The 288358-nt window shown below is 36.4% G+C and overlaps 20 protein-coding genes, 1 long non-coding RNA gene and 1 other non-coding gene across 45 annotated transcripts in view; 10 read left to right on the top strand and 12 right to left on the bottom strand.

Annotated features, from left to right (window-relative positions):
* Nucleotides 1-22448: 22448 nt before the first annotated feature.
* LOC118277949 (protein krasavietz) lies at nucleotides 22449-38445 on the bottom strand. Of its 2 annotated transcripts, none has more exons than XM_035596983.2 (11): nucleotides 38182-38445; nucleotides 37801-37872; nucleotides 28519-28695; nucleotides 27875-27975; nucleotides 27429-27494; nucleotides 26386-26458; nucleotides 25488-25653; nucleotides 24531-24774; nucleotides 23865-24011; nucleotides 23334-23529; nucleotides 22449-22815 (listed from the first exon to the last, which is right to left on the bottom strand). In XM_035596983.2, the coding sequence occupies exons 2-11, from the start codon at nucleotides 37859-37861 to the stop codon at nucleotides 22787-22789; spliced, it is 1260 nt and encodes a 419-aa protein (XP_035452876.1). In that variant the 5' UTR covers nucleotides 37862-37872; nucleotides 38182-38445; the 3' UTR covers nucleotides 22449-22786. The 2 variants fall into 2 exon arrangements, with proteins under 2 accessions (XP_035452876.1, XP_035452877.1); XM_035596984.2 differs by having other exon boundaries at nucleotides 38011-38189.
* A 477-nt stretch (nucleotides 38446-38922) lies between these two features.
* LOC118277918 (probable 39S ribosomal protein L45, mitochondrial) lies at nucleotides 38923-42125 on the top strand. Its single transcript, XM_035596936.2, has 4 exons — nucleotides 38923-39091; nucleotides 39282-39522; nucleotides 40711-41099; nucleotides 41758-42125. Exons 1-4 carry the CDS (start codon nucleotides 39068-39070, stop codon nucleotides 42088-42090), a joined length of 987 nt encoding a protein of 328 aa, XP_035452829.1. The 5' UTR covers nucleotides 38923-39067; the 3' UTR covers nucleotides 42091-42125.
* Nucleotides 42126-43237: 1112 nt separating this feature from the next.
* Nucleotides 43238-152677, bottom strand: LOC118277919 (regulator of G-protein signaling loco). 4 transcript variants are annotated; one of them, XM_050700388.1, is made up of 14 exons: nucleotides 152067-152646; nucleotides 147813-149353; nucleotides 147127-147315; nucleotides 55521-55613; nucleotides 55136-55293; nucleotides 54799-54988; nucleotides 53544-53693; nucleotides 53130-53188; nucleotides 52504-52576; nucleotides 46344-46529; nucleotides 45758-46000; nucleotides 45172-45330; nucleotides 44764-44866; nucleotides 43238-44633 (listed from the first exon to the last, which is right to left on the bottom strand). In XM_050700388.1, the coding sequence occupies exons 1-14, from the start codon at nucleotides 152467-152469 to the stop codon at nucleotides 44485-44487; spliced, it is 3696 nt and encodes a 1231-aa protein (XP_050556345.1). In that variant the 5' UTR covers nucleotides 152470-152646; the 3' UTR covers nucleotides 43238-44484. The 4 variants fall into 4 exon arrangements, with proteins under 4 accessions (XP_050556345.1, XP_050556344.1, XP_050556347.1 ...); XM_050700387.1 differs by lacking the exon at nucleotides 52504-52576 and having other exon boundaries at nucleotides 53057-53188; nucleotides 152067-152677; XM_050700390.1 differs by lacking the exons at nucleotides 52504-52576; nucleotides 152067-152646 and adding an exon at nucleotides 151618-151640 and having other exon boundaries at nucleotides 53057-53188.
* On the top strand, nucleotides 105455-105621 carry LOC126911724 (uncharacterized). Its single transcript, XR_007706241.1, has 2 exons — nucleotides 105455-105520; nucleotides 105556-105621. It is a non-coding gene; the product is annotated as an uncharacterized LOC126911724 (long non-coding RNA).
* Nucleotides 152678-152877: 200 nt separating the features above from the next.
* Nucleotides 152878-170651, top strand: LOC118277965 (nucleolar complex protein 3 homolog). The gene is made up of 13 exons (XM_035597007.2): nucleotides 152878-153029; nucleotides 153148-153434; nucleotides 153595-153815; nucleotides 154169-154419; nucleotides 165070-165235; nucleotides 165514-165634; nucleotides 165924-166137; nucleotides 166431-166619; nucleotides 167097-167278; nucleotides 168835-169043; nucleotides 169323-169501; nucleotides 169797-170008; nucleotides 170430-170651. Exons 1-13 carry the CDS (start codon nucleotides 153024-153026, stop codon nucleotides 170620-170622), a joined length of 2430 nt encoding a protein of 809 aa, XP_035452900.2. The 5' UTR covers nucleotides 152878-153023; the 3' UTR covers nucleotides 170623-170651.
* LOC126911722 (uncharacterized) lies at nucleotides 155278-158245 on the top strand. Of its 3 annotated transcripts, none has more exons than XM_050700393.1 (3): nucleotides 155278-155437; nucleotides 157381-157579; nucleotides 157703-158245. In XM_050700393.1, the coding sequence occupies exons 1-3, from the start codon at nucleotides 155423-155425 to the stop codon at nucleotides 158047-158049; spliced, it is 561 nt and encodes a 186-aa protein (XP_050556350.1). In that variant the 5' UTR covers nucleotides 155278-155422; the 3' UTR covers nucleotides 158050-158245. The 3 variants fall into 3 exon arrangements, with proteins under 3 accessions (XP_050556350.1, XP_050556349.1, XP_050556351.1); XM_050700392.1 differs by lacking the exon at nucleotides 155278-155437 and adding an exon at nucleotides 155521-157232; XM_050700394.1 differs by lacking the exon at nucleotides 155278-155437 and adding an exon at nucleotides 155527-157271.
* On the bottom strand, nucleotides 158753-159676 carry LOC126911723 (putative nuclease HARBI1). Its single transcript, XM_050700395.1, has 2 exons — nucleotides 159244-159676; nucleotides 158753-159132 (listed from the first exon to the last, which is right to left on the bottom strand). Exons 1-2 carry the CDS (start codon nucleotides 159526-159528, stop codon nucleotides 158779-158781), a joined length of 639 nt encoding a protein of 212 aa, XP_050556352.1. The 5' UTR covers nucleotides 159529-159676; the 3' UTR covers nucleotides 158753-158778.
* Nucleotides 159748-161343, top strand: LOC118270034 (putative nuclease HARBI1). Of its 2 annotated transcripts, XM_050700391.1 has the most exons (3): nucleotides 159748-160305; nucleotides 160417-160704; nucleotides 160794-161343. In XM_050700391.1, the coding sequence occupies exons 1-3, from the start codon at nucleotides 160021-160023 to the stop codon at nucleotides 161292-161294; spliced, it is 1074 nt and encodes a 357-aa protein (XP_050556348.1). In that variant the 5' UTR covers nucleotides 159748-160020; the 3' UTR covers nucleotides 161295-161343. The 2 variants fall into 2 exon arrangements, with proteins under 2 accessions (XP_050556348.1, XP_035441364.2); XM_035585471.2 differs by having other exon boundaries at nucleotides 159748-160704.
* On the bottom strand, nucleotides 161335-164897 carry LOC118270035 (uncharacterized). 4 transcript variants are annotated; one of them, XM_050700398.1, is made up of 3 exons: nucleotides 164146-164897; nucleotides 162000-162198; nucleotides 161335-161876 (listed from the first exon to the last, which is right to left on the bottom strand). In XM_050700398.1, exons 1-3 carry the CDS (start codon nucleotides 164158-164160, stop codon nucleotides 161686-161688), a joined length of 405 nt encoding a protein of 134 aa, XP_050556355.1. In that variant the 5' UTR covers nucleotides 164161-164897; the 3' UTR covers nucleotides 161335-161685. The 4 variants fall into 4 exon arrangements, with proteins under 4 accessions (XP_050556355.1, XP_050556353.1, XP_050556354.1 ...); XM_050700396.1 differs by lacking the exon at nucleotides 164146-164897 and adding an exon at nucleotides 162347-164129; XM_050700397.1 differs by lacking the exon at nucleotides 164146-164897 and adding an exon at nucleotides 163692-164128.
* A 6-nt stretch (nucleotides 170652-170657) lies between the features above and the next one.
* On the bottom strand, nucleotides 170658-177138 carry LOC118277966 (uncharacterized). Its single transcript, XM_035597009.2, has 14 exons — nucleotides 176950-177138; nucleotides 176602-176788; nucleotides 176377-176472; nucleotides 175314-175399; nucleotides 174764-174962; nucleotides 174381-174515; nucleotides 174101-174189; nucleotides 173899-174014; nucleotides 173533-173743; nucleotides 173166-173304; nucleotides 172652-172785; nucleotides 172316-172457; nucleotides 171751-171965; nucleotides 170658-171248 (listed from the first exon to the last, which is right to left on the bottom strand). The coding sequence occupies exons 1-14, from the start codon at nucleotides 177000-177002 to the stop codon at nucleotides 171104-171106; spliced, it is 1947 nt and encodes a 648-aa protein (XP_035452902.2). The 5' UTR covers nucleotides 177003-177138; the 3' UTR covers nucleotides 170658-171103.
* A 101-nt stretch (nucleotides 177139-177239) lies between these two features.
* Nucleotides 177240-178224, bottom strand: LOC118277967 (uncharacterized). Its single transcript, XM_035597010.2, has 4 exons — nucleotides 178144-178224; nucleotides 177852-178069; nucleotides 177520-177685; nucleotides 177240-177427 (listed from the first exon to the last, which is right to left on the bottom strand). Exons 1-4 carry the CDS (start codon nucleotides 178178-178180, stop codon nucleotides 177291-177293), a joined length of 558 nt encoding a protein of 185 aa, XP_035452903.2. The 5' UTR covers nucleotides 178181-178224; the 3' UTR covers nucleotides 177240-177290.
* An 82-nt stretch (nucleotides 178225-178306) lies between these two features.
* On the top strand, nucleotides 178307-179927 carry LOC118277969 (trafficking protein particle complex subunit 2). The gene is made up of 3 exons (XM_035597013.2): nucleotides 178307-178528; nucleotides 178638-178787; nucleotides 178953-179927. Exons 1-3 carry the CDS (start codon nucleotides 178436-178438, stop codon nucleotides 179130-179132), a joined length of 423 nt encoding a protein of 140 aa, XP_035452906.1. The 5' UTR covers nucleotides 178307-178435; the 3' UTR covers nucleotides 179133-179927.
* Nucleotides 179928-180028: 101 nt separating this feature from the next.
* Nucleotides 180029-181696, bottom strand: LOC118277968 (uncharacterized). The gene is made up of 4 exons (XM_035597012.2): nucleotides 181451-181696; nucleotides 181009-181248; nucleotides 180633-180779; nucleotides 180029-180231 (listed from the first exon to the last, which is right to left on the bottom strand). Exons 1-4 carry the CDS (start codon nucleotides 181536-181538, stop codon nucleotides 180173-180175), a joined length of 534 nt encoding a protein of 177 aa, XP_035452905.2. The 5' UTR covers nucleotides 181539-181696; the 3' UTR covers nucleotides 180029-180172.
* Nucleotides 181697-181922: 226 nt separating this feature from the next.
* LOC118277893 (DNA-directed RNA polymerase III subunit RPC4) lies at nucleotides 181923-188894 on the top strand. 2 transcript variants are annotated; one of them, XM_050700218.1, is made up of 9 exons: nucleotides 181923-182193; nucleotides 182513-182637; nucleotides 183118-183224; nucleotides 183665-183803; nucleotides 184439-184516; nucleotides 186533-186648; nucleotides 187109-187219; nucleotides 188164-188271; nucleotides 188701-188894. In XM_050700218.1, the coding sequence occupies exons 1-9, from the start codon at nucleotides 182033-182035 to the stop codon at nucleotides 188857-188859; spliced, it is 1104 nt and encodes a 367-aa protein (XP_050556175.1). In that variant the 5' UTR covers nucleotides 181923-182032; the 3' UTR covers nucleotides 188860-188894. The 2 variants fall into 2 exon arrangements, with proteins under 2 accessions (XP_050556175.1, XP_050556176.1); XM_050700219.1 differs by lacking the exon at nucleotides 184439-184516.
* On the bottom strand, nucleotides 187830-187913 carry Trnal-uaa (transfer RNA leucine (anticodon UAA)). The gene has a single exon. It is a non-coding gene; the product is annotated as a tRNA-Leu (tRNA).
* Nucleotides 188895-189142: 248 nt separating the features above from the next.
* On the bottom strand, nucleotides 189143-190330 carry LOC118277922 (probable 28S ribosomal protein S26, mitochondrial). Its single transcript, XM_035596943.2, has 2 exons — nucleotides 189745-190330; nucleotides 189143-189381 (listed from the first exon to the last, which is right to left on the bottom strand). Exons 1-2 carry the CDS (start codon nucleotides 190210-190212, stop codon nucleotides 189205-189207), a joined length of 645 nt encoding a protein of 214 aa, XP_035452836.2. The 5' UTR covers nucleotides 190213-190330; the 3' UTR covers nucleotides 189143-189204.
* Nucleotides 190331-190553: 223 nt separating this feature from the next.
* Nucleotides 190554-196880, top strand: LOC118277844 (calcineurin-binding protein cabin-1-like). Its single transcript, XM_035596808.2, has one exon. It carries the CDS (start codon nucleotides 190660-190662, stop codon nucleotides 196783-196785), a length of 6126 nt encoding a protein of 2041 aa, XP_035452701.2. The 5' UTR covers nucleotides 190554-190659; the 3' UTR covers nucleotides 196786-196880.
* LOC118277845 (protein unc-50 homolog) lies at nucleotides 196876-200876 on the bottom strand. Of its 2 annotated transcripts, none has more exons than XM_035596809.2 (6): nucleotides 200441-200874; nucleotides 200120-200185; nucleotides 199273-199393; nucleotides 198706-198842; nucleotides 198134-198235; nucleotides 196876-197708 (listed from the first exon to the last, which is right to left on the bottom strand). In XM_035596809.2, exons 1-6 carry the CDS (start codon nucleotides 200673-200675, stop codon nucleotides 197569-197571), a joined length of 801 nt encoding a protein of 266 aa, XP_035452702.1. In that variant the 5' UTR covers nucleotides 200676-200874; the 3' UTR covers nucleotides 196876-197568. The 2 variants fall into 2 exon arrangements, with proteins under 2 accessions (XP_035452702.1, XP_050556005.1); XM_050700048.1 differs by lacking the exon at nucleotides 196876-197708 and adding an exon at nucleotides 197951-198039 and having other exon boundaries at nucleotides 200441-200876.
* Nucleotides 200877-201252: 376 nt separating this feature from the next.
* LOC118278272 (proclotting enzyme) lies at nucleotides 201253-222719 on the bottom strand. Of its 2 annotated transcripts, none has more exons than XM_035597488.2 (7): nucleotides 222389-222719; nucleotides 205653-205706; nucleotides 204550-205566; nucleotides 203706-203898; nucleotides 203107-203267; nucleotides 202502-202758; nucleotides 201253-201878 (listed from the first exon to the last, which is right to left on the bottom strand). In XM_035597488.2, the coding sequence occupies exons 1-7, from the start codon at nucleotides 222441-222443 to the stop codon at nucleotides 201723-201725; spliced, it is 1893 nt and encodes a 630-aa protein (XP_035453381.2). In that variant the 5' UTR covers nucleotides 222444-222719; the 3' UTR covers nucleotides 201253-201722. The 2 variants fall into 2 exon arrangements, with proteins under 2 accessions (XP_035453381.2, XP_035453382.2); XM_035597489.2 differs by having other exon boundaries at nucleotides 205649-205706.
* A 14462-nt stretch (nucleotides 222720-237181) lies between these two features.
* Nucleotides 237182-275787, top strand: LOC118277865 (glutamate-gated chloride channel). 11 transcript variants are annotated; one of them, XM_035596858.2, is made up of 11 exons: nucleotides 237182-237356; nucleotides 248889-248960; nucleotides 255475-255590; nucleotides 264652-264719; nucleotides 270435-270504; nucleotides 270750-270986; nucleotides 272079-272213; nucleotides 272573-272725; nucleotides 273498-273769; nucleotides 274302-274486; nucleotides 274673-275787. In XM_035596858.2, the coding sequence occupies exons 2-11, from the start codon at nucleotides 248896-248898 to the stop codon at nucleotides 274710-274712; spliced, it is 1341 nt and encodes a 446-aa protein (XP_035452751.1). In that variant the 5' UTR covers nucleotides 237182-237356; nucleotides 248889-248895; the 3' UTR covers nucleotides 274713-275787. The 11 variants fall into 11 exon arrangements, with proteins under 11 accessions (XP_035452751.1, XP_035452754.1, XP_035452753.1 ...); XM_035596861.2 differs by having other exon boundaries at nucleotides 274338-274486; XM_035596860.2 differs by lacking the exon at nucleotides 264652-264719 and adding an exon at nucleotides 267534-267601 and having other exon boundaries at nucleotides 274338-274486.
* A 10605-nt stretch (nucleotides 275788-286392) lies between these two features.
* LOC118277920 (cyclin-H) lies at nucleotides 286393-287489 on the bottom strand. Its single transcript, XM_035596941.2, has one exon. The coding sequence runs from the start codon at nucleotides 287388-287390 to the stop codon at nucleotides 286413-286415; it is 978 nt and encodes a 325-aa protein (XP_035452834.2). The 5' UTR covers nucleotides 287391-287489; the 3' UTR covers nucleotides 286393-286412.
* A 492-nt stretch (nucleotides 287490-287981) lies between these two features.
* The window catches only part of LOC118277948 (ras-like protein 2), a 7630-nt gene continuing 7253 nt past the window's right edge, over nucleotides 287982-288358 (top strand). Inside the window, exon 1 of the mRNA XM_035596982.2 lies at nucleotides 287982-288212. Coding sequence (XP_035452875.1) covers nucleotides 288108-288212 — 105 coding nt within the window. The 5' untranslated portion in view covers nucleotides 287982-288107. The remainder of the gene's footprint in view (nucleotides 288213-288358) is intronic.

A 288358-nucleotide genomic window follows, 5' to 3' on the forward strand; every position in this document is an offset into this window, starting at 1 on the left:
CCTTTTCCATTTAAAATTTTAAAACCTCAACCATTTTTTTTCTTAAAACTATTATTCCTTTCAAAATTCAAATAAAGAACGCATTTCGCAATACAACAAGCTATGATGCGAATTTTGTTTCATTTTAAAACAAAAGGAAGTTGGTTGTTCTTTACAAAATTATTTTGCTGTCAAGGAAAATGATTTTAAACCTTATTTTAAAGGTAATAAGGTGTATGTGTAAGTTTTTCGTTGTGGTTTAAGTATGGTTATAGCTTTGGCCTCAGTAAGTTTCTCGGAAAACATAAAAATGTACGTTTTGGCTGATCGAAATTTTTGTGTTGATCTACCCGATGCTATTGTTGTTTCATTCAATGGATAGCTCAGTTTCCTATAGCTCAGTTAATTAAGTATTTTATGGCTAATCTTAAAAGGAAATAATTGTGTGTTTGGTATCTATGTTGTTAAAGAACTTACTTGTTTTTATGCTACTAGATATAAATACTTTATATGAATCTCACATAGGTAGAACCGGAACAAAAATGTATGTCTGTGGTGATTTTTGATATCGGATTTTCTCCTGTCGTGGATGCGTTTACAAACATACAAGTTCACATACATCCAGACACGAAACAACAACGCAACGTGTAGCGGGTTCGATTCCCGTACGGAGCAACTCTTTGTGTAATATAAAAATCACGCGACACGTTTCGCTGAATCGAACCCAAAGTCGTTTCTGTAGGTACAACGATTTTCAGTTTCAGTCATTAGAATATCAATTAAAATACATATCATAAGCAAAATAACTTGTAAATCTCTAATTTAACTCAACCCAAAGTCTTTGGATTAAGATTGATTATCGACATTACTTCTATTGAGTTTCAATCAAAAACCTACATAGATCCACATTTCAGATTACAATCAGTTATTAATATTGGCCGTAAATCATTTAATTAATTAAGTAGGTATGTGATGCGTAGGCGCATACATCGGGTGGCCGTCACATCAGCGGGATGCGAGTCTAAACATCCTGTATACCTTCACGCTGATAACGAATACGGAGTCAGCACATTGCTTAAATATACATGTATCTCAAGTTCTCAGTGAGGTGAGGAGTTACCATAGCGATTTACCGGGACTCCGGCTCGGAAAGCAGGAGTAGGAACTGGGTGGTTTTTAGTCAGTATCGAGCCGGAGCCTCGGTGGTTCTCCGCAGCCTTGGACTACTAGGGACTTAGGAACATTTTCTTTAAATCTTCTGGCTACAGTTACAGTTACCTTACCGAGCCCAGAACATCTTTTTATCGTATATCTATAACCATACCATATGTATGTATAAAATATACCCATTTTCTGAATCTGTACTATTACTGAAAACTCCAATAACATTTTCCCCGCGACTGCAAGCCAACCAAAACCCTTGTTTGGCGACTGCCAGTGAGACTTCACTGGCGATGTTGGTACATCAATAAATAAGCATCATTCTAGACTACAGACTGAAAAACAAAATTATTTAATTACTCGTGATCGTAATACTGAAAAAGAAATTATTGTATAATCAACCTGAGAATTGAATAAGCCATCGTGCTTATCCCTATTATTAAAGTAACGTGTAACAATAAGTTTGCCCACTACAGGACGTCCAAAACAAACTTCATAAACAACAATTTAACCTACAATTAAAGACTATAACCATACAACTTGTACACTAAAATTACTTAAAACCTAACAGGCTCCAATCTAAACGCAATCACACAGGAACAAAAAGTGCATAGCTTTACAAAAGGTGCGTAAACGTGCGCTCGCGTCGATCGGACGAACCGACGCGTGCGCAACCAGCTGCGTTCGCATCTGCCACCCCCTCCACCCCGCGAGCACACCCCCGCCACACCTGGCTAGACCTGGTCAGACCATTTTTTAGGTCAAAACTGTCACATGACACATATGGTGTTTTGAAACCCTTTGATGGTTGTAAATCTGTCTCTGAATGTATTTTTGATTAGTGGTTCTTGTCTTTCGAGGGTTGGTAGTGAATGGTTAAGCCGTGTGGTGTCATTGGAGTAGAAAACGTTTGAAAACACCTCTTATTATCATGTGGTTTGTAAGAGCAACACATTTCGAGGGCTGCTGCCTTGCGTTTAGATAGATCTGAACTTTTTAGACTGCGGTTTCCATGCCGTATGGTAAGAGTAGAAGAGATTATGTCAAACTCTTATTTATAGAAGGCCCATAGTCCATGTGTGGACTGCCAATCCTGATAATAAACTTACATCACATCATGAAACTTTTAAACAGAATACAATAGTAAAGAACTTGAAACGGAATATTTACCATGTTTATTTGTGTCTATGAGTTTCCGATATTTCGGCACTGTTGCAAGCGCCATGATCACGGATGAAACTCAGTTCATAGACACAAATAAACATGGTAAATATCCCGTTTCAAGTTCTAATACTAGTGTTAGTGACCATGTCAGTTTAAAAACTTATATTACAATAGTAAAACTGAAATAAAAACTAAACGTTTACAAAAGTTCAGGTAGGTTGGTATGGTATGGTATAGACTAGATATGAGACATGGTACGCCTATATATCTAGCCTACCTAAACGCATTCTTTGTTGAGTCCTACCCACTGTCGCCTGCACTATTTGTCTACGGGACGTCATAAAGTATAGATAACGATTTATTGCGCACGCGCAACCGGCCTCTGCCGGACTTATATGTTAACTTATACGCTATTAACTTTGCAATACTATTTCTTGTACTTTGTTTGATTTGAAGAAGGTCCCTGCCATCGAAACAAATGATTGAAGAGAAATATGAAAGAAATTTCATGAAAGAAGGTTCGGTTCTAGTCATAAAAGAGGTTTTTAGTAACGTTAGACACTAGTGATTCCTTTCCTAGTAAGTAGTTAGCAATAGGTTCACTTCGTATACCTACCTTTACAGCTAAGACAAGAGGGTTATCCGGAGCTGAGGACTACTTAGCGGAGTTTACCAGGGCTAGAAATGCAGGAGTAGGAACGTTTGTAGGAGGATTTTCCCCACACAAAAGAAGACAAGCCTAGGTAACAATAAAAACTTTAAAATGTTTGACTGCCTCGTTGGTCTCGGGTTCGATTCCCGAGTCGGGCAAAGTACCTACTACTGGGCATTTTTCGGATTTTCGAAAAATTACTCGGTAGTAGCACGGCGTCTGGAATTGTGCCCAGTATATGGCAATAGGCTCACCCCTATTACATGGGACTTATAACACAAATGGTGAAAAGTCGGTGTATATTGTATAGCGGCATTAGGTGCCGTAATGTGCACCTCTGCCTACCCCTTCGGGGATAAAAAGGCGTGACGTAGTGTGTGTGTGTGTGTTTAAAATGTTTATATTATAATTCTAATACACTTCTCTCTAATCTTGAGCAATCTCATTAAACTACAGAAATATGACATTTGGTAAACAAAGTTTTTTCATATAATAATTTAATGAGCATGAGACCCAAGCACACTCGACTAGGTACACTTAAAACCTCTTCACTCAAGTGATATAAACATTTCTTCACTTGAAGAATTCTTGTAACATGTGTGTGACTCAAACTGCCTTGATGGTGAAGTGCAACTGGGACCATACGTAGTTAGGTTTGATGCTAAGCATGGGCAGTTTGCACACAAATGCACACAAAGTACCAAACTTTGTGTACATTGTCGTAATGGCTGCAGAATACCCTGTGTTGGGTCTGATCTCTGGATAAATAAATAAGGATTAATGTATGTATGGTGGTGGACTAAAGGGATAAAACAGGCATTTTCAAAAAAGTAAGTCTTTAAATGATTGTAGGTACTCGTTCCAGGTATCTCGGGCACCTGTTTTTTATTGGGACCTCCGCAACCTCCCGTACCACTGTAACTCCTGTAAGCCAGGATCTACAATATGTAGGTACAACCATGAAAACACCGGAACACTGAAGTCCGGTGCGTCCCAGGGTATCTGGGGCACCTAGAAACTACAACGCAGAATTGAGAAATCCTCCGACATTTTATAAACCTAACGACACTAGCTTAAACACACTTTCTATGAAGAAAGTTCACCAACAAACAAGCTAACATTAAAACATGTAAGTAATAATTAATTAATTAAAAATCACACCACCCCATATCACAAACCTACCTGATCAACTTAACTAACCCAATTAAACAAATACAAAAATAAAATTAAAATACAATTAAACCTTACATACTCATCATTGTACCAGAGTTGTCACCCACACATGCGCGCGCGCATGTATCGCTGGACGCATGCGCAGTGCAGCTGCCGGGCCAGCTGTCTGCCCAGCCAACCTGTCGCTGACGCTCAGTCTGATTTACTTTAATAAATAATTTATATCGACGCCATTATTCATGACTTTATTAGAAGTATAAGAATATGTGGATTATTAAATTGTAACTGTAGTTTCCTTGAGATGTGACTTCACCACCTGGTTCTCCTATCTATGGTCGAGGGATAAGCAAAGGTCTACTTATAGACTAATACAATTTTAGTCTTACTGAGTCAGTTTCCATATAACTTCAAGGATTTTCAAGATCCAAATTAAAATGTCTAATGTTTTCTAGATTCCATGTTAAATTATTCTTATTTTACTGCTAATTTCAATAACCGATCTTAAACCAAAATCTTTGGATTGATCCGTATTTTTGACAGAAACTATAGAACTAATGTCAAAAATCGATCTTAATCTAAAGATTTTTGATTGAGATTGGTTATTGAAAGTCAAATTCAAAGCATTTAGTTATTTCAATTAATCTTAAATTAGGTTTTTGAAAATCGGCGGTTTCCCGGTTCACCTCTTTTTATTAGACTACCGACTATAGGACTCATACTCATAGTCAACAAAATATTAAATTAATGTAACACCCACTTTGTATTTAAATAAATTAATATTTACTCTTCTGCCTACCCCTTCGTGAAATAGAAGAGAAAAGGCGTGATGTGATGTTATGTTATATTATAACTTTATAACAATAAGTTGGGATTATGACCGGTGTTCGGGAGAACGCTTGCAATCTGTCATTATATTGCCAGATGTTATTTATTTACAATGGCCAATAATGTAACATCATCCTAGCTCTTTTGTAATGGGTAGGCAGATTTTGTATAACATAATTTTGACGGTTTTACTAATCCCGTAGTGGTAAGTGAGCCTACAATTATAACAGTAATTGATTGAATCAAATGGCATTGGATTGAAATACAGATATGTTTAAAATTAAGGTAATTTAATCTAAAGGAAAGATTTTTTTCTTCGTTTTAGTTTTATATTTTGGTAAGTTGTACCTACATATTGTTTATGATTAGTGTAAATATTTTGGTTAATTTATAAATTGAAAAGCTCAAATGTTTTAGCCAAAGCTGTGGTTACTTTTTTTGACATTCCACTTTAAAATTTACCTCAATGTCGTGATGATAATGAATATGTTTAGTAGCATGTAATTTCTCATGTACAACTAGAAACGGAAGAACAATTTGTACATATAAAAGATACATAAAGCGTTTTGCGAGTAGAAGTTATCGAACCCGCGCCAGCGACTCGATGCAGCAGCCGGTCGGTCGCTTAGCCACTGCGCCAATGGTGCATTCCATATTATGATGCTACAATAGATTTTAGATCATGTTGCAATCAATGAAAGATATAATTTTCATAATTTTGATAATATTGCTAACTGCCTCCTTTGTTTGGTTATAACATGTAAGCACTACGGAAAATAGCTGACATAATTTATTCTAATGACACAAACGATTTCCATTTTTTCCTAAACATTGATAGTTTGGAATTTTTTCCTCATTTCCCGAGCGTCAGTTTGCTCGAAGATATAAGGTGGCTTGCACGTGGGTTGGTCGGGTAACGGTTGCCCCGAATGCGACCGGTCTTGCCGACCCCAGCGCCGAGCGCCTTCGGATCACTTCGATACATAGTCGGGAGCCGAACTTTAAAATTTGAATCGAGAATTTCTTCAAGTCTTCTTTTTCGTAACTGTATTTTTATTTAGATTAGTTGTGTATTGTGGCGTAATTATTTAATTTAAGGTTTTTGGTTTGTCTGTCCCGCGGTTTCGTCGAAAAATATGGTGCAAGGAAAAAAGTAGCTTACATCACTGCACAGCCTAGGTACGAACTACTTATTTTAAGTACGTAGTTCAACAAAAATCATATCATGAAAAACTGCTGCGAAAGACAATTAACAAACACTCATATTTTTTATAAGTCGAGATACCTAAGAATTTGCTTTATTTTCGACATTCTCTATAATAACATGAAGTCTAGAATTCTGTGTATAAGACTAGTGACTAGACTCGCCTCCTATTATAAGGGGCTCACAATGAAAGTGGCGATGAGTGGTAATGCATCCAATTTGCACCTCTGTGACCTCTGCTTGTGCTTACCCTTTCGTGGGATAAAAAATTATTAAGGAGTAAACTACGTTTTCATTTTTGAAGCCAATTTCTTTGCAATTTTTATTTTGAACCCTAGACCAATCTTAAACAGTAGCTTAAGGTAGGTGCTTATTATGCATTTTGCAATGACCCTAATTAATCATAAATAAAATTCGTAACAGCAAAAAAAGTACTCAAAAAGCTCACTTTCCTTCACCCAAAAACCCTAGTTAAAAGTTACCTTTTCCTAAATCGTTTAAAAAAATACAACTGTCATTATAAATCGTCAATATAAAGTGTGGGAGAGCCATGCTTCGGCACGAATAGGCCGGCTCGACCGGAGTGATACCACGGCCTCACCGAAAACCGACGTGAAACAACGCTTGCGTTGCGTTTCGTTGTGTGAGTGAGGTTACCGAAGGCCCAATTATCTACCCTTCCCAATCTTCCCAAAAACCGATTCGTGTAACATAAAAAAAAAATGTGTCAAAGTACCTATTTATAACAAGCTACCGTAAGACATCACCAAGCTGTTGTTTCTAGTCAAATTATTACGGTTTAAACTTAAACTACCTTTGAAGATAGTAAACTATTTCACCACTAACCATTAGTTATGTTTTGACATGAATGTCTATTGTCTCCTTGGTCGAGTAGTCACGGGCGCGACTGTCAAACAGGAGGATAGGGGATCGAACTTCACTTATGAACTTATCTATATTTACTGTATTTTTTTATGGTCATGGTAAACGAGCAGACGGATCACCTGATGGTAAGCAATTGCCGCCGCCCATGGACACCCGAAACATAAGAGGCGTTACAAGTGTGTTGCCGACCTTTTGGGGGTTAGGAATTTAAGGTTTGTTGGGGAATCGGAGATTAGGATGATTGGGAAGGGAGGTAATTGGGCCTCTGATAACCTCACTTACACAACGCAAGCGTTGTTTCACGTCGGTTTTCTGTGAGGCCGTGGTATCATTTTGGTCGAGCCGGCCCATTCGTGTCGCAGCATTGCTCTCCCACACTTAAAAATGTATATAATATCTTCATTTCCTGACTAACTGCCTTCTTAATTAAGTGGTCGCTAATAGAACCGTTGCACTGTTGAAAGTAGATTCAATTCTCGGGTCTGGCAAGATATTTACTAAGTAACTTTTAATTTTTTTGATTTCTCAGTTAACACATTACCGCATAAAGTTCGATAAATTGGTCGCTAGAAAATCCTATATATTGTGAATAATTAATTAAATAATCATTAATTCAATTAAAATCATAAGAAGAACTATAATAAACATTGTGCTGTCATGGGTTAAGTAAGACATTACCAAGCCTATGTTTGCTTTTTCTTTCAAATGCTTGAGGCAGAGCCAAGCCCAAACGGAGTTATCATCATCTAAATTCCTAAAGCTATCTTTATGAGAGAATCGCCATTGTGGCAAAGAATGTAACTGTCCACCCTGGTAAAGTTGGAGGGCGTGAAGATATCCACGTAAAGAAGTCATTATTGTCCTATCAAAGTGAAATTAAATGTTATTATACGGGAATTAGAAAATTATTAACTGCCGCACTCAGAGACATTTAATGATTACTTAAACGATTCTTTAGTAACGATTTTGTATAGAAAACGATTGCTAAGGACTGGGTTAAGTAACCATTAAATGACTCTGAGTGTGGCAGTAAGACTGCTAATCTTAAAAGTAACTTTATTTCAAGTTGTTTTTGAATGCAGGTTTAAAAATATGGTGTACGCTAGGATTTTCTTCTATGTCATGAGAGCATTTATACACACACATTTTGTATGGTAAGTACATCACACCCAGGCCTGAAGAAACAATTTGCAAACTATTATTCCGATACGGGAATCTAACCCGCACGTTGCATAGCAACCGATCCAGCCAAAGCCTATGTAAAAATATGTCAACGTCACGCCTTTTATCCTCGAAGGTGTAGGCAGAGCTGCACATTACGGCACGATGATGCGATTGTGTAGTGTACACCCACTTTAGCTACAACAGTAACATTTTTGAAAAACCGAAAAACGCCCAGTAATTTCCGACACGGGAATCGAACCCAAGACCTCTTGTCCTCAAGTCGCAATTGCGACCACTAGACCAACGAGGCAGTCCAAAATAAATAATTTATAAACAAAAAACTATTATCAATAAGTAAAATAATCCTTAAAACACTTGAATCTATAAGTAAAGTTACTATAAGTTGCACATAAGTACGATTGAAGTCACAATCACTTAACTATGCCAGCTAAAGTGAATCGTTTGCCAAACACAATAAGTACTTACTTAAAATAACTTATTAATCTTAAGACCGCTGATTAGTGAGACTTTAATAATAAGTTGTTGTTTCGCCGGCACTCCGCCGCCGGTCAATGGGTTCCGTGTAGAGGTGAGGTCAAATATCACTCGGTTTGATGACAACCGACTGAGGGCACTATGTAGTGATGCGGGAAAAGGTCCATTCGGAACAGTTTTGGAGTCTTTGACTTTGCTTGCAGTGCGAGATGGACGGAGCTATGTAGGTTGTATAGCTCCGTCCCTCTCGCACTGTTCAGTGATCGACCATTCTGACACAATTGTAATAGCAGACTAAGGCCCCAGTTTTCTTTTTCTGCTGTTATTTTTTGTAATGAAGATTGTTTTTGTGTTATAAGACGGTAGGTAAATGAGCAGGGGATCACCTGATGGTAAGCAATCGCCGCCATCCATGGACACACGAAATACCAAGGACGTTACAAATGCAGTGCCGGCCTTTTGGGTGTTAGGTGTTTAGGGTTTGTTGGGGAATCGGGGACTAGGAAGGTTGGTAATTGGGCATTCAGTAACCAGTTTCACGTCGGTTTTCTGTGCAGCCGTGGTATCACTCCAGTCTGCGAGAGAGCGAGAATCCGCGAGAGTGCGTTCGGCGCTCTGATTGACCGATTCACATCAAACAACCAATCAGAGCGCCGAACGTGCTCTCGTTTTGATTACTTTAAACGTAATACAAACCGATACCGTCGTACTCAGAGTCATTTAATGGTTAAGGAATATTTAAGTAATCATTAAATGTCTTTGAGTGCGGCAGTAAGATGATTAATTGAGACTGCTTATTACACTAGCCTTCTGCAACCTTCCTGTACAGTGACCCACTCCAATTAAGGTGTTATTCAGACTTAGCTGTAAACATAGACAAACGGCCGATGTAAACACAGAGCGGCCCGCGTCGCTCCTATTTCAATCATATTTTATTTTAATGTCTATGTGCTGTGTGCCGACCTCTTTCCTCTACCCTCTTTCCTCTAGTTGCAACTGTTTGGGGCCAATTAGGAATGCTGTGTTCTCTGCTGTCGAGAATTTTATTTATTAAATCTTAAGTTACTGGATGTACATAAGTACTTACTTACGATAGGTAGGTGCTATTCTTTTGCCCGCGTCTCGGTAAACGTAGTGTAGGACGCCCCCAGGCGAGGTGGAGTGACGATCTGCGCAGGATGGCTGGCAGGAGCTGGATGCGAGTCGCTAGTGATAGAGCAAAGTGGCGAACAATTGGGGAGGCCTATATCCAGCAGTGGACTGCTATAGGCTGATGATGATGATGATGATTCTTTTGCCAAACTAATTAAGTTAGCTTGCCACTAAAATATTCTTATATTAAACGGTTTTAATGAGTTTATATTGAATGGTCAACCAATAACCAACTAATATTTAATCTTAACCAATTAATATTTTTGTCTTGAATAACCCAACGGGGCAAACTAAATAAAACCGTTTAATGATACATGTAGAGGTCGGCGACGCGTTAGTAACTCCTCTAGAGTGTATGTCCATGGACGGCGCTGAACACTTATCGTGATACATCTTATGAAAATTACCTTCTTCGAGTGAGTTAAGCATGGAAGAAGTTGGTTACAGTAATTCTAAGTTCAAGGTGAACCCTACTCAATGCAAGAATAAAGTTAAAGTTAAGATAATGTGCCCCTCAACCTACCTTTTCGAAGATACTTACGTATGGTATGTTCCGACTACGGACACTTTTGGTTTTTTTACGAGTAAATAATTATCAAATAACTTTTCAGATGGACAGGAAATATATAATTAAAACATTAATGATCAGTCATTGACACCTGTACAGACATATAAATTAAACAATACGCCTAATAAATATTAACCAAATTAGGATTTACATACGAAACTAGGTTTCCTGTGAATTACTAATTAAAATAATTAATTTGCAGTTCTGTTATCAAATCCGGATAACATCGTTATGTTTTATTTATTGTAGAAAACTGTATTTTTTATGATGTTTGCTGACGTAAAAAGAATAATTTCTAAATAAAATGTCGACCACGCATGATGCGGCCGTCTTTCATTTCTACAGATAACAAAAAATAAATTGATTTATTCGCAACTTTTTTTTTAAATATGGACATTGTTAAATGCCTATTTTGAATTTAGGTATATTGGAAGAATGTTAGAGTTAATAAAATCTAGAATAGACAAGACATTTTAAAGGTCCTGGTTACCTATGTGTTTTTGTTTTTATCTTTATTTTAGTTACCTATGTAGTTATTCACTAAACTGTGATTATTGTAAGAATTTACGGAGAGGACGGAGTAAGGACTGCACGGTTGATGCGGTGGCTGGGCGTGTAGCGGGTTCGATTCCCGCTTTGTGTGTTCGACAAATTGTTGTTTCGGGCATTTTTAGAGGAGACCTATATAGTCTAACCTGTCTAGCAATGGATGGTGGCTCGCGGGCTGTTATTGATACGTGATAAGCCAGGACCTACTTAAGTATAATACAATCTAGATTGTTTTTCAGAAGTCCAACTTTCTTCTCTATTACGACTCAAAAATACAAACATCTGCCAGAGATAACTTGCTACCAATATCCGATCTACATTTTCCTCAAATAAAAAACATCAAAAAATGTTTATAAATTGACCATTTCAGTCCAAATTCCACCTATTAGCAACTAAACGAATAATTAAGACTAATTTAAACGGTTTTAATTTAAGCATTTTAATTTTATAAAAAAAAAACATATTTTACAAGTTTTTTGATGGTGAGAAGTCCTAGAATTTGTGTTAGTGCGAATTTTTTCGTCGAATAGTATTCAAATTTATTTACGCAGGTAAGTTTACTATCTTAGTTTTTTACGCGAAAACAACTTTGTAGATCAATGACACCTGATTTCTTAGTGTTTTGATTGATTATTCATTCAGTTATTAAATAAAGTAAAGTATCTAATAGTGTAAAATTCAGCTTCAACCATTAACCCTACATCAGCTATATTTTTGTTATTAAATAACTGCTATTATCTACAAATCTTGTTTGACCCGGGGGTTTAACAAATCAAACAAATCGAGCCTATAGGTAACTGTTACATCAACTAAAACCAATGAGGTCCTATCACTTCTAGTAAGTCCCAAAAATAGTTCCTAGTTATAAAGGATATCTGATGAGACTTTTATTCGAAACCCTCTATTCCCCCGCAGTTTCACCTACTCTACTCGGCTCGAATTGATCCTAGCACTATGTTTATCGCCAAAACCTTCCTCAATAAACGAGCTATCCAACACAAAAAGAATTATTCAATTTGAACCAGTTATTCCGAAGATTAGCCCATACATACAATTTGGCGATTAATTTTTATTTATACTAAAGATAAAACACATTCTATCTTTAAATTCGAATCGATCAGAAATCTAGTTCTTTTAATAAATACTTTTTCTAACTGGCCACCGCGGGCGAATGGTCACTGACATTTACAAAGTTCTAATTTCAAAAACCTGTCAGATGAGAATGTTTTACTGTGGAGTTTTTAGTTGAATACATTATTTAGATATATTTTGCATATCTCCCAAATATATCGGATGGTTAGCGTTAGTCGGATATAAAATAATAAAATTACTAACACCCGTTAATGGATGGTGAATATAAAAGTTACGAGTTTAGTAAAAATGCTTGTTTGATGAATATTTTAATTGTCTTCTAGCTATGAAGGTATGTGCTAGGAAAGGTCAGGTTTGTTGTATGGTAAACGAATTTGTTAGGAAACTAACTCTTATTTACTGCCTTGTTGGTCGATTGGTTGCAAGTGCGACTGCTGGGAAAGAGGTCTCGGGTTCGATTCCCGGGTCGGGCGAAGTATTGCTGGGCTCTTTTCGTTTTTTCGAAAATTTCTCAGTAGTAACACGGTCTGGAAAAATACCCGGTTTGTTGGCAATAGGCTCACCTCCTATTACATGGGACTTACAACATAAATTGTGAAAAGTGGGTGTACATTGTACAGTGGCGTTACGTGCCATAATGTGCACCTCTGCCTACCCCTTCGGGGATAAAGGGCGTGACATATATGATATATAACACTTATTTAGTTATAGTAAGAAGAATATTTATTTGGACAGTCCAGTTTAATCGAACTTCATTTTATCGTAGGATCGTAGGAACCCAATTTTTTCAGTAAAATATTTCAGTCATGGGATTACTTACAGGCTGAAAGTCGCGAACTTGACAAAAAATTATGATAAGATTAGATATAAGTGTTCCGTAGGTAGGTATAGCTTATGTTCAAAGATAGTTTCTAAACTGGATAGAACAGGTTAAAAGATCACCAAATAAATGTATTTTGCAAAAATAGCCGATTTATTATCGACATTTCGATTTATGTTACAATGGCCGAAATGGCTATCAAAATGCCTACAATAAAAAATTTGCATCTAAATCTTATATTTTACTTAGAAAGGCGTGTCAAAATACTAGCTTTCAAAGATATTTTTGCCTATTATTCACATAAATAATGTTTTTTTTTTGTGTTTTATGGAAAATAAAGTAAACCTTTTTTTTGTTACGAAATTGTTGAATGGATGAATGAATGAAATAAACAATGGATAGCAAACTCTAGTCCAGATACTACGCGTGGAATAATTTTGCATACATTTTTATTAAATTTACATATTTTGTGCATATATTTTCGTTCTAATCGTTTAAAAAGAAAGTGATGAAGTATTTTTTTTTTTAGATACTTCTCCATGAATGACGAACGAATTTTAGAAAATTTAAAAATAGGTTCATGATCAATAAAATTTAATGTGATCTTTAGCGCGCATTTAAAATTATAATTTCTGTTTCTGTGTCCTTTAATCTATTTAAGGAACTACCTATAAAGATAGGAATTATAGAAGTCAAAAATAGGAAAGTAGTATCAACTTAATAGGATCATGGTATGACGAGCAATGACGAGCATGGTACGATGAAACGAGCCATGGACACCCAAAACACCAGAGGCATTGCAAGTGCGTTACCGGCCTTTTGGGGGTTACGAATTTAAGGGTTGTTGGGGAATCGGGGTTTGGGAAGACTGGGAAGGGGGTAATTGGGCCTCCGGTAATGTAGATACTAGAAATTTCAAACTACATAGGTGCTCTATTTTGATCGTTATAAAAGGGCACGCTATGATATCCAATTATTATTTAATTCAGTTTTGTCTTAACTTCATAACACTGTTGTCTTCACTAGACTCCGTGACAAACGTTTTACCAAACTTAGGTACTGCCGCACTCAGACACATTTAATGATTACTTAAACTATTCCTTAGTAACAGTTTTGTATAGAAAACAATTGCTAAGGACAGGATTAAGTAACCATTAAATTACTCTGAGTACGGCGGTAAGAGTATTACCTAGCTGAGCAGCTGCTATGGACCGCCAGCCACGAGATATTCACTTAGAATATCTATTTAAAGGAAAAGATGAATTACAATGCCAAAGTAACGTACTTTACTTACTTTCCCAATCCTAAGACCCAAAAATCATACGACGAGTTAACAAACTCCTTACAACATTTAAAACTGTATTGTCAGTTGTCTATGGTCCCCGGAAACAAGGACAAAGCCGATTTTTTTTTTCAATACATTCCTTAGAAAGCGCAGGTACCGAGTGTTGGGTACTTATTGTACTTGCTTAGGTAGAAATTATTTAACAATCCATCTTGGGTCCCTGTGAGTCTTTTTTACAAAGGAATTTTATGATTTACGTAAAGTTTAACGTTTAACGTCTAAAGGAACGCGGTCAAACAATGGCGGTGAAAGTTCTAACCAATGACTTTAATGTATCCAAATTCAAGTTTGGAACGTCGTCTGTTCATTTGAATATAGAATGGTTATTATTATGAGTGGTTTATTTTATTGTTTGATTGCTATTTGTCGAGTTGGTATTTTATTTGTTCTTTTTGTTTTTATTGATTAGGTATTATTGATTTAAATAGCTATTATTATCACTTCAATGTTGAATTATTTTCGCGTTACGTGTTACTAGTGTTTATTAGGTTTATTGTTTATTTATTTAAAATCTTGCCTCAAATTCTGTTCATCTCCGAATCTGTCACTACGTGGATATTATAATCTTTCAAAGTCAAAGTCAAAGCATTTATTTCAATTAATCCTAGATAAGGCACTTTTGAAACGTCAAATTGAATTGTCCGTCTGTCTGTCTGTCAGTGAAGCTAGGCGCTCGTTCCAAAGTGTTGCTTCGAATGGAGAAGAACGAGCAAGAAACTCCATCGTTACTCTTTAAAAAAAATGTTTTTACAATCTCTCTGATACATTATTTGATAATTTACCTATTGTATGTAGGAACAATGTAACGACAATTGCACTACGGGGAGATTGGCAACGAAATTGTAGTGCATGCTACCCTACCTAGCCTCTTTCTTCTGAGATTTATACTTTTTTTTTAAACGTTGTCCCGCATTAGGATTTTCTTCTGTGTCGCTTTATCACACCCACAGGGTTTACAAACATACAATTTCACATACACATGGCACTCAGGTCCGGAATAACAATCTGTGGATTACACAAAGAGTTGTTCCGTGCGGGAATCGAACCTGCGACACGTTGCACGGCAGCCAGTTGCCCAGCCACCGCGCAAACTGTGCAGTCAACTAATAATAGATGCCTACAAAATGTTTATCATTGGAATCGAATCAATACCTTGTGACATATTTAATATTTAGTTCCAATATCTAGAATACTGCTTGCTTTTAGCTAAATTGCGTTTCTTATTACAGAAGTTTGATACGATAATTGCGCATCCGCATGGGTTAATCTTTACTACCAGTCAATTAAAAAAAAATAACTTTCATACATTGATCTCTTTCGATACCACAGATACACAATACCATCAAATACATCACTCTTACAGCCAGTTAACCACATAAAATACTTTTTTGAACTATTCAGAAATATTTCCGCCAGGTCGGTTACCCTGATTATTGATCAGTTATTATAACGTGCGTAGGCGCATACTGACGTCACAAATGATGACAAGAAAAAAGTATTCCGGTTATTCGAGTCCGATTGTAGATTTTTTGTTGCCCTCTCGTATGTGATTTGGAAAATAAAGTAATATTTCATCGTGCTAGTGAATTTATTTATGTGAACTATGGCTACTAGCTTTGTCCCCGTTTTCACTTGGCCTTTAACGGAATCGTACCTATAGTCAATTAAAATGTATTTAATATGTAAAACTAGCCGACCCTGCGAACTTTGTTTCGCTTTGGAATTTTATCTCCGCACCTTTGTTTCTTTTTTCTTACGTAAAAACCTTATTCTGACAATTCTGCGGACTACCTAGCGAATTTACCGGGGCTCCGGCTGGAAAAGAAGGAGTAGGAATGGGTTGGTTTTAGTCAGTAAGAGTCTGACACTCCCTCTCGCCTCGCCCAAGGCAGTAGAAGTCATTGGATGATTTTCCCCGGCTTAAAAAAAAAAACAAGTAACAAACCGACCAAAAATTTGCGAAATCAGTTCAGCTGTTCTCGAGATTTGCGCGTAGCAACACATTTCGTGATTCATTTTTATATTATAGACTAGCTGGCCCAACAATCTTTGTACTGCCTCTACTTATCTTTCTTCTCACCTTTTAAACTTTCCCTGGACTTCCACAAATAATTCAAGACAAAAATTTGCCAATTCGGTTCACCCGTTTTCGAGTTTTAGCGAGACTAACGAACAACAATTGATTTTTATATAGGTAGATAAGCTTTCACATTGAACATACATAGGTAACAATACAATCTGATGTCCTGATCAAGTTGAGAGTTTTAATACAATCACTCTCACATCTGGACAACTAGGATTCTGGTTACCCAGAGGTACCTAAAGGCAACTTTGTTATGCAAATGAACCAAATTTAATAATACCACATGTCCATTCTCTAAACTCCATTTTTATTTGCACATCGCGCCAGCGGGTGTGACCTTGATAATATGTGCAAGCTACCCTTATACTACGGGGTTCTCTTGTTACAAATTATACAGTCATACAAATTGTCTGCATGGGAATTTCGTTGACCTTCGGAATTCAAGAGAAATGTCCCTTGATAATAAAGAATAATGTGAGAGGTGAGTGATCATTGATGTCCATTGCAATATCGAATTTTAACGTCAATTTGAACCCTGGGCAAATGTAGTAAGATTGTTTTTAACTGGTATTTACTTTTTAGAAAATTTTCTTTTATGCTGTAAACCGGTAGACGTGCAGACGCATCACCTGATGATAAGCAATCGCCGCCGCATAATGGACACCCGAGGACTCTCAGAGGCGTTGATGTTGTAAAGCTTTTGTTTTTAAAAGTCTGTAAAGCATGGTATTTTTACATAGCCTAGCCTTGGCTACCTTATGTAAGGTTTTTTGACCTGATTCGCAGTTTCAGAGAGAATGTTAGTAATATTAGAGAGAGTTAAGGTAATATTAGCGAAATCGACTGCACGGTTGGCGCGGTGGCTGGGCAACCTGCCGTGCAACGCGTAGCGGGTTCGATTCCCGCACGCAGCAACTCTTTGTGTAAGGTTTTTTAACCTTTAGAGAGGGACAACGTAAATTTTAAAAAAAATATTACAGTAAAATATTAAATACATTATATAGCCGCTACTTAGATGGTTGGTAGGACTAAGAAAAATTTCATTCAAATTTTGTTATGTGACAAACATAGGTAATCTCAATTTTTACAAGTATGTAAATGAATTAGGTATATCACAGTAGAATTACTTAGATAAGTAGTAGGATACTATACAATTTGACCCTCGCATTGCGTAGAATAGAAATTCCGCAAAATAATAAAAAAATAGGTACCTATACGCAATCTGAGTAAGCTCGGTTGATTTTAAAAGAGGGGGTTTCTTGTTTTTTGTGCTCAATGGTATCGTCGGCTTTATGTTATATCAGTGATTGTCGCATTCATCCCGGGATAAGTGTACCTTGTGAGCCAAGGGTTGTTACTGACATTTTTTAATGTGTATTATATAATATTTTTGAAAAATTAATCGCTGGTTTTGATATTAAATGGGGTTAGTGCGAAGTTAATTGTTTGTTAAATTGGGTTTGGTTTGGTTTTGGGTTTATGCTTGTTTCTTGTATACTTAAGGGTGTGTTACCCTTACAAACAAAATTACTCATTAGGTATTAATGCAATTTAACGTAAGTATTTCATTTTGGATATCCGAACCGATGGATGTGTTAGTGTTTTAGATTAATTTATACGCTGAATAATAATAGTACATTTTATTCTGAAAGTCAATAACGGATTAAAAATAAATATCTGGAACTTTACTATACGTTATTTAGTTACTTATTCAGTTTTTTTAACCGTCAATGTAAATCTAAAAAAACTCCTATCCCTCTTACTTTAACAATAATACCCATTAAAAAAAATATTCGCAATATCTCGTGGCAGCCCTCAGCCAGTACTTATAGTAGGTACGTTCTGCTCATGCGCGGGACCAAAGACTCCTGCGCAGGTGTGCGGCGCATTGATGTGATCTGTCGGCTTTTCACATCACTTCCTACGGCACAGCTGCCGAACTTAAGACCAGTTTTCTGTTCAATACAAGTGTGTTTTGTACTAATATGTGCTTTTTATAGCTAATAATATAATATGATGACATTAAAATGATGAAATCAAGTTTCTGGGGACATCCTGCGATGTGGTCATGTGGTGTACCGTTTTTGGGGCGGAATTTTTAGCGTGCTTTTATTTAGATTAGTTTCTTTTAAAGAGATTTTCGTTTGTTTAGGTATAAATTAGTGTCTTTTGAACAATAGATTGCCGAATAAGACATATGTATAGGTGCTTATGAACTAGATGAACACGATTTATATTTCAAACCTCAAAACTCCCAATATTAGCTCGCAATTTCATGATAGGCTCGTCCCTACAGTATACCTACCGTACTTAATGCAAACGACTAATAGAATAGCATATGTACCAGAGCAGTGCTTGCTACTCCTTATTGAGTATCTATCGTAATAAACCATTATTAAAGGAACTTTTTATTTTTTGACGGCGGAAAATCATCCACTATTTTTCCCGCCTTGGGCGAAGCGAGAGGGAGTGTCAGCCTCTTACTGACTAAAAACCACCCCGTTCCTACTTCTGCTTTTCGAGCCGGAGCCCCGGTAACCTGCTAGGTAGTCCGCCGCTCCGGAGTATTAAAGCAACTTAAACTTGGTTAAATATAAAACTGCGTCAATTAACAGCAGTTTATTCTATTTGACCTATCACGAACCATAATGGGTACCTGCCGTCAATCGGTCACTTTTCATTGGCTATTGTTGGTTATTCGCGTGGGAATACAATTATTTAGTGTGATTGTTAAATTAGGAAATTAGACTCGTTACTTGTTAAGTTGTTACCTTTCACCGGTAACCTGAATCATAAGATATTTGTATTTGTAGTTTTGTTCGTTCATTGGTCCAGTGATTGCCAAGTTACTAGTAAAGGTTTTTTTTTGGGATTTTCTATTTTTTCTGAGTTAATTACCTATTATGTTATCGGCTTACTCACGTAACTGTTTGACGAGGAACTCGACTAGTTTCAAACTATGCTAGAGGCTCATATTCATGATTGGTTGATGATTTTCTGAGTTCCTGCTAATTTTGCGTCAGTGAATTCTGTTAAATGAGACGAGGAATATTTATTATTTAAGTTATTAAGAAGGAGAGAATATTTATTATTTAAGTTTAGTGTAGTAGATACGGTGCCATAATCCTAAAAAAAGTATTCGCAACTTAATTTTTTTTACAAAATTTTACATAAAAGGTTAAAAGGATGGTTAAAAGACTGATGATCTTCATCAGTAGGTAAATCCTTTTAACCCTTTCTCCCATAAGCATATATTTATACTGCGCAGTGCGCACGTGTAACTTTCAAAGGGTCGCAGACTCACAGCTCTTGTTCCGCCCTATTTCATCTTGAATCGTAATAAATAGTTCAAATTCGTATAAAACCGTTAACACGTGTACATTTTGGCATCACCTGACGTGACCTTGGCTAGGCGGGCCGCGCTGTCCTTGGACCGCGGGCTGCGAGGGGCTAAACAAACGGACGTTGGGACAATGTTATGGCCGTTAAACAAGTCTCGCTGAATGCTCCGGAAGGTTGCCTCCCCTTGCTTTATTTGTCTATGGTGGATATTCAAAAACGAACAACTTGAAAATTACGCAATCAGGATTTATTTTATTTTGAGATGGTTTGCAAAACTACCTACCTACCAGGGATGTTGCGAATATCTGCATCCGCATCCGCATATGCGGAATATCCGCATCGATTTAGGCATCCGCATCCACATCTGCATCCGCAAAAATCGATGCGGAGCTGATGCGGATGCGAATGTGTTGCAGGTCAGGACAAGAAAGAAAGGGGTGGGTCCGGCGAGTCGCGCTCGTGCTAATTGACCAATAATAAATCAATCATTTTAATTTCAATGTCAGTTATTCGGTGAGGCGCCTCGCCTCGCTACCTATTGTTTTTAGGGTTCCGTAGCCAAATGGTAAAAAACGGAACCCTTATAGATTCGTCATGTCTGTCTGTCTGTCCGTCCGTATGTCACAGCCGTCTATTTCCGAAACTGTTGGGCCTACATAGTTGAAACTTTGTAGGTTGATGTATTCCGCTAACCGCTATTGGAATTTTGAAATAAATAATATAAATAAAAATAATAAATTTAAAAATTAAAGGGGGGCACTCCATACATAGAACTGATTTAAAAAAAAATTTTCAGCTAACATATCCGTGATGGGTGTCTATGGATAGGTCTTTAAAAAAGACGTTAAAGTGCCTAAAACCATTTTTCGTCAAAATCAATCGTTTGAAAGTTAGACGGTTCCAAAATGGAAAAATAAGTATCCCCCCCCTCTAACTTTTAAAATAAGAGAGTGAGAAAACTAAAAAAATATATGCTGGTATAAAATATAGCCAGATTTCAATGGAAACTAACAACGAAAATTAGTTTAAATGAGATATCATTAATAGTTAAAAAAAAAACATTTTCAAACACCGCAAATATAACTTTGTCGTTCATACAAACACTATGTAAAACCAAGTTATTTTACAACTTTTATATTATGTCATCTATTTGCTGTTACGGAACCCTTCATGGGCGAGTCCGACTCGCACTTGGTCGGTTTTTGTGTTGTGTTGTGACAAGATTCGACGCGCACGTTTGCTAATCTTGTGAATATCAAGTTTATTGCTTGTCTTTTAAATTTTTCTCCCAAAACTTAAGATTTTTGTAAAGATCCGCTTCCGCATCCGCGGATGTTTGCCCCCTGGAATCCGCATCCACATCCGCGGATGTGAAAAAATCAGCATCCGCAACAACCCTGCTACCTACTTACATTCCCAATATTTTTATTGTAACTTTCGTGAGATATACTAAATTAATTATTATGTTATTGGCACAACAGTTACGTGTAACATAATAATTAATTCCCAATATTGTTCCAAAAAACTACACATTTGTTCAGTCTATTGAAGCTTACTTTCTACATTCATAATCTTCTGTTGTTTCGTTTGGAGTGTTATCGTGATTTTATAATTTATCTTTCCGTTTACTAAGAAAGTTGTTTCCGTGTAACTACCCACTTTTCTATATTGACTAGCGTTACGTAGTACATAAACTTGCTACTATTTTAAACTAAGGCGCATATACTGATATTGTTCATCAAACTAAAATTACTAGACCCTTATTTACTTGATTAGTAATAATTAGAAGTGAAATAATATTTAGGCAGTTTACGATTAAGACAAATTATACTAGGTAGGTACATTTCTGTATAAGTTTCACGCATTGTGGCCTATGGCGCAGGAACTGACATAACCAGTTTGATCCCCTTCTCGATCCAAGAACTGCGCAAAACAAGATCGCCATTCAACGATTTCCTTTGCTTTTGTTAATTCAACGTTATTACGAAATAAATATTTTAATTTAGGTACGGGGTACTGGTTCCTTTCAAATTTGCATCATGGCGTCTCTGGATTATTCTCAATTTGTATAAGTAACGGAATTTGGGGTGTTTCAAGGTCCCTTATTGTTTGGTAACAAAGATTGGTTCACAACAACTTATTTGTAACGTCCGAAATGAGAAAATGTGTTCCATTTTAAATCCTTTTATTATTTACTAACACGTGTACACTTTATAATAATATTGGTCAGTAATATGTTTGCTTTGTTACAGGCTTTTGAAGTTAAGCAAGAAGGAACGACAGTTATTTTCTTACTACTCTCTAAAATACTTGGTTTATGGAAATTTCTTGAACTAAATATATTGAGAAAACAATTTAACCTACCTATTTATTGGAAACAATTCTTGTAAAACGGGGTAAATAGAAACCGAGGGATGAATAGACACTAGAACAATTTCCCAACCATTTACTGTTAAACCCTTTTCTGTATTTATTCAGTCCTCAAATCTATTTACCCTGTTTTAGAGTTCTCGTTTTCTTTGTGATATTAATTGAATCATTTTATACATATACTAATAATTTGCAATATTTCTAGTACTAACAATTTCATGAAGTTACTTTTTGTTATGCTAATACTATTCTGGATTTTAATAGCTTTTCTGAATTCTCTACTCAATTGAGGTGTTTTCTAACAATACCAAATATATGTGAATAAGTGTTGGAATGTACATCTGCACTCTTTTGGGGGAAAATCCGGTGTCATGTTATATAAAACTAGGAACTAACTAGTTCCCGACTCACAATAAAACACCGAATTGGTTTCCACCATTTATTTGAATTTTACTAAAAAAATTGAATAAAAAATATGGTATTTCATCAACATGTTATTTAGAAATGAATAATATACAGTTGTAGAAAACATTGTCCCGTGTGGTCGCCCTGTGTTAACAATATGACTTATATTATGGTACATTATTATTGGTAGGTGCGACGGCCGGGCTGTCGGTCGGTTGGAGCGCCGCCCCGTGCGTCGGATGTGTCGGGCTGTCGGTCGGTCGGTCGGTCGGGCAGTCGGACTGGGTGCGCGGGCTGTGATTATGCTTCAATGGTGGGACGGCGCCTTGTGTTGTCAGTCTCACTCGCTGCTCTTAATCTAATCTTCTTCTTCGCCACTCTCGGACTCTGTAATATTAGAAAAAAGACAATTAGAAAAACCACTCTTGTTTATTTTTCCAGTTCAGTAATATCCAGCTGGGTTCCAGTTGATCAACGATTTAAATCTAAGACGCCATCATTGCAAGAAGTATCCAATAACAAGCCTAAAGCCTAAGTTCCTTACATAAAAATCATTTTATTTGTCATAACTAACTCCAAAATCAATTAAGAGAAAGATGTAACAGGCGCCAATCTACGATATTTAGTAATGTTGTGCAATTTGTCAAGATATAAAAAATGGCAACCATTATCCGTCTAGTATCTGTCTTGACTCCCTAATTCTAATGGCGCATTTACATTAGTCGGTTAGACCGTATTCGGCTGCAGGCCGTATTCGGTCACCAACTAATATAAACAGGTATTCGGTTTAGCCCTATTTAATTCAGTTTCTGTTAAAACGAATGCGGCCGCCGCCTTCGGTGACCGACCTACGACCGACCTAATGTAAACGCGCCATTACATTATCGAATTAGTTTGTAGCTCACCTTCTTCGGCGCTCTGTAGCCACTCGACGAACTTCTTCATCTGGTCGAGGAACATCATCTTGCCCTTGCTGGAGTTGGGCTCGCGGTACCACTTGAGGATCACCTCCTCGGACAGCACGTTGGTCTTGTACAGCATCACCACCAGCTTGCTGAACGCTCGCATGAAGTTCATGTTCTCGTAACAGTACTCCTGCACCTGGTGGGCGACAACATTCAATGGTTAGTGAATTGTTTTATATCATGAATACATAATGATCTTTTTGTCATAAAATTAAAAGTTTTGGAACATAAATAAGTTATTATAGCTGTATTCTGTAGTATTTATTTCAGAAAAGTGTCCTCATAACAAAGGTATTAGGAGCAAGAAAGTTGGCGGTGCCTGGCAACTGGCTGCTGAATGGATCAACTCATTGTGTGATCCACAAACTGTTGTTTCGGGTCTGGATGGCATGTGTATGTGAACTTGTATATTAGTTAACACACCCACGACACAGGACACAAAAAAAAGAAGTTAAGCAGCGTGATACATACCTTAGTCAATAACGCGATTTCAGCTTTAGCGGACTGCGCGAAGGCAGCCAGCAGTGGAGTGTAGTGACGCAAGTGTTTGGCGGCCTGCTCCGCCAGCAACTCCTCCTTCTTGTTCCACTCGCCTCGCGACATCACACATTGCCAAATCTGTACAACATTTCACAAATATTAGAAATCTGAACTTTATCGTAAGGGTGTAAGGTTGTTTGTGTGTTAAATCAGAGTGCCACATCGTCACCGTACAATAAGATGTCGAGACAAGCACGGAACGGACCGAAAGACTCAGTCTGAACCAGCTCGAAACGATTTCTAGTTGTACTACGACTCGTCATCGAGTATCATCATTAGAAGTGTGTTTAAATGGAATAAAATCGAATTGCTTGTTTTCAAGAACTATACGTTCTTGAAAACACAAGCAATTCGATTTTGTTAAGGCAGAGAGACTGAAAAGAATATATATATTTTACGACGAAACAAAAGGGTGAGTCATATCGTTTTATATCCTATTGCCTTTTAATCATTGGCGCCGCGCCGTCAGGGTTACTTTCAGGGTTGTACCTCATCAATAAACATGTTTGTCTACTCATGTGATAAGCACAGAATAAACCTTTCTATGTTTGTGTATAACTGTATGTGTGTGTTCAATAAAAATTGCATGGTACTCACAATAGCGACGACCTCGTGTTCAGGAATGGAGTGTTTGTGCGCCATGTCGCGCAGGTCCGATATGAGGTCCCGCACGGGCTTGTCTTCGGCCAGCTCGTCCAGCAGCGCCTGCGTCAGCTCGCGGCGAGCTTCCTGCGAGGCTTGCGCGCGATGCAGGCGGAGTAGCTCGCCGAGACCGCGCGACGCGAACGACGCGGCCAGCACGTCCTCGCTGCGACGGTTCAGCGGCAGGAACTCCAACAGTCTGAGGTGGAAACACGAGGTTATTGCTCAACTCTTTCATAAATAAGCCTATAACATACGAGAGTATATTGGATACACAGAGTCACTAATGCCTGTTATCACCAACCTATCCTAAATCTTAAGGAACCCCTAAGCTAATATAGGTGACATTTAACGACATCTTGGTTCTCATCCCTCTATAAGTGACACCTAACACTAATAGTACACATAAGGTGTTATCCTAGGTGCTACTAAGAAACGGTTTACGAATAATGAAATGAAGAGAATGTAGCAGCATTAATGACTATGTCGCAATAGTACGACAAGCCAGTACAATGTTTCATTGCTCTACCCTTATTGTGAAGAACGTATTCTACTGAGAATGCGTCCGGATGTTTAAGGGAGCATCACAGGTTTATTAATACTAATCTGAAACTTGTAGTCATACTAGACTAGAATTGCGACAATGCCACAAAATTGTAGACTATTATGTGGAATGGCGTAAAATCAGGCACTATTGCAGAATCCAGATGAATGCTAAAAAAACAAAAACTGAGAAAACCCAACAATAATTGGTACAGTAATCTGATCTGAGTATGAAAGTAGAAAAAAATCTCTTTGTTTGGTATTTACTCCAGCAATCACTACCCAAGACATACATGTAACATTTTAACTTGAAACTTTCAATACAGGTTTGGACTATCCTAAAATGTAGTTATCGATTGTGACACGAACCTGCCTTCAAGCTGCCCCCGTTTGAGTGCGGTGACGAGGGATGTGACCCCTCGCTCCGCCTTCACGGTGGCGAACACCTCCAGCACGAAGTCCAGCGCCAGGTTGTCCTTCAGCAAGTGCTCGTTCACCAACACCAACAGGACCGACGGTGGCACGCAACCATTGCCTGTACAGATAGAACAAGTGTTAATAATGGTAACAAATAAATGAAGTTATTACATAATTACTACATAATATGTTACTTAGTATAGAATCAGGGGTTACTTTTACTTATTATTGTATTTAATAAGCTACAAAACGTTACTTTTCACGTCAATATGACACAATGAAAATATAAAAGAAATCCTGCATATTAACAAAATTTCATCAATCTTGATGAATATTATTTAGTTTTAATTTAACAATAATCTTTCTGTTCAAAAAACAAGTTATTAACTCAAAGCCACATATTCGTCTTTTTGCAAAAAATGTCGTGCAGCCACACCTAGGTCACGTATAGAAACACGATCTAATTGAACGGCCACACTTTTCTATAGCACTACTTGGACACCACGCAACGCAGTAGACGTTACATGGCTCTAATCGTGTGCAATCTCTCTCAAAAAGAGCTATGTGTGGGTCGGGATCGAACTCGCGCACATGAGCACGACAGTAGAAGCTTTTGTACAAGAGCCACGAAAGCTTTAAGTGTCAGAGTTGAAATAGATGTCCTATCTTGCAAAGAGAAGTGAAATATTGTTTCACAATATTCATGTAACGTATGATAACTAGCTGTGTCCTATAGAATCACGTGTTCTAGGTTAATCGGAGATAATAAATATGACCAACATGAAATTATTGACTATTAGCAAAATATCCGTAAAAAAACTGGATATTTTATGTAAAGTAAGAAACTTACCGATCCATAGTGCAGTCATACGAGCAAGCTTGATGCGCTGCAGTGGCTCGAAACCCTTGAGGTACACCAGCACCTATAACAATATAATTATTATATTAATACCTCTGAATATCATACTCAGCGACTTGCTATGGCCTATATCCAGCAGTGCATGGAAGTGGGCTTGCCCGTTCCATCATCTTCCTGGTTAATACACCACAATCTTCAGGTTTTTATGGGGTACAGGACAAACGAACAGACATAACGTCCGATTAGAGCCGCCACCAGACACCACAAATGCGTGGCCCGCCACAATGCTCGACCACAACTTGACATAAAACATTCAATAAAGTCTTATTGCCCAGTTGATGATATAAACCCAAGAGACGTCGATAAACGGGTAGGTAGATATAGTATGACGTAGATAACTGGTAGTGACGTAAATAATTAGGTATAACTAGAACGAGAACAGGTACGACTAGTGACAGGTAATTTAAAATAATGGCTGTGTAGATGTAGATACATTGTCGGATTTCGTGAAATCGATTCCAACTTGATTGGATATCGTAGTTATATTGCAAGTTAGTTTGGCTGGGTGCCAACTCATGATAGTAACTTTAATGTTTCACGTGAGTTTAAGCAATTATTAAAATCTACGTAAGGAGTTTACTATCAACTCTATGCTTGACAGTCCGTATTTGGAAACAGTTTCAAAAGATTCAGGTTTATCAGAGAGTGCTGCTATCTCATCTCTTACGGCCAGTTTCAAACTTATTTATCTGTAGATTTGCCTACTAGAGATAGTATTTTGACATAAGCTCCATACAAAATGTGTCAAAATTCTATCTCTAGTAGGCGAATCTACAGATAGATAGGTTTATTGAAACTGGCCGCTAGTCGATTCATACGACATCCACGGTTAGTTTAAGAGATAGTGACAAATGTATCTCACTCTGCTGTCATACCACTGCCCAACTTATTATTTTACCAAAGGATACCATGTCAATTTCTTTAGTACAATTATCATTTTAACAAGTTTTCTGAAGTAAACAAGTATAACTTACCTTTTTCATCTCCTCCTCAAACATCTTTTCCAAGTATTTGTAACGTCTCATGAGCTTCACAAATACCTGCAAACAATTATTTACTGCATTAGTACCTGTGTGTGGCGAGTATGTGCTAATTCATGAGAGAGCACGATGTCAGATATAAACGAACGAGAAAGGGTTTCTCAACACAAGTGTTCAGGACTCTAGCCATGTTTTTCATCATGTAAACAGATTTAAGTGTGTATATTGAGTTGATTCTAAGAAAATAAGAATGTTTAGGTATAAATTGGATGAAATTAATAAAAAAGGTGTTTTGTAAATAGTTGTAATCAATATTTACAAGTAATTACGTTCCTTAGACAGTTCTTTAAGCTATTTAGTGTTCTCCATAGTACTAGGGTACAATAAATGCACATATCCCTACAAAAACCTACTTATAACGACAAAAATACTTAACATACCTGTTCAAAGTTTCGCATGGTATCCATGTCTTCGTTTGCGGTGAAGATGCAGGTGTTAGTCTTCGGGGATTCGCCGTCCATCGACACCGAACCGCCGGGGACTGGCAGAGATAGAGCTCCATTAGTATAAAGTATAGGTACCAGTGATGGGATAAGATGTATTGCTTATAAATCAGAGATAAAAACGAACGAACAGGTTTTGTCCACATTTATTTCAGGACTCTAGCCAAGTGTTTCATCATGTGAAATTGTTGAAGGTAGGAATTATGATTGACTAACTTAATATTATAAAGATTTTTATCATCATAACTATACTATCACTCATTAGTCCCACAATGTTTACTGCTAATCATGAGTTCCTGATTAGCCAGTAGCAAGCAACCTCTCTAAATATTTTACTAATAAGAAATACTGACAATGATCACAGTGCAATAACTGATGACCAATGCATTGCTGTTCCTTAGGACAGTGAAATAAGCTGTTATAATACCATGCTAAATGATCACAGCTCAGTTATCGATGACAGTAAAATAAGCTGTTATGCCACCAATTCCAACTTGTATAGGTTTCATACTACCACCACATTATACCCTGGAAGATCATAATGAGGTGTCCTACCCAGCAGTAATCAAAGAGTAACTTACGCAGAAGCCCCCCGGCGATGAGCACGTCGAATATGACTTCGCCATAGCGCCGATAGTCGAGTTTCGAGCCAGCCGCGTCTAAGAACTTGTACGCCGCGTCGAGGTCACCGCCGGCGCGCTCCAGACCTTGCACGAGCGCGTCGCGGAAGCCGTTCGGATCGTACTTCTCTTTCTCATCTGGAAAAAAGGAGACATAGAAGGTTAACAACAAAATATTTCAAGTTAAACACGTAATTATGTGACGATAAACCATCAGTAAGGAAAGGGTTAGGTTATGCAGCATTAATAGGTCGTTCTACCCTTGACAATTTAATAAATTTTCAATATTATCACTTTGTAATAAAGTTAAAATCTATTAAACCAACTTGAAATATTGTAGATAGGACGATGTGCTGGCGTCTCCACAAAGTTACATGATTGGACGGTGCCCTCGATTCGGAAAATGCTAGCTTAGCTGTGCGAGCCTTGAATAAAACGCTTGGTAACGAAAAAGGATAGGATTTTGATAACATGCCAGAAAACCGTATAAACCTCGCCTTGGCACACGTGACATATTGGGTTTCATTATCGAGCTAAAATGATATTTTGTTCAATAGACATTAAGGCTAACGATATTGTTCCCGAACTACAAATCAATTTGTAACTTACCCGTCAATTTCCATATATTAATAAGTAATTAATACAATGATTTTAACCTCAAAATGTATAAGTTACAACACTACAACTTTGTAGTTGTGATTCCATTCGAGTATTTGCCAAGACTACTTTGATTTCAAGTTATCTTGGCGACCTACTTTTGGGTGGGTGCGATAGTAAGGCGGTTGGCCAGTTTACTGATAATTTCCTTAAAAAAAGTATCAGCCAATGGCAAACGATTGCGTTTTAGGAAGCAATTTTAAGCTTATTGTTATCATTGTAAGGTTGGAACTGATAGGAGACAAAAACTACTGTTAAACGTGTACTTAGTGGCGCCACTTACGTAACAAAAATGATAATAATTAGTCTACAACTAGACATTTTTATACTAGTTAACAAAGTAAAACATCAATTAACTTCCCTTGACCATAATACAACATAGTAAATAAATTAATTAAAAAAATTAAAAAACCCGACTGCATAAAAACACTTTAAATAAAAACTGAAAATTAAAAAACAAGCTTAGTCTAAAAGTGTAGATAGCAATACACAAAAAATAATAATCTTATGCGAAACATAATTGAGTGCAACAGTCGGGACCCATATTGAATGATTTTAGTCTAGTTTATTTAATGGGTCCCGACTGTTACACTCAATTATGTTTCGCATAAGATTATTATTTTTTGTGTATTGCTATCTACACTTTTAGACTAAGCTTGTTTTTTAATTTTCAGTTTTTATTTAAAGTGTTTTTTATGCAGTCGGGTTTTTTAATTTTTTTAATTAATTTATTTTTATTTAACACTTTTTAGTTAGTTATAATACGGCTATGTGTTCTGTCTAAAAATGTTGTAATTTCAATATATTTTTTATTGTGAGGGGTTTTTGTCCGTAATAGTATTAATCCTTATCCTTTTAAATAGTCTATTAATTTTCTACATTAAATGAAGATAAAATTTGCTCTTTACACTGTTTCAAAATTTCTACTAGTTTTAGACAAAAAACGGTCTTTACAGTTGACGCGTTGCATGGGCTATGATTCCTTATTTAACGTTCAGCAAAGCGAGGGCGGGTCGCTAGTCCTTTATTTATAAATAAATTCATTGTAAATAATTTAGTTTAGACGTACTTTTATTATCACTTTTCACTTTTAAGTTTAGAAACCGCTAGTCAATCGCGTCGCATAGTACCTATACGAGTATTTAGTTTGGATAATAAAGAACATAATTGCACATAGTATTTTTTTTCTATATGTCAGTGATATACCATTTTGGAATCCTCATGATGAGCTCTTTAATTTGATACCCATATTGTAGCAAATAAAAAAATTTTTTTTTTACTTCTTTCTAGGGCGCCTCACGGCCGCCATCTTGGTTTTTGTTTTACGTCACATATCTAAGAACACTTGGGTAATTAAGACGAATCCAACGATACCCCGATTGTCGAAATCCATCAAGCCGTTTCGAAGAAATGAGGTAATAAAGAATATTAGGCTCATACATACAAGATACGCGCGAAAAACATAACCCTTCCTTGGCAGTCGGGTAAAAAACAAGAGGAATTCACATAGCTGACAAAAGAAACATTTTTATGGAGTAGTGGTGTTCTAAGAAACTCTTCACTTATTTTATACATATTTTGGTAGATTAGACATAGTTCAAATTTAAGATTTTATAAGTTAAGAAATGGAATCTTTGCCTTCTATAACCAAAAGATTAGAAGCTCCTCCCATAGTCATGACAATGCTCATAAGATAGCAATGATGGGCCCACAAAGGTTGCCAACTTTCTAACATTAAGCTAATTTATTACACCCGTGGGATCAGCAGGTCTGAGCTTATCGCGCTACGTTCATTATACATGACTTTCACTTGGTATAAAATTAATAAATCACATATCTACTAGGGTTACGAATGTGAAAAGGTTAATGGTCTGCATGCATAGACAATAAAGAAGTTAATAATTTCTGTGTCTCAGTGTCACGACATATTATTATAACTTAATTGATTATCATGCATTGATTACTCTGGCAAAGTCATCAAATAAATAATAATTAACTATATACTTCTTTTGAGCCGTGTATAGTCTACCTATCGCTTTATAACAAAAACAGCCACTATGTTACATTATTTTCATGTGTAGCCAAACAATTATTTTGGTGGACAAAACAACAAGCTGTTTGTTGACATAAATATGGCAATGTGCCAAAATTAGAACAATTGCGGAGTTTCGAGTAAAAATCTGTACATCCGTGCGTTTGACATGGAGGTGCGAAATCTCGATTACATGGGCAAAGACGAAGGTTACGCAAGACAATGAAGATAAAAAATCTATTATAAGAAATAATATCAATTGATTATTTAGAAACAAGTCCTGCATTTTATCTGATTATCCGGCGATTCTATGTAAAAATAATTTCGAATTACAAAAGTACCTAGAAACCAACTTTAAACACATGTTTGCAGACACAATTATTAAGAAAGATTAACGATTAAAATGTATAATTAACTTTTTGTTCAAAAATAATCATGTTCAAATGTTATCTTGTTAAATAGTATGTAGTTAGCTATCTACATCTACAGTGAAGTAAATGTTTGGCCTTGCCATTTTTCGTCATTTGGTATCTTTTGAAATTACATAAGTCTGACCAATGCCAATGTCGGCTGGTTATGTATGCGAACTCTATAGTACATATAGCTTTATTATGTAAATTAGTAGCTTTTACCGATTCCGGTTTTAATTTCACGAGAAGCCATTTTGTCGAGAGAATTGTTGTTGTCAGTTTGTTGAATTTCTGCTTTAAATAAGGAATTTTAGACATATGTACAGGTATTGCGTTTTATTTGATTAATATTGTATAAAGTGCAGCCATTTGGTGCACAGAAAAAACTGAAACATGTTCTGGTTAATTTACAAAATACTTTATTACCGAATATTTTTTTACATTACAATCGTGTTACTTACTATTAGAGTAAGCCGAAACATGACTGCTTTAGTAGAAAAACTTCGTGACATTGAATTTTTTACGAGACTTCCTCGTTTTGTTTGTCTTACGATAACAAATGATAAAATCGGCATGTAATTCAGGTGTAACACAGACCTAGTTACAACTTACATATTTTAATAAATTGCTTGGCTTAGCAACAAGCATTTTTATCCAGAAAAATACTATTAAAACAATATTATTCCCATGAATTAAGGATTGGCCTTCAGGATTACTTAATATTTTAATATTACCTCAAAAAATTCTTCATAAGCAAGTATTAAAAAAGTCCAATTAACCACGCCTACGAAAATTGTTGGAGGCTCAAATCTTGGAAACTCCTAAACAGTTTATAATTAAAAGTTTCGGCGGTCGAGTTAAAAGGCCGAGGCACTAGCGTCAAAGGTTCGTCAGAATCACGCTCCGTGCCTAAAATGGACAAGTTGCGAATAATAATTTGGTATCACAAGTGCTATTTTTAGCAACGATCCACCAACTTGTTTAACTTAACTCGTCTGAAACGTAAACTGTAGAGGAAAATTTTGACGAGTTTATACAAATATTTAATGCGTACCTATAATATCATGCCGTTTACCCCCTGAACAGTTGTTAAAGTAAGAAACGTCGGCAGTACCTTTCCAGGTGGAAATATTTTAATGTTTCTTTTGAAATCCCTACTTCTAGCTCGGAGTAATATTTAATAACAAAAGTTGCCCTTCAATAGGATTTTCTCCTGTTACGTGGGTGCGTTGAGTTTAGTGGGTGAATTGTTGCACCAATCGTGCTGGAGATGAATTTCAAAAACTCCTCGAAATCGATCGACCTCGAATTCTCATGAATCATTTCAGTGACTCCTCGTGAGTCAATCCCAAATAATGAATCAAAGAATTTAACCAATGATCACCAAAAGTTAACGTGGAAACAAGGCCAACCAGTGTTGCTCAACCGGTAAAACTTTGAAGCATCACCTCTCATCTCAAAAGAGGTAAGCAGATGTCTTCTTGACAATTAGAACATTTTAAACCGAGCATATTGAAACAAATATGTCAATAGCTGGAAGAATATTCGGATAAACGGCAGCTGTCGTTAACTCCGACTTATGTTGCATGTAAAAATAAAATAAAAAAGTTGATGTACAGTTGGAAAGCTCCTTATAAGCGGGCAACTGAACGGATGGTACCGCTAGTGTGTGTACCGTTACGTTTTGTTAGCGTCCGTCAGTGGAATATTACGGAAGACCGCGTCAACTGATCTGCTAATGGCACTCAGTAGTAGTATATACTTATACATCTATATAAAGTGATATACCTTAATACTGCTAGTAAAACCACTATTTTGTTGGGTAGTACTAGAGACCACTATTTTTTTGATTAGGGGTTCAGGAACCAATGTTCTAACTAGCAGACTTGGCAGAAGGAACAGTCACAAAAGCTACACGTTTAGTTAAATAATGAAACATTTCCCACAATTGCGAATAGGTAGTGATGTCGTAAACTGTGAATAACTTGAGCAGATGTTTGCACGAGGCTTACATGAACGCTGCTGTAACGGCCGGGACCGTCACGTGTGTGGGAACGCGACGTTATCCTGCCTCAAATATATAACCTATATTACAAGACTAGCTGTTCCTCGCGGCTTTGTCCGCGTAGAATAAATAGACTTGGATTTTATTTAAGTCTAGATATTGCAGACAATAAAGGATTTTCTTCGTAACTACTAACTGAAATTTTTCAAAAGGGAAGAAGGTCGATTGTATGAGTAAAGTTACTAAATAAAATTGTGTCAAAAACTTATAAATGTATTCAGAACTTTCCAGAAATTGTGTCGCCTCAAGGCGCGGAGAGCTAAGTTGAGCAAGCGACCTGATTCCTCAAGGATTCTAATTACGTAAGCATTGTTAAAATTCCAAGATTCCGTACAAAGGAAGATATTTGCTGTGTGGAAATAAGCTACCTACTTTGCTTTGACTTATTTGTAAGACCAAAGCTTTGAGATCTTTGTTTGTTCTGTATAAAATCCAATCGTAATTCCATTGTAAAGTAGAGGAAAACATCGGTTGGATGTCAACAGGAAAATTACAAACGAATATAAATAATATGGACTGATGACGTCGATATTATTTATTCAAAACAAAATTACAACGAGCTGCAACTAGTTTTTCTGTTTACCACACTGTACGAAGGTACTACATTATAAGTACATTTATGGACTAGTTCTATGAATTGTGTAATCAATGGACAATTTTACTATGCCAGTAGATTTTAAATACAAATACAGAGGGAATTGACTTGGTCGATTACCCACATCTTTAAAACCCATACAATTATGGAATTTTCTGTTAAGAAATACCTACATGAAAATAGTTATCTATCTAGTATTTTGTGGAAGAAACCCCTACTACAACATTTTAGAAGGCTTTATTCAAGTTGAAATAACGGAGTAAAAGAGTGTGTAGGAATAAAATGAGTGGCATTCAACGACGGCTGGGAATGATATTTGTGTCCAATGCAACGATTGACGTCATTTACAGAGCGAATGTTCTCGACCCTACATTCCTATTTGGGAATTCGGGATAAATGGGGACAAACTAGTTACGCAACACGTATTCCAACTAGAACATTAGGACAGTAACAGGGACTTGTGTGAAAATATAGAGTTAGGAAAGAAATTAGCTTTAAATGTGGTCTTCCAAAGAGACGAGATAGAAAGAGGTGTGTAAGAATCGTAACCATTGGCGTTCCTCTCTGCCTACCTATACAGGCGTGAGGTTATGTATGTATGTGGTCTTCCATAGTAACATTAGACCTTTTCGCAAAGGTTTAAGATAGGTTCTTTCTTCAAAAGATCGAACCACACGATGCGTGAAGCTAGGATAGATAAACTACCGTAGCTATACGTATGCTAGCCGTACAAAACGTTAGAGTAAGATAACGAAATATCAAGTTAGGTACGGAGCGGCTAATTCCTGCAATAGTTTGCATAATTTATGCAGCGAAGGAAGGTTGACCTCATTCGGACTGGCTCGGTCCCTTGACTCTAATTGGCTAGATAACTTTTATTTACAGAAGGTAGATAGTTGCTACCGTTTATTGGATACATTTTCATGATTTTTCCGAATTCCATTTTGGTGAAATTGATTTTACTGGATTATATTTGAAAATTGCTTGTTGAATAGTGATTCTGATTAAATTTATATTTTAAATGTGGAAGGGAATTAAGAGGACGATCTAAGGCTGTGTTGCTATGAAAGAGAATGGAATAAAACATGGGGATAAGGGCAGGCAGAACGTTTTGTATATAAATTATCTGTATATATAAAATAATTGTACGGATAATAAACATTGTGCAATGAATAAATAAATAAACAACGAAAATACAATGACTCAGAATAAGTACCCAACTAATGAAAAAGTCTTCTGGAAATATGATTCATTTTAAGATAAGGGTGTTACAGACTGGAGTACATGTTTAATTGCTTGTATTTGATAACTTAATTACCAGAGGAAGATACGATGGATTATTATATTACATTAACGACATTTTGGAATAAAGAAGGTATCTTTTTATTCAGATGAGAAAAAACCTTATAAATGGATCAAAAGACGTGTGATCAGGGAGGCGTAGACGTATTTGTACAAAAAAATGGGACCATAGACAACGCATTTGAATGATATTCACGATAACACAAAAAAAGAGATAGCATCGTAGGCGGGAGGACGACACAAAAAATATGCGTAAATACAAGAAAAAACAAAACAGAGGAATAGGATTTTAGATAAAAGTCGCAAGATTTTACATTGTGACAAGTTTTAAAAATGAAGTCATTCTCACTAAACAAGTAAAATATTACGTTCATGTACTTGAATAAATAAAGGCTTTCATTATTACCTACATATAGAAGTAAATCCGCGTCAAAAAGCTAGTTTACAAAATAAATAGACACACATGATGATGTTTTTAGATCAGGACAATCGTGCGGTTGTCCAGTGCAAAGTCCGAGCTATATTTGTCAAGACAAGGGCCACTCTTAACAATTGCGAGTGTCCAGCAATTTAGTTTATACGCGTCACACTTCAAAGACATTATCACAATTAAAATGACTTTGTAAATTACAGTGGAAAACTCGTCTCATTGTAAATAATACGTTTTTATTGTTATTTTTTTTTTTTATTGGATGTAGTTATTTTATTCTCGCGACATCATTACGATTTTATGAATTCTTTAATGTTGTAAATAGCTGAGGCATTGCTGTATTCTCTTGTTGCTATCTGAGTAAAATATAAGTTGCTATCAATAAACTATAGGTATCTATAGAACTGCTTATTTGGGGTATGTTATGTTGAACAAATTGTAAATCAATCATACATAATAGCATGGCTAAATAACCAGGGTATTTTGTCAAAAGGCACTGAACTTTCAAGTTCAACGACATGATGTTTAATTATACTAAAAACTTGAGTAAGCTTATTATGACAACACAAAGGATATAATGGATTAATTTATACACGAGGAAATAAACAACAAAGGAAAATATAGATCAAAACTTTGAAGAGTTAATGGACCCTCTATTGATTTTTTTAAATTATAAAATGTATTGATTTCTGCCTTGAATATCAGGAAAATCTATATCAATAAATATTTAAAAAATATTAGTAAAATTATAATGTAAATAGGACAGAAAACAGTATAAAATATTTCTGCTGCTCAATTCTCCATGGAAAGTGGTTCGTCACATTTTACAGTTCCAAATTGCCAAGAGAAAGTAAATTCTATTGTGATTGAGGTCACAATACCACAACTTGCCAGTTGCTGTAGGCTGAATACATCAATTGTCAATGCCAGAATAAAAGTAGAAGGATGTGTCTATTAAACATAATTGGCTTGTCTATGACAAAACCTTGCATGCACACATAACCTAATTCTTTTGTAACTTATGAAAATTGATTTTGTAGATAATTTTGTTGTATTATTTTAGTTGTTATGTTATTATTTTGAATCATGTTCACACAAGAATCGTTGAAAAATATTTAGAACTACAAAAATTATTAAAGTTATTGATTTAGATTAAGATACAGATGAGTAATATGTATTTGACTGTAAATAACAAAATTATAGATATCTAAGTTAAAACAAAAACATTTTGAACTGATGATTACCAAATTATTTTGAGCATCCATTGATTTATTGATGAAATGATTAGGTAACCAAGAATATTAAGTAGATACCACACTCTGAAGTAGGTATTTGAGAGAAACAAATGAATGACAAAGTATGTACTCCACAAAATACAATACAAAGTGTTTTCCATGAAATTGGAAAAATCATGTATTGTATGACTGGAAAATACAATTTCATTTTGAGTGGGCAGATACTTGAACATCAAGTGCTAATTGAATAGCAGAGTAAGTAATTGTTTGAGAAACTACAGCATGTGGCCTACTTCCTCAACGATTGCCAACGTTCTACAAAGAAACATGGCTAGGAAATTAATGCCCAGTACAATGTCACGGCCAAGGCGAGCGTTATTAAATTAACGACTCGATGTTTATACCCCTAGCTCGTCTTCCACCCAGTATAAGATTAGCTAACTTCGAATAACTTGACCCGGGACGCAAACAAGGAATCTGGGCATGTGTCCAAATTTCAAGTTAAAAAATCACTTACCTCTTTTTCTGGTCTTGATCCGTTGACCCGATAATACTGGTTTTTCTACCTTCTGACTCATACAATATATTGCTGAAAAGAACAACACGTGGCAATTAATAAAGGTCCATTCCGTTATAAGGTCATCGCCCGCGGTGCGCCACGCAACCCCAGGCTCGACCCTTCGTCCTACTGTTATGGCGTCCAAATTTCCAAATACGCTTCACTTACTTCTAATAAATCGGGACTGCTGAATCAATTTCCAGAAGGAATATTCCACAACCCGATAACGAGATCACCTGGCTATGACTCAGCAAGGACTCCAAGGAGTTTAGATTCACGATTCTCAATATCGAACAAAGCAACGACACGCTACAAAGTAGTATGTGCACTGATACTTACATATTGACAGGTTATGTAGGAGCCTTTTACTCCTTTTGCGAGTTCTCTAGGACTGCGCCTGTTCAGAAAAGAAAGAAACGCTGCGACGATCTCTATTCCCCTGTGCTAGAGACAACGTGTGTGGACTATGGAGTCGCCGGATTTCCGGTTGAGTCGCGACGATCGATTCAAATCTGCCGGAGCCTTTTCCTTTCTAAAGTATTATGCTGATACCTTTCAAACAATATAATTAGGACTGTTTACGAGATTTACTTATATTTATGTAAAATAACTGAAGTAAGCACGTATTACGCTCCGAAGAGACAGAAATGCTTCGAAAGACAAAACAATAGAAATTTACAATATTGTCATATATCAGCACAATCTAAAGTTTAATAAAAATAAAAATATTTTAAAAGACGACACAATAAATTTGATAAATTTTGTATCACTTTATTAAAAAATCACAATTTGAATGGAAAGTATTTGACTAAAAATGGCAGAAAAAACAAAACACCATAGACATTTTTTACTTTTAAACATATGACCTGCGCGAGCACGGGTATTCGTTTATGCTTACTTCCCGCAAAATAAAAATTATAGATATTTTAGAATGGATTGTAATAAGAATAAAATAAAAAAATGAAGCTAAAATTAAATTTTATCTTGCATTTCAAAATTTGTTTTATTACAATTTGAAGAACTGTTTTTTATAAGTTATCTATAATACGTTTCGTTTCATCTGTCAGTCAGTGTATTGTTATTTTAGGTTATAAAATAAATTGGTTTATTGAAAGAAAAAAATATTAATGTGGGAAATGTAATGGACAATAGTTTTCGTTAACTAGATAATATCGAATATATTTCTTTTGGTACTAACCAACCGAATATTATTTAAAAAACAACGATGGCGAACTCTTTGATTTCAAAGGTATTTTTTGAAAATATTAATGTTTTCCTATAGCTTAGTTTAATTGTGTGTACAAGACCATGATCTTCAAGTAGAATAATATTAAGTGTTCCCTGCACTACTTATCACATAAACTTGTGCTTAAAACGTAACCTGATATTCCAAAACCAGATCATATGGCTGGACAATACAAATGATATTGCTGTTTCAGATGGGCGCTCTACGCATAGTCCCGGTAATTATAACACAGCCGTCGCGTACCACTACAACTAAACATTATATACCAAAGTTTAAGAAGCAGAGGGCTCAGAAATACCTGAAGGTGGAATTACCGGATCCAAATGAGGACTTTGGTTCACTCAGCTCGAGTAAAATCAGGCAGAAGATGAAAGAGAGAGGCATTTTGCCACCAAGACCCTGGATGGAGCGACCCTTTTACCTCTCTGCTACAGGTAATGATGCAAACTTAATCAATTGCAGAGCAAATAAAACATATTCTCGCTCATGTTATAACTAAAGATGCATATTCAACCAATAAGTTGTAATTGTTGGTCACTCTTATAAGATTTAATTCCATTTCCAAAAAATATATTTCTAATCATTTTAACATTTAAATAAAAATAAAAATTTGTATTATGTACTAAATTGTTTGCAGACGACATTTCAATTATAATACCGGAAGATAGTAAGGAAGGGCAAACCGAAATAGTTCACAGTACTTTACACACAATAATTGATTGGCTAAACGTTAACGATTTACAAATAAACCTGTCAAAAACTAATTTTATACAATTCAGTAATTATAAGCAAGTGCCACAAAAGATTAACATCGTATACAATGGTGAGGAAATATCAAAACAAAAGAGTGTAAAATTTTTAGGTTTAATATTGGACGAAAACTGTAATTGGAAGATGCAAATAGACACTACATGTAAAAAACTAAATAGATTTGTATATGCATTAAAGAAACTTAGACAAAGTGCTGACACACACACAGCCCTCACAGCATATTATGGCTATGTGAAATCTGTTTTGAGGTATGGTCTGGTTCTCTGGGGTAATTCTACAGATATAAATAAAGTGTTCATTGTACAAAAAAAAATGTATTAGGGCTATATGCGGTGTTAGTCCAATAGAATCGTGCAGACCACTTTTCAAAAAATTACGTGTTATGATAGTGGTATCCTTATACATTGCAGAGATAGGTATGTTTGTACGAAACTATCCTCAATTATATCCTAAGGTTAGTGAGAATTGTAAATTTAAACAGAGGGATCCTACAAAATTAAAAATGGAAAGATGTAGAAGTACTTTACATAAGAAAAATAGTTCAATGATGATAATTAATATATATAATAATATTCCTAGAGAAATAAGAGAGCTACCTACCACGAAATTCAAAAGAAAATTAAAAGACTGGCTTATTGAAAAGTGCTTCTATACCCTAGAAGAATTTTTTAAGTATAGAACATAATTTTATATGTAATAATAGGGTTATTTAAGTTCTTAAGTTTTCGCATGCCTACTGAAGGCGAAATGTGTTTAGCTACATAATTACCTGTTACCACCTTTTTTGTACCATATTTCGGCGAATAAAGATTTATTATTATTATTAAATTATAAATATTGTAAAATTACAGGTGGTGTATTTGAGCCCTACGTCCCACCAGAAGGTGATGGCAAAGCCTCATTCGTCTCTACCACACGTGCCAAGCAAGCTGTGGAACTTCTCGAGAAGAAATCAAAGTCAATGATGGCAATACGGAAAATCAAATCTTTTGAAGAGGAATTTGATCAAAAGGAGTTTGTATTGCAAGCTCAGGACACTTATATCAAAGCTCATGAAAGTCTCGCAAATGATGATAAGAGGGCTCTAAGAACTTATGTGACGGAAAAGGCATATCCGGAGTTCCGACATAATTCTCATCTGAAAACTATCCGGTGGAAGTTTATTGAGTCACTGGAGCCTCCGCGAGTGGTGCATGCTCGATGCACTGATGTTGTTAGCAAGGAGAACATATTTGGACAGGTTTGTTTGTTGCTTTATAATAATAATAAAGCCTTTATTTTCTAACTTTTGACAATTTTCACATTAAAATAAGGTTTGTTGCTTTAGACAGCTATAAATAGAGTAGCCTGATTGTAGATAGTTAATTTATTATGTTAGTATGATATTGATCAGACTAAATCTTTAATTTTATATTAACTTTCGTGAGAGATACCAAATTAATTACTATACTATCGGCTTACTCAAGTAACTATTTGACGAGGAACTTTACAAGTTTCTATCCATGCTAGAGGCTCATATTTATAAGCAGCATTCCGCGACACACGCGATTGTCGCGCTGTTACTCTAAACTAAATCTTAATTCATACATCTTTTGACATAATTATGAATGTGAGAAATTCTACCTCAACTGAACTCTGGTATTTATCTGTATATCACGTCACATCAACAGCCTATAAGAGGCCACTGCTGACCAAATGCCTTCTCACACAGAGAAGATTTTAGTAATATTCACCACACTAGCTCAATGCTCAAATATATTATTGGGTGAATTGGTTATCCAAACCAACAAATTATTTAAAAAATGACAGAGAAAAACATAAGAAAGTTAAAGAAATTATACATCTAGTGTTATTGTATATTTATTCATAATATAAGCTTACAAATATATATTTTCCAGGTCACAGTCCGCTTCCACACGCGCCAGCAGCTTGCAGTGTACGACAGATTCGGTCGCCTTCTACACGGCAGCGAGATCTTGGCCAAAGACGTTCTAGAATACATAGTCTTTGAGAAACATCTCTCCAATCTGTACGGAACTTGGCGCATCCATGATAAGATCATCCCTGACTGGACTCCGCCTAAGGAACCTTCCAAATTGACCAGGATCATGCCTGAACCAGAGCCTGAGATTGTCAAAGTGGAGAGTACAGAGACTACAGAGCCGGTAGTCGCGACCACAACACCTGAACTTGCGGCTAAACCTGCAGCGCCCGCCGTCGCTGATAAATGAGATGTAGATATATAAATAAAGTGTAGTGTACAGTCGTTTTTGAGTTTTTATTTTCCTAAACCTCTAACATAAGTTTGAAGTAATAGTATTTGTCGATAGTCGATAGCGACGACGTAATTTTTTTGTATGTCCAATTTTACAACGCCTCTACTGGTCACCTATGAAACTAAAATTTGCCATACAAAAAATTTACGCCTTCGCTATCGAGTATTGACAAAAACTATCGTTGTAAATTCATGGTAGAGGTACTGTAGGGAGAATGTAATTGAAGATATTTCTATGCAGTAGTGGAATATTTGCACAGAAAGTATTCGTCTTTATATTTAGCATGTTGAAAAGTTTTCAGGTACTGAAGTCGGTGTCCACGCCATCTATTGTTCGAAAGTTGTATCAACCTGGCAACTCTTCGACTATTTTATTATCTGGATTAGCTTTAGCCCGCGTTGAATAACGACTTTGATAGAATTTGGGTTTTTAAATTAGGCTATTGCAAGTTACATTGTGGGCTGTAGCAAAGTAGATTCAGAAACAAGTTGAATTTATTTTATTTCAATCCAACAGCAGGTTATACTTATACGTTCCTATGAAATTTAGCAATAAAAACTATCCTATGTCCTTTCCCGGGTCTCAACAGTCATTGTGCCGAACTTCTATCAAATTTTTTTTTTAAAGATAGAGATTTTAATGCATCGATCCTTCCCGTTCTCGAGGAGGATTCATATTAGTTAAATTTCCAAAAATCATCTCTTAGTGCTTAGCCTACACCTCCCAACGGACACATGCCAAATTTCAGCTCTACGATCAGTAGTTTCGGCTGTAACGCACAGTCGGCCCATCAGGCAGTCTCTCAATAACGAAGCGTTTTACATACATAGAAGATTGCTAGATGGCGTTGTTCTGGTCACTCACAACTGCACATAGAGTAGTGCAAACTGCACTATAACTTTTTCATGTTCCAATTTATTTCGTAAAAAAGGAGTGTCCATGACGATTATATCAGACCATTCTATCTGTGCCTTTAGTGGTTCCTATTTCCGATCAGTCCAACCTAAGGCAATATTTATCACCCACTTCATTTTCTTAAATCTTTATTGTGGTGGGAGTATGCAGAAGGTATTAACAAGTTAAACAAATAAAACCAATAAAATTTATCAATAATCATTTTATTTCAATAAAATCTATTCTCAGCGAAACATCGCGTTATTCTAAATAAATTATTTACTTGACTATTGGGCAAACTTTTCTGTTAGTAGGAATATCAAACTGATTTTAAACTTGACAAAGTTATAAAGACAAGAAATATTTAGGTGACATTCGCTGAATAAAAATGTTACTATATCTCTCTGACTTTGGACATTCAGCTCTAAGATAATTATAAAACATCACAAATTTTTGTGTACATTAAAATATTTCCTGTCTTGTTAACTATTGCCAGGTAAAATAGTCTTTACATACAAAGTTATTTATGAACATGAAAATTAACTGCCATTTTTATTGATTCGACGTACAAATCACTGGGTTTTGGGGCTAAATGCAAAATTCTTATACATTCATAAAATGGGTAACAGATTCCAAATACGAGATTTAAAAGTCATGTTTTGAACTAATCATGAATTTAAATTATATTTTTTTGTTCATTCATTCAGTCTAATAATTATTTCATACAATTCATTCATGAATATCAATATAAAATATATATTTTTTAACAATTTCTTTACATTTTTTTATTTACAATGAACTAATGATATATTAAAATGCTCTTGTTGTGTAAAAGAGTCATTTTCCAGTGTTCCCATCCATCGTAGGTTAGTGCAGTCTTATATCTATGGAAGGCACCAAAATTAATACGAATAATGTTAATGTACATTATTATAGCTACATTTACGTGATCTTTGCTTCGTACAGGCGTTTACATTACAATATAAGTTACAGAAACACTTTGGTTTTACGATTATGTCTTTCGCTATTCTCGCATTATTAGATGTTCAGATAAACTTATATTTCAATGTAAATCGCCGCTACACCATATATGTCTTTAGGATCATCCAATGGCAAAATCTTTGTACATTAAATAAATAATGAGATTTACTGAATTAGCTCGCTAACAGCTATATTTACACAATCCCTTGAACATTCCCGTCCGTGTAAAGCTTCTTACTATAGTTACAGAGATATGTTAACTCAGAATGTTTGTTGTGTTCGAATATATCGACAATCCTTGACTTGGAGTCCAGGCAGGAGGCCGACATGGCTCATCAACCTCAGTTGTGTCAGAAACTGAGTTACCGACGGATTCCGTCCGTCTTGTGAGCAGTGGGTCGGCTACTTCGGTCCCGAAGTTGTGACTTGTAGAAGTCGTGTGTGATCATGCGCCGGTGTGGGCGAGGGGTGCGTTCAGACGACGGTAGGGGGGGCACGCTGGGTCGGCTTGGGGGGCAGCGGCGGTGGGGGGCGGGGTGTCGGGCCCGGAGACACTGGCGGGGACACTGAGCCTTTATTCTGTAGCCTCTGCCGCTGTGTCTCTCGGAGATTCTCGAGGAAATCTGTGGGAGAAAGAAATACGGTTGATAAAACTGTTACAACACTGCACTGGGCTTGTAAACTGAAAATAGTGTTCTTATTTTACTTGACAGTTGTTTGAGTGATGACCATGTAAGTATAGTGTATACTAACCAGGTGGGTGATGATGTAGCGGGGGTCCGGGCCGCAGTGCCGCCCGCACCCGCCCGGTGGCGCCACCACTGCCGCGACTACTGCCACTGGCCGTGCCAACACTCTGTATCAACATGAAATGATTTTGTTAATAATGTTATAAAAAGTTAAGTGTTAATTGATTAATAAAGGGATTCATAACCGTATCATGTAATTGATTAAAGTTACTGAAATTAAGAACAGACAATAAACTTTTAAGACAAACGTTTCTTCAAAAGTAAATACTTTTCTATAGCATGCAAAACATAATATGTATAATCAAACATTTTTATACACTTCTAACTGACTTTAAGTCACTCACTATACTTTATTTCCGACAACACAATAAACGAACCAATATCTAACAAGTAATACTAATCGAATACTAACGATTTCATCAGGTTGCCGCATGGCGTCGTCCTGCAGGCGGACGGCGAGGTCGCTGAGCGAGTCGGTGTCGTCGTCGACGTCGCGCGGCTCTGCTGTAGTAGCTCGGTACTCGCCGTTCTCTGATACTTCCACTATTTGGAGACGAGAGCCGTCCAGTTCCTGGGGAAAAATATTTTGTTGTTAGTTTTTTGTTTAAAATGTATAGGTATTTTGCATGGAGGAGTAGAGTAGAGGAGTAGAAAATATGCTTTGTTAAATAAGTTCCGCTTTGAGAGTGTCCGATTAATTTCGAGCCACATCGGGGCTTTTAATCACAAGCTAAGTACTAAATTAAGATTTCCATCATCATCAATAGCCTGTGAGGGCCTATTGCTTTTGTATTGTCTCTTATACAAAAGAGGGCTTTATCTCTCTATTTCGATTGGCAGTCAAATTAGCTTGGCGTGTTAACTACTATGGTGAGTTGGTAGAGAGATTAGCTTGGCAAGTTAAGACTATGGTGAGTTTTAAACTTAATCACATCTGAATTACTCTATCTACCATAATAAATACTATAATTTAACAGTAACTTGCTACTGAATCCTACCTGCATGAGTGTATCAGGATGCAGTACGCGTCCGTCCCTGAGCACGGCGCGCGCGGGGTGCGGCGCGGCGTACTTGGCGAGCACGGGGCGCAGCACGTGCCTCAGACGGCGCGCGGGCCCGCAGCGCACCGCCACCCCCCGCGACCCCACTTCTAGGCGGACCACCACGCGACGCTCCACCACCGCCTCGCGACCGCCCAGCACGCTCGACGGAGATGATAGGTCTACTGTCGTTGACGTACCCTGCAGAAGGTAAACAAAACTTAGTTAGTTACATACATCTTCACGCCTTAATGGTAAGCAAAATGACCTGATTAGTGTATTTAAGATATGTCTTAATTGAATATCTGGCTTTAGATTACATTATTTTTTACTACTCAAGGCAAAAATCTCTATATATAAAAATCAATTGCTGTTCATTTAGTCTCGCCAAAACTCGAGAACGGCTGAACCAATTTGACTAATTCTGGTCTTAAATTATTTGTGGAAGACTAAAAAAAGTTTAAAAGCTGAGAATAAAATGTTTGAAGCGGTAAACTAGATATCTTAGTTATCTTATAAATCCTTTGAATGTTGATGTTCTTACCTGACTAGCATCTTTAAGCAGTACATCATAGTTGGCACAGGGCAGGTTCCTCCTCTGCAGTAGTCGGTCTACTAGTCTTCGTACAGTCAAGGAGTCGTCCACTCCCACCACGGAGGTGGCGCCATCTGGTAGTACCACGCGGCATAACAAGCTCTGCCCGGGAACTGATTGACTTGATTTCACCACCTGATGACAATAGAAACAATATTATTAGTATTTTATTGTATACATTCCCTTATTAAACGATTGTTTGTAAATGTAAAAAATTAGAACAGAAATCTTGGATAAGGAAAATTAGTAAGCTTTATATTCTAAAACTAAGAACTGGCTAAAAGTGATATTTATCGTCTTTGGAGACAAACTAATAGTGTCACGGGCTAACAAACGTTCAAAAACAATGACGATACAATTAAAAGCAAAATCTTCCACATAAATAACCGCACACAATCAATAAACTACAACAAACTCAAACAATACATTGGAAACAATTTTAGAACGAAACAGCGTACACATTTACCTACATTTACTAATAAATAAACACGTTATATACAGTGTACACTTCTATATACTCGGTATATGTACAAATATTGTTCAGTACATAAGTAAAACAGGCGTATGTACTCGTACATATTTGATATTTGCACGTTCGTGACTCTATAGTTTGGAAAACTTTCTGCGCGTTCATCGTGATCCTAATGCAATAGGTACTTGATTTACTAATGTTGTGATAATTATAGTATTCTGTATATGTTAGAAGGGTGATATTGATTTTATTTTGTTGGTCAACTAAGATCTTATGCTGTCATGTTTTATCTAATTGTTATATGCCCATTTTTCTATTCTCATAGCAGCTTCTCATCACATAGGATGAATTGAATTTGGAGTCAAAAATGCTAAATTAGCTTTTCATTACTTACACTTTTTTTTTATTAAACTAAGAACGCTAATAAGATTTGTCGCCTAATATAATTCCTTGAAGGTTTTCCTTTAAAGGTTTATGTTAATAAATCTAATGACTTATCTAAAACTAACAATAACTTATCCACATAATTAATTATAGTAACACAAATATTTGTCTTTATGATGTAGCAAATATTCTAACGACACTGCCCTGCGATGAGTAGACAAAATCGTATTATGTTTAGAAATTACGTTATTATTTGTACAATTACTAAATACTAATAATAGTTGTGAGCACAGAGGGCCAATATTTGCTTTAGTTTAGTGATAGTGTCGTGTTTTTCCGTGCATACAATATGGTGTGTTTCTGTGCATATTTGAGCGTCGTGATCTATTCAATTGTTTCTTAAAGGAAAACTAGTTAGAACTGGTTATTTATTAACATCTTCAACAGATGTTTTGCTAATTAGAAGTGGAGGAAAATTAACATGATTATTGCTGTTTAAATATTTGTTCATGCAACAATTTTGTATTGCATTCTTCTTCTTCTGTCCTTATTTCCCTTTGTATGATTAACGCCCGAATATTGAAATGCTACTCAATTTTAAGTTGCGCTTAAATATCCTTGTATCTCTGTCATTTACAAAGAATTTGTAGGGATAGAACAGTTCTTGAGCGCGTCTCGCGTTTTAAAATTGAGTGACGTTTGAGTATTTGACCATCAATCTTTAAAACTACTTAACGGTTTTTTTAGATTGAGTGATTGTACAGGAGGTTTATATGCATGATATATCACCTTTGTACCCATGCGAAGCTGGGGCGGTTCCCTAGTTAGTTATAACTGTCCTTTTTCTATTTAATATTAATACTAATACTCCTTATTAAGTTCGTTTGATTCTGACACCAATATTTAATTTTTAAATTAGTTTTCCTTGTGTTCAATCAAATGACTAACATTTGGTTAGCAGTTTTGTTGCACAACTTTAAATTGAAACTATAGAACGGATATTTATGCGGTTTCAAAAAATGATTAGGTGTTGGTTTTTATAATTTATTATTATTTTATTTGAATTATTTCGCGCACTAACAATTGTTTACACGGTAGTTATATTAAATTTAATTTAGGTACAATTTATTATAATAAGTGTAATTTAGATCAGTAATGAGTCATTAACTCGTCTGGTGGTAAGTGATGGAAGATGTCTGCCTTTATGAAACCTACTTGAGATTATTACGCGGTCATTAAGGAAGTTCTCAGTGTAGAGTTATAATGATTTATGTCGACTTTATTGTTAAGATAATTTAATACGACTTTAACACAAGTGTAGTAACAATTACTTTTTCCGTGAGTAAAATGATTTCCGCGACTAGTGCCAGAGGGGTGAAGGATAATGTTACCGTACCTACACCGAATAAATTTGAGTAAAATGTATCTTTGAGTACTGGTAAACCGGGGTTACTTTGATTCACGGGGTGACTTTGATCGAAACTTTCATTTCATATAAAATGACGAATTGCGTAAAACGAAACACGTATGGTAGTTTTTTTTTCTACGTTAGCAAAACTGAAGAACTGTCAAATCCTTTTCTGAAAACACGCTGGGAATCCACCCGCAAATTTAGTTAAAAAAGGTAAATACATTGTTATCTCTATTAATAGCTAAATAATTTTGCTGCAAAACTTCATTTGTATTTAAACACAAGATGGTGTAATGAAATTTCTAGATAAACTCCATTATGTGCCTATGATCGATTAATCTATACAGAGATTATTGATATTCTAACCTCAAAAAGAATGCAATGAATTGAGTTTGCTTAATGCGGGGTGTCATTGATAGGGTATATGGTGTGAGATTGATCAAAGTTATGAGATTTGTTTTAGTGAAGTTTTGGTCACAACGAGGCAAGAAAACTTACAAATATGTTTGTCGTATCATCAATCCAGACCCACTGGTTGTCGAAGGTTTCAAATCCTTGGGAAATAAAAAAGAATTCAAATTGGTTCGTGATGATATATCTCAAATTGAGACAACTGACATATTACTATGGCCTACCTGCCAAAACCAAAGCCTTTTGCAAGTCATCATAGTAATGTTGAATGTGTCCAATTTTTTTTTTTTGATATTGATATCGCAGAATTGTTAGCATAGGTTTTATATTGTTGATTTTATGAAGACTAATTATTTTATAGGTTTTAACTTTGTTGATTGTATGAAGACTTACTATTTCTAAGTTCCTGTTTAGTTTTAATGAAAATAAATAAATAAGACCTGATTTTAAGCTAGAATTGTATTACCAACATGTTTAATAAAGAAATGTTAAATTTCTCTGATGACTTATTTGATCAAAGTTACCCCGTAAGACAAAAATGTGAATATTTATTTTTCCCGTTGGTAGATTTTGATTTTTTTTAATTTATTGGAATTATAATTGGAGTTACTTTGTCGTTACGCAATAAAAAATGGGGGTATCAAAGTAACCCCATCCTACGTATAACTTTGATCAGACAGTTTTTTTATTTTTTCTCAATATCACGACACATTTTTTTACTTATTATTACAGGAATCGAGAGTACTAAAAATACCGATTAATAGACTTTTTTTGTATTTTTTTTACACCCACAAATATAAATGTTAAGGACCTTCAAAGTTCAATATTGATCAAAGTAACCCCGGTTTACGGTACACACGATATTTACGCTCGAATACTGAAATGCTATTCAATTTTGAGTTATACTCAAATATCGTGCTACCGCAGTCATTTTACAAAGAATTTGTAGTGATAACTATTCTTGTCTGAGGGTAATACTTTTTTCTTACAAATCGTGGCCCCCGTAGGATTTTCTTCTGTATCGTGGGTGCGTATAAAAACATACAAGATCACATACACATCACACCAAGACCCGAAACAACATTTTGTGGATCTGACAAAGAGTTACGCCGTGCGGGAATCGAACCCACTACACGTTATGTGCTGAATACATGCAGTTAAGAGTATTTGTCCAATAGTGTGTAGACTTACATCAGTGACGGGCGGAGGTTCAGTATGCTGCGTGGAGTTGGCCCGCTCGCGGCCGGCGCGTAATTTCCACGGCAGGAGTACTAGACCAATAGTGTGTGAGTATTAGACTTACATCAGTGACGGGCGGTGGCTCGGCATGCTGCGTGGAGTTGGCCCGCTCGCGGCCGGCGCGTAATTTCCACGGCAGGAGTACTAGACCAATAGTGTGTGAGTATTAGACTTACATCAGTGACGGGCGGTGGCTCGGCATGCTGCGTGGAGTTGGCCCGCTCGCGGCCGGCGCGTAATTTCCACGGCAGGAGTACTAGACCAATAGTGTGTGAGTATTAGACTTACATCAGTGACGGGCGGTGGCTCGGCATGCTGCGTGGAGTTGGCCCGCTCGCGGCCGGCGCGTAATTTCCACGGCAGGAGTACTAGACCAATAGTGTGTGAGTATTAGACTTACATCAGTGACGGGCGGTGGCTCGGCATGCTGCGTGGAGTTGGCCCGCTCGCGGCCGGCGCGTAATTTCCACGGCAGGAGTACTAGACCAATAGTGTGTGAGTATTAGACTTACATCAGTGACGGGCGGTGGCTCGGCATGCTGCGTGGAGTTGGCCCGCTCGCGGCCGGCGCGTAATTTCCACGGCAGGAGTACTAGACCAATAGTGTGTGAGTATTAGACTTACATCAGTGACGGGCGGTGGCTCGGCATGCTGCGTGGAGTTGGCCCGCTCGCGGCCGGCGCGTAATTTCCACGGCAGGAGTACTAGACCAATAGTGTGTGAGTATTAGACTTACATCAGTGACGGGCGGTGGCTCGGCATGCTGCGTGGAGTTGGCCCGCTCGCGGCCGGCGCGTAATTTCCACGGCAGGAGTACTAGACCAATAGTGTGTGAGTATTAGACTTACATCAGTGACGGGCGGTGGCTCGGCATGCTGCGTGGAGTTGGCCCGCTCGCGGCCGGCGCGTAATTTCCACGGCAGGAGTACTAGACCAATAGTGTGTGAGTATTAGACTTACATCAGTGACGGGCGGTGGCTCGGCATGCTGCGTGGAGTTGGCCCGCTCGCGGCCGGCGCGTAATTTCCACGGCAGGAGTACTAGACCAATAGTGTGTGAGTATTAGACTTACATCAGTGACGGGCGGTGGCTCGGCATGCTGCGTGGAGTTGGCCCGCTCGCGGCCGGCGCGTAATTTCCACGGCAGGAGTACTAGACCAATAGTGTGTGAGTATTAGACTTACATCAGTGACGGGCGGTGGCTCGGCATGCTGCGTGGAGTTGGCCCGCTCGCGGCCGGCGCGTAATTTCCACGGCAGGAGTACTAGACCAATAGTGTGTGAGTATTAGACTTACATCAGTGACGGGCGGTGGCTCGGCATGCTGCGTGGAGTTGGCCCGCTCGCGGCCGGCGCGTAATTTCCACGGCAGGAGTACTAGACCAATAGTGTGTGAGTATTAGACTTACATCAGTGACGGGCGGTGGCTCGGCATGCTGCGTGGAGTTGGCCCGCTCGCGGCCGGCGCGTAATTTCCACGGCAGGAGTACTAGACCAATAGTGTGTGAGTATTAGACTTACATCAGTGACGGGCGGTGGCTCGGCATGCTGCGTGGAGTTGGCCCGCTCGCGGCCGGCGCGTAATTTCCACGGCAGGAGTACTAGACCAATAGTGTGTGAGTATTAGACTTACATCAGTGACGGGCGGTGGCTCGGCATGCTGCGTGGAGTTGGCCCGCTCGCGGCCGGCGCGTAATTTCCACGGCAGGAGTACTAGACCAATAGTGTGTGAGTATTAGACTTACATCAGTGACGGGCGGTGGCTCGGCATGCTGCGTGGAGTTGGCCCGCTCGCGGCCGGCGCGTAATTTCCACGGCAGGAGTACTAGACCAATAGTGTGTGAGTATTAGACTTACATCAGTGACGGGCGGTGGCTCGGCATGCTGCGTGGAGTTGGCCCGCTCGCGGCCGGCGCGTAATTTCCACGGCAGGAGTACTAGACCAATAGTGTGTGAGTATTAGACTTACATCAGTGACGGGCGGTGGCTCGGCATGCTGCGTGGAGTTGGCCCGCTCGCGGCCGGCGCGTAATTTCCACGGCAGGAGTACTAGACCAATAGTGTGTGAGTATTAGACTTACATCAGTGACGGGCGGTGGCTCGGCATGCTGCGTGGAGTTGGCCCGCTCGCGGCCGGCGCGTAATTTCCACGGCAGGAGTACTAGACCAATAGTGTGTGAGTATTAGACTTACATCAGTGACGGGCGGTGGCTCGCTATGCTGCGTGGAGTTGGCCCGCTCGCGGCCGGCGCGTAATTTCCACGGTAGGAGTACTAGACCAATAGTGTGTGAGTATTAGACTTACATCAGTGACGGGCGGTGGCTCGGCATGCTGCGTGGAGTTGGCCCGCTCGCGGCCGGCGCGTAATTTCCACGGCAGGAGTACTAGACCAATAGTGTGTGAGTATTAGACTTACATCAGTGACGGGCGGTGGCTCGGCATGCTGCGTGGAGTTGGCCCGCTCGCGGCCGGCGCGTAATTTCCACGGCAGGAGTACTAGACCAATAGTGTGTGAGTATTAGACTTACATCAGTGACGGGCGGTGGCTCGGCATGCTGCGTGGAGTTGGCCCGCTCGCGGCCGGCGCGTAATTTCCACGGCAGGAGTACTAGACCAATAGTGTGTGAGTATTAGACTTACATCAGTGACGGGCGGTGGCTCGGCATGCTGCGTGGAGTTGGCCCGCTCGCGGCCGGCGCGTAATTTCCACGGCAGGAGTATTAGACCAATAGTGTATTGACTTACATCAGTGACGGGCGGTGGCTCGGCATGCTGCGTGGAGTTGGCCCGCTCGCGGCCGGCGCGCAGCTTCCACGGCAGGAGCGACCCGCCGCCGCTACGGCGCCGCTCGGATGCGTTGCTGTCTGACTTCTTTAACTGTGGAGGAATAAGTAGTTTTAGTTTAGCTGAGAGAATTATTAGGTGTTAATTGTTTAGAGATTACTTTCATTGTAGCTGGGTAAAATAAATAAAGATATTGGTTTGGCTTCTGTCAGCTTTATTACTAGATATATTATTGTACCTAAGTTAAGTTTAAAAGTTAGTTTGCAGTTACTAGTGGCAAGAACTTTCAAGATAGATGTTATTAAATCTATCCATTGACTACACTGACTTCATAATCCAAACCACAACTTAACAAAAACCTTAAGCTAAGCTAAGCTAAGTCTTTAGAGTTAAAAAATGTCCAATTTTTTTTTTGTAAATAACAATGTATATTTATAATCTATGTTACCTTAGTAGGTTCAGCATTATTATCCCTGGCGGGGGCGTAAGGTTGCGGCAGTCCCCGCAGGTCTGCGCGTGCGCACTCCGCGTGTATACCGGAGCGGAGGAACCGAGGGTAGCTGTCAAACTTCATCACGTTGAATATCTGCTTCTGAGCCTGAGAACGAGTGAGATATCGGTTAGTTTTACTTATTAATTTAAAGTAGTTAGACATATGCACATATGTACTTAAAAAAAAATATTATGTAAAGAATAGGCAAAAATACACATGATACGCAATAAATGATTGGAGGTTGAGTTATGTTTTAGTTATGTATGTAATTTACTTGATTGTATAACGTTGTAACTTTTGTTTACAAATTGTTTACAAGTCTCATGTACCTAACCATTGAGGGCGAAGTTAAAGTCATGCTTATTATAATAAAACCGTAAAGATTGCCACATAATACTAGTTTTCTTACTTCTACCAAATGATCGTTTGCTAAACAAGTATCTGTAATAGTAACTTGATAAAACTGTTGCAATACACTGGTAGCAATTACCTCATAAAATTATACCGACCATATTAATTGGCGTGATCAATCAAACATTTCACGCATAGTAATATTGATAGTCATTGCGTAAATGCATATAGCAATGATAAATCGATTTGTGATTGTTATCAGTGAAAAAAATATACTCGAAGTACCTACTAATATCTGACAAAGAAGTAGGTAATGTTGTCAGCTGATTTGTTATTTTTATCTCATTGCATGACCCCCTTGGAACTGACAAGAGGAAAATGTGTGAAAGGTAGACAGATGTAAAGGTATTTGTGTGTGATGATTGTGATTGTAGACGGGTGTTTGCACTTCATTTGACTTTGAGAATAGGTTGGTAACTGTACTATGATGCATAGAGATACAATCTACAAGCATTCGATGATTGATTACGATTTGCTAACAGGATCTTACTAGATATGCTATAATTTTGTTATTTGTTGTAAAGTACTGAAATTGCACTCGTTGTGCGCAAGTCATGTTATTGTTCGGAATGTAGAGGAGGGCAAATTGCTATCGACATGCCATTTTGGTCAGCTTATTGTTATTAATCCGAATTTGGACATGAAAATCTTTGCCCTCCTCTGGAACTTGAGATATCGAGCTCCAAAATCGTGATATTTTTGAGACACTTATGACGGTTTGAAAAACAATTCCGTTTTGTGTTCCAAAAGATACAGAAACAAATACAAAGACATTCCTCATTATATTAGTTGGTATTACCTGTTGGAAGAGCTCGGCTGGTGGTGGATGGGTCTCCATCATGAGTTTGGCGGCGCGGCGGGCGGCGGCGTCCACGTTGACGGGCTCCGGCGCCTTGTCCGCCAGGTGGCGCTGCCAGATCTCAGCTGCCAGTGCACCGCGACGTTCCGGCTCCGATATAGCACTGTACTGCTCACATGACCACCAGAAACTGTAGGTGAGAAGCTAAACTTTAGTACAATTAAGTTACTATGGCTGCTAAGATACTAGTTTTTTCACTTAGTTAGACAAGACAAGTTTAATTCTGCTGTAAGCAACCTCTGTAATCCTACTTTTTGTATCAAAAATGGTGTCTCACCGTATGTTTTCTGCGGCGAACTCCTTGGCGAGGAAGTGGGCGAAGGCTTCGAAGCCTGCAGGGTCTGCCAGCAGGTGTTCCAGCCCCAGAGACCAGCGCGACACGTTGGAGCCGCCGCCGTTTGTCGTCGCCACTGGCGCTGAGCCCTCGCTCATTTGCTGTAGACAGATATTATGGTTAGAAATCGAATTATTTTAACGCACATACCGCTTATTTAAGTCCCATGTAGGTAAGGCAAGCCTATTGCCGTAATATATTTGATTTAATTCCATCCGCGAGTTGCGAATAGTCAACACTGTGTAAAGATCATAGTAGCATATTAAGTTTTCAGTAATGTTGGGCGTCATTGGAATATCAACTCTATTGGTCACAGAATAAAGTTTACCTTGTTATACATGTTGCGGTGTTCGTGGTGACGGTAGGAGCTGCCTGCGCCGCTGCCCGTAGTCCAGCGACGGAATGGCGAGGATTGCTCGCTCTGTGGACAAACAAAATAACATACATTAATATCAAAAGTATTGGAAAAAATCTGTATGGAAGGTACAACATTTTTAAGACGGTTTTGAAAGTATAAAAGTTAATTTTCTTAAAAACTTTGCTTAAATAACTAAGCACCAACTATATGGTTGAAATAATACCGATATTATTACGATAAAAGCAATAGAATTGAATAATCTTGACTTGTTGTATTACTATCCAATAAGCAATATAATTTACACGTTCACTGTAGAACAATGACTGGAACAAATTGCTGATTGAATGATTTACAACTTGAGAACGAGAGAATAAAATGGCAGACAGAAACTACGCAATTCCAAAAGCGATGGCAGCGCCATTTTTACGCAAATATTTTTTTTTTTAATTTCTTTGCATCTGAAGTAAAGGATATTTAGATGTTAGATTTTTGTCGTTATCAAAAAGGGAGGTTCTTTAGTATCGTTAAATAATTAATTTCTTTTTCTCTTCTCAGGCGTTTAAACAAGGATTTAGCTTTAAAAAGATCTGAATATTTTTGTCGCAAGTACAAGACGTATTGCATAGAATTATTGAGTGATGCATTAGCATAGATAAATAAACAGAAGACTCGGATTAACATAAATAAATAAACATTCGATATCGAGATAGTTCGCTTTTATGGTTTATTGAAGAGACGTGTGAAGTTGAAATAATCGGTTTTTAAAGCAAATGATGAATATTAAAATGATTTACTGAATTAGCCTACTGAAGATTTAAAGAAAATACAGTATTTTGTCATAAGACTACTACGACGTAGATCCAGGACAATGCTTAGCAGTTACAAGTAGGTATTAATAAAACTTGAATGAAAGGTCCATACTGGTAAAAACACAACGTAAAATGCCCAGTTTTACCCACTTTACTAACCAAACAAGCGTAACGTAATATTAAGGTTTAATAAATAAACAATATAAATACCTATGTCAGGAGTTACAGGTAAACAACATGACACAAAGGTGGCACCATTATATACGAATCAGAGCACAGAAATAGATGCCTTATAGGAGGATATTTTTCGATACTATTTTCCTTCATCCCACACAAATTATCACAAGTACCAGGCTTAGGTTGAAATATATTTAAACTACACTGTCTTGTAATTACCTAATCCTTGTAAGCAGTATTCACTTTAATATTAAATTTGACCACAGAAATATAAAAACAAGCACAAATAGCTGTGGTTTGTTGGAGTTACAAGGAAAACTATGTCATTCATAAAAAGAGGTAAGCGTTCAGTCGCCGCTTTTCATATTTCATAGTCAGTAATAGGGTTGGCCGAACATTGTAAACTCAGTATTATTTAGCTTGATGATTTGTATTTACGTAAAAGGATAAAAAGGTAGTCATATTTAATGCTAAATACAATACCTTTTCACTTGAATTTTAGTATATTACGTAAAGAGAAATTCAAATTAATTTACGAATAATTTCCCTTCCCTGGGATTTCGCGGCACCAACTTTAATTCACCAACACTACCTTGTATTGGTAAATTCATTCACGAAATGTGGTTTCGAAACATTCTATTCCCTGAAACAGCTAACCTATTTTTGATGGGGGTACTTTCGAGAAGTACTTACTGAATGAATGACGTAATGTTAACTGCATAGGACGGTTGCATTAAACGTTATAAAATACGTGTTTAATATGGGCTATTGTTATTCCATTCAAGTGGTAAGGCACAACGGAAGGAAGCCGTCTGCATTAGGCATCAGACTACAAGCACTAAACCCTTTTATAGTGATTTGAAGTGTTTATGAATCATCTAGTGATCCTACTAATATTATAAAAACATAAAATTTTGTGAAGGTGTCACTCTTTTGCCAAAACACAAACATTCAGATTGGAATAACACATATAGTTTACTTTTTATCCCGGTAAAAACTAGTACTTTATTTTGAATACTCCTTCATTGGTAGATATTGAGTCCAGCTGGCTTGGGTGGAAGATTGGATGAATTGAATGATTGGATGCGGTTCGTTGCACTCAAACGGTTGAGACGAAGTTAGTATAGTACTTCTAGTTTAGTAAGAACGACTGTGCATGAGTTAAATTAAGCTATTATAAGCTCTTTCAGTAGATGTAAATTATACAAATCCAAAAGTGTGTTGTTGCAAATGAAAGAAATAATTATTTTCCTAGTGTATTTCCACCAATTCTCTTTACCAACTTGAAAATTTCTTAGACACATAGCATTTTCATTCTTTAAGCTTCAATTTCCTACGCATCAAGGTTCATTTCTGACACGTTCATCCGTCCGTATGTCCGTTTATCCGTCCCAGATTGAGAATGCAATTGAAACGAAACGTAGGCGGCATGTGACATCGTCCGAGGAAGGAGTTCAATTGATCGTAATGGGCCGCGCCCCTTTGCTCGGCATTGAATCTATATGCTCATTGCTGTAGTGTCCCTTGTAGATAAGGTTACTGGAGTTATCGTGTGGAATATACTATTTATATTAGACTTTAGAGTATTTTTGTAATGATTATGAACTGTATTTTAGCGTCACAATTCCAGATACCGAGTAACTACTGTCTATTTCATGTTAGCGAATACTTTTCAAAACTAAGGACTTAAACATCGATTTTCCATTCTAAAGTCATGTTTATAAATCGAAATTAATGTACGCTGATGTAGTGCTAATTTTAATTATCTTACTAATTGGATTTTAATTCGAATAACATGTTTGGATATAATTATATTATAACCTAAACTAACTACCATGACATGATGTCCACCTCTCAGATTAATGTCAAAAGTTTCCTTAAACACAAATGAATTGAGGTAACTGCAGTACCTAGATAGGTAAATGGGTACATTTAAATCACCCAAATAGTTGGCTATCGGTCGCTTGACGTCAATACAACACATCCTTAATTGAAAAATTAAACTAACTAATAATATTTGGATTTATAAATTTATACCTTATTAATACCACAAAGCTAATGAGTTAGTTTGTTTTGTTGCACGCGCTAATATCCTGAAATGCTGATTCGAATTTAATAATTATTTGTGTGTTGGATAGTTTATTTATAGAAGAAGGATATAGGGCCGCCGGTGTAGCCAGTTTTATGTTAAATACTTTATAATATATCAAAATATAAATGAAGTATAACGGTGAGCTAGCAGCCCTGTACAAAACATGAAGGTGCCACGTATGTATGTGTACATGAGACAAGCAAACTGTCAGTTTGTTTGTCGAAGGTGGTGGAGCGCCTGACACCAGCCTCCGGCGCTGATACGGGTAGATATCAGGACCACGTGCTGAGAGAGGCGTACTGGAGTGATAGGACAATTGAAATGATAAACCAAGGAGGTTGAATAGACCAAAGAGCGGTACCCCTTTCGATTTTGTACTAAAACAGTATTAAGTTAACTTATAGCAGTATACTAGTAGTGTTGATTGCTTTCACTATAATTGGAGGAAAAATAAACTATTGTTTTGCTACAGTATATGTTAAGGAAACTAAATTATAGCGTATTTTGAAACATATAACATTAAAACTTAACCTTGCTCCTTGTAAACACAGACAGACGTTATAAATGCAGATGGTATACATACTATACACCGTCGCTATTGCATAGAAAAAACCCCGAGTCTACAGAGCTTCCTATCATTCAAGAAATCCCCTAGATTGTGAAACATCTTCCATGGGCACATAAGGATATAGGCTTACTCAGAATTTTAAAAAAATGCGTGGGTACTTAATCACCACACTCACCAATGACGTTTGTAAAACAATGACGTTTGGTAAAAACCCCCGGATAATATTATGACGTATACTTTAAAAAACTATATGCATTCAAAGAAATTAGTTTCCATACAACAATAACATTAATTTAACCTATGTATTACGTGCATTACATAAGCATTAAGTACATTAGATCATTACCAGACACACTGAGATATGTCAACAAGCAAATTATCAGTTTCCAAGAAAACCGGAGATTGGTCTCCATCTTAAAATTACATAAACTTATGTCTATTTGAGTGTACTCATGAAACACGGTCATTTAACGTTGCGTACTAATATTTAATTTGTAATTAATCAGTTTGGAATAAAAATTTCCGCGAATTTGTTTTAATACAGCACGGGCTATCGTGGTAATCGCGTGGGTGAAGTATTACAGTATTACACAGCGCTGCGAAACATTTTCTAAAGTAGTTAGATGGATTTATAAACAAAATGGAAGTATTAGTGAATCTTTTACCTCGTCTTTCCCCTCCGAAGTATACCATACAACCATCTTCAATGTTACTTTCAACACTTAATACTGTAATCACCATGTAACTACACTCGAGCTAAATGCTAAATCAATCACAATTTTCGGACTCGTTACTTGAAATCGGTAATCAATTTCATAGCAGAGTCCTTGAAATGTCTGGTTTAACACTATTACTTTTTATGTGTATCAAATTGTTTTCGTGGGCCGTGTTTTCGAGGGGGGTATCGCGTGTTCCGTCCGCGGCTACGTCCGAATGGCTACTGACTACTGAAGTGACGAGTGTCTGAATGGTCGTGTACTTGTGTCGCACGCCGGGACGTCGAATGTCCCCGGTCCCGACACCCGATTGGTGACACAATACGGCATTACAATAACAATGCTCGCGCTAAACAAAACAGTTTCCGGACGATCGTGGTGTAACACATGAAATATTCTATACATTATGTATTTTTCTTCAAGTCCTTGGCAATTGAGACGAGAAAAAAAAGTTGTTTGAATGGTTAAGTGGCAGTTTTCTGATACGTAAGTAGTAAAAAAAAGTTGTTTGTGAATAGACACAAACAATGTTTTTGAAGCTCCTTTTATTTTTATTGCCGGTGTCTATTTTGTACAGGAAAGAACTGCCAATAATAACAATATTGGCAAAGTTTAAAGCGAACATAGTCTTTGAAGAACTAAAATAAAAAATATAAAACGTGTTTGTTGATAATGAACGGGAGAAATGTAAAAATTCCAGCCACATTACATCTGTGAAGCCGTGATCCAAATTCATAAATACGCGTGTTTATAATCTACATATTTTGGTGTTCACATAAAATGCAACCCAATTCCAATTGCAAATTAATCTGTACATCAAGAGTTTAGTAAGCTAGACTAAACATATGAACGAGTTACGTTACATTTCGATCAGCTTACGACCGACCTTTTAAAAGTATAACGTACGTGAATTACTTAGGATTTCCGGAGCACGAAACAGTTACAATTTATTCTATTCTGAATGAAATGTTTTTAAAACAAAGTACCGTAACAAAAATCGCTAACGCTTATGGCGTGTGCAATTACAGAAATACCGAGTGTCCATATTGTATGTCTGGGCAGCCCTAATTAGGATAGTTTTATCATGTCTGGCTATCAGCCCAAGGTTCTAGAAACTGCAGGCATTGTAAGTCAAGTTTGACGGAACGGTATTCATGATCCTTAACAACCCATCCAATAACCGTGCGACGTTGCCAGATACACACTATCTCGGTCTTCGTGGGCGGCTATGGGATTATATAGAGCTGATAGGAAGCTGAATCTATCTGCATACTACCTGATAAAAATATAATCCCGGTTACTGATTCGAAAGGTCTCATCGTTGTTTTGCATTGAGGCCACAAGAAGCTCAATGATGCAAATCACGCTAATGATAGAAACGAGGGGTTTGCTAAAATAATAACATGAAACAATAGGCGGCATGACGTCGGTGCTAACAATAAAGAGTAAGCCACAGGTCAGTCATGTCATATTATACACAATTGGCATTCACCTATTGTAGCAACGTTATTAGTTATATTGATGGACCATAAACATGCAGTCGCTGTACAAATAAGAGACATGAATAGTCGAGTGACGTCCGTTGCAGCGGCTAGTGAAGACGATCGCGCTGTACTTAGTATGTCACAAGTATGGCTTGCAGACAATAACAATAGTATAAGAATGGCAATATTTTCATACAAAATACTGTTACTACTTTCCTTTTGTTGCAATTTGTATCCGATTGCTACTTAGTGTTGATTAGTCTGTAAAGTAGAAATGGTTGTTTGTTTGAATATCCAAAACTTGTCATTGTGGATAAGTTATGTTGTTTACAAAAAATAAGAAAAATAACAACAGATATAGTGACAGGAGAGGCTTAGACATGTTACACTGTCCATAATTTATGATGAATAACAGGACTGAATCACCAAAAACATATTAACAAAAGTAACATACACAAATTCTATTGTATTTCAATAGAATCACATATGAATATAATAATAATGGTGGTTGGATGTGTTGTCAGACATCCTGCGGTTGGGCAGTAGTAAACAATGTACCATTTGATGAACCTGACTCACACGACCCCGATACACTATCAACTTGTGAATGAGCTGTTATTTGTCTCATAACGTGATTTATGCCTATTATGCAATGAAACAGTAGCGCCTGTTACTCATTTGTAATCATATAAATTGTTTCTATTTTCTATTGTATTATCAGTTAATGAATCTTTATCGACGGTTTCAATTACATCTGTTATATTCAATTTCGAAGAGCTTTCTTTATTTCTTAGAACTTTAACTGTTTGTTGTATATCATATTTTTCAACAAGTATCGCTATGAAAATTAAAGTTTAGATCAATATTTAATTCACAGAATCCACCACAAGCGTGGTTAATGGCAAGAGAAGGAAAAATAATTGAAAATGTTATATTGAACTCGTTGCTGATTCAAATATTATTAGTTATTGTTATTGCGAGTCATATTCCCGGTAATGTTAATATTAAATAAATACACTATGAATTCCACAAACTGTTGTAATATTTGGGTTAAGATTTGATGATGGGCGATGAGAGATTGGTTCGATGCGAACTTTAATCTATCGAAGAATCGCTAATGTATTCTCCAGAATGATGCAAGAAAATAAAATAAGGATGATGCCAAAATATAAAGTGGAGATCCAATCGGATGGTCGTGATGATGAAGACAATGTAGTGACCCCTAGAAAGACTAGGCTAGGCTCTGAAAGTACTAGAGAAGAAGTTTCTGCATAGAATGCTAACACTAATGATATAACTGACATAAACGATATAACACTATGTTACCTATTTCCACCATCTAATAAAAACGCAACAGGGAACTGAACTGGGACACGTATAAACGTCGACCCGGATAAAACCTCACCGTGTCTACATGAAAACCCGCTAACGATTAGCATAAATAGAACAAATAGTGCAGGATGTTCTAGATCCGGATTGAAGGCTATAAACCTATCGAGACTATTATGGGTTGATTAGAATCTGTGTCACAAAATAGTAGTAGAGGATTTGACGCAATTATATTGGTGGTATTACGTACTGCACGCATAACGTAGCACTATGATGTTGACAAACCTAATTTTGGAGCACGAAAGCTGTGTATACATACAGAGGTAAAGAAATCCGTTGCTCGAAGTATTTAGGAAGGAAATAAAGCAAGATTAGGTACTCCTACAATAAAAGTATAACATAAAAATATTAGAGAGTAGATAGCTGTGATTGAAGAACAAGTAAAAAAGAACACAACAGTTATTAGAACAGCTAAAATAACAAACGTGAAACTCCATGACTTGCGGTATGAATACTAATTTCACCTCACTATTCACACAGACTTTAGAACAATACATTATATAACGAAGATGTGCCAGACAGAACAATACTAAGACAGTTGATATTTGATAATTTTCCGCTACTTAGAGGCGACAAGAAAATTCTCGCGTATGTAAATGCGGCCTTAAAATGAACAAAATTGGAATTTTAATGAATTCGCGCCACCAATACGAGACAATAAGTGTTTGAGGAAAAGTTCAGAAGAATTACTCAACATCCTTTAACTCTTAAACAGAATAAAGAGCTTAATAGGAAAGGTTAAGTAGGAGAGGACCTCAGAAAGAGTCATAGACCTGTTATCAGTACAAAAGCACCGACAGAAACTTTATATCATAATAAATATTTAACTGACAATGATGGATGAATGAGAGATTTAAATATCCTACGTAAAATCAAGCATTACATCAGAGAAGTTTACCCAGACTACGTAGTCAGGCAGGCATCTGACCAGCTCTTTATGATCCATAAAATCTCTCCAAAAACAATGTTATATTACTGCACATTAAGCCAACCAAGTCTGGACGTCATTGAAACCGGTCATAAACCCTGGAGGAGGATATGAACAGCTTGGTACATTTCTGAAAGTAACTAGAACTCTTAAGAGGTCATAGTTACCAAATTAGACTCTTTATTACACGTTTGTAATTAAACTATTGACGTCAAGTGTACGTGGACCGAATGATCAATGGCCGAAGTACCGAAACAATAAAATAATTAGTATTGTTATTTTCGGGGCGACGACATTAAAACTTATACGCTTTACGCGGATTTTGGCAGCCTTGAAATCTTCCTTAATTGGGTTCTACTAATGAGATGCGTAAATATCTGTATTTGATGAGGGAATTCCGAAACCCGTACAAGTCGGAAGTGAACCGGCTTTTGTGTTTCGCAGTAACCACTGCACTATAGTACGCGCACTGCATTTATTGAAACTTTGGTTACAATTCTTATTGCCATTTTTCCTTATTAAATATATAGTTAATTATTTTTTTAATAAACATTTGTATGCAAACAACGTTCAAGCAATGAAATAAAATTTATGAAGAAGAATTAATTACAACAGACGACCATAATTTTTAAAATCACAAAAAATATGCAAAAACGCCGAAAGCACTCACCATCTTTAATAGTTTAGCCATGAATCTCTCACAAACTTCAGTAGGCATGTTAACACAATCACTAAAGATATTATAAGTGTAAAAATAAACTAGCACTTTAAGATAAAGGAGGTTGCGTTCGCGGGAGACGCGAGTGTCTTGAACGAGCGCCGCGCGAAGACTGAGGCGGCGGGCTCAGCGCACTCGGAGTATGGCGGTCGTAGGCGGTTTAATTATTCTATATCAGGTAAACTTTATCAGATACGGCGTCACTGAGCGTGTTCTAGCGGAACCATTTCAGTTTTCAGCACCGTATGGATACATGTCGATACTTTTACCGACGTTTTACCAAGAAATCTTGATTAGGCAGATCGCAACAGCGTCACTTAGATCGAAGATTATGATCTTGCCTTATCACCATCATCATCAAATAATATAAATTTTGCATGTGATATGCTATTTATACCCACCAACTCACTAGTTATTTATTTATGTTGGTATATTCGTTTGAATATTTCAAGTTTTCGGTTTTATTTTTAGGTTTAGTGTTTACGTCAGTGCGGTTGGGCCTATGATTCAGATTTCAAACATTCTTGAGAACATGACTGATAACCTTATACCAGAAAACAATTACGAGGACGTTTAGTAAGGTCGGCATTTGCGGGAAAGTCAGAAATACTTCGGGAGCAGGTGGTACGTCTTCTTCCGTATAATATTAATTGTTTTACGAAACTTCTAGAAGATCTGTTTCTTCTCAAATGTGAAAAGATAAAGGTTTTGCTTTTGCAGCGTACACAATGGAGTAAAAGATAATGTTTGGTTCAAGATTGCATAATTTTTATGAAACATAAATCAGAAAATTTTTCATTACCTACTCATTTGAACATTCATGAAATGTTTTTATACAATATTAACTTATAACTGCACCTAGGAACGTGAACTGTTTAACAACAATGAATTCGTCCACTTGTATTTTGGCTTGTGTTTTCATAACCAAAAAGTTTTGTAAGCCAAAAACCATATTAATCAATGTCGTTTTACCAGCACAGGTGTAGCATAATACTTTTAAAGTTCATTCAACCAACCATACGGGGTCAGTGTGACAAACTGTCTCAGAGTCGCTGCCTATGCGCCTGCGCACAAAGTTTAAAACATTGTCCTATCGCCATTATCATACACCAATAAATATTTGAGAGGTTTACTAGTGTTATCTAAATTATGTCGAAGAGTTTATTGGTTTATATGGTTAGGTATTGTGTTCATTTACTTTTGTTTATTGTCTAACAAAGGTCACGACGCAAGGACTCACATTGCAGTTTTGGCGCTGCGATCGTTAATTGGAGACTGACTCTTAATGTATTTGTATGAAGCCAATGCGGGTCATGGTGTATGCAAAATACTCTTATGGTATAGGGGAAAAACATAAAAATAAGGTGCGCATTATATATGCGATATTTGGATTACTATTCTTAGTATTTATCATGATATATCTTATGGTGCCAAGGAAGCAATGAGTTGAAAATTATGCATATTTTATAACCTAGAGTTAACTACTTTCTCTGCACACATGCACAGGTCAACGCACTTAAATATTCGGTTGTTTTGAAATTAGTTGATGAATCACTCAAGGTAATAATGTAATGACAGCATCATATATTTATATATTTCGGCATAGTTTTGCTGGACATCCCCTGATATCTAGCCTTCTGTAGTATCACAAGGATTTACCTATATTACTATGTTGTATATTGATATTTGAATGTCAAAAGGTATGCTTACCATGTTATCAATAGGCTGCAATGTATGGAACGACCTTGTTGATCAAGGGTGTTAAATTTAGTAACCCTGTTATTTTGGTCACGTACTATAATTTAGCCTATTCAGCCATGAAGTAAAAAGCATGATTGCTTGCTTATTGGGGAGTATTCGTTATATTAAATTAGAGGCCTACTTCTACTAGCTTAGATAGATTGAGAACTAAAACTTCTGGAATTTAGACCAATAAAACAACATTCGGAAATGGCCCAATAACAACAATCACCTGGAAGTAAACAAATCGCACAAAAATCGGAGATAATGAAAGGTAATTTCCGAGATATTGGTCGGTAAAAACAGAATAACACGAAAATATCGGCATAATTACGTACCCACAAACACGGTCGTGTAATGGCCGTGATCAGACCGTATTGTTACATGCTCAGTACTGAAGCACATAATATTTTGTTTACTAGACCATCCGAATCATGGTGACGAGTGATTTGGGAGGATTAGTTGCAGAGCTCATCCGCAAGTGTGTCAAAATATCAATGATAAAGGGATTTGATAGTAGACTGGTTCTTCTACAGGTGTAGATGAATAATACTGTCTAAACTTAAACTATAGCTGCTTAAATTGTTTTTGGTAAATTGGAGGCTGATCTCTTGGTGTTAAAATCAGCTACAATTAGTATTACATCGTTATTTTCAGCTAACAGGAACTCAAGGTTCATAGAGGCACATGAAAAACACGTGAATGGAAAAATTCGTATCACAGGGAAATATGAATAAGCACTTTGAAAAGATTAAAACCTATCAAATACGGAAGGCAGAACGCTGCGAAAATTGGGCCGCGGATGGATTCGGAATAAAATTTGTTGATAAACATTTCAGCCTAGAGTGTCGTCTGAATTTATCTGTCCTATCTACACAATATCTGCAGCAAATACAACGCATTTTGTTTTATCACTAAATATATCTGTTTCTATGCAAATTACTCCTGTGGCTATCTATTGAAATTTTCATCAAACCGTTCGTCATATGTTGTATCACCTGTTGTGGCATAATATTTTACATAAACCTTTGAATAACACAACTGTTTCATTCCCAACCTGAGAAATGGCGCTTTGCTTAATTTTTGATAACACTTAAATTCACTAGCGTTTATAAAATATTATGCAAGTCCCGACAAGAACTAACTAATCTAACTCATTAACTAGCTATACAAATATCTTAAAATGATAACAGCGCCGGGAATTTCAAAGCAAATCATTTTACGGCACAATCTAAATAGTTTTGATGCAAGTTGTGACATGAAACGCGCAATAATCCGTTAACAAAGCAAATAAGACGAGGAACAATACTATATGACATGTTGGAACTAAAAATAGTATCTTATAATAATATATTTAGAATGTAAACTCGAGTTGAAGATAAGTGAGAATACTGATATAGCAGAGATTTCTTTCGCACTTGTTTGTATAGCCCGACCCACGTATGTGTACACACGACTACATATCAAGCTAAGTAACTCCAGTGTAAACTGGCCGTGGAATGTGCGGAAAGATGGAACAAAGTGAGACCATGATCAACTGGTTTTGTATAGCTTCAAATGCAGTTATGTGTACGTGAGGTGGAAGAATGCTGAAACATTGTACAAGCAAATAGAAGCTGGTATTCTAATCTATTAATATTTCCATTTTTAGAAGATTTCGTTGCGATCTACATCTGTGTTTTATATGAAAGTGATGTACCTGTCGTTTGTAAGGTTAAGATAGTTTGAACGTATTTTATATACGGATTATATGTCCCAGTTAAACCTTGATAAGTTATAATCATTGTGGTGTTCAGAGCGAAACAATTATCTGCGGAAGCACTTATGTTAAAATCTGACTAGGACAATGGAAAAATTTTTGGAGATGGAAAAATAGGACATTGTTTGTGTGTGATGAAAACGTATGATGAAATATATAATGACTCTGACCATGGTTTTAATAAATATGGAATGGAAGGTGTTCCATTGTATTATCAAAATAATAATGTTGTTGTTGAGATTAGGTAGACATGTGTCCGTCTAGTTGTTATTTGTTGATGTGATGTTGACACGTGGTAACACGGTGTTACTTTTTCATGTGACCTTTAGGTGAAACTAGCAAAAGGAAACTTAATGTTAAATAGTAGTGAGTACGTAGGTGATGTACAGAAAGAGAGATAAATTGTGTTAGACATGGATTAAGGGTACAGAGAATCTTGGGACTTGGTTCCCATAGATTGGAATATGGAGGAACACGACTACCACCAGGCAATTAGAAGCATCGCCCATATTCTTTCATACACAGAAATAAAAACATATAGCACACAAAGATACACAATAACTAAATATAATATATTGGTATTAAAACAGACAGCTATAATAATACCGAGGACGGTATTCGGAATGTTGATTAAATGATTGTGGAATGATAGTGGAATGCAATTATGTGTATATCTTTTATTAAAGATATATATGAATTATGAGTGATATGCTTCAACACGCGAAAACAACATTAATAAGTATTATGTCTCTTTAAAACTTTCGCTGTATTGTTACATGTTGAAAGAATATCGTGTTTATTGAAAAATGAGTGGATTCGTGTGAAATTATTGCTTTCATATTATATTAAGATTTCACTTTTTGTTTCGCGTTTTTATTGAAGAAGATATAATTGTAATTGCTCAAACCTTCTCCGTGCGAGAAGAGGTCTTTAGTCAGCAGTGGTCATTTATAGGCTGTTAATTGGTAATATTTGTGCTTGACAAAATGCTGTGAAAATATCAAAGAAAGTCGTAATTTTGTACGTTTAATATATCAGAGAAAATATAAAGAATTTACTTATTATAAAATGTTAGGAATGTTTGCATTCCAAGCTACAAATGCTAGAATTGACACATAAAATAAATTACAAAAGGTATGCAAAGGAATTAACATAATTAGCAATAACCTTCGTCTAATACCTATCAATGCAAAATGGAAATCTAAACCCATGCAAAAACTGGTTTTCCAAGAACATTTTCCATTAAAATTATGTAGAATTTGTTTGAAAATCACGCGGCAGACGACTAAGGAGTGCATGAACGCGGCCTCGAACTCAAGACATCGGTTTATCAAAAAGTTTTCTAACAATAGTAGCTAACAGGAAAACTCGCACATAATAGGATGGTTTTGTATCCTATGCATAATATATAGTGGCTAGATTCGCGGGAAATGTTGAATGTTAAAAACCATACATGCAACGTCACGCCTTTTATCCCCGAAGGGGTAGGCAGAAGTGCACATTACGGCACGTAATGCCGCTGTACAATGTATCCCCTATGTAATAGGGGGTGAGTCTATTGTTAAAAACTATCTTTAGTTTTAAGTGCCTGATTAAGGATTCATTGAAATAAATAAATGCTTTCACTTTGACTTGAAAGAAAAGGAGTGCCAATTATATATAAATGTAGTAATGTAGGTCATGGTTTCATTGACATAGTATGATTAGTATGTATGCTATTGTTACTTTTATCTTTTTCCTAAAAATATGTATTTTCTATTTGTTTTGAAAGGCGTTTAAAGCATTAACTATGTAACTATACCAAAGAAAACTGTGGAAGGCAAATCCTCCTGTAAGCGGCCGTCACTAGTGTCCCATTTGGCGGATAACTTTTTTTTTTGTTTTTGGAAAAGTTTATATTCGAACTTATATTGGAGATTTCGATAAAACTTGATATAAAAATATTGGTAACAAAGATTTGAATTTATAATATTCTTATATTTTAAAAACAAAATAAACAAACAAGGCTTCGTAAGTTTGTACCAAAACATAATATCACTAAGATCTACCATAGCGTGACGGTCAAACATTTTGTCTACACTAAAGGGGCGCTCTAGTATCCGTACTAGATACAATCATAGAGCAATAATCATCACACTAGTCCACCATAATGTGATGTGATACGATCACGATTTGCTTTCTCGTGTCTCTTTCACGTGTCGCGGCACGATGTTCATTTGTCGACTACATTTGTGGTAGATGTAGATAAAAGAAATATTGTTATTAGTTACTATGTTGCTTTTTATGGGCAGTTCATGTTGTGGTTTTGGTTTTGAGTGGAAGTAATATTTTCACCCTATAAGTATATTTTCATATATACTATTTACCACTGGCGCATTTGTTCGTTTAACTCAAAAATGACCATTATCGATTTGAATGTGATTTTCCCAATGATTTTAAATAATGCCAAAGTTTATCAAAGTTTTAACTACTGTATATGAAATTATAGACAGAGAGTTAGATAGATATTTCTGAAAATATACACAGTTTATTTTTCTTTTTTTCTTTGCTAACTAGGGCTTACATGTCCATCACACATTGCCTAACTAAAGATGTATGTTTCTCTGCCTACTCATGAGTTAAGAATTTTTACTGCACCAACACTAGCGAGGAGAATATTTACATTTTCACAATACACGTGTCTATAAAGAAACAAAAAAACTCATCAGTTAACGACCTGATAAGATTATGAAGATACAAATTCATATCTTAAGGTTTTTATAACTTTTGTTACAATGAGTCACATAAACAGACCGCGCTGGGGATATTTCAAATGTGTTTTAAGGTTATCTTAATTATATTATATCTTGTTCAAATAATATAAACATAAAGTTTGTAAATAATAATGAGTTTACATAGAGAAACTCCCCCATATGAGGATTACTTAATAATTTCGTGAATTTTCGTCATCCATTCTGATAGAGAGAAGTTTGTTGCTAAGCCGTTAATTACATTGATTCAATTTCAACTTTATTACAAAAAAGTAAGGTTTAAAATTAAAAATCTTTAAAGAAATTACCTTTTAAATGTACCAATGGTCCTTGATTTCTATTCCTGTCGATGTTTTAATGTAATTTTTTTTACCAGTGACTTACAGGTATTCCCAAAGTGTTAAAGACGCCTAATTTAGTAACATAACGCAATAAAATGCATCTTTAAATGACACTACAAATGTTCTAAGAAACAAACCGTTACAGCTATTATTAATTCATAACAAAGGCACATAACAAAATTATTGGAAACACTAAACACAATGACAAATGACACAAAATAACACATTTACTATTAAAACCGCCATGTTCTTGCCCCATTCAGTTATTATTTAAAAACAATAAAACCGCAACTGGGATAAACAAACGTACAAAAATAAGTAAGAATTTCAAACAAAAATCATAGTTATTTTTGTTGTTTATTAATGGGAAATACGAGTATGTAGGTTTATTTGTAGCAAAGGACATGCGAAAACAGTTCTTAATACAATTTAATAAAGGTTAATAAAGTATGTAGGTTGTCATGTGATGGTAAATCACATAGGTGCCTACTATGAAACATACGAAGTCGGTTAAAAGACAATGATTCGTAGTAATAATAGGTATAGTACTATAGAGGTTAATGAAATCACCGAGAGATGTTGGTTAATTTATCCTTAAATAGCCATATTACATAGGTATTTAGAGTTAGTTTGTTTCTTACTTATAAAATATAGTTTTACCTCATTTCGGGGATTTTTAATACAGGCATATTGTTGAAACTTATATTCTACGATTTTTAATCGACTTCCCAAAAAGGAGGAGGTTCTCAATTCGACCGGTATGTAATTTTTAGATTATAAAAACTGTCTAAACCATACAAAATCATTGTTATAAATGCGTATGCGCATGTTGTTCTCTTGTTTAAAACACGTGTACTGAACTTTCTATCGGATAAAAGGTTTATTCACGCCGGTACACGATTTTCTCTATGCTCGGATACATAAAGTGAAGATTAAAACAATTCATTGTTTTTAACGTAATTTTTGAAATATTATACATAAACAAATAATTATCAGTAACTATAAATTGTAAAAAAATATTGAGTGCTATGAATAAAAATATAACTTGACTGCATGACTGGCCCTGTTCTGGTTTACTTTAATATTTAAATTGTAAGTTTACACTTAACACATAACTTAAATAAACAAAGTAAATAAGATATATTTATGAAAGTATTTACTCAGGCACGTGTGTGAATATGCAAACTTTGAGAACTTAATTTGCGTATGCCGTGATTGACGTCACTGTTAAAGAATATTTTATATTATGTATTTACTGAGATAAATTTAGAAATAAATATAATATAAAGATCTATTTTTTTTTCTTTAAAAAAGAAACGTTGCTCCACACTAGGATTTTCTCCTGTATCGTGGGGGCGTTTACAAACATACAAGTTCAAATACACATGACACCCAGACCCGAAACAAAAATTTGTATATTACAGATCAGATGCTTCGTGCGGGAATCGAACTAGCAACACGTTACACAGTAGCCTTTACATTTTTTTAACCATAGTTCTATTTATTTTCTAAGAAAAGCGCAATAATAAAATAAACATACCACATCAACTTCAAAACATCGAAACGAAACTCTCTCACTACACAAGCGTATGACGCGGTACAACAAAACTTAAATTTCCATAGACCACTTTCACTACACACAGCAAGGTTACATCACTACTTTTTATTGTAGAAGGTCTATAAAACGTGCAAAGCCCCTCACGTACGGGCACAAACTGAAGGCACCACGGCTTGCCTTGTATTTTCCCACACAGAAAACAAAAGAACACCAATTATCATTAAATAGAGGTAATAATTGATATAAAAATATCTGGATCGGTGTTGCGTGTCGCCTAGAATGAGTTACAGGGATCCTCCTATCACACGGGAAAATTATTAAATGTTCATAAATTAAAATGGATGAAGTCGCGTGAACAATGTTAGCTGACTTGAGTCTATTTTTTTCCTTATGTGAAAGATTTATATGCTTTGTCTGCACGTTTGATTGCGCTAATTTATGGTACTGTTACAGTGGATTAAAATTATGGTTCCTATCTCTATGCTTAAATTATTAAAATTGGTTCAGTAATTTAGGTACGAAAACGTAAAGAACTTCATCATATACAAATACAATGCAACTCACGAAATCTATGCTAATGGAACCAAATGTGATCGTAATTCAAGTAAGTCATTACATTACTTAGACCAATATTATAAATTCAATAAATAATTATAGAAATATTATTATTTCTTTGTCTTTAATATATTCACAAAGCCAATGCGTATCGGTTGCTACGCGAAATTGCTACGACGATGCTACGCGCTACGTAGCACTGGTGTTTACCGTCAGAAGTCTAGAGTCGGCGTAGACATGTGGAGGTCACACGAATTTTTATAACACACACGTAATACATATTTATTTATATTACAGAATTATTGTAAGACGAAACACGTGTATTTAATAACCATTTTGGAAATAGATCGTCCTTGATATTCCTACACTACAATTACTGGCCTCCAATTAAACACAACGCTACAATTACTCACACAGTTAAAAGGCAGTTATTAGACTATACATAGAACTGAGAAACTACAATTTCATAGAGTTAATTACTTTCGGACATTGAAACAAAGAAAATAACTAGAGAAACTATGAAATAGGTATATTATGAACATGTTTTTCGTCGTAGGAACAATAATGGTGAAAGAAAGGTGTTGCTATGTGTAATAAATAGTGTTTTTATTTGTACATATGCATGGAATCATGTGTGGAAGACAATTGTGTTCTTTCGTTCGTTTATGAACACAAGTGCGCGGCTTCAATAGAGCAGTGTTTAGACAAACTTGGCGAAAGATTATTAAGATAATAACGCCTTGTGGTTTACGCAAACTCTTGTGCGGATAAATATTTTATTCTCAAAGCTGTGAGTGAGAGAATCAGTCGAGATATCTTCTGGTCATCATCATCATCAGTCGCAAGACGTTCACAATAATAAACATTACAATTTAAATAAAGGGAACCACAATAAGGATAATAATTTAATAAGTTTTGGTGGCGCCACTGGCGTTTAAAGTCATATTACTGCGAGTTACTGATGTTGCATTCTTATATTGACTTGTAATCAAGTTCAGTTTGTTGTGGAATAACATAGGATACCTTTAGGAAAAGCTAGTATAGTATAAAATAGTTTTTCCACAACAGAGTTTCAGATAATCTTTTCCAGTACCTCGATAAAACATAATGTTTATACCTACATACTTTCAGAGCGATTGTTTCATACACTACAACAACAATCTGAACACATCTTAACCATTGTCTGGTAACCACGTATCTACTGCGCACGCGCCGGCCGAACACAATGGCGGACATCGACACTTGTGTCAACACATGGGACCAATTATCGAGTGCCCAAACCAGCTTACTGCGTCAGTAAATAATTTTGTTAAACAATAAAGAACAGAGTACTTAATAGTTTTTGAAAAATAACATAACACGGGGTTGGTAAGTGTTTGGCGATGTAACTCGACTACTTTCAAACCACGCTAAGGATTTACTTCTCACTCGTGAGCTCAAGGCAATCATTAGGAAGCAATCATCAGACAATCATTAGGAATACTATAATACATACTTTTTACTATTCTTATATTAATTGATCTATGTTTATTCAAACATTTTCTATGATTGATGTATCTATGAACACACATTCTCTCATTAATGATCATCACTGATAATGATATGATACCACCGTTATGGAATTCCAGAGCATATTCAGAAATTTCAAGATGGCGATCAAGTATGCAATTTTCAATATAGTACTTATAGATTAAAGTCTGTTAATGACGTAAATATTAGACTAACACGAATATATGTTGATTTAGATATGTTCTACGTATGTAAAATGTTACAAAACCTGTACCATATGGATATGTGACGTCTGTCTGTGAATATGCGTCGGCATTATTTACTTACATTGGTTTCTTGTACGTAATCCTGGCATTTGGTTGTTGGAGGTCGTGACGTATCAATAATGTGTTTAAAGAACCGTCTTTACAAGATTTCGATTAGAAGGATTGCAACTGAAGGCTTTTAGATATTAGTTTAAAGTGATTTATCAACTGTTTTACATCTACGAAGAAACTACGATAACCCCTGTCAAAATATGTTTGTATTAATTGATATATTCAAAAAGTTGTCATTACGTATTTTGATTTAATTTCTTTTTAAATGGTAGTAATTCAATATCAGAAGGTCTAAAACGCTATTTTTTTATTTTTGTTTTGTTATTATCAGAAACCTAAAGATAAACTAAGTAAATCAAGTCATTCAAAATATACTATAGAATCCAGACAAATCGGCTCATAGACGAGCCGATTTGTTCAGTCAACAAATCAGGATGGCTATAAATTCAGTGTACATAGACATACGATATACAACGCTAAATAATCTGCGTCATGCCTATGTAAAGAAAGAGTCATAATAAATGAATCCCGAACGTACTTTGATCAGGCGAACATGCCTCAATTGCGTGATACATGTTATGAACTTTCTTTTAATTTTATACCTAAGAAAGTATAAGGAAATAATAAACTGAAAAAGCGATGAACTATTTCAGTGGTGCTAAAACATGCTTTCCTTGACACAAGAAACAACTGAAATATAAGCATGCTGCTGAAATGGGAAAATTGGAAAAACCTTTTCAAAGTTACAAAACAACTCATAACAATTACAATTGTAATTCGTAATTACGAAAAACACACTATAAAAATATGTTATATATGTGCTATATTCACGTATAATAAATTATAATGTTCAATCGGATATTAATGAACTGGATTCCCAGACAGAAGCCGTCAATCGGGACTTATCAACGTATTATCTGTGTAGGTGCAATTACAGTGAGCACCACGCGCCGTCCGACTGATCAACTTTAGTAAACAGTAACAATAGTCCCTGATTATCATACATACGCGTTACGTGATCGATATCTATCGATTGTTTACCGATTAATTAATCGATATATTGATATCGGAAGACACCTGTATCTTTCAAGTAGATAGTAACCAACCTTTTTATGTAAGTGGTAGGAAGTTTCATTAATCTGGGTATTAAGTACCTATCGTATCGTCATGCCTTTTATCCCCCAAAGGTTAGGCAGAGGTGCACATTATGGGACGCAATGCCACTGTACAATGTACACCCACTTTTCACAATTTAAGTTGTAAGTCCCATGTTTTAGGTGGTGAGTCTATTGCCACATACTGAGCACATTTCCAGATTCCTTACTACTACTGAACTTTATTGACTACCTTTTCTTCTTCTTATTCTTATAAATGCAGCAGGTAAGGGCAGGACAAAATGACGCTTGCATTTTGTTTGTGTGGCAAGATACCCTATCTTGCATCGTTGCATTATCTGTGGGCGTAGCATCTTAATAATCTACATAAAACTTTAAGACAAGCAGTCAAGTGTTTGCATGTCCGCGCTTGTTGATTCAGCTGTCAAACGGACGCGTGCCGCGCTACCAGACAATTTTCTCACCATCTTTTGGTTTTTTCCACGAAGCCTTGAATAAATATTAAGTAATTACGAGTATTACAAGTCAAGAAATTAAATTGTTAACAATCTGTATGACTTCTTTATAAATTGTATGACATTTTTTTGTTTATAGTATGTTCTTTTATTTATTTGTATAAATTGTCAATTAAGGATTCCATAACATTAGAACTTAAAACGGGATATTTAAGAGGTTTATTTGTTTTTGCAAGTTTCCGATATTTCGACACTGTTGTAAGCGCCATGATCACGGATGAACTGATGTTCATCCGTGTGTACTAGAGACCATGTCAGTTTAAAAAGTTGTAAGGTTTTCTTTCTCACCTTTTTTTATAATTATGTGTATAACACTTTGGTATAATGACTCTAATGCCATTCTATTTTTCTTTAAATAAATAAAAGGCGGATTTAACAAAGTTTTCTTTTACCAAACTGCAATATGACAGTTGCGCTTTCTTACTCTTACAATAATTGTAAATAGAGTACAAAGTGTGCGCTGTTATGACATGCCACTGTAAACAGAACTTGTATAGGCATTTGAAGAACAATAGGCATTGATACTATGTTTGTTTCTTTGCAATTGCATTCTAAATGTTTGTGATTGCAACAGTAGACAATCAGAATGCGTATCTAAAGAGTGCTATTGAACGTTACGGTACTACGTACGGTATGAACGTACGTTCTTGTTGGGGACATGGGGATATGTATGGTGTCTATGTGAAGTTTACTGGCTAATGGCAACTGTATTTGCTATTGCTATAACGTTATAACGACTTATTGAGAACAGGGTGATTACAAAAATACATGTAAGATAAGCTATTACATATATCTAGACAAATGTAAGAGTGCAGAAAATCTATAAAAACAAACCAATGTCTTCGCTCTATCTAATAACAGTTAGTAATTAGGATTGTTGATTAAAAATTAAACAAAAAAAAGTAAAAGTAACACACAAACCTTTTTGCTCTTTGTAATACTACTACATATTACTTAACCGCTAAAAATAGCACGTGTACCTAATCAAAAACTGCTTAACCCGTTTCCAAAACCTTTTCATCTATAGAAAGCTACGTTATCAGTAAAAGCCAGGTTTTATTACAACACCCACGTGAGTTACAAGCATAAACAAATCGGTTTTCAATATTCTAGATAAATCTAGATAATTAATACAAAATATACTGTCGCTTATGTATATGGGCCCCTAGCATGGCTCGAAACTAGTCGAGTTCCTCGTAAAACAGTTCCGTAAGTAACATATTGAAGATATTATCTTAGAATAGTTGTCGGAAAACTGGATTAAAGCTGTTTCTCATGTTTTTGTAGTGTAGAAACTGTTGTCTTAATCCCGATCTCTAGGCCAAAGATATTAGGATTTAGTTATCATTGTGATGTTGAAGTAGGTACTACAGGCTGTCTATTAGGGAAATAATCCCATGTACAGACTATTGTAAACAAACTTTGATGTATCTCTGATCCATAGCTGTGGTTGTTTTTTTTTTTCAAACAAAGGTCTTTATGTTTAAATAACTTTTGTGAGGAATCAAGATTGACAGGATTAAAAAACCTCCATACTGCAATGGAATTGCCACCTATTTCTTTTATAATGGGTTAAGGTAAAGTATATCTTTAAAACCAATTATACACTTTAATAAACAGTCACTGTTGCGGATGTTCTTTATTTTCCACAGTTATTGGACATTTTAAGCCTTAAGTACGTCACCAACTTAGAAGGCAAAGTCATCTCAAATCACCGAAGAAGACTTGACGACTACATAACAATATGTAGGTACCTAAATACTTTAATAGTGTTCAAACAATATTCGACCTAATTTCATTCAACCTTAGGATTTATTTTCATTTGTTGACAAGTTAAGCTTTGGTTGATACTTATAGGCCAGTGCAGATAGGTTTTGAAACAAAAGAAATTTATAGTAGAATGAAACCTATTGGAAATGGAAGAGAATATGCTAAAACAAGAAAAAAATAAAAATTCCACTCCATCCGAGTTCGGGAAGTGGGGGGGAGGGAGGTTTTAAGAGGAAAAATCGGTTTATCGCAATTTTCGGCGAAACTACAAGTCCTATAAAAAAAAGTTCAACGGCAAAGTTGTAGGTAATAAAAAGATCTACAACTTTTGTATTTACACTTTTTTTGTATTACCTCAAAATTTTGTGAAAAATTCAAAAAACTACGATTTCGGTTTTTTATTGTTATCTTCGACAAAAATATTTATTTTTAACGAAATTTTGTGAAAACGTGCCTTTATATGTACCAAATACATTGTATTTTTTTGGAATTGAAAAATTATTTTTTTTTACCAATTATTGATTAAATACCGAAAAATTATCCTAATTTTCAATCGAAAATTCACGCGTCAAAATATCAGATTTTTTATAAAGTTCGGTGGGCTTTTTGTTCGTTGAAATCTCTACTTTTCGATAGTGTAAAAACTTTTTTTTATAGGACTTGTAATTTCGCCGAAAATTGCGATAAACCGATTTTTCTTCTTAAAACCTCCCTCCCCCCACTTCCCGAACTCGGATGGAGTGGAATTTTTATTTTTTTCCATTTTTAGCATATTCTCTTCCATTTCCAATAGGTTTCATTCTACTATAGGATTTATTTTCATTTGTTGACAAGTTAAGCTTTGGTTGATACTTACTGATTGATTATATTATTCACTTGTTATTACACTTGTAAAATCAAATCACGAGGATGCATTTCATGGGTTTTGTTACGACAAAGCGATTAGAAATGATATATCACATATATTATGTACATAAGATGTTCGATTTCCTTCCTTAATACTTGGAATTGATTAGGTATCTTATTGTTTGTATCACAAAATTCTTTCTCTTTCAATGTTATTTGTAAGAATGTAGACAATGTATTATTTTTGAGTTAGACATTTAAGTCCATGGATTATTAGCACTTTATTTCTTATTTAGTTACTTATAAGTTTCATTCCAAAAATTATAAAAGGAAAAAAGAAACTTAATAAAGCAGAAAAAGCGTAATCAAGGTAGCTAGACTAAGTAAAATACTACTAGCATCCTGAGTGTCGGTCGGGCTAAGTTAGTTCGAAATAACGGTGTTCATCGGTTAATTGTTTTTCGGAAAACTCGACACTGTGATACATTACAGAAGGACTAAGATACCTTGCGTAACAAGAACCCAAAGAATAAAGAAAAACAATTTTCCTACACATTTGATTTACGTCAACAAAATCTGATTCTGTTACAGTACAAAGTACAAACAATTAGTGAATACATAACCATCCATTTAATTTGTAAGAAGCTAATGAAGTTATATTTAGCACCATAGTCAATTTACAAAGGAACATATTTTCTAAGGAAACGACACAAGTACCTCGTGACACAATTTCAATACATACATTAACTAAAGAGTTTCCTATTGCCTTTAAAATGGACGCAATTAAAGGAATATAACTCAACGAGACAGTTCTTTATATCAATAAGATAATATGTATATAAACAGTTAACAAATAGGATGTTTTTCTCATGTCCCAACCGAGTTAATGTACACATGTCATTCGAGAAGTAAACTCTGAGCAATTCATAACAAATTCTTGTAAAAAACCCTCAGCAGTTATTGTAAATATTGTTTTTATAGTCTACTATCGGCCTTTATACTTTAAAAAAGGTCATTTGTGGAGTAACCTTAACCTGTACCCAAATGCATTAGTATTAGTGCTTAGAGGTGCAAGAAGTATGCAAGGATCATATTCTCTGGATGTGGTTTCTATATATCATCATAGGATTAAGGCTTTAGTTTACATGTGCATGTTGTTCTATGTTCAATCTTACAAGTCTTACAACCCATCTTCTCTTCACTTATTTACAACTTTGCTTTATCTACAAATTTTATAGATTAGACATTTACTTTACTATTTAGTTAAGATATTTAAAAGTCTCGTCTAACTTTACTATAAAGTAAACCATGCATTACCGGCCAAATTCCTAAGCCCTTCTAAAATATCCCAGATATGTATCTCCATACCTCCTACAAAACTACCGTTTAAATTAAAACACTATATCTTTCCATACTTATTAAATAGCATTAAACACATGGCCTTGCGAGTTCACACCCATTCATTTATCTGTTGCATTATGTAATAGGCCGATACCGATTGCTCGTAATTTGTCATGTTTACATGAACTACAGAACACTGCTATCAACGTTATTATTTATATAAATAAACAAATAACTATCGCCAGTTGCCATGCTGTGCACAGATGTAACAAAAACCTATTCTATTTTAAAGTGTGTAGAGTTTATTTTGCTCTGTAATAGGGTATTCATTTAGCTTTCTTCGAGGCGATAAGATAGATTTATTGGATCGGTAATTACTGATGTCCGGTCGATTGAAATGGTATAATATGACATTTGTAAATGATTTTTGTCTGTATTTGATATAAATCCACAGTTGATAAGATGTTATAGTACCTAATTACGAAAACATAATAATTATGCCTCAAGGAGCAAAAGAAAGAAAAGTAGTGAAAAGTCTAAACATAATATCCGAACCTAAATAAGGAAGACATGTTAAAACAAAGTGTCGCAAAGACAATGAATAATAATTAGGAGAAAATTAAAACTGTATTGAAGAGTGTCTAAACTGTACTAAAGAAAGTGGAACAAATTGTACTTTAAAAGGGAACACTTGAAGTCACAAACAGTACAGAACCGGCAGTTAGGTGCCTTATATAGCGGTTAACAGCTACGCCAAACTGCCATTTTGCACTGAATTTTCGACTTTACAACAAAGCAATAAACTTGAAAATGTAATAAAGGTATTAGACAGAAATGGGTAGATTGGCACTGCACTGTATTTGAGTGAGCAATTTCAAAAATAAACTAAGGAATGTCTTTAAATTCTGAAGACATAGAAGGCAATACATATGACAATAACCGAGAGATTCTATGTACTTGTACAATTGTAGAAAGAAAGAAGAGGCAGGCGTAGAAAATTAATTGTTTTGGTTCTCAAAACCTATGAAAAGGACACAGCAGATGGGGAAATAACACAAGAATTGTATGCCGTTTCCGACGAGCAGGAACCATGTTGTTCTAAATATATCATCACCTCTATTCACCTCTACTTCCCTAGTAACACATTCACAAACCAAACTATGATACAAATACAATATTTCACAGGGAAAACCATTGCGAAAAAATGTTCATAACACTAGACGTTAAGCTAAACGATTCCTAGAACGATATAAATAGTAATACGACGAACCAACCAAATTGAGGGAGGAGGATTAATTAAACTGCCTATACTAGAGCACTATCTATTGTTGTCCTGCCATTATTTGTAATAAAGGACGAATGCTTTCAATATTTCTCATGCCTTCCATTTTTTCCCAGCAGCAATTTAGCGGACTAAGCTACTGTTGTTCCACGTGAGCGTTTAATTGTTCAAGCAAATTGCTGGCTGGAGGTTCACGTGAAGCAGGCCAATCAGTCTCAATTACGACTGCCATCCAACATTGATTATTTTTATCATTTCTATGAACGCGAATTGTTGGGTACGGTCCGGTAATCAACGAATGAATGGACTGCAAATGGCTGTTCGATGAACTGTATCGTACGAAACATATTGAGATAACGACAATACGCGACACGGTTTACACTCCTAATTCAGAGTTTATTGCCATTTACGAGTAACTAAACTAATGTTATCTTGAATAAATTTAGAATTACTACCAATAAAATAGTAGGCAATAAGAAAACGGGTGTAACATATAAAATTCAGACCAATCTTCCATTGTGTAGCAGATTAATCTCTGTTAATGTCAATAAAATAAGTATTAAATCCTACAACACGGCTAATGGCAGTAAAACAATAAATTGGTATCAGCAAATTGAACAATCCATCGATACAGGAGATTAATACAATCGTAAAAGCTACGAGAGTACAGGTACAGAGCGTTCTCTTGTACAACGAACGGGAATCGAGCAAACTACTCAATAATGTAAAATATTTCAATCGCCGCCCGCGTCCGTTGAATCGTACGAACCAATGTGGTTTCTGAGAAGGATCTCTTATATTCTCCGTATTTCTTGCGTGGCATTTGTTGCCATGGTAAAACGTTATGGTTCCTATGATATGGTACAGACAGTTCGCAATATGTTTCACATAAACATGTCTGATATTATTTCTGTGAATTATCATTTCCTTGTAATCTTTCATTTCAATTGTAAAATCATTGATTGCAATCTTGCTGTGTGAAGATTTATTAATGATTAGGATGTAATAGATAAAATGCTTTACTTATTAATAGATTCATGTATATTTTGTTACAATTTAAATACTGGTACTTTACTTTGCACTCATAAGAATTGTAAATTCAAGAGAATTACAGGGGAAAAACAATAAACATTGAGAATACTGTTGCCATTACAATTTCCTTAATGATACAATACGAGTGCTTGATAGAGCTCATTAGCGTGGCTGCTAATTTCATTGAGAATGATAAAATGAAACGACATCTAGATAATGTTTCTGCAATTAATCATTTTAACTACGATAAAGATCGTAAAATGTTTATCGTTTGTTTTGATTCATTGTGTATGACTTTCCTCAAGGAAGAGTTTTGGCAAGGTGGGCTGTACGTGGTGTCTACGTGAGCATAAACGGATGCCATCTCTTCGTGCATTATTGTAATATATAGCTTTAAAAAGTTTATTACAGTTATAGTTGTAAAATTTAATAGCACTTTTTTCTTTTCCCATGTACACTCTAGAGACAAATTATGGCTTTCGGAAAAAAAAGATACCTGCCATAGCCAAAACGACCCTCTAAGTGCAATTTTGAAGTTATCTTTAAACATTTTTGGTTCAAAGCAATTAAAACCTAAAAGGGCCTTACCCGTGGTTGTTGTTAACAAAGGGACGCCCTGATAAAGGAGCCTTGAGTCCAATTCCGACACTATTGACTGTGATAACAATGCAGTAAACGATAAAACAAAAGAAATAATTGTCTTCAACGACGTCCGTTACCGGCTAATTTGTAAACGGATTTACAAATACTAAAGATACAAGATTTTTCTGGTTTTGTGGCCAGTTCTTGTGTATTCTGTATTAAATGGTGTTTACAAAGATCATGGTAATCGCTTGTATTTGTTTCTTAAGAGATTAGAGTGAAACCTCGTCTGCTGCAGAGCTTGCAGGGCAGACAGTAACTATGCATTCCATGTTAATTCCCCGGGATGTAATTGGAGAATAAAACGGATGTGGTGTGAAATCGGACGTCCGCAGACTGTTTTAGATATGACAGACATTTTGCTATTTGCAGTGTTTACGTTGACGTACAAAGAAACTATGTAGAAGATAGGTTTTGTAAATGTATTTACGTTGTGATTGTGGTGGACTTGTTTGCTGGCCAGCTGCAGTTTGTGGGGGTACAGCTCCTGGAGACGCTGGCACAGGTGTGCAGCGCTGGTCGCGATGCGAGCCATGTCCTCCGGTCTCCTGTCAGTCCTCGTCACTCACTATAACCACGTGCTCGATAACACTAATCTCCGATTACATTGTCATCCCACGGTTTGACGTACCACTGTTTATCGTGAAAGTATTGTTTTTACAACAAACTCCGAAACTTCGACACTTGAAACAATAATCTTAATTCTCAGTTTACATTGATAGGTTGTAAGTAGCCTTTATTTGATAATATACGAAATGTAAATATTTCCGGTAGTTCGCGAACGTATTGATTCCGAGGAGCGCAGCAGCGTGCGCTATGGCCGCGACAGTGCGCCCGACTGGACGGAGTGACTGACTGAAGGCCCTGCCAGGTAAGGCTTACTGTTCACACGTCAGACGCTAGCTGGATGCAAATTGACTGACAACTGATAAGCGACGTGGGTATGTCGTTTTACAAACTTGACACCTTAATCCCGGACACTTAGCGTTGACTTTAAACTGCATAAGATTCAATTTAAGTGTACAGACTTGTACTGAGTCTATGCAAGACTGAGTATTGGTCGGACACGTTTTATGGCCGCCAATACAATGACATGTAGATTTAAATTCCTAACGGTTGTAATAGTTCGCAGAAATAGAGTTTCTTATTAGTTATTTCCACATATCCAATGTTGCCAACGCATAAAAGGTTCATGTTATTTTCATATTTTAACCATTAGACGGCCAATGTTTATATAAATACTTGTATGTTTGATTGAAGCAATTTTATTGCTTCTATTTATGGTAGCGTACATGTGTAGAATTAATTAAAAGATCAATAACATTATCGACAACTTTATTTAGTATCCAATGCTGTTGGTTGGCTTAAAAATAAATTCTTCATTTTCGTAACAATGATACCTAATTTAAATGAACTAATTTAAATTTAAAACAGAACAGATAATTCGCGGAAAATTAACAATGAGTGACACTTTCAAAAATATTTGAAGCATGTTAAACTGAGTTTAAATCGAGAGACGGAACGAATGAGGATCAAAGCGAGACAATTATTGATATGACTGTACCGGCGAGCTGTGGCGGCACCGCGGCGCTAAGCTATGTTAGAATTACACGACATATGCGTTAAATGGACGTTTGATGGCTCGAATCAGAACTAAAAACCGTTGACAAAATGTTTTACCGACCACATTTATTTGTAAAATAATTAACTGATCTTATTGTATCCAAGAGAAATACTTGCATCATGGGAACAATATCCATCATATTTAATTACAACATGGGAATAGTTCGTGGGTTAAGAACTAGAGTAGCGTAAGGGCAAAATGACAACTTCTCAGGAGAGCCGAAAAACAACTCAAATTTACCTACCGTCAACTTGTAGGTCTTTTGTGGCAAAATCTATAGTATCTGTATATCTGGTTTTTACTTAAAATAAAGCTTTATTTATTGGCTACAGATTACTGTAAATTTATGGTAAAAAATTAAATTAAAAAAATATATATACATATATTTTTCTAAAACTGGTTGACATACGTCATAATAACGGACTGCATTACTTTAATTATTTAGTGCCATAGTAGCGTAACCCACCCTTACGTTTTTTTGGCACGGAGAAAAATTACAGAAGCGTACAAAACAAGGACCCATAAGCAGTAACGGCTCCTTACGTTTATTTGGCACGAAAAAATTAAGGCTACAAAATCATAATTCGGTGTCCTATTCGCTCGTAAGTCGAGTTACAATCGTTGTGCTCATAACTTTATTGACAAAATAATGTCAAGATTATTGTAAGTAGAAATACTTCCTTTTAGCAATAAACAAACTTGTTTAATTTTTATGCGTTATTATTGTACTAAGCAATCTACACACTACATCGTTCCAGTTTTTCGGCACATACAAATATGGGGATTGAAAAAGCGAATGGTGAAAAAAAAAATTTTTTGAGTTTTTGCCCTTACGCTACTCTAGTTCTTAACCCACGAGTTACTCAGGATTATAATCATCGTGGACGCGCGTCTGCCATTTTAAATATTAGCCAAACAGAAATGGAGGTCCCTGAAGAGGAACTTCTAAAAGAAAATTAACACGATCAGTCATATGGGTAGTATAATGCACGGAAAACGTTGTTACATTTAATAGTTAAACCAAGTCTAATTACAAGTCGAAATAGATCATCCTCTGCCATGATGTTTCTGTGCAAACATTCGTGATCGACGGTTTATTATATTCTTAAACCATTTCTTACGGCAAGTGGTTATGTCAATTATTTAAAGTTGGTGTTATACATGATATACTTTGTGGAGAATCTGGTGAGAATTGGATAATACCAGTTACATTTCGTATGTTATATGCGTAACAACTTAGGGCAACGTCATCGATAGAAAAATATTAAAGTGGACATTCCAGACTGTTAAACTTTACATGATGCTTCATCTCCTTAAATCTTGAGGGAAAAGATTGCTAAGCGGTAGACGAGCTGATGTGTTGACCGTATTATTGCTTACACCAGAGGAAATAGTTGTCAAACGATGAAATTGTGATGAGATAGTGAATCTCAAATCCAACTGCACCTTGATCTATCTTAAAATCTTTGAATCAAACTCCGATAGGTTACTTTTTTAGGCACTTTTTTTAAATTATTTCTTAGATCCAGCTGTGCTTCGCCTTTTTTGGTCGTTCTATTCTATGTACATTTTTGTATATACTTTTTGCACAGCGGGATTGAGGCCACCGTTATTGGCACCTCAAATAATGTTATGCTGCAAATTCTTTTCGCAATCGCTTCGACATACAAGCCTCGTGAATTAGCAGGTCGTGAGGAGGCAGCTTACAGTTAAAAACCAGTACAATCTAGTTATTACTAGTCAAGATTGAAGCTTTTCTGTCAACAATTTGGGTGTTATAATTTCCAATTTTGGATGTAGTGTAAAACGTTTTTGGAACTATTTGGGTTATCCAAATTTGTATTATATTTAACGAGCAGCGAGCCTAGCTAGATACAAATTTAATATGAAATCTATGGAACATCTTACGTAAACTTTAATTTAGTTACTCGCTGAAGCTTGAATTAAATAATACCGCATTGTCTGTAGATTACAAAATTGGTACGTATAATTTAAATCCAAATTACAAAACAGATCTGAACATTACCATTACAACCAGAAATTAGGTACACTTATTTCCAATTTCCAGTCGCACGTTCCAAAAATAGTTTGGGCACTCACTCGCAGATCTATATTAATCTCGGATCGCAGATTGATTTGGAAAACTGCGTACGTGCCGTTTCTGGCCATGTGGCAAACAACCCCGTCACCACACAGTGCTAACAGAGAGAAGTTCGTGACTGAACCGTATCTCTAATGAGATTCACATGACCGTCCTAATTTGATGCTTATTTCTACCACATATCGTTCAAAGCAGAATTTTCCGTATCAAGGAAAATGCTTTTAATACGATGCTGATTGATGGTGATGATGAGTTTACTTTGATTTGGAGAGTTTGTTGGTTTCCTTGTTCTTTGTTGGGTGGGGTTGTTTGTGTGTAATGTGGTCTCAAGGTTGGTATTTCTCGATCTTTAAAATAAGATCCGTGCATTCGTGGAAAAGCTAACTTTGTTGTACCACTTGTTAGTCCTTTCATTTTTATAGGGAGTCAGATTAACAGCAATATATCTCCTATTTCATTCAGCCATTAACTCTTTCCTTATTATTGACATATACCAACATGATAGAAGACAGGCGTGAGGTTAAGTATGTATTAGGTATGTATGTATGTACCAATATGATAGCTATGGATTTTAACACCATCCCAACAACATAGACTATTTTAAACCATGACAATCAAACCAAAATAAAACAATATATTCTCGTGCTCATACAATTTATCTAGAGACAAAATGATTAAGTTGTGGTAGGTATACTGTTGATTATGTATGATTAGCATCTTTGTAATATAATAGTACTAATTGACAATAGTTTATGTCACCGGCAGAGTGTCCGGTCCACGCGAACAACTCATGTTACACTTTATAGTGCTAATTAATAAGTTACTGTGAATGACAATATTTCAACCATAAACTTGCCTCCGAAATTTGATTGGCCAAAATGCTTGGTGTGTGTTTTTTAGAATTTTTGGGCACATTTACGTAAGAGTCACGCCTTTTTATCTTTTCTTTGGACAAGCCCGCCACAACCTCCTATACTGCTGCAACTCCTGTAAGCCAAGATCTACGGTAGATACAACCATGAAAACACCGAAACACTGAAGTCCGGCGCGTCGCAGTCAGGGACACGAATAACTGTCTTGGAACCCGCAACGAAATAAATCAGAAGATATTATTAGAGGAGAAGAAAAAGAAAATGATAGTTTCCACTTCCCTCGACGAATTTATCCTTTACGCCTTTTTATCTATCTGTTTTGTACAAAGAAGGATAGATGAAAACATATTGTACAAATGTATCACTTACTCCATAATAGACCAGTTACAGCCACTTTTCACCAGTTATGAGGCCCATGACCCATGTTCTAATAATAGAGGATGATCCTATTCCATTGATAATAATTTTGGTACATAAAATAAGTTAGTACAGTAGTACTTTATGTTTATAGATCTGCCATTAATAGTGAGATACTATCTCTAAGAATTGATACCTCTTTATAAGGTGGGTGCTAAATAAGTTAAATGTTTCGTTTTGGTCAACTGTCGAAGTATCAATGGCCTCTATTCGAGTATTGTCTACAATAGATTCAAGAGGCAGACATTGTGAATTTTCTTTATGTAATGGAAAATTAGCGAAATGACAAGCTAGTTTTTAGGTATTCTTTTTTTTATCGTTGCCCTACACTAGGATTTTCTCCTGTGTCGTGGGTGCGTTTACAAACATAGAAGTTCACATACCCAGATTCGAAACAATAATTTGTGAATCACACAAAGAGTTGTTGCATGCAGGAATCGAACCCGCTACATGTTACGTGGCATCCGCGCCAACCGTGCAGTCATATGTGCATTCTGTACCCAAAACAGTTTTTTATAAGATGTATATGCCAAGACTAACATTATGTACAAAAACACCATTTTATAAGCATACATAGCTTTTTTGTTTGTTTGTGTTCCACGCAGTATTTCAACACATCTCATTAATACATGTGTCCGAATTGTACTAAGATTGTACTAGACTCGATTATAAGCGAAGTCCTGTATGATTGGGAAAACCCGCCTCATTGTGTTAACTAACACTAATTTCCTAGATATTTTGCAAAGGAAATCATAATTCTTCAGGATGTATAAATAAATAATAGAATTTCTAGTTAACCCTGGCCTTTGCTAGAATTTTCTTCTTAGAATTTATAAGTACTTCATGGGTAGAGAAATTTTTAGATGAATAGCGGTAACTAATTGGTACTGAGATCTCATGAGGGTTTTTCTTATATTACGAGCAAGTTTGAACACAAATCATCGGCAAGAAAGCATCTTTCTCCATTGAAATATGTGTGCTTTTCGCAGTTATTTTGACATTTTGTCTGCGACCGTTCATAGTCCGAAATACCAGCGAAATTAGCACTTCTGAAACGGTGGATTTTGGACTTTGATACCGACCCCAATAGGCCAGACTGTCGGTGACCGGGCGATGATTTCAACGGACATAGTGAATGTCACGCTATTGTCTAATAAATGTAATCAGAAGCTACAAAACATTACTTAGTAAGTATGCAGTCATCAACAAGACACTGCTAAACTATGAAACAACTCTAACAAGCTCCACACTTGACTGGTAGGACTTAGGACAGCCGACCTTGTCCGACAATCTCTATTCTCTCTTAAGAGAGAGACATCTACGTAAAAAAAAAAAATGTATAAACGGTTTATACAATCGCTGCCGCCCATGGACACCCGAAAGGCATTACAAGTTGCCGGCCTATTGAGGTTTAGGAATTTAAGGGTTGTTGGAGAATCGGGGTTGGGAAAGGAGGGGTAATTGTAAAGATACAGAAAACCCTAAGTAATTCCAAGAGATAATCGTCGTAAACCTACATCTCTACCTATAATACTACAGAAAAACATAAATAACGTATTAGATAAACTACAATAACCTTCATAAAACATCCTTGCTGTATTAAGCGGAATATTTTGCAACTATCAAATCAGAATGATGACTGTAGACGTCTGTTTCCTATCACACATGTCTTTGACACTATTTATGTTTACAGACATTTATTGCCCGTCTACTACTGAACAGACTTGACCTTCTGTTGGCATGGTCTATTTCATATAATCACTGTTTGGCTATATATTTAAGTTGCAAGGTGATTTTTTTGTGTAATTCCGGTAATGATCTGAACTGTGATTCATGTGTATGATGTTTGTTTGTGTAACGATTTTGAGTGACAGACTGATCGACGACTGATGGTGATTTGGTCTATTGGATTTATGAGAGTTTAATTGATTTTTAGAATCTATTGATTTCATCTAGGTTACATAGGATTTTTTTAAGTCTTTCTCTTAGTCACATTTCTATTAGTCTTTCCACAAAATACGGGTTAATGAGGGATTTGAGATAATTAATCTAAAAAGATAAGTTTTATGATACAATAAAAAATCTCGACGAGTTACAAAGTGCGACTGATTGACACTGACCACACTCCAAACCAAACACAATAATCAACAACCTCAAATAGTTATATAGTTATTATTAACCTAACGTCAAAGTTACTGCAATTTATCCACAAGCCACAACTACCTTTTAACAACAAAACATGTAAAAATAGAACCCAATTAGTCTTAAACCTAATATCCTAAATAAATATCTGTGGTTAATTAATAAACTGGAGATTTTCCTCAAACCTCCTTCTGAAACAAGATGGCGAATGATCTGTACCCTTAGTATGAGTTTGTTTTAGGTTTAAAGTAATCGAAACGAGAGCACGTTCGGCGCTCTGATTGGAAGGCTCAAATGAACCAACCAATCAGAGCGCCGAACGCGCTCTCATTTCGTTTTCGTTCAACGTAAAGCAAACTCGTACTAAGGGTACTGACATCTCTGAAACACAGTGGGATGTGTCAGAATGTCTACGTGACTCCTGACACTTAGGTGTTCTAAGACCACGCCTAAACGAAGCAAACGATCCATTGTCGCCTCTGACGTCACAGCGCCCGCGCCGATCAACTGAATCGGTAATTGGGTTAAGGGCGTACTATTGTCGATGCTAAAACTATGGTCCGGTGTATAATTTAAGTTATAAAAGGTATAGTTTTGACGCATGCGCGGTAGTTCAAAGAAATGGACAATAGATGTTTGATTGAGTACAATAACACAGAGTGACATGCAAAGTGCATGTATGTGCATGGAATCGATGACTAATAGTACATTATTCTTGTTTAGTATCTATTGGGGAAAACTGACACTTAGGTGGGATAGCTAAATAAAGAAAACATTTTAAAAAACATAAAATATTTACAGAACAGCTTAAACTAACACTTATACCGCCATCGGATACCAACAAGAAGAGCAATAAAATCAACCGATATTATTAAAACATGCAAATGATTACAACTTGTAACGTGCGCTTGCGCATCAAGGAGAGTGGGAACTTGATACAGCGGTAAAATGTAGTAGTTGTAGTAAGTAACAACGTTGGTGGCAATAGATATAGTTATAGTTTTTTTTATACTGGAATGCAATTTAAAACAAATGTAATGTTCACAGTGCAGTAATAATATGCATAATGTGAATAGTTTTCTATGCAAATATTATTACTGCATGCCTTTGTATGTATTGTAAGATGATATTAACTGAAAGCGTAATTTTATTCGTCAAAATGTCTAGAGGTGTTTGTAAAGATGCCTTGAATTTTTTCATACTTTAATAGGATGGTGTTTGGCTACCATCTCGCCTGGTGGTAAGCGCTGATGTGACCGACAATGGAGCAATGGAGCACACCTACCTACGAGCAACCAGTTTACTCGGGACTTGAAGACACCCAAGTTGTATTTTGTTGGAAACACAGACTTTGACAATTTCATATTAACTTTTGTTGCTCTCACCTGAATATAATAAAAGTTGTCATCGTATATATATGTAAGGACATTTCAGATAAATTGTAAATATTCGTGTCACACACCCATCTAAATTAAAACTATTTATAGAATAAAAACACATAATCGATTCATCGCAACTGGAGCAACAATGGGAATAAAAATTACATACTTACAGCAGAACTAACGACCTAATAGACTGGTCGATAATGGAGACAAATTGCCATGACGACACGCGATACAGACGTAAGACATCTTTACTAGAAATGTCAGAAAAAAGTGACATCCTACTTAATATTATAAATGCGAAAGTTTGTCTGTATGTTTGTTTGTTTGTCACTCCTTCAGGTCAAACGGCTGAAGGGATTGAGATGAACAGGGGAACAGGGGTATATTTTGCTCTTTTTTAAGAGCGGGAAAATCATCCGCATCGGTCGATGCGAGAGGGAGTGTCAGTCTCTTACTGACTTTTCCACCCTGTTCCTACTCCTGCCTGTCGAGCCGGAGCCCCGGCAAATACGGAGCTGCGAACTACCTAGCATATTATGGTCTGGAATAACACATATGCCACTTTTTATCCCATGGGAACGCGGACGAAGCCGTTGGCAGAAGCTAGTTGTATATGTATAAAGTGTCATTTAGTTGTCATGTGAGAAGTTGCTGGGTTAATGAGAGTGGAGGTTAGAGCCACGTGTGTAATGAAATACTTTGTTGATGTGTATTGTATTTTAATTGTTTACTGTGAGAGAAATTAATCTAGTGATTGTTTTCACTGGAAAATGGACGTTCCCCAGTTTGTAATGTAATATTGTTGATATTATGAAAAATTATTATATTAGTGATAGTCTATTATAGTTTGACAGATTACAGATAACAGATTTGCGATAATAAAGTTAATTAGTTTTTTTAAAGAAAAAATTGATTCATTAGGAACGGAAATGACATAGGTACGCATTTCAACGGGCCACTACCCGTCTTGTTCAAATAGAAAATTATTGTTATATTTTTGACAACTAATAATCTAATCCACAAGTAATCTAAGTGTAAGTAATCTAAATCAATGGGTTTAACCAGTAAATGATAGAGAAATCTCGTCAGTCTGGAAATAGGAAAGTTTTATATCAATTAAGAATTCAGGTTTAATAGATTACAATTATCTTCAGACGTTGGTGCCTATAATCTAGTACTTGTTCGTGTTCAAAGACAAGTTAATAATTAGAGTGCAATTAATGCAATGAGTAAACTGATATGTTCTTAGAGCTTATCTCTTTCAAGATATCATATTAATCAAACACGAACCATTATTCAGAAACTAGCTTCTGCCAGCGGCTTCGCATTCCTAGGGAATAAAAAGTATCCTATCACTCAAGTCAGCTCATACCTTGTCTGTATACCAAATTTCATCAAAATCCGTTCAATAGTTTCAGCGTGTTTGACGGATAAACATCCAATTATCCAAACAAACTAATTTTCTCATTAATAATATTGCTGTGATTATTGTACTCTGTACTCATAAATGTATGTACCACCAGGTTTTTTGATTCGTTAAAAATATTCTCATTAAAACAGACTACTGCAATTACTTAGCAAATTGAGCTTTTTAGTTACTGAAGCAAAAAAATAATAAATGTGGATAGTTAAAACAATCATCCTGAATGAGTCTCAAGTAATTGAGTAGAGAGCAAAAACTACAATTTTCCTATCAATTGCACGGTACATTGAGTTGTTTGTTACGACGTCAAAGAAAATGATTTATTTTGAGAAAATATCGTTCAATCGTTTTTTTTTTATACTGACGTTTATATAAAGAACTTGTCTCTATTTGTTCTCATAACAAATTAATTAATGACAATAGAGGTTTCTTTACTGGGTCTTGTGCAAATAATTGAAAATTATGTTTCAGATTTTCAAAAATAATTTGTGACAATATGTGGTTTTTGAAAGCGGATCTGAAATATGTATCTACATGTTTAGCAAGCATGCTAATACGTATAACCCCCACTTTCAGTGTGTCGAAACTAATGAACCACAAAATAAGCACTTAAACATTTAGCAAGTTGTATATGCTTATTTAAACTTAAGAAGAGATTATGTAACATCGTAAAATCCTGAGGTATGTTAAACTGGACATACCCATGGATTTACAATTCCAACAGATGATAGGAATTCCCATGGGTATACGTGACTCTTCTCATTTTTATTATTGTTGTTAGTTCAAATGGATGATCTTAGAATATCTGCGATTTAAGAAGGTAGTTAAAAACTTGCTAAACCTGGGTATGGGTAAGTACGACTACTCTGCCAAAAAAATAACTGCAGTGGGATAAAACGTATCACCGCGTTTAACCCGCTAGCCGCTATCAGCTAGTTGATGGACCAATTAAATATCGGCTAATCACAAAAAATAACTTTATTATTATTTTCACTTACTATTAAACCTATAATTGCCAACTACAATGAAATTGTGGCGTAGAAAAACTCCATTGAAATGATAGTAACGAGTTGACCAAATATCCAAACTAAAGAGGTTTATTGTCATCTATAAATCATGCGACACCGCGCCGTAATCGTGCGGCGATCATCAGCGCTGTTTACCGCAGAGACGTGCGTCATGACCGAGCGACGGACGATGAATGCTAAGTGGACGGCTTGAGGCATGCGCATAATGGCGGGTAGTTTAATTTTTCATTCAGGTTTGTTAGTAATTGATAGTCAAAGATACGAGAAAACTATACTAATTTCGTATACTTGAACAAAGAATTGCCTAAAAGTAAAAGGACGAATGATATTACGTTGATAAAGGTATTATATTAGATAATTGTATCAGGAAAGAATTGAAAGTTATATAGGGAGACAGGCGTGAGGTTATGTACATACATACATACATAACGTCACGCCTTTTTATCCCCGAAGGGGTAGGCAGAGGTGCACATTACGGCACGTAATGCCGCTATACAATGTACACCCACTTTTCACCATTTCTGTTATAAGTCCCATGTAATAGGGGGTGAGCCTATTGCCATATCCTGGACACAATTCCAGACTCCGTGCTACTACCGAGAAATTTTCGAAAATCCGAAAAAAGCCCAGTAATACTTTGCCCGACTCGGGAATCGAACCCGAGACCCCTTGTTCGGCAGTCGCACTTGCGACCACTCGACCAACGAGGCAGTCAGGTTATGTATGTATGTAATTGTAAGTTCTACGTACGAAAGAGGCCTTTGAAATTGTATTCTCTTGAGAATCAAACGATAGTTGACTCTTTAAATACCTACTTTAAATACTACATTTAACATACCTAGTATAACATAGATAAGTTTTTCTATTACAATTTATGAATTGATAGATACAACACACCTCGATACATTGATACTGTAATAAAGTGGGGTATAAAACTACAGTAGCGAATATTGAATGACAGCTAAGTTTTATTGCAACCGCATGTGGTCAGTGTACATGTAGCTTTACTATACATACTTTGAATGATTGTCTAGAGTTTTATACGAAACAATCAGAAACTACTTTGTTTTTTAGACGCAAGAGACATTATATTGCGATTGTTCCTATAATTTGTTTGTCTATAATAGGAGTATTTTATGTGAGTTCTATGGTAAAAAGATTACTTCATTTTAAAATAAGTAAGATACAATAAAATATCACATATTATTAGATCAATTGTTCCTCAGAAAGAGTGGGCGGAGATACACCAATGAAACGCCCATTTTATGAAAGTTTTTCTCCTAAATCTATTGTGAGGGTGAACTTCTAAAGCCACGACGAAATCAATACTGTACTTGATAATTTCAAAAACCAATTTAACTACTCAAATAAAAAAAAACAAGTGTCTTTAAGTCTTTATACACGTGTTTGGATCTTTTATCATTCAGTCTATTCATGTAAAGCCACACAATCAAAACCACTGAGGCTGAATGGTAAAAGGAAGGAAGATCGTTATGGTAAAAAAAAATAATTAAAGAGCTCTCAAATCTCTTTCAAACGACTTCCCACGTTTGAAAGAGACCAGTGAAATAGATATTGAGTTAACCCTTTAATTAAATAATATAATATAGAAGATGATTAAAAAAACATCCTTTAAATAAATAACAGAGCATCATTCTGGTTTTACCCTACCCAGTAGACAATAATAGAAAACAAACTTCATTATACTTTCAACTTGAAAAAGATTAGTGAAAAAAAATATTTATGCGTACTCGTACGTCTACACGCATTCTCGACTAAAGAGTCATGAATGGGTAAAAATGTATTAAGTTTTTTTCATGTAAACTGTGGCAAAAAGTACTCTGAATATACTGAATAGTATTTTCCTCGTGTTCTATAGATAAATCCGTTAATGATGATTTAGTTGTATTTCCCCATCATTAACTTTAAAATAACACAGAGTTTCGGTCACAAATGAAATAAACCATTAAAGGAAAATTAGTATTGGCACGTGTTTATAAATAGACAAGGCAAACAGTTCATTAGTAATTTTTTCTCTGCTGTTTGTCTGCCGACTCTTTTTTTCATGTACCTATAAGAACTTTAAGTATATAAATAAATAGTATAACTTGTATATACTAGCTAAAGTTCAATGACCTGATATATACTCCCTTTCTGATAATCACGTGAGGACCTTGAGTTTTATTTTATACAATACAATAAATACAATTAAATGAAATTACTATGTATTTGGTGCGTTACTAGTGAAGCTACATCTAAAGGAAGGAGATACATGGGAACACCACAGAAAGTATCGTTAAAGTGGGTGACCATGGGGAAGCGCTGATCGCTTACCATTAGGTGACTCGACTGCTCGATTGTCCCCTTTTCCATAAAAACAAAATAAAAATAAAAAGAAACTGAAGAGCATGTATGACAGTGTAAACGATATGCCAAAATAGTACTTGAATGGTGGTTTCATTGCGTATCTAATGCCATATAATAATTATTCTGGTACAGCAAGCTACTCCTTAAAATCTTCATTCAAAATAACATTTTGGTAGTGAACTTCTTCTATCTTTTAAAGAAATACATTACAAAAATATGTACTTTCTTGTATACACCCAGGTACAATAAACAGTCTATACATATCAGTTGACTGTACCTGGCCACACCCACAGAGTGCATTCATCGAATCGTGAGCATGAGCAATGTTTGCGTTGCGAAGTACTAAACACTGCGCCTGACAATAAACGACTGAGCAAACAAACACTTACGTGCACAACACTGAAGTGTAACATTAAACAACTATTTCATGATATATCCTTGTAAGGAACTTGTTTCTATGAGTTTAAAAGTTTGAAGTATGATATACAGTACAGTACCTAATAGATATCCACAAGACTTGCACGATCTGCGCGGTGGCTGAATAACCGCCTTCAGCGCAGCGTGTAGCGAGTTCGATTCCCGTACGGAACAATTCTTTGTGTGATCCACAAATTGATCTATTCCCTGTGCTTACCCCTATTGGAGCCAGACGTGAGGTTAGGTATGTAATAGTATGAGAAAGACTTATTAATTTTTATGTTAAAGTGTAAAAGGGAAGAACTATTTACAGACAAATATTGTGAACAACAAAGTAAATATTTTGTACAACATAACTGCGCATGCGACGCGGGGGCGTGTCTCTGTTATTGTTTTGTTATTTACTTATGTATTACTTATTAAAACTAAGTATAAATAAAAATAAATAAGTTAGAAATAGACATGAGTAACGAAAGTAAAGCCTTTAAGTTCCAAATAACTCATTTTCAGCTATACTTAATACACAAGTGAATACTGAAGTAGAGAATTCCGAATTCTCAAACGATTTTTCTATTTTAAACTGCAATTAATGAATGTTAAAGTCCAATTTACTCTGGCCGCAATGTCGCAGTGTGTATTTTTGGCGACCATCCGTAGAAACGTGGGAAGAAGTAAATGGGACAATGACCTGATGATGGGGTGTTGACGATATTACAACATTATTGAGACGCATACTATAAGTTAGATTTAGACATAAACATAGATATTATTATCTAGCAATACGTATACGTCAGTGGCGTAGCGTGTCTTGTCGGGGAAAATTTGTTGGGAGGGAAATCATCCAATAACTTCTCCCGCCTTGGGCGAGGTGAGAGGGAGTGTCACACTCTTAATGATTAAAAACCACCCCGTTCCTACCGCCACTAGGTAGTACGCAGCTTCAGGTCAGGCATCAGCTACACTGAGCCCCATCTGTGGTTTGATTAATGGTATAATTGATACGGCAGAGCAAGCTACACTCCTGGTATACGTAATTGTTAAGAGGCGTGCGTTGCTGCGTGTATGGCTAACGACTGATATTAATAACATAACCGATCTTAATTCAAAGATTTATGTTTTTGACATAAATTTAAGGTATTTCTTCCAAATTTTAAGATCGATCCAGAGATGTTGGATTAAAATCTATTGTTAATTCTAGTCGTAAGACTTACATGGGTGATTGTTTGACAAAGCGACATTGACACGCTTGGCAGACGTATTACTTATTGTTGATTGTATTACTTATAAAATAATGGTTAACGACACCGCTACTTATTTGCAACCTTATCTATAACTAAATTAGGACACAAAATTCCTTTCTTTCCAGGTGTTCAAATTTTATCTGCCATTGTCATAGTCAACATAATATCTATTATTAATATGTAATTAGTGATATCACAGTTGTACGAGATAATTTTAGACACTCTAGCTATGTAACGTACTATTTATAGCCCGCACTCAAGTTTATCTAGTGTTTGTACTATTTATAGAACAAAGTTTCACACGCCCAGGTGTCCACACCGTGACCATATGGACTAATTAAATACAATTACTAGAATATAGCCTTCTATAACAGGTCAAGTAAAAAAAACATATATCCGTCTCTATCATTTAGTACTAAATAAAAAGAGAGGTAAGTATATCATGTCACACGCACATAGGTCAAATGTAACAGCACTATAGTCTGATCTCTCTTTCTTTTCCCATATGTTGGAGAGAGATAGTGATAATATATATACAGGGCGTTAGAATTGTACAGTGATAATACAGGGGTGGTCACCTGCCGTGACAAGGGTCGCAGGTGCAACGACACCTGTGTCGGTATAAACGAACTTTTTGGAAAGTTATTTGAATTTTTAGAATATATTATTGTAGTATAATATCCCAGTCTTCTTTAGGTTAGATAGATAATAAACAAAAGACGTGTTGTTATAAAACATGATCTTAGTAGATTCAGGAAACTAATGTTGAAGGTTATATATTTCTTTAGGCTTGAAGAGTATTTTAATAGACACAGAATGGTGAGAATATTTAGTTATAATATGTTTTATTGAAGATAAAGTCACAATTTATGCAACAATTAATTTTATTTCCAATGTGACAAGTTAAAGAAACTTTTTCAGTACAATGTTTGTGTTGGCAAATAACAATATTAACAATTCGGCGATATCTCTGGTTTGTATCTCAGTATTATTCCACAGTTGTCTGATACTAGCGAGTTTTTGTGCTATAGCATAGAAAATAATACACCCGGCTATTTACAAATACTATAATATTTGAGCAAAAACTCCTCTAGCAACAGTTTCTTAGAAAAATATTGACAACAAGTGATCATGTGTGGCGTCAATGTGTCAATGAAATGATGACGACGATTTTAAGTAGTGAAGCAAAAGGGGTTTGAGTAACTTTGTATGGACTTGTGGCGTCATTTTTTTTTTCAGCGGCCACCTATAATTTTTATGTTACTTTGTTCTGCTGTGTTCATTACACATATATGTTCAATTATTTTTATCCTAAGTTATATCAAAGCTGAGATATTTGAGTTTGAAGAATTTAAAAATGTAGTCTTGTGGCGTCATTTTTTTTTCAGCCACTTATAATTTTCATGTTACTTTGTTCTGCTGTGTTCATTATACATATATGTTCAATTATTTTTATCCTAAGTTATATCAAAGCTGAGATATTTGAGTTTGAAGAATTTAAAAATGTAGTCTCTATAAATACTTCAATTACCGTCCTGTGTGAAAAAATCTTAGTTATTGTATATTATTAGAAGATTGATATTAGTTATTGGCTTTACTGTTTCTCGACCTCTCGTCTATCAATGTGACGTTAGTATTGGGCCCTAGGAAATAATAAAAACACAGTATTATACCTTATTGCATTTATTACATGATTTTTAAAAACACATTTACATATTAACTTTCTTAGTCCATTTCGTTCTCAATGTCATGTCGAATAATGGTATCTAAAAATTGTGCCGGCGGAGTCAGATTATTTTGATATCTGCCCCATCCCATGTACCATATAATGGACATTATATGCGAACAGCAGCCTAAGGTCCGTTTTCCGATTATACATGAGCAATAGTGGCCCAATATTGCATCTAGTCCTTGTGCATCTTGCCCTTCCAGTGTTTCTACCAGAAAGTCGACCCATGAAATGTGTGACGAAAAAAAATAAAATTATGTAATATTTTAAATAGATTCATAGGTAGTCATACAGACCTTTGCCAAACAGGGGATGTACTATGCTAACTAGACACATAACGCTCTGTAATGTCTAGGTACGCATTTTTCGGGGGGTTTGAACCCCCTACCCCCCTGGCTACGCCTATGGTCGTTATAATTATCCACAAGTCCACGAGAGATTAGAAGCGCGCCACACCATCGGCCCATAGATAAAGAGTGCAATAACATTTAATAACTTCATCGATTTCAATGACCAATATAAAACCAAATATCTCAGTTCCGATATGGTTTAGAGAAATATGACCATAATAGCTTTTGATCGCTGTATTCTGTTCTTTCATAATATTTAAGTTCCATTACTGGCCGCTCAACTTCAAAACGACGCCAACTTTACCCAAACCCCTTTGCTTCATGATTTTAGCTAAATATACAGTGGCTTCTACTAATTACATTGTTACTACCATGGGGGATGAGGGTCAGACTATCGTAGATAGAGCACAATCGCTAATAGTATCTTTAAATAACTTTATAATACTTTTGAAATGTGAATCGAAGAATCTGTATTTTATAAGTAGAGCTTTTTTTTCCTATTAGAAAAACGTCAGCCCCATTATAGGATTCAAAATTAGTACATTCTACAATAAAGTACTATTATATCCATTTACAGGTTTAGCTAGCCTAGCTTAAATATGTAAGAAATCCACCCTTATACCTATTAAAATAAAGTTTCAGTTTTCTTGTCGCTTAAATCTTGAGGCTACGTTTACAATGGAACGTGTAGAGTACATAAAGTCTACATTAAGTTCCATGATCGATGACAGGTGGCTGATAACGGAGATAGATAGCAATTATAAAAATATTCCACGGTAATAACTTGGTGGCAACTTGTTGGTTGGTAACTAGATATTGAAGCAAGGAAGTTTTTTAAGGGAGCAAATCATCCAATGACTTTGTCCCGCCCTGGGCGAGGCGAAAGGGAGTGTCAGACTCTTACTGATTAAAACCAACCCTTGCTACTCCTGCTTTTCCCCGATAAACCCACTAGATAGTCCGCAGTTTCGGATCAAGCAAGGAGCTTACAAAATAGTATACAGCAGGACCCATAGAGAACGCAGGATGGTGATGATTACAACTTGACATTGACAGTTCGATAATTTGGCGCGCTTTTGCCGCCATCATTAATTTGAGTCGTCCATATTTAATGCTTTATTAAATTAAATCGTTTAAAAGAATAGAAATCGTTGAATGAAAACAGCGTGTAAGTAGCACAGTTTATTTTCTGAGGAGGGAAATTTTATCCTTGTCTTCTACCGCCTTGGGTGAGGCGAGAGGGAGTCTTAGACTTACTAACTAAAAACCACCCTGTTTCTTCTCCTGCGTAACCCCGGTAACCTGTTACGTTGTCCGCAGCTCCGGATGTGAGTGTTTAGGTCTTAGTGTTTAGGACAGAAGGAAAACTTCAATCTTCCTTACACTTTTCCTATGACCCCGGATCTCAAAAAACTCTTGCGCAGATTCATTTAACTATACAATAAACAAACATTTTAACATTGGAAGTAGTAAATCATATCGACAGAAACCAAAGTCGTGGGATATCCGGCGTTACGAGTGTACGGAGCGATTGATTGGCGAATAAAAAGATCGTTAGTGCTTCATTTAAAAATAGCACTTCTATTCTAGATTTTAATGAGCTAATGAACGTTTAAAATTAGATCGGTCTGCGTGACTATAAAAACGTTTTAATGTGACAAAAAACATACATACATAACCTCACGCCTGTCTCCCATGGGGTAGGCAGAGACAATGGAACGCCAATTGCTACGATTTTTACACACCTCTTTCGCTTCATCAACAGTCATCAGTCTTTGACAAAAAACAAGATGTGTTAAATTATATGAGGTAGGTATGTACAATAAATACATACGTCATCTTTAATGTATATTATAACTGGCAAACCCGGCGAACTCCGTTTCGCCACCAATGATTTTCCTTATTTTCCTGCTTTTCTCTTGATTTTTTCCTATATGCTATAAACCTCGCGGAGCCCGAGACCTTTCCAACGAATGCAAAACCGTGGAAATTAGTTCGTGCGTTCTGGATTTATAGCGTCAGGAAGGAAAACCCGACTTATTTTTATATTATAAAAATAATGCTTAACTGACTTCTACTGGTTTATTGCTCGTCTCATCCGATGTTATTTCAGATATAACAATATAACGATTCGGCTGTATGTGAACTCTTTGTTGCCAGTTCAATTATATTCCCACAATAACAAGAGCATCCTCGAAACGAGTGAGTCAGTGTTTTGGCAAACTGCACACAAAACAGTCATATTTTATGATGGCAACTCTTAACATCCAACCGGAGAAATTCCAGCATTGTTTGTTTGTTCCACAAAATTGTACTTGTACTGAGTTTTCAGAACAACCGCCCAACGAAGTGCAGTTGTTTGCATTATTTTATCAAATATTGCCATTCCACGCGTAATGTTACCGTTATTTCGTACTACACTCGTAACATTCCCATAAAATCGATTCCATATTTAAAATAACGTTATTAAAACACTATCCCGAACACCTGGCAGCCCTAAAAGCAATAAAGCAGGCCATTCACGTGGCGTTTAGTCGTGACCATGGCATTAATATGAACTCGTAATATTTGTCATGTCGGTACCGCGACAACTGACAACGTTCATCGTACTCGAACGAGGTCGGAACGCATCGAGGTTTAACCATCCTGTTAATTATTAAACTGAATATTATTTTGGGTTTCTGAGTCAATGATTGGGTGGGTGGTGAATGTTAGAGGTGGCCGGCCGACATTGACGTGAGCACAAGTGTTGAAGAATGTCGGGGCTACCGTTGTCGCACTAACCGTGTGCGTAATCATATGTATCAACGTATGTGTGTGAACTAGAGTATTACATACGGGTCATGGAAGTATGTAACTGATCTTTGAGGTCGCTGCTATAGCAATTATGCTAAAATGAGCTCATTGCTGTTATGTCAAGATTATAGTGAAAATTGCTATTAATAATTTTAGTCGAAGGTTAAAAATTATAGAAAACACATTGGTTGTTAAAATAAACAAATTCTCTTTCATATGAAATTGTGATTTAATGTAATTCAAAGAACTATTGCAACGTTATTAGTGAGTCCATATTCCATATTTAGAAATACAATTTTAGAACACTAAAACTAAGTTCTATACAAATGAATAAAATACGTGTGTTACTATACAATTGTGGATTACCGGGTAATCCAGGAGTGTTTGTTAATCCTTACGATACCGAGAAGTCAAAACAAATAAGTACTTTTAGTAAAGCTTGACTCATGCGCAAGCGCATACGATGCGTAAGCATTGTTAGCGTACACGTCACAACCGAAGACGTGTCTGAATGGAACTAATTATCTATTCTGAACTACGAACACAAACCCTATAAGGTTCCAAAACTAGACTGTTTAGCTAGACTTTGACGTCATACGAAATTACATCTTATACATAAACCTTTAGAGTATAATTTTGCGCTGACCATAAATTAAGGGGTCTCCCTATAAGTAACAATGATACATTCAATAATATGACTAATGCTAATAAGCATAAGACACATGGAATTCTTAGCATTTGCATGGAATTCGAGGAATATGACTGGGAATGGAATTGTTTGGCTAAAAATACTACATGACTATTGATTCACTGGTACATTGTGACATAGGATCTGGCCTCATTACGCAGTAACCGAATTAAGATTACACACTGAGATGGCGGTCTAAGCTTAGTCAGATTTGAAGCTTCGTTAAAATTGGAAGATGATATCTATTATTTAAAAATAAGTCGGATTTTCCTTCCTGACCTTATAACTCCAGAACGTACGGACCGATTTCCATGGTTTTGCATTCGTTGGAAAGGTATTGGGCTCCGTAAGATATATGTATAGTAAAGAGAAACGCAGGAAATCAGGGTAAATCATTGGTGGTGAAACGGAGTTCGCCGGGTTTGCTAGTTTATTCATAAAGAGTAAATAAACAGACGTCAAAATCATACAGTCCTATGACCTAATAGTATAAGCGCTGGCAACGTTTTTGAGAGAGCATTTCAAGAAGGCCAGTTTTTAGATATATTATGTCTCTCAGTCTCCCAGACATCATACGGGCTATCTGGCACCTGGTAGTCGTTGCGTTCATCAGTGCGCATCGCATTTGTACAGGTAAAATTTCAATTTTTCAAACCATTTTAAGAAGTTATTTTTTATTATTATTATTTTTATTGAACTTATAGTAACATGAATCTCTTATTGCCAGGCATTTTTCATGTTGTTTAAGGTCTGCCAGGCGCCAATTTTGAATTAAAAAAAAATTTTTTTTCAAATCATTTTAGTATGGCTGTAATTTTAGTATGATGTTATTTAAGTAAGAAAAGACCCAAAATTAATTTGCCTAGCAGTTATTCGGTTGTTAACCTTCAGCTAGACCGATCTAAAACTGAAAAATGATGTAGTATCACTTCGCTTGGTCTAGAAATATTTGTCGAACGAATTACAGAGAAAGGGATTAAACAACCGGCCAAGTGCGAGTCGGACTCGCCCATGAAGGGTTCCGTAGGAGCAAGTAGACGACTAAATAAAAAAGTTATAAAATAACTTGGTTTTACATAGTGTTTTTATGAACGACAAAGTTATATTTGTGGTTTTGGAAAATGTTTTATTTCTTAAAAACTAATAATGGTATCTCGTTCAAACCAATTTTAGTTGAAACATTTTATTGAAATGTATAGCATATATTTTTTTTAATTTTCTAACTCTCTTATTTTAAAAGTTAGAGTGACACTCATTTTTCCACTTTGGAAGCGTCTAACTTTCAAACGATTGATTTTGACGAAAAATGGTTTTAGGAATTTTAATGTCTTTTTTAAAGACCTATCCATAGACACCCATCACGGATATGTTATATGCCACTCCATACATGGAACTGATTTAAAAAAAAATTTTTTTCAGCTAACATATCCGTGATGGGTGTCTATGGATAGGTCTTTAAAAAAGACATTAAGGTTCCTAAAGCCATTTTTCGTCAAAATCAATCGTTTGAAAGTTAGACGCTTCCAAAGTGGAAAAATGAGTTTACCTCCTCTAACTTTTAAAATAAGAAGTGAGGAAATTAAAAAAAATATATGCTATACATTTCAATAAAATGTTTCAACTAAAATTGGTTTGAACGAGATACCATTATTAGTTTTTAAGAAATAAAACATTTTCCAAAACCACAAATATAACTTTGTCGTTCATAAAAACACTATGTAAAACCAAGTTATTTTATAACTTTTTTATTTAGTCGTCTACTTGCTCCTCCCTTCATGGGCGAGTCCGACTCGCACTTGGCCGGTTGTTTAATCCCTTTCTCTGTAATTCGTTCGACAAATATTTCTAGACCAAGCGAAATGATACTACATCATTTTTCAGTTTTAGATCGGTCTGGCTGAAGGTTAACAACCGAATAACTGCTTGGCAAATTAATTTTGGGTCTTTTCTTACTTAAATAACATCATACTAAAATTTCAGCCATACTAAAATGATTTGAAAAAAAATTTTTTTTAATTCAAAATTGGCGCCTGGCAGACCTTAAACAACATGAAAAATGCCTGGCAATAAGAGATTCATGTCACTATAAGTTCAATAAAAATAATAATAATAAAAAATAAATAATAGTAGTTCCATCAGAATGGAATTTGGAGTAGATAAATGTGCTGTCATGCATGTGAAGCGAGGAGGGATTGTGGAATCTGAGGGTCTAGAACTCTCAGATTTCACAAAACTAAGAGCGCTCTCCGCAAATGATACTTACAAGTACCTGGGTATGTCAGAGGGATTAGGCATTAATGGGCCGGACATGAAACAATCGTTACGGGAACGCTTCTTTGGCCGCCTGAATAAAGTACTGAAAAGTTCATTATCAGGCGGAAACAAGGTGCGAGCCTATAACGGTTGGGTCATGCCGGTTCTGATGTATTCTTTTGGTATACTCAAGTGGACTCAGACTGAACTTGACACCCTGGATAGGCGAGTCCGAACACTGCTGACTGCAAATCGTATGCATCACCCTCGTTCATCGATCATGAGGTTGTATATCCCGCGGAAGTGTGGGGGTCGAGGCTTATTAAATGCTAAGACCCTTCATAACCGTGAGGTGTGCAACCTCAGGGAATATTTCCTGAAAGTAAACGAGGGTATGCATCGAGAAGTAGCAGCAATGGACAATGGATTCACTCCACTATCTTTAGCAAAAGAGAACTGGCGTAAACCTGTGGTACTGAGCGTCAATGACCGCAAGGAGGTATGGCATAGCAAGGAGCTCCACGGACGCTTCTTCCGGGCCCTTCATGGACCCAGTGTAGATTTTCTGGCATCCGTATCTTGGCTACGATTCAGTAATCTCTTTGGAGAAACTGAAGGATTTGTCTTTGCAATTATGGACGAAGTTATCCTTACGAATAACTACCGGAAATATATTATTAAGGATGGGACCGTTGACATATGTCGGGCATGTCATAGTCCTGGTGAATCCATAAGACATATAATTTCTGGTTGTGGTCGTTTGGCTAATGGTGAATATTTGCATAGACATAATCAGGTGGCCAAGATTATCCACCAGCAACTTGCTTTGCACTACCAACTTGTTGAGTTTGAGGTTCCATACTACAAGTATGCGCCCGATCCAGTTCTCGAAAACGGCCATATCACGTTGTACTGGGATCGATCTATCATCACTGACAGGACTATTGTAGCCAATAAACCTGATATAGTGGTGATAGACCGACAAGCGCGCCGCACGATGATAATCGATATCACCATCCCTCATGACGAGAACCTCGTGAAAGCTGAAAAAGATAAACAAATAAAATATCTTGACTTGGCTCACGAGGTTGTCGACATGTGGAATGTGGATTCGGCTATCGTTGTGCCGATAGTCGTGTCGGCCAACGGATTAATACCCAACAGCCTCGACAACCACCTTAGGAGGCTGGGGTTAGGCGGATGGATCAAGGGCCTGATGCAGAAGGCAGTACTCCTCGAAACGGCACGTATTGTGAGGAGGTTTCTGTCTTTGGAGCCCTAACCACCGGTAGCTTGGACCATGCTCCCGCTACTGGTCGGCTCCTATTTTTATATTTTTAAATGTTATTTTGTTTTTTATTTTTATAAGTAATGTTTAAAAATATAATTTTAGAGTGTTATAAATAAATATATAAAAAATAACTTCTTGAAATGGTTTGAAAAATTGAAATTTTACCTGTACAAATGCGATGCGCACTGATGAACGCAACGACTACCAGGTGCCAGATAGCCCGTATGATGTCTGGGAGACTGAGAGACATAATATATCTAAAAACTGGCCTTCTTGAAATGCTTGTTTTTTCGACGTTGCTAGCTCTCGTACCATAATAAACTACTTCCCTTCGACCTAAAATCAAACTCTAAAATCTAGAATCCAGTGCAGCTAATGCGTGATGATCATCCTCCAATCAGCTGATCTGGCACCAATTCAATCCGTGTCAGTGCGCAGTGATACGATTGATTCCAGATTGACTGCAAGTTTAGACTTGTCGATTGATAAATCGATTTGCAAAATATACAGATATAATGATTTCAGCACCCTTAATGCAGATGTGATGCAGTGGAAAATCCTGAGGCAAAATTGGCGCAGAAATGAGGTCTTATTAACTTATTAAAGGCTTAAAGAACTCTAAAGTTATTGAGTTTGCGAAATCCCATCTTTCTTTTCACTATAATCATGAAAAACATTTTCTTTTAACTTGTAGTAAAGTAAAAGTCTGAAGAGGCTTCCAATCATTAGAGGATTTTCGGAAGAACGTTTCTTTAAAGGATATTTAACTTTCTTTTTCATTTACAGCAACACTCCTGCTTACCCCTCAATCAAACATAAACAATACATTTATGGATGATACCTATACAACTTTTTCTCATACATATTATATTACGTTAAAACTAATTACGTAACGATTACAGAGTTGAGCCTCAAAGAGGCCTAGATAATTCAGTGATTATGTCACTAAGCACTAGAACTGCTATCGCTGAGTAAGCATTCTGGATAAGGCGAGCGATACAAAAGGAAATTCGCTTGCATAGTCAGCTGCATTCATGACGAATAGATAAAGTTACAATCTATAGAATATCGTTTACTTATGTAGACCACCTGCCTGTCCGTATCAGTCGAATCGTGTATGCCTAATTCACAACGAAGTATTTTTTTTTATACAAAATCTTGCCAACAATCTATTATGAAACGTTATTTATAATGATTCACCAGCTCTTCATAATTTATTCTCTCTCATAAATTAGTCAGTCCACTGAAACCGAAAGCATTCAGATGTAGAAAGTAAATAAAAACAAACCGTTTTCTTGTTCGGCGGCTTGCGCGCGCGCAAAGACATGTAGGCGCGATCCATAGCCGCAACAGCACCATTGGTCCCGCACAACATCACTATTATGATTTATGTATAACACACGTTTAATTCACTGCACTGTCAATTATACGTTAAAACAAACGCATGCGCATGAGTGTAGAGCGGCGCGGGCGCGTCAACGGGGACTGCGCGCACGCCGGTCGCCACCCCGCCCCCTCTACCCCGCTACTATTTTCGGAGCCCTATGGCCTGTGGTTTCCCCTTCAACACAGTGCATTCACAAACAGTAGTGCAACTTGACGCGGAAGTAACTTGTAACATTTCAATGGACATTAAGAAGTAATTAAAAGCAGGATGTATGTAAAGAAAATATATTATGATAGCTTAGCTTAATAGTATATCTGTACGAATAATGTGATAAAAGATCAAAGCGGCGTGTGCGCATCAGAATGACAGTGACCGATTAGAACAGTAAAGTGTAGTACAATAACTAGCAGACAACAAACAAGTTTGCGCCTGTTTTATGTCTGTTCGTTTATTACTGCCGTGTTGTTGTATACAGATAACAACATTTGTACAATTAACCATATTAAGGAGTAAATTTCAGAATATATTACAGTAATCAATTTACTTTGGTACTTAGCTCAAATACTTTAAATAACAACATTATTCATAAAAGTACTCGGAAAACGTGTTTTGTTATGTTTATTTATTGGTTCTAAAGATTTTTGTTTATTATGTTTATTTTTTTTTTGTGTGAATTTCCCAAAAATCCCAGTATGTGAGTGCTCTTTATTTCATTTCAAACAAATGACTTATCTTTGTTCCACTGGGAAATCACAAACCACACAAAACATTTGTCCTTTTCGTTACTCTATTAAGGATAATTGTAGCGAAAAGAGTCGATAAGTTCGAAATTTTTACGTGAGGTTCTAAAATGTCTTAATGGATATTTTATGTCAGATGCCCAATAACCTGCTTTATTTTCTTAATTAAAACACGAAAAGCTTAAGGACGGAGGGACATATCAAGTCACAATCGCAAAAAAATTGGTTCTACTGCCAACACACTATACTATGCCTATAATAATCTGACACTATACGTATATATGGACAAATCGCATGTCCAACAAATACGGTATGTGCTAATCCCAAGTTAACATGTCGAGTAGGTGCTTCAACATTACCTATTTGAATACTACATTATTATAATAGTTTAAGGTGTCTGAATTACATCATCAGATAAAAATATCTTTATGTATTTATTTTGCTATATTTAGCATGAGATTCGAAGTAAGTTTCGAGAACAAAGCCAGACAATATAGAAATAGATGTGTGTAGAAATTAGTGATCGTGGAAACCTAACCAGCTTTTAAACTTGATATCCAAGTCCATTTAAAATCCTATTTAAAATAATACATTCCAAAATTATAGGTAGTACAAATTTCAAAAAACAATCAAAAACACTCTTAATGTAAAAATATAAGCTCGATGTTGACCTACTGTTAGCAATGTACTTTACTACATTTCCGGGCTATTCAGATAGTTCAGTTCCCCTCCTTTTTGTTATCGTACAAGTGGGGATATTTCTGCCTATACTCCTATAGAATACAATAAATTACCATTGTTAAATACAAAGAAAAATACGACCAAGCATAGGACATGTGCAAAATTTCAAGATTGTGGTTAAACAAGCTCTAGGTTTTGCAATGAAGTATTTTGAAATGATCACATCCAAGCAAAATAAATGCCCTAAACACTAATAAACACTAAAGAGTGATTCATTTGATATCTACATCATCTCGACGGCCAGACCACCAGCGCATTAATAAAGGATACCTACAAAAACGAAAAAATAACTAACATTAGACATTCACAAAATGTTCGGTCAAGACATAATTAAAATGATATCCCAAATATAATATAATACCTTAGGTATAGACATCACGTTATGCTAAACCCTAAATAAAAAAGGTAATTTAAAAAACTAAAAACCCGACTGCGTTTCTTTATAATATGAAAATGAAAAAACCCTAAAACAAGAAAGTTATCGTAAAATTGAAGCAGTCGGGACCCATTCTAAATATGAAGACTTAATGAGGGCAGGAATGGGTCCCGACTGCTTCAATTTTACGATAACTTTCTTGTTTTAGGGTTTTTTCATTTTAAACTGTATGGTTGAAAAATAATATCAAATTCGTATAGCTTGATTTGCTAGCATGCTATAGATTCCCTATACAAAACACGTTACGAGTACCGTCGCAGCTGACTAGCTGACAGACGACAGTTCGAAATTCAACCAATTCCAATTACGCCATATGTCGCCCCCTCCCCATAACTGCGCCGGCGCATACTACGTGCGCGCGCCGTACGTGCCATGACGTATATGGTGTGCCATGCACTTTCACGGTATACCATCAACCGTAGAGTGCATTAGACTTATGGTTACGTGTCAGTTTGTTGCATTTCATAGTATTTAACATTATTTAATCTAGGAAATATGCACCTCTGCCTACCCCTTTGGGGATAATAGGCGTGACGTTGCGAAAAGACATCAACATTATATTATATTATTGTACACTTGACGATCCCATGTTCCCCGACTCCTGATTACTGACTCCATCCAAAGGTTGTCTGTAAGAAATCGCATTCTGCGACAAGACCGCCCATTGTACACATTTTGTTTTTCATAATTGTTCTTTTTGTTTGTTACGGTGTACAATAAGGTGTATAAATAAATCATCAGCCCGTTTTCGAATACAATATACGTAGATGAAGAACCTAACATCGAAACGGTTTTTAAATGAAAAAAACTTGGGAGTCGCTATTATCAAAAGAACATGCAATCAAGACCTGTCAGGCGGTAAAATAACGTTATAAATGATATGTATTTTTGCAAATAGGTTACAAGATAACACTTTTACACGTCAATCTCTAAAATAACTAGATGAGGCCGGCGCATCTTCTATCGAAAATTAATGCCGAAACAAACTCAGAGGTCTCTTTTAAAGTCCAGACGAATCAAATAAAAAATTAATTGCAAACTAATAACCAGAACTGTATTAATTTGGGCAACAGCAAAACATTGTCATTTCATTGAACAATGGTAAGGAAAGAAGGAAATAAACAAATTAAAAGAACACCGACCATTGACCGTTTCAAACTCGTAAATTGTTTTAAAGAAATGGCATGCCACAGCTGTGTGAACTCTTGCGCAACTCGACGGACCAATGAAACGGGTCACTGGGTTGCTCATTGACGGGTAACGTTCGATTGCTGTTTAAACTAACCAATTGGAATGCTCATCAATTCAGGAGGTCAATATTGGAATCTGGAATTGTTTTATTTTGATGAATGCTAATAGGTTTACATCAACAAATTGAAATGTGATCACTAAATCAATTAACTTTTTGTAATGTTTACTTGTTCTTAATGGCATTTTTCATTATTGGCAATTAAGACGACCTTAATTGGAAACATTTCTATTTTGGCACTATCATCTTCTCCAACTTGTGTGGTCCACGGATAAGATAAAAGGAAGCATATAACAATAATTCCTCGTGTTACGTAAGAAACTAGGAATAGACTTTAATGTCATTTGTATTTATAGACAGTGATAGCAAATTTCAGTCAGTGGAACACATTCTGTTATCATATGTCCGGTCTTAATGACAAATTGCGTATAAGACAAGGTTTCAATTCAGAAATAACTCTGATATCATGAACATTTTAGTTAATTTAAAATGCCTCACTTAATCAGTGCTAAAGACTGATTCAGTTTTCATTAATTGGTAGTGAATATTTATTTATTTCTTTTTCAATGTTCCTAGCAAACGAAGAAAGTTTCAAATCGCAAAGATGATAACTAGAAGTAACCTAATCGTTCTCATTAAGGTAGTCTGGAGAGGAAATTTAATGTTTCGTTCAGGATGTAATAAACATGAACTGTAATAGAAAGGAAGTAGAAAGCTGATCTGCATCAGCTACATGAAGAGTTTCCCTACACCAACAGTTTCTGGAAGTGGGCTACATATTTGCGTGGCTAACAATTTCACCAGTGGCAGCCGACCAATTAGGGCACGCTAATAAACTTTAATCGCACACAATTAGTGAACGCTCTTTAAACTAGGGATACTACTACTGATTCTCACACGCAAGTCGATTATGAGATTGGAACTTTGCTTTTTATTATATTTTATACTAGCTACTTCCGCGCGGTTTCACCCGCTCTGTTTGGCTTCTATTGGTCATAGCGTGATGTTTTGTAGCCTTCATCGATAATGCACTATTCAACAGGGAAAAAGAATTATTCAAACTGAACCAGTAGTTCTGGAGATTAGCGCGTTCAAACAAACAAACTCTTCAGCTTAATAATATTAGTATAGATGATACAAACTAGGATATCAAGACTAATATTTTGACTGATTGTGTCTAGAGAGAGTTTGATACTATTAAGACGACAAAGTAAACCTATGCTTCAGTAACTATTTGCTCCGGTAACACATAAAGTTAGAGCAAAACGTAAAACCACTATGGGCCTGTTTCACAATGTCTGAATAGCCGCTATGTCCCAGATAAATTTGAATTAAGAACGCAATTTGTATGAACTATCTGTCATATAGTTAATCGGGTACTTATATGGGAGTGGTAAAAAAGGCGCTAAATTAAAAAACTCTCTGTTGATTGCAATTATTAAAAAGCAATAAAAGTTTATCAATAATTATTCGAAAATCAAACTCAGCTCAATATTTTTTTTTTACTTGCTTCTCCAATTAGTCTCACTTAATTCTCACTTCACACACAACTTAAGTCAAATCGAGAACAAATCCAATAGTAGGGGTAAAACCGGCTAGCCCGACAGTCATGTTAACATCCATAGCATCCCGGACGGCTGCCATCTTTGCAACTAACAACTAACCTTATTGATACGTTCATACGTATTTATACGTTTTTATTTAACAGGTCTTCCATTGATAGGTGTTTTTATTAAAAGGCATTCTTCTAAGAAAGAAAGGCAATTATGACTTTGATTGGTCCTCAATGAATTCTATGAATGGATTGTTTGAGGAAAAATTGTATTGTATGAATCACTTTAGAAATTATAGAACTATGTGAGTTACATTTACATGGCGATGACTCTACGGAAGACATACACAACTGTCCAATATATCCTATAAAGTTGAGATAGTTGATATGGAATAATCTTAACACAAAAACGAGTTCTAAAATACCGTTTGGACACATTAAAATCCATTAATTACCACCGGTTAGTGATCTAATTAACTTCCTCTCCAGTCAATAGCAACTCAAACAGTATAAAACTTGGCCACATCTAGACATCATCGTGACAGAACACGATTACAAGTACGTATATCTCTAATCTTACTGAACATAACAAAAAACCAACAATGGTGGAGCAACAGGAAGCAATCACAGTACGAAACGATGTTCAAAAAAAATTCAATCAAGTTAGTGAGGCAGCGTTAAAAAGTCAAACAATATCTGCGGCCGGATGCCGACGATTGGACGGGCCGTGACTAAATCCTTAAATTACCGTATTGATTGGGACAATTGATAATGACCGTGAGTTAAACGGTGAACTACTGGTATCAGATTCCAGACTACTACTAACCAAACAAATATGTATAAGAGTCCTGTACTCTTAGTACGAGCTTGTTTTACGTAGAACGAAAACGAAACGAAAGCGCGTTCGGTGCTCTGATTGGCCGGCGCGAATGAACCAACCAATCAGAGCACCGAACGTGCTCTCGTTTCGTTTTCGTTGAACGTAAAACAAATTCGTACTAAGGCCTCTTAAAACTTTTTATTGAATAAGAAAGATATCTCTTCAACAAGAAGCAAACTTATAACTAAAATTTCCTTGGAGCCCTGTAAAGCGTGACCACTAATAACAGACCAATAAGGAAATTGAAACGACACCGCAACTCGACAGCCATAGCGCGACAAATTGATGGAAGAAGAAAACACATTTAAGTAGCAAGTTTTCTACTTTAACTTTATAAGCTGTAATCATTTCTCGGTTGGAATAACTTAATGGAAGACTTAAGTTTCCCGACATTATGTATAAAATGAAGTCTAAACACTCCCTTAAAAGTACTAAGGAGGTTATTGACACAGCTCCGAGCTCGCTTAGAATTCTGACTGAATGCTCTAAAGACCGTATGGCCGACGTGTTTTCTTATAAATCTTGCGATTTATCTTCCAGCGGCGAGGGATAACACGAGGGGCTATAAAAACAAATAAGGCAATCGATAAAGTTCACTGCAGTCGCAGTTGGTACCGCGCCGGCGTCCAGTTATTTACCAACACCCACGCGTGCTCATATCTGCGTGAAGCCTAATATGTATCGTCTGAACTTTCCCACGGCGCGGTTAACGACCCGGGATTAAAGGGGATCGCATCAACGACACCAATTGTTTCGACACTACACTTATTAACAGGGAGCGTGGATGGACACGCTACATGCCAACTGCATTCCGAATCATAAGTCAAGCTTGCTAAAGAAATAAACTTTGCGATTTTACACGAAGAAGACGTATTCTGCCGATGGGAAAACTAATTTACAAGACAGTTAAAATGTTCTCCGTATATAAAATGTACAGTATATGACTTTACCAAGCGACGTCTAGTGAAGGTAGTGATCAGTCATGTCCGTGTGAAGCCTAATAGTGTACGAAGTCAGGGCGTTCCCACGTTGGGTTGTCGACCCCGGCGTCAAGAGGATCGCGTCAATGAAGCCGGTAGTGGCAGAGATCTTAATTGTTTTGGTAGACACTCAGCTACGAAACCATTTACAGTAGAAGATTAGAAGTCTCCCAATCTAAAAGCAATAGTAGAAGGCAGATTCTATGTACAATGAGAAATGCTAGATACATTTTATATCGCAACGTTAGGTCGTCTGGAGAATGTAAGAAATATAGCAACTTACTACCTTAAATCTCCACACAAACACAATGTGTTATAATTAGCGAGTTCCAAATGAACTGTCCAATAAACTTTGGAAAGGTTAACAGCACAGAAGACACTAAAGATCGACATAAAAGCAAATGCACTTGCCTTGTTTATAGAACGTACTATCCAACGACTTGCATTAATCAAAGTGTGTAAACGAAGCACCAGAGGATGTTTTGACAAGACATGATTAAAGCTATTTCTCGTTAGAATTACTGAGACACCGGATGGCGGCAATTTGTGTGCGTCTATCAAAATTCTAATGGGGACACGACAACATCTTCACTGCAGTGTATTTAGATAAGTACACAAGACTACGGTAACTAAGTCAGAAGTAAGTAAAAGCATAAGTCACACGCTATATACTGATAGAAGTATTTTTTGATAAATCTATTAGTAATAATATCAAATAAAAAAATACTTATGAAAGGCAAAGGCAAATTTCACTCCAAACGAAAATACTACTGAATGTTTAAGCAAGCAGCGCAGCTACTAACGAGTTACACAAATAGACCAAATGGAAGTCTTAAACATTCCCTAAGAACAATTCAAAGACGTCTTTGTCTTAGCAAGGTGTCAAGTTTACATTTGCACTTTAAAACATTAAGTTTTTAAAACAATAAAAAAGCAGTGGAAACTAAAAGAAAAGCAAATACAAAAGTTAGTTCTGATAGATTGTTTCGAATGAAAATTATTGAAAAGAGTTGGATTCACGAAAGGCATAATTTAGTAAATTCTTGCGACAGTGTCGATCAATTAATGCATTCTACGTCCAATAATAGACATCGGGAATCGAAAGGTAATAATGCAACACATACACAAGAGAGAGAAGACATTCCTTCACGACAATTAGTGGAAATAGGATTTCTCCATTCGATAATAAACAGTATGGAAAACATACAGAATAAAGTTAAAATCTCAGACTAACGATTTGATGTTTACGATAAAATTATGCATTCAAATTGAGCAAATTTCACGGGCCGTTTCACACGGACATAATTCAATGGTTATTTATGCAGACTCATTGTCGTTTCGTTTTCAAAATCCAACAGCTTGATATAATGAGTCTGTAGTATTATTCTCAAAAGTGAACACTAATTAGTGGATAGAAGAATATAATGAAAGAGAGCTGTAGGAACTTACCTACAACTTAGTTTATCAATAGCGATATCCTCATTAGTGGAGTCTGATTCATGCCCCAATATGGGATTAACAATGAATTTACCTAGTGGGTGTGTACTATACAATTCACATCAAGTCTTTCCTTGTACACCCAATTTTTCTACCACACATGCGGAAATCGCGTAAAAATTGAGACAGAATACCAACAATGAGTTCAACAAATCCAGTTTATAATGGTCCCGCTTTGTATGATCTTTCCGCACATTCGGCGACGGCGACGGTCAGTATATACTGGTTTCGCATATGTTTAGCCGTACATACAAAAGAAAACACAAGTCGATACTTCACGTAAACACTAAAATACCGGCTACATTTTATCATCGATAAAGCAAGGTTCAATAAACACCGGGCCAAAAGTTTCGAGTATACAACCAGTACTGGATTCCTTTACCATATAGGAGGGCAGCTCGACAAACTGCAAATGTCAGCTCAAATTAACACGGTATGAAGTGAACAAGTACTTCGCACGGTGCATTCTGTTTGATGTCGTTATGCGCTAACAAGCTGGGCGGTCCCGGGGAAACAGTTATAAAACCTGAAACGCTGTGAATGTATCGCTCTTGAAGGATATTGATGTTTGTTTGTTTTTATTTAATTTGTTATTTTAAAGCAAAGAACTGCAATAATAATTAGGAATAGGAACTAACCACCGTACTCAGAGTCATTTAATGGTTACTTAATGCAGTCCTTGGCAATTGTTTTCGGAACAAAATCGTTACTAAGGAATAGTTTAAGTAATCATTACACGTCTTTGAGTGCGGTAGTCCTTCTTTTTTTATTATCCTTACTTATCTATCTTATGACAGCAAGCCCAATCGGTACCAAGTCCTGCTTGTATGACTATCCTCAGCCACGCTTGCATAAGACGAATGATGCAGTACATATTTGTAAAAGGTGACAAACAGAACACACCCCCAGACAGCATAAATGTAGACGTCATCACCGTATCTAGTTTCCATGCAACATGTTAACACGTCAACGATATCATTGCCTAACCGCAAAAACAGCTGACAAGGCTACAAAACCTTACAAAGCTTTATGCATAACATTGATGAACTAAGTTATAATCCTATCCTACTTATAGTTAATGGGTGTGGCAGAAGAAGCATCAAAGCAGGATTAATGCGGTGGAAATGAGAGCACTGAGACTCTCATTTCGTTTTCGTTTATGTGGAGTAAAATTGGTTTTCGAATGCAAAATAGTGTTATTAGAGAAAGGTTTGCCTCGAAAGACGATGTAGTGATAAGGAATGTTACGATGGTTTGGACATGTAGAGGGGATGGATGAAAGCAGATTTACGAAAGAAATACACAAGGCGAATATGAGTGGGACTGTCGGTTTGAGGACGCCCTAGACGGATATTCATATAACGACCAGATTGGCTATATTTTATGCATGAAAAGACTGATGACATTTGATGAAGCGAAAGAGGTATGTAAGAATCGTAGCGTTTGGCGTTCCTTTGTCTGTGCCGACCCCCATGGGAGCCAGTCGTGAGGTTATGTATGTTCTTATAGTTAAGTTTGCACTGAGATCGGTTATAGCCATAATTTATCCCGGTAACGCAGACGAAGCCGGTGGTACAAATTAGTCTTACATAAACAATTATGAAAGGTACCAGTGGTTCTAATGGCGCTGGTGTAGCAAAAAAGTCAATGGACCAAGTGTTAATGCGTGATATGGTCAGTGGCCACAAATTATCGTTACAAAGAATATTACGTTCACTCCATTATGTTTTTTGTGAAGTTATTGAGACGTTTTTCAGATAATTACGTCATGCGTTTGCGCAGTTTCAGGCGTCTTGCTTCACTAATTGATTGCAGTTCTGCAATTAGCTGAAGTGTTTTATGAGGCTACCCATATTTCGATAGCTATCGTATATATGTCCAAAACACGTATCAATTTGAACCATGTAGCTATATAGAAAGATGTTCACAGAAAATACCTTTGTATGGATCTCCATCTATTTTCATCTGGTGACTACTTTTGACTCTTGACAAAAGAGTCTGGTCTGACCTGAAGGTAGTTAGAATAGTTTAACACATACTACAATAAGATTATTATCCAGATAAAATAGCTATCATATATTATGTAGGCAATACAGGAGACTTCCGCTTGGTAATGAGGTCGGTTACAACTTTATTGTCGCTATAATATACCAACGGCTATTGTGGCGTCCCATGTTCCCAACGGCGACTGACTCTCGAGTTACTGTTTGTGAAATCCTGATAACAAACTCAGCAGTAATACAACGTTACGTTAAAGTGCAGATGTGAAAGAAGAAGGAATGTTATATTAGAGAGAACCCAGGATTTCCTTTAAGAAGAGACCTAGTTTTTTATGGAATAGTGGGTTAACGAGTAGACGGATCACCTGATGGTAAGTTATAGGTGTAGTGTGTCCCATCATCCCATGGTAAAACAACCCTTATGATCTATGTATATTTATAAGGGTTGTTTAACTATGGTATACCATATTGGTATACCATTATTGGACTTATAAGTTCAAACGAAAATATAATGATAAGCGACCAGAGGAGTCACGAATGCGTTGCCAGCCTTTTTGCCTCGTATAAATCGAAATACATCTTCATATATAACAGAAATTCACACTATTCTAACATTACTTATAATAACAATTACAATACATAATCCAACAACGGCTGCACTGCCTGCAGTAACAGTTCCCACGAAATTATCAGCCAATCAGCGTCTAATATATCCAGTCATTTGATACTCGCTACATGTCTGATTTACTGCATAATGTTTTATAGCTGTGCATATTTGAACTACATTTATGTAGATAGTGGAGTAATAATATTTGTCTGCATCTGACAGGGCACACATTTGTATACCATGTTAATAACTGACGAAATAACAGATTATTTTTTCATCATATACTTGTGTAAGTTACATGGGAAAGGGGTGTCTTGTTTACTTTCTAGAGTCTAGTTTTTTATGATCTAGAATCTAGACCATAAAACACTAGCTTTCCTCTTAAAGAAGATCCTGAATATGACATGCTAAAAACCTAGATATATGATAGAAAAAGGAACAGCCTATAAATCGCCACTCAGTCAAATCGATACTTGACAAATAGCATTTTAAGCTTTAGTTGTACTCTCTTCAGAGAGACAATACAAGCAAATTTTTATAACAACTATCGTGAGACATACTAAATTATCTAAAAATTACGGTTCACTAGCAGCGCGCCGCGTCTGCACACGTTGCTCGTGATGAAGAGTCCATCTGTGACTCGAAACTAGTAGAGCTTTTCTCCATTAATTTATGTAAGTAAACGTGATTTTTAGTTAATAGTTACAAGCATAATTAATTTTATCAAAGAATACATGATAACTGATCGATAATGAATCAAAATTGTATCGTACTTCCTATCATCCTACGTTACTTTCTGTATTAAGTATACCATGCAGATAACCTAAAGAAATACTTACTGACTTCTAAAGACAATTTATTACGTTATAAATCCTAATCTGCGAATACATTTCTAAACCGGTAAAAGGATTAGTCAACTGGATTCAATAGCAATAGATACGTGTATAATATCACCACATCCTGCAATTGCAAAACACATTATAGAGTGTCGTTCAATAACTTCTACAATAATTAAGTAGGTGCAATTATTCTTATCTTTGCTTTCTAAGTTGATAATATTGGAGTTTCTTGCTCGTTCTTCTCCATTCGAAGCTACACTTTGGAACGACAACTAGCTTCACTGACGGATAGACTGACAGACTATTACTTATTTCTTTCTTTGTTACCGTTTCAAAAGTACCTAAGTTCTTATGGTTTAATTGGAATAAACGTTTTTTAGACGAATTTTATGTTTTTGGTATTAATACCAAAAACATAAAATCGGGCTTTTGTACCCAGTATATGACTAATAGGCTCACCGCCTTTTAATGGGACCTATAACACAAATGGTGAAAAGTGGGTGTACATTGTATAGCGGCATTACGTGTTTTAATGTGCGCCTCTGTCTACCCTTTCGGAGATAAAAAGCCGTGACGTTGTGTTTGGAGGTTTTTGTAACCCAAATAAATAATAAAGGACGATTCAATTGTCATAATGCCTGACACAATTCTAGACTACATGCTACTACTCAGAATGTTTGAAACTCAACCAATAGTATTCTGCCTAACCCGTAATCCAACAGTCGTGTGTACGTTAACGAAACAATCAAACTTCGATACATACAACGTCACGCTTTTTATCCCCGAAGGGGTAGGCAGAGGTGCACATTACGGCAATACACACATTCGATACATACGTTGCAATAAAACCAAACACATAATTAATCATCAGATTACACACACAAGGACAACAATGGAAAAGACAATATTGATTCACAATAACCACACATTTGCACGGCACACACACACACAAATGCATGAGTAGTATTCTTTTCCCATGGACGAGAGTGCGTACGCGCAGACGTAAACATCGGTTAGATCATATGTTTAGACTGGCTATAGTGGCTATATCTAAAGTGTCGATAGACCATGTATTGCACGGATTACGTGTCAAATGTACTGGGAAATGAGACAGTTGGCAGTTGTTAGTACAATTTTCTATATACAATGTGATAGGGGCGGGACTTCTAACTCGTTAAGACTGAGTACTACATCTAATTTTATCGACAAAAAAAATATGGGCGGTTGAACCCCCAATTGAAAATATTGAAAAATAGTGATTTATTCGGTAAAAATAATTCACAATTGTTTTTTTTTCTTACCAAAACATTATCAAACATATGAAAAAAGTAATGAATTAGTTAGCCAAGGTTATTAGCTACCGTTTGTCGTCTTTTTTTTGTTTCTATGACGCATACAACCTTTGATATCAAAAAAAGTAAAAAAAATATTAAAATAGCCATAATTTTTAGGGGGAGGGGATTCGACCCTTTCGACCCGGGACTTTTGTCGATAAAATTAGATGTAGTACTCAGCCTTAACGGGTTAGAAGTCTCAGCCCTATCACATTGTAGTTATTGGAAATTGCGTTTTGATATCATAGCAGTAAGACCCGTTTTGCTACTTAGAGAAACTATTTGCCATGAATATCGCAGCAGGAGCTTTGCCCTTATGTTAAGAGTTTACATTGAACTAACCGACTCATGTAATCTATTTGAATAAACTAATTTTGACTTTGCTTTTTACATAATTACGTCATCAACCACAAGACATCCACTGTTAAACATGGGCCTACCTCACACACTTCCAAGATTAGATGAATGAATCCAATCTCAACCAATTCTACACCGAAAACAATCTTATAATGTTAAAGATATTGATGTTGTTAATGATAAAGATATTTAATATTAACAAAACATAATACCTAATAGAAATAACAAAACATCAAAACGTCCATAAAATACTACACAACAGAGTATTAGGAAAACCGAAGTAAAACATATACGTAGTAATGACATAGGAATTCGCTAAATTAGAGCGGGAAGTGCTACAAGGAAAGGGTTACCTAATAAACAAATATGGTGGAGCGTACAGCGTTCTTGGAGGCAAAGTGATGCGAAACAATGTAATCTTGAACTACTTGAAGCAAATACAATCTTTCCTAATGTAATGTGTTGCGGGATTTCTCACATTATGTACAATGTTGCAATGGATACACTTTGGATAGATGTAATTTAGAAATAAGAGCTTGAATTGGAATGTGAAACGCAATTATATGGAATCTACAAGAACTAGTCTGAGGGAATCTATAAGAAATAGCCTACAAAGAAGCTTTTTTTAAGCCGTGAAAGTCATCTAATGACTTCTTCCTTAGGTGAGGCGAGAAGTGTGTCAGATTTTTAATGACTAAAAATCACCCTTTACTACTCTTGCTCTTCGAGCCGAAGACATGCCGCTACAAAGAAGCTTAAGGGCTAATTAAAGGCATGTTTCAAAAATCTGGTGACAAAGATAAAGGTTGTTACAATCAATGGAAATGATCATGATTAATGAATCCACATAAACACAATTAAGCGATAAATATCAAAGGAAATTAAACATTATTACATTGAAACGTTTCCTTAGCGAAGGACGTTGCAAATATAAAATTTCACAAGCACATCCTTCCACAGGATTTCCAATAAAACTAATAACACAATTATTGTTAAACACCACCATTACAGCTGCCGGCGATAACAGTCCGTTACAAAATGATTAATTTCCACATACACTTAGTAACAGAAAATAAATCAAAATTGACTCACGCTAACATCCGTGTGTTAAAATCAACCTAGCTATTTGGAACTTTGGGAAACTTTGTAGTTATTGGAAGCACTTCAAATACTACACTGATATTTGTTTTGAAACACTGAATTTCAAATACACGTTGCACTCGCATCAAAACATGACTTAAATAGCACTTTGAACGTCTTACTTTTAGTTGATAATTCCATCATTTTGACAGCACAAAGTGTTTCTCAACACTGAGAGATACAGTCAAGAATTTTAGGACATGACTCTCACACACTTTTCACTTTAAAATTCACACAAAACCTATTAAAATCTATTGATTTATTCGCTAGTTTAGCAGTAAATTAGAAACACACTAACGTTTGTGTGCCTCGTATCGAAATGAAGTAAATATTAAAGGACTGTGTTGTTTACTATGAGTCAGTCGAGTCTCGTGGAGACCGCATCACCAGTCTGAGAGTGCCAGCTTACTATTGGTTAATGGCTGACAACTCTGACATTGATCACGTCATTAATGACAACTGTTTTCCTTTTTAATAGGAGCCCGGAATTCCAATTCTCTAAATACAGTATTAGTTATAACTAGTAAATACCATTTATTGTACGGAGGCCATGGCGTGTAAACACAAGGTGTGTGTGTGTGTAATGATGAAATGTTTGTGACACAGTATAAAAGTATATAATACACTATAATAATATTTACCTAAAGATTTGGTTAGCCAAATACATTTGATTCAATAATAAATACACCTCAAACGCAAAAATCACCTTCAAAAGATCAATAAATTCCTTACGTCATCACCACAATCCAAAGGAAATAAGGAAACCCCTGTTTTCAGAACAGGTGTACTCCAGATATCACCTAAACATCCACCTCTCATTCTAACACAGGATTCCAGATATATCATTGTCTCTTTTCCTCATATGCACCGTTGCAGGGGCTTTGCCCTCGGCACGCGCGATACAGTTCTGCGCCTAACAGTCGCCTTAGAATTGATTTTCTAATAACATCTCTAACATCAAAATCAATGTTCTTTGCATAATACTATTTACTGAATAATGGAATGTTTGTTTTAAAACCGCAATATGTATTTTAATTAGAATTAATAATGATATCTCTTGACATGACGTTTGAAACAATACCTTTGTCTTCATCAAAAACAGCGCTCGTCTGATGTAAGATGACATTACTAAAGACGCCATTGTGTTTACTTAGTTCATATAGAATGAAGTCATTGCTCATTAAGATTGATTTTATTATTTCAGGTGTTCATAATTAACATAAGTATTTAATTATGAACAGCTTTACTCCAAAGGAATGAACCTAGAACTCCATTTCCTCTATGGAAGTGTGAGGCCTAGAATTTTCCACTCCATTTTCCCAAGACGAAAGTAGCTATAAATAGCTTAGTCTATAATTAGACACAAGGCTATGTCTGGAGGAAAACCGGCGCGGAAACGAGCAGCCGTGTCTATAGACCGCGGAATGACAATGGGACGCCATTATTGATGCGTGTGCGCATATTATACAAGCACAACGACTTTATAGATTTTTACTAACGGTGAGAATTACGAAGATCTAGCAACGTCTTTGGTAGAAAAACATGGATCATTTATTATGTTATTTATGAGTTGTTATACAAGTAGTAGAAAATCTCTAAACTTGATTAAAAGCCTTTTTGTATGAAGAACTGCACTTTTCTAGTATAATTTCAGATGTTTATGTAACAATTAACGCGGATCGCATGCATTGTTTGCCAATGATGTCTTTTTTATAATAGATAATGGGAAACAGTCTCATCTAGGCTTCCATTCTTTCGATATAACATGCGTCAATATAGAAACGGCACGCGAAATGACATCGATGAATGTTTATAGAACCGCTAGAGATTTTTCTAGAAGGGCTTGGATAATTAGGTCAATTGAACACAAAGGATATACATATAACTGTCTCATTGAGGCATTAGTCACAAAGCGCCGTAGGTTAGATGCATTACCTATTTCGGGACTGGATTATTATGCCTTTTCGTTGTGGATTTTTTTGTAAAAGACCATTGTCTTCAGTGGCGCCATCTATGAACCTAATAAACTGTTTGATTAAAGCTTAGGTACCTGTCAGTTAAATGGACAACGTAATAACCTAAAAGGTTAAAGGTCTCGTGAACCGCCAGACCTACTTTATAACCTGACTTTTGATGTGATGTTCTTTGAATGTAATCTGAATACATATGTGAACAGTTTCAATACATTGACCCATTTGCTTTCTAGAAGATCGATGAGTTAATGAATAATGTATTCAATTGTACAGTCATTCAGACTGGAACGAAACTGGGTGATCTGGTTAGATTATTTTAATATTTAACAACGGGACACTGGTACCCTTGTTTTTAAAGAAGTAATACATTTTGTATTGACCCATATTAACGTTACATAGAGGTAAATTCAGTGCTTTAAATAAGAATTCATCATATTTATTGTTAGTATTGAATTCACATGTTTTTTTTTTCCTATTGGGGATTTTGACAATGTGGTACCTATTGCCTACATAAGAATTTCATACCAAAAAAAAGTTTAATAAAACCAGAACAAGGAATGGTTTCTATATCAAAGTCCCGTTTGTGTATGACCTAAAAAGGTTTACAGTTTATACGCAGTCTGTCTTTCAAATGTCCTCAATTCCAGAAGTAACCATTTTTCCAGTTCCCGAACATTCGACACAAATTAAATTGGGTTAACTAACGTTATTAGTTTGTACGTTTTTTGATGTCGGCAACATCGAGCTGTCAAATGATAAATAGGTCGACTGGTCGATAGAATATTTTGATCAGCATGTTTTTCGGTTTACATTTTATTGAAATGTAAGCAAATGGATTTGTGTGTCAGTGGGCACGTTAGTTAGATGAAAAGAATTCTTTGAAACAAGAATTTGATGTTTACAAAAGTATTACGTCGCATTAAGGCTTTGAAGATTTGATTAATCGATCCAAATCTTTCAACAATAGTGGTAAAATATCCGGTTATCATTAGATACTTGTTTTAAACCTACCGTAACACTTCTCTGCACCACCCTGCAGTTGGTTTTTATGTACATAGTGATCAAAAAAATAAATAAAACAGCTCACGAACAGTCATACCTATTACCGGTGACTCCTACACCTTTATGAATTATATTATACACCAATCTTTTTGCATCAGTGGTTATTGCAAATATGTAAACCAGATGACAAAAAAGACAGACACAAGAGATTTAATCGATACCTACAGACTACAACGCCACCATATCCTGAATACTACCAACGACCGTCAATCCAAGAAACTCCCCAAAGAACATGACACAATGATTAGCACATCACACAACATCGTATAAAAAATCATATCAGCAGATTTGCTAACCATTAAAAAAAGTCTTAGCAACGGCTCTCTGCTAAATTAAAAAACAAACATTTGTTAATCCAATCACATAATGATAAATAAGTCATTGAGTGATTGAGTTCATTCATTAACCGATAACCAACGCAAGTAACGTACTACAAACAGTTTGCAATAAACCGGTTAAAAACAAACAGTTAATTATGCTAATAGAAACCGCGTGGTAGTTACATCATTACACCTAGTCATTAGCTTTTCAGGTGAACGACATTTATATGGTGGAGATTCAGATACAGATTAATCTGTCTGAGGCTGAGTGAAAGAGTTTCATCATCGATATCTTCAATAGTCTATCACTATATTCATAACTGGATTACGAATCTCCTTTAAGTAAGAGTTTTGCAATAACTTAAAGTAGCCATGTGAGAGATCCATTCAGGTTCAAGTTTATCTTAGAGAAGGAATGGGGTGTTTTTAGTCAGTAAGAGTCTGACACTACCTCTCGCCTCACCCAAGGCGGCAGAAGTCATTGGATGATTTTCCCCCTTAAAAAAAAAAAAGGTTTAGACTAAAAAAAGAAAGAAAGAAAGCTGGTGCTCAGTCTGTCCTAGGTCTGTAGGCTCTTGCAGCACCCGCGGAAAGAGAAGAGGTGCCGACTAATGCATTCTAATCTGCCGTCACTTCACAACCGAAGGTGAATTTGAAGTGTAGGTGAACACTAAAATCCATTTTCAATTGTCCTTATAGTAACAAGTAACAATAGAACTGATACTATATTATGTATTGTTATTTAATGTACAAGTAAATATCTATACATAGCCCATGTTTGTAAATAGATCTTAGTTACAGATATGTATCAACAAGATTCAAGTTTTATCAGTATCTTGATCAAATACCTACCAAATCATACCCGGACATTTTCAGATTTTGCACTCGGATAACCTATGATAAGCCCTAAAAATAGGATTTGCACTTGGTACTGACGTAACAATATTTCATATCCACGGTTTTCCCCAACTTCTATTGTCATGCGAAACAAATATTTGTATTATCATGGTTGATCATCATCTGCGTGAATTATTTTTTGATTGAGGGATAGTTTTATATGTGTAGTGTGATAGGATTAGTTAGCAAACACTCATGTTATAGAAAATTTATGGAATAAGCAAAGAATTTCTTAGTACATCACTCCAACAGACAAAAGGTATACCATAAGGCCTTTTATAGGTACATATACAATAAATATTTCTCGTTGTGTCGCATTACAGCGCTAATGAATTTATTTATTTAGTTTTTAATGTACACAATAATGATGGAATAAAGACAGTTAGGAAAACAAAATGCACTTTGCACTAGGTATAATATCTCCTGCACAGTTAACCAATCTCAGTTGAGAATGAAATCGGTCAGAAGATCATAAATACAGCAAATGATAGTAATTAAAACTCCGTTCCAAACGAGTACATTCATTCATGAAATGTATATAATCAGTGGCGATAGATGATTATCTTTCAAATAATCTAGTGAAAGAAATTCATTGTGCATTCAACTACTCGCATTAATTCGTTCACAATGGAATGTGATGCATTATGCACAATCAAAGACAATTACAAATTACAATCATGATACTGATTGGGTAAAATATATCTATAACAAATGGCTTCACACCGTTGGTTTACTTACAACTATAAACGTTAGGGTTCAAATAAATCATTAAAGGTATTTTGGTTATAATTGACATGAATTACTGATGTAGGAGTCGTTATTTGTTACCACAAGTACTACTAAATATGAGGTTAAGGTATACTAAATAAATATGTTGTATGCGAGCTGCGGACTACCTAGCGGGTCTACCGGGGCTCCGGCTCAAAAAGCACTAGTCTAAACGGAGTGGTTTTTAGTCAGTAAGAGTCTGAAACTCCCTCTCGCCTCGTCCAAGACGGGAGAAGTCATTCCACCCCTAAAAAAGGTTGTTACATGAAACAAATGTCGACCAATCTACAAGCATTCCTATTCTTCTACTACCTATCTATCATCGTTTTCACCTCACCTCTTTTGCACAGCCTACACACCACAGAATGATAAAACAGTAAAGATAATGGACATCGGTGGCACAAAGACAATCACCCTACAAAAGTACCTGGACATCTGAACTTTACACCACAAAGGCCAAACAACAAAACAAAATATATAAAATAGCAATAAAATAGTTGTAAGCCGAGCGATATATTTTAAACGTTTGTTTGTCGGCATCAACGTCAGAAATAAACGGGCGAGGCCGCGTGCCCCGCTAGTTTATTGCATACTAAGGTTTGAGACTGAATTTATTTTATGATGTGGTCTTTGATCAGGTGGGCTCGGAGTAATATTGAAGATCATTGAAATTCCGATGTTCTGTAAATTTTCCACGATTGTGCAATGAACTTGAAGAATTTGTATTTATAGGACAGAAGTCTTCGGAAAGTGTTGTGTGAGAAGCCATATTCATCATCATGCATGTAACCAAGAATTGTATTGTGAACCTGATTGAAAAAGACTAACTTATGGAGTTTCTTCCTCGTTCTTCTCCATAGGAATCTACACTTTGGAACGAGCAACTAGAGGACTGACTGACTTGGTCGGTCTGTCTAATATTAATAATAATTTGCTTTGACGTTCAAAAATGCCTTTCTGGTCTATTTGAAATAAATAATTTTGACTTTGCCTTTGAAATGTATAAGTACAATTTCAAAAACGAAATAGTGCATGTTAGACATTCTAAAAAAGTTCACAAAAGCCTCAACTTCAATGAAAATTACTCTCATTACCACCACCACATCCGCGATACCATACAGTTAAATAACCACACAATAAAAGTAGTGAAGAAACTACATAACGAAGCCCCATTTCACTCACATCACATAAATCTGTTACCGAAGCATTATAAAATATTAGCTCACGTTCGTTACTTCTTACTACGGCCGAACAAACAGGAAAGTAGTACATAATTACTTACATAATCGGTAACTTGGATGCGGTAAATAGGCAGTGGCCCGATATCTACAGTTTAACAGGAATTTTGTATTGATAAAACTGTTTATTATGGTGTTAATTGGTGTTTTTGCACTTATTAGGTAACTAGTAATTTGAAAATGTGTTGCTATGGCAACTGGCCTTTTTTAAGGGGGAAAATCATCCAATTACTTCTCTCTCGGGAGTGTCAGACTCTTACTGACTAAAACCACTTCGTTCCTACTCCTGCTTTTCGAGCCGGAGCCCCGGTAAACCCGCTGGATAGTCCGCAGCTCCGGACCTTTTTTATAACTAGATACATTATAAAGAAATGGCTAGTAGTTTATACGATCACGTACACGATAGTCGAAGGTCAAACGATCGAGGTAAGTAAACTTCAATAGGTAAAAAAATATTTCCAGATTTAAATAAAATTGTTTTAGGGGTTTCCCTCAATGTGAACAACGACTCATGTTTATATTGGCAGTGTTTTATTTGACTGTAGCGTGTAAAGCCAGACATTTAGGCGAAACACATGAATTTGGTATTTAAGAAATGCCTAGAGTACTTTTGGACCTAAAATAATTAATACACATAAGTAAGGAACAGACTTAAAGTAAAGGAAAATAACTGTCAAAAAGCAAGAAACTCATAAATATTTCCTCTCTGACGCTACCACCATTGTTATTTGCTACACTTCTTGAACGCGGACACGCGAATCTAACATTATTTGTCACAGTAACCGCACAGATACTGTTAATCGGGTGTAAAGTGACGTCACCAGCTCCAGCAGGGCGGACCCAAGGTCTGATGGTAAAGTTATTAGTGTCAAGGATAGTACGAGTGACAAATTACACTGGTATTTGCATTAAACTCATCTAAAGTGTCATGGCGTTGCTATTTTGAGGTTAGGTGCACTCTTGTGTATTCTGGATTTTAATTTATTTCATACAAGCTTTTGCCAGTGGCTTTACAGGTGATCCTGGGATTAGAGATCGCCTATGTGTGTAACAGTACATGCGTGCATTTAACGTGATTGTGTAACGAACATCCATAGAAAGTTCGGTAATAATTAATTCGTGTTTATTGTACACAATTTATTTAATGTTTATGGGGAAAAAACTAAATAATACTTGTGGTATGTCGTGTAATACTATGATAACTACTCTCCGGAAGCATTATCATACGTCTATTCGGTTGTTTGAGAGGACTTCGCTGTCCGTTTTTCAGTGGCCAATACCAATTTTTGAACTTACCTAAATTGCCCAAGCCCAAATATTCAATAACATTTAACTATAACCAATTTTGTTTGTTGGAGAGATAATTATATCAGCTGAATAACATTTGTGTGATAACTATTTTAGTACCGGAAAAAATCACCCAATCTAATAATACATTTTAACTATCATTATAAAGGTAATAAAATGTTCTATTGTAAGTTAAAAATATAAACGGAAAATTACTTGAATTATGTACGTTATGCTAAAATATATTTGGTACTAACCTAGTCAGATTTTAAACCTTTTAATCTGGGTAGATCCCTAGTAATAGTAGTTATTTGCATTTCCCATTTTTAACAGACTTTTTTAACCGACTGTGTTAAGGTGTAGGTACTGTACTATTAATATAAAACGTCCATTACAAAGCATAACAGATTAATAATTAATTTCGCCTGCATTAGATTTGATCGAAGCACGTCGATGGCCAGTGGCAAAGATGATTTGATAGCAATTATCATAAATTATGTAGATGCTATCTATTCCCGTCCAGAGTACGAGTATGTCTGTATGTAACATGAATTACGATCGACAGGAATTAATTCTCAGAATGTTCAGCTAATTAACATTCTTTTCTCATGTGGCTTAATGGGAGATTGAAGTAGTCTAAGGATATTTTCTTTACTATTAACAACTTAAACAAACTTCTATTTTTTGTTTTTGTATTTGTTGTTATTCTAAAACTAAATATGTAGTTACTGTTTAATACATTATTAAAAGTTGCAACCAACATGTTCTTATAATGTCTGAAATGTCAACGACCAAAAAATTTAAGCCTGAAATAGTATGGTCCGCAAAGCACTAGGTAATGCAGTTTTAAGCATGGGAATTTGAAACTCTGCTTAATCATTTAAAGCTTCTCAGGCTCAGGAAGATAATATGTAGTTGAATAAGTATAATAAGCATATTTTATCAATGAAATCTAGACTTTAAGTACGCAGTACTTACTTTAAAACGGGGTGAATAGAAAAAGAGAGGTGAATAGATAAATTGGGTATATATCCTAACATCTCTTCACCTCATTTCTGTACCCATTCACCCGTCGATTTCTGTTCACCCCGTTTTAACGATACTTGAACTTAATTATTCTACAACCGAACATGTGAATGAACTCTAAATATAGATATCAATAAGGACGAAGTTCGAATGCCGGAGTACGTCGTAGGTATTTTAATTTGTAACAACTGAGAATATTAAACAAGAAGGTACTAGTGTTTATGAGTATAACGTGTGCGTATTAGATATTTAGGATCGTTGTGAGAATTTCGTTTGCTGAAATACACATACATATAGTAAGATACGAAAACACATTGCCATCAATCAAAACTGATTTCATAATACATATAGCTATGTACTTACACAAGCGAGTAAAAATAGACTAAGTTGAATGATGTATTATTAAAAATCTGACAGAATACGATGGCTACAGCAGCCAGCAGGGTTACATAAACACGAGGAAACAATTCAGATGGTTTCTGAAAGGCAATCAGCCGCATCTGAGGATGTATCGCGTGCCGCCAACAATTGTACCGAACAAAGCCACTCACCATCAAATTATCCACGGAATTATATCCGCAGATTACGTATCCCATCACTCTATTCGCCATTTTGTTTTAATCACCACCAAATCACTAATCACCAAAACATCACCACTCACAGCACGTGTTTAGTCACTTCAAACTTCTTACAACTCTTATTCACTTGTAGCAAAGCGGAAAAGAGAAAACACTATAAATCCAATTAGCAATCAATTATATCAATTGTTGCAATTTTATGCACTGGCAATTTTGATCCTTATTGCGTTCACATAAGGTTGAAGGGCGAGGCACTTGTTAGGAACGGTTACGACACGTTTAGTGTTAATTTGCACGTATATTTTGTCATGTAGAGTAACAATTGGTATTTTTTCATTAAATCGTGTACGTGTGTCATGATGTGCGGCCGGCGAATGACTGATTGTTTCAACGGCGGGTGTTGCGGGAGCCATGCGGGAACGCTTCATGTAAATAAATCGAACAATGATCGTGGCGTGCGCAGCTTTGGATCATCTCGACACATGTCTTAATAACCACTAATATGATATAACGATTTTAAGAAATTTTCAAACCAGTGGGAAATGTGCCAGAAATGTATGAACATTTCAAAGGCAATTCACAAGTATTGCTCATTAACACGTACGATTTGGTAACAAAACGTTCCACTCATGTTGGACCAGATGTGAACGGGGAGACCGACAAAAAACTGATTCGCAAAAAATATTTACGACCGAGGAATGAAGTTATAGATTCCGATAATTCACTCATCAATTTGGTGAACTTCTAACGAGAAACAGATAGAAACATCAAAGTGAGTGGAGTTTAATTAGGGACGTAGGTAATTAAAGTAGACAGTTATTGGCAGTCTGCGTGGAGTTAGTATCGACGACACTTTGCGGTTTGATGTCGAAGCGTAAACTATACGAACACACGATTATCTAATGAACCGTCACGACATAAACATAACATCGCCAGCCTTTTGTTTTATTTCTGTCTTTGTCTATCTTTATAAAACACATACAGCCAAAACGGGACAGGACTATTTAATTACACATCGAAAAATCGACTTTTCCCTCTGTGTAGTACTTATTTACGCAATATTTATGTATGCAATTATATCAATAAAAACATGTAAATCCAATACACTACCCACAAAAGCACACAGGATACGATAATTGCGTTAGGATCAAGTCATTTTAGCATCGTCTATGTCAACAGACGCGTCAAACAATTTTCGAAATAGTTACAGCAATAACATAGTACAACAAAGCTCAAAATATCAACACCATAATTTGAAAAACAAATATTACAGCTGCTATTTTTAGAAGACAAAAATAACTATTTTGGGCAAACTACGCAGTTACAGGTTATAAAAAAAAAACATTGTAGATTTGAAGATACATGTAGTACATTACAGTACCCGGCGATAAATATTGCACAGCGACCTTTGGAAAGATATAATCGGACAAATCGTCGCAAACACGTTTACAAATATGAAACGCTAAAACGTATTTTTTTTATTTATTTATTTTTTTTTTTGAGGGGGGAAAATCATCCAATGACTTCTCCCGCCTTGGGCGAAGCGAGAGGGAGTGTCAGACTCTTACTGACTAAAAACCACCCCGTTCCTACTCCTGCTGCTTTTCGAGTCCGCAGCTCTGTGGTCGGATACGCTAAAACGTCTAGCCTAGCAATTTCATCGAAACATGAAAAGATTGAACAAAGAAAAAGTTATGTACAAATAATTCATAACCGAATTAAATAATAGGTTTTTTTAAGAGGGTAAAATCATCCAATGACTTCTCCTGCCCTGGGCGAGGCGAGAGGGAGTGTCAGACTCTTACTGACTTAAACCCGTTCCTACTCCAAATTCTCTTTCCAAAAGTAGAAATGCCACATTTATCGCCGAGTACGCTATACAGATCACTGTGTCGTGGTTTGAGAAGAACAAGAGTATCATTGATAAGAACCGAGAGATAAGTCGTGACATCCTGACCCCCGATATTGCCGAAAAGAGGTCGAGAACTCGAGATCCGAACATTTCTCGGTGCGGAAGTAGTTAATTGGGTGCGTCGTGCGTTACATTAAATTAACTACGCTTCGGTTCAAGGATTTGAATTAAACTTATTTTGGGTACCGAAAGATATGAATAAGTTCTAATTTAATATTTTTAGGAAGGATAGTTTAGTTTTTAGTGAACAATGGATACGAAAAACAGAAGACTAAAAAGACCATTCTTCTCCAAAAAGAGTACATACACATATTTTTAAAAAACATCTTCAGAAAGAATAATGTCTTAATCAAGATGAGTATCGCTATAAGAGAACAGGTTTTTTTGCAATTGTAAAAATAATTGGAGCCGAGCAACGATTACATAGATACCATTGTTGAACCGAAATAAACCGAAAGAAGTTTTAGATCGTCCAAATTTGTGAGATAGATAACGATGGGAAATCTTTAGCACTACATCAAACGTAAATAACTAACGAGCCATAGTTATACTTAGGTCTCCTAGCATCTAAGTACGACTTATAGCTTATTTACATAAAAAATTGTCAACCATCCAAATCATATTTATCCCGATCATAATTACTGACACAGAATGAACACGTGTGCCGGAAGTTTCTATTAAAAGTTAATATAAACTATTTCTGGAGATTATAATTACTTTTTAATGTATGTAACATAATCTACATATTTGTTGGAACTCTTTGATGTTGTATTAATAAAGTAAATATCATGTACATCTAATGTAGTTACTAACTCCTGCTTAAAATTAGGTACGTGTATAAAAACCTTGCTTTTCCTATTCCAAGGAATAATAAATCACTACTAAACTAAAGTCACCAAGCCAAAGTAGTGAAACCTGTAGGCCACTAACGCCAATTTTCACCAATCTCTCCTAAATTTTAAGGAACCCCTGTACTAAAAAAGGTGGCATTTAACGACACATTTTGGTTTTCACTAACCTCAGTGACACTTAACAGTAAAAGTAAGGGATTAGTTCTGGTACTACATCACGTACGGATTAGTGAAAACGGCTATGAGAGAAAGTTGGTTATCACTCAGTAACTACATCAGTCAGTCATTCGCCACACCAGTAACGGAAAGGGTTTTTAATACAAAACCTGCTAGTACTACTTACCTAGATAAAATCAATACAAGTAAAACTAGCAGATTTTGTCTGAGTAAGGTAGTCTTCGCACTTATGATACGCATAGGTATAGCAGTGGCGTCGGTTAGTCGGTTGTGATGAAACTCGGGGAAAGTGCTCAGACGTTTCCTATTGTGTTATAAGTTTCTTTGTACAAAACAATAGTCTAACTGTCGATACAACTCCAGTTCTTTGTTCTAAGCAGTGCTTACCTAGCCTTATGGAGCTACTAAATGGCATAACATTCACATAGGTATTGCAGAAAATATTGCCCATTAAGAAGCAACTTTAAGCGAGGATACTAAACAGTTTTCTCTTAGCTGTCTGATTAGATTTTTGGACATTTGGAGAACTTATCATTTTCAAATAACTGTTTACTTTTACCATTTCTTCACATACGTTTACACAACTTTGAAAATCAATTGGCCCATAGTCATTTGCAGACAAAAATGATTGTGATCTAGTTATGATCCGAATTAATAGGTGTGTGTGAGCTTACGGTCTACAATATACCTACGTGTAAATAGGGTTTTCACTTTTAAAGTTCTATAGTAAGCATAGAGACCTCTGGACTCATCATACATACATCAGAATGAACCAATGTCCCACATCACCTTCTACGAACTCTTTAAAAATGGATTAAGAGATCTTGGCGACGACAATTCATAAACATGAATGGTAAGCAAATAAACCTGCATGTTTATCTTGGACACAGCAGATCAAAATACACCTTTCTGTCAAATATCTTTATTACATTTCCAACTTTATAGTTTTGTTATAAAGTCGCAAGTCCAATGAGAGAAATTGACAGATAAGAGTAGGTTGTCTGTGCGTATCTATTTCAGCGGTCGGAATCAGGTCAGTCGGTGTCCTCGATCGATGGTCTTCACAGTATCTTTGTGTCAATCAGTGTATATGTTTAGTATATAGGTTTTATTGACGTCTAGTGCACTATATGGGCATATAGGTTGCATACGTTATCAATATCACAGTAGCCTTTATGCCTTATGTGGTAAGATTGCGTTTGTGATAACGATACTCGTTTAAAAATAGATTTATGAGACAATCGGCTTATTGCGTATTTAAAGTCCACGATTTTGCATTTCATTTATTAATAGATATATATTTTTGGTACTTTCACGAGTTTATTACGCAAGATAAACAGAAAATACAAATAATAAGTAAAATAAATGTGTTATTTAAGCCCTCCTATCCTGTAATCCTTAGAAATTAAAATAAAATGGTTCTAAATTATCTTGTGCAAGTCAACGACCTCTCGGACATTTGACACACCTTTTCAACAATCCCCTAAATAATTTCCATAATCATTATTCCTAATCAAGATCCCTAAAACTCATTGAAAAGCGTTGTCCCACAAAATGGTCACGATTTCGTTTCTAAAATACTAAAACGAGCATAGAAATAATAGTTTGGACTCCCACTCACGACCATAAAACAACACCGCCATGTTATTGTGTTGATAATTAAAACTATATAATCCCGTATAACGGCGCGTGCGCCGAAGCGGTAAATAACTTGTATTTATCACGTACAAGCTATATTATTGACTTCTTTCTGCTTTAAAACGGTATATGACGTTGTTGTGTGAAAAAGAAACATGTAGTTTTGACAAGAGGAGCAACACCCTTCTAGATCTTTTGTAGTAGATAGATAAACGAAATTTAATAATTTCCGAAAACAATAAAGTTGGACATTCATTACTGCATCAAAGCACGTGTATTTAATGTGTTAGAAAGAAAACCTATTACAATGAATACTGATGTGATTAGAAAATGTCGATAAAATCAATTTCTATAAAATATTCCGTAATTATAAAGAGAACTGGATGCGGGATACTAATTACCGCAGAAGCCGGTCCTGAACGAGTGATAAGATTAAACTAAATCACACTTTTTAATATGTAGATACAAGTTAATTAAGAAATATTATTTCCGATCTCACTCTAATATCTTTTAAGTGCTTAAAAGATAATTCCATATTATCAGTACCTATAGTAATGAAACTAGGTTTGCATATTGATTACCACTAACCAGCAAAATGTACAGCAGCAGTCATGTCTAAAAGCCGGCAACGCACCAATGACTCCTATGGTGTTGCGGGTATCAATGGGCGGCGCTGATCGCTTACCATCAGATGACCCGTCTGCTGGTTTGCCACCTATTCCATAAAAAAGCAGTCGTCTTGTGCCTAATATGATGATGAACCAGTAAAGAGTATTCTTACCTACCCTTCCGAAGAACAACAGAAATGTTAAGTCATTTTTACCATATCATTTCAAGCAATCTTTAACTTTAATGGGTTTTAATAGGGCTCGAGGTCAACTCATACTAATTTCCGTTGTTATTAATGGTTACTCAATTGATCCCCTCCCCAGTGAATAAGATCAGGACAATAGATGCTGTACAACATGCGGGCCTAACTGAGTTATCACACGATCTGTTTTATGGGTTACAGTGTACTAAAATTTTATTTTATAGCACACTTGAAAATTATTTACTGTAAAATAAAATTATTTAGGCAGAAATGTTACCTAATTAAAGTGCGGTACGCATTTCTTACATCACACTTTTAATATAATCCAATGGTAACATGAAAAAATATTTCCTTATAAAATTATAAATAAATATTTTTTGCAATATAAATCACCCTGTTACAGAGAATCCCAATAAGCATCGTAGCGGTTAGCAGTGCCCTTTTGACCCTGTGGTAACCCAGCTAAGTAGGACAATTTCATGCTTATATTATTATGTATTTATAACCTATGTATAAATAAATAAAACACCACACAACAACTACTAAACAAGAATAAAGTATGACACAAATCGCTATTTATTGGCAATACTTTCGATAACGCTTCACTTGCAAGATCCGATGCAATAAACAAGAATAATAACTATGTATAACTAGGGTTGCCATATTCAGACTGATCATTTCCTGGACATTTCTAGGGCCACAAATGGTATCTAAGTTTTGGTGTCCCATCCAAGACTAAACTGTAAAAGTAGGAATTAAGTAGGTACCTAGAACGTCCCTTGCTGCCCCTCAACACACGCAGCGTGTCTTACGTGCACGTTATAACGTTTGATTTGACTTTTGCAACCGTAGAATTGTATTTTTGTGAAAAAAATCTAGTATTTTTTCATTCCGTGACACGGACACGGGACAGCACAACATTCCGGGACAATTACGGAAATCCCGGCCATCTGGCAACCCTATCTATAACTGGTCATACTCGCTCATTCTAATTGCTATTATAAAGTTCTTCGATAGAACATCGCTTGGTCCAGTTTTATGGCCATGTATCTGTCACAACTGTCTGCATTGTGCAATTTTAATAACTCTTGTACTAATTATATTGTACTTCATGGATATCGATGCCTTTATTATGTAATAAAGAAAGAAATATTACATTTTATACTTTTTTATGGTATAAGCCGGTTGACTTTGACTTTGACTTGATGGTGAGCAATCGCCGCCGCCTATGGACACCCGAAATACCAGAGGCGTTACAAGTGCGTTGCCGGCCTTTTGGGGGTTAGGAATTTAAGGGTTGTTGGGTACTTGAGCATTTTCCTTCATATCAAATCCGGATGAAATGTATTAATGTTTTGTGTCATTTTATGCGTGATATTATGATAATATTCTTTGGAAGGAGTAGAAAAGTCATAAGGTTTCCCTAAAACTCACATGAATATGAAAGAAAAAGTGTGCGCATGCGCATACGTAGCCGTGAGCAATAAACTCTTCACCGTGAGTTAAGACTAACAATACCCTTCGTATAAAAATATATCAAAAACTAATTTCAACAATTTATTTACTAAAACAATAGTAGGCTATTCTTAACATATTATATTTATATCATAGAATTACATATACCTATTTACGAGAGAAGTACGAAATGTAAACAATGCAACTGGAACAACTGATTACATACGTCCTTACGTGATTCACAGTTTCTATATATAGGCGGCCCTTGGCGAGCTGTACAAATATCTGATAACACTGATATGCTACTGAAATAGAACGGTACTAGTAGGGTGCGCATGAGACTATCACAATACTAGAATTACTTAACTGTTTTTACAACTGTCTTTTTGGACTGCATCTGGTGAAAAGGAGGTCGCTATATTGTTATTTGTCTGGTATTATCTTAGGATAGCGTATTATTATAATGGAGGTGATGTTGGTTTTAGATTTACTTCTTTAATCCTTCAATCATCATAGCACCAAACTTTTTACATGTATTTTTTTATGGGACAAGCCCTCCACAACCTCCCGTACCACTGCAACTCCTGTAAGCCAGGATCTACAGTAGATATAACCATGAAAACACCGGAGCACTGAAGTTCGACGCATCCCAGGGAAATGAATGACTGTCTTGGATCCCGCAACGAAACAAATCAGAAGATGTTATTAGAGGAGAAGATTTTTTTTATATGTAATCAAAAATTGAGTGATTTGATACGCAAGTCTAAAATTGGGACCGGCGTTGCAGATTTGGCCCGTAATTGGTAATAGATATTTCTGTTGAGACGAACTCAAGAGTTCTTCTATTATCAATTCTTAATGATGCTGTTTTTGGCAACCGATTTGCACTATACTTGAGAGATTCCCAACTGTTTTATGTCATTCACACTGCTGAATCATTAGACTAGGTAGCAAATACACTTGAAACTACCTACTCATCGCTCATCGGTCCCAAATCAGTTGTCATTGGAACTACTAACATGTTTGTCCACTTGAAAGTTTGAGCAAAAAGATGCAGAAAAAACTAGCAGATGGTTGTGACGATAATACATTTGTTGACAGTCTAAACTAAAGCCCCTCGTAGTTTGATTATTACTAAAACTGCAATGAAATTGCAGTACAAGTTTAGCTGAACATTGGGCTTTTTGCAGCGTGTCGCTTATTTATTTACTTTTTAATTATTTGCATTCTGCTTGCAATTTATTCTTACTTTCTTTCTAAAATAAACTACTGTTCGTATATTTCAAGTAAAAATATTACGTACAAACACCGAAATCTTTGTCGGCCTACCGACCAAATGATACACAATATATGTTGATAAAAGATCAACTTTATCTTTATATAAATAGTAACCACAGTTGATTGTACGGGCCGTTTCTCAAAATTATTCCAAGGACTTATGGAGCAGATGTCTGAGACTCATATCATCCTAGATATGTATCTAGATAAAATAGGTTGTTCTTAGTAATCGGAATCAGAAAATAATCTACAAATACGGTATAGTTTCCTTCCTTATTTTGAACGTTTCTGTATCTGATAATATTTGCCTGTTTGTTATACTGTTTCAAGTAGTTGAGTCAATATGTTATTTTTGGACTTCTATTTTTATAAATTGACTTATTTTATTATAAGCCTTCCGATGGTTGCTTAGTGTCTATTTACTCAAACAAGGATCGTCTCAGGAAATTGAGACAGAATAAAGATCACAAAGTTGGAAATGCTAAACATTGTAGAATCATCTGGAAACATTTAATATCTCTAAAATGTACATATGTATGTATACATGCACCTAACTCACAAATAGATCAAAACAAATTGGATTACTCCATATCTGCTACGTTCATAATTTCATACGTAAAGACGAGATTCATTTAAAATAAAAATTGACAAATACTTCAAATGCATCTGAGCAAAGACGGACCGGTCTACTAGTTTATCACAAAGAACAATACTAAATCTACCCAAAAGAGTTAAGCAAACGGTGTCACAACCAGTGATGGCAAAGGCGACTTCAAACTCACAGGTACTGGTACCTCCGTACCCAACAATGTCTCCAACCTGACAAGCACAACCATGTCACCCAACGTGACGTGGTGTAGTAGCTAATGAGCCACGTGATACACTTCGTGTCTGTCGAGTTAAAGCTAATAACGACAATAAACACCTCTCCTATACTAATACTAACTACATCTTATATTTAGATCCGAAGGTGCGGGTAAAATGCTCGTGGTTTACTTTTCAATTCTTATGCTTATGGTATTAAAAGCTGCGGACTATCTAGCGGGTTTACCGGGGCTCCGGCTCGAAAAGCAGGAGTAGGAACGGGGTGGTTTAGTCAGTAAAAGTCTGACACTCCCTCTCGTCTCGCCGTGGCCCAGGAGTCAATGGATGATTTACCCCTTAAAAAACTGTATTAAAAGCTGTTTGTGCATTAAAAAATTGATAGGCTAGCGTTTGTGCATTTTTATGGGTCATTATTATAATGTGTTTAGAAGACTGTTTTTCAAATTATAGTCACGAGGATTTATTCGTGTGAAAATACATATATCTGGAAACTTCTCTACAAGCGTTAAAGCTCTGGGAATCCATACATACACATGACACCCAAACCCGAAACAACAATTTGTAGATCACACAGTTTTCCGTGCCTGTACATTACGCTGCAGCCGGTTGCCCAGCCACCGCGCCAACCATGCAGTCAAACTACATTTCCATATTTTTCTTAAACAATTTCCTAATAACACGTTTGACTTCCGATATACTTAAAGCACCGAACTTCGGACCTTTAACAACAAATCATTTACCACCACACTAAATAATATTGATTGGTAACTTAAACGTCCAATCTGTACATATTTGCAAATTAATTTGACTGAGACTTACCTGGTTAAACATGTCTTTGTGAAAGAAATCCATATTATATTACGAAGCGTCACGAAACCCGAGGAAAACTTGATACAAATGCGCAATACCAATAAAAAGATTTGCCTTAAAGATAGTATTATCTTTAGAGTTGATCCCATTATTGAGAATGTATTTATTTTTACACTGCCTGAGGCTAAGCTTAGCACGCCACGTCATGTCGCGTGTTAATTTTAAATACATTATCTTTTTATCTATTTTGCGGGGGGAGGCGGGGGAGAAATGGAAATACCAAAAACGTAACATTGTATTACGTAAATCTCAACATCTAACAAAGATTGATTAACAACAGTGTATCTTTCAGTGATCATCATCATACCAGTCATAAGACGTCCGCTGCTGAACATAGCCGTCCGTCAAAGAGTTTAAAACTAATCTTAAACAAATAAGATACTTCTTCCAAATAAGAAAAACTAGTAACTAAAAGAGAGTAGACCGATATGTCTGCTCATAAACATCCACCCGCTTATACTCCAGTACATCAGTGATTATGGCGCTTACAACAGTGCCAAAACATCAGACAATATCCCGTCTCAAGTTCTAATGATAAGATCCTAATTCAGTTTGAAAAACAGATCATTCTACTTGATCCTATCCCATCTTTCTGAGAGATTAGACTTAGGTACATAAGACCATAAACTTCTGTGTTCCTCTATCATATCTAAGCAATAAACTTTGTTAGTTACTTCTTCTCACTATCTATCTAACAACTGGACTCAAACAACACTAAACGCATACCAATCTAAAGCCAAAACCTTGAATGAAACAAAGTAAACAGCTACATTTTACATCACACGTACGTCACAATCTTTAAAACGATAATAGTAAGCCCCTAAGCCTAGCTAACAACATTCAAATCCCTCCATTCACGAATATATTTTATTTTTACACTCCGCTTCTGAAGTTTGCCGATACATGACAAGTGACGTACGATACACTAGTTTAGAAATCGGAGGGTTTAGTAGGAGTTTGTTTTACGTTGAACGAAAACGCAACGAGAGCGTGTTCGACTCTCGTATTGGCTAGCGCGATTGAACTAACCAATCAGAGCGCCGATATTTCGTTAACGTAAAGGAAACTCATACTAAGAATAAGGAAGCGTTGAGTATCGCGACATCTTACTACGTTTATCAAATAAAAGTATTTGGTACAAGATTTAGAACATCCGTTCGGATTTTTGCACTACTAAGACGCGTTGATTGATTTGTTATTATGTTTTAGAAAAACCCTTTAATACATATTAAACCCTACTGAATGTTCATGACGATTTTACGAGGACAAAAGAGTTCACCAACTGGCATTTTTAGCTTTAGCTTAAGCCTGGGTGTTGAGTTATAAAAAACTATATTTAGATGAAGCATAATATGTAGCTTTGAATGGAGAAGAACGAGCAAGAAACTCTATCGTTACTATTTTCAAGCAAGCAGCAGTAACTTCGGATTAATAATTACCATTCTAGGAAAAAATCTAATATGATTTTCCCATAGGATGCGAGTACGAAACTACACCCATCAATTACACCAAAATATTACAAGAATCCATGTTGTAACTTTAAAGCAAATAAAACGTAACTTTTAAAACTGTTTTCATTGAATCATACGTCACTCATATAATATCGTAAGTAGTATCTTCTGTTTGTTTATTGAAACGTCTCTGGGCGGTGTGCACTTAGGAATGTATATCCTAGTATCGAAATGGCATCAAAGATATTAGAATATACATATTAAATATTGAAATAGCAATATATACAACTCGTATTCGAACAAAACACAATCAGATTTTATTGTGAAATGGACAATGGATGTTAGCAAATGTGTATTCACAGCAAAAAATACTTACAGAAAACTTTTTTTTCTTATTTACATATTTATATTTGTTCTACACGGACTCTTGGTCCGTGCCCTTGTCATACAACTACAGAAACCTTGATATTTATGTAATTGTAATTATTTAGTGCAAAATAATGTTTTTCAAGTGTCAGGTTGGAGGCTATTTTAAATTATTTTATATAATTAGACTTTTTCAAAGATACATCAATCATTTCATATCTCCTAATGGCTTATTGCAGGTTTTACCTACATACATTTTAGGAACATAAAAGTTTTTGATATGGTAATTCCTTTCCTTCAGATGAATCGTAAGCTCTTGCAATAAAAAATAAAATTCTACGTACAGATCAAAGATTTTCCTCAATCATGCGATTTAAGAAATTTCCCAAGCAGTCTAAAGTGGTCGATTCACTTGCATCGCGTATGCGCTGGCACCACGTCGGCCAATTACGTCTAAATTAGCGGCGCGGGCTCGCTGACCGCGGTACAGCGGCGCCGGCGCATCCCTACACTTGATAGACATGTCCAGAAGTGTCAGTAAGGTAAAGAAATTGATTTCATAGTTATTTACAAATGTTTTTTGATTCACTTATACTTTGGAAGACTGTTGATAATAAAGATTGAAGTCAAATACGTTATGGAAGAAGAATTGATACAAAATCAATGTTAAAGCACGAATAAGTCTTATCACTACTTACATTATAAGCTAGAAAGTGATGTAGTCTACTTCATTCCTGTGCTGACTACGAAGGCGTACCTGCAGGTGGAAAGCTAACTATGTTATGTATAAAAATCCATAACCCAAGAACATGTTGTATGACAAAACATAAGAACTTTATTAGTGCGGCGACACATTGACAAGTGACAGATGACAGAAGTCGCACATAGACCATCGACGAGCAAATCAACGGATGACGTCATAAATATCCTGCATCGCACATATGAAGTTTACATGCGAATTAACACGGATAGAAAATCCCAACGAACAACAGTTGGGCAGAAAGCCCGCCAGGCTGAACACCTCGCCTGGTCGGAGGATCCTCCTTTTCTTAGGGAACTTTACTCTCTGTTCCTGTCGCCTTACTGTACTTCTGTTACTTTTCTGTCTACTGACAACGAATGTATGTGTACGTTTATGTGTAGAGTGTGTATAATTGTACACTACACACTACAGCGTAGCGCCGAATGTATTCATGTAGACAAGTATGTACGAGAGCATTCATCAACGCATGTTTATATAGAAAACGGTTGGCACACACTAGCGACAGTGGCGACATTCTATCTGGAATTAATTTATTTATTCAAATGAAAATTATCATCAAAGATAACAATCACATATTAAATGAAATTGATTAATATAAAATTGTAAAATAGCATATCTTTTGCAAACTAACAGGAATGACAAGATCTCCATTATAAGTTTTAAAAACAAAACATTGTAATTTGGAAATTACTGTTATTAAAAGAACGTGTCTCAAAAAAGCTCATTAAAAAATTAGACTCTAATAAACTTTAATAGCATGCAATAAAACTCAAATTCAGTAGGTAGGTACCAAAAACTCACTCGAAGCAAATTAACTCACTGAAAGACAATATTTTTAAATTCCTTGCGACAAATAAGTCGCAGTCGCAAGTGTACAGCGGTTGTAGCGGCGATAAGCCAAGAATGTTGGCTGCTTATGAATGGGCGGCCATTCATAGAATCGACCGACGACATTAGCAAAGAATGTATTGATTCAAACCGCTTCGTTACCTACTCCGTTTACTCGGAATTCGATGTTTGATAACATCAAAATTATCGATTACATACTACGATTTATTAGCACCCGTATTCGAATAATTAAAAAAGAATTTTGTGTTCGTTAATTAAATTCTTTGAGATCAAATCATTTAAGACAAATGTGTAGAACTATGTGTATAATGTCTTTTTTTCTATTTATACTAACTAAATAATAACATTTTAAACCAATTAAAATCGTTACAGAACATTTTATTTCAGAGAGAGTTAAATAGACATGTTGAATAAAATTATTTTCAGCTTTGTAAGTAAACCAGATTGCTAGGTAAAAGAAATTTCAACCTTGCATTTGCTGTTCATAAGCAAATAATATTTAAGTCAACACTGCACATTTCTGTAACTTATAAACCCTTTCAATGACCTTGGAAGAATAAAGTAATTAGTAAGCAGTTGTGGTCAATTTAGTACATGAGCCATTAGCCCGGATGTAAGTAAAATACAGTGGCGTCTCGTGGCGCCAAACTGTCAGAACGTCGTAAAACATTCATTAGTTATTCTACAAGTAGTTGATAGAACAACTTATGGTCATACCAAATTGCTTTATAATACGTGGATTGTTTTAATGGACGTTAAAGTATAACTTAATTTAATCGAAACCCGTAAGTGAAGTAGTAAGTTTCTTTTTTTATGGTATAAGTTGGTAAACGAGCAGACGGATCCATTTAAGAAACGGACACTTGAAACACCAGAGGCGTTACAAGTGCGTTGTCGGCCGTTTGGAGGTTAAGAATTGGGGATTGGGAAGAGGTTTAATAGGTCCTCCGGTAGCCTTACTCACACAACGAAACACATCGCAAGCGTTGTTTCAACTACAGGTCTAGTTACGAAGGAGTTCAAGAGGTCAAACTAGAACAACTCTTGCAAAAACAATTGTCAAGAACAAGGCTCGTAGAAGAAATATCAACGTGAAGAAGTGAGGCATTTTTGCTATGTTTCCTTTAATGAGACCTTTGGATGCCAAACCCTTTATATGGCACCATCATCTTTTTTAGACTACAGTTCCCGTCCACCATAAATATTTTGACTGCCAACAAAAAGTTGGAGGCTAATCCTCCGCTGACGCATTTTTGCTCCCCATGGCGGTTAATATGTTAGACAGGCAGGCAGTATATTTCGTAGACAAAAAAGGATCTCTGGTCCAAGTTTGTCTGTAGCAGTAAAATAAGAGGTATCACTAACCTGTCCCCTCAAATCGGGCTCGCTATTAGCAGCAGGCAGTATGTCAGGCTGTCGACTGGCTCCACAGACGTCACCGGCGCTAGCGCTCAGCGCCCGGCGTCGCTCCTCCTTCTCTCGCTCCTTATCCTTGCCTGACAGTATGTTCTTCGTCTTCGATATTATATTTAAAGGCTTCATGGATTTGCGTACCTGTGGGAATGGAATCACCATGAGACAATAGCAATGGTCTCATCATCATGATATGGAATAATGGAAATGGAACGCATAATTGTGTATTTTATGTTCCATTATTGCATGCCTCGTTTGTAAAGTCGCAAGCGCAAGGTGATTAACAAACAGGAGTTCAGAGTTTAAGTAAATATTATTAATTTTCTATAATAGATATTAAATAAAAGTAAATAAGAAAGGTCAATCAAAACACACGTCGATCTGAATTTAGATGTACATAACGCCATCTATCGTTTCTTGATAACAACTTTCGCGATGTTATTTACGTGACCAATCAAATGGGATATTATTGTAAAATACAACAGAGAATATTTATAGCTGTTTCATAAACACCCATCACACTCGGAAGGTTATGTAAATACGCAGTTATATCATTGATACCTAAACTATTATAAACCACAACTATTCTTAGACTACAAAGCAAATCATAAAAATATGAAATCTCCACAATATCTCACCTTAAATTTGATACTAGCTGGATGAACAAAATTATCATCATGTTTGTCTCTCACTGGAGGTGGATCTCTTAGTCCCAACACGAGCATATCATCAAGGGACGCTTGCATGTGTCTCCTGCGCGAGGGTCTGGCTTCCTCATGAGACCTGGAGGAGTACATGGACACAGTATCCATACTAGCTTTACTGGTCCCACCAGATATCACCGTCTCATTCTCCACTGACTCCGTCGACTGCCACTCTGGAGGCTGACGAGGCCTCTCCTCATAAATCTCCACCGAATTAAACGTTTCTGCCACTCTATCTATCTCCAAGTCCATGTCTAATTGTGGTGGTATGAACTCGTAATGGTGCCCTTCCGTCTCAGTGTACACCTGATCATACACCGCTCCATTCACATAGCCGGGGTTTCCTCGAGAACTGGAAGGTATATTCCCGTATAGATTGTTGTAGTTATAGTTGTCATCTTCGTTCCGCGGGCTTACGTGACGGACGGTTTGAAGGTCATTCGCGTTGAGGATTACGTCGTCCAAGTTCAAAGGCCTCCCTTGCCCTCCGAAGCCGTCTACAACAGGGGTCGTGTTTGACAGGAAGGATCCATCAGCTTCGAAGCTACTACAACCGACAAGCCCGAGAGGTCGTCGCGGCATGTCTTGGCGAAACCTGTTCGGTGCGGGTTGTTGTCCAGCAAAATCAACCACTAAGATTCTATCTGCGATGTTCCGACAGTCGTTATGGAAGCCAATACCAGAGTCACTGTTACTTGATGTAGTAGTCACTTCACTGTGGTTGCTCGGCTGCGGAGAGTTAGCGACGAAATCTTGCGCTTCAACTCTCTCCTCGTGTCTACACGGCCGTCTGTCTCGAGGCACGCGGAACACAGGTCTATTACACCGCGAAAAGTTACCTAACGCAGGACTATCTCCTTTTATCGTTAGTTTGGAGATCTGCTGCAGATTAGGGCTAGCGCAATCCTCTGCTGGTAAAGAGTACATGCCTCTGATAACGCCAATAACATACTCTGCCGATGGTGGGAACTCCAAACACCTTTCGGCCACTGGGTCCCTTGTGCACACGATTTGGAATTCTCTAGCTCTGGCCGCATGGGCCTCGTGTTCTGCCATTCTGGGGTCCACCGCGAACACATGGCAACTGTGTGAGGCTTCGGCCTCAGCAGTTTCAGCTGACGTCACGAGGCCGAAGTACCTTCTATCAGCGTCAGATCCACATCCCGCATACACTATTCTCTCACGTTGATATTGTGCTAAGACTTGGCCATTTGGGCGACGGAGAACTAATGAGTTTGGAAGGACTGACAGTAGTACAGGGGCGGCCGGACGCCTCTCTTGTCGAAGTTTCCTCACTGCTGTTCGTACATTTCCAGGGGCGGCATTAGGAGCAGCTTGTGGTGTTTCTATGGTGCCGAGGTAGCCGACGACGGCGCGGCACTCAAGCCTGGCTGCGTGGTTCGGCGTCAGTTGGGCCCTGCTCAGGTTCTGAAGTATTTCGTTAACGCCTGACGTACTCGGTGCTGCGTGACAACCTGGAAAAGTTAATGAGAAGAATATTGATTTGTGTAATAATTTAGTTATTTCTAAATAATTTAACAACACAAGTGCTAGATGTAATGGTAGTTATCATTGAAGTAAAAATATCACAAAATACTTGCAAAAATGTTATGAATACAAAAATAATGAACTATTAACTACTATTAAGCATGAGTACTAGGCATAAAATCATAAAAATTATTTACCCATTTCTGCCAAAATGTCACTAAGTTTCATGATGCAGTAGTTTTCACACAAGATTTTTATATTCAATTAAAAAAAACTAGACCTTACAGTTCTACCTATGAAGAGCAAGTGACATTTATAACAGAGGTAAAATAATTTTATAGCAGCCCATGAATATGAATACAATAATCTCTTGTTATATAGAGAATGAACATTCACATGCATTGTCAGTTTTTTCCATCAGAAAATAAATTAAATAAAAATAGAATATGTTATAGTTACTGCTTTTCTACCATACAGGAAAATAAATAATAAAACATAAAGGGGTTTGTTAGTAAACATTGCAATAGCTGTATTTGCAGTGCAAGTGAATCCTAATCAGTGTTAACAGGGATTTGTTGTGGAATAAAAATACTTCTATTAAAAGTAAGGTATTACCTATTGTATAACTACTTATGGAATCATTTTTGGGCGAGCAAAATAAAGGTTGTGCCTGGCACCTTTAACACAAGTTTTTTTTATGTTAAATGGGCCGACGTTTGACCGCAGTTATCTTGGCAACTAGGGGTGCTATTCTCACTATTTACTCTTTTCTGTTCAACTTATTTGATTTGTTATTTATTTTTTTAACACGTTGAATGCGAGACTTTATAACTACGAATTACGTTCAGTGCTATACATACCAATTATGACATGTACCGTTTTTTATTCTGATGCGATACAAGACGATAATGATTTGTAAACAAATGAAAAAGTTTTGCCCAATAAATCTTTGGTTTTTATAATAATATATAATTTTATAGTTGCAATAGCAAGTTGACATATTCAATTAGATATATTTGTCGTCGCCACGGAATACGAACTTTAGTTTAGTAATTATATGATATTTAAATAACAATACGGATTCGTCTTATACCGCATCACGGTGGTAGGGCAAGGTTTGTTGTGTCGATAGTTTTATAGGGAAGGGAAATATAGTGAAACAAAATATCGCCATCGATGTTTATAATTAGTAAAGGAAAAATTAATTCACAAATCCTAAATATTTTTATGCGATTTGTTGTAGCATTCCAAACACATTAATATTTAATTAATATTTAATTTATATTTTTGAAGAGGTCCTACCTGTGTTTCCGTTAGCAATTTTGAAGTGCCGATCATCACTTTTAACAACATTTTCCGCGATCTTTTCCTGGGTGCATTCATCGCGACGATCTTATTGCGAAATTTTGCGTTTTTGCTAATAAAATTAGCGTTTTTGTTAATAGTTACTGTTGTAACTATTAGCAAAAACACAAATAAAATACGTCGGTATCTAATGACTGCACTGGCCTGTACTGACTAGTTCCTGTGGTGCGATACAAGGCGGTAGCGTACAAGACAGTTTTGGCTGGTACCGCACCGAATGTAATTTTTTAACAACTGGTGCGGTACAAGACGAATATGTCTTGTACACTTTAAACCTACCTATTGGATACAATTTGAAGTAACAAACCTAAATGTATACTTGTCTCTTTCTGGACTAAAGGATTTCTATGAAAAATCAACCCCGCACTAGAGAGAAAACACCTACTTTCAACGGCGCATCAAACGAAAGACTAATACAAGCCAAAATTGGCATGTACCGCATTCAACGTGTTAAATAAACTTATATTACTTTAATAAGCGATCAAAAGAAGCTGACACAGTATGTTAATATGATAAAAATGGAGTATTGAAAAATTCACTATCATTGTCTATTCATAGAGAATATTTAAAATAATGCCTTTTTTCCCTGTGTCATACAATTAGAAACATTAAATTGTCTAGTTGGAAACATTTAATAATACTCCAATTAAGTTTTTAAGACTGCAAACAGAAAACAGTTAAAGGTAAATCCTCAATCAGGATCAGTCTAAGTTAATTGTTGAAAACAAACATAACATGTTAATATTATTTTGCAAATGTGTTATTAGATGAGAGAACATAAAACAAAATGCAAGTATGTGAACTATGAGTGTTTGAGTGTCATCACAAGTGCACGGTGCAAGCTACACACAACATCGACAGTGACAACTATTTGTAATGCACTCACGGAATGGTAAACTGTTGTCTATCCATCTGCAAAAACAGTAAATGATAAATATACAACATTAAATATTATGGTTTCAAATTAATCAAAAGAGGTAGAGTTATTGACATGAATTCACGGATGTGGTTTACGGACTGTATTGGAATTTAATTTTTTGAAGTTTTGTTAGGTAGAAACTCTTAAGTTTCTACATTCACAACATTACATAAGTATAATGTTTGTAAACAATGAGTTCTTTAATTAATATTAAGTATAAAGTATGTATATCTTATTAGGCACTACCACCTCAATAACAGTTACTATGAAACATATTATTATCTTCCCACCACAATAAAATATAACAAAGCAAAGAGATAAATTTACTGTTAGGCTTATATTTGTTTATTTGTAATTTAAAAGATTATAATAACAAACTATGTAAGTGACCTAGTTAATATTAAATATTAACATACCTGGATGGTGCAGCATGGCTTGAGGCCTACGTCTGGGCGGAGGATGTCGCCTCCTAGTCCTCGCACGTTCATCCGGCTCCGTATCCTCAGTGTCGGTAGGCGGTGCCTCACGAGGAGACACCGACAGAGCTATAGCTCCAGGTGCAGCAGCCACCATACGAGCCACAGATGCATGTGGAGCTCTAGCCACACTCGCCCCGTCCACAGCCAACAGCGCATCCCCTGCGCGTAGACCAGCGCGCTCCGCCGGCCCCCCAGCAGCCACAGCTGACACCACGCAGGGTCGCTGCCCCGCTATCGTGAAGCCGAAGCCCCCAGCTCCACGCGCGACAACAACACGCCGCTCAGCTGTGCGAGCCAGAGCCGCACGGCGACGTCTTCTCCGTTGTTGCTGAGGCACCATCACAATAACTTCACAAACTTTTTTTCTCACTAAAACAAACTCATTTCGGTTTTCTATCGATCAACACAATGAAGACATTGATGGAAAATAATAATTAAGTTCGTTAAAAGCAGACTTTTATTTTAGAAAACTAGAAAAACGAGAAATCTGAAAGTTTCGAGGCCTTTTGTAACTGACATTTAGAAAGTTTGAATGCGTTCCAAACTTTCAAAACTTTTGAGAAACTTTTGCAAAACTTTTGAGTTTTCATAAACTTGCAGAAACAAAAGCTTTATTTCGAAATTTGTATTGTGTTTATTGTATATTCAATAAAATATTATACTATTTTTTAATATATCTATTAAAATCCGTAAAAATATAAACAATAAAATTATGAAGTGTTTTTTATGCTGGCAATACGAATCAGCGTGAATTTATTCTGCTTACAACCTAGAAGTTTAATTGTCAAAAAGCTGTCAAAAGAAATAACCCACGTTGGTTTGTTATTTTAGTTCGGAGAAATAATTTATTTACTGTATATTACTATTTAAAAGTGATCAATAAAAACTACGAAAATGGCCGTAAGTATCTCTTCAAAATACTACTCAAGATAACTTAAATATTCTTTGTTTATATTAAAAAAACACATTCCTAACCAAAACACATTGTGAAATATTGAAAAACATGTTCTTATTACAGAAAAAAGGTAAAATTAAGATTAGTAAGGTGAAGAGGAACAATCAGACCACGAATAAAATGCGGAAGAAGGGTCAGCTGAAGCTGCAGAGACATAGAACTCACGTGCAGAAACAGAAACAACCAACACAGCAGCCCACAGTAGAATACAGCAGCGAAAGCGAGGCAGAATCTGAAGACCAGTTCGGAGACATGTTAGATGACGAGGAACAGCAGTACCTCATGAGCAGACTGTCTAAACAGCCTACTTTACTAGCTAACATACCTGAAAATGAAAAGCCGGGCAAAAGGTTTGCTACTAAATTATTATTACACATTTCCTTAAACTTCAAGTAACAACCACCACCTTCTAATCGTTTTACAATATTGATTAGTAATGTTACCAACCCCTAACAAGATCCACCAACCACAAAACATTATAAAAATGCTTAATAATTAATTTAATTACAGATCAAGAAAGCGTAAAAGGGAGAAGAAAGAGAAATACCCAAAGCCCACTGCTGGTACTGGTAGTGACAGTGGTGCAGAGAGTGCTGGACTGTCTGACTCCGACAGTGAAGTGGAGGACAAGTATGAGAAGGAGCAAGCAGAGAGGCCGGCCAAGAAGATGAGGCCACTGTTACCTATTAAGACTAAAGAGGGGCTAATGGAAAGGGCTGAGGAGTGTGAAGGTAATTTATTGTTAACATTTATATTCTTGTGTAAAAGTTGTTGTACAAAATAACAAAATTTTAGTTATGTTTGTGTTTTTTGATGTTTTTTAACAACTATTTCCTGTACCTGTGAGTATAGAGCACTGAGTGCATACTCATGCTCTCGTTTAGATCTCATTACATGGAAAGCAAACTCATACTAAGGGTACTGAAGTGTAAAGCTAGCCATGCTACATGTCCTTTGTCTGTAAACCTTGCTGAACCCTATTTCAAGGTATCTAACAATCAAAATATCATATCTTACAGTACGGACATTCCTTTTCCTTAAGTCACAATTTACCAAAACTAAGATCATTCTAACTTCTCCACAGACTCAGAATCAGAGCAAGAAGAAGAAGAACAAAAACCTGACAAAAGCAAACAAACAGAGAAGCAGTCAGATGATGAAGACTCAGAGTCTGACTCCGGCATGGATGGCACGGAGGAGGCAGAGACAGCTGGTGATGAAGAGAAAGTTGTGACCGCTGTGGAGCTGATGGCAGCCCGGAGAGACAAGCTGCAGCATGATAAACTAAGAATTGGAGCTCTATGCTCTTCTCTGCTTGAGAATCCAGAGAAGAAGGTATGTTTTTATGTTTTCTTTACTGTGTGTATAGTAATTAGATGTTTATTTTAGTGATCTAGTCCTTTTAATGTAAATTCCAGTCACAGTTGGTTTGTTTTTATTGTATTATTAGCATAAAATAAATAGATTGTGTTCTGTAACCTTAGTACGAGTTTGCTTCACGTTTAAAATAATCTGAACGAAAGCTTATTTATACCCTCTGAATAATTGGTTCATTTGCGCCGACCAATCAGAGCGCCAAACGCGCTCTCGTTTTGATTAAACTTCTTTCGAGCAAACTCATACTAAGGTCCGTATTACAGAAGGATGCTCAAGTCCACTTTGATCTTAAATCACCTGATCATAGTTTAAATATTGAATCTGCACTTGAGGGTCGTTCTTATTTCAGAACAATAATTAAACTTTACTCAGCTGAATCGAGATTCAAATCGAGTCTCAAGCAGAGAATATGTCTTGTCTACGAATCAGCCTGTTTTCGTTTACAACTTATTTTTTACGCTAATTCTGGTTCAACTTACGCAAAATAAGAATTTAGTTTCAAACCGAATTATTAATTAAATTGTGATTTTAAAACGATATAAGCTTTGTAACTGTATGTTTTATTTTAAAAACTTAATTTTACATGGCGTAAACGTATGTTAAAGGATGTGAAGTCGGATGTAATATCTAAAAATACAAAGACAAATTGACGTGTTCGTAGAATGGAATGTTTCCCAATGTAATCTGTGGTGGTGGAGATTGACACTTGACAGAATAATTTATTAAATATTTATTGATATTTTTTGTGTATCAAACTAGTTAGTTATTGTACTTTCTTTAATATTTCTTGTATAAAATGTCGGGAAGGAAGAAAAATTTTAGTACGCTAGAGCGAAATTTATTAATAGAAATACTCAAAGAGTTTAAAGATGTAATAGAAAATAAAAAAACAGATAACGTAAGCGCAGCGAAGAAGAAGGCTGCTTAGGCGCATATTGCGGAGAAATTTAATGCCTCATCTATGATAAATGAGTCAGTAAGTATCTTCTTATCTTATATTTTAACACATTTTTCCTAACCTTCACTTACGGTTATGTAGTCCAGTCATTTGGTAGTTTTACCTGGAAAGTTTTCCGGGAGTTTTGAAAATTGGTGAATTTATAGATTTGGGTATGCTCTTTTCGAATTTCAACTTTGCCACCTCGTACAACCGCCGCTCGCGCCGCCATATTGAGAAAATGGCGCCTAAAAACGGTTTTTTATTAATATCTCCGTTCCGACGCATTTTACGAAAAAATATTTATCTACAAAATTAAACTAGAAAAAATTTCCTACAATTTATGTATTGATAACTTTTTCATAAAATCAATAGTTTTTGGCGTACGAGCGCCGCAAAGTATTATTCATCTGCACCACCACGTGTATAAACATTGTGTGTTGTGCAGCAACGACTGTCGCAACCGAGGGCTGGGCTCGCTGTCATTGCAGAGGTAAGTCCCCTGTTTGAGGAGTGGCTAGAGAGGCGCCATGGCGTCCTCTCCTACCGCCTGACGCAGGTGCTTACCGGACACAGGAGTTTCGGTAGGATCCTGTTTTTGATTGGGCGGGAGGAAACGCCCGGGTGTCATCACTGCGAAGACCGCCCGGAGGACACAGTGGAACATATAACATAACACATATAACATCAGAAACAAGAACCTACCGAAACTCCCCTGTTTGTACAACACACATTGTTTGTAAACGGTTTTTTATTAATATCTCCGTTCCGACGCATTTTACGAAAAAATATTTATTTACAAAATTAAACTAGAAAAAATTTCCTACAGTTTATGTATTGATAACTTTTTCATAAAATCAATCGTTTTTGGCGTACGAGCGCCGCAAAGTATTATTCATCTGCACCTCCACGTGTACAAACAATGTGTTTTTTTTAATGTATCAATTCTTAAAAACTAATTATGATATCTCGTTCAAACCAATTTTCTTTGAAAGTTTCCATTAAAATCTACAGCATATTATATTTTTTTTAGTTTTCCTACTCACTTATTTTAAAAGTTAGAGGGCAGGACACATTCGATAGACCTCATTTTTCCACTTTGGAAGTGTCTATCTTTCAAACAATTGATTTTGACGAAAAATGGTTTTAGGAACCATGACGTATTTTTAATGGCCTATCCATAGACAACCATCACGGATAGGTTAGACGAAAAAAAATTTTTGAAGAGGTGCAGTGACCGTGCGCTCTCCGCCCTCTATCTCGGAAACGGTGCACCGTATAAAAAAAAAGTTTAGACAAAAGTTGTAGAGAATTTTGTATTCTACAATATTGGTATTAAATGCAAATACCAAAAACCCATAGGAAATGAGATATTTCCAAAAAAGCGCAAAAAAACGTTTTTTGCGACCTTTGACCTTAAAATTTAATAGTTGCTCACACCCTAACATATGTAGGTTTTGAGACAAGTTTGAGGCAGTCAATATACAAGTATATACAAAATTACAGCTGGGTATCTCAAATTTCGAGGTGAAATCCTAATTTGATTGGACTAATAATACTTTGCGGCGCTCGTACGCCAAAAACTATTGATTTTATGAAAAAGTTATCAATACATAAATTGTAGGAAATTTTTTCTAGTTTAATTTTGTAGATAAATATTTTTTCGTAAAATGCGTCGGAACGGAGATATTAATAAAAAACCGTTTTTAGGCGCCATTTTCTCAATATGGCGGCGCGAGCGGCGGTTGTACGAGGTGGCAAAGTTGAAATTCGAAAAGAGCATACCCAAATCTATAAATTCACCAATTTTCAAAACTCCCGGAAAACATTCCAGGTAACCCCCTTTTTATCTACCAAATGACTGGGCTATATGGTATAATTACCGTTTTACTAGTATCTAAATTACGGATTAGTAAAAGTTCTAAGCAGTCAATATAAGCTACAATCGGTCATTTGAAATTTATTATATCTGAATGTTACAGGCATCAGGAGAACAATTAAGGCGCCTTTGGCAAAATTTGAAGACCCGTCAAAGAGATGCTCTCACAAGGGAGCGTCAACACAGAATGGCCACTGGTGGTGGTGGTCCCTGCCCTGATGCTGACATCAACCCAAACATAGCCGAGATATCTCCTGCTCTCTTCGTAGAAATACAAGATACTTTAGACTCGGACCACATCGGTAAGTGATCAGTGCAAATTTTCAGCTTGATTTATTATTCATTTTTATCAATCAAAATAATATATAAGTGTGTATAATCTCATCCTCAAAGATTATTAAAGTTTCTTTTTTATTTACTTTCAGAGGTGGAAACTGTTCAGGAAGAAACTTTCATGGAAACCAATGTACCCCCCCCTGCTGTTGATTCTCCAATACAAAATCCAGAAATCACAATCCAGCCAAATCCCACTATCTCACATAGCACAATTCAATCTGTTGAATCGAACCCCGAATTATTGTCATCGAATGAAAAAAAACTGCGTGTACAAATTTTAAAAGCTGAACATGTCAGTCGAGAAAAAAGAGCAGAAGAACTACACAAGCTCCAATTAAAATGTATATTAGAAAAACACAATTTAGAAATTCAGATTATGGCAGAAAAACTAAAAGAAGCAAAAGCAAAAGCCGAGTCAGCACAACATCACCAGTGAACTTATATTAGTTATTATTATATTATGTATTTCTACTGAAGAGATCTCCGCAGATGAGCCTAGAGCACCTTTTATTTTTTGTGTTTATTTTATAGTTGTTGATTAATGATAATTGTTTATGATTGTTAAATAGAGAGTTTATTTTTTGTGTTTATTTTATTGATGTTGATTAATAATAAAAAGATGATTATTTGTACATAGTTTTTTATTTTTAGAAAAACTGTAAATATATAAAATCAAAAGTAATTATTAATAATTGTATTTCTAAAAGCAAACCCATCAGTAGTCCCTTCATTGTTGGATTCATCATATGAGACTTCTTCATTGATGTCATTATCTTCTTCATACAAAGGCATCATGTCATTTGTAGACAATGATATATTAAAAAGGACAGCACATGCTACGATAATATTTGACACTGTGGTCAATTTGTTGCCCAACCCCCTACTTAGGCATGGAAACCTCCGTTTCCATCTCCCAAAGGTTCTTTCCACCACATTTCTTGTTTTCACATGAACTCTATTGTATACTTGTTCCGCATGGGTTGTTGGTGTACCTACAGGTGTCAGCAGGAACCTTAAACAAGGATATCCACTGTCTCCAATGAGATAACCAGTATGTTGTTGCTGAATGTATTTGGTTCGCAACAAACACATCTGGAAAATTCTGCTGTCGTGTGTACTGCCAGCCCATCGAGAACAACTGCCTGAAATAAAAATAAAACAATATTTAAATGTTTTTGGATGACATACCCTTTTTAATGAAGAATAATAATTTAACCCTTATTTTGATGACCTGGACATTTATAGAAAAGTAAGATTTTCTGTTCCTGTAGGCTTCATGATGTTCCACACCTGGAGTATTTACTATTTTTATATGTGTGCAGTCAATTGCACCGTCCACATTTCTTAGGCCTGGATTTTGTTGACACTGGCCGAGCTGTGCAAACTGTGCCCTGTGTGAGACCATGTCTTGTGGATATTTTATATAATGCCTCTGTTGTAGAGCTATCAACCTTGATACATTTGCAACTATATTTGAGGCGGCTGGTTGCGATACATTTAATAAATCTCCACAAACTATCTGCAAAAATAAGAAAATATTAGCATGAGTACCTACTATGATTAATTTAGCTGAATTTATGTTTTTTTTATATACTTGTTTATTATTGTAATGTGAGTAGAAAAAACTTACTTGGAATGACGCTGTCGCATAAAAACGCAAACACACAAGAATTTGTAACTCCGGGGCTATGGGATGACCACGGTTACTCAACTTTCTCAGATCTTGGTCAATTAATGGCAAAATCACAGATTTCACCACATCTTGTGAAAACCTGTACCTTTTCTTGAAGTTCTCACAATTGTATGGGTCTTGGACATCTCTAAGATATCTGAGAGGAACGCGAAAGTTCAACCTTCTGTTCGAATCATCGTTAAATAAATTATCGTAATAATCAATCTCTTCAAAAATATCCATTATTTACTTCTATTCTCAACACAATTATTTGCTAAACTCAAAACTGACAGGGAAATCTCTGCTCAAGCGCGGTGTCGACCACACTTGCGTGATCACAGATCAAATCTCTACTTAAGTTGTAATCTACAACTGAGTAATGATCTAGAATAAGATCTTCACTCGGCTGAACTATGATCACCGAATCTATGCTTGAGGAGCTTCTGTAATACGGACCTAAGGTCCGTATTACAGAAGGCTACTCAAGTCCTGATCTCTGTTTAAAACTAGATTTGAGTTGAGATTTCATTTTAGAACGCTCCTCAAGCATAGATTCGGTGATCATAGTTCAGCCGAGTGTAGATCTTATTCTAGATCATTACTCAGTTGTAGATTACAACTTAAGTAGAGATTTGATCTGTGATCACGCAAGTGTGGTCGACACCGCGCTTGAGCAGAGATTTCCCTGTCAGTTTTGAGTTTAGCAAATAATTGTGTTGAGAATAGAAGTAAATAATGGATATTTTTGAAGAGATTGATTATTACGATAATTTATTTAACGATGATTCGAACAGAAGGTTGAACTTTCGCGTTCCTCTCAGATATCTTAGAGATGTCCAAGACCCATACAATTGTGAGAACTTCAAGAAAAGGTACAGGTTTTCACAAGATGTGGTGAAATCTGTGATTTTGCCATTAATTGACCAAGATCTGAGAAAGTTGAGTAACCGTGGTCATCCCATAGCCCCGGAGTTACAAATTCTTGTGTGTTTGCGTTTTTATGCGACAGCGTCATTCCAAGTAAGTTTTTTCTACTCACATTACAATAATAAACAAGTATATAAAAAAAACATAAATTCAGCTAAATTAATCATAGTAGGTACTCATGCTAATATTTTCTTATTTTTGCAGATAGTTTGTGGAGATTTATTAAATGTATCGCAACCAGCCGCCTCAAATATAGTTGCAAATGTATCAAGGTTGATAGCTCTACAACAGAGGCATTATATAAAATATCCACAAGACATGGTCTCACACAGGGCACAGTTTGCACAGCTCGGCCAGTGTCAACAAAATCCAGGCCTAAGAAATGTGGACGGTGCAATTGACTGCACACATATAAAAATAGTAAATACTCCAGGTGTGGAACATCATGAAGCCTACAGGAACAGAAAATCTTACTTTTCTATAAATGTCCAGGTCATCAAAATAAGGGTTAAATTATTATTCTTCATTAAAAAGGGTATGTCATCCAAAAACATTTAAATATTGTTTTATTTTTATTTCAGGCAGTTGTTGGGCCATTTGGCAATTTCATGGACATTGTGGCTCGATGGGCTGGCAGTACACACGACAGCAGAATTTTCCAGATGTGTTTGTTGCGAACCAAATACATTCAGCAACAACATACTGGTTATCTCATTGGAGACAGTGGATATCCTTGTTTAAGGTTCCTGCTGACACCTGTAGGTACACCAACAACCCATGCGGAACAAGTATACAATAGAGTTCATGTGAAAACAAGAAATGTGGTGGAAAGAACCTTTGGGAGATGGAAACGGAGGTTTCCATGCCTAAGTAGGGGGTTGGGCAACAAATTGACCACAGTGTCAAATATTATCGTAGCATGTGCTGTCCTTTTTAATATATCATTGTCTACAAATGACATGATGCCTTCGTATGAAGAAGATAATGACATCAATGAAGAAGTCTCATATGATGAATCCAACAATGAAGGGACTACTGATGGGTTTGCTTTTAGAAATACAATTATTAATAATTACTTTTGATTTTATATATTTACAGTTTTTCTAAAAATAAAAAACTATGTACAAATAATCATCTTTTTATTATTAATCAACATCAATAAAATAAACACAAAAAATAAACTCTCTATTTAACAATCATAAACAATTATCATTAATCAACAACTATAAAATAAACACAAAAAATAAAAGGTGCTCTAGGCTCATCTGCGGAGATCTCTTCAGTAGAAATACATAATATAATAATAACTAATATAAGTTCACTGGTGATGTTGTGCTGACTCGGCTTTTGCTTTTGCTTCTTTTAGTTTTTCTGCCATAATCTGAATTTCTAAATTGTGTTTTTCTAATATACATTTTAATTGGAGCTTGTGTAGTTCTTCTGCTCTTTTTTCTCGACTGACATGTTCAGCTTTTAAAATTTGTACACGCAGTTTTTTTCATTCGATGACAATAATTCGGGGTTCGATTCAACAGATTGAATTGTGCTATGTGAGATAGTGGGATTTGGCTGGATTGTGATTTCTGGATTTTGTATTGGAGAATCAACAGCAGGGGGGGGTACATTGGTTTCCATGAAAGTTTCTTCCTGAACAGTTTCCACCTCTGAAAGTAAATAAAAAAGAAACTTTAATAATCTTTGAGGATGAGATTATACACACTTATATATTATTTTGATTGATAAAAATGAATAATAAATCAAGCTGAAAATTTGCACTGATCACTTACCGATGTGGTCCGAGTCTAAAGTATCTTGTATTTCTACGAAGAGAGCAGGAGATATCTCGGCTATGTTTGGGTTGATGTCAGCATCAGGGCAGGGACCACCACCACCAGTGGCCATTCTGTGTTGACGCTCCCTTGTGAGAGCATCTCTTTGACGGGTCTTCAAATTTTGCCAAAGGCGCCTTAATTGTTCTCCTGATGCCTGTAACATTCAGATATAATAAATTTCAAATGACCGATTGTAGCTTATATTGACTGCTTAGAACTTTTACTAATCCGTAATTTAGATACTAGTAAAACGGTAATTATACCATATAGCCCAGTCATTTGGTAGATAAAAAGGGGGTTACCTGGAATGTTTTCCGGGAGTTTTGAAAATTGGTGAATTTATAGATTTGGGTATGCTCTTTTCGAATTTCAACTTTGCCACCTCGTACAACCGCCGCTCGCGCCGCCATATTGAGAAAATGGCGCCTAAAAACGGTTTTTTATTAATATCTCCGTTCCGACGCATTTTACGAAAAAATATTTATCTACAAAATTAAACTAGAAAAAATTTCCTACAATTTATGTATTGATAACTTTTTCATAAAATCAATAGTTTTTGGCGTACGAGCGCCGCAAAGTATTATTAGTCCAATCAAATTAGGATTTCACCTCGAAATTTGAGATACCCAGCTGTAATTTTGTATATACTTGTATATTGACTGCCTCAAACTTGTCTCAAAACCTACATATGTTAGGGTGTGAGCAACTATTAAATTTTAAGGTCAAAGGTCGCAAAAAACGTTTTTTTGCGCTTTTTTGGAAATATCTCATTTCCTATGGGTTTTTGGTATTTGCATTTAATACCAATATTGTAGAATACAAAATTCTCTACAACTTTTGTCTAAACTTTTTTTTTATACGGTGCACCGTTTCCGAGATAGAGGGCGGAGAGCGCACGGTCACTGCACCTCTTCAAAAATTTTTTTTTTTCGTCTAACCTACCCGTAATGGTTGTCTATGGATAGGCCATTAAAAATACGTCATGGTTCCTAAAACCATTTTTCGTCAAAATCAATTGTTTGAAAGATAGACACTTCCAAAGTGGAAAAATGAGGTCTATCGAATGTGTCCTGCCCTCTAACTTTTAAAATAAGTGAGTAGGAAAACTAAAAAAAATATAATATGCTGTAGATTTTAATGGAAACTTTCAAAGAAAATTGGTTTGAACGAGATATCATAATTAGTTTTTAAGAATTGATACATTAAAAAAAAACACATTGTTTGTACACGTGGAGGTGCAGATGAATAATACTTTGCGGCGCTCGTACGCCAAACACGATTGATTTTATGAAAAAGTTATCAATACATAAACTGTAGGAAATTTTTTCTAGTTTAATTTTGTAAATAAATATTTTTTCGTAAAATGCGTCGGAACGGAGATATTAATAAAAAACCGTTTACAAACAATGTGTGTTGTACAAACAGGGGAGTTTCGGTAGGTTCTTGTTTCTGATGTTATATGTGTTATGTTATATGTTCCACTGTGTCCTCCGGGCGGTCTTCGCAGTGATGACACCCGGGCGTTTCCTCCCGCCCAATCAAAAACAGGATCCTACCGAAACTCCTGTGTCCGGTAAGCACCTGCGTCAGGCGGTAGGAGAGGACGCCATGGCGCCTCTCTAGCCACTCCTCAAACAGGGGACTTACCTCTGCAATGACAGCGAGCCCAGCCCTCAGTTGCGACAGTCGTTGCTGCACAACACACATTGTTTATACACGTGGTGGTGCAGATGAATAATACTTTGCGGCGCTCGTACGCCAAAAACTATTGATTTTATGAAAAAGTTATCAATACATAAATTGTAGGCAATTTTTTCTAGTTTAATTTTGTAGATAAATATTTTTTCGTAAAATGCGTCGGAACGGAGATATTAATAAAAAACCATTTTTAGCCGCCATTTTTTCAATATGGCGGCGCGACCGGCGGTTGTACGAGGTGGCAAAGTTGAAATTCGAAAAGAGCATACCCAAATCTATAAATTCACCAATTTTCAAAACTCCCGGAAAACTTTCCAGGTAAAACTACCAAATGACTGGACTACATAACCGTAAGTGAAGGTTAGGAAAAATGTGTTAAAATATAAGATAAGAAGATACTTACTGACTCATTTATCATAGATGAGGCATTAAATTTCTCCGCAATATGCGCCTAAGCAGCCTTCTTCTTCGCTGCGCTTACGTTATCTGTTTTTTTATTTTCTACTACATCTTTGAAGTCTTTGAGTATTTCTATTAATAAATTTCGTTCTACCGTACTAAAATTTTTCTTCCTTCCCGACATTTTATACAAGAAATATTAAAGAAAGTACAATAACTAACTAGTTTGATACACAAAAAATATCAATAAATATTTAATAAATTATTCTGTCAAGTGTCAATCTCCACCACCACAGATTACATTGGGAAACATTCCATTCTACGAACACGTCAATTTGTCTTTGTATTTTTAGATATTACATCCGACTTCACATCCTTTAACATACGTTTACGCCATGTAAAATTAAGTTTTTAAAATAAAACATACAGTTACAAAGTTTATATCGTTTTAAAATCACAATTTAATTAATAATTCGGTTTGAAACTAAATTCTTATTTTGCGTAAGTTGAACCAGAATTAGCGTAAAAAATAAGTTGTAAACGAAAACAGGCTGATTCGTAGACAAGACATATTCTCTGCTTGAGACTCGATTTGAATCTCGATTCAGCTGAGTAAAGTTTAATTATTGTTCTGAAATAAGAACGACCCTCAAGTGCAGATTCAATATTTAAACTATGATCAGGTGATTTAAGATCAAAGTGGACTTGAGCATCCTTCTGTAATACGGACCTAAGAGTACTCTGTCTTCACATCAACTGCTTCATTTCTCTGCACTACCCTATGGTCGACTATTAGAGAATGCCTTAAGGCATTGAGTCCGCCATTCACTATTATGTATGTAATGAAATATTAAATAAATAAACAATAATGTTATACAATAAAAATGAAGCTGCCAACCAGTATGTAATAATGGAATCTTATTTTCAGCTGAAAAACCTGTTTCCAATACTCTACCTGATGGAAGATCGCCTGAAGGATGGGTCATTGAACCTGATCTCTGTCCGTAAGCTGGCCACGGTGTCTGCATTTGAAGTGTTCAAGGATATTCTGCCAGAGTACATGATCAGGCATCAGGATTACTCTAATATTAAATGTAAGTACCTATTCTCATAGTGTAAGTGGTCCTACATAAATGATTGTAGGAATTAACTAAAAAAAAATCACTGTGTACTCACATGCATAATGTAGAAAAGTTCTACTAGTTAGTTTCGACTCACAGAAGGATTCTTCATCATGAGCGTCGTACGCGAAATTACTGACGAGTGTGACTCGAAACTAGTAGAGCTTTTCTCTATAAGTAAACCATGATTTTTAGTTAATTTAGTATGTCACACGATAGTAATTATAACAATATTTTAATAATTTTTACAGTAAAGAAAGACACATTGGCGCTATATAAGTACGAGAAGGAATTGCTAGAATTCTACAAACGATATCTGCAAAGGTTGGAAAAGGCTGCGGGAGTATTACGTCGCAAAAAAGGAGATACGAGGTACTTTATACAGCTCTTTACATTATTAATGTTACTTTTAATTACTACATAGTATAAAACAAAGTCGCTTTCTCTGTCCCTATTTCCCTTTGTATGCTTAAATCTTTAAAACTACGCAACGGATTTTGATGCGATTTTTTTAATAGATAGAGTGATTCAAGAGGACGGTTTATAAGTATAATATATGCGTAATATATCACTATTTCACCCTTGCGAAACTGGGGCGGGTCGCTAGTTTCATTCTAAAACATTGTGAACATAAAATAACACAGAAAACTGAATTCCCCAGAAAAGTAGACGAGCACACGATGAGCCTGGCGCTAGTATCGCTGCGTTGTATGTGCGGGCTACTGGTGGCGCGGCCCCACTTCAACTACGCCACCAACATCGCGCAGAGCGTCGTGCCCCACCTCGACTGCAAGGACCCCCGGGCGCGGGACACCGTCACCGAGTGCTGCACCAATGTCTTCGCTGAGGACAATAAAGGAGATATCACTCTTATTGTAAGTTTACGAAATTATTAATTAACTACTATATATGTATATAGAATAGAGTCAGGCGTTACTTTGCCGAAATCCATGCTACACTAACATTACAGTACTGTACAACACAGTACTGTATTGTTAGTGTACTATATAGGGTGACTGATAATTAGTGAACGATATTTAAACACGTGATTATACTCATGATTACAAACAACTTTCCCAAAGAAACTTTTTTTGTAATCTTATTAGTTTTACTTTTATCACAATAACAAAACTGTTCTTATGATCATTCACGTTATTTCACTCCACAGGTAGTCCGTCTAATAAACCAATTAGTAAAACGTCGCAACGAGCGTCTGGACCCGTCGGCCCTGGACTGTCTACTCACCCTCAAGATCAGAGACATCGACATGGACGCGGAGGCAGAGATCAAGCACAAGAAGAAGCAAGAAGAGAAACACAAGAAGCGGATTGTTAACTTGTCTAAGAAGGAAAAGAAGGTATGGAGGTTATAAAAAATAATAATAAGCATTTTTGGTCATTTATTTATTTAATTTTGTTGAAAGAAAGAAAGAAAAACAGTTTATTTGCACCATTACAAAAATAAAATTGTTGTTTTGCTCTAAAGAATATTCTTGAATTATTACTGCTGAGGACCTATTATTAGTGAGGTACCAGTGTCCTCCCCCTCCCCTCCAAAAACACCTCCGTATACGCACTTGTCTACCTATAGTTGCGGCCCCGATTGTTTACCATCAGACGATATGCATTACAAAAATGTCTCACAGAGCATTTTTCTCAGGATCAAATTTTTATAATAATTATTGTATGCCATACTAAACTAACTTAAAATCACGGTTTACTCACGTAAATTAATGGAGAAAAGCTCTACTAGTTTCTAGTCACAGAGGGACTCTTTATTGTGATCGTAAAATTCTTCTAACAAAATTCTAATTACATAACTGATAAATTTACAGCGAGCGAAGAAGTTAAAAGAAGTAGAACGCGAGTTGCTGGAGACGCAGGCGCAGGAGAGCGAGATGGCGCGACGGAAGCAACTCACCGAGGTCACCAAGACCGTGTTCCACATCTACTTCCGACTGCTGAAGACTGCGCCGCGGTCCAAGCTGTTGGCTGCCGCGCTAAATGGACTCGCCAAGTAAGTCCTATCAAAATTATTGCTAATAGACATACATACATGGTGGTAGGCAGAGACAATGGAACACCAATTGGGTACTATCCTCGATCAAAAATAAATTATTCAATACAATAAAATATAAAAAAATAATCAAACTCTCATTCATAAATTTGATGATATATACTTAATTTTCGATTTTTTCTAGCTAAATTTCTAGAAATAAGTGCAGACTTATTTCTAGAAATTTAGCTAGATTTGACGTCAAAAACTTATGACGTCATAACGCACTATTTCATACAAAGTTCATAGAAAATATCGTTTTTGACGTTTCGAAAAAAGTATTGAATTTGACTAGTAGGAAACATGCCTATTATTTCTAATGGACATACATACATAACCCCATGGTAGGCAGAGACAATGGAACGACAATTTTACATATGTACCTCTTGCGCTTCATCAACAGTCATCAGTCTTTTCATACATGTTCGTCGGTTAAAGGGACTTTTAATTTGGCCCTTCTTTATTACTGGACAAGAAGAAAAATATGAAGTGAAAAGAAATTAAATTCGCGCCTTACTCTGGGCCAACTCTATATTATACCTAATGCGCTCTAACAAGGTGCGGCTGACAGATGCCAGTATGACGTTGACGTCTCTCTTTAGGGATGGACATTAGAAAAATCTTTTTTTATCGCTATCGATACTCGCAGCATACATTTAATTCTCTTGAATTTTTTTATTAAATGTGTGTGTTATTTAGTTGTGCAGTCTAACTACATGTATATACTTGTCAAAATAAATATTTTATGACCGAGCCCTGAGGTGTTTTAGAGTTACAGTTTTACAGAACCGTGAAGAAAACAAGGATATATTAATTTGTATATGTTGGAATAGTACCACCACGCATTATCAATGGCGCCGGAAATGTCTAGAAAAATGCCTACTACATATTTCTGCTCAGATAATGTCACTGTGGTTTGGGCAGAGAGAGCCGCGTCTACAGTGGATTTACCCACATAATTAAAGGTTTTTTAAGAATGATAATTGAACGACGCACGATTTTCGGTTTTTATTCTAAAAAACCATCGACTACCTATCCATCGTAGCCGTACATCCCATCACTAAACACGACTATGGCTTTACGTTATACGCATAACACTTTACTTTATATTTCATTTCATTAGATTTTAATTGAATACTAGAACATTCCGGTTGGTTTTAATTTAATTAACTACGCATCCGAATGATTTAACATAATACGAATGTGATACAGCTAAAATATTAAGGCATAATTTTTAAATCGCAGCAACTTTCAAGAGTGATACGAAACGTTACTGAATCTGTCAGCCGCACCTTGTTAGAGCGCATTAGGTATAGAAGTGTTTACCATGGTCTACATCCACCTTGGTAAACGGTTCAAGAAAAAGGTTTACTTATATCAAAATATACTGATTTTCCATCGCAATTCTTTTAGTTGGCACTTACTACACTGCAGCAAGGATAGGGTTGTGAAAAGTTTACTTCACTCTACAATCAGCACACGGTCATCTATCTATAATGTAAATCTTTATATTCCAGATTCACACACGTAATAAACCTGGAATACTACTCGGACCTGGTGGCGATCTTAGCGCGGCTGATATCGGACGAGCTGATCGGCGCCCGCGAGCGATTGTTGTGCGTGCGGACGGTACTGGCCGTGCTCGCCGGCGCGGGGGACGCGCTCAACGTCGACCCCGCCAAGTTCCACGCCTATCTATACGTCTGCATGCTCAACTCTCATGCTGGTAACTATTATGTTGAAATTATAATAATAGGTACCATTTGATGAATTTTATAATTACATCTTGAAACGACATAATACGATTTAAAAAATACGGTCAATACCGTAGTAAGGATAAAAATACAGTAGTAAGGAATAAGAATTAGAAGACTTTTAAGATAAGCTTTCTACCGCTTTATGAACTTCCAATCTCATATCTGTCTAAACCTCTCCAAAATAAAAGGCGTGATGTTATTATTATCTTGAACCACAATAATAATTCCTTATTATTTGTTATCTACAGGAAGAACACAACCAGACTCCAAGATCATCCTAGAGTCAGTATCTCAGATCTGCGCGCGCGCCCGTCGCGTGTCGGCGGCAGTGTTGCAAGCCTTCGCCAAGCGAGTGGCCACGCTGGCAACACAACTGCAGCACCACGGGGCACTCGCCTGCATCGCACTGCTGCATCATCTGGCTCAGGTACCTATTCATCAATACCATTTACCACTCGAAATTTTCTCTGCAGTTTAATTATTTGAGTTTTATAAAGGGTTTACATCAACTAATAGTTTCAGCTCTTTTTGTTGGACCTAATCATCAACTTTGTTTCATATTTAAAATAGCAAACTGCAGTTACCTGAACGCAGATCCTCGGGATTTATGAAAACTATTTCTATTAGTCTGAACCAGAACTACCTTTTTCAATACCCCTCTTTCTTTACTTCTTTAAACTATTTAATTATCACTCAAAATCCACCCCAATAACTATTTACAGCAAAGTAAAGCAGTATCGACCCTCCTGGAGGCAGACAGCGAGGCGGGCGGGTCGGGTCGGTTCGACCCTACATTACCGTCCCCCGAGCACTGCAACGCGCACGCGGCCGGCCTGCACGAGCTGTGCGCGCTGGCGCGGCACTACCACCCCACCGTGCGCGCCGCCGCCAGCCATGTGCTCCGGGGGACACTGCCGCCTGAACTTAATAAGATGTAAGTACTATGTCACTTCTTATAAGCGTTACTTTGCCGAAATCCATATTACCCTAAAACTGCAAAATATTATTTTTAAAATCTGGAAACATGGAATAAAAGCTAAATATTTTTATGTGACTTCTGACACATCCTAGGTAGATCTTTAAAATATAATTATTCGATAACATTGATGATGTATGGGTAGCCAGAGCCTATTAATTGACCATTTTGACACCATACTTTAATAAAACCTTGATAAACCGCACATGAAATGTATGATGCGCGATTGAAACTAGTATGTTGTCAAGAGAACCCGCATCTGAAGATATCGTAATAAATATGCCACACGATATTCTTTTGTCCTTAGCTAATAATACGCTTAGTTTGTGAAAAACCTGCCTTAACTTGTACATTTCAGTTTATCACTTTATTCTTTCAGGACACCCTCACAAATATTCAAAGCATATGACGGCTCAGAGATGGCGTTCAAACCTGCGATACCTCCTCCGAAGAAAGGTGACAATCAGACCAAGAAGATATCCAACACACATGCGTGGGCGCAGCAATCCTTCAAAGTATTGTGTGAAACAGTAGAAAACAATGTTCCAATGGTCATCAGTAGTAAGACGTGAAATAATAAACTTTACTGTTAGTAAAAATACATGTTTTATTTTATTTATTACATATTCTGCCTCACAATTAATTATTCTATAACTAATTTAAACAATGTTATTATAATTATTTACAAATGTTTATATGCACTGCATTTTAATTTTGGATAATTCATCATTTTTCATTGAGAATTTATATTTCAGTAAGAATCCTCTTCCAGAGAGGTCTGAATTACCAACAATAGGTCATAATTATGAAGTTAACTAAAGTCAAGGTACCTTATCACACTAATATTATAAATGTGAAAGTTTGTTTGGATGTTTTTCCATCAATCACGCTGAAACTACTGAACGAATTTTGATGAAATTTGGTATACAGACAGGGACCTTTTATCCCATGGGAACGCAGGCAAAGCAGCCGGTAGAAGCTAGTACTCCTATATAACTTCATGCAGCTATTGGCTTACGATACTATTCTAGTTAAAACTTAATATTTGTTATTTCACTGTGCCAGTTTCTCATTCCACTGCTGTATGCTGTTGACAACAAGTTTGATCCTCTTCTCTCGCGCGGCGTCCAACACTCGCTTGGCCTCAGCGCGCTGCGCCTCGATGTACTCTTGTAAAGCTGTTAGTCTGCTGCGCCAACTGGTGTAGGACAAACAATTCATTTATTCAGATACCTAAGTAGCTGTATAGGAATTACTCTATTTTTATTTACCAGGGCAATTTTATGGTCATTTTTATAGAAAAATCATACATTAAACAGTTAAACTATCACAGATAGACATAACCAACAAAATAAGTATGTTTTTAGTTACGACTGATTAGTTACTTTAACTAGTATCGCAGACCCTTTTAATCTGCAGCTTCCTTTACAAGAGTAATGCCCGAATACTCAAACGATACTCAATTTTAAGACGCTCTCAAATGTAGTACTGTCACTATCAATTCTTTATAAAATGACAGAGATAGCACGATATTTAATACTTTGACTGCCAACGAAAATCTGTTGAAGGCAAATCTTCCGCTAGCGCCGGTCACTTTTGCCCCCATGGCGTTTAATGTGTTAAGTACAACTTAAAATTGAGTAGCGTTTGAGTATTCGGGCGTAAGTCATGCAAGCAGTGAAGTAACGCAATAAACTCACGCATCATTCTGTTGTTCCCAGAACTGCAGTTCGTTCTCAGTTCTAGTATACTCTTCCTGCTGCAGCTTGAGTTCCTCCATCCTGGCGTTGAGCTCGCGCAGCTCTGCGGCGGTGGCGGCGACGTCGTCCGCCTCCTTACTGGTCTCACTGTCCAACATGTCCTGTTCGCGCTGCACTGTTGTCTTCATCTCACGGATTTTGGCTCGAGTTTCGTCCTGGAGAACATTTTAATTGTTTTAGAATTTATTGTGTGACCATACCATGTCGTATATCGCATGCTTGAGGAGATTGACGAATGTATATGACGTCAAGAGACATTACTAATATTATAACATTTGATTTTCCATTACTTTCTTCAAACGAAGGCAAGCCCATTAAAATGTGTTTATGAACATAATAATACCAATATTATGATGTCCATAAACACATTTTACTTCATTAAAGTTAGGTAGGATTTCAATTTGTTGAAAAAACAAACTTATATCTATTCTAGGAAAGTCACTCAAGACTTCAAAGAGAAAGTATTCTGAAAACCCAAAAGTGTAAGTAAGTAAAATAATAGTACCAATAAAGCGGCCCGTTTCCTGGCGAGTGCAGTTTTCTCCCGGGCGTGATGGTGCCTGCGCTGCGCGAGACTGGTCGCCAGTACCTTCAGCGCCTCCAGCCCACAGCTCACTCGCACCGCGCACTCCGCACTCATCAACTCTCTGGGGGTAACAATCATATTTCATCACAAACCTCTAGGAGTAGTAACAATAAACACTACAAAACAAAATACCATAAAAGAAAAAGAAATAACCCATAAAAACTTTTAATCGTATTTATCCTTATTCCAAATTGAAAATAAAAAGACTATTCTTTTAAAAATAAATATACAAGACTTGGCACAATTTGAACTTACTTTTCATCAATAGCCAATGACACGAGATCAGGGAACTGTGCAGATAGATGAATGAGTCCTTGTTTGTACTCCACACAGCTGTCCAACGTCTTCTTCTGCCACAGAGCTAGCTCTGTTTCTTTGGTGAGGACCATCTACGAATAAAATTGATGAATTTGAGTCACAAGTTAGTAAGGATTTCAAAAGAAACTAATCAACGAAAGTTACTTCATCCATTATATTTTTTACTTGCTACTTCCGCGCGGTTTCAGCTCCTGTTGGTCATAGCGTGATGTTTTATAGCTTATAGCCTTCCTTGACAAATGCACTACCCAACACAAAAAGAAATATTCAAATCGGACCAGTAGTTCCGGAGATTAGCATGTTCAAACAAACAAACAAACTCTTCAGCTTTATAATACAAATATTACAGTTATTCTACTACTACTACTACTACTACTACTAGTCTACTCTGCTATATTTAGCAGTGGCAAGAGCTATAGCTAAAGTTTTTGTAAAATGTTGAGTATTTTACCTTTCCAATCTGCTCAGCAAGTGACCGCTTGGAGTCTTGTACTCTCAGTGCGTAGTCCACTTCATCCAACAACTTGGTGCGCTGCTCCACACTCAGGGGCTGGGACTCCAACTCCTGCTTCAGCTGCTGACTCTCAGCACTAATGTAACAAAGTAAATATTTATTACATACAACATTACATGTTAATTGTGAGACAGCAAAAAAATTATGGTATGTCAGTACATTCTTAGTATTCTGTCTATTAAACCACGAAAGTAGATAAAAAGAGGAATAGTTATTTATTACGAAGTATGCCAGGATCATGTCTCTGTCTACCCCAGAGTGAGACAGGTGTGATGATATTTATGTATGCAGAACAGTTACTCACGTAGCTCTCTCAATCTCAGAGTCAAGTTGTTTGATAACATCCACGTAATCAGTTTTGAGCGTGGACTGAGCGTCGTAGTCGGCGCGGTTGGCTCGGCGCGCCCCCTTCAGTGCCCGCAGGCCTCCGAGTAAGGCCTCACGGCGCTCCGCTCGCCTCGCTTCGTCTGCACGAGCTGCTGCCTCTACTTCATCTTCTAGACATGTCTCGTACTCTGGAGACACAATAAATAAGGATATTATCAGGTACATACATTAATGACACATACAATAGAATAAAGTCAAATGATTTTTTATCGGTCAGACCATACAAGCAGTCTTCCAGACAGATCAAAACCCAACTAATATTAATTTGAGCTTATTGTCTTACTTTTAATTATTTGTTTTAGCTCTGCAATCTTTTCCTCATCATTGCCAAGCAGGATCTTCAGATTCTGCAAGTACTCCTCATCTAAGTCAGCAAACTGATGACCTGGTTCTTGGAACCTGTAGAAAAACAGGACAGTGTTAGTACAAATTTAAAAATTAACTATTCATTGATCTTTTGTATTTATTTAGATTGGCATAGTTACCTGATCCAGCATTTGTACAAGTAGTCTCTACGAAGACAGGCAAACTCATCTTTTCCAACATACAGTGTGTCATCAGATATTGGCATTTCCTGTGAAGATTGAGTTAATTAATATTTAACTATAGAAAATAGTACCTTTTGTTTGCCTTATAAACTAAAAGAAAACAATAATACATTATTAATATAGCTGTATCTCCACAGTCAACTGCATAAAAATTCGTCTAGTAGTTTGAGTTTAACATCAACAGCATGACTTACCTATACAATGTTAAAATACTCACAATATGGTTAACAAGATCCAATAAGTATGCAATCAGCGCCAAGGCGTGTGGAAATGCATGGAGAGTGTTCACTGTCTTCAGCCAGGACTTGGAGACTGTGCCCGGGTACAGGAGGCGCTTCGATAGATGTGGGAGCTAGAAGAAATAGAAAACAGTAATGTTGAATATGAATTCTGTTCTTGTGTTCTTTATTTTAACTTTATTATGTAGATAATTATGTTAGAAATAAAATATTACTTTTACAATAAAACAACTTTAAGACCAAAAATTGTTTGCTCTACATGTCACAATATAAGATTGTGTATGTCAAGCTGATAAGTTCAAAGTACCTATTTATAAAGTCAGTGGCCCTTAGCCAAAAAGATAGCATGAAGATGTCCTACCTTGGTAACATAATTATCAGTATTGAGCTTAGTGTCCCTGGTGATGGCCGAGAGCAATGCGGAGGCGATGTCCACAAAGCGTGCGATGGTGAGCGGTCGTATGAGCGCCATGGCGGGCGCCGCGCCGCCGCCCCGGGCCGACAGCGCGTCCCCCACGCGGCTGCACTCCGCGCGCTGCCACGCTACTGCTGAGATAGGCCTGTAGGATATAACACATTAATATTTTTGTTTGGTTGGTTTTAGAATAATAAAGCATGTTAGCAGTTACTCAGGTACACCAGATTAACATGTTAACTACCACACCAGTCTCCGATTACCTGTGTTAGTGGATTTGCCTTCAATATTTTTATGTTGGCAGTCAAAGGCTTAAGAATAACACAGAGAATTCCAAAGCTTCCAGTGTTAATTTACAAAAAATAGAACAGTCCAGTAATATACAATAGTAATTCTAAGTTTTACAAAAGAAGATATTTTGCTACAATACATGATTAAAAAGTATGTAATTCAAAAAGAATGACTTATAAAATTTAATTGAATATGTTATGTTTACCTCTGATCTTTGATGGTAACAAAAGCCAAAGCTCTGTCTAGGGAAGTTTGCCAGTTTCTGCTAGCTCGGTCTTCTGATGGTGTTCTCTGTAATAAACAGAAGTAAATCATATTAATTTGTTCATAAATTTTGAAATATTGGTAAAGGTACATATGTTACCGTAAGAGTGAATAATTGAAAATTATTAATAATTATCTACTATTATTAATAATTACGGAACTCGAGGTAAAAGTGATAATTTAATCACATTTGTCGGTTATTATTAATAATTTTACCCTAGTAATGATAAATGTAATAAGTGGCCACGATGTTATTTTTATTTCAATTTAAACGGCAATATATTGTACTTGCACAACAAATATTTGTTGAATTCTATGACAATACATTTAAAATTTTAATTTGATGCATTTATAGGTGCTACAGAAGGTATACAGGCAAACCAAATATGATTGTTGGTGATTGCTTTTAGGATTCGTGTTGATGTTGCTAATGAAACAATAATTGTTTCGTGTCCTCCGGGCGGTCCTCGCAGTGATGACACCCGTGCTTTTCCTCCCGCCCAATCAGAAACAGGAACCTACCCAAACTCCCATGTTCGGTAAGCACCTGCATCAGGCGGTAGGTGAGGACGCCGTAGCGCCTCTCTAGTCACTCCTCAAACAGGGGACTTACCGCTGCAACGACAACGAGCCCAGATACATGTAGAAGGGGAAGGACACTATTTAATATTCTAGTTCAGAATATGTAAATTTGTTGTCCTTTCGGTTTAAAGCAAGTACAAGTAACCTTGTTTGTGTGATCTCTAATTAATATAATCGTAAGACGGTGTTTAATATTATAACTAAATACTTGCTGGTCAAAAAACATTAGGTTTATATTTATTTTATTACTTTCACCAATATGTGTCGTGAATTATTAATAATCACTACAAAAAGTAATAAATTCCGTTCGATTATTCACATTTACCAAAACGTGTGGTTATTATTAATAATTTTGTAAATTTATTAATAATTTTCAATTAATCAGATTTACCGTAACACATACATTAAATCCAAATACTTACAACCGGTGTTGTGGTAGGTCTGGCTGCATAGTGGCTGGACCTTAGAGGCGTCATGGAAGACTGGCCAAATCTATCAGCCTGCTGAGATCGGGATCTCTGGGAATATCAAATCAATGTTAGTTAAATACTGAGTCTTGATTGTGTAAACAAAAATTATATTCATGAAACTACCACGGAATAAAGACCATTGTTGTGACTATAAAATTAAGTACAATAAACACTTACTCCATTCAAAGGTAATTTGGTAGCAGAAGCCTCTCTGCTAAGTCTACCGGCTCCAAATGTTCCTCGCGCGGGCTCCGCACTGCTGGACCGATGTCCTGCAGTACTAGGCCGCCGAGCTTCCGTCGATAATCGGTCCGTAGACCCAGGTCGACGCGGTTTAGGTAGTAACGACACTTTTCCTTCAAGCCTTCATACAAAAAGTGATTACAACGTTAAAACTAAGCGTAAAGTAGTCTTTAATAGTTCACAAACAATGTTAGATAATACTAATAAGAAGATATTTGGAAGATCAAGTTAAAACCTTACAAAGAAATAATAACAAAATCAAATAAGACTTATTAGACGTACCTCGACTTCCGTAGAGCACTGGATTGGCCAGGAATATATCTATTAGGATTCATTTTCGAAGACAATTATGAAATTAAACAAATTACGGAAAGAAAAGAGACGTTTTTATTTATTTTTCAATCAATTTCCACAACAATCACAACAAATCCGCCAGTTCCCGTTTGAAATTCAAATTTCAAAACAGACAACGTCACAGATAATAAAATGTCATCTAACCGATGCGTTCATTGTGAAATATATTTTTAGAAATCGACTTTTTATAACCGACTTAGAAAAAAGTAGAGTTTTTATAAAATTATTTACTAAACGGTTAACTAGTAAGAACTATTATAAAATTAAGTTTATTGCTGTGGCCCAATCACGTTGTTAATGATTTTTTCAGCTTCAAAAACTAATTGGGGGAAAGTAGGATCCATCAAACACAATTTAATGAAATTATTAAAATTATTTGGCACGTTTACCGAACTCGTTCCATGCTCTGGAAAATAAAAATAAAAGAAAATGGTAACGGCATTAGCATGTGGTCAGCGGTTAAAACTTTAAGTCAGTAACTTATCTTTATTTACTTACGCTTATTTTCTAAAGCATGTTTTAAGACATCGTCTATATTGCGATACTTCACGTTAATGACATTATTAGCTTGCATATTACTGTGGCTTATTACTGGAAAATGCTGACCAAGCAACTGAAGACACTGTTCTAAATTAGATTTTATTTGAAATTTTATTTTTCTTATCTGAAACAACGTAAAGAGAAATGAACATTTATCAAAGCCTTATCTTTTTATTTAAATTTGAATGCGACGTGCGTAGGAAGGAAACAAGTTAAAATATTCCACATAATGTTTTTGCAAAATAGTAAAAATAAAGCCCAACTTATTACCTGTTGACTAACTAACTTACCTCCTTTGAAATATTGTTAATTATTAAGATGAGTACGTCGTCTTTATAAATTCCTTTTATTTTATGGTGCATGTTAAACGATTCTAATATTTTCGTGTCTGCTGTTATTATGAGCAAATCGAAATGAATTCGGAGAAAAATATTACTAAGTTTTGAATCATATTTTTGCCAACTCCCTTTCCATAGCATCAACTTATCGATTGGAGTTGCCCATGAATCTAAAATAGATAAACATAAAGAAATTACAGGATTTTAAGCTTAGGCAGTCATATTCTCGAATTTTAATACTTACGTGTGTTGTTCATCTTGTTATTAAATTTTTTAGACATTTTTTTAACTAATACACTGAAATTCAGAGGGAGATTTTCGTTGATTTCCCGCCTTTTGAATTTGAAATACTTTTTTAATTGATGTGACTTTGACATCGTTCCGTTTTGACTTTGACTTATGTCACACACTGACAAATCAACAAAATTGATTACGAATGACATTGTTTTGGAATGAAATTAGAAGAAACACCTACAAAATATAATAATTTCTCCATGAAATACACCGTTTTAAGAAAGTAATTTATCGCACGAACAATGTCGGCTGGAACTTATTATTTTGTTATTGTTGGGCATTCTGACAACCCAATATTTGAAATGGATTTCATTCCTGTGACTAAAGAACCAAAGGTATTTATCCTATTTTTAATAGTACAGATTATTTTGATAACTAATCATCATACAATTCCACCTATTAGGTCTAAACTAATAATATCTAAAACTTATCGAAATATTTTAGAAGGAGGACAACAGGCATTTGAATCAGTTCATAGCCCATGCAGCACTTGACCTAGTAGATGAGCATATGTGGAAGGTTACCAACACTTACCTGAAGTCTGTGGACAAGTTCAACCAGTGGTTTGTCTCAGCATTTGTGACTGCAAGTCAGGTAGGCAGTATGAACTTGTAACATTGCCTTATTTTAGAAAAAGTAAACACTCTATCTTTGCAAATTATTATGTTCCAATTTTAAAACTTTGTTGGAGTCTGAGGTTATGAATTTTGTACATAATTCAGATGTCTTTAAAGAATTCTCTGAATTTTTATTTTCCAGATGAGGTTTATAATGGTCCATGATGCCCGGAACGAAGATAGTATAAAGAATTTCTTCACAGATGTTTATGAGGCTTACATCAAATTGATGTTGAATCCATTCTACAAAGAAGACACATTGATTACATTGCCTGCTTTTGAGAAGAAGGTTCAATTTCTGGGTAAAAAGTATTTAACATAAGCTAGATTATAAGTTACTTATATTTATTTAATTGAAGAGTATGCTAAATATGTTACATGGAACAAAATGTCCTTGAAAGATTATTATGTATAGCAAATAAATATTAAGTCATTTCACCAAACTTGTAATGAGTTCACTTTTTGAAATGACTAGAACTTTTTATATAGGTAATGCTAGTTGTTATTTAATTTTCATGTAAGTGTATCAATGTTAATTAAAAAGAAAGATGTACATACTTAAAATACTGAATAAAATAACTTTTATTATATAAAATACTTTATTTCAATCAATATCAGAAATGTTCTAAAACCTCATACACAAATAGCAGTAGAAACTTTGGAGGTGTAATACTGACTTATCTACATCACAATGTCACAATAATAATGTAGGTTTTTCTGATGTTATAACATGCTCAATTATAAGACAGAATATAATCTATATTTTAAGAATATGCATGCAGTGCAAGTTGTCTCACAATATCTGGTTTACAACCAAAGAGGATGACTTCATTCTTGATCCAATTCATGAAAAACTAAGATGGTTTTATATGCAAAATTAAATTGCTTTTTTTAACAATCAAAGACTATGAAATCCCCTTTTTTATACAATTCATACAAAAGATAATAAATAAAAGCATAATTATTTCTTCCTTGTATGCAGAATGCAGCCAAGTTCGACTTCCTTTCTAGCTAACATTTAATGAATGTAAACAGAGACCTATTTTATTGAAATATTCTCAATATTTATTCAGAGCTAATCCTGTTTTGCATTTTAATAATTAGGTACTAACATCACCATCACAATACTAAAACAAAATGCTCCAGTAGATATAATCTTTCCATAGTAACAAAAAGGTTTGAAGGAGTTGAGAGCAAATGAATAAAAGAGGTCTTAAATCAGAAATATTTAATTACATTGTAAGTCAAACTAGCAGCACACTTTTACCATCAATATTATTGATGATGAATCACTATAAATAGGTCGTACATTTCACATAATAATAGCTCATAGCCTAATCTAAGTAAAAGTAATCTAAAAGTCTAATATAGGTCGGGAAGATCCAGGTCATCATCAGGAATGCTGCCAGTTGAGAAATCATCTGAAAAACAATATTTTGAATAAGTACAAAGCTTCCAACCATCTGATCTGAATCTCATTAAGCCTTTGTCAGCAGTGAATGTTTTATGGCTGATATTATGATAATGAAGTGCAAAGAGGTCCAATAAGACAAAAGAGTATTTATTCAATCTTTGGTGTGTAAATATTTTCACTTCTAGAACTTGTTAGAAGAGCCTTGATTAGATTGGTACCTTACTTATTTATTTATACTTATTTACTTCTTTATAAAGAAAAGAAGACTAGGGAGTGATGCATTCTTACTACACTAAAGCTGGCTGTCTAGCATAGCAGAGGAAGTTGGCGGTGTATTTCGTAAAAACCATGAAAATGCTCTATACTTAGATGAGTTAAGTCTTACAAGATGAATTTGGTCACACTTACCTTTAAAGAATTCATCTTGGTATGAGCAGTTGAACTCACTGCTGTGTCTCTTGGTGGCTGGTGGCGGAGTGTTGGGTGGAGAGAACTGCTTCAGGATCTCTGGCTCCGGTATAGGTAGGTAGTCAAACAGATCTCTCTGATGATTGTCTGTGGAACCCATATTTGTAAGAAAATTTATTGAGATTGGTTGATTTGGACATGTGTGTAAAGCTTTTGTATAGGTAAAAACAGGTATTGGTTTATTTAATGCTGATTTATTAATTACTGTCAAATATTATTATTACTTAGGTCCCTAGAATTATACACAAACAGTAAATGATTAAAAAGTAGTTATTAAAACATCAAGATAAGTAAATAATACTATTTCTATGCTTACCATACTTGTAGGAAGGTCTGTGGAACTCAATATCCTCTCCGCAGAGTTGGTTCCCATTGTTCTCATCACTGTATATCATGGAGCCAACATTGACTGCTCTGGGAGTGAACACATTCCTCACAGGAGTGTTTTTCAACGCCTTCCCCGTGTTGGAAAGAAAGGATTTCTTTGGCCCTTCAGACTTCTTCACAGGCTCATTAGGCTTCACCGGTCCAGCAGACACGGTTTTGCCCATATTTTCTAAAAAGAACAATAAATACATTGTCGACATTTATTTTTGGTGGCCTACCCCCATTCCTACCATTGTCTCTTCTAACAGCAAGAACTATGTTAGTAAGAGTTGTAATACAACTTTTCAGCAGTGTTTCAGATAATCTAGTATATGAACTATATTTTCATGCAAGTTTAAGCTTAGTAATTGTTTTAAATATCAATTTCTTACCAATATTTGATAGAGGTTGGCGCGAAACATTTTTCACTGCTTGTCTGGTAAGGTGGTCACCAAAAATATCAAATAGTGATTCGGCCATGTCGTCAACTTATACAACAGACTTCTAAAGCTGTGAAATTATTAGAAATCCAACGAAATAGTATGAAAAATGCACAAACAAACAAATTCGTTGAACGCCAAACGGTTTTTGAACAGTTTTTGTTTTTGTTTTTTTACCGGACAACATCAACTGTCATTATGTCAAGTTTGCGCTACGGTCTTTTGAGTTCATAAAAAATAATTCTTATAATCAATTTAATTATCAAGTAATATAATAAACATTATCATATTATATCAATCCAACAAGATAATAAATAAAAAGAAAGTATACTAGCATTAATTTTTTTGTTTAACAATTTAATAAAAATAACGTAGTCAGTTTCTGAACAAAAACACCATGCCCAAAAGTTGACATATTTACTGTCATACTTTGACAATTCATTATTTCAAAACAAACTCACGGACTCACGCGTATTTATCAGAAAATATCTTAAATCACATTTTGTAGCTTGTAAGTTATTAAATATTGTTAAAATGTCTGATGATAAGTCGTCGAAGACAAATGGAGTCGGTTCTGATCCCCTACAGCGTCTGGCTTCGTTCAAACCACCCCGTGACCTGACCCTAGGCGGAATTAAAACCAACAAAAAAGTATTCACACCTAATTTAAACGTAGCCAGGAATAAAAACAAAGGGTAAGGCATTTTCTGTATTTATACTACCTATATTCCAGTAAAAATCGTAATCTGTTTAGATATGTGGGTATAAGTAGCCATTACCAAAGCTTTGATCAATGTTATTTTAGTGCAGGGTTTATAATTATTAATGTTTCAGTAAAACTAAATGTCTATACAAAGCTAGACGGGTAGGGCTTCATTATGATCCTAATTACTCACCTGTTTGATGAATAATTTCTGTGAAAATAAAATGCCACATGTTTTTCTACACACTATTGTTTACATCATAAAAACAACCTGTATATTGATGCTTGATATTGTGGAATTTATGTTTTAGTGCACCAAAACCACAACAAAATCAGAAGAAAGAAGACAGAGACAAGAAGGACAGAAGAAATGACAGAAACAAGAACTTTAAAAATGGACCTAACATTATTAAATCCAGTGGTGTTTTCTCAGAAGGTAACTAAATGTTTATTTTAAAAGAACTATTTTATAAGAAACACCATCATTAGCCAGAAGATGTCCACTGTTGACCTCTCAAAAGATCTCTCTCATGAGATCACAGATGATAAAAGATAACCAAAACACAAATCTGGAAAGTAAATTGATTCATGTAGGCTGCGTCCTTGTCAACATTGAATGTTGAATTCATCGGGGGAGGCCAATGTTTAGTTACAGTACCCTTAGTATGAGTTTTCTTTATGATAAAAGTAATTGAAACAAGAGATTTGCCTTTGGTGTTCTGATTGGTTGTTTTATTCGAGCCGACAAATCAGAGCGCTGATCTCCTACTAAGGGTACTGATGTCTTGTGGCCTTCTGGCAGATTTTAAAATGATAATTTGGATGATGAGGTTGATGATTATGAAGAGAGATAACTGCTCAGTTGATTAATGTGGTCATAAACCATAAACTTAATTTAAAATTTACGTTCTTACAGGATTGGGCAGTGCAGAGCGACATTCATCGCGTGTGTCATATGGCAGAGATACAGATACAGTCCAAACTATGCAGAAACCTACCATTAGAGTTAAGGATGTTATAAAGGTAAAATATTGCACCTATGGCTGTTTCCACTAACCACCCATTCAACACCTGGATCAGATTGTGATTCTGGATATTTGATTTTCATGTTTGATTCATATATTGTTACTAGCGGACCCGACGGACGTTGTCCTGTCTACACGTCTTTAATTTGAAAATTTGTCGGATCCTATGTAAAACATTCCAAAATCAACAACTGCTAATAAATTAAAAATTAATTGAAAAAACATCGTCCACCGGACAAAATTGTGAATCTAAACCATTCTCAGATCCCCTTGAACACACACAAAAATTTCATCAAAATCGGTCCAGTTGTTTAAGAGAAGTTCAGTGACATACACACTTACAGAAGAATTATATATATAAAAGATAACTTTTGTAGCAAACAAGTACCTTGATGGGCTAATTGAAATAATTTATTTAATTTTGACTTCAACTTTCAGATTGACAGAGAACTTGAGGAACAAAAAATTAAGTCAGTGCTAGGAGAAAATGGTAATTTGGCTGACGATGACAGTGGTGAGGACTTCAAGCTTATCCATGAGACGGATGCACCCATCAAGCTGCCCATGGATGACGGTGGTACGTAGAGCATGGAGTATTACATAGCTATACATAGAATGTTATGGCATGTCTGTATGTATGTATGTATGAGATGAGTATGAATATAATGAATGTTTATATTTATCAGTAACTTAACTTTTTATTATTTCATAATTTTATTTATGTTTAATTATTCAAAGTATTGTTCGGATACTTTCCGAATTTACAAACTTATTTTATGTTATTCGTTATGTAATGGTATGCATCTCTACAGTATATTTTTATTTAAGATCACTATGATAATAGTGACTAATTTTATATAGTTTTAATATATAGTACATTATGATGATGATTTATATTCAAGTATTTATTCATTTTACATAAAACTTTAATAACTATGTAAGTGTCGATTTATCTATGTTAAACATTTACTATTTTGTATGTATTGTTGAGGTTTCAGCAGAACTTGTTAAGAATTGAATAGTATTAAATAAATTATGCTTAACGGTCAACGTAACTGTTTGACAAGCCACATTGCTTCACAAAATATGAGCCCCCAGCGTGGCTTGAAACTAGTCGAGACCTTGACAAACAGTTACATAAACAAACTGTTAAACATAATTAATTTATTCTGATCTCAAGAGGGTTATAATCCTGAATGGTGTTGTTCATAGGATGGTCGAAAAAACCGTCACAGAAAATTAAACAGGAGGTGGTCGTGAAGCGGGAGCCCGAGGATGCAGTCGACAGTGGTATACATACTGTAGAACCATGATTTACCCTGACTCGGATATTGCGATATTTTGAATATCCCGTTTCATCCATTATCCATATCCACAAAACATCACAGCTGAACATAGGTCTCCTTAATCCACTAACCTTCACATCTACGATATACCACCATAGTCAGTCATTTAATGGTTACTTAATCCAGTCCTTAGCAATTGTTTTCCATACAAAATCATTACTAAGGAATAGTTTAAGTTATCACTAAGTCGAGTACGGCAGATAGTTTCTTAATTCAATTCGATTCCCGAACGGAGCAACTCTTTGTGTGATCCACAAATTGTTGTTACGGGTCTGGATGTCATGTACTTGCTCTCATTGTACTGCATTATGAACTTGTATGTTTGTAAACGCACCCACGACACAGGAGACAATCCAAGTGTGGGGCTACGTTTAAAAATAATCTTTATAGAGGCTTTTTCAGGATTCGAATTTCAGACGAGGCGTTAAGTCAGTGTTTGTTTTTTTTAATTAGGGGGAAAATCATCCAATGACTTCTCCCGCCTAAAAAAAAGTCAGTGTTAATAGATAATTAACTTTATCACAGAAAAGTGAGGTCGAAAATCCATTGAACAAATTCATGACATTCATTTTGCTTCGTTATCATAATCTATCATATCTAACATACCTTATTTCTAATTATTTTAATTATAAAGTTAATATATGTATAATATATTATCGAATACCGAGTTCCGCGTAAGTCTGGTTGCACTATTCGTGGTGTTTACACTTGCAGCTCTGTGGCGCCGTGTGAACTGTTTCCGTCGGCTAAAGGAGCGGCTACATTGACAGCGGATATATCTATATCTAGTGTATACACTCAATAATCTGTCTGTCGGTAGATTTGGTTCCTAAGCAACGTCATAATTTTTTCCATTTTTTTAAAGTACGCGTTGAAAAGTTGGTAGCAAGTGTAGGAAAATTAACGTCATCATAAGAGCCTCCAAACATGGTCTCGCTGGTATAGCATAGACAAGTCTCCTCCCAAAAAGGAGGAAAAGGGGCCCCAAACATATTTTTATACGGGCCCCTACGGGCCAAGACACGCTACACCACTGTTCTTAAGACCCAAATTCATATGAAGTTTTGGTAAACTATATGTGCAAAATGTAACGGTATGAGGAGAGTCAGTCACTTGAGTAGCAAACACATATATAGCAGATTTTTGGACGTATATTAAGCCTACATCATTGTGCGGTTATGCCAAATCTACCCATAGGTGGGTTGTTGAGACTGTAAGGCTTCATTTTCGATGCATTTATTGTGTATTCGGATTTGATATTTATTATATAATATGTAGTTTGATTGGATTTTATTAATTATATTAGTAAAGAGTTAGTTTCTTGTATATTCATAACTATTACATAGATAGAAACTACATTTTTAATTTATAAAATCTAATCAAACGTATAGTTTAATTAATCCTTCGTAGGATATATTTGAAATTTATTTTCGAATATATCTCTGGAAGGAATAATCACATTTATGGTTTGTGGCATTTATTTTATGTCGAAGGAGTATACTATGTATTATGTAAAGAGGATTTAATCAATTGATTAAGTGCTTTTTGCTGCGTATATTTAGTATTTACTTTATCATACCACTGTATGTAAATACTAAATATAAATATGAAGGTTCTTAGGTACTTATATTACCTAAGTATCTTTCTACTGGGTATCAGAGCTTGGGCTTCTAAATTACTTCATATTTTTCTTATTTGATTATAACCTAATAGCTTGATCACTATACTGGGTCCATAATCAAAGAATTTAATATATAAAAAATCATGTAAACTAAAGTAAGACTATTGCTCTTTGTATTAAAACTACTTTAAAAGTATATATCTACCTATTATATACCGTCTCTTTCTCTCTATAGCAACAAGACAAAGACAGCAATAGTTTTATGTTTAGTGGGGTTTTTGGTCAATATTTATTTTTAATTTTACTGAGTATTAGGATATATATTATATTTTCTTTCAGCATTGCCTGAGGTGGACGAGAAACCTGCTATACCTGACATCAAACCTGACGTTTATGAAAATCTTGATGTCGTCAACCTACTGAAGACTGATCAACCTACCCTCATATTATTACAGGTGACATTTCATTTTGTATTTTAATTTTGAAGAGTTTAGGTTGAAATTGGAGTGACCCTAGTTTTTAATTTAATAGACAATTTTATTTTAGAATTGAGAACGCATTGACGAATCTTATTTACCGGTCTTCTGTAGGTACCCTTAGTACGAGTTTGCTTTACTCTGGCTCTCTGATTAGTTGGTTTATTCGAGCTGATCAATCAGAGGTCCAAGCTTCCAAACGCGCTGTCGTTTCTATTACTTTAAACGTAAAGCAAACCCATACTAAGGTTACAAATACCCATTTCGGTCGTCATATTCGTTTGACTTAGCGAAGCAAACTCATGCTAAAGGTACAGATACCCACTTCGATCGTCATATTCATTGTCGCTTCACTTAGCGATACCAAGCATACAACCACACACACTCATGAAACTATGTGAAGGAAGATTACATTTTAAAACGATGTTTGAACATACAGTTGCCAGATACACTGCCGGGCCGCGGCGGTAGGATGGAGGACGACATGCCTCGACGAAGGGCTATGAACGAGGAGCCTTCCACATCCAGCGAGGAAAAGGAGGAAAAACCAGTAAGTTGCTTTTTTTCTAGGATTTTGAAATTGACACTCGAAATTTTTTTTCTATTATATTGTTTCTGTTCTAAAAATATTGTTAATGATAGCATTAAGTGTGATATTGTGTCTGGTAATGTTGCAAGGGAAAGGAGATATTAAAAACAGTAAGTAAGTACACTCGTTTTTTCGTGGAAGATAATTTTTTGGTCTTGTTATATAGACTGTTATAAGTCCAAAGTATACCTACACATTTCTCTTTAAGTTCTACTTATTTTATTTTCTCAACCAGAGAGCCAAACTAGGGTTTTAAGCTTGACAGTCGTATTTGCAATCTGTAAGTATGTTTAGTCCTCGATTTTAATCACTTCTTCAGAATTTAATCTATTATATAAAAATAAGTCGGGTTTTCCTTCCTGACGCTATAACTCCAGAATGCACGAACCAATATCCACAGTTTTGCATTTGTTGGAAAGGTCTCGGGTTCCGTGAGGTTTATAGCAAAAAAAAAAAAACAGGAAAAATTCAAGAAAAAAAAACAGGAAAAATCAATGATGGCGAAACGCAGTTCGCCTGGTTTGCTAGTTCCTTATAAAAAATCACAAACATTTCTAAAATGTTCCAACTATGTCAGGTGTGGGGTTCGAACCCACGCTCCCTCTCGGGAACCAGAACTTAAACCTGGCGCCTTAGACCACTCGGCCAACCTGACTTACAATCCGATGTTGAAACAACAATAGCCTACCGAGGAATGACGCACGATGCATGAAATGTTGTGAAAGTGATTCACTTCAATAATGACTAATCTGATGAAATGAATAGCATATTTGACGTTTCTCTTATCACCGATACCTATTTTGGATGTCTGTTATGCTAGAAATAAATGTGGTTTGCGGGCCTTAAGGTTCTACCTACATTCCTTTGATGAAGCAGAAGGGTTAATTAATCTGTGTATGGTACAGGTAGACAACAGATGTCGACTGGCAGATTTAGAAGAGGGTCGCATTGGCAAACTTCGTGTACATCGCTCTGGACGAGTCAGCCTAGCACTCGGAGATACCATGTTTGAGGTAAGTGGCACTAAGTATTAACCTCGTGTCAGTCAGTATATGAGACATAATAGAAAACACACTGTGTCTCGCGTAGGTCTGTGTTCCGACATAAAAGGGGTTAATATAGGTCTCTGAATGCAGAGTGACCGAACTATTCATGTCATGTTATATAAAGCTAAGACATTCACTTCTCACTTCTTTTTATTTAAATGTGACCTGCGTAATGTTTTACGACGAGTTTACAGTAACATGGTAAATATCCCGTTATATCTTACGACGAGCTTATAGTCTTATCTGTTTATTACTAACATCTTTCGAACACTAATACTTTGCCAGACTTAATCGAACTTGAAACTCCTTGATCGTTAATCTGCTTGCAACTCCTCACCAAAGGGATAATAACAGTAAATAACTTCTTTACCTTTACAAGCTTTTTTATTATTCCAGGTATGCCTAGGTACAAAGGCAGCATTCCACCAAGAAGTAGTGTCAATGGCCACAGATGAGGCATCTCGTTCAGCCAACCTGGTGTCTCTCGGCTCCCTGCAGCACAAGCTCAACCTCGTCCCTAACTGGGAGACCATGTTCCAAGATATGTCTGTATAGTGTTCAATTAATTAAATGATTATATTTATATTTTACACTGTGTTTTATTTGCTGTGTGAAAAGCAGTTAGCTGCAAGATGTATTTTATTGACTTGCATTTTCCAAATGGGTCATGACATGAAATACATCTCTTAGACAAGAAAAAAAATTAAGCATTCCAATAAAAGTACATTTTATATTTTTTAAAACATCTAGTGCGGTCCACACTTTAGCACAGCCAGGGATTGGAATAGCATTTAGATGTATCAATATACTCTAAATATTAATAAAAAGTAAACACAAATTCTTAAATAATATAATTTTATTGTACCTAATTTATTTACAATACAAACTACCATTTATCTCCTAAGCAGTAGCACTGGCAGAAGAAGCAGCCTCCTTTGGTTTAGTTATCTGTGTGTCTCTGCCTAAATACTTGTTTCCTTTGAGGTCTATGGCAAAGTTATAGTCTGTGGGGTTTGCTAGAGCATGATCTATGGCCGCCTCCAGATTTTCCGGGGTTATGAATGTTGAACTCAATTCCTGAAATAAAAATGATTGTTTTTAAACTATAATTATTTTTACATAAGTAGTAACTTATACTTGAAAGGACTTTTCATTTTCAGTCCAATTATCTGAATTTGGTATTAGTCCAGTCAATTTAGTATTTCACCCTGAATTTTATTTTACCATATGTAGGTTTCGAGACAATTTAGGGGGTCAATATATAAGTATATACAAAATTATAGCTGGGTATCTCGCATTCCGAGATTCTTACATAATTTAACCTTATTACTGGACTATATACATAGTTAAAGAAATATTAAACGTTAGACTAGACATATTAACATATTTTCACTAAAAAAATGTAATTAGAAAGTAAGTTTGTACAAGATGTTTAATTACCTTCTGTCGCTTGATTTCTTCTGAAGCTTTCGCGATTGCCTGCACCCGTTTTTCATCAACAGCCTGCATCCTCTTGAGAGCGTACGTCTCAAGTTGGTTCACCTCCACCTTCCTGCGCTCCTCTCGTTCTATGGCGACCTGAGCATTCCACTTCTCGTTCAGTTCCACGCACCGAGCCCACTCCTCGGCCTCCAAGCGCTGAGACATCTCCGAACTGGCACTCTCCCGTGTTTGTTTTTCTTTGATCATTTCCTCGTGATAGAACCTCCTGATGGCCCGCATCTGAGTTTTATAGTTGTTGTGCAGCCGTAAAAGCTCTAGACGCTCTTCTTCTGACACAACGGGACGTTTGGGTACACGAAATACCTTACTTTTTGCAACTGGAACCCATCGGGGTTTTCTATGCGCCTCCGCACATTGTACCACCATCGGCCAGGTACGTTTCAGCAAGGAGTTCTGGGATAACATCGTTTGCGGTTCACTTTCTTTTACTAATATTAGTTGTTTACAAGAACTTTTATGGAAAATCCAACACAATTACCTAACCTCAAAATTCATGTATTTTGACTTTTTAGAGATGTCATGTCAAATGTCATTTTTGTACACTGTATTTCTTATTCGACTTTTTAATTTAAAAATTGTTTTATACATTCAATTAACGTAAATAACATTACGATTGAATTTTATTTGAACTAATTAAATAAAAATCATAAAAATTAATTAATCTATTGTAAGATTTTAAATGTATGTACGATTTCGTTTCTGAACTTTATCACAACTTTATAAATCTTTTCAATAATAACATTTAATGTCAGTAAATGTCAAATTAGTATCTATCAAAGTTGTATCAAAGAAGCAAGCCGGGTGTTTCTTTATTGTTTATTTATCAAAAAGCAATAAAACGAGGGATCAAAAATGATTAAAATATCTGCCTTGAACGAGGAATCGGAAGAGGAAAGTGGATCCGAGGAAGAAGTCACAAGAGAAGCGTCTGAACAGATAGCATTGCAGCAGTATGCAAACGCACTCGAACTTCAAAGAAAAGGTAATCTTAAGGATGCCACTCAGTTACTTAGGGATCTACTTGATACAGAACTATTGTACGAAGTTCAAAAACCCGCGCAAGGTGAGAAAGTGCCTGGTCCCTTGTTTAATTTAAAGTATTTGTCTTATAAAAACCTGGCGGCTATGCTGACAGCATCAGAGGAAGTAGACGCCGCTATCGAGGCGTATTGCGCTGCGGCTGAGTTAGACGACACTGATGTCACTCTATGGCACCGACTTGGGCAGCTTTGTATGCGCACTAAACGCTATGAAATGGCGCTCCATGCTTTTCAACGCGGCGCTGAACGCAATCCTCGTCATTGGCCTTGTTTAGATAAGATCGTCACACTCCTACTCGGCCTGGATTATAAGGAGGAATGTATTTCAACCATACATGACACTCTGCAGTTGGACCCTGGGTACCTACGCGGTCTAGCATATAGAAAACATATTTACACTGTGTATCCTTACATAAAAGACTTCATGGAATATCTGAATCCTATTTACAAATGGGATGAAAAGGATGATGAACCATTTGATGAGGAAAAGGCCAAGAACCTCATAAATGAGGCAGAAATGATCCATGACACATTTATTGAGCAACAGAAAGCTGAGCAGTTCAAATATGTCCTACCTGAATTAAAATTAGTCAAACCTGTAAGCAGTCTAAGTTGGAAATCAGTTGGAGATTCCTTGGTTCATATGCATCACTATATGTCTGAGAATTGTTACAGTCATGCATGCAAAGTAGAAATGGTTTATGAAAAGGAAGATATGGAGAAACAAGAACCCATGGAGGTGTGTGAGGAGCCAATGGAAGTAGAACAGAAACCTGAGGAAAATAAAGTTGAAGAAGCTGTGGTAGAACCAGAAAAGAATGTTGAAAATGTGTCAGAGAATGAGAACAATGACTTATCAGACAAAGACAAAACAGCCACTGATACAGAGAAAGTTGAGAGTGATGTTGAAATGGTGGCAGAAAATGCTGAGAACCCTGCGGACAATAAACAACAAAAGAAAGCCCCAGTGAGAAGAAGAGGCAGCGCACTAAGTTTCCTAGAAATGTGGGAGTGGTGTACTAAACGGAGATCTGGACGGAAAAAGCCTACAAATAAACAAGAACAGGATGACAATATCTATGAAACTCTTAGGAGAATGGTACCAATTTCTTTAGTACCGGAGTTGGTTGAGAAAAAAGAAAACCAAGCTCGAGAAACATCACCGGATGTGACAGACCTGGATAAACTATTTGAGGCAAAAGACAAACCTGAAGAACCTGAAGTACCTGAAATAATATATTTTGGATCTGAAGATGAACAGAAAGATGTTAAAAACTTTATTAATCAGTACACAGAACAGAAAAAGGATATAATTGATATTTTAAATGATTTCCTGAATATTTTGGCATGTAAATGGCGAGAGAAATGGCCCAAGGGACTCTCAGAAGTATTTATTGAAGCTAACAAGTGCTATCTTAACCACATTGATATTCCTACATGCACCAGTGACAATGATGATGACTTATTACATTTCACAACTGTTAACATCTTGGCAGAAGAGTTCTTAGTTAATGAAAAGTTGAACAAATCTCCGGGAGAAGAAGAGAAACACGAACTGAGTGTGATTGAAACTGTAGGCATTATATTGAGTTTAAAGCCAAACATTTTCAAAAGCTCTGACTGTTTAGATTTTACACTGCGCTATCTCTGGGTAAAACTACACACTCAACTTTTGAATAAATGTAATGAGTTTGCTTTGGACTGTTTATACCAACTTGTTTATGAATTTGAAGCTATGGGTGAACACCATGACACATACAATCTAGATATAGTCAATTTCACATATAAACCAAAAATTAATGAGAGTGAAGTCTTAGCTGCTATAAAGGACCTTGAGAGAAATGAGAAGCTTTCAACTGTTATGGAACTATGTGACAAAGGGAACTTTGAAGAAGTATTATCTATAGTGATTGATAGTTTTGAACACTGCAAAGCAATGGCTAAAGTTGAAGAACCGGTGGCTTTAGACTTTGCAGTACATTTGGCTGTGATACTGGACACATATTGGGCTTTAGACAGACCAGAAGAATGTTTCAAGTGGTCTCTCATTTGTCTACATGAAGCTCTAAATCACTACTTTAGATTTACGACAGGATCTCAAGAATATGATAAATGGACCCTGACAGTTGTTAAGATACTGTGTTGTATGGAGCACATACTTACAACAGAAGGTTTAACATGTCTGGACACAGTGTCGCAAAAAGAACTGAGTCAGGGTCTGGAAGATCTCATCAGAATAATTGGACATCAGGTGGAGACTAATGCTGCTGAAATGCCCTTCGGTACTGTAGTCCCATGGATCATTGTACACTACATATTACAGAGAGAGGAGGACCAAGGAAGAGCCAGAATAGATAACGACAAAGCTGCGAGTGATGAGGATGTTCCTAACCCATTAATGGTATTATTCATTGCACATGAACAGCTAGGGAAGAGAGGCTGGTGTTGTAAGTCTGAAGGCAAACTGCTGTACTTTACCTTAGACACGGTAGTTCCAAGGTTGCGGTCACCTTCACTGGCTAAATCTCTAGAGCAGGTGGTACAATATATGGAGCAGTGTGTGTTTTGTTTGTTTGGGCACCCTGGAAGGAAAAACAAATTGAAATACCTTGTAGATCATAATGTACCACCATACACTTTAGATTGGAAAAGAGCGCAACAAGTGTATGAGATATTCAGACCTCCAACATTGCCAGCACTGGAGGGCAAGTTGCCCGGCATCACTGCTGACACTGAGCAGCTGTTCCACAAAATACTTGCTCTGCTTCCGCCTGAATGTGATCCACAGAAATACCTTCCAGACATCGACAGATACATTAAAGGCTTGGAAGATAAAATGCCTAACGCTCCATCTCTACTACCATATAAAATGAAGGATATTTACTTCTTGTTGGGAGATTATTATTACAAAAGAGAGGAAAGCAAGTTAGGTATAAAGTTCAACATGCTCGACGTTGCTCTGAATAACGACAGAGTTGAATCATGGGCACGTATATCTTTGGCTAAAAGTGTAAATTTAGAAAGAATGTTGAATTCCTGTAAAAATCTCAATCATGAAAGAGAATTTCTAAACCCTGCAAAATCCGTGATACGATGTTACAAGAGATGTATGGAGCTGGATCCTACCTACTGCAATATGTGGACAGAATATGGCATGTTCGCATATTACGTGCACTCGTTCTGTTCTCGAGTCCTGAAACAAGCGAGTGAATCTCTAAGCATGGAAGATTTTGAGTCTTTAGAAAAACTGAAGGAAGACATGTTAGATATAACACATAAAAGTTTCATTACCGTGCAGAACGAACTTAACAATAGTTCGGAATCTGACAAAGTAAATGATGAGTCGTGGCTACACTTCTATATGTTGGGGAAAGTGAGTGAGAAACGTAATAAGCCACCATCGGTATACTTGGATTACTATATGAAAGCCGTAAAAAGTTTACAAGAAAGCAACGCGACGTATCCTTCGAAGATTAATTACAATACGCCAACACACTTATGTGTAGAAGTATTAGAGTTACATTATCGGATCCACGCGACTATATTGAAGTACATAGAACAACACGAGAGCAAACCAATCCCTGCATCAGTAGGTAAGGTATTCTCCACGTGTATTGAAGAGTGGAAAAAAGGTCCGTTTACAAGAAAGCCTAAAAAGGACGGTGCTGTAGAAATGGAAACGAACACTGAACCTAAACCCGCGGAACCTGTTCACGCAGCTAATATTCTCAAACGGTCTATTAGCGACGCTGGTGAAGAAGAATCTCATGAGGCCAAAAGACTAAAGATGGAAGCAGCGGCAGCTAAAGTAAGGCGCTCAGCTTCCTATGACACAGAAAGAAAATCCAAAGAACCGATTAAACAGAGTTTAGAAGTAACTGAAGCGAAAACAATTGAGACTCCAGATGAGAAGAAACAGGAAGTTCCTAACGAGAATTTGCCACAGACTACTCTCCCGCCGCCACCACCATCAACAGAACCTGTCAAAGAAGTAACACCTGAGATAGAAAAACCTACTGAGGAGAAAAAAGAAGAAACGGATGGCGAGAAAAAGGAGGATAGTTCGAGTAGCACATCTTCTTCATCGTCGTCGTCAGATTCCAGTTCGAGCGAAACAACATCCGACAGCAGCAGCGACTCTACTACCGACAGCGACGCGTCCAAGTCCTCGAATGACGCTAAACCAATGACAGACGATGAGATCATGAAGATAGTGTCAGCCTGTCTAGACGCGCTGGAAGACTGCGCCAGCCGGTTCCCACCACATTATAAGGCCATTTACAGACTCGCCCATTATCACTTTTATTATAAAAAGGGTAAAGATATCGAAAGATGTCGAGATCTCATGTTATCCAATTTCACTTCAAGATCTGGTCACAAAATGGGAGGATTATTCAGTGAGAGGAAACCCTCTAACTTTTTCAATAACATATGGAGAATACCCATTGCAGAGGTTGACAGGCCAGGCAGCTTCCCATTGCACATGAATCGATCTGTACTCCTCACAATGGAGATATTGAAAGAAATAGACGATCATAAAACACTTTTGGAACTGAGTATCGTTTTACAGAAGATACCAGAACTTGATAAAAAGTATGTACGCGACTCTGATAGAGAGGACCTGTCTCAACAAGCATTCTCACTGTGCGTACAATCTTTGAAAGGACAACTGATAAAATTCAGCCAACAAGCCGATTTGAAGATCAACGAGGTGGAGCGGCAAGCACTCAACAGTTTCATGTTGGATATTTACAGAGCTTATTTAAAAGTCCAGAAACAACCGAATGCTAAACAATTCACGAACTTAATAGTTGAGGGTTACAAGTTGCTCAGAAATGATCCCATCCCTGAGAATATTAATGCAGTTGATTTAAGTTTGAAATACTGTCATAAGATGCTTCACAAAATTAAGAGTGACGCTATGATGGCTAGTGTGGATAAAAGTCAGAATGCTCAGAAGAAACAAGCTGCTAAGGCTGCTGTTGCCGAGACTTCAAAAGCTCCCGCTCCAAGCGTGCCAAGAGTTGAAAGTCAACCAAAGCCGGAGCAGAAAGCGCCTCCTGCTCCCCCTGCAACATCCACTGCAAGCTCGAGTTTACCAAAAATGTCGCCGCACGAAATGGCCGCCGCGTTCCAGAGCTATTTACCGATGTTGAACGACCCTGTACTGTCGCAGCAGACGGCGGCCGCCTTGTCTTTGTCCTACTTGTCCAACATGAGTGTTTTCAGCGCATACCCGTCATTACAGAACACGTTACAGAATACTCTGCAGAACTCCTTCCAGGCTGAGTTCTACCGCCAGTTTTTAGGGCAGAGCTTCCCGTCCTTTATGCCGCCTGCAAAGAAACAGAAACGTGGCCCGAAGCCGGGCTCCGTGCGGTCCACCAACCCACAGATGAAGACGTCGAAGTCGTTCACTGCGCCTACAATGCCTTCCACCAGTAAGGCTATACCGACGCCCGTAATAAGTTCTCTGCAGAAGTCTAACTCTACGCCCATAACTCCCAGTATGGGTTCAGTGCTGCAGAACTTGCCAGCCTCGATGTCGGCCAACTTATCTTCATTTCCGACTCACTCTTCTTCACACTCGACTCACTCTTCGTCACACTCTACCCACTCTATGCCGGCGCAGGCGCACATGTCTACGGCGTCCACTGTGAACGCGGCCATACACACGAAGCCCCCGATGCCACACCAGCAAGTCAGTCCGGGGAAGACGCTGCAAGAGAAACTGGCGGAGCGTCAGAAGCATCTCCCTATTTCTAAGAACCATGAGATCAATGCATCCATTAGTAAGCTGCCCTCCTCTCTCACGATAACCAAGACCTCAGTACCTAAACCCGTGCCCAAGAAGCCGGAAGCTAAGAAACAGCTGCCGTTTACTGAGAGACCCAAACCTATCACAACAGACGAGGTGATTGTACTCGATGATGATTAAATTATGATTATTTATATCTAAAGTTAAAATAGAGTTTAAACTATATTATCAAACTATAGCCTTTTGATTGAATAAATGAAATACAATCAGTGAAACGTATTTTAATTTATTTCTTAAAAAATATTAATTATTTTACTATGTACAGTGTTGTAGTTATATGAAAATATGTTTAGTTTATATTGCTACATTATGTTACATTGCTCACGCATTAAGTGATATCAGTGATCGTTTGGAACATCCTTGTTACCTGCAGAAACCAATATAAATGCTATAGTTTATTTATTAACCAGTCGTTATTTATTATCAAAGGAAAGTAATGTGGACTCTCTTGTATATAAGTACTTTCCTTTTCGACTCTCTTCCCTCAACTTAAGATTAATTATTGTTTACGTTAAAAGTTCTTGCTTCACTTGTAAAGTATAATTCATGGCATCTGGCATAATAACCCCAAATATTAAAGCCAATCAATGAATACTTTCAATAGTTGCACATTGCACTATCGATAACTTGATTCCAGTCACTAACGCTTCAATTATATCGATATTTTGGCAACATCATAGCACATTAGTCTAATGAGCTTAAGTTTTTTATCACCATGGCGAATTTCCAAGCTTGGCAAGCGGATCGGAACTCGTTCCGATCTTTCCCGAAAATAAGTTACCGTAGCCCATGTTATTTTTCCTCCTTCCAGGCAATTTTTAAAGCTTCAAGCCCTCTGATGAAAAATGCACCCTATTCATGTGGCTTTAGTGTATAATTTACAAGTGTCGCAATACATATTGATCAGTGTAACACCCTCATCATGTAGAAGTAGACGAGCATCTCGCTGAGGTTCCACCCCATCACGAGGGTCGCCAGGTATGTGAGGAACAGGATCGGCAGGGGCAACAGGAACACGCGAGCGTTTTGCAGCATCGGGAGATCTGTCGGACAAAAGTATAAATTGGTTGGTAGTTAACAAAGTGATGGTACCCTTTTGCACTGAAGGGCAATTTAAAATGTAACACATAACCCTCTTTTGCGAGTTTTTCAGGTAATAGCAGGTGATCATATTGGCAATTATGAAATTTCAAAAACCCAAAGTTAGTCTTTCTAGCGAAGAAAACCCTGTTTCTATAAATCGCCTATATACTCAAACCGCTTGAGTAGTACAATTTATCTTTAAATATCACATTGGTAGTCACAAACACAAAAAATAATCAAATTTCCCCATTGATATTGAAAACTTACCAGAATCGACAACTTTTCCATAATCTGAAAGTCATTTTGGATTTTAGTGCAAGAGCAAAATTATGGTAGTGCCATATTTCTGGTGCATAATATAAAATGTACAGGTTGTGATACTTACTGCTGTACCCTAAGAATGTGATGTAGAGGTAGTAGATGATGGAAGCCAGCCAGAATGTGTTGGACACCAGACAGGATAGGAAACCATCACGGAACAGAATATCTGGAAAAAGAAAATAGAGGCATTTAGTGTCAGATTACCATGTTGGTTTCTGGTTTGATATAATATCTGTTTGAATAGGACAGGTAGTCACATAGAGATGTGCAATTTTGTGTATGGTTTATACTGAATATTAGACTTTTTTTAAGGGGGATAGTCATTCAATGGCTTCTCTTGGCCTTGGGCGAGGCGAACGGGCGTGTCAGACTCTAACTGACTAAAAACCACCCCATTCCTACTCCTGCTTTTCGAGTCGGAGCTCCCGGTAGGTAGTCCGCAGCTTCGGATCACTTATCATATAGCTTAGGACCAGTTTCATATTAGTGTCTGATTAGTAGATATTTTTCATACAAGTATTGATACATTCTATTGGTGGTTGTACTTAGAATAGAGACTAAGAAGAGTAAGAAGCATAGTATATTAGGTCTATTGGACAGCCAAACTAGTCTCAAAATATAAGCAATAATACTGACTTTCAAAGAAGACGATTTGGAAGAAGTGCAGCAGTGAGAGCGGCGGGAAGAACGCGTTGATGTGCACGTCGAACGCGTACCCCCACTCCACGTCCGGCCCGTCCGGGTCGCGGCGCAGGTACGTGTTGCTTACATACCTGCAAATGTTTACAGTTCATTCATTTATAACCTATAGGGAGATAATGGTCATATTGTTTATAGTTCTTTTGTTGGTAAAGAAGGACATTCTAATAGTAGTTTGTGCACCTCAGAAATCATATCAGAAACTATACTTTGTGTTCAATGTAACACTTATCAAAAGGTCTTAGCTATATATCAATACCTAGCTTCACTGACTATTATTTATTTCTTTATTTGTTGATATTTCAAAAGTATCTATTTATGGTTTAATTGGAATAAATGATTTGACTTCGACTAGTAATGCCTATGTAAGTACTAGTAAGTCTTTATAATCAGCCTTCATAATGCCTTTATGAAGATCTTCCACCTTGTTAAACTATTATTTATTCAGTAAGTCAAGAAGTATGGTGAGAAATATGAATAATACATATTAACAAATATACTAACCAAAAGAATGTGGACACAAGTATCCCGGCTCCTATGAAGTCTACGAATACTACAAACAGTACAAATAGTGCCACCTTCCCGGCTGTCAGGCCCATCGCCAGGCCCAGGCATATTGATGATACTGAAACATAATACATCAGATTTTTAAACACACTAGCTTTAGCTCTCTGATCTTTTCTTAGTAGTATTGATTAAAAATAACATTGGTTTTTTTAGAGGCAATAGTTATCCAATGGTTTCTTCCGCCTTAGGTGAGGCGAGAGCGAGTATCAGACTAAAAACCAACCCACTCCTACTTGCTCTTCAAACTGCAACTACGGTAGCCCACTAGGTAGTCTGCAGTTCAAGGAATAATAACATTGGTGGCCAAAGGTTTTAATGGTAAGAATTTTCTTTTATGTAACTCTCAGCGAAACATCTTTAGTAAGTATACAGTATCTTTTTCAGATGTATACATACAGTAGTTTTACATCTACACACCACTTACACCTTTGTCTTATATTTGGTTCAGTATATCATTCAGCATTTATTTTACCATTGAAATAAACTGGATCATATGTAGTGTTATATAAATCTATCAATGGTTACAAAATAGTTAATATTGATATCAATAAGATGAAGATAAGATTGTTAATGTGTGTTAGCAACTTGAGTGGCATGTAGTCAATAATATATGTATTGGAAATAAATATAGAATAATTTATATACATAATGTATTTGTGTTTATAATCAATGTATTTGTGTACATATCCACTGTTGAATAAGTTTTTCTTTCTTCTCACTTTCAATAACTTCTATTTAAAGTTTCTAACTTTTGATAGTAGAAGAATGTATTTGTGATACTTACAGAATAACCATACACTAAGTAGTACTAGGAACGCTGGGTCATCTCTTGCAAACTGTGATTTTGTATCTGAAATTAACAAGTTCCATGGTTATAGCAACTTTATTCTTCACTGAGTTTTATAGGTTTATGGGGTAATGAAGTTGTGTAAAATAATATTTTGTGCAACTGAATAAATACTGACTAGTAATGAGCAGACACTTCATTCATCATAACAAAGTTCACAATGCTGAAGTATTCTAATAGGAAATTTTAACTTCTTGACATAGTATTAATAAGAATGATTAAGCTTATACATATTTATTTTGTATGATTGGCACTTACGTTTTCTATAATTGAAATTCCTAAACACTTTCTGTGGTGACACAAATAGGTATACCATTTGCCAGGCAGCAAACTCAAAGTCCATCTGATTGAATTTGAACAGTCTTCTGATGTATTTGTAGCGCTTCACAGCCGCGCTGGCTGTCGTAGGCTGGTAATTAGCAGGCGCTGGTAACGGAGACGTACTCCTTGGATAGTTAGTCAGGCTCGGAGTAGGCGACGTCGAATACTTCATTTTGCACAAATTTTGTTACCAAAACTACCAAAATCACGACATTAAGACTATTATTAAGGTTCAATATGTACTCTTAAATATTATTAAGGCCATATATTCGAGTTTAAACAATGTTTATTTATTTTATTCAAATAAAATATAAAATTAGTCACAGCAGTAATCAGTAAACGTCAATTTATTTTGCCGAATTGTAAACGTCACTGTCACTTTTCTGCTTACTCTTTCTAATGCATAGAGACCGACAAGGATAGCAACAACTTTCATGTTCAAGATCCAAATATGTCAGTCGTTGTGACTGTGTAAAGATGACGTTTAACATTTTACGTTCGGAAATAAGGTTTTTCTAATGAGAAATGGGATTTGTTTCACAAACGAGGATGGGATCGATCGAGGAGGTAAACTAGGAGATACATAACTTCTCACCTGTCTCTCATTCGGGTAGAAAGAAGTACACTTTTGATTTCATCTACATTTTTTTTTCATGCATAATTGAGCATCGTGTCGTTCATTACATCGCAATTCACATTGCAAATTGCCAAGTTAAGGACATTAGGTAAAGGTGAAATGAAATATAACATTTGTTTAAAAATTTTAATTCCTTAAAACTAACAGTCAGTAAAACATTATCACAAAATATTAAATTAATTACGATCGATGTCATTATTTTTAATTTAACATTAGCTTAGAAAGGACTTGACGACAAATAAAAATAAATTAAGTATGGTCTCAAATATTATAAATATGTAAACCTAGTAATATGACAAACTTATGCTTCTATATCCTGTACTTTATTACTTCTATTGAATTAAAATGGTAACATGAGAGTCGGTAAGAAAATTATTCATTGTACTATTTTAATTAGTACTTCATTAACTATTATACAATAAAATGGACAGCAGTAAGTAGACCCTAGATAAAAAAATACTTTGACTTTACTCCTTACCAAACATTTTACAAATATTTTACTTATAAGTACAAAAACATACGTATTTTTACAGTGTACTATTTTCTAATACATAATTTAGTTGAGAACATGACATTAACAGTTTACACTGTATTCTGTTGTAACCAGTGTGTATAATGCGTAACTCTAGTATACACGCCGGGGTACCCGGGCTCTCCGCACTTGTTTCCGAACGAAACCACTCCGATTTGAGTCCAACGACCTCCCACTTGCAGCATTAGCGGACCTCCGGAATCACCCTGGAAAAAGACATTGATATTTATTAGTCTAGTCTTTACACTTAGTTGAAGATGAGAAAAATATTCAACGTAACTTAACACGTTGGTGGACAGTTAGGACTAAAGTGATACAACCACAGCCTAAAGTGATACAACAGTACGCCTGTCGACGTATCAGTTTTTAGTTCCATAAAATCAGTACGCCTCACAACGACTGATTTTTCATACTATTGTAAAGAACGGCATGTTGTACTGTCACCACAGGTATAATTACGACTTTTGTACTGTCACTACATTATTTTACATTTTTGCATTATGTGACACTACGCCTGTGGGCAATGTACGAAAAAAGTAGTGTCTTAGTAGCTGCAACTTGTGAGATAGTAGGAACTGTCCACGAACGTGTTAATATACGATATCTACGAAGAGTAGGTACTTTATTCCTCCTGCAAAGATCGGCAAACTTGTGACTGGTCGAGCGTTACAGGCGTCCATAGCTGGCGCTTTTCGCTTACCATCGTGTCTTTCGTTCTATATTCCATAAAAAAGTACGACAAGAAATATTATGTCCCATGGGAGACAGGCTAAGCTGGGGAGGCATGGGAGGCAGGTTATGTATGTGTGTATGGAAAGAAATATTTTACCTGACAAGCATCAATACCGCCTCTCGCGTACCCAGCGCACAAGAACGTGTCAGTGATGGGCTGGAAGTACGCCCGGTTGCAGTCCTCATTCCGCCACACTGGCAGCTTGGCCTCCAGCTGCTTGGAGCTCTCCCCCCCACCGTACCGAGTCGTCCCCCACCCCACCACTGTAGCCACTGCCCCGTCAAATGTCTGTCTTATTAGCTCACCCCGTGGTATGCAAATGGGAATCACGTATTTCGATTTCTGAACGTTTTCTGAAACATAATCGAGTTAGTTGTTAGTGAAACCGTGTGAAGGGCATAATTAACTTACATAATTTCTATTCTAAAATGCCAAGTATTATCTAAATAGGATTTTCGAAAAACCATTCAATACTTTTTTACTCCTCCTAGGAATACAAAATATTCCAGAGACAGCTCACGTCGCCGCACATACACGTCTAGGTATTCATCTATTTCGATTGATAGACCCCCCCCTTGTTCTTAAGTTAAGTAGTACCTACTCTAACGTCACGTAAAACTTCAGTTTCGAAACCTTAGGTACCCCTTAAATTAAGTACTAAGTAACTACCTACTCTAATCTCACCTGTTTCGAGACCTTACCTGACAGAACCAGTACAGCAATATCGTTGTAGAAGCCGACCCTGGAGAACTGGTCGTGTGCTCGCACGGCGGTGACACGCAGCGTGACAGGACGGGACGGCTCGTCCTCACGCGCCAGGTCCACGTCTCCTAGACGCACGCTGAACTGGCGAGCTGGGAACCTGAGGAGTACCGACTTGATGGTAGATCTACTTATTAACGTAGAGACTTACTAAATAGCCATAAAATAAATTAATTGATAAGTTGGCTGGAACATCCCTTTTCAGGCAGGATATTGGTCCAACGTAGGACTAAACATACAAGGACATTAGTTGATACCACGGTCTCACAGAAAATCGACGTTAATCAAGGTTTGCGTTGTGTTTCGTTATATGTGTGAGGTTACCGGAGGCCCAATTACCCCCTTCCCAATCTTCCTAATCCCCGATTCCCTAACAACCTTTAAATTCCTAACCCCCAAAAGGCCGGCAATGCACTTGTAACGCCTCTGGTGTTTCGGGTGTTCATGGGTGGTGGCAATTGCTTACCATCAGGTGATCCGTTTGCTTGTTTAAAAAAAATAATTGAAAATAACTAGATGCACAGAGATAGCTACTCACGGTCGCTGCTTCGAGTCCCTGGTGCAATGAGCAGCAGTGAGGATATGTCTCTTGTTAACCAGGGTGCCTCCGCACCAGAACTCCCGCCGCTTGCTGCCGTGCAGGTAGATCGCTGCCATCCACGGCCAGGCTCCAGGCTTAGCTTCTGTTCCACCCACGATGCGACCACCCTCGTCCTCACGTTGGCCACAATCTGGAATCAAGTTTGATTATGTTGTTATTAATCAGCTTGTTACAGTCCAAGACGTCAGGAGGAGTTACGAGTAGGTAGTACCTACATCTTAAAAAGTGGGACTGTGTTTGTCTTTTGCTTATTATCGCGATGAAAATTAGGTAGTACTGTATTGATTAACAAAATCTATGTTGGCGCATGTAAAGCTATGGCTAATGATGGATTTTTCTTGTAAATTCTTGAAAGTAGGTAAAGTTAGTTACCATTATCGTAACTTGAATGAAGAAAACTATTAAAGTAATTTTCCTAAGTTATTTAAGTAACGGTTGTAAAGCATTTTATTGAATGAATCATGTAACTTGTAATGAAGTTCTGCTGCAAACCTTACAAATGAGAGTCGGTAAAGGTTAGCCAATTAACGCTTTGCTTTACCAGTTTCAATTAATGTAAAAGAAATTAGTAAGAAACTGCGACTAACTTACCTTTCGATATTTAAGGCTCTGGCAAACACCCAAGTGATTTTTAGATTAAAATTTTGGCCCACTTGCACGGCATATTGAACACTAGATTGTCTTTATAGCTCAAAGATAGATTACTAAAACTATTAGCTTTTAGCTTGTCTCATTGAATAGTCCTGCAAGTAGACCAAATCATTCAATATAAATATCTTACCCTCAATGTCAACAATATTGGAGAAATTAGTGATAACGGGAGGCGTGACAGTGTAGTATGAGGTAGTGGGCAGAGTTCGCGGTGTAGTCACCGCGGTCGTGGTCACAGGTCGCTTGCTGGTGGTCGCTGGGCGCTTGGTCGTGGTCGGCGGCCGCTTGGTGCTGGTCGCCGGCTTCGGCTTCTTCGTCGTCAACACCAGCACCGCTGACGGCTTCTTCGTCGTCGCAGGCTTCGGCCTCTGTGTCGTCACCGGCACCAAATAAGTCGGCTTACTCGTCGAAGCAACAATCGGTTTCTCTGCTTGCGGCACAATCGCATCTTTCGGACAACACACCCCAGGCACAAACAAATCTTTGAAGCACAAAGATTCCCTGAGATTCACCAAGTTTAGCAGCAATTGGGGACAGTTGCTGAGGTCTTCACAAACGCCATCCTCACCCTCAGGTGTCGTACAAGACTTGGCGTCTTCATCTATTCGGTCTGCTGTTGCTATTTTGGTGATAGGAGCATCTGGTAACACTTTTGGTAACGCCTTCTTCACAATAGGAGCTATTTTGTCAGTCACATTTCTGCCCAATACGTTTTTACTTATGGTATAAAGAGCCTGAGGTAGTTGCTGTAGGTTTGGATCTGTCTCATTTCTTTCATGTGAGTCGTTCACCATATCTACGAGGTAGTGTCCGACAGTGTTTATGGCACCAAGTGTTTCTGATATCCTGGTAAAGGCTGAGTCTGATAGGAGTCTAGGGTCGTTGGGGTGTCTAGGTTCTGTTTGAGCATAGCCCACGGGAGATCTGTTGTCGTAATACTGGCCCTGGAAGTTTTGGATTGGGTTGTATTGTGTTTGTGGGTATTGGTTACTGGAGGCGAACTGCATTTGTCCATACTGGTCATTGTTGTAGTATGGACCATCATAGGAGTCCGGAGATCTTTTCCTTGGAGAGGAGAATTGATGCCATGGAGGATTTCTTTGTTGCGTGTGAGGGTTCCAATCACCCGGCGTCTGCATGTAGCTCACTGGGGGAATAAAAGTGACGTATTGTAGTAATTATGTAAATGAGGTAGAATGAAGTGGTTGGTTTGAGGAATTGATGCGTACCTACCCATGTGGTGTCCTGGGTACTGGCATACTGCGTGTGGAGGTAGTATTATGGTACCTGCAACAATAAACATAGGAAATAAGAAAACGATTTAAGAAATAATGCACAGGAAAACATGATACAAAATTAAATTCACAATCATCAATTAGATAACGATAGTGACTCATTCAATACAGTTGCTGCATAACGATACGTTAAGAGTTCGATTCCCAAAACGAACTTACTTTACATAAAATACTTTATATTTAAGGTGCGGGCGTTTACCTACTTATCATTAGTGTTTGTAAACGCACCTACAGCATGGGAGAAACTTTAGCCAGGGCAGTCTAAAGAAAGCAAGAAAACACATGAAATATTAGGAGAAATCGTGTGAACGGTATAACGAAGCGTGGCCCCAAAAAAATCGTCCTTCCTATTTAGGATCGAACTAGTAAACCAGTTTGGAAATAACTCTACCGACCCAAAGATAGATAGATTAGTTAGTGAAACTTTTAATATTACCTAAAACGTGATGAAATTGTCCGACTTCCAAACAAGAAAGAAACGAATGCTTTCTTAGAATTAAGTTTTTTGTTTATTTGCCAAGTTATGAGTGAGGTGTTTGTGATTCGTGATGAGTGTTCCTCGAAAGAATTTCTGTCGGCAGCGTCCGTCGCAAGCGCAGAGCGATCGGTCTCGTGTTCATTGTTTTTGACGGAAGTCACGCAACGATAAGTTTTTAAAAGATTCCTTTGCCGCGGTCTTATTAAAAACGTTACGTCTAGCTCTATGCTAAATGGAACTGTCTATGATTAATGGCGGGAGATTACTTTTTTTTTTTCGTTTAGCGGTTAGATCGACGAGGAAGTTGATAGGTAATTGGATTAGCGCTAGAATTTACGTTTTTTTTGCAAGTTGATGGTTGAGAATAGAGAAAATCGGTAGGTAAAAGATTTAATATAATTTAAAGTGTAACGTTAAAAAACCGACTTTGTATCTGTGTATTAACATTCTTGTCATACTAATAATTATTATAAATGTGAAAGTTTGTTTGTTTAGATGTTTGTCCGTCAATCACGCTGAAACTACTGAACGGATTTTGACGAAATTTGGCATACATACAGGGTCTAAGCTGATGTGGGTCATAGGATACTTTTTATGTCACGGGAACACGGGCGAAGCCGCTGGTAGAAGCTAGTTTTAGTCAATAAATACTTTCTCCAAAGACTTAGGCCTATAGAAATATTTATAGATAACTGTGTTACAACAATAACAAGTAACTATAAACTAGAACCAATAATAGTCAAGTGTTTGCGACCTAGTTTCCTATGAGAACCTACAATTTCTCTATTCAATATCAAAACGGTTGATTTAATTAGACTAGGGCAGCCCTATTGGTCGGAAACTATTGAATGATTGGAAACTTGGCAATCATACGTACTTGAATTTTATTATAAAAGCAATAACTTTGTTTGAGTATTTTATATTTTTTTAATTTGAATGCAACTTAAGGGCTATTTCCTGGAACTGCGCGCTACCTAGCGGTTTATCGGGCCTCCAGCTCGAAAAGTAGGAGTAGGTACGGGGTTGTTTTTTGTCAGCAAGAGTCTTACCCTCCTTCCCGCCTCACCCAAGGCGGCCTGTAAGGCATGTAATAAAAAGCAGTTATTTCAATATTAATAACAGACAAACCAATTTTATTTATTAGTTTAGATGTTGCAATCTTCGTCTTAAACTGGAAGATGTCCACTATTGAACAAATGCTCCATTAACGTCTAAAGTATCTATATTTTAAGAATCTTGGGTTTACAATAAGATTCCAAAATAAATCAAATATGTCTTGGTCTTATATTATATAATCGATTCAAAAATAAACTTTTGTTGTGCAATTTATTTTACTTTAATTTAATAACAAAAGATATTTCTAATTTAGAGTTCCTTTAGCCTACGGAATTTGAAAATTTGTTTTTTTATTGATATTTCAAACTTCGACCAAGTTTACCATAATTAGCGTGAAACGGAATTAGCATGAGATGCCGTAGACAATGACGAGCGATTACACAGCATTATGGTCATTATGACTCAGTAGAAAGTTAACGCACGAAGACAGTTATGTAATTTCATTAAGGACGAATTTGGCGTGGTGGTTATGAAATTGTTGAACTTGGGATACGTGAGCATTTGGTTAATAGCTAGTTTTATTTTAATTATTTGCACGTGGAAAACAAATAAAAAATCTTTCCCGACGCTTATTTACTCACGTAAATTAATGGAGAAAAGCTCTACTAGTTTCGAGTCACATAGGGACTCTTCATCGTGCGCAGACGCGGCGACGTCGCCCAGCCAACTGCGACGTACTTAAGAGGGTGATAAAATCGGGGAGAGATCAGGTGAAAAATATCTGAATATGAAAATTATATGAGAACAAAAAAAATTCTCCATAGGACTAACGACTTATTATTGTCATTACAAATGAAAAATCTAGTTTATTTTTTTCTTTTTCTTTGTTTTAGTTTTAAATTATTGTAGGTTGTACATATTTATTTATTACTAATTAAAGTTTTTATTTAATGTAGATTTAAATGTCACCATGTATTATAAATAAAACTACCTAACATTTCCTCTCAAAACTTAGTTTCGGAAGTCCAAACGTCCATCAACGAAATACAACCTCATTACGAATGTCTCATAGAATAAATGTTGCATCGCGACCAGCTCACAAAAGCAGCAGGTCATTACCACCCATTCATTGCCTCATTAACGAGACGCGAGCGAACAAACGGGGCGACACTAGTCTAGCTTTGTGAAGGACAGAAGGAAACTGGGTTAAGTAGGTAGGTGCAGGTACCATCTTGGCTTGCTCTTTGCGTAAATAAAATAGAGACCTGTCTGGCAGTGCTTGTATTTGTATATTTTAGTTTTGGTTGGGAAAGATAGTCCAAAAGCTAAAGCTAGAAACATATAATTATCAGTATAAATTCAGAAGTAATCTGAGGGGTGACAAAAGTCAGGCCTGTTTTGCAGTTGTAACTTCAAGTTACTAGTAGATATTTCTTACCAGTACTTACTAAAATTATATGAATAATGCGATGCCCAACTTAATTTTCTTCATGAGCACGGAATACCTAAGTGTATAACAAACAGCCTTTGGTCCTGAGAAGATATTTATAAAACTTAGATCATTTTACGTAGGCTGAAATAACAAGCTTGTTTCCCATGATTAGCAACTTATATGTAAATCTAAAGTGCAATCACAACATAAAGACCTTATTTGTCGACCTATTGCAGCTATGTACTTATTTGTCTAATGGGAACTTATGAAACAATCTTAGGAAACCTACTCATACGTATCGTCACGGCTTTTTCTCCGAAGAGGTAGGCAGAAGTGTTTATTACGGCACTCGTATTAAGGTTTTATTTTATTTGCAAAATTGTCAGACGGGTTAGGTATTATCTCCCAGATTAAGGCTTAATATCGTGGATGTTTTTGATAAAGACCAAGTTGCAAACTGTAGATTTAAAATGGGTACCTTTAATCTCAACAACAACTTAAATCTAGCCCAATAACCATCTAGGTTACAATTTGTAAACTAGAATCAGCTAGCATTCTAGGAACCAGTTTGCAAGGTGACCTAAAATCCTCCTAGATCGTTACTGTCAATTTTCTCAGCGATTAACTATTGCAACTAATGGACAACTAAAGGAATAGTGCCAATGGTGTATCAATGGGTAACTAGGCACCTACTTCATTATGTATCGAAAATATTTGATAGTTACAAGTTGTAGTGCCCATTAGATGCAACCTAGATGTCTATACGGACACATTCAAATACGTATTATGTAAAATAATCCAAGTTTCGCACCTCATCCCTTTTTGAAACGTTGTGAGATCCATGTAATACCAAGTCGGTTATTATATTTAGTCCCTACTAGGTCTCTTAGACCTTCTGTCTTAAGTTATTATAATACATATAAATTGTTATCATAATAATATAACATAAATTTTACGTTTAAAAAAAATAGATGAAAACACTAAACACAATTCAGGCTTCTTGTTTTATCCACAAAGAAGTTATAGGCGGTCGAAATTGTCTTGAATGGCTTCGGGAAAAGGATGGTACAGCCGTGCCGCTATTTTTGCTCGACTTGGCGGGGGCACTGCCATGCCCCCAGATATTGCAGGCCACGTAGACCAGTACCCTTAGTAAGAGTTTGCTTTATGCTGACCAAAAACGAAACGAGAGCGCATTCGGCGCGCGAGATTGGCCAATGCAAATTAACCAACCAATCACAGCCCCGAACGCGCTCTCGTTTCGATTTCGTTAATCGTAAAGCAAACTCACACTAAGGGTACTGTCTACTGGAGCAGGATACGACAGATATTTCACAAGCCTGGCCTCGATGCCGTAACCTCGGGAAATACGCTGCGAATATTACTCATGCGCGTACGCATATTGATCGTTAAAGTTGTTGTTGGGTGGTAAATAATGTTATGTAATGGATGGTACTGTTTTGGGGACATCTTTTTAGGTTAGTGATTGGTTATTAGTGTAGCTCTGTCTGTACTCTTTGGGTATTTCACACAAGTACGCCGGTTCCCGGTTAAATGCATATTGTTTTTATATGTGTGTAGGCTATTGCCTTGGTTACATGTACGTATGAAAGTGAAACTAAGCACGACATGGATAAGAATTATATTAAAAGGAACTTTAGTAGTTTTACTAATCACTTCAAGAAAATGAGCTGTAATGCAATGCTTGCTATAATGTACCTATAGATCAACAGATCAACGTTACGCCTTTTATCCCCGAAGGGGTAAGCAGAGGTTTACATTATGGCATGTAATGGGGAGTGAGCCTATTGCAATATACTGGATACAATACCAGACTCCGTGCTACTACTGAGAATTTTCAAAAAACCGAAAAAAGCCTAGTAATAGTTAGCCCGACCCGGCGGACCCGGGAATAGAACCGAGACCTCTTGTTCGGCAGCACTTGCGACCGCTCAACCAATGAGGCAGTCAATGTATAATTGTACTAAATATATTTTCCAAACACGAAATGATTAATAGTTTATTAGAATCCAACGAATCCAGTTAGTTTATTATTTCAGTATTGCTAACTACGCAGTTGAAGCTACACTTGCATAAGCCTGGGTTTTCCGATTGTAACATAGTTTTCGCAAGTATTTTTGTAGAGCGCTCCGATTGCAATGTATTGTGTTGTTGATACCTATGCATGTATGCATCATGCTAGTGTGGAACTTTCAATAGAATATGCAGTTTGTTTTGTTTTACCTCGTTAGTTTTCATATTTTTTAACGAAGTGGTTGCATTGCTAATTGTTGTAAGCGATATTAAGGTTCGAATAAAGAATTAGATTTTTTGGTTTAGGAATGTTTTTGATGAAAGGAGAAATGTATCAGTGGCCCAAATAAAAAAAAAGAATTGAGAAGAGACAGAACTAGTAGAGGTTTTCTCCATTTATGTACGTTACACACTTACATTAATGTTGAAAAAAAAAGTACGGTCGAATTGAGAACCTCCTCCTTTTTTGAAGTCGGTTAAAAAGTAGTACCGTGATTTTTTATTTAGTTTAGTACGTCTCGCGATAGTTATTATAAAAAAAGAATTAAATTTAGCTAACGTAAAATCGAGCTTTTACACCTTAATATGGATAAAAATTATACATAACAGTCACATGAATTGAAAGTTAGTGTTAATCAAACGATGAACCCAAAAAAACTTAGCAGCATACAGCTACTCGACCAAACAAACAGACAAAGCGACACAGAACCCCATATTAAATTAAACGAAAGTTTAACTTAAAACAAGCGCAACAGCATTGAAAGTTAATTCCCACGATCAATTTCAAGAGCTCAGATAATAATTATTTAATTTATTGCTAACACGGCACAATGGCGGCTCTTCCCCATGAGATAACGTGAAATTCATAATGTAACAATAACAGTGTTTTCATCTAGATACCAGTAACTATGGTTACTTAAAATGCATCAAGATTAAACAATTAGCGCTCGTAAACACACGCATTATGAACTAAACGACGCAGAAGTTTAGTTCTGATCCGATTTGAATTTTTATAATGAGTGTCGGGAATAGTTAATTATTTAGTTTTCAGTAGTTTTTTTAAGGGGGGCAAATCATCCAATGTCTTCTCCCGCCTTGGGCGAGGCAAAAGGGAATGTCAGGCTCTTACTGAGATTAACCTTTCCGTTCCTACTCCTGCTTTTCGAGCCGAAGCCCTGGTAAACCCGCTAGGTAGTCCGCACTTATACAATAAGTAAAAAAAAAAAAATAGGAAAAATCTTAATTACGCTTCAGTAATTTAACAAAAATTATTTACCGTTGTAACAAACAACGTAATCGTTATAAAAAAATACACAAAAATAAATAAGTAAATTATAGATCTTCTCAATATTTTTATTTTGCATTTCGCAGCCATCTTAAGTGGCATTTCGTTCAACAATGGGTTATGTAAGATGCGCGCGCGCAGCTGACATCACCGGCTTTCACTATCGTTCGGATAAGGCGGTCAATGAGTCAAAAATGCGGGTTAGTGATGTGGCTACGTTTGTTCACTATATAAATAGTAGCCAAGTAGGTTTTTCTGCCTCTATTTACATAATATTGGGGTCTACACAGAGCTTGTGACCAATTGAGAAGCAATGTAACCAAGAATTGTATTGTGAATCTGATTGAAAAAGAGTTGAAGAATAGTGGAAGAAATTGAGAGAACCTATGGAGTTTCTTGCTTCTCCATAGGAATCTACACTTTGGAACGAGCAAATAGCTTCACTAGAGGACTGACTGGCAGACAGACGTAATTAACATTATGATATTTGCTTTGATGTCCAAAGTGCCTTCTTGGTCTATAGGAAATAAATAATTTTGACTTTTGACTTTTGAAAAATACTGATCAGTATATTTTGTTATCATGACTAAAATATATTACCTGACTATGGATATTATTAAATGGTTAATATATAACGGAACTAAACAAACGGATGCTATATATTTTGCATTATTCGTCATTACAACATCGTTAATATGTCTCATAAAGTTATTATTTATATTTACTACCGATCCAAATTCCGGTTTTCCGGTTACTTTTCTTGGCTTTTCTTCATAAAAATAAAACAATTATCAGAAAATATTGCGGACCGAATCGGTTTAGTTATTCCTTAGTTTTGTGTAGTTTTCATTTTACAGGTTTGGACATATAAGTAGCTCCTATATCAAGGTCGTCCTTATTCACGAGAAACGAATTCACAATAAATTTCACGGGTTAGTAGGGTATAGGGTGTAAAGGGCACGCTCTCAAACGCAACACGAGAGGGCAAAAATCGAGAACGTTTTTCAAAAAATTAAAAAAGTCAATGCTTATTGTATTTAATCAACAGCCTTGAACGGCTGATGTTGTATAAATAACGCAAAAACAAAAACTAAAAAAATAACGTTTGTCGGGAGCGTTCCGTTTACACTTTACCAACACTGCCATATGATTTCCATAAATAAGTAAAAGTCGTCCATATTGCCGTGGTATGACACGGACGTACTATCCGCCAAATAAGTAAGTAATTAACGAGGCAGTGGCTTGTTAAACGTATCGTTTGAAAGTGTTGTAAACAGTGACAGTATGTTGCCGCCATTTAATTGATTCCGTAGATATCCGCATTGTCACGGTGCACTAGAGTTATGGAAGACAGCAATGCGTTCAAACAGTTAAAAATTGTCAACGTTGCGCCTTTTATCGCCGAAGGGGCAGACAGGGTTGCACATTACGGCACGTAATGCCACTGTACAATGTACCATGTAATAGGGGTGAGCATATGCTCAAAATTTTCAAAAAGCCGAAAATGTCCAGCAATACTTTTGCCCGACCCGGGAATCGAACCCGAGACCCCTTGCCCGACTGACCGAAACTTAAACATTGTGTTTATAAAAATAAATAGCATGCAACTGTTCATGTTAAATGTAGTTACCTACTAATTACATTTCGCCAATTGTGAGTGAATTGTTATTGCTGTAAAACGAGTAAAATAAATATCCGGGCTCCGTACTGTTACCGTGAATAAAAAAAGTAGGAAATCTCAACAGGATGCTGAGTCCGACATAAAATCGAAACCTTTTTAACCGACTAGACAACGAGACTTAAGTAAACTCTCTGAGTTGGTTTCGGCATTTCTTCTCAGAGTAGTCCGATAGGAAATGCCGGCCTCATCTAGTTATTTAAGAGATTTGACGTGTAAAAGAGTTATATTGTAACCTATTTGCAAAAATAAATATCATTTATCATTTAAACGTAAGCCCAAATAAACACATAACCATGAGTCAGAATTGCAAGATGTCTTCAAAGAAATTGCATCGAAATATCCTGTTCAGAAAGTATTGACAAACAAACAAATGACGTAACAAAATTAACTTGACCCTGTCCGCCATTTTGCAAACGGATCTCAAAACGTCACGACAGTCAACTGTCACATTATGCAGTTTGTTACAAAACATTTTGTAACATGTTATGTATGTGAGTTTGTAACAATATGTCGATGAGTTCATTCATTTCTTGTTGAGTAATCTTTGGCGATAGTTCCGTTTTGCATGTTCATATCACGGATGTTTTTATGCAAGAATTATGCAGTTCGTTATTTGGATGTTGTTGTTACGTAGTATGTTTTTTATTTGTGCCACGTGACCTACCTAGTGTATGAATAGATTCAGTGCTTATTCAGTTTAACTATATGATTTGAAACATGTAAAGGCCCTGTGTAACACAGGGCCCTAACGTCAACAGAATTATTAATATTTAGTAACCGTTGACATTATACTTTCATATTTACCTGATCGTTAGGGAAAGGCGGGTAGCCCTAAAAGTCAACATGTTAGGACTATGATCAGCATACAATATTGGTCATAATGTGATTGGGACTCGGCCGAAATATTAATGCATGGTGGGTGTAGAAAGTTGAAAGCGTTTTGTCGTGGTTTCGTAAAACATACGCGGTTTTCTTTTGTTTTCATTGACTGTCCATGTGTGAGTGAGTCGTCTCGAGGCAAATTGTTAGGATGCGAGACGTCTGTGCTATGATTAATTGCTGTGGTGTTTCTTTTTCTTTAAAATTTTTCGCTACTTTCATCATTGGTATTGACTGATTAACTACCCTGTGGACGGCTTTGGGTTCAGAGACGAGTATAGAGTCTTTTAAGTTCTTATTAATGTCGTAGAATCTTGGACCATGGTGAAGTTAGCGGCTCGCTCGCCATTAGTAGATAAGATTTAGGAAATGAAATACTTGGTACAAAATGGATGTCAAATGTGTGAGAGACACATTCTACCTATAATTTATTAAAGATATTTGGTTCATGTTCGTAATAAGTTACTTGGTGTTTAGTTTTACTTATTATTCTGTGGTTTAGTGTTCTAAATTCTTAAAACAATTAATTAACTCCTGTATTTAACGGAAATCACTAATTAGATACATCATGCACTAAAACAAACTAAACAAAATCATCTACTACTAAGTATCTTTTGCTTTTATCAAAAGCACATAATTTAGAAAACTGGAAAGACTTTTAATATGCGGAGACACGGCGCACATAATTTATAGCGAGGCTTGGATGTCAAGGTCCCGGGCCCACGTGGTAAACTAGCTAGCTTGGGAGAAACTAAGTCATTACAAACACAATGTACATGCGTTTAAAATGGTCTTGTAATTAGTGGGAGCTGTTTAAGTATGGTTTTAATGTCGTTAGAGTATTTAATGGGTGAATGTGCAGTTTTGTTGGTGGTGGTGAAGTGGTGTAATCATCGAGGGGGAGGACAAAGGAATAATTTTGGAGACAGTGAGGTTGAAATTGATTTTAAATACTTCCTTATTTGTGTTTTTGGGATACTCGAATAGCTACAGCAACACTTCTGTCGTTCTTCAAAGGTCAGCAATAGTTTTTAAGTTATTTTAGTTCACAAAGCATCGGTGAACTCTTTTCCGAATTATAGTAGACACTGAAGCTTGAAACTTAAATCATGTTGGAAAGTCGAGAAGAACAATTCAGAACCTTCATTTATAGTCTTTAAAAAAGGAGTCCCAAAAATAACTTCGTACAGAAAAAGCTAACCAAATAAAAACCGCTTCAAGCCAGTTTTATCCAGTCAAAGATCTGTGTTTAAATATAAAACGATATTCCCGTACGTTCCAGAATATAAGATGGCGGCGTGTACGGTGTAACGTAGCGAAGGTAAGTTGGTTACGTGTGACATAAACTGAGTTAGAGGCAGCCCTGGCTAATGCAGCGGTCGGGTAAGGATGCTAATCACATTCTGTACGATATCGGATGAATATCGGTGCCTGGCAACAGGGTAAGGATTGGCTTACACGAGGACTGTGAATTGTGACAAGAGAAATAGGTTTTGGTTCTACGAATCTGAAATGTTTTAGTTCTACAATTGTTTACGTTGCAAACATATTGATAGTATTTTGCAAAGGCTATTAGTACTCAACGATAACTTATAAGCTACAGTACCATATTATAACTCATACCTAGAGAGCGTAGGGGAGAGCCTATTGCCACTCACCATCTTCGGAAGCAATATCAAACTTTGGACTTACAAAATGTCAAACTAAATAACTAGATTTGAATGAAACCCAGATGTCTACCACAGGGATCGCATTTAGGACCAAATTTTTCTCAACAATTAATTTCCTACATTTATTTAAAACACTCTAAAATTATATTTTTAAACATTATTTATAAAAATAAAATACAAAATAACATTTAAAAATATAAAAATAGGAGCCGACCAGTAGCGGAAGCATGGTCCAAGCTACCGGTGGTTACGGCTTCAGAGACAGGAACCTCCTCACAATACGTGCCGTTTCGAGGAGTACTGCCTTCTGCATCAGGCCCTTAATCCATCCGCCCAACGCCAGCCTCCTAAGATGGATGTCGAGGCTTTTAGGAATCAACCCATTGGCCGACACGACTATCGGCACAATGATAGCCGAATCCACATTCCGCATATCGACAACCTCGTGAGCCAAGTCAAGATATTTTATTTTACATATTCTTATTGTTATTAGTGTGGAAACTCCTTTATAGATATTGCGTCATAGTTATAGAGATTGTGGCGACACTCTGACAAGTGACAGATGACAGATGACAGAAGTCGCACATAGACTATCGACGATCAAATCAACGGATGACGTCTTAAATTCTACATCGCACGTGGTGAACTTTACATGCGAATTAATATGGATAGAAAATTCCAACATACAACAGTTGGGCAGAAAGCCCGCCAGGCATGATCACCTCGCCTGGTCGGAGGATCCTCCTTTTCTTAGGGAACTTTACTCTCTGTTACCTAAAGTGGTGACCCCCGACGTGATTGAAACCAACCTTCACGGAGCAGATCAGCACCGTCATCCTTATCGCCATCTCCCTCACCCATTACTTCTCCGCTGAGCGGTAATCAAGTCGCAGCCAACCAGCATCCTCGGCCTCATCAGGGACCACCACACGCTACATCGAAGATATGCAGCCTGGTTCTTCCCTACGGCCTCATCAGCGTCTAGGCATAGCACTCTCTGCACACGGTCTGAGGACGCCTTCCTCCCGTCAACGCAGATGCCAGCCACTACGCACCTACCCTCGCAGCATCTATTCCCCGACTCACCGTGGGACACTGCGAGCTTCACTACTCCGACTCACTGGAGTATCACCCTGCACCGCGCACCCGACTCACTGGGCATTCAGCGGCACACTGGCTCTGGCACCGCTCATCTCAAGCATCGACAGCCGTCTCAACAGGATCGACCTCCGGTCTTGGGGGGAGTGATGTGGCGACACTCTGACAAGTGACAGATGACAGATGACAGAAGTCGCACATAGACTATCGACGAGCAAATCAATGGATGACGTCATAAATATCCTGCATCACACATATGAAGTTTACATGCGAATTAACACGGATAGAAAATCCCAACGAACAACAGTTGGGCAGAAAGCCCGCCAGGCATGATCACCTCGCCTGGTCGGAGGATCCTCCTAAAGGACTGCGGTGATAAGTTTATATCCCTTTTCTATAAATATTTTTTACACAGTGGTTGAAAATAATGATTTATACCTTTAAGGATTTGTAAACAACTAATATGCGACGGAGATGAATTGTCTATCTGTTAGATATACTTTTTATCAGCCAAAAATAATGTTTTACAGTAAGATGCTATGCAAGACGATAATTACAGAGTGTTACGAAACCGAAAATTTTAATATTTGTCTTGATCCGGGATCAAACTTGACCAACGTGGCGTCGTTTAGTCTCTAATTAACTTTCAAGCATGGTTACTTATATTTGCCATTTAAAATTAGCAATATAATAACTGGTATATGCAGTGCGAATCAATAATTCTGTTAATCGCCATAAGTTGTGTAAAGCCAACCACTTTCCAATGGTCGTCAATGAAATTGAACGGAGTTTAATTAGTTAACGAATAAACTATTGAGTTGGTAAAGGCGCTTTGGAATGAACTGCTTTATTGCTTTGCCTTCAAACTTTACTTATTCGGAGTATTACGACGTATAAATTGAGATAAACTGTGGAAAAAATCGTATTCACCGCCGTACTCAGAGTCATTTAATGGTTACTTAACCCAGTCTTTAGTAATTGTTTTCGATACAAAATCACTACTAAGGAATAGTTTAAGTAATCATTAAATGTATCTGAGTGTGGTAGTTAGTGCATTACCTATAGAAAGTAATTATAGCATAATGTGTGCAAGGCCCAGTCGATATTTATTATAGGTACAAAGTCACGTGGTAAAAGCTTTGTTTTGTTATTTTTTTTTTAAAGTGTTTATTATATAAACATTTTTTTATTATAAAAAATGTTTAAATTTTCTATGTATAATAATGAATTTTCCCATAATCTTCCACGTTGACCACCGCTATGAGTTCGAACAACAAAAAAATAATAACATCACACTTTACCCGCGAAAACAACAAGACATTCTTGACAGATTTATTTTTTAAACGCGCATAGACAGTGAGGCGTAGGCATTGACACAAAAACGCTCACGTAGCAAATTAATCGATTACATCGTAATTGTTATGTGATCGCGATAATCGATCATGCAATACGCGAGTATGTAACAATATTAAAGTTTTTCTGTGCCATAGACTATGCTCGGTATGCGTTCATTGCACGTTGTTAGAACTACATGAATATAATTTATTTTGTTAGTGATAAACTGTCATAGGGGCTTTGTTTATGTCGGGTGGCATACATAAATGTTAAATGCATTTTTGTTTGATTTATGTATTTTCTAACGGAATAGGTGGAAATTATAGATAATATGTATTTTGAAATAAGGTCATAATCACAATTGAGATCGGGATTTGTATTTTTTTAGAATGATAAGGTACAGATTAATCTAAAAAAGATGTAAATGACAATGCAATTAATGAAGAGCAAACGTGTTTCATTGAAATTTTTGCCAGATATAAAAATATGATTAAGTAATCATATTTTTATGGGATGGTGGCAAAAAGCCCGATCACCCAAATATTAACACAGAGTTAGTCTAGAGACGTATACTATAGATAATGGTAACAGACAAATGTTTCAAATGTGAAGGTCCATTAGCTAAATCAGTTAGAAGATAGTGACTGTGTTATAGTGACTTAGTTACAGTGACCAGGTGAACCAGGTTGTGTCTCTATGAGACAGCAATTAACGTTAAACACTGACATTTAAATAATTATTGCAAGCACTGTAATGCGCGGTGCGGGACTAAAACTAGGTCGTTCTGACTTCCTACTTCGAAGTCCTTGTGATGACTGTATTACGTTATCAGAAGGACTAGTTTCGTGAAAAATAATTATTATGTTTATAAGCTTACTCACGTAACAGTTTGACTAGGAACTCCACTAGTTTCAAGTCATTCTAAGGGCTATTAAAGCATACTTATGAGCAGCATTCGACATGACATTCGACGTGACAGTCGCCACGTCACGACGTGGCTGCCATTGCGTTCTGATAATTGTTTTAGATGTCCTGATTTAGTCTTTAAACATTACAATTTGTGAGATTAACCTTGGCTCCTCAACAGACTAAGAAATATAGCTACAAGCTTTACCTTCAGCAGTCGGAACAATACAACAGTCGATACACATAATTATGTATCGATATTGCTCTAGAAATCGGAACTAGCGGTCGTTTGATTAAACAAAATACTGCCACTACGACAACTATACAACTTATTAGTTGTAATTGTAAACTTTAACAGCTACAAAATAAAATACATTTTTCCATATTACCTTACATAATATAAAGATGCATCTCGTGCCTTTTGAGTGGATTGTAAACAAAAGAGTGTGCACTGTTTCCCTCAGCCGGTCGGTCGGTTTGTTCGTCACATCACTAAAACCTCCTCGGCTAATTACTACAAAAGAAAAGCACTGCTTTCTCTGTCTAGTTTCTAATTTTAAAATGAAATATTTTTAAAGTTACATTAGTATAATTACTTAGCTTGGCTGGAGGTATTTTTAAAAGTATTTTGCTTTTATACTGAAGAGTACGAGAGTTGTGTTTTATTTTATGAATGCTTTTCAGCTGGTTGAAAATAGCTATGTACTTTCAGATAGCGGAAAAAGTGCATAATTTTTTAATACAAAGCATCCTAGTGAATTGGAAATAGTGAGCATAACCTGCAACCGAATAAGTTAAGCCATTTTTGAGATTAGCGCACACACATTCATATTTAGTTGTTATTGTTAATTTGAGGCCCGTGCATGTTTCGCGTATTACATAGACACTTTAGAAAACATGCAATTTAGGTTAGATATCAACACTTAAGTTTAACGACACCATACAGCTGCAACATACCGCACCTCATATAATGATAATTTATTAAATTACAACTACTTATTAAATCGATTTCATTGATGACTGATTAAGTTGTCAGTAAAAGATGATAGATGTAGACACGCGATAAATATCCATTTTATCATCCAAGCAGACTGATTGCCTGATGGTAAACAATCGCCCATTAACACCCGAAACACCAACAGTGTTACAATAGGCTACTTTCCTACTAGTCAAATTCAATACTTTTTTCGAAACGTCAAAAACGATATTTTCTATGAACTTTGTATGAAATAGTGCATTATGACGTCACAAGTTTTTGACGTCAAATAGCAGACTTATTTCTAGAAATTTAGCTAGAAAAAATCGAAAATTAAATAGTTCATCAAATTTATGAATGAGAGTGTGATTATTTTTTAATATTTTATTGTATTGAAAAGTTGTAATAATTTATTTTTGACCGAGGATAGTACCCAATTGCGTTGCCGGTCTTTTGGGGGTTAGGAATTTAAGGGTTGTTGGAGAATTGGGAAGATTGGAAGGAAGGGTAATTGAGTCTCCGGAAACCTCACTCGTTCAACGAAATATAACGCCAGCGTTGTTTCACGTCTTTCACGGTTAACTGTGACGCCGTGGTATCACTCTGGTCGAGCCAGCCCATTCGTGCCGAAGCATGACTCTCCCACACTTATCTATCCCTTGTCTCGATCCCCATTCACCCCGTTTTACCGTTAATAAATATTTTCTCTTTATAATAAGTAAACAAGCTTGCACCAACCACAAGCTAACGAAAGAGAAAAGCTTGATGATAACAAAATAGAAATGGTGATAACAGTGTCTATGTTAGTGCTGGTAGTTGGTAGCTTATCATGGCACAATTAGTGAACGCTCGTTTGAAAGCCTCTCTGTTATCAGTTACTAATTAAGCTTAGTCTACAACGGTGGTAGTGGTGGTAGTTAGTTTACAATGTTGTTATTAAATTGTTCAAAAATAAGGTTCGTTAGTTTAGTAGTTGCAACCAATGACTTATCCCGCCTTGGGTAAAGAAAGAAGGAGTGTCAGACTCTTACTGACCAAAAACTACTCCTGCTTCGAGCCGGAGCTCCGGTAACCCATTAATACAACGCCCGACTATATGTAGGTTTTGAGACAAGATATAAAATATTTTTTTACAAGTGAAACCCTATTGTCCTACGTATTGAACGACTTCAAGTTGATTAATATTTCAAGTAAACTTGAGCGTTTTAGTGCTTGTAAATAATGTAAACTGTTCCTATTAACTTTATATTTAGACTATTAGTAGAATGCCTAGAAATAAGCATACTTAATCCATATTTTTATAATAAGTATCGTGATACATACTAAATTAATTAAGTAAGCTGCGCGACGTCGCCTATCATGATAGAGGGTTCCTCTGTGACTCGAAACTAGTAGAGCTTTTGTTTTCTTTGTTAATTTATGTGATTATAGTTAATACTTAATCTAGTTAGTATTGAAATTAGTTAAATAAATACTTATACGTAATCTATTACAGCTGAACATAGGTATGTTTATTTTAATATTAAAAGCAGTTCAATTAAATGCGACCAGTCTTTACTGATGAATTTATTACGAATTACCTAACTGATTTTATTAGGTAAATAATTATAGGCCAGGTAGCATGCAGGTAACGCGTAAATCAAATAATTATTAGTACCTAATTAGGATCATTGTTACCGTAAATGTAACAATAAATAACAGACAAATATTTTATAAATAATAATCGATTTCCTAACTTTATAATGTACCTACTACCTATTTGAAATGATTAGAAATTGATTTATATTCGACTGACAGGCTGAAAATTAAAAGGAAATATATATAAAAAAAAAATATGAACTTACCAAAAATTCCGAGAACAGTAAGACACCGCTTCCCGAAACGAACGATATCCGCCATAATAACAGCTCTAATGTAATGATTACGTCACGCCACTTTCACTGCGCGACCGCACAATAACATTCTACAAGCACTTATGAAACTGAGGACGGTGCACTCCGGGGTTCGACGCACTTCGATAAACTAAATACAACAACAACGAAAAAAAAAAAACTAAAAAAAAATTAAGGTTTTCGGACGAAACCTGTGGAGTTGCGTTTGACGTTTTTTTTGGCGGGAGATTTTGACATAACGCGTGAAGCGCGCTCACTCTCGTAACGGACAGTGAATTGGCCGCGGTGGTGCGTTGTGCTTTTACTTTCTGCGATCAGTGGGGAGCAATGGATCGCGGGTCCGTCTGATCATTGTCCCCAGCTCAGATGTACGAAAGTCATAATAGTCTGACGGCACGAGCATGAGCCGCCTGACAGTAATTATGCGAGAACAAAAAGTAGAATGTGAAGAAAGCATTCAGTGGTTCCCGGTTCACGATGTTAGGTTCATTCGTTCGGATTATGATTTGAGTTAGATAATACGTGAATTGTCTTGTGAATGGAGTGAGAGAGAAGTCATATGTAACCCGTAATCGAATTAATAAAGCACTATAATAATTCTGTGACCATCATCTGTACACTTAGTTGCAATAAACGCTTTGACTTTTACAAAACTCTTTCTTATGATTCTAATATACTATCTAAGAGAGGAAAAGACATAATTGTACAAGTACCACAAACTAAAACTAAACTTGCTGCTATACAATATAATAAACGCTCAGCACAAATCTATAATAAGGTAAACAAAGAAATATACATATACAATAAACAACTACACGAATGTAAGAAATTGATAATTGAATGGATAAAACCCTTAACATATGAAAGTACGGAAGCACTATTGCAATAAGTAAAATGAAATTGACCATCTATGACACACCCACACACAGACACGTACCACGCACACACACCATCATACACATACACTGACACACCATCACACATATGTAAATTCTAAATTAAAAAATAAAATATTAATATTAATTTAAATTGTTAACTATAGGTAAATAGTGAAAACCAAAAAACTATTGCTACATTGTTAAGTTATGGAAGAGCGGAGTCTCCTAATACAGGCATTAGTTGCCCAAAAGGAGGCTCCAATCACTAACAATTGTTATATATATTTGGTTCTGAAATAAACATTTTTTGTATTTGTATTTTTTTTGTATTGTACTTTGATTAATGTATTATTTAAAACTCTTGTTCCTTAACATCATCTTTTCGTATCGTATGTGTATTTTACTTATATTACTTATAGAAGTTCAAATTGCGATACTGTATCTACCTACATATTTATTAGATGTTACCTTTTGGTCTCTAATCTCTAAAAAGTACTTTTTCATCGGAACAAAGTTTTTGTCAATCGGTCACAATCGGTACCCTATTAAATCTAAGTACCTATGTACATTTCACAATATTTAAACATACCTACCAAAAGAAGAATTTATTTTAATTAACACAGCAGAAAAAGGTACATAGTCAATGTAATTAATTAGAAACACTGGGACGATGACAATAAAGTATTTTATCGTCGGATATCCATCTAATCGAGTTTCAATATATTCTGCAGTTGTTTTGTTTCAGTTTACGGTGCGCGATCGTTAAATTTATTGATCATCGAATTACTTACTCGGTAGGCTAATAAATAATATCTCTATACTTAACAAATAATGTTTAATGTTTAAAAATCCTCGTTTGTCCAAGTTGCAAAGGATCGTGCTCGTATTACGTCGTAACGTCTTTTTGTCCTCGAAGGGGTAGACAGAGGTGCACATTACGGCAATAAATGCCACTGTGCAAAGTACACCATCACCATTTGTGTTATAAGTCCCATGTAAGAGGGTGAGTGCATATTACCACATTCCAGACGCTGCCGTGCTACTACTGAAAAATTTGCCTGACCTGGGAATGGAATCCGTGGCGCTTGCTACGGCAATTGCACTTGCGATTGCGAACACTCGACTTCATTTTCCATTTTCCCACACGGTCATCTTTCGTTTTGTCCTCATAGGCTCACGTCTCGCCTATGGCGGGGCGGGAGAAGCCATTGGATGCTTTCCCCCTTAAAAAAGCAAGCTACACTAATGACCTAATCAGATTGTTGCAAAAAGTTTCAGCTAACTACCTACTGATTACTAATTACGCAACGCACCTAACCCAATGTCACATTTAAGGTAAAATATTCTCGTAAACATGCAACATTCGTAATTTTGTAAAATGTAAAAACCATAGTTACTCAATATGGCTGGTGTTCTTAAAATTGTATTTCAAAATGACGGCAAGAAGGTCCGGGTGACATTGCATGATGAGATGAACATGTGTACATCTTATGTGCCCGCTGTGGACCGCTGTGGGCCGCTGTGCATACAGCCTCTAAATATAAAGATGTTGATTTTTCCTTGTTTGGTTCACAAATTATGGGTTTAGGATAAACGTGTTGCAAAATGGTAAAGATTTATGTGTAATATACCTAAATCCGTTGATAGATGGCAATATTTAGGCAAGTTTTTAATACTTAACGTGCAGGTACGTTAAGTATTAAAATGCTTTTAATCACATTAAATACGATATATTATGTCACGCTTTTTAATTGTAGTCAGTATCGGTCAGTTGTAATTGTAGGAGTAGTCAGGAGTACATATATCTTCAAGAACCCAGAAGTAGATAGAAAAACAATGCAAGCAGTAAAGATACTAATATAATTCATGACCATTTAGTATACGCGATCGTTACAGACGAAAACGTATTAAGCATCGAGCGCTGTTAGTAAGTGAATTTGTGCTTATAAAGTTTCTACTTAACTGTTTAAGAGAATACTTCGAGAGAACCCTAATTACATATAAATATTTCAGTCCATTTCAGCCCTGAAACCTTCCAAATTGACATAAAACATACACCACCTGTATCCCCGCATGAAAATTCATCATTTTTCAATTTACTCACAAACCTCTTTTCACCTATCTCCGGGTATTGTATAAAAAACTTATTTAATAAAAAAACAATAAATTCTCATCCCGGATACGTAGACAAGCTTCATCCGGTCTTTTGTGAATACCTCAACTGGTTTAAGGATGGGAATACTTCAATTTTTTACGTAAAAAGGTCTATGATTTTAGTTTAACTTTATTTAGAACCTCTACCTGGTATTGCAATTGTATCTTATGCTACATAGCCGCATATTGCAGATGGCCACTTGCCATCAGGTGGGCCATAACCTAATGTCTATAAAAAATCAGGCTTTTTTTTTGATAGGCTACTAGCTGACCCGGCAAACGTAGTACCGTCTCAATAATTTTTTCTCACCTTTTAAACCTTCCTGGACTTCTACAAATAAGACAAAAATTAGCCAAATCGGTCCAGCCGTTCTCGAGTTTTAGCAAGACTAACGAACAGCAATTCATTTTTATATTTAAGAAAAGATTTTTTTTTAATTACGTAATTCAATTGATAAGGTACACTTTGTAAAGATGAATGGGGGTTTTCTTTCTTAGTCATTCACATTATAAAGTACGTAACGTCGTATCCTTGACACAAATATATTTAATAACAAGAATATTATTTACAAAGTAAGTTTAAGTAGTTCTAGGAATTGTTCAAATCGATTTTGGACAACTCATCGTTAGGTAACAAATCAAATCATTCATCTTTTAGTATTGCTGTTACATAAGAGAGATGGAAAGATTTTATTAATCATGCTTGCTTTGTATACTATCTGATGACTCATTTTAAGACCGTAGTTATTTTTTAATTTACTTTATTAAGAAACGATCAGTTTTACAAAATACGGAATTATTGACAGTCGATATGACAAATCGAATAATCCTTTATCGAGAGATACCACACAACCCTATCACGAAGTCATCTATATTCAAAAGACTTGAGAGCTATTGTGTTGGCCCCACCAGGTGCTATATTAGGTCTTAAATAATACCCTTCTTAGTTGAAAATTCACTCCACGCGTTTTATTGAGAGCGCCTACCATTTTATTGCGAGCAACGGCCACGCACTGCGGGAATAGCTTTTGTGCAGGCGCTCGAGTGTGTTGTGTAAACGATTTCAAAAGAACTTTTATGTTTTCTCGTATGTATGAGATAGTCGAATCCCAGGTGAATAAATTGCATTAGAATATTCAGATAGGCTGAATGTTTAGATAATAGATAGTAAAGTTCCCTAAGATAAGGAGAATATTACGACCAGGCGAGGTGATCGTGCCTGGTGGGCTTTCTGCCCAACTGTTGTTCCATGGGATTTTCTATCCATGATTATTCGCATGAAAACTTCACATGGATGATGTAGGATTTATGACGTCATCCGTTGATTTGTTTGTCGATCGTCTAGTGGCCAGTTTCAATACCCTATATCTGTAGATTTGCCTACTAGAGATAGTATTTTGACATAAGCTCCATACAAAATGTGTCAAAATTCTATCTCTAGTAGGCAAATCTACCGATAGATAGGTTATTGAAACTGGCCGTAGATGTGCGACTTCTGTCATCTGTCATTTGACATTACGTGTGTGAATGACAAATGAATGTGAATTCAAATAGGTATTCATTTATTACGAAGTGCTTAGTTACAGGTACCTAATCATGTAAATGATTGGCTGTACCCGTTTCAGGCCACTTCAGACCATTTACCAAGAGTAATTAACGTGGCTAACCATTTACTTGGTCGCGAAATAAGCTGCAGTTTCTACGTAGAAATTAATCACGCCCACTCAAAGGGCTTTGATCGAAAGAGCTTCCTAAATAGCGAAAACGAGAAAATGACTTTAAAATATTAAATTCTGGTGTAATTTATTTGATTCATAACTGGCTCAACGTTGGTGGAAAGCGTGATTTTGCGCCCGGAGCTGACGGGAATCACGTACGATAATTGCTATCCCGGGGCAGGATCACAGCCTGGGAACTTGGGAATTGCTATCAAAAAATTAAGATTAATGTGTTTCCTTGTACATTTCTTTTTTAATTCAAAAAGTTAAAAAGATTATGTTGATTAATGATATAGGTTTAATTACAGGTTGAGTTTAAGGACGGCGCTACTGTCTTGTTGTTTTTGATGATTGTAATACATATTCTATAATTGATCTTTTATGATAAAACAGTAACTGTAGATAGACTAGAACAAAAATATAAGTGTGGGAGAGCCATGCTTGGCTCAACAGGAATGATGCCACGGCCTCACAGAAAATCTTATTACCCGCCTTTTCGATCCCCGATTCCTCAACAACCCTTAAATTCCTAACCCCCAAAAGGCCGGCAGCGCACTTGTAACGCCGCTGTTGTTTCGGGCGTCCATGGGCGGCAGCGATTGCTTACCATCAGGTGATCCGTCTGCTCGTTTACCGGCTTATACCTACCATAAAAAAACAAGTTTAATTTATAAAGCCCCAAATTATATATCTAGGTTTGCAACACACGTGCCGATAGACCTGAGTGACTATAACAACGGGCTTATTTGGTAGTTGCCACAACACAACAGCTAACGAAATCCACGTGTAACAACTTTGCTTAACCTTTCAAGAACTAATGATGTTAGTTAACCATCTCTACTCGTGTGCTGTGACATATAAAGGGGCAAACTGAGCTTCATATTATATTGTGCACGCTGTACGAACGAGATTTCAGAAAGGACCTCTCTCAGTGGCCCGACTAACTTCAGTCTAAATGTCACATGTAACAAAACAGTTTGTCTGTGTGTGTGTTTTCAAATGTCAAATGTAAATAAAGTACCGAGTGAACACGTGCCGCTACTTCTGTGAAGTTTTAACGAAGTACTTTTAATTTTAAATCTGGTATGGCATTTATCGTATAATATTAGGTAGGTATCTATCTACTGACCCCTAACGTTCGTTTACGTGGAAATTCGTTTAAAGGTATTTCACGGAATATAAACTATCCAGTGTCCAGTTCATTCCTCTACTCTACAATTCGGTGCCTTTCATTCATATCCATTTATTGGCATTTTCGTGTGATTGACAGAGTTCCATTCATTCATAAATTTAGACTTTGGAATTTTTATTAGTGCTACCTTTAAGGTAAACGTCTACAGCCCCGCATCATACGCATCGTACGCATTCCGTATGATGTCATCAGTATGATATGATGCGGTCCGTACGATGCGGATCAGTGGACGCAGTTGTATGAGTTTCTATACAAGACAAACTAAAATGCGTTGCGTGCGATGCGTACGATACGGACCTGTGGACGCTTACCATTATGTATACACACGTAGCTATGTGTGTACTATATCTAAAGTCGCTTGGAAGCATTCGCACCCGGCGACAGGTAATATTTGGTGATCGGTAACTAGCGGGGTGTGATTTTGATGGCCTGAGTTATAGGAGAAGCGATTTTGTACGTAAATTATGATGTTGTATCAGGAAACTTCCAAGATGTGATACAGCATGAGTAAAGTGAGTCAGGTAACAACTACTATACGTATGACTGATGGACTGTTAATTTCGAACGGCAGTAGCCTATCCCTCGGAGGCCAGGCTCAACATTATTTTGACAAACGTGTTCATATGGATTTTTACTTGAACTTATTCTTAAGTAAACTATCATTACAAGCAAATATATATGAATACAGTAATACGAATGTAGAGGAAAATACATATCCGACAAACCTTCTTCTCTTTGAATGTACCAAAAATCCGTAACTACGGTATACCTTAAAATATTTTCTACCGACGAGCATGCATAAAAAGACTGATGACTGCTGATGAAGCGAAAGAGGTATGTAAGATTCGTAGCAATTGGCGTTCCATTGTCTCTGCTTATCCCTATGGGGGACAGGCTATATGTATGTATGTTTTTCCCTACTATCTATCATCAAAATCTTTCGCTTGTGCCTCAAACCCCACCCTACATGGACCATCGCCATCATGTCAAAGTTGTCACGAAGCCCCCATTTGTATTGGGCGACTGCAGACGATGTACTACGGTCGCCACAATTTGCACCTTGTCCGTACATACTACATGAACTTTTATCCAATTTAGTGTGAGGTTTGTTGAAGATTCTTTTGTATATAGTGCATTCACTATTGGCGTACTGTTCTCACGTGGTACTCTTTCGAGCGCAGATCTATGCGAAACACAATGTGTTTTATATTTTGTCTTACATGAAGAAATACATGAATGTAAATTAATCCACAGTACCGCATTCAGCGCTCTGTTTGTTTGGTTTATTCGAACCGGCCAATCAGAGCGCTTTAGCTCTCTTTTCAAAGGGTACAATTTGGGGATTTATGGTCTCTATTTACGAAAAAATGTAGAAGTGGTGTCATTCAATATGTATGCTGCTGTGTGCTTCTCTGAATTACCTACAATTGAAGCAAACATTCGGAAATCAACTAAATACTTATCCATTAAATGCTACAGCTATGGAAGTTTAACAGCACTTACAAAATGCCAACAGTTACACGAGCTTAAACAAATTACACTATACAAGCAACGCGTGGCTGCCATCAGCAAAATACAAAAAATATATAAAGTTAATGCGACGCTGTGGCGTAACGGGAGCCACGTGTAACACATTTCGTGTTACATTTTATTTCACAAAATTTTTGGTTAAATGCAAAATATAGACGCGACGTGCTCGCTGCTGCGGTTAAATGTAAAATAGTTTATGTTTTCCTAGCTTTATGTAGGTTTATGTGTAAGCTTTTTGATTGCTTCGTTGGCTAGACCAACTTGTACATATGTTTTTATTACTAGGGATTTCGAGGTATCATGCTAAAGCAAAGGGTACGCAATATTTTTATTAATTACAAGATCTCTAACAGTAGTTAAATAGGGTTGTTCTAAAGATAAAGGCATTTAGATGAAACACATGCAGGATGATGTAGCTGTAGGATCTCTTAAATCCCGGAGCTGCGGACTACCTAGCGAGTAACCGGGGCTCCGGTTCAAAAAGCAGGAGAGTAGAACGGTGTGGTTTTTTAGTCAGTAAGAGTCTGACACTCCCTCTCGCCTCGCCCAAGGAAGGAGAAGTCATTGGATGTTTTCCCCCCTAAAAAAAGCGATGAAACGGATGTAAACGACATCTAATTACTCGGGAAATCAGCGGCCATTTTCCTAATTACCTACTTAAACAAAAACAAACAATTAACCTTGTCATTTGTGATGTAACCACGAGCAGCGAGCTGAGCTGGCTATACTTAGCTACACATCACGGCCGACCTCCCTAAAAGGTTAATTCACTTTTTAACAATTTCCTAACTACCCTTATTCATGGGCACCCCAAAATGTCGGCGAAATGTTGGAAAGTATTTCAATTAACTTTGAGTTGACGGCTGTATTGCGACTCTCAAGTTAAAATGTCTGCGCCAGAGATGTTACTAGTGTGTGGCTATTTTGTGGCGCACGTTCTTTAAGGTTGTGGCAGACATGTCATGTAGTACACTACAGGCTGTCAGTGGTGTGTCTAGGTTTTTTAAAAGGTATAACTGCCGCACTCGGACACTTTTAATAATTACTTAACCCAAACCTTAACAATTGTTTTCGATGCAAAATTGTCACTAAAGACTAGTTTTAGCAATCATTAAATGTCTCTGAGTACGGCAGTTAGTCGGCAAACGAGCAGACAATACGTCTGCTGATGGTAAGCAATCGCCGCCGCCCATGGCCACCAGAGGCGTTACAAGTGCGTTGCCGGCCTTTTGGGGTTTAGGAATTTAAGAGTTGTTTTGGAATCGGTGATTGGGAAGGGGGATGGGGGTAATTGGGCCTCCTCCTGGTTTTTGGTGAGGCTGTGGTGTCACTCCGGTCGAGCCGGCCCATTCGTGCCGAAGCATGGCTCTCCCATACTTAAAACTGGGGACTGACTGGTGGAGTCAGGCAAGGAACTAGTATGATGTATTAAATCTGCATGTCTACTAAAGATACTCAGTTTAGTCTGCACAGTGTCACAATGATGACGACAAGACTAAACACATTCTTTGTGAAGCTAAACTCGTTAGCAAGTTGTAACATTTTCAATAGAGTCTCAACAACGGCTTGAAAATTATCGCATTTTCTTCTCAAGCTTAGAAATACTTAGGTCTAACGAAGACACTAGAATAAGTTGTGAAGTGGATTTTGTTTTAAGAAGTGCTATGTATAATGGTGCTGTGATTTAGCACATTACGGTGTGTAATTAAAATCTGATTAAAACAATTAATATTTTTATGCTTCAGTTAAGATATTGGGCATCATATAATGCAACGTCACGCCTTTTACCCCCGAAGGGGTAGGCAGAGGTGCACATTACAGTACGTAATGCCGCTATACAATGTACGCCCACTTTTCACCATTTGTGTTGTAAGTCGCATGTAATCGTTTTGCCGTATACTGGGGACAATTCCAGACTCCATGCTATTACTGAGTTTCGAAAAATGCCCATAGTATTTTACTCAACCCGGGAACCTCTTAGTTTTTCGCCGGTTGTCATGACAGTAAATGTTAGCACGACATGTTATATTATTACCTCTACCAATCATACACTCTAACTTTTCATTCTTTCAAGCCAATTTCAGAGCATGACTCTCTGTACGGTGGCGACACAAAGGCTTGTATGTAATTATGTAATCCAGTAATAATTGCAGTACTACACGTCATGGGACCCACAAAGAGGAGTGACTTGTTCAAGTTCCCTCCACTCTGAGAGGTAACGAGCATGCTCCGTGCCTGCTGTGTGTAGTTAAATGCTTACATACGTAGGTATTTGGTTATGGGAGCTTTCGAATGCATGAATTATGTATTGGTATGAAATCTCACAGAAAAAATCTTTTCTGGTTAACACATTTTACCGTTGCCTGGTTACCGTTGGTTCCTGGACATTTCTAGGGCCTCGAACGCAATCTGAGTTTTGGTCTCCCATCCGATACTACACTGTCAAAGTAGGAATTTAAGTACCTAGTACTGTTGGTTGATAAAAAAAGCGAACCTTCCCGCCCGTCAACTCACGCAGCGCGATGCGAGCACGTTACGTTACGTTTGGTTTAACATTTGCATTGTATTGTTGTATTTTTTTAAACTAATATTTTCTCATTCCGGGACAGCAAAGTAAAATTACTGGACACGGAACAGCACTCAACATTCCGGATTTGACAATCTCGAAATCCCGGCCATCTGGTCAACGCAATTTACCGTTGCTCCACACTAGGATTTTCTCCTGTGTCGTGGGTGTGTTTACAAACATACAAGTTCACTTATACAATCAAACAAGAATTTTTGGAATAAAATCTCGATATTATACAAAACACCAAATAAATATATTCATTTTGGACAGTCAGCTTGCAACTATTGAACAATATAAAAACATAACAACTAGCTAAGCAAATATGCATGAGGATATACGCCATGTACCGGTATCTGGGTCACTCCTTTCTCATGCAGAGCGTATCATTCCAAAGAATATTGCCACAATTTTTCAATGCATATTAGCTTTGTATGTGTTTTCTTCGGACGCGTCCGGACGGGTAGGTATTTTTATTTTCATCGAAGTATTATTTTATTTCACAAAGAGATAGGCAAGGACTGGTACTTTAGTTTTTGTAGTTAATTAATATATTGTGTATAGTCTTATATCGACTTATGGTTAAATTATTACCTAATAGTATGTTGTCAAATATATAAATACCCCAATAATGTTGACCTGCGGACTTCCTAGCAGATTACTGGGGCTTCGGCTCGAAAAGCAGGAGTAGGAACGGGGCGATTTTTAGTCAGTAAGAGTCTGACATTTTTTCTAGCATCACCCAAGACGGAAAGAGTCATTGGATGATTTTCCCCCTTAAAAAAACCCCATAATGTTACTAAGAGTTTAGTCTTCAGTAGTTTCAGTTAAACGAAGATACACCATATCTTTTTCATTGTATCTTTTTCAGGCGTTTAATTTCGTAACATAAAATAAATAAACACTACTTATTGTTACTAAGAAGTAGGATATTCGGATAAAGTGGGTATTTATGATTCTATCAATTTTACTGACTGTCTCGTTGGCCAAGTGTCGGCAGTCGGGGCAAAGGATCTTGGGTTTGATTCCCGGATCGGGCAAATTGGGTATTTTTCGGTTATCCAAAAATTTCTCAGTAGTAGCACCGAGATTATTATATGTGTGGGTCTTATAACGTAAATTATGAAAAGTGGATGTACTTTTTACAGTGGCCATAATGTGCACCTCTGCCTATACCTTCGGAGATAAAAAGGTGAGACGATATGTCTATCTTTTTTATTCTATTATCACTAAACAAATAAAACAATTCTTACATAACAAGTTTTTATACGTCACTATATCTAATTATTCCGTGAATTGTTTAATTATAGCTGTAAGTATGACGCAAAATATAAGTTTGGACGCCATATTAGACACAAGATTGACGAACTACTACGCAGTAAGAATTGCGTGGGCTTTTATCTAGTGATTCAATCATCTCTTGTAGTAGATTTATGTAATAAATTAATCTTGATTACGTAAGAAATTGATAAAAATAAAAGCCTTAAGATGGAAGACGGGATTGGTAAACGACTTTTAAAAAGAGGATGTTCTTAGTTTGATCTGTATGTATGTATGTTTGGGCGTGATTATCTCGCGTTCCGCTGAACCAATTTTGATGCGGTTTTCAGCATAGTGTTTTTCAGACATAGGAAAAGCGTTAGCGACTCGCGCGTTTATTAAATAAAGGTTTAACTTTTAAAGGCGGCCATTTTTATTTTAATAGAGCATCACAACCCAGGTAATCAGTTTACGGCTCTATCAAAGTATAATTGGATTTTCCATTAGTATTAAGGTTCAGATTTTCAAATGACTATGTTCAGAATTTGTATGTTTTTGTTTTTGATTATGTTTTGTTTCGTTGTAATTAGATTTAATTTTAAGTCGTTTCTATAGCATCAGGGAAACTTGTAATGATAGTTTTAGATAAGATTAAATAAACAAATAGGTAAGTAATAAAATAATACTACTTTGCCCACCCTAAATGAAACGTGCAAGATGTTATATAGTAATATCTGCTCTGAATGAGAACTCCAGACGTCATTCATTCACCATAAAGTAAACCATTGGTTTCCACGACTCCCCCCTCCCCCTATATTACCATACCCGTATTTGCATTAAAATTGCTTGCTCTAGGACCCTTGCCAACAGCCGTGACTGTCCTGAAACATTGTTCTCATGGATGCACTGATTCTATTTATATCTGAATAGCTTCACCGTTTGGCCGTTTGATCCTGTGTTTGTGTTCTCATGTATCTAAGTAGGTATGTCTAACATGTATCTGATCCAGCATTCTATCCCGTATTAAATGTGAAACTGTATGTTTGTTACTTCTTGACGAAAAACTGCTAAACTGATCTTAACATGGTACAGGGATATACTATTAGAAATTACACATAGGCTACTTTTAACCGAGTAAGACGGATATCTGCTGGAAGAAACTAGTATACTATAATAGTCACAGTACTTTTTGAGCAAAGTGACTCATGTTCCATTCCTGGGTCTCTGTTAAGGTATTAATGGACAAACAGTTCTCATCAATAATAAGTTCCTCGGTAATCTGGAATAATGTAATTCTTATTCACAATATAAATGGCGAATGGTACCTAGGCTAGATGTTATTCCCGCTCTGTCTGCGCCATTAGAAGTGCTACAGTAATCTGGAACTGTGTGATTTTCATTCATAATATAAATGGTGAATGGTATCTAGATCCCATTGCCGTTCTGTCTGCGCATTCGGGATAAAACAGGTGCGATGCTACGTTGTATTTGCCCAATCGATTCTACACGTGTTACCGACTCGTCAGTCTTTAAACTTTTCACATATGCGATAGTATACGTTCTACATAGTATCATAAAGTTTTAATTTAAAGCAACGTCACGCCTTTTATCCACGAAAGGGTAGGCAGAGATGCACATTACGGCACGTAATGCCGCTATACAATGTACACACACTTTTCAATCTGTGTTATAAGTCCCATGTAATAGGGGGTGAGTCTACCATATACTAGCCACAATTCCAGATTCCGTGCTACTACTGAGAAACGAAAGTTTTAATTTAATTTACCATAAAGAAAAACAAGTCGGGATCATCAGCCCCAATGTTAAGTACATTAAAAGGTGAACTGTGAGACAAACAAAGCGCTTTAATGGCAGGGCATAACCTCTAATACTGCAGATGTCTGGTCACTCAGTACTAGGGAGCGCAGGTACACAGGTATTTTGGCAAACAATTAAGCTATTAAAAAAACGGGAGAATAATAATGAGTAGTACGATAACTGGAGGGTTGGTTAAACAATAAAATGGTAAGTGCCCGTTATTAGGGTTTGCAGGTGGGTTCCATAAATACAGTAGTGAGGGAACGGCGCTACGTGGCCGGCGGTACAAGTTCCGTGGATCGTGTACATTGCTGGTTTGCTTCAGTAGTTGTTTTGGTATGAAAATATAGGTTTACTGGGTGGAAGTTTATACTGGGTAAATATTATTTTGATAAAATCACGGAAAACAGAAAAGCGTTTTTTGCATAGAATCAATTATACTTTCTGGTTAAAGATAATTATGATACAGAAAAATCACGGAAAACAGAAAAGTGTTTCATGGATTCAACCAATAATATTTAATAAGCATTAGATATTTCACTCCCGAGAATTAGCTAAGCTGCACATAATATTTGACGCAATATTCTCTCTCTCTCTCTCTCTCTCTCTCTCTCTCTCTCTCTCTCTCTCTCTCTCTCTCTCTCTCTCTCTCTCTCTCTCTCTCTCTCTCTCTCTCTCTCTCTCTCTCTCTTCTCTCTCTCTCTCTCTCTCTCTCTCTCTCTCTCTCTCTCTCTCTCTCTCTCTCTCTCTTTGAAAGTTACAAACACTTAATCATATTTCTGATTACTGGAATAATTTATATAGAGATATCCCACAAACATACCTACAGGTACTAAATATAATTTGTTTATCTACAGTATACATTACTTATATATTTTTTTCATCTACTTCTAATATTAATATTAAACATTTAATGCGGTCACTGACCTTGTAATTCGTCTAGTGTTGTCCCAAACGTAATATTTTCAACTGTCGTTTACGCGCTTTCGTTAAATTTTTATGACATGTCTGTGCCAAAAATTTGTCTGTCCGTTTGAGACAGACAGACGGTATAATAAGTGGTTTAGTTTTCTCAATAGTCATGTTACAAAAGTTAATTATTTTGTAGCAAAGAAAATAATTTTTGTCTCATTATTTTTGGCTAAAGATCACGTTGAGTGATAAGCTGTGAGTTAATTGGTTGAATGAAATGTTTTCTTTTTTTTTTATTACGTTGGCTTTCTTTGATGTTCTTTTTTTTTAATAATGTTTAAAAATGTGTGTCTAAATGCATTTTGATAGATACAATGACTAAAGAATTTTGTGATTTAATTTTTGAAGTCGATATTCATGGGTAGGCATTCTTGGTAATTAAGATTTAGAGAATTTGAGTGAGCAATTTTTTCATCATGAAATATATATTTGCACGTAATTCTCATTATCCCTTAAAATTATTTGCAGATAAAGTCAAGCTTCTCTTATTCACACACACATTACTCAAGAAAACAAATTGTCCCGCGACCTAACCCCGAGCCAGCAATGTACACAGTCCCTGAATTTCCAGTCAAATGTTCCCGAAGGCTGGCAGGCTCCGGGCCGGGGCTGTCGGATGCTGCGCGATCTCCCGATCAATAGCGACGCCCCGCCGTACCGCCCAGGCTCCCAGTACCGCGCCCGACTCCACCACGGACACATTACCTGCATTTTTATAGCCACATTTTTTAAACAAACACGGATTTTTAAACCTCCATCTTTGTATGAAGTTTTTTTTTTAATAAACACTTGTGACACGCTGCCGGTCGTCTAGAGATGGGACTTTATTGAGGTGAGTTCCGATTTTGAATTTCGATTTTTTTTTATTGTGTTATGTCATTTTTTTATTTTATTTTATATATATTTTTTTAATTAACTCATAGTGGTTGATTGATTTTCTAATTGGAATTTTAGGAAAATGAATGTGATGTCGTCATAATTTTTGAATTAATATTTTTCATAATTTTTCTTCAATGGGAGTTCAAAGGTGAATGTATTCACTATCAATGGACGTTCATAAAAGGATGCCATTGAAAAATGAGCAAGAGCGGGTATAAGTCTTTATATAGAAATATCGCCATTTAAAATATGACATATGTAATGGAAGTCAATGGTCGTAATCACGCAGTTATCCTGAACAGCTTTAGCCATTTTACTATCGTACAAATACGCGAGCCGGTAACTCATAACTTCTTTTTATAACACAGACCTAATTACCTGTGTATAAAAAAAAATAAGTAGACATTAATGGTGACCCATTTTCCCGTGTGGATAATTAGGGAAGGTAAAGCGATAGTTGTCTTATTATAGTTATATGATACATAGTGTCATTTCCGTTATCTGCACAGGTCACAAACGGCACATAGTGAGCACGATGTAGGTCAAATTAATCACGGCACAGTTACCATGGTAGGACTTCGATAACTACAGCTTTTCACTTAGCTACCTAATTGTTTTATCCGTCTAAAATACATCTCTATTTTAAGTATAAATTCAAACTAAAATAACCCAATAATTCGTTGTAATAAATTATCGAAATAATAACTTCTAATTTTAAATTTTCGAATCTGACAGTTTTTTTATTCCATTTTTTATTTTCATTCCATATTTGAATTTTTAGTTTCCCATTTTAGTTTCTCGTTTCACATCACTATTTATAGAATAACAGATAATAAAATGATGTTGAATGAATACCATAAAGGTGTTATAGCTATATTTGTGACATTTGTCTCATTCGATGACAGATTGGGATAAAACGAACGTGTTCGGTAGGTAAAACAGGGCGGGGCGTTTACTTAGCCCAGCTTGTAATGCTGGCTACTGAATACACGGGATTATTTCTGTTAAATTGGGATTATTATTTCTATTACATGGGACTTGTAACACAAGCGGTGAAAAGTGCGTGTACATTGTACAGTGGCTTTACGTGCCGTAATATGCACCTCTGTCTACCACTTCGGGGATATAAGGCGTGACGATACTTTTATTTCTGTTATAATGCTATATTTGTTTATTAGGATAAATAGTACAATAATGATTTATATTAAATACTTCAGTCTATTCGCGGGTCGGGATAACCTAGATTTTATTTTCAAAATTCTCATTCAAAACAGTTTTACCATATTTAGTGTCTTTCTAAATTGAAATTTTTTTGATATGAGAATTAAATAAGCACGGAAAACTATGTATAGAATGGTGAAATATTTTAAGTGGTGCTTTAATTTACCGGAGAAAAAATCTATCAGAATTTAAAGTAAAAATTATTTAATTCAAATAGAACCAGGAAGGCACTTTTGAACGTACGAATATTTAATTTTAATAGGAGCCACTGTAAATATTACTGTTAAGCATATATTATACTTCTGATCCGGAGCTGCAAACTATCTAGCGGATTTACCGAGGCTCCGGCTCGAAAAATAGGAATAGGGTGTTTTTTAGTCCATCCATCATAATAGTATCATAACCATCCATAATAGTAAGAGTCTGACACTCCCTCTAGCCGCCAAGGCGAGAGAAGTCATTGGATGACATTCCCTCCTTAAAAAAAGTACTTATTATAAAAATCATAATTGGGTACTTACCTGAATTATTTTAATACGCAATCGTTTCACGCATGCTTCAATGTACCTCGTTAGTGTTTCTTTGCGCTGCCTTACGAAGTCTGGCGAGGCTGAAGTAGTGTTTCGATGTTGAGGAGAAACGGCTTTACAAATTCCTAAATGTTTTTGTTAACGAGAGCGATTTTAGGGAAGAGTATGCTTCGGTACGAATGGCGAAGGAAGACATCGTGAAACAACGCTTATGTTATATTTGGCCATGTGATTGAGGTTATCAAAGGCCCAACCCACCAAAAGCTTCCGCGCGGGCCTCAAAGAGCCATCAGACTACTACCCAGTAGGGCAGATGCCTGATCCGGAGCTGCGAACTACCTAGCGGGTTTACCGGAGTTCCAGCTGGAAAAGCAGGGGTAGGAACAGGGTGGTTTTTAGACAGTAATAGTCTGAGCTCCCTCCCGCCTCGCTCAAGGCGGGAGAAGTCATTGGATGATTTTACCCCTCAAAATAAAAATAAAACCCCACCAAAAGCTCAATAACGCTTTTGTAACTGTGCAATTCTTCTTAGCTCCATGGGCGGCGCTGATCTTTTATCACTGGGTGATTAATTTTCATTTAAAAGTCACATTTCAATTTAACCAAGTCGCTACAGATAACAAATGATATCAATAATAGAACAATTCTATTTATTAACCCCTTTTGACATTTCCCGAGGGAGAAATGCGCGGGAAAATCGACCTTGTCACATTGACATTTTAATTGCACGCCGGCTGCCGTGTCAAAGGTAGCGATGTATTCAGCCAAAGGGGCGCACAGTGTGTGCTGTGGCCAGTAGTCGCGCAGAGTCCGGACCTAACGGACGTCAACCTCGTTTGAAAGTTATAGACAAATACTTCGATTAAATGGGATTACGTATAGTTGCTTCGAATAAATTAGTGCAGTGATTAAATATGTGGTTTTTAATATAAACTTGTGTTTAGTTTTATGAATTAAAAATATAGAGTTGTTGTTTTATTCCGGATTTAAATAAAAGGTGAGTTTTAAAATTGAACCTTCTTAAAATATAAACACGATAAGTACCTATTACAAATATTAAAATAAAATTAGTAAGATTTTCAATGAATAAACTTCCGTTAATAAAATAATTTTCTTTACAATAAAATATTTTATGATAAACATCAAAATAAATTAACGCAACATAAATAAATAATTATGATAATATAATATGAAAACAGTGAATTATCGCGTGTCAGTTAGTTGACAACGTAACAAGATGGACTGGTATCTCGTACGCGCAATATTTTCACATCTGGCAACACGCCAATTGTTTAAAAACGATCGCTAACTGCACCTCACTACTGGTTAACTGTGAATTTGAACCGTAATTTTGTTTTCACCCCCTATTACATGGGACTTATAACAGAAATTTTGAAAAGTGGGTGTACATTGTACAGCGGCATTACGCGCCGTAATGTGCATCTCTGCCTACCCCTTAGGGGATATAAGGCGTGACGTTGGCGTATTTAGTTTTTACGCTTACTATTATTTATGTAATGACCACATTTAATCTATGTTCTGACATATTGGATATGTTATCTGCACTAATTCTTGTTTGAAATTCCAAACAACATACTTCGAGAGACATTACTAATATTTGTAAAACATACATTTCAATAAATTATTATTATAATTTATAGCAAAATAAATTAGCATATTATTACTATTTGCTGGAATATTCTCAGTAATAGTGTTTAGATTCATGCTAAGTGTATGGCAATATAGGCTACCCATGCGTACGAAAAAAGCAATCAGACCACCACAGATGGGGTCCAGAAGGGCTGATGACTGACCCGGAGCTGCGGACTACCTAGCGGGTATACCGGGACTCCAGCTCGAAAAGCAGGAAAGGAGTATAAACGGAGTGGTTTATAGTCAGTAAGAGTCTGATAATCCTCTCGCCTCGTCCAAGGAGAAGTCATCGGATGATTTTCCCCTTCACAAAAGAGGGCAATAGGCTCACCGTCCTATTACATGATTAATGGGAATTGAAAGGCATGCCTTTGGACGTTTTTACTGGTATGGTACTTAACGTCACGACATTCTGTATTTATAATATCGTCACGCTTTTTATCCCCGAAGGGGCAAGGGAAGTAGGCAGAGGTGCACATTATGGCACTTAATGCCTCTGTACAATGTACGCCCACTTTTCACAATTCATGTTGTAAGTCCCATGTATTTATAATGTCATATTAATTATTTACTACCTACACACTAAATAGTATGAAGGCATAAAACAATTATTACAACTATGTCAAACATGAGGTTACGTAGTTACAGTCAATTACGCACATCATACATCGCACTGTGGTCTACGTCTGACGTAGTGTCTATGCATTATTGCAATACGCGCCGCGTAGTTGCCACTAGTTACGGTCTCGCGTAGTCTCGCTACAACGACCTTACGCTCGTGTAACCTGTGAAGGATACGCGTTTGGCGTAATTATTACCGGATATGTGAATTAATAATTAAATATGGTATTTTAGTTTAGGTATTTTAAAAACTTCGCCTTTTTAGACTGCTTCGTTGGCCGAGTGATTGCCCCTTCAGGGATAAAAAGCATAACGACAAAAAAAATATATGCGCAAAAAAATCAGTGTGTAATATACAGTGTAACGAATCATTATATATAACTTTTAGTCCTAGGAGGGGTAGGCAGAGTTGCACATATACAACGCAACATACAGTTTAATAACATTTAATTATTTACACTTCACTTATTGTTTGTTTGCATTCGTAGGCTCCGATTTTAATCAACTGATTTGAAAATTTATTTTCTTATCATTGCAAACACAACATACTCTCCTTCTAATCTGATTTCCCAGTAAAATTCCATGTGCGAAGAAATGTCGGCGGAAAGCTAGTATTTGCAATAAATGAAAATCTAAATACGTTTCCAATCTACAGAGAAAATTAAATGTCAATCTGAAATGAACATGACAGTCGATAGAACGGTATGGATAGGTTCCATTCGAAATATCAAATGTTCAGCATCCGACATTTTCATCTAAAGTTTAAAGGTTATATCTCTCAAAGGAAGACGTACCTACTTGGGTGGAAGTCAGCATCCCTGGTACAAACAGATGCATCTCGTTATTTCCCCACTAATGATATACGTTTTGTCTATTGACTTGGATAGTGGATAAGCTTTTGTGTTATGGAAATTCTCAATTAGTGGGAGTCAAAGGATTTGTTTTTAAGTATTTTGGTTGTTTTCTTTAGTTCTTATTAGGTATCATTGACATTTCAAAAGTACCTTTTTATGTATGATTTTATTGTAACTTTCGTGAGACATACTAAATTAATTACTATGTTATCGGCTTACTCACGTAATGTTATGATGTTCATGAATATGAGCCTCTAGCATGGCTTGAAACTAGTCGAGTTCCTCGTCAAACAAATACGCGAGTAAGCTGATAACATAGTACATAATTAATTTACCTATTTATGGTTTGATTGGAATAAATGTTTTGACTTTGACTTTGTTATAAGTATTCACATTGTGTGGCACAGACGTTTGATGCTATTTCACCCATGCCACAGAATTTAAGCAAGCAAATGCACATAATTATGTCTGGTGTCGATGTATTAAGTACTCTCCGAAAACAATACGTGTTAGACATCTGTGTAACGTATTTTTAGAAGTATCACAAGTATTCTATATTACTCCTAGCCTCTCATCAGCCAGTAAAACCAACCAACAAGCATGATATTGGTAACAATTGCAACATTGCACTTGATGCATTACATCTGGAGATAATCTTGCATTACCTACGTAAATAAACATATACTGAAGAAGTACTCATCATTACGGTGTTTAATTTAGAAGTAACACAGAAGTACCTCCTGGCTTTGGCTAATAGGTATCTATTACATTCATGTTTTTTTCTTTTATAAGAACCTTCAGCCCCGACTTTAACACATACAACTAAAAATTATGAAGAATTGTCAAAAAATCCTAACTCATATTTATTTCGTCAATCATCATTACTGTGTAATGGCGCCTACTCATGCGCTGGCGCAGTACGCATTGTACATTTTTTAGTTCTATTTTTAAACTAGTTAATGATCTCTCTCGTCTGTTATCAGCTGCGCTTAGTTTGATCCCTCACTAAATAATAGTATTTTGCACAAAGAAAAAAATATTTTCGTGACATTTTTTTTACTAAGCGCCAGCTATTGTTGCTGCCAAAATAAATAATGAATAATAGTTCAAAGTCAAACATTTTGTTTCAAGTGTGACCATTAATCAAACATGTTTGATAACTGAAGACAGACAGACTGTCCAGCTAGTTAGTTAGTTGATATATAGCAGTACAATTCACAGGGCAAATATAAACGTATAACACAAAAAATAATCTTAACAAGTACACACAAATAAATTAAGTAAAAATCACGGTTTACTCACGTATATTAATAGAGAAAGCTCTACTAGTTTCGAGTCACAGAGGGACTCTTCATTATGAGTAGCGTGCGCAGAAGTGCGAGCAGCCTACTCTATAGGCCGTTTACGTGATTAAACCGTGATTTTTAGTTGATTTAGTATGTCACACGATAGTTATTATAAAAATACACATACGTTCGTAGTAAAACGCAAAATACTAGAATGACTACAAAAAATTCTACGATACTACGAAACGCAGGGTATTTTTGGATTTCTGTCGCTCCTGAATAAAATCCCGGTAACGGGATTGGAAAAATCCAATTTTTATGCTACGCCCTGAATGGTATTTCGTAGCGTATAGGTAATCCGCTACGAACGGTAACGTGGGCGTAGCAGTGCTACGAAAACTGCTACGGCGTAGCAAATGCCTAATCTTTGAATAGCCCTAATAGGACATGCGCAACGAAAAAAATCGTGGAATTTTAAAATGTAGTTTTCGTAGGGTTTTATCAGTGAAAAAGTCATGACTTTTTGAAGTTGGTTTTTATTTTGGTTATGTATGTAGAAGGTATATTTTGAAACCCTACGTAATAAGGGTGGCTAACTCTACTACACAATCATCTCTCTTTCAGACTTACTGCTTTAATTGAGATAATTCGAAACTGAAAAAAAAAAATTGCGCGACCTTAGATAGTTCATACAATAAGTTAGGAATAACAGTTCAAGGCTGTTGAGCCTAGTTAGCAGCTAGTTGGAATAGTTTTATTAGTTTACCTGAGTGCACGCTAGATGACGCCTCCGTTAATGTGTTTACTTCCGTTTCCTGACAGCAACATGGCGGCCAAAGTGATTGTAAAGTTTGTGAACGATAGTTTTCAGCGGTTTTGTGTAAACTAGCTTTGTAAGAAAATATTTTCAGGCAAACATGGTGCAGATATTTGTATTTACTCTTCGTTTTTTTTTTATTTGACATTTTATTTTAATTTTGATATTGTATTCGATTTTTTTAATATGAGATCTTAGATCTCACAATGCTATTATATAACAATTGGGATAATGCAGATTGAAATCTTTGGTTACCCAACTTACCTGGCATATATGGAGATCATGTCGTTTATGTAAAGTAGGCCCAAATGGACTGTCATGTAGTAATCTTAAAAATCTATTTAGCGTCGCGATTATTTGACTAGACGGGTAAATCCACGGGCAGTCATTATGCCACAAAATGACTGACTGCATAAACAAAATACTTTAAACGAGTTCAAATCTTCATTAAGTAAACGAAACTTCGTCAGCGGGTCCCAGCGGGTAGCTGATTAAATATTCGCGTGTTCACAAACTCAAATATTTGGCCCTATTCCTAAATTAACCGAATATATATATTTTAAGGGCAGTTTAAGTATTTAGGGCGGCCATTACTTTGTTTCAAAATGCTTTTGTATTTTATGGCCGTAGCTTAAATTGTGTGGAGATTAAAATAATCTCTGTTAATTGAATCGATAATAACTGAGAATCGCGTTGTGGTTTCTGTCTACCCATTAAAGTTTAAAGGATAAGGCGTGAATTATCACACTTGACACTAATATTGAAATTGTGAGAGTTTGTGTGTTTGTTTGGATGTTTGTCCATCAATCAAACGAGTATAATTAAAAATAAAGTCTAAATTTTAAACATTAATGTCTTGGTAGCCTGGAGGTTTAAGACACCCGATTTTCATGCATGAGAGTTCAAAATCTACCAATGGCAAGTACCAATGTGACTTTTTCCGAGTTATAAGTTTGAAATTTGAGCCAGCCCGCTTTGAGCAAGCGTGGTGATTAATGCTCAAACCTTCTCCGTGTGAGAAGAGGCCTTTGGTCAGCAGTGGCCAATTTGTAGGTCGTTTATGGTGACTATTTTTTAAACGAAATTTAAAATAATTTAAATGGGAAATGTAATAAGATGCCCTGGGAGTTCCCGTTCAATAGTCGCACTCGCAACCAATCAACTCATGAGGGCGGATCTTAGATCTCATGATATGAAATTATAATTTCCCGAATGAAGGCTCAAGGGATCAAACCTCGCAATCCCCAATCGATTTACGATCGGAAGGTTTTATAAATTAGATTTCCTGAGGGATCACGACGCATCACTCCGGCTCTCGTATTAATATTAATCGATTTTTTTAAATCGAAATCTGTTTTGCCTTCGAGTCTTATTCGAAATTAAAAATTATTGTCCAAAGTTTATTATTTATTTTATCTTTAAAATGTTTACTAAAAATAACGGTTTATTCGCGTAAATATACTGAGAGATCTTTACTAGTTTCGATTCACGGCCTACATAGGCTGCGCGATGTTGCCGCGTACGCTGCTCATGAGGAAGAGTCCCTTTGTGACTCGAAACTAGTAGAGCTTTTCTCAATATATTTACGTGAGTAAACTGTTATTTTTAATTAATGTTGCTTTTATTTTTTATTTTAATCCAAGAACATGAGTTTGTAAACAATTTTTTCTTTTCTTCTTATTTTTAAACAAATTAATTAATCTGTAAATAACAACAGAGAATTACAGAACACGCCAACTGGCTGTTTCAGTATTATCCTTAACAACAAAAAGAAGGAAAAAAGAGTTCATAAATCAAAAACATGCTGCGTCACGCGGCGCCGTCCCAAATAACGAGTTGGGAAAGAAATCGATGTCTATCAAGATTGTGTTCTGTAATTATTTGATTAAATAATTGACGCGAAAACAACTGAAGGGTAGACGAATGGAGGCTTTCTCAAACAGTTGCTTGGTTAATGGATTTCCGTAGCGTGTTGCTACTTTAATTATATCAGATTTTGTTAAAAAGAAAAGTTGTTTAAATGTTCTCGTTTTCTTGATTTTTGATTAGTTTATTTTATGTAGATTAGGTTTTATATCGTAGCTAGAAATCTGGTCTAGTTAAGGATTAGTGCAGCATAAAGATACTTTATTTTTTGTAAACAAGAGCGAGATGTTGTAGTTAGTAATGGCTCACAGCTTCAATGCAAATTGTACGCTATACCACTACAGAAAGAAAACATGGAAAAATATTCAGAATATAAAACCGAGGAGAGTTAAAAGCATTCAGATAATAATTCTTTGCGAACAACACACAGTTTTAATCTAAAAAAGAAAATAAATGTGCAGATTCTATAGGCAAAGGCTTTTTTAAGGGGAAAAACATCCAATGACGAGAGGGACTGTCAGACTCTTACTGACTAAAAACCACCCCGTTCCTAGTCCTGCTTTACGCAGTAACCCGCGTAGTCCACAGCCCCGGATCAGCCCTACTACAGATGGGGCCCCATCTGTGGTCATCTGATGGCTCTTTTTCTTTCGCGCGAGGTACGCGTCGCACCGCACGTACGGGTCTGTTTCTGGTCCGGCGGGAAGTTATACTGCCGTCTGTAGACCCGCACATAGACAAAGGCCCACCATCAGCAAAACTAAATCCAATTACCAATTATAAACAAACAAACAACTATAAATATACAACACAAACAAACTACAGCGTTTATCAATGTAAATGGGCTGTATATTGCAAGGTAATTGGGTCGTCCTCCCGACTCCCGACCTCTCTGCGCTGTATTATAAATAAAGAGCATAGTGCATCGCACCGACTGCACTCGCTTGGACCGCCGCCATCTTGAATAAATGATGGCCGCCCGCACGTAACGCGCAACTTGTAAAATGGGATTTTTAATGACATTTCTCTAGTGTCCTCGCAGTTTTGATTGAATCCGTCCACAGTTGGAGTATTGGTTTTATTTATGAGGTTTTGTTGTTCTGCTATTTGTTGTCAAGGAGCTTTGTAGATGTTGAAAGGTTTTTACTGAAGTCTTTATTAAGTACGTGATAGTTTTCTTAAGGTGCTTTTCCACCAGAAATGTGGTATGTTACGTTGCTGTGGATGCGTTTGGCTGCCACCAATCATATTCATTGATACAAATAGCTTAGCACTGGTGGAAACGGACTCAGCTAAGCTATATGGAAAGATGCGTACTATGAATGAGTGCTTTGGATGGCTTCCCTACTATCGATATATTGCATACTCAAACTGCGAAACTTCCTCACACAGCTACATAGTTTAGTATCAGTGGAAACGGTCACATAATGTCACAACTTAGCTATTACATCTTCTTAGCATAGCTGCATAGCACATCTCTGGTGGAAAATTGGTCAATTAATACTAGACATTCTTCGCATAATTGAAATTAGGGAATTCCCATAAATAATGTGGAAACTGGAAGATCGCCCGGAGTGTAATAGTCTTGTCACTTATTAATATAATAATCACATAATTATTAAATCTTTCGTTATATCTGCTAGACCTTTCAGACAATTAATAACCAATTTTCACGATAGTTATTTTACCTTAAGACATAATTATATTTAGTACGGTACCTATACGTGTATATTGTCATGCCTATCGGACTGTATTTTGCATACGGCACTGGTCAAAGGATATGAATAGTAATTGGTTAATAGAATAATGTTAGTTTACCGTACGGCCATCAAGCTAAACTAAATCTAACTGCATCGCAAAGTTGCATCCGTTTGCGAGATGAGAAAATGAATGCAATCCGTGTTTAAATGTCGTTAGTTACATGTAGTATTGAAGTAAGTAATACACATTCCAATTGGAGGTCACAGCTGCTCACAGCTCACAGCTCCAATGGAAGCTCAGCTCACATATACACACAGACAGACATGTATATAAGAAAAATCTTGCTCGTCATAAATATGTATGTAGATCCTTCGTAAAGCTGCAGGGCCAAGAAATGTTGAACGTTTAAGTGTCACATTTTATTATTACTTTCGTGAGACATACTAAATTAATTATTATGTTATCGGCTTACTCACGTAACTGTTTGACGAGGAACTCGACTAGTTTCAAGCCATGCTAGAGGCTCATATTCATGAGTAGCATTCCGCGACACACGACGCGACGATCGAGTAGTAGTGCGACAATCGCCGCGTCGTGTAAGCCGATAACATAATAATTAAGTGTCATATTATCTGGGCAACTGGTTGTCGTGCAACTGTTATAGCAGGTTCGATTCCCGCACGGAGTAACTCTTTATGTGTTCCATAAATCGTTGCTTCGGGTTTGGGTGTTATATATATATATATATATATATATGAAACTGTATGTTTGTAAACGCACGCACCCACGACATGGGAGAACATCCTGGTGTGGGCCAAAAGTTTTAATATTCCATTCATTTTTTTTTACCTTTACCTCACGCTCGGATTTTCTTATATTCTATAATAATAAAGCAATTAGTCTGTAAATATTTATGAAATATGTTGTTTGTTGCAGACGGAGGATGGACATCCCGCGGCCATCATGTGCCCTCGTATTCCTGTTACTGCTTATCATTCACCTCACAGAGTAAGTATCTATTATTTTATAACAGAGCAGAACAACTGCTGAGCCTGTACCAAGCGCAGGTTCGGTCATGTATGGAGTACTGTTCTCACCTTTGGGACGGCTCGGCTAAATGCCAGCTGGATGCGCTCGAACACATTGAAAGGCGTGCCAAGAAGCTCATCAACGATGATGCGCTTGTGGAGGCCCGGCTTCAAAGCCTTGAACACAGGCGCAAGGTCGCAAGCCTTTCCGTTTTTTACCGGATACATTTCGGAGAGTGTGCGGGGGAATTGCACAACTTGATTCCTCCTAGTCCTTTCCATCATCGAACCACAAGACAATCGGCGAGGCGTCACCGATTCATGGTGGATATCCCACCCACACGCACGAAGCGCTTCGCTTCAAGCTTCCTTGTGCGAACTGCTAGGGAGTGGAACTCCTTGCCGGAGTCTGTGTTTCCTGATGGGTATAACCTGGGTGTCTTCAAAGCCCGAGTGAATAGGTTGCTAATGGGCAGACGTGCTCCATCGTAGGCCACATCATCACTTACCATCAGGTGAGATAGCGGCCAAACGTCGTCCCATTTAACAAAAAAAAAAAAAAAAAAAAAAAAAATATTTTTATAGTAGAAACCGATAAAACAGACGGATCACCTGGTGGTAAGCAATCGCTGCCGTCCATGGACACGCGTAATTCCAGATTCTTGGGATTTAGGAATTTAAGGGTTGTTGGAAATTGGGAAGGGGTGTACACTTGTAACGCCTCTGGTGTTTCAAGTGTCCATGGCCGGCGGCGATTGCTTACCATCAGGTGATACGTCTGCTTGTTTACGTGTTGCATAAAAAAACTGTTGTGTTTGGTATTTTCTACCCATCGATTTCAATCGGAGACCAACTTCATTTGTTCAATGTAGGATTTATAACGTCATCCGTTGATTTGCTCGACGATCGTCTATGTGCGACTTCTGTCATCTGTCACTTGTCATCTGACACAGAAGAGATTTTTAGACCCCGTCAGATCTCTTAGCCCGTGACCCATACTGCAGATGAAGCCAGACAAACAACTGAAAGTTCCTTGTATACGAGTACACGTGCCCTGAAACTAGTTACTTTACTTTATGATTTATTTATTAGAAGAAGTTTCGCGACACAACAATGTAAACTAGTGGCCAACTTTTGTATTTGACATGTCTATACATTATTTCACGAGTTTTGTTCGAAAAGATTTATTTATTATGGCTACCGGACACCATGTTTACTGAACCGTGATGTAACATTGTATGAACCGTAAATAATAGTTTACTGGGCTACGAAAATAAAATAAACAGTCGCCCTACGTAACTGTAATGTTCGTCATTTTACTGACCAGTCGTTGCCCGGGAAAAATGTATAACTTCCTGAAATAATCTTTTTCTTGACTATAATCTACCGTGGTAATAATTTGTCATACATTTGTGAAGCGTTTTTAGCGTAAATATGTAACAAATATGCATACGTATTATTAAAGGAGGATTTGGAGACTTTAGTATAAAATCAAATGGAGATAACAAAATTTTAAAGTAATACGTGCAGTTAGTGTAAATAAATTGTACTTATAATCAAATTTATTGAAATTTTCATACTTGTTGTACTCGTACTTCCATTTTTCACCAGCTAAGTAAATATTATTCCCTTCATAACATGTAGTATGTATTGGCAAACACCGGGCACGATTCCAAAATGTACATCTAATAATATTATAGTACTGATAACATTTGATGTAAATTACATAAATTACATACGAGTATTATAAATGAATAAATAATTTTAATGAGTATGTAACAAATCAAAAGCAAATTATTATTTATCGTAACTGTATAATTTAATTGAGATATATACATATTTCATCTATACATATTGGTTTTAATGGTAAGTAATACAATGTATTTCTATTACTTACCATTAAAACCAATAGGTATACAAATAAAACAGTATATATATTATTTACTAGGGCAGATTTACGATTATAATCTTTGAATTATGAATATCTCTTAGCTGATTGATCGATAGGTCACCGATCGATTACCGATCTTGGACTATAAGTGTCAGCTAAAGATGTATTATTTTTCAATTTAGAAATATGTATTCAGTTACATCTAGTTGCCATGTCTGATGTACAATTATCGCTAATTGTAATAAGGACTCACTAATTATTACAGACCAAAATTATCCACGCCTGGCTAACGATAAGACGGTGTATTCCTTAAACACTTCTCCTTACCCTTTTTGGCCACTAACGGTCGTGATATTAATGATATATAATCTTAAAAATACAGTGCAAACTATCACACAGCGTTTGCCCAGAGAGTCCGCCCAAACCCGCCCACCACTCAACTGAGTAATATTCTCTCTACGCTTAAATTACTCGGCAATTTTTTCATGCCACACCACTATTATTTAATTTCAGACTAGACTAGATTTATTTGGACAATTACGTGAGTTATTTTTATGTCTAGGTTTCGTTTCGGATACCTAAGAGGCAATGAAACAATGAAACAATAAATTTATTTTTGTAAATAGGTTACAAAAGAGCAGTTTTACACGTCAAAATTATTTTAGATGAGCACGGCATTTCCTAACGGCCTATTCTGAGAAGAAATGCCGAAACAAACTCAGACGTCATTGTCTCCACAGAGGTGTAAGCACCGTGTAATGGGATCTACGAGTACACAATCGTTTTATGAGTGACATTTTGTATTACATTTGTATGTCCCTTTATTGGTCTCGATCAAACTCAATTTGTTTTTGAGGTATATTCTGACTGTCTCATTAGTCGAAGCTTAATTTATCCCTGGTTTACATTATATATTATTTTTACAATACATATTATATATGTGATCTAAAATTGTGCTCCGTGTTAACCCTGCTAAACCCGCTAAACTACCGTCATGGCCGCCACAACAAAATAAACAAAAATCATTCAACATGCCACTCAAAAACCATTTATTTAAAGAATTCAGGTGATTTATTTATTTCCCAATTTCACCTTTGTTTAAAACTGTCACTTTTCTGCATTTACAATTAGCCGCCATGACAGGCCTGTCAAAACAAATGAACCTCTGCCGAGCCACAGTGACATGTTTGTAAAATAAATTATTTTACGCTACGTCTACGTCTCATGAATTATTTTAAACTGAACACTTGGCTACTGGCTACTTCATCAGACTTCGAAACTTCGTTAACTAACGTTTAAATATTAATAGGCTATTACAATACGATAGCTCATTTACTGTTACTTGGGTTTTGGAAAATTGTGTTTTAATGAGATAATCTCTTACAATCTGTAATAGTAGTATTTTCATAAACTGGGAATTTAGTCTCTTAGTCAATGGTCACGGTAAATTATAGGAACACTAGCTTTTAATAGCGGTTTCTCCCGCGTAAAAAAGTAGCCTATGTGTTATTCCTAGTCATTATCTACGCTAGTGAGATAATTCCCTGATTCCTATCAGTCGTTATTCAAAAGGCCACTGTTCTGAAAGCCACTATTCAAATATCTATTACCCCAACCTCTAAAAAAGCCGTTTTGACGTTATTGAGTAGCAAAAACATACACAAACAAACTGTCTTCGCATTATAATATTAGTAAGATAAAATAACATAATATAGCACACAACTCGAAAGAAACCTAGTACAAGACTTTATAAACATTTCAGGTGTCTTAACACCTCGTACAAACCTTTAAGTTAAAACATTTTGACGTACTTAGATTCGAACTAGGCCAAGAACTTTGACACACACACACACACACACACACACACACACACACACACACACACACACACAAACACAATTTGTTTTCCCTACTTTATCATAAATAATATAATTTATCACTTCTTTTGAAGGGCCCCCGACTCCCCATGTCCTCAAGAAGTTTACTTTATCACTGTGCGTGTTCAATAGACATGATATTCTTGGTTTTCACATATTCATAGTCCTTTAAGATCATAAAATCATAGTTAAATTGCCGATTAGCATGATATGTGTGTTAGCCATGAAGCAAGTACAAAGAGGAGACACATAGTATGATTGTGCACTGCACACTAAAATGTGGACAATTGGCTACGTTTTTGCAGTATGAGAGCGCTAGATGGAAAGTAGAAAGGGATGTGGTTTGCTATGGCCCGCGCTTCCCATAAAGTGTCACGCATTATGTTAAAGGGACATCTCCTCTTTGTATTTGCTTCATGTTTTTAACCGTGTGACAGAACGCAGGAGCAAAGTATGTTTGTCACCACTTACAACTCTAATTCATTTCTGTGGGTGTCATAGGCCAAGGGTCTTATTACACATTTGACAGAGACCGAAAAGCAGCGCCCTCTCCTAAAAATACACATAAAAGAAAGAATCTGGTATTATGTATAAAAATTATAAAGAATCTAGAGGTGACATTCCTCTCAGGTATAAATCTTACACAAAACATAAATAAACATTTATAAACGTACGTCTAATTTGAGTATCTTTACAAAAAAATCCATAGCGACTGTGAAAACAAAGAAAGGAATGTAGTAGTTAATAAATAAAAACTGTTATAATTTATTTATACAAAGTACCTGTGGAAATATTTCTCGGGAGAAATACGAGTATATAAAACATCAGACAGTTCTAAAATTATAATAGTATACATTAAATCATCATTGTATTTTATTGCGCTAGACAATGACAGATTAGTTTGCAGATAGCTCTAGGTTTCGGGGCCGAGTAAAGAGTTATTGGAATTTGTCTTTATTTGATAGGGTAGGGCATTTCTAAGTAATATATATTAATTTGAGGTCTGTAAAACCTTTCACAATCTTCCCAATCTCTAATTCCTTAGAGACCCAATAACACTTAAATTCCTAACCCCCAAAAGGCCGGCAACGCACTTGTAACGCCCCTGGTGTTTCGGGTGTCCATGGACGGCAGCGATTGCTTAAGTACCATCAGGTGATCCGTCTCGTTAACGACTTATAACACAAAACAACTGGCAGTGTTTGTCAGTTAGGTTTGATTGTAATTCTTACTAAATAATTTCTTTTTTATGGGATTGATGTTGGGGATTCGGGGATTGGGGAAATTGAGGAGGGGGTAAATTGAGCCTCCGGTGATTATCTGATAATGTCAAAATCAATACTGTGGTACTGTGTATGCACAAGGACATCAATCAACCTACCACTTCAAAAGACTTTCAACTATAAAAACGTAATAATAAATCTAATATTCCACCGTCTACGGGAAGCTTTATAAATTCTGACTTTGTCCACTACGGAAATGGGTCCCATAAAACCAACCACGCATAATTTACCTGCCATCAAGTTGATCTCTGCCAAGAACAACATTCTGAAACAACATTATAACATAGACATTTATAAATTGAACCATACATTATAACATCTAAGAAGTTAACATGTCATTTGATAAAATAACACATTTTTGCAACTTCTGACTAGTTGACGTGGGTGGGAAACCAAAGGTCATTTAAATGTTTGGTTATGAAAAGATGTTGCTAATATTTTCTATGGCAAAACTTTGATGTGGTATAATAAAAAAATAACATTGAATATTGTAGTAGATACTTTAAATCGATCGCCCGTATAATTCTTCACATATATTATTAAATCAAATGAAGAGATATAGAATATCCATCTGTCTTTTTATTTAAGGGGGAAATCAACCACTGACTGAATCTTACTGACTAAAAACCACTCCGTTCCTACTCCTGCTTTTCAAGCCGGAGCTCCGGTAAACCCGCTAGGTAGTCCGCAGCTCCGGATATCCATCTGTCTAGGTCTTAATTGAAAATTCAAATCGACAACTCCTCTTCTATCACCCTTATAACGGGTGTCCCAACAAGAACGCAAGATTTAAATTTGGCGGCATTCGAAGTATCATTGTTTGACAAACCCTCATTTTTTGTTAGTATAATCTAGTAAAAATCCTACAGATGAAAATGAACGGTGGCAAAGATAAATTTCGGTATCGTAAAATGATAAGCAGTCTTTTCGTACCTCGAATTGAAGATGGATTTGGAGGGAATGTGGTTTCAACAAGATGGCGCCACATGGATACAACCAGAGAAACAATAGAATTGCTGCATCAGTCATGTCACGGTCGTGTTATTTCACGTTTTCACGGCCAGAATTGGCCGCCTAGATCATGTGATTTATCACCATTAGACTTTTTCTTTGGGGTCCGATGGTTTATGCGAATAAGCCGACGACGACTCAAGCTTAAAAAGGAAATTGGACGCTGTATTAATGAAATACCGCAGCATTTATGCAAAACGGTCATTGAAAATTTCATTGAAAGATCGCGTATGTTTCAGCAAACCAGCGGCAGCCATCTGCCCGATGTATTGTTCCATAGATAACCTCATCCTCTCTACTTTAAGATATTATAAAGCTTTCACGATTTTTTTTTAAATATCTGCGTTTTATTTAAAATTTAAATCTTGCGTTCTTGTTGGGACACCCTTTAAAACATATCAACATACTAACAAACCCTCAATCTCTCCACAGATGTATGAACGGTGGGAAGATAAATTTCCGAGAGAAAGAGAAGCAGATCCTCGATCAGATCCTGGGTCCTGGGCGTTACGACGCCAGGATCCGACCTTCAGGCATCAATGGCACTGGTAAGTCCTCGCTTCGCTTACAGCTTCATTCGGTCCGTGGTGGAAGCGATAGCTTAGGATCTAGGGAGATAGGATGGTCTAGGGAGATAGGAAGAGTAGATGGACAGGTCTGAGCAAAACTGTGGTCTCAATTTTAGCAGGTCGTAGAGGATAGGTAGTGGATCTGGTCAGAACTTTAACATAAATGGAAAAAGACCAGGAGAAAAAAGTAGAATGGATGACTCAACAGATATTTTTAATACAATTTTATAGTTATTTGTTACCAACGAGGTCGAGTGGTTGCAAGTGCGACTGCTGGACAAGGGGTCTCGGGTTTGATTCGGGTTGGGCAAAGCATTACTGGGCTTTTTTCGGTTTTTCGAAAATTTCTCAGTAATAGCACAGAGTCTGGAATTGTGTCCAGTATATGGCAATGGGCTCACCCCCTATTACATAACACAAATTGTGAAAAGTGGGTGTACATTGTATAGCGGCATTACGTGCCGTAATGCACACCTCTGCCTACCCCTTCGGGGATAAAAGGCGTGACGTTATAGGAGTTTTATAGTTACAAATCTTTGTTTAGGAATCATGAAATAACAAAACATTACAGCTAAATGTCTGTAATGTGAAATCATAATCGTAAAACGTGAGAACACAATAAACTTGATTAATGTTGTAAATCATGAAGTAATAATAGACACAGACACATTTATTTTGACACACATCTGTGCAAAACATGTGTTGTCTTGGCTATCAGCTATTTATGGAACTAAAATATATTTTAGTTGCCACCATTATTAATAGAGTTACTGCTCTTATATTTGTCTCGTTCGAAAATAACGGTCGAATTTATTATTGGCGGCCATTTTTTATTTTGGAGTCTTTGGCGAAGATTTGTTGTCGTAGGACAATTTAGTAAAAAGTAGGTACTTTAGTGATAAAAGAAGTTTTTATTGGTGAAAGTTTTTTTTTGGAAATCGGTTTTTAAGACGAAATTTTGCCAGTTTAATGTGTTTTATTTTCAATGACAACTGCACGGTTGGCGCGGTGGCTGGGCAACTGGCTGCCGCACAATGGGTAGCGGGTTCGATTCCTGAACGGAGCAACTCTTTGTGTGATCTATAAATTGTTGTTTCGGGTCACATGTGTATGTGAACTTGTATGTTTGTGAACGCACCCCATGACACTGGTGAAAATCCTAGTGTAAAAATTAAAAGGATTTGTCTTTTATAACTTAACAATACACCTGACCAAAAATAAACGAGATCCTCTTATACAATCTCTTGAAAAACTAAGGTCAACTAAAAATAAGTTAAAAAGAAAACCACTGACCTTACAATTAAATACTAAAAACGTATTTTTATATAAAGGAATGATGATAAATGTATTTTTTATTTAGAAGCACTTAGTGCTAAGATCTGTACCTTTGTGAGGAAGATATAGAACGTTGAGAATTCTAAGGGTCTAACAAAAGACGGCCGCCATCTTGGAATTGCCACGACAATCATTTATCGTCGGTTTTCATGCCAACTGTTGGCACCTTCTGACAATTTTCTCCGAGATAAATAATAACACTGTTATGTCTCTAAGTTTGCCTTTTGAAATGTTTCCCTTTGTCTCCATGTACTGATTCTAGATGTTTTAATGTTTGTTTGTAAGCTTTCTTTGACGGGAAAAGTGTTTGCTATACATTCAGTTTTTCTAAATTACTGCCTCACACAGCAAAATTGTGGAATGTTCTGACGTCCGTGGTATTTCCGAACCGATACAACCTTCATACTTTCAAGAAGAAAGAAAATAGCGTATTCCTTTTTAAAAGGCCGGCAACGCACCTGTGACTTCTCATATGCTAGTTTGCTTCCCATTGCATAAAAAAACTTTTACTTATCTCTGCGCGAAATAATTCACATTATAATACTATAATCACATTAAGAAAGATCTCTAAACATATAACACAATAGATTGAATAGCAACCAAATCCTATATTTACCGACACACAAAACGTAATCCCTTCAGACCCACCACATCGTCTGCCAAGTCAAATTCGTAGTTGCATGACAAACGCGTCTTCCTAATGGTGCCGTAATGTTTGTGCAAACAACGTTGTCTGTCCATTAGTCACTATTTACTTCACCTGCTCTTCTCCCTTACATATATAACATACTAGCTTCTGTCAACGGCTTCACTCGCATTCCCATGACATAAAATATAGCCTATGTGTTATTCCAGACCGTAATATGCCCCTGTTTTTCGGAGCTGCGGATTACCTAGCGGGTTTACCGGGGCTCCGGCTCGAAAAGCAGGAGTAGGAACAGGGTGGTTTTTAATCATCAAGAGTCTGACACTCTTACTCGCCTCACCCAAGGAAGAAGTCATTGAATGATTTTTCAAAAACCCCTGATTCAACCATGTAGACGTGATTGAGTAAAAACATATACACAAACTTACTCATAAACTTTATTAGTAAGATGGCAAAGTTTTCTACATATTATATGCTTTGTATATCACCCCTACATTTGGCACTAACATCGGCGGATGTGTTTAATAGATTCTTGGCATTTGTACATCTGATTCAGGTGCTCTCTCATCATAGTTTATTAGCCCTTTCAAGTCAGACAGTAATTTGGTAGTTTGTTATTGCAATATGATTGGGTATCTGGCTACAGATGTTTCTCTGTCTACGCTCTTAATAATATAAGATTTTGAAAATGTCTGTTGAAGTAATCACTGTTAATGAAATGCTATAGAATATTCATTTGATAACTAAAGTTTCTTCTTTGATTTAGTGGTATAGGAGAAAAGAACTGTAATATATTATCTAGAATCTAGAATATCTTTAGGTATCTGAAAAAGCTATCGCTTCCACGACATTAAGACCACAGCTAATTCTAGTTACTTAGAAAACACTAACTGTCAACGTTATGATATTAACAAACCGATAAACTTGCTGATTGAATTATAATTTTGTTTTCAAACTGAAAAGATAGAAACAGTCGCTCACGATGTATATAAATATCAACTTTTTTCTTTTATTTTATGTAAATGACTATGCTATTTTTAATTTTGTTCGAATAGTTTTCTCAAAAAACTTTAAGGTCGCAAAAAATATACTTTCTTAACTAACATACATATAAATAAAATTCGCAAACCAACTGGCTCTTTAGTTACAGAGATAATAAAAAAGAAATAAAAAGTCACCGCGGTGCGTTTTGTGAAAGATTTAAAAGCAACGCTTTGCCAAATTCTGCATCGATAACATTTACTTACAAAATGTATTGCAATGAATATATTAGAGACTGGAATGTGCATACCACATGTACACACAAGTACCTACCCACGGCGGGAAGAGAACGCGACTTAAAATAAACTACGGATTGTGCGCAAACTGCTAGTGTAGGCTGAATGTCGTAATCCGAGTAATTTGTTACGTTTTTGTTGTCTTCTGTTAATAAAAGTTCAATTACTGCAGCCAATGTTTCCTCCGGTCAATACTTTTGGCGTCACTCCAAATATTTTCTAGTTACATATTTAAAACTGTCAAACGATTTATTTGGTATGCGATCTTTGCCCTTTCTGACTTTCTTATTGATTTGTTACAAATATATAGTTATTATATTATTATTCTCTAACAAGATATGTTATATTCATGAATTCTTTTCATCTTCGTCAATGTGAAATAGTGTATCTGTTTATTCATTTATTCTGTAGGTCACATCTAGTAGGTCGTGCTCACCTCTTTCAATATCCATGTCAAAAATCCGTCTTTTTCGTATTGTGTATTGAAGCGTAGTCATTTTTCTATAGTGTGTGTGTTGTTTGAAAGGTTTTTATCTAATATCTTGGCTATTAAAGGGAAGTCGTTTGTCTGGCTGTCGGAACACATTAGCTTGATTCTTGATATTGTGGGGAAAAACATCGTAACGTTATTTGTACTCGTACTACCTATGTATGTGTATTTTATTCCTCATAGGTGCGATCGATTTCTTTACGAAGACGTTTCAGATTATGTTATTATTTCAGAATGAAGATATGCATAAAATATATTTTGTTTACTAATAATGTTTCACAGGAAACTAGGCATAATAAAACCACAGGCACCACTATTATTATTTCCTGTGGCCATAGATTACATCACGCTGTTCATTATCTAGAATATATTAAGATATCTCAACGAGATTGGTTTTCTCGAGAGATACACAAAAAAGCATCGGAGTGCCACTCAAGTGCTACATCTCGTAATTTCCACAAGTTCATTGCGTAACAAAAGAGGAGCGTTACGTGAAAACCATAAATCACGCCGCGATTTTTTTCCGCCATCTTTATTTTTACAACTTTGCGCGGGAACGCGGGAATCTGTAATGGAAGAACATTTCACGGAGCCTCCCTGAGCGTGATTTTTATGATTCTGTACAGTTTTCTCGTTAATGGAAATGGCATTTACACTTTAAGAGGTTCGTGGAAATGTGCAAGTCAGAGGAGAGGCTTGTAACCTCTTTGCTTCCCTTTATTTAGATATCTATTGGCTAACAGTCAGTTGCAGAAAACTGTCTTTAAATTCGACATTAGTTAATCCGTCATTATCGCTAATATTCCATTAAATTTAAAGACGTTGCACAAAACTGTTGCGGGTCCCTTTAATGGGACTTTAACTAAAGACGACATTAAAAAGTGTTGCAAGTTAAAACACATATTTTGAATGAACTGATTACGTAGTATTTGTATACTCTCTGGAACTGATTGAATGTAAATTGTCATTAAGGATGGAAGGAAGCGAATCCCGCTTCGAAAGAAACCGATTTTTTAAAATGACGATTTATCGATTGTGTTTGGATTTATTTCATGTAGTTAAAGGACACTATAAAAATCAATACAATACCATTTGTTACTACTTAGTTACTTGTAAATTAAGACTCAGTTATGAGTTTTTTCAGAGCTAATTACATTATTTACGTAATAGCTATATCTATATTTTGTATTTGATTAAATATCTCTATATTTGACAGATTAAGCATATGTGTTAATTTAATTAGCTACTATTAAATGTTTTTTGTAGTATCTTAATAGTGGAATACATATAAATATCAAATCTTATTCTAATTCACTGACCGATTCAATTATGTGTTCCGATTTAAAATAGGTATCAACCTTTTTGGTTCGCGGGAAGAAATTCCTAGATCGCCAGCCCTAGTTGTCAATATTGACATCATGAGCGTTTCTGTCATCTCTGTATTTAGGAAAAATCCAATTTTTTACGATAAAAATATTATCAATTGCTTTAATGTGGTGTTGAATTATCTTTCATTGGTATCGTAACAGCGTATTTAATATTTAATATTGGTATCGACCAATATTCGAATTAATTATTTTCCGCCATTTTTAGGGTTCCGTAGCCAATGGCAAAAAACGGAACCCTTATAGATTCGTCATGTTTGTCTGTCTGTCTGTCCGTCCGTATGTCACAGCCATTTATTTCCGAAACTGTTGGGCCTACATAGTTGAAACTCTGTAGGTTGATGTATTTCGATAACCGCTATTCGAATTTTGAATAAAAATTATTAAATTTAAAAATTAAAGGGTTTTTACATCCATACATGGAACTGTTTAAAAAAAATTTGTTTCAGCTAACATACCCGTGATGGGTGTCTATGGATATGTCTTTTTTAAAGTAATGTCTTTAAAAAAGACATATCCATAGACACCCATCCAAAAGGTTCCCAAAACCATTTTTCGTCAAAATCAACCGTTTGAAAGTTAGACGCTTCCAAAGAGGAAAAATGAGTGCCCCCCCCCCCCTCTAACTTTTAAAATAAGAGAGTGAAAAAACAAAAAAAAATATATGGTGTAGATTTCAATAGAAACTAACAACGAAAATTGGTTTGAACGAGATATCAAAAACCGTAAATATAATTTTGTCGTTCATACAAACACTATGTAAAACCAAGTTATTTTGTAACTTTTATAATATGTCATCTACTTGCTGTTACGGAACCCTTCATGGGCGAGTCCGACTCGCACTTGGCCGGTTTTTAAATATATCATTTGACGTTCCATGTCAGCTAACATTTATTTTAAACAGTTTATGTAGTCTATGAAATGACGAAAAAGGTTTAATATGAAATGACGAAAAAGGTTTAATATATTTATTCCTATGAATAGTACTCAGTAATTAAATACTATTATATTATAATTACATCCTACATTATATCTGTCTGGTGTTGCTAGTGGTTGTTAACACTAAGGAAGGCCTATGTTTGGCAGGAAGCTGATCTTCGGCAGATCCAGTAGCGAAGAATCTCAAACATATCAATAACTATGTGAGGCCATCGATGGCTCTATTTCTTCGAGTTTGTTTGTAAATTGAGTATCTCGCAAATGTGTAAAGCTTTAGAAATCCTGTATCTCACACGAAACTCTTCTCCGTCATGTTTTTCAAATAAATTTATCCTATCTGGAATTACACGACGTCGTCGTGGAAGGAGCGGATAAAGATGAAAGGGACAAAATAATACTGTAATAAAGTAAAAAAATATTACTAGCACTATTTACAAAAGAATTCAGAGTTTAATAACAAGTTTAATGGATGTTTGACTAGGCATTAAAAATTATAACCCCAAACTGTCAATTTAATGCTCCTTTAGCGCTAATGACGTTTTGTGCAACGTAAAAAATAGGCTAAAGTCCCGATTTGACGTTTCTTTAATTAAAGTTAATCCGGCATTAAAATGAGATAGAAATACTTCTTTGTGCAACACTTTAAAGCTTCATTAATATTTAAAGTCACTTTAAAAATTTAATGATCGTTCCTGCAACTGACTGTAAGAGATGAAGGCGAGTCTTTAGGGATACAAATAATTCAACTCAACGTGTTATCTGACTGGTTCCGTCGCATTTGTCATCATCACGCTACTGACATTACAACCTTCCTAGATACTGTTCCTTCAATGGAATCATATCCACAAATCATGGAACTCAATTTATCCATTACACTTGGACTTCAACCGTTTTATATACAAATGTGAGAGAAGTTATTCATCACTTAAGCTCTGTATGCGAGATTGGATAAGTGAGGTGGAGCGCAAAATGACACCATCCTCCTTGATGAGATAAGAATAAGAATTGTAAAAAAATTGCAGGAAATTAATAGCAATTCTCCCTGTTGTATTGTTAGTAATCGTTTGAGTGCTACGTTACATATAAAAGTCATAAACTCACGTTGTAAAAGCGAATTTTATGAGATGTACTTAGCTCGGTTATACTCTTTAATATTGATGTTTGGAGTTGTAAAAAGTAAGATAGTTCTATGTAAAAATAAACAAAGATCTATCCATAGAAACAGGATTTGTTGTTCCCTCTTGATAACTTATTACTGACTAGTTTCAATAATTAAAAAACAAAGAGTAGAAGGACTATTCGTATATACGCAACGTAACGCCACACATTTTTATCCTCGACGGGGTAGGCAGAGGTGCACATTACGGCACGTAATGCCACTGTACAATGCACACCTACTTTTCACACATTTATATTATAAATCCCATGTAATAGACTTGAGCCTATTGCCATATACTGGGCATAATTCCATACTGCTATAACTAAATACCAATCTCATCAACATGCACTGCCAAATTGTTACCAGGTACATTTCTACGCTAATTATTTCCTCAACAATGTCCGCGATAAAATTAATCACATACGTTCCAAGTTTCTTTTCATTCATTGTCGCCGACGTCTGCCACCATTGAATTGACCCCAAAAGGTTCCACAAAGGTTCCATTAATCACCCTTCTAATGAGTCAGGGTTGCCGCTTTTCTTAATCAATTATTCATGCTCTAAAAATATCAGGTCCAGCTCGCTTCAGAGTCTTTGAAATACATAGATATTAAAGAGACTGTTGTTTTCTGTTTTCGTACAATTCGCGAGTGTTGATGAAAAGGTTATTTATTTTCTTTTCATGTTTTTTGAGGTTATTTTTTGCTAAATGTGTTTTTGTAAGGTTGTGTAAGGAAGTGTGCTTTTGAAAGTTGTTTAGTGGGAAATTATGTAGGAATGTCGTGTCATGAACAAAAAACAGCGCCTTGTGATCAGTCTTTGAAGTAATAACCACAAAGGTTAAGGATTTTTCTCATTTGTAACGGTTTTTCTAGTAAGTTCTTTGTCTAAAGGTAAAATGTATTTTTAGGGAAGCAATAACAGAGTGTAGTTAGTCGCCAGCCCTGTTTATAAACATTCTATTTGCGGTGCTCGGCTGTCAAGTACACTGTGTACCGTATTGAACCATTTACAAGCAACTCACTTCTTTCTCCTTTGAAATGGCTTTATAAATAGTTTACCTTTTATTACACTTATATTTCAAATAGTTTATTGTTCATTAAACCTCTATTCTATATTGAAACTCAATATCAATCATTAATAATTGAACAAAGCATTATATTCTTTTTGTTTTCTCTCAAACTCTAGCCTATAATTAGGCTGGAAATTTCTAGTAGATGTTTTCGATAAATTCATTGATTTCTAACCTATTATTAAACCTTATAGGTTTTTTACCATTATTATCCTTTAGAAGCGAGTAACAATATTAATAATAAACTATTAATTTCCCTTTGGCTACCTATTTACGTGAATAAACGTTGAATTATTGATGTTAACTTACACGCGAACGCGAACGTTAACCGTTTCCCAACACATTAGATTAAACTCAAATCGGTTTAACCTAGACATGTTTGGGAGCTATCGTTTTTCTAAATAACAATTTATAATCGTGTAGTAAATTGAATGTTTAATCATAATATTTGTTAGGAATTAAAATCTTTATTTTTAATGGCAGTCTATTTCTTATTATGATCCTTATTTATCTGTATTTTTACTGTCAGGTTTAATTTTGAAAAGATTTAAAACATCTTGTCATTATTAAAATTTTTCTTTTCATTACACTTATTCTAAGAATAGAATATAAAATGCTTTATTGAATGGTTGCCTAAAGCCGCCATCAGATTGATACAATTTTAATCGTTTAATCAATGGACTGGTTGGTAGGATACTGAACTTTTTTTTATTGATTTGTCTGGAACGTTTTAACAGATGGCCCAGCTGTAGTTAATATTAACCTGTTCGTGAGAAGTATTACGACTATAAGCGACATTAAGATGGTTAGTAAAGAGACAGAGAACAATGTTTCCTTTTATGTTAGTGTCGTTAGTAAAAGAGAGTATGAGCCTTTAGACAAGACTTCAATCATCGATCAAGAAATCGGAATCTTTGAGGCGTGAGGTCAACGTACCTTTTCTTTCGGACGGTAATATCATTTATAAAATGTCAATCGATTACAATTGTGACATTTCTATTTCTTGACGATCTCCGATTGTCATCTTGTGTGAGTGGGCACACCGTAAAGAGGTTGTACCGTTTGTTTGTTTAAAGAAAAAACAGTTGAAAATTTTCGAGATTTTTCTCCATGGAAAAAATTGTGCGTTTAATTATCCAAGCTCGTACCTATATCTTGCACTTTTTGAAATATATAGGAAAATTTAGTTAGGCGGCAACGTTTGTTTTAGTTTCATAAGACCTTATTTAGGCAGATTGGCACGTACATTTTACTTAGAGTTTGTATTTCTATTCAAAATTTTTAAATTTTATTTTTGTGTTTCCTATTGGTAATTTTCGTTTGTTCGTATAGCACGTACATTTTGCTCATAATTACGATCTTGGACAAATTAATATTGAATATGAAACGTATGAAAACATGAGAAACAAATGTTACAGCCTATTTAACTGTTTTCGTACGGGAGCGGGCGTGTTACGGTAAACGAGAGAGCAGTTCCTTTATTATGTTTTTCTATTAAAATAATTAAATTATCTATAGTATGATGACATCATCTGCTGTCTTTTTATTTTGCTGGTGATTTTCTTGGTGATTCCAATTGAATTCCTCGTTATTATTAATATTTTGTTTAGTTATTAATGTGTTTTAATTTCGTTTTTTATTTAATTTTATTCTTAAGTTTTGTTTGAACTTGATAAGGTGTTTTGCAGCGTGTGTTTATCTACAGGTTATTTTAAAAAAAAAGGTTGACCTCAGAATTTTATTGTTATCTGTATTTGTAAAAAAAATGTACCGCCTTCGAAATGTGACATATGATTGACATAAACACAATTCTATTTTTAAATTAAGACGCTGTAAACAAACGGAACGGCTGATTGAATTATTGTAAAAAGTTAAAGCATTTTCCAAACATTTCCGTACTTTTAGGAAACAAATATTTTTAGGACAAAAACATTATCGTTAGGATATACTTTTTACACTTTCCGTGTCACTATAATAAATAGAATTAGTCGATGGAACATTGCAGTATCATTAACTATAATGGATACTATATTTTATCGACATCACGCGATTGGTACAATTTCTTTGAAAAACAAATAAATAATCACGATATGCATTTGTTGTATAGAATTAGATATTTGTTTTAAAATTGCTGTCCCATTTTCATAAATTGCAGTTCATTTATCGATTGAAGATAATCTTTTAACACGGAATAATTGAAGTATAGGTTATTACAGATATTTATGTTGAATTTTAAAACGACTGTCAATGGGTAAATAAGAATTGAAACCGATAGCATCGTTATAAAGCTATTAGGGGCAGCGTTTTATTATTTACTCCGTTAAAACCATTCCAATGCTTTCCCCGATGTTATCATCTTTACTTAGATGGTTTAAATAGTGGGACAAAATGGCGACTTTTATTTTTATCCAATCGTAGTTAGGTTAGAGATTCTTACTGACACACTTAGAGCCGTTTAATGATTACTTAAATTATTCCTTAGTAACGTTTTTGTATCGAAAACAATTGCTAAGGACTGGTTTAAGTAACCATTAAATGACTTTGAATGCGGCAGTTAGACATTGATTAACTCAGTTTGGGTCAAGAGGTTTTTTTGGACCATTTAATAGTTCATACGATGTTTTAATTGAAATTAATTCAAGTCCTATTAGTAATGAGCTGTCGATAAATCTAAAAAAACAAACCAATATTTATTTACAAATTGTAATTTGCACGGAAATAAATTTAAAGTAGATGTCGCTTCTAAACCCATAAATAAATTAAACGGTAAATTCAATCTGACAGCCAACTTAATCCGGATTAATGTGAAACTAAACAAATGCTATTTAGCAAGAAACACGTAGCTTTCTAAAACAAAATGTTAATTTCCGTTACACGCTACCTTTCAACCCAAGACGGTGGTATCTCGACCCTCGATCGTGATATTGCGTTTTTGTATCGACATCACGGAATATGTACTTACTTAACGAAAATAATTATTCTTTAATACGAAATTGTAGCCATTTTTTAGGTCATTAATAATTACCTATATTTTAATACGAAAATGTAGTCACGTTTTAGGTCGTTTAATAAAAAACTAAATGAAAAAGTCCGCCATATTTATTGACGGTTAATTCCGTTTCTTATTTCAAAATTTTAAATTACTGTCAAATTAATGTCATGTTAGATTTTTTTATATTACATAGGTATATAAACCAGCCCTCTAAAGCCACGAGAATTGAAATTGAATAGTATCTTTACTTAAATTTTAGTTTTCTTTTATATTTTATGACTAGTTTATGTTTTTGTTTGGTTTCCAATCTGATAGATACTGCTCTATATTACACTAACACAAATTCTCGTTGACAAGCCGACAGTTGAGATTGTTTGCAGCGTTTTATTTTGAACCGATGTCGTTTCATTTGATGTTAGTGGTTTGTTTGATCACAATTACATTTATGTTGTTTGTGTGATCAGTATGTCGGATCATTCATGAGCATAGTGTACCCACATTAATGTTTACAGGAGACAGGTGAGTCGCTAGTCCTACTGATAATGATAACGCGCATTCACAAACTAATGTTAGGCCGTAGTATCATAATAATACCGTGATTTATCGTATATTTTGCTTGGTACTTAGATGGGCCAGCGGTAGTGAGCGTCAATATATTTGTCCGAAGTATATCAAAGATCGATGACGTCACAATGGTAAGTCAATGAGGACAGACTGGGCCGCAACTAGTGTTATTACCAAAGTATAAGTTTTCTGTACTCACGCGGTTCTAACAAGTCAAATGAATGGGCAACTCTCTCCTGTTGAGTAGGAGTGATTTACCCGAACACTATGTGTAATGTTCATTTTTTTCTTATTCTTTATTTTTTCCTTTCGATTTCTCTTTAATCCCGTTTGGTGTTGACGACCAAAATCGTTTTTAGCCGCGCGTCTGTTACTTCTTAGAACGCCAGTACTGGTATAATCCTAGCTTTGTTCATCATCTAAAACTTACTATAAATAGAATAAAAAAATAGTCTTTATAGTATTTAGTTTTGTTTATTTTAATTTAGACTGGCTGGTTGTCCTTACGAGTTCATCTAACGGGGCATAAGCTTTCTGTAATGAAGTGGAGCGCGCGGGGCGGGCGGCGGTGGCGGTGGTGGCCGCGGCGGCCGCTCCACTTCGTTATATCCTTTAAGCATCTGACATTATCATCAACTGCGTACTTCTCTCGCGTTGCTCTAGTGGTTAGGCACTATTTGTATGAAGCGGTACAAACAAAATAAAATTTAAATTGTTGTTTTCTGTCGTTAAGGCTATGCGCCAACGTTAGTCCATGTCAACATGTATCTACGGTCCATCAGCAAAATAGATGATTACAAAATGGTGAGTGTCTTCACATAACCTGATGTAATCCGTGACATTTTTATTATAAACTAAAGTTAGATTTCTCTGTGGGATTTCGCGATCCATTGCTCTACCGCCGGTGCAACCCAATAGTGAGACAGTAACCGCGGCAGCAGTGGACCGCGCCCGTCTATTAGCTCAGTCTTGCCAACTTTGTTTATAATAAAAATATAAATATTATGCAATATCTGCACTACGCTAAACATTCTCAAGCTATTCGTAAATAATTGTGTTCGTGTATTTTGTTAATTTTGTTCTTTCCCCTTTAATTTTAGTTGGTTTAATATCAGTTGTGCACCTTTTCTTTCCTTTTCCTAAATGTATCATTTAACCACCCTTAATGTAAAAATTTGAATGTTTAACTAAATATTTCGCTAAATAAATCCCGTGGTGCGGTGCCGCGCACTTTATTTTTATTTTTGTTTTTATTTTATTATAAACTCAGACTAAGTGTAGTCTGGCAACTAAATTATAAATAATGTTTTAATTTTAAATCTTGATCAAAATTACAGCTTTTAATTTTCTTCGTGGAATTAGATCTTTTCTGTTTCTTTACTTTCTCTTCCTTATTATTTATATATTATGTATTTGTTGACTAGCTACACTCCTGCAGGCGCGACTCGAGCTGTACAGACACGTGCAGGATGGACTATTGGCACTCAAGTAGTTAGCACTCAACTGTTGAGCAGCAAACTTACCGCTTCGGTATCACAGCACTGATACGTTCAAAATCAATTTGGACTCTATTGCCTTAGAAATAAAGAGGAATCACTTAAGTTGTAAAGTGAAGTAATTCGGCCACGCTTGTAGGAACCACGGGGACCGCGGCCCGCACCAGACACCATCATTTTATTTATGTTTCTTATGTTTATTTGATCATGCTTCTTATGTTAAGTTCACGCAGATGAGGAAATTATAAAAACTATTTTGGTCGTGTACGTTGATTGTAATGAATTGTTGATATGTCTTGTTCATGTGAATTTGTGTTGTGTAATCGGGACTTACCGCCGCGCCCGCACTCGCCTTCGTGCTTGGAACGGTGGCTGCCCACCAATATGTGACACCCGACCCCAAACAACAGCTAGACGTACCGTAGCTCTAGTTATACTGGCCGATTGTGCATGAAGGTAATAAAAGCATTCCTTCAACGAATGCTGGAGACGGTAAGTTCGAACTGGGCTTCGCTTCTGTGCATGTTGCTTCGAACTATGGCGCTCGAATCTTCACTTTTGGATGGCGATGATTTATTGAGCCAGTGGAGCTGACAGTAGCGGGAGCCTTCATTTCCTTCACGACAAGTACCCAGTTGCCCACATGTACAGATGTATATTGTATACCGTAAGTCCATCAAGTTGCCCTCCATCATTACCGCGTTCGTTTGTTTCGTGTCCAAAAGTAAATGTTCGAGTGTGCATGTCTGATCTTCTTGTTGGAGCATCTGCCGGCTTTTGTTGTACGATAATTCATTTGACTTGCTGAGATGTCGAGGGATCCTCTAGTGCATTGTGCCTTGATGTCAAATTAATTATTGAGCGAACCTTCGACACCGTCCCCTCCCTTAGTTGTAATATTACATGTAAATAAATCATTTTGTGCCAGTACCGCCTCGTTGGGAACTTGCACCTAGTACTCTCGGCACCTCTTTGTACATTATTGTATGAAAAAGTTACTAAAAAGGACGATATTGGCACAAATAAAGACATATTAAAAGCTTACTGGTAAAATAAAGTCATTAGTGAATAGCTTTGTGCGATAACTAAAAGACTAGACGAATAAAATGGTTTTAACAAAAGACGAAGCTTTTAGATGCACAGATGCTACGAAAGCAAAGTGGAGAAATGTCTTTAGTATAGAGTAATAAATGGGGTCTACATTGAAATATTGTCAAAATAATTAATTAATCACGTCAACGACAAAAGATGTTTCGTTAAAAACGGTTGTCACGAAAATCGTTATGTAGATTTATTTTACTAAAACCTAATGTAACGATGAATATCGTTATTTATATTAATCAGGGTTTGTTGGAGTTTATACAAAGTGTTCAGACTAATGATGAGTAACAGTGTGTTCTTCTTTGACAATATATCAATGTTTTTGTTGGGATATTGACAACTGCTACAAATAATGTCATGTTTTCAGGAATACTCGGTACAGTTAACGTTCCGAGAACAGTGGTTAGATGAGCGCCTCAAGTTCAATAATTTGGGAGGTATGTCTGAATCCATTTCTAATTTTTTACTGTAATAAAACCCATATTAATTAACTTGCATCTCTAGACTCAAATCAAACTTTCAGCCAAAATTGTTAAAAAAAGATTTTTATTTCAGGCAATATAAATTAAAAAAATCTATTTAATAAAATGTATTATTATTTTCCTTCCTTAACATAATTAAAATCAACATCCAAACAACAATTTACTTCTCAGATACTTCATAATTTTCTCTATTCCACCAGGTCGCCTCAAGTACTTAACCCTGACAGAAGCCAACAGAGTCTGGATGCCGGATCTCTTCTTCTCCAACGAGAAAGAAGGTCATTTCCACAACATCATCATGCCAAACGTGTACATTAGGATCTTCCCTAATGGCAATGTGCTGTACAGCATCCGAATCTCCCTGACGCTGTCGTGTCCTATGAACCTGAAGCTGTATCCTCTGGACAAGCAGACCTGTTCGCTGAGAATGGCCAGCTGTGAGTAATCTGTTTATTCCTTTTTCCTAGCCTTTGATCTTGCAATTAGATGCGTTCAAAAAACCTTGATGTGTTAGATGCAAATATTATTTTTATGTTTTTAGTTTCCTTTTGTTCTGAGATTATTATAATGTAACGGTTTTTCCTGCAGACTTGCAATAATAGTTAGTGTAATACTCGATTTTTGCTGATTACTTCATGAGTTCTATAAAGGGGTAGAAGGTTATCCCGTTGTTTAAAAAACTACTCTAATTTTAATTCATAACATACAATTCAGTTAATCAACAACTCACGAGGATTTTATATAGTTAATTCAAGTTTAACAGCTTAAAAGACATTTAGTTTAAATTCGTCAATAGTTTGTAACACAAACGGATGATACGATACAACAAATAATAATCGTTATGAAACGATATAATGTCACCACAAAAATTACTTAAACCAGCTGCGCCCAGCAGTTACCGGCAGATATTTGAGCGGTCCGTTTACATTTCATTACGCTGTTTACATTGCGTGCCGGCTTCCCGAATAGCTCTGATTTTCAACACCCCTTGTAAACAAATACAGCCTTGAATCAGTAAAAACGGTGTTTATTTAAATTGTCATTATAATTTTTGTTTAGAGGTTTTATGAATACCATTTGTTCTGTAGTTAATTAGAGATGGAAATTCCGTTGGTGCTATAGCTGCCTATCAACTTGACGGTATGTTTAGGCGGGCACCATTGTAGTTCCAGTCTGTCATTGCTAATTCCGTGCGGGATTTTTGTCAGAATGTTGTCTGAAGTCATGCAGTATTCTGTGCAACAATAAATATAGAATTGGGGAATTTTGAATCCAATAATAGTTACGTATCTTCTGTTTTTCCAATTCTGGTTTCATTGCTGTTACCATCATTTCGTAATTGAGTATTCCCAAAATCAATTATGACCTTATCTAATCCGCACATTATCAAGATTATTCACCAAAGGAATTATATGATGGAGAAGTCTTTAATGGCTCTTTGGATTCATACTTACTCTACTTACGACTTTTCATTTTAATTTTCATATATTTGCAGCATCTATCTTAAAATCCTTTCTATAATTCCCCAGACGGCTGGACGACAGACGACTTGGTGTTCCTGTGGAAGGAGGGCGATCCAGTCCAGGTTGTGAAGAACCTACATCTGCCGCGGTTCACTCTAGAAAAGTTCCTCACTGACTACTGTAACAGCAAGACTAATACTGGTAAATTAAAAATTGACTTTCAGTACTTCTAGATTCAAATAATATCCTAGTTTTCTTCTATATGAGCATTACATACAAATTAAATTTCTCAACATATCCTAGTTCAATACTAAATAGAGAGATTTCAAGGTCAGTAGTTACAAAAACAAACTCTTGAAAAAGAGTACCTAACCATAGTGTCTCTTGCTCGTACGTCTCCATAGAAATCCACAATTTGGACCGAGCTAATAGCTTCACATGAGGACTGACCGTTTTTTTTTATAGTTTCCAATGTGCCTTATTGATCTTATTGAAATAGGTGATTTGACATTGACTTAAAAATACTATTTCCGATACTAATTTTATTTTTAAATCTCCAGGTGAATACAGTTGTCTGAAAGTAGACCTGCTGTTCAAGCGCGAGTTCAGTTACTACCTGATCCAGATCTACATCCCATGCTGCATGTTGGTCATCGTGTCCTGGGTGTCGTTCTGGCTGGACCAGGGAGCGGTGCCTGCTAGAGTTTCACTAGGTACGGTACCATGGTGAATGTGGGTTTTCTGAAACTGACAGGAATAAATTGGGCTTATATGGCTTATTTTATCAAGAAGAGAGAAGAAGAGGATCAAGAATGTTATTTTTTGTGAGGAGAGGTGACTTTAGTATATCTATAATAAGCAATTAGTGTTTTGGCACTCACAAGGTGGCGCTAGTGAGCAGTAAGGCAAACCCAACTCACCTCTAATATAATAGATGTCTTAGTCTTCCAAAATGTTAGTGACATTTTTATAAAAATAAAAAACAACTTTTTCATATCCAGCTTTTCCATATCATACTCCAAAATTTAGAACGTGAACTTTCCTGTTCAATCTCCAATTATAGTCGAGAAATTCTAGAAACTTGTTAGCCATAGAGGCACTGGATTGTTCCTAGTAACAATTTGGACCTAAGTTCTTCAAAATGCCACAGACAAGTAAATTGCTCATGTGAACACGTAAGCCATTATTATTTTCCAGAACTACAATAGAATTCTTAGAGCTAGATTACATCGACCAGCTACCGAGACTGTTAAAATAATTGGCTTATTTTTGTATGGCACACCAGATAATAGTGGTTTTAATAAGTCAATGGGATATATCGGGGACACTCCAAACTACAAGACAGTTGTTCCAAACTACTCCATCCATTATCATCATTCAAACACATTATTGGGTGCATTATTCATCCCTTTGAAGGAAACCATACATGATGCCACCATGATAAGCTAACTACTATTTCCACCACAAACCAACTCCTTGTTCCAGGTGTAACGACACTGCTCACGATGGCGACCCAGTCATCAGGTATCAACGCCTCCCTGCCTCCAGTGTCCTACACCAAAGCCATCGACGTCTGGACAGGCGTGTGCCTCACCTTCGTCTTCGGAGCATTGCTAGAGTTCGCTCTAGTGAACTATGCGTCTCGCTCTGACATGCATAGAGAAAACATGAAGAAAGCGAGAAGGGAGATGGAAGCAGCCAGCATGGACGCTGCCTCCGACCTCCTCGACACAGATAGCAACACCACGTTTGCTATGGTGAGCTCAAATCCGATTTACTCCAGATCCTCAATTACTTAGTGCTTTTGGATGAATATTTTCCGCTTTGAAACATTCTTAGATGTTGTATTTTGAGAATTTGGTACAGAATTAGTTTTCTTTTTGCATTACGATGAGGCTTTTTCGAAAGTAGTCCTTGAGTTTGAATGAGGTGAATGATCTGTTTGTTCGTTTGATCGGATTTATTTGAACATTATTCTTTGATTTCGAGTTATGTAGTTTGTTTAGGTAGATGGTCAGAATTTTAGTAGTTAGCTTCAGTTATTATTACGATTTGGTACATTTTGACTGTTATAATTATCTTGTTTGAAAGTTATTGCATCTTCGTCGTGAACTTATTTTTGAAACACAATCAATATCTCCAAATTACAAGAGCATGCATGTGATGGAGATATTAAAAATGGCGTCTTTGAGAAGAGTGGAAAAGAATTTGTATTCAAAAGCACCTAGCCATACGGTTTAGTCGAAGATGCAATATGTCTCGCCTCCCTGACTGGTCTGCAACAAACAGAAACCCTTGGTGCGCGGCGGCGTGGTGGAATCCAAGATGCGGCAGTGCGAGATCCACATCAACCCTCCGCGCAAGAACTGCTGCCGGCTCTGGATGTCCAAGTTCCCCACTCGCTCCAAGAGGATAGACGTCATCTCGAGGATCACCTTCCCGCTTGTGTTCGCCTTATTTAATTTGGCTTATTGGTGAGTGTGACATCATATACCTACTTAGTACTTACCTTTTGAATTGCGGACATTGAATCAGATTGGGTGATTCTCTAAAGATGTTATTGCGTTGATACTTAAGTATTAGGTGATTTGAAATCGTTGGTTTGGCGAAACATCGTCACCACACAGTTTCCATATTTATTGACTTGACTTTTATCCCAGGTCGACGTACCTATTCCGCGACGAAGACGAAGAGAAGTGATTTTCCGAGTCGCTGGAGAGAGGCGCGGTGCCGCGGCTGCGGCTGGCGGCGGCGGTGGTGGTGCCGTACGTGGTGTTCGTGCTGGCGTACGCGGTGTGCTTCCGCGTGCGCGACCTGCCGCCGCCGCCGCCGCCGCCGCTGGACGAGGCCGCGCCCCCCGCCCGCCGCCCCGGCCCCCGCCGCGCGCCCCGCGCCCGCCCATCGTAGCTGCTCCATGAACTCACCCTCATTCTAGACTAAGGTTCTGTGTATTCAGTTACTCACCGTCTTCCTCGAGGCAGCGTCATTCCCCCTCAGTATTCGTTAGTGCGTTAGTGGAGCTCGAAGTGTCTGTATATACGTACGTGTTCTGGTGCCGTATAGTACGCTGAAGGCTTCCATTACCGAAATGTGAGAGATTTCTAATAGTGACTCAATACTTCAATGCTAAATCGAACCATAGTAACGCGAGGCCTGCACCCGATTTCCGACATTATTGTGTACAAAAATATTTTAATTTCCGAGAATTAAAAATTTTCGATAATTTTACCAAAGATATGAGTCCTTGTATGGATTCGTATGTAATGTAACCTAGGGTAAGACATTATATAAACCTCATAAGTGATTATTTCATGATATTTTAGCCCTTTAAGTGTTAGATATCTAAGGACTAGAAAGGCACTAATGTTTACGGGAAGGGTAACAGTTTACAATGTAAGGATTACTTTAGTAGACCGTATATAGGGGATAGCGTTCGGTTTAACTCCGGGTTAGGACTTAGGTACTGTCAAATTGTTCCCAGGTATGTAAACTGCCAAACGTATGTAGCTACGAGTACTTGTGATCAATTTTGACAACATTTTTTTATTTTGTATCGAGTCAACTACCGTTGGCGGCCTTAATTTTTCAAATCAACCAATTCGTGCTAATCATAGATAAGGTAGAGTTGTTTGTCTATGGTAGCCGTCAGTGGCCTAGTGACGTATCGAGTAGGCATCAAGTGTCGCCGTGAGGTAACACATAAAGTGGCAAGAAGGAATTTATAAAATCATTGAATATTATTAGATAAGTATTATAATTAAAATGGTGCTGTCTTGGTGGGAGTTTTAATATCAAGAATATAATATTGGAGCTGAAAAAAAACTTACAACAACATATTTAAATATAGGCATTTTATCATAGAACACACATAACATAAGAATATTTTACGTCAAATTAATTCGTTTTTTACACAATCTCACTATCCCAAACAAAATTATTTTCTATGACACTGATATTAAAATTCCCATCAAGATAGCACGTACGGTAGGTAAAAATTAATATCTAGTAAATGTGTAAATAGTTGGGCCTACAACTTTCTACACCTGTGTCGCTCAGTGTACAGTTATATTTAAAATTATAAGGTTTATTAACTATTCGTTTCTCTGTCTATATTACGTGTCACTGTAAATATTATTCAATGTTTCCTAATTACATTTATTCGTAGTTTATTTGTCCCTTGCGCTGTTGTTTCAAAGACAATTTTTTGTCTATATTTTTTACACTAACGCGTCAAACTTCTCAATTCTGTAAACGATTTTCAGCTTTAGCGTTTTGGTGTAAAGTTGAAAATGTAAAAACAGATTAGTTGACATGTTGGTAACTCGTATGCATCGTTCCTTTTTTAAATAAATCTTTTTTTAAATAAGTATTTTTTTCGTCCTATTTTCTTATATGCCTGTTACAGTATTATTTATTTAATGTTACGAATTTACGATACGTTTATTTTTATACTTTTTTATACCAATTATCTTTGAACCCATGGCCCAGGGGACTCTATGGGTATACATTTAAATCAATCTCGATGTGCATTATCACTTAACTTTCATAATATTATTAAATATCACTTTAATGCCCTACTCCACAATATAATACAATAGTTGTAGACACTCGCACTTCAATGTACTCCTGTATGTCTTAATAGATTTTATACTTTATTGTTTTGTAATAGAGTGAAAAATGTATTGAGGAAATTGGGTAGGTTGATGTGCGGGGTCTGTATAGAGTTGCACGCTCGTTTATTCGTTTTGTGACATAATAAAATACAAATAAACACCAGCCCACTACTGCAGTATCTACAAAAAATCAAATCACATATAATTCCTCCTTTCAAATAGAAATGTAGACTATAAATCAAAATGGCGGAAAATAACCGTCATATTTTAAAATGTTCGTAATTCAAACTGTCACAAAACATTTATTTATTTTTTTCAAATAGAACTATAAAGGATAAGGCTATAATTTCACAATTTCTTGCTCATTTTATTCTCTTCCGTCCTTTAATTTGAATTTTAGATCTTATCCCCGATATGTGCAATAAATAATGTTATAGATGTGTCCTTAAATTATGTATACTTGGGCTGTGACGAGCGAATCTTCGTTTTTACGATAAATACCTAGTTGTTTCATTTACCATTCATTATAATATGTAATGTAAGGGAATATTAGCCTACGTCCAACGCTCAAAGTCTCAGTAGATGTGTTAGGTACATACGTGTAACCTTTTCATAAACTAGGTGCGATAGAATCTGCATAGAACCTTGTATGGACTGATTCAGGCCATGAAATATAACAACTTCTGCTTTTTTACACCTCTCCAGAAAATATTGGTACAAATAAATAGATTTCAAGTGGCCCGCAACGCAATTATATCAGATCCGGGGCTGCGGACAACCGCTACAGTTAACGGGGCTCCAGCTCAAAGCATGAGTAGGAACTGGGTGGTTTTTAGTCAGTAATAGCCTGACACTCCCTCCCGTTCGCCTCTTCCAAGGATGCAAGATGGTTATTATCACTCAAATAAAAGTATTGCACACGCTGACAATTTACAGTTGTTCAGTTTCATGGCCTGAATCAGCCCTTGTGAAGGCTCGAGTGTATTTTCTATTGCAGCTTGTAAATATATGTTAATTGTAGACTCAATGTCTTAATTGTTGTTATCGATAATACTGCAGTCTTAAAGATATTAGCCAGTAGTTTAAATCATAACCCAATTTTGATCTCTTATGGAATATTATCAGTCAGACGAGTAGACGTTAGATATATTACAATATAAATACCTAATTACAATTAATTATTCCAATTTTAGGATTATTGTCTATAAATGTATTATTATGGGAAACACGTTCTTGGGGTATTGCTATTGTTGATATTAATAGCCGACCTTGATGCAAAATCTCTGGATTGATATACGTTTTTGACAGAAAATTTATAGAACTTTCATCAAAAAGCGATCTCAATCCGAGAATTTAGAACGGTCGGTTATTAAGCTCAGCCAGTATTCAATACTTCTAGAATTTGTCTTCAGAGATGTTAAACTCAACGGTAATATCGATGACGATTTGACTGAGTCTTCGCACTCTGTGCGGTCAAAATATTACATTTTCAATGCATGTTCTACGCATGTTTACAACCACGAGCCTCACATTTAATTGTAACGTCAATTAAGTCACTGTATAATAATACATTTTCAACATATCTGTCACTGTTAGGGTTCAGTTCTGAACAGTTGCCCTTGATACTGAAAATATATGACCAGGCTTGATAACCTAACTATTGATAGACTTAGATGCCAGAGATATAATTTGGACATAAGTCCCAACCCCTAAAAGGCGGGCAACGTAAAAGTAACTCGTCTAGTCATGTTAATAACCATGCATAACGCTCATTACTTCCAACAGATGATAAATCAGCTCGTTGGCCGTCCAATAGCTTAAAAACAAGCTCTGGTAGCCAAGTCTACCACCAGATAGATTATCAAGACTGGCTAGTAAAAAATGATGCAGTGTCAAATGATAGACCAAATCTTTGCGTCGAATCTGAGATGACGATGATAGAGGAAGGTAGGTTAAGTGAATGTGTAATTGTACGGCACCCCAATTATAAGGTTAGGAGACTAAAATGGCCTGTCAATCTCCAAAATGAATATAGTAAAGATTTTATAGTCAAATACGCTGTTGAAGAGTTAGTTATACATCAGAGTGTCTATATCGAGTTTGTTTTACGTTAACGCGTTCGATACGTTTATGACGTTCAGCGCTCTGATTGGCCAGCTCTAAGTAAACCAGCCAATCAGAAGCTAAAACGCGGTGACGTGTCGATTGTGATAACTTAAAGAAAACTTAAGGCACTCTGGTCACGAGAGGTGTCCGAGGGTGACAAAGAAAGTAAATACCTCCTTCTTCTTACCATTTCCATTTAATATTAACGGAACGGTGTAAAAAAGGATTTTAATAAAAGTATACCGAAATATGTCTGTTTTTTAATTTGTCGTTGCAAATAAATTAACCCCATTCCTTTAGCAATTATTTAGCTTTAGTGTCATTTCAAATTCCAACTTGATATAATTATGAAAGCGTTGACTCTCATGAAATCTAAAGCCTAGAATTTCAAACCGATTATTTTTTTTCAAATATCACTAATTACTTGACATAATTAAAGTGTCATCACTACAGACTAAGCTAAGGTAACATTAACTAATTTGGTTTGAAATCCACAAGGTGGGGACTGTGAGGAACACTTAGTACCAATTATTTTGTGTTTTGTAAAACTTAATACCTCAAAGAAGACAGAAGACAAAAGTAAAGGGATATTAAAATACTCAATTAAAACAACATTCGTTACTTATTTAATAAATAAGTTATACAACATTATTAAAATCATTGTAATTCATAGATTTCCAGCCATTGTTTACCTACTTACATTTAATATAAAGCCTAAGGTAGATAAAATATTAAGCTTTGAAAGTAGTCTAAATAAAAGGAAATTAAAGGGTGTACCTCAAGGCAACATCTTTGGTCCAACTAAAGCATTTGACTACTTTATTCACCTAATAGATTATCCACCAATTCTAAAAGCTATGTAAAAGTTAAATACAATAATATACTATGTATAGAATTCACTGAAATTCTGAATAAATAATTCTATGCAAGTTTTTTACATTAATTCGTGTTCGCTCGAGTACCGATGGATTCTAGCTGAGACTATATCTTCCCTTCACGTTGACATGCCCGGATCTTTTCTCCTTCCGCCTGTTAATAAAATATATCATAATATTAATATCACTTGCCTACCTCTTTGGTCAAGTGGTCACAAACCGATTAGGGCAAAGGTTTTTTTCGGATTTTTGAAAGTTTCTCAGTCTTAGTCTGCACGGAGCCTGGTATTGTGCCCAATATATGGCAATAGGCTCACCCCCTATTACATGGGACTTGCAACACAAATGGTGAAAAGTGTGTGTACATTGTATAGCAGCATTACATGCCAGGGCAGGCAGATGTGCACATTAGTGCACGTCTGCCTACTCCTTTTGGGATCAGAGGCATGACGTTGCAAAAAAAATATCACCTATTCATTACTAGTTAGTATTTATGGCGCATGTATTGTATCCACGTTTAGATTTTATCGTACAAGTAGTTGGAATTATTGAAATTAAAAACTAATTAATGGCTTAAGCAGAGAAGAATTTAAAGGAGTAAAAACGTACACATCAAAAAACTGTAACATTATAATGACTATCATAGTGACAAGTTGTTAATTTCTACTGAGAAACTACGTATTTAGTAGACACAATTGCGATTAATTAACTAAACAACAACTACGTGTTCATCATTAATTGATCTGATGTTTGAAACATGTTTGGAACTTACTTGATCGTATACCTCAGGCACACCATAACACAATATAATTAAATAATATGAGATACTTCACTTAACAACAGTCTCTTTGATCCAGCCTTAATTTGGGTAAGTTCGACCCTCGTTACCAATCTAACTTAATAAGGGTTTCCAACATTAAATTGAAAATAACTGAAATGCCTGATAGTCTTGATACACAAAGGTTCAAAGAAATAAGTACAGCGATAAGTATTGCACATCTACCTATGGATAATAGGGATGATGACGGGGTATTAAAATTATAAATCTATATAGTCCGTCAGTTAGGTAATGAAAAAATATTAGACACGTATTTTTTTGATTTTGTCGTATAAAATAACAATACCTCGATAAAATTAATAGGTACAAAGTTTGGGAGTGGAAGCAAATATGTATGTCATTTCTGCGTATAAAACGTACCTAGAAGTGACGATATTTCAAATTGATATATGTTTGAAAGTATTTGTTTCCGTAAGAATTTTAAAAATATGTGTCTAATATTTTAAAATAATCTACAAGACCATTAATTTGTACAAAACATTTTTTTTTCGATCTTTTTATGAGGAGATTTTAAGCGGCTCACACACATAGCAACGCCCTTACCAACTGTCTCTCTCGAAAGGTTGATGTGCAATATTTATCGCCGGGTATTATAATGGTCTGTACTTACCACAATGAGCTTATAAATTTGAAAAATCGCTTCCTCCGGGTTACAATCATCGTTGACTTGTTCTGAGGAGATGGATCTTTTGCCGTTGCCCCAACCAGAGCTAAACGTCAGCTGGGACTCTACAAACACAGCAATGGCTGCTATGAAGAGAAACAAGAGAATAACGCGACACATGTTGATTATACTTCACAAAGCTCTGCCTCACAGCGAATGGACACAAAAGGAGATGGACAGACATTATATATCGCGAGTATTAATTATACCGAGCCTTACAGGTTTTCTATGCAAATCAAATGAAACCTCAGCAATGATAATGAAATGCTCGCCCGCTGTATGTATATCACATTTTGTGATGAAAATAATAATGTTTTTCAGTTGTTTTTTTTAGATGTTTGGTCATTTTCAGCGGTGACCTTTTCAGCGGAAGATAATACATCATTCGTTCGGCACGTAGGCGTAGGAAGACGCGAAGGTTGAAGGGACTTGTTAATGTGCTGAAGAACTTCGTAATTATTTTCGGAATACTCGGCTTTTTTACTGCAGATCAAAGGATGGTTAATGATTTTCTACTGAAAGATAATCGTATACTGACGGATTGGTATACAAGTATTGTTTACTGTTTGGTAACAGTTATGATTTGCGGTCAGTGCCAACAAATGGTAAATTAGAAGTACTGCGTAGCACATAGTGAGTAGACTAGGGACTTTTACAAACTCTACATTATAATGAATATTTACCTTCGGTTCACTGGCTACTGAATACTGCGCAGCGCGAAATACGTAGCACGAAGTGCGTAGCTCGTAATGCCTAACACGTCCACGTAGCTCGTAGCTCGTAGTACATAGCCTACAGTGCTTCGCTCGTAATACGTAGCCTACAATGTGTAACTCGTAACTCGTACTACATAGCCTACGGACGTAGCACGTAGCTTGTAGTACGTAGCCTACAGTACGTAGCACGTAGCTTGTAGTACGTAGCCTACGGACGTAGCACGTAGCTTGTAGTACGTAGCCTACGGACGTAGCACGTAGCTTGTAGTACGTAGCCTACAGTACGTAGCACGTAGCTTGTAGTACGTAGCCTACGGACGTAGCACGTAGCTTGTAGTACGTAGCCTACGGGCGTAGCGCGTAGCTTGTAGTACGTAGCCTACAGTGCGTAGCACGTAGCTTGTAGTACGTAGCCTACAGTGCGTAGCACGTAGCTTGTAGTACGTAGTCTACAGTGCGTAGCACGTAGCCTACAGTGCGTAGCACGTAGCCTACAGTGCGTAGCACGTAGCTTGTAGTACGTAGCCTACAGTGCGTAGCACGTAGCCTACAGTGCGTAGCACGTAGCCTACAGTGCGTAGCACGTAGCCTACAGTGCGTAGCACGTAGCTTGTAGTACGTAGCCTACAGTGCGTAGCACGTAGCTTGTAGTACGTAGCCTACAGTGCGTAGCACGTAGCTTGTAGTACGTAGCCTACAGTGCGTAGCACGTAGCTTGTAGTACGTAGTCTACAGTGCGTAGCACGTAGCTTGTAGTACGTAGCCTACAGTGCGTAGCACGTAGCTTGTAGTACGTAGCCTACAGTGCGTAGCACGTAGCTTGTAGTGCGTAGTCTACAGTGCGTAGCACGTAGCCTACAGTGCGTAGCACCTAGCTTGTAGTACGTAGCCTACAGTGCGTAGCACGTAGCCTACAGTGCGTAGCACGTAGCTTGTAGTACGTAGCCTACAGTGCGTAGCACGTAGCTTGTAGTGCGTAGTCTACAGTGCGTAGCACGTAGCCTACAGTGCGTAGCACGTAGCTTGTAGTACGTAGCCTACAGTGCGTAGCACGTAGCTTGTAGTACGTAGCCTACAGTGCGTAGCACGTAGCTTGTAGTACGTAGCCTACAGTGCGTAGCACGTAGCTTGTAGTACGTAGCCTACAGTGCGTAGCACGTAGCTTGTAGTACGTAGCCTACAGTGCGTAGCACGTAGCTTGTAGTACGTAGCCTACAGTGCGTAGCACGTAGCTTGTAGTACGTAGCCTACAGTGCGTAGCACGTAGCTTGTAGTGCGTAGCCTACAGTGCGTAGCTCGTAGCTTGTAGTACGTAGCCTACAGTGCGTAGCACGTAGCTTGTAGTACGTAGCCTACAGTGCGTAGCACGTAGCATGTAGTACGTAGCCTACAGTGTGTAGCACGTAGCCTACAGAGCGTAGCACGTAGCTTGTAGTACGTAGCCTACAGTGCGTAGCACGTAGCTTGTAGTACGTAGCCTACAGTGCGTAGCACGTAGCTTGTAGTACGTAGCCTACAGTGCGTAGTACGTAGCCTACAGTGCGTAGCACGTAGCTTGTAGTACGTAGCCTACAGTGCGTAGCACGTAGCCTACAGTGCGTAGCACGTAGCCTACAGTGCGTAGCACGTAGCTTGTAGTACATAGTACTATATAGCCTACAGTGCGTAGCACGTAGCTCTTAGTATGTAGCCAACAGTGTGTAGCACGTAGCCCACAGTTGCAATGTTGCAAAAAAAATTAGCTTTTTTTGTTTTTGTAAAGGTAAAACAATAACACTGCAGGTTATTTTAAATTATTTATTCTATAAATATATTTTCCGTGTCTAATTCTATTTCTTTATGAAAATAAAAGCTACATACATACAGGGAAAACTCTCAGTCGGTGTTCCATTTCATTTAAATTAAAATAAACCAACGACCTTGGTGAGCTGGCTTCAAACCCTCTCTGGTACCTGAACCTTACATGTTTGAAGGTATGTAATTATGTATAATAATGTAATTATAAATATTCATTCTTTAAATGTACAAATGTATCATTATTTAATTTTACAAATAAAGAAAATTTTTATTTGTAAAAACATTTATCTTATAGGTACTAACTACTAATTTGCTCTTATTGTGTAAGTATTGTATAAAATCGTATGAATAAGTATAAAAATAGGAAACTTGATTGCCTCGTAGGTCGTGTATTACGAGATAGGTTCCTGGGCAAAACGAATTATTGTTCTATTTTCTCTTTTCGATATAGTGTAACATCCTTGGCTCGTACCTATTACATTATACAGGATTGAAAACAAAACTGGTAAAAATGGAAAATATATTTTTTCTACCCATTTGGATCTTAAATAAATGCATGACGTTTGAAGTAACAAACAGCAACCTTCATCTCAGCACATCATTGAAAAACAATCAAACAAATCCTGACGTCACAGCCCCAATCACATACAAATTAAAATTGCTAAGGTTTCCACACACTGGTATAAAAAGCTCAGGCATTTTCTTTGAAACATCTCACTTCTTTTCAATCCTTTATTGAATTCACTTGTATCTTCTATCTCTTTCCATCATGAACAAAATTGGTCTTTTCGTCCTATTCCTGGCTTGCCTCTGCCTGGTAACGGAAGCTCAGCTGACGTTCACGTCAAGTTGGGGCGGGAAGCGAGGAGCGGTGACTGCCACCATGTCCTGCAGGAGCGACGAAACTATTGCTGCTATTTATAAATTAATTCAGGTATTTTTGTATGACTAGTTAAAACTATGCACCTACTTTTGCTCCTCATATACAATAACTTGCACCATAAAACTACACGGCTGGCGCAGTGGCTGGACAGCATAATGTGTCGCGGAATCGGTTACCACACTAAAAAAATCTGTTGTTGTGTTATTGTGCCTGCGTGTTTGTAGGCGACATGGAGTTGCAGACTACCTAGTGGGTTTACTGGGGCTCCGGCTCGAAAAGCAGGAGTAGGAACAAGGTAGTTTTTAGTCAGTAAGAGTCTGACACTCCCTCTCGCCTCGCCCAAGGCGGGAGAAGTCATTCGATGATTTTCCACGCTTAAAAAGAATGCACAGCAAACTATTAGTATGGGGTCATGTTTATAAAAAGAAATGCGTACCTAATTAGGCGTAGGTACCTACAACAATACATAATTCCTAAAATAGACAATAAGTATATGTGTGTATGTATACATGGGTACCTAAGTAAATTGTTTTGATCATTCATCTTTAATTAAATTTAATATATTTTTCCAGAATGAGGCCGAGAAACTTCTCCTTTGCCAGAAACCCTAGAGGGAGCACTTCAGTACGAAGTTTCCTAACAAACGTCGCCGCTGTGATTAAATGGAGGGTTTGTTTTATAATCATTGTTGTCACCACGAGGTTCTAACGCACATGGATTCGAGCTGTGTTACGTTTTATGTTTTGCTTTGAATAAAATAAAATAAGCTTCGTTATTTATATCTTTTGTTTTATTTACATGCAGTACTTACCTAACCTTTAGATACCTACTTATACGTATCTAAGATCTCATAAAAATATATCTAAGTAAAAGGATTAAAACAAGGATAAAATAGAAAAAGTTGAATGTTTACCTTATATACTGACGAACAATTTAATTTGTCGTTTCAAAAGTGCTTAATTAGTATAAATGCAGACTTTGACTTTGCACTGGGTCTGGAAAAAATCTGATATAGTCGGAGATTTCTGCATGTGTCACACGCGTTTCGATTTCCTTCGGAAAAGCATCGAATTTGACTTAGTTTTCATCATCCCTAATATATTTGTTACATATATGAATGCCATGTACATAAACATAAGTATATTTTTCCAAGTAATTGACAATTTACGAAAACAAATCTAACAATAATGTTACAAGCTTTACTGAGTTTTAGCTAGGCTTGGTTACAATAGGTAGAGGTAGGTAGTTTTTTTTTAAATCTTTATTTATAAAAGTATTGGGGGTTTTGTCCAACAAAGATAAGCCAACCCCTTTGTGTAGAGGTAGTTCTGAAATAAAATACACCACAAAAAGTTCATATAAAATTTATTTAATATCTAGTCATAATAAACTTAAAACTAACATATTTAGATAAGTCCTGCTAATCTAGATATCCATTCTTAATATATTTTTAACAGCTTTAATGATAAAATTGTACTGAAAATGGAAAAGATTCAAATAAAGAGAGATTTATTCATCGCCAGTTTTAAGGAGAAGCTAATATTGTTTATCCAGGTCCAGTAACCATACATATAAATATATAAAATCACAATACTCAATTTATTCTTAATCTTTAAACAGCTACTTTTGTAACTTTATATTTTTTTCAAATAGACAATTAAAATAAATCAACTAAGTACATATAATATATTATGTGTTTAAACTTTATTCTGGCAGTTAAAATATGTGACATAAATACTGAATTGACTTTGCATTAGCATCTTTACATAATATCTGTGTTATCTAAGTTACCCTTCCATTAATAAAAGCTGAATTACATAGGTAATTAGTAGAATAAAAATTTGTTTAAAATTTTTCCATTGACAATAAACTTTAATTTTTTTAAGTGGCATGAGGTTTTAGTCTTGTCTATGATGCTGAAGGTGACAGGACCTGTGTCACCCCACTAGTGTCCAAAGACATCCTACTGGATCCAGTGTGGGGAACATCATCTTCATCCAGGAGTTCTCTCATCCTCCTCTTATAAATCTCACTATCCGGATTATTCTCTTGATTCCTACACCTGTCCAGTTTCTTCTCTATAAGCCTGACCTTCTCCCGAGCAGGACTTTCCACCATTTTCACTAATGACCTAATCTTCCTCACAGCTTCAATCAGCACTGCTAGCTTGTCCTGTCCAGCATCCCTAAACAGCATGTCTGTCACATAGCTGTCCAAGTTCTCCTGCTCCTTGCTAGCTGCATGCAGCACAGCCGCTAGGGCTATCTGTGACGGGGCATACAACAAACAGGCATCTGTCAAAAATACCTTCTCAAGGAACTCGTCAATACCTCCTCTGAGCCGTTCCGGGTTTGCTAGTGAACATCTTGTTTTTATGTCAATTAGGAACCCCTCGACCGGTCGGAATGGATTGTGGATGGTCAAGTGATAGTTCAGTTGTTGCATCAGTAATAATTCATTGTTTAATATAATATCAGATGCTTTATCTCTGTCACCTTTGATATTTGCAACAAATTGACCTATAGACACGTTGAATTCTTCCACTTTACACGCCAAATATACACACGTTGCGAGAATTTCTTTTGGGTGGTAATCCATCGTTGAATTGTAGAGATAAAACCGTTTAAAATAGTGAAATGCCGTGCCGACGACTCCCTTCGGCATGGGCGGACTGAAGCGCTTGCAGAACTCTTTTAGGTGCAATTCGTATTGTTTTAAAAGTAGTCTTTCTTCGTCAGGAGATAAAAAGAAGTTGTACCTTTGATATTCATCGATATGAGTTCCATGTTTTGCAATATAGTTAAGGTTATGCTTCTCACGCAAAATTGCTAGTTCACCTTCGTCGCTGAATGTCCAAAACTTCCTTTGGGAGCTCGTTGAAAACATTTTAGTAGTTTTACTGACTCTTGATGCTTAAATTAAGTACAAATCACCACAACAACAAACACCCCAAACGGCCCCAAAGATTTAAGTTTGATTTGACATTTCATTTCTTTTTTGTCAAAACAAGTCAATGTAGCTTGCTATTTCAAAAAATATTTGATTTATTAAAAATTGATAATCAAACAAAGAAATTGATAATTTGTATGAAAAATTCCTCAGTCCGAAGAAAATATAATGAGGAAGTTCAATAAAATTATAAAAGGCGCACAATTAATGAACAGTAAGTGGGATTTTGTGTTACTTGTTTTTGTGTTTAGAATGGCAACATTTTATCATCTGATTAGACAATTCTTTTTACGCAAAACGATCACAGTTGTTGAGATAAAAGTAAATTTATGTATTTAATTTTAAGAAAATTCTTGTTTTTCCCAAGATATTAATATAAACTTTAGTTAATTAACGTATTGAAACTTTGTTAAAATCTCAAATATCCATGTATTGCAGTTACAGAAATGAATAGTAAGACCAAAATATGTTATAACGGAACGTAGTCGTTCGATTTTATCTCTTTCCCACTTGTTGCGTTCCGCTTTTCTATCTCAGAAATATTTGAGTCATCTTCTAGTAGTGAGTGAGTGCTGCTGATTGTCATAAATTAAAGAAATTAGACTATTTTTATAGTAATTATCATTCAAATAGTTGATATTAAGTGAAATCAAAATGTCTCGACCGGGTGATAGGCCGAACCAAGCCCAAACATACAAACTAGTGGTCGTCGGCGGCGGCGGTGTGGGAAAAAGTGCAATCACAATACAATTTATTCAGGTATTTATCGGCATATTTGCCCGAGATCCGTCTGCGGAACAGATGTTACAGTATCTAAGAGTTTCTATTCTCATTTCTGAGAAACCATCGGATTCTTAAGTAATATAAATGATGCGTTCATGATTAAAAATAGTGTTTGTGAGACA

Source organism: Spodoptera frugiperda, chromosome 18 (assembly GCF_023101765.2).
Source record: "Spodoptera frugiperda isolate SF20-4 chromosome 18, AGI-APGP_CSIRO_Sfru_2.0, whole genome shotgun sequence".
In the NCBI taxonomy this organism is placed as follows: Eukaryota; Metazoa; Arthropoda; class Insecta; order Lepidoptera; family Noctuidae; genus Spodoptera; species Spodoptera frugiperda.

What these genes read in the sequence shown, in the direction of transcription:
- LOC118277949 (XM_035596983.2), bottom strand. Translation starts at nt 37,861, where the DNA reads ATGAGTCAGAAGGTAGAAAAACCAGTATTATCGGGTCAACGGATCAAG. An exon ending in CATCGCCGGGGGGCTTCTGC is followed by an intron (nt 27,976 to 28,518) that starts GTAAGTTACTCT and finishes TATCTCTGCCAG; the next exon opens with TCCCCGGCGGTTCGGTGTCG. An exon ending in AAATCGCGTTATTGACTAAG is followed by an intron (nt 23,530 to 23,864) that starts GTATGTATCACG and finishes GTCGCCCACCAG; the next exon opens with GTGCAGGAGTACTGTTACGA.
- LOC118277918 (XM_035596936.2), top strand. Translation starts at nt 39,068, where the DNA reads ATGGCGAACTCTTTGATTTCAAAG. An exon ending in CGAACTCTTTGATTTCAAAG is followed by an intron (nt 39,092 to 39,281) that starts GTATTTTTTGAA and finishes TTGCTGTTTCAG; the next exon opens with ATGGGCGCTCTACGCATAGT. An exon ending in AGGAGAACATATTTGGACAG is followed by an intron (nt 41,100 to 41,757) that starts GTTTGTTTGTTG and finishes TATATTTTCCAG; the next exon opens with GTCACAGTCCGCTTCCACAC.
- LOC118277919 (XM_050700387.1), bottom strand. Translation starts at nt 152,469, where the DNA reads ATGGTGCCTCAGCAACAACGGAGAAGACGTCGCCGTGCGGCTCTGGCT. An exon ending in CAGCCGAGCTCTTCCAACAG is followed by an intron (nt 53,694 to 54,798) that starts GTAATACCAACT and finishes ACTCGTTCTCAG; the next exon opens with GCTCAGAAGCAGATATTCAA. An exon ending in TGCTTAAAGATGCTAGTCAG is followed by an intron (nt 46,001 to 46,343) that starts GTAAGAACATCA and finishes TACCTTCTGCAG; the next exon opens with GGTACGTCAACGACAGTAGA.
- LOC118277965 (XM_035597007.2), top strand. An exon ending in GGATTACTCTAATATTAAAT is followed by an intron (nt 165,236 to 165,513) that starts GTAAGTACCTAT and finishes TAATTTTTACAG; the next exon opens with TAAAGAAAGACACATTGGCG. An exon ending in TGTCTAAGAAGGAAAAGAAG is followed by an intron (nt 166,620 to 167,096) that starts GTATGGAGGTTA and finishes ATAAATTTACAG; the next exon opens with CGAGCGAAGAAGTTAAAAGA.
- LOC126911722 (XM_050700392.1), top strand. Translation starts at nt 157,125, where the DNA reads ATGGCGGCGCGAGCGGCGGTTGTACGAGGTGGCAAAGTTGAAATTCGA. An exon ending in ACTCCCGGAAAACATTCCAG is followed by an intron (nt 157,233 to 157,380) that starts GTAACCCCCTTT and finishes TGAATGTTACAG; the next exon opens with GCATCAGGAGAACAATTAAG. An exon ending in TTTAGACTCGGACCACATCG is followed by an intron (nt 157,580 to 157,702) that starts GTAAGTGATCAG and finishes ATTTACTTTCAG; the next exon opens with AGGTGGAAACTGTTCAGGAA.
- LOC126911723 (XM_050700395.1), bottom strand. Translation starts at nt 159,528, where the DNA reads ATGGATATTTTTGAAGAGATTGATTATTACGATAATTTATTTAACGAT. An exon ending in ATGCGACAGCGTCATTCCAA is followed by an intron (nt 159,133 to 159,243) that starts GTAAGTTTTTTC and finishes TTATTTTTGCAG; the next exon opens with ATAGTTTGTGGAGATTTATT.
- LOC118270034 (XM_035585471.2), top strand. Translation starts at nt 160,021, where the DNA reads ATGGATATTTTTGAAGAGATTGATTATTACGATAATTTATTTAACGAT. An exon ending in ACTTTTCTATAAATGTCCAG is followed by an intron (nt 160,705 to 160,793) that starts GTCATCAAAATA and finishes TTTTTATTTCAG; the next exon opens with GCAGTTGTTGGGCCATTTGG.
- LOC118270035 (XM_050700396.1), bottom strand. Translation starts at nt 162,454, where the DNA reads ATGGCGGCGCGAGCGGCGGTTGTACGAGGTGGCAAAGTTGAAATTCGA. An exon ending in ACTCCCGGAAAACATTCCAG is followed by an intron (nt 162,199 to 162,346) that starts GTAACCCCCTTT and finishes TGAATGTTACAG; the next exon opens with GCATCAGGAGAACAATTAAG. An exon ending in TTTAGACTCGGACCACATCG is followed by an intron (nt 161,877 to 161,999) that starts GTAAGTGATCAG and finishes ATTTACTTTCAG; the next exon opens with AGGTGGAAACTGTTCAGGAA.
- LOC118277966 (XM_035597009.2), bottom strand. Translation starts at nt 177,002, where the DNA reads ATGAATCCTAATAGATATATTCCTGGCCAATCCAGTGCTCTACGGAAG. An exon ending in AGTGCTCTACGGAAGTCGAG is followed by an intron (nt 176,789 to 176,949) that starts GTACGTCTAATA and finishes TTTTGTATGAAG; the next exon opens with GCTTGAAGGAAAAGTGTCGT. An exon ending in TTGCTGAGCAGATTGGAAAG is followed by an intron (nt 172,786 to 173,165) that starts GTAAAATACTCA and finishes TTTTATTCGTAG; the next exon opens with ATGGTCCTCACCAAAGAAAC.
- LOC118277967 (XM_035597010.2), bottom strand. Translation starts at nt 178,180, where the DNA reads ATGTCTAAAAAATTTAATAACAAGATGAACAACACAC. An exon ending in TTAACAATATTTCAAAGGAG is followed by an intron (nt 177,686 to 177,851) that starts GTAAGTTAGTTA and finishes ACGTTGTTTCAG; the next exon opens with ATAAGAAAAATAAAATTTCA. An exon ending in ACATGCTTTAGAAAATAAGC is followed by an intron (nt 177,428 to 177,519) that starts GTAAGTAAATAA and finishes TTTATTTTCCAG; the next exon opens with AGCATGGAACGAGTTCGGTA.
- LOC118277969 (XM_035597013.2), top strand. Translation starts at nt 178,436, where the DNA reads ATGTCGGCTGGAACTTATTATTTTGTTATTGTTGGGCATTCTGACAAC. An exon ending in CTGTGACTAAAGAACCAAAG is followed by an intron (nt 178,529 to 178,637) that starts GTATTTATCCTA and finishes GAAATATTTTAG; the next exon opens with AAGGAGGACAACAGGCATTT. An exon ending in CATTTGTGACTGCAAGTCAG is followed by an intron (nt 178,788 to 178,952) that starts GTAGGCAGTATG and finishes TTTATTTTCCAG; the next exon opens with ATGAGGTTTATAATGGTCCA.
- LOC118277968 (XM_035597012.2), bottom strand. Translation starts at nt 181,538, where the DNA reads ATGGCCGAATCACTATTTGATATTTTTGGTGACCACCTTACCAGACAA. An exon ending in CCAACCTCTATCAAATATTG is followed by an intron (nt 181,249 to 181,450) that starts GTAAGAAATTGA and finishes TGTTCTTTTTAG; the next exon opens with AAAATATGGGCAAAACCGTG. An exon ending in CAGACCTTCCTACAAGTATG is followed by an intron (nt 180,780 to 181,008) that starts GTAAGCATAGAA and finishes TGGGTTCCACAG; the next exon opens with ACAATCATCAGAGAGATCTG.
- LOC118277893 (XM_050700218.1), top strand. Translation starts at nt 182,033, where the DNA reads ATGTCTGATGATAAGTCGTCGAAGACAAATGGAGTCGGTTCTGATCCC. An exon ending in CAGTGGTGTTTTCTCAGAAG is followed by an intron (nt 182,638 to 183,117) that starts GTAACTAAATGT and finishes ACGTTCTTACAG; the next exon opens with GATTGGGCAGTGCAGAGCGA. An exon ending in GCTGCCCATGGATGACGGTG is followed by an intron (nt 183,804 to 184,438) that starts GTACGTAGAGCA and finishes TGTTGTTCATAG; the next exon opens with GATGGTCGAAAAAACCGTCA.
- LOC118277922 (XM_035596943.2), bottom strand. Translation starts at nt 190,212, where the DNA reads ATGTTATCCCAGAACTCCTTGCTGAAACGTACCTGGCCGATGGTGGTA. An exon ending in AAGAAATCAAGCGACAGAAG is followed by an intron (nt 189,382 to 189,744) that starts GTAATTAAACAT and finishes TTTTTATTTCAG; the next exon opens with GAATTGAGTTCAACATTCAT.
- LOC118277844 (XM_035596808.2), top strand. Translation starts at nt 190,660, where the DNA reads ATGATTAAAATATCTGCCTTGAACGAGGAATCGGAAGAGGAAAGTGGA.
- LOC118277845 (XM_035596809.2), bottom strand. Translation starts at nt 200,675, where the DNA reads ATGAAGTATTCGACGTCGCCTACTCCGAGCCTGACTAACTATCCAAGG. An exon ending in GAATTTCAATTATAGAAAAC is followed by an intron (nt 200,186 to 200,440) that starts GTAAGTGCCAAT and finishes TGTTAATTTCAG; the next exon opens with ATACAAAATCACAGTTTGCA. An exon ending in CACATTCTTAGGGTACAGCA is followed by an intron (nt 197,709 to 198,133) that starts GTAAGTATCACA and finishes TTTGTCCGACAG; the next exon opens with ATCTCCCGATGCTGCAAAAC.
- LOC118278272 (XM_035597488.2), bottom strand. Translation starts at nt 222,443, where the DNA reads ATGGCGGATATCGTTCGTTTCGGGAAGCGGTGTCTTACTGTTCTCGGA. An exon ending in GTACCCAGGACACCACATGG is followed by an intron (nt 205,567 to 205,652) that starts GTAGGTACGCAT and finishes TTATTCCCCCAG; the next exon opens with TGAGCTACATGCAGACGCCG. An exon ending in TGCTGTACTGGTTCTGTCAG is followed by an intron (nt 202,759 to 203,106) that starts GTAAGGTCTCGA and finishes ATTATGTTTCAG; the next exon opens with AAAACGTTCAGAAATCGAAA.
- LOC118277865 (XM_035596852.2), top strand. Translation starts at nt 248,896, where the DNA reads ATGGACATCCCGCGGCCATCATGTGCCCTCGTATTCCTGTTACTGCTT. An exon ending in CAAGTTCAATAATTTGGGAG is followed by an intron (nt 270,505 to 270,749) that starts GTATGTCTGAAT and finishes CTATTCCACCAG; the next exon opens with GTCGCCTCAAGTACTTAACC. An exon ending in TTATTTAATTTGGCTTATTG is followed by an intron (nt 274,487 to 274,672) that starts GTGAGTGTGACA and finishes CTTTTATCCCAG; the next exon opens with GTCGACGTACCTATTCCGCG.
- LOC118277920 (XM_035596941.2), bottom strand. Translation starts at nt 287,390, where the DNA reads ATGTTTTCAACGAGCTCCCAAAGGAAGTTTTGGACATTCAGCGACGAA.